Genomic DNA, 263241 nt, shown 5'->3' on the forward strand with positions numbered 1-263241 from the left:
TTAAAGACCGTTTTTGTCAGATGCCCGAGGAGCATTTTGGATACTACATCGATTGTCCCATTCCAAACCAAAACCACAGCTGGACAGACTGTTGGTGCTAGCAGCTAGTTCCACTCAGAAATCGTTGCAGTTTTCTGTCTCGTTCCTGCTGTTTGGACTCTCTGCTCAAAGACATGAAAATTGTTGGAACAGTAATGACACTAAAATTATGTTAACTGGGAAGTCCATGTACAGTTATTTCTTCTCCTAACATAGCAAATTTCCGAACAATCCGGGTAGACGTCGGCTTTGTGAGTCCTGGTGAATAAAGCATCGGGGTTCCCCACACGACAACGTGAGGTCCGTCACAATCAAAGAATATAAACTGCCATGTTTGACGAAGCCAAAGCGGCTCCGTAACTGAGAGACATGGACAAACGTGAAGACCGGAGCTAACTTGGCTAGCACCACAAACTTTCGGTTAGACGCCGGAAGGATGACATGCAGCGTGAGATTTTCAAGAGAGCTTATTCAAATATATAGGTGGGGATACACATATCCCCACCATATTTATAAACAGTCATTCATTCATCTTCCAAACCGCTTTGTCCGCCGTAGCGGGTCACAGGTAGGTCGAGCCTATCCCAGCTGTCTTAGGGTGTGAAGCGGGGAAAACTCGGGGCATGACACCAGTGACACCAGTGCTATGAACAATGAATTTCAATTCATTTTCATCATTCATTCATTCATTTCATTAGGTCCCATTCCATTAAACTACAAATCATTATCACTATTTCATCCATTTTCATGATTTAATTTATTTTCAAAATTATTGCATTCATTTTCATTACAAATTCTCTTCAACATTTTGTTCATTTGACATTTTCTCTTATTTTGGCAACTAAACATTCAAAATTTATGATTAAGAAATGAAAAGAAAAATCCATGAATGTTGACCAGACTCAATTAACCCAAAGATATGACACTATTATATTAGAAGTCATAAAACCATACCAAACCATTACCCATAACAGTTTATATTAGCAACTGCATATGTGCAAATATCCTTCTCATCATGAAAAGGAAGCAGATTATGGGCTGTACGTGGAACACAAGAAAAGTCAATTTAAGATATTTCAAGATTGCTTCAGGTTGCTTTAGAATCATAGTGTTAAACTCCATGTGAAAACACAGTAGGAACTCATATTCAGTTTACTACATAAGATCCTAAAACCTGCAGAGAAAGTTAACCTTAGTGAAGATAAAGTTTCAAGTATGGTTCCCATGATGATCTCAGAGAAACCTCTGCTCACTGGATTATGCAGAACTGGTTTTCTCCTGGTTTTTCATCCATTTTATCAAATTCCATTTCTCTCTTGGCTTCTCTTTTTCTTCTTAGTTATTCATTTATTTCAGGCAAGGCAAGGAAAAACAAAACAAACAACAACAACATCCCCATCCATCAAAAAACATCTCCTTCTCTGGATAAAATGGCTTGTCCAGGATAGCTTGGTTGTTCTGTGACGTCAGCAGACCTTCATGTAGGGAGTCGTGAATCTTCTGCCATGAATCCATCTCTGAGCTCCAAAGTTCAGCCTTGGCTCGAATGAACTGGGAGGCTTCAGGCTTCTTGTCTTGATGCAGACTGATGCTGTCTTTACAGATAAAGAAGACATCTACGCCTATGAACAGGGCATTAACCGCAATGAGACCTGCCCTGGCTGACTTGGAGAGAGCCAGAGGCCCTTTGACTGCTGCCTGCTTAATAGTGTAAGCAGCATCAATAAATTTTTCTTTATTTTCTTTTACCAGACCAGCGCTTTTACAGAGTATCTTACCCACTTCCTTAACAACATCTACATTGCTCATTCCCCTGTTGATGACATCCTCCTTACAATCCTGGAAAATCTTCACATCCTCCATGAAGCTCTGGAACGCTTCTCTTGCTTTCTTTGTCTGTGTACTGTTTACTCCCATCTCAGTGGCAGTGGTGATGATACTGTTAGCTCCACTGGCTAATCTCAATCCCAACCCAGTGGCTGTCAGACCTACAGACACTCCTGCCGTTACAGGAATTAGTGACAAACCGACAATGGAAAGCACACCTCCAACGACCCCCACTGAGCTTCCGGCTACACTGGAGATCTTTGCCCCCTTCTTCATCCTGTCTAGCTGAACAGCACTCTCCTCCAGGGATGTTAGAAACTCCCGCATCCTGATCCGACGGTCGCTGAACTCCTTCATGAAGCTCTCACAGGACATGTCCTGGAACAAGAACACCATCTTGAAGTTCTGGTTTGACCTGATGAAGACCAAATAATTGACAGGCAAAGAATAATTAAGATGGAAGAAATAGCAATGAGTATTTTGCAATTTAAGGAAACATCCAAAATGATTTGTTCAACATTTGATATGTTGATCCCAAGAAAGTGATGGAGAAAAGAAGAAAAGAAAAGACGAAAAGTTTTTTTGTCCGTACAAACAAATCAAGAGATAGAAAATCATGAAAAAGGGATGCGTTTGGTTGATCTCACCAAAGAATATGGCCGTAATGCATCTACAATCACCACGTTATTAAAACAAAAGGAAGTTTAAGGAGTTTAAGGCGTCGCGTGGGTGGTTGGAGAAGTTCAGAAGGAGGACTGGAATTCACTCTGTTGTTCATGGTGGGGCAAGAGGGCATGAACCAGAGAGGGCAAAAGACAATGAGGAAAGCAGTTAAAAGGTAGATGACCGTCATTTTTATTCTTTACTTTATTCTTTGTTTTTAGGCTATGCACAACTCTCATTTATTGTGTAATAATCTAATTGTAACATGTATTTGTTACATGTTTTGATGCATTTTTATGCTTTGTAAAACATTTATAAAGCATAAATGCTTAGAATGGATTAAGGCATTTGCATGGAAAACGCATCTCTACTTACAAAATTTTTCCACTTAAGCAATTTCTTCCAGAACAAATTAATTTTGTAAGTAGAGGTACCACTGTACTGATGTCTGAAATAGAGATTTCAGCATGTAAAAAAGTGTTTAAAGCCGCTTTTGAGAATATCCCACGGCTCCATAAAGCATACTGCTCACCTAATATCTTCAAGCTGATTAATGTGATGAAGCATTGTTTGAACGTCATCATCAGAAATATCTTCATCAAAGTCCACCACAGTTGTCTTTTCCACCATCAGGTCACTGACAAAGCTGCAACACATGGTTACATTTCTTTAATAAAACTGGTCTTTGCAGCCTCTTTTACAAAATGTGCATAAAATGATAGGAACATCCAACGTTTGAACATTTGTAGATACAAACAACCAAGCACTGCCATATCCGACCGCTGTAGTTCCGCTTTCTGCCTCAATCCCCGTGGAGCAGCAATGCTGCGTTCGCTTATTTTCAACACTCATCCCTTTTTGTTCTTATACATGTCTATGAGAGCTTCTCAGATTGTCAGGCTTCGTACCCCCTTGGACACTTCACTGTTTATAGATGATAAAGCAAAAGCTACTGCTAGTTGTATTGGCAAAAAGCACCAGCCAAGGGATGACGGTGGTAGAGAAACATGACAATCTCTCCAATGCCAACTCTGCCTCTCACTGACATTAACCACTCCCTCCTCCTCGTCCTTCGCTCTAAAGCAGTGTTCCCCAACCTGTTTTGTTACCTGTTGTGTTAGCGGCCTCTTTAAGAAGGTAATCATGTGACCGAGGCAAGCATTTTGTCAAGCATCAAAACTGACTCTTAGACAGACGTGGAGGAGAGAATCCAGTAATTTTCCAAACAAAAACATTGTTCAGAGTCAGATAATAAGTCAGTGAGATGAGATGTAAGTTTCATTTGATCAACTGAGAGAGCGAGAGGCAACCAGCGTTTGTAGTCACGTGAGACCGTACACGCATGCTGTTGGCTGACAGCATCTATGTGTGCACTGCTTGCTGAGACTCAAAGTTTACTTTTACCTTGTTAAGTGGAATTTTTTCTTTGTGAAGCCATTGTAATGGTTTCACAAAGGTGGATGTATATAAGTATGGAGAGGGTTCATAAACGTTTAAATTATATGTAAATAATAAAATAAATATCGGCTTCGTATTACTGTAGTAATGACATTCAAATGAACTCAAATGGCAAAGATAGATTGAAATTTGATAAATTATGACTTAACGAACAGTTAAACTTATGAACAACCTCTTGCAACCAATTGTGTTCGTAGGTTAAGGACTAGCTGTATTCTAAGTGTCAGTTTACCTCGTTATCAAACACGCACAGATTTTCCAGACGGTCTGTATGTAGCTGTCCAGCTGATAGGCCAACACCCCTACGTTCTGGAGTCTGGGCAGGAAGAAGACCTTTGCATCTCTCTTGAACTCCAGGAGCAGAGGGCAGGTCTTCCGGGCAGCAGCGATGATGACCTGAACACGCTCCAGGCTGAACCCTTTGGGTAGATGTAGCTCCCGGTTGTCCTCCATGAACACATGGAGCGAAGTGACCGCCAGCTTCTCCACCGCATCCAGGAAGTAGTCGAGCTTCTCCAGGCCTGCCAGAGTGCCCTTCAGCACTGCAGCCAGTTTGTTCTCCAGCTCTGCCCGCGTTTTCTTAGCAGTCACCTCGGTGAGCTTGCTCTTCACAGACTCCCAAGCGGATTTATCTTTGTAGATGGCGTCAGCCCTGTTCTCGATGTCCATCAACACGGACAACTCTGACTCCCTCTGAATCTTCCAGTTGGAGATGTCCAAACAGAATTCTTTCACTGTGTCGATGAAGGAGAACGTATCAGCGGTGTATCGGCCAAAAGTCTCCTGCAGTTTTTGTCTGTGATACAAATCATCAGAAACCATATTTTTTGAGATGTGAAAATGTATTTACCTGAACTGCTGATGTGTTGTTACTCTCACATCGCAGAAGCTACGAGGTGCGAGTTTAATCCGTTTCCTGACTGAGCTCGCAAGTCAAACGAATTTTCCAAATTTTAAATACAGTAATCCCTTGCTTTTTCGCATTTCAACATTTACGGCTTCACTACATCGCGGATTTTTAGTAGGTAGTCATGTGGTGCCGTATGCGCATGTTATTGGCTGACAGCATTCGTTTGTGCGCTGTGTTCGCGTTCGGAACACACGGAAGTGGATCAGATTGCTTAAAACACTTTAATACAAAAGTGTTTTCAACAATCTGTAAGAGTGGGGGAAAATGTAATACAGATATAATGTGAGGAAGTTTAATAAACATTTAAATTACTGTAAATAATAAAATAAATTGTCGCTATATCATATAATTTTGCTTTTTACAGGTGGTCCTGGAACACATTCACCACAAGTAACAAGGGATTACTGGAACTAAAATAACTTTAATCCATCCCAGAATTATTAAAAAGTCCCAAACCCATTAAGTTATGAAATCAAACAATTTTTAGCAACCAATAGACATGAAGACTTTACCTGTGTATAATTAATAATATATAAATCATGTAAAAAATGATAAAGAATGAAAAGAAACGCAAGGTCACAAGAGCACACGATCTACGTCTTTATTCCACCAACGAGAACGAGATCGGGTCTCAGCTGCTATTGTATCCATTTTACAACTAGCGGTGGTGTCCTGAAGCACAACTCATGACCTGTTTTTTCGTTTGTATGTTGAGCAAAAATATGGATAGAGCAATGCATTGTATCTCAAAAACTCATGTGTCAAGTAACTCATATGTCAAGGTACTACTGTATCTTCACCAAGGAGAGTAAAGTTTGTTCAGTAACAGTAACTCCAAGTTTATGTCCAGCTAACAGAGTTCTGCTCCACCTGTAACATCTCATGAAGAGAGAAGCAAAACAATTAGAAAGTCTAAGTCAGTGAAAAACACACAAAGAAACCAAAACATACAATGCAGGAAATGAATTTTTTGGACAGGCTGACGTTATGGTGTGACTGATTAATTAATCATGTTATAATAATGTGTGTATCGGGTCCAGGTGTTGTCTCGTTCAAATATGGTCCGAATACAATAATGAAGTCCGCCTTTATAGCCTTTCAGCTTTATAATAAAGCTGAAAGGCTGTAGGACAGTTAACCAAATGAAGACAGGATTCTGTCATAAAGAACTACTTTAACTTGGATCAAACCCCACCTGACTGTCGGTGGCGTGTTCCTCTTCATGATGTGTAGATCTTCACTCAGGACTCTTCTGACTACCTGTGAGTTCTGAACCTGGAGCTGTTAAATAATGTTTGAGAAAAGATTTCGGTTTCGTTTCATTGTGACTGTTTCCATGTCAGCTGAGAGCTGTGATCATAAAGGTATGATAAGGTACAGAATGACCTCGTTCAGGTGCTGCATCCAAAGTCAAAGTCAGCTTTATTGTCAAGTGTATCGTTGATGCACGACATACAGCACAGATGAAATTGCAGTCCTCTCTGACCCACGGTAAACAGACAGTACAACAGGCAGTACAACAGGCAGTACAACACAGACAGTACAACACAGACAGTACAGTAGGCAGTACAACACAGACAGTACAACACAGGCAGTACAGCACAGGCAGTACAACACAGGCAGTACAACAGGCAGTACAACACATGCAGTACATCAGACAGTACAACACAGGCAGTACATCAGACAGTACAACACAGACAGTACAACAGGCAGTACAACACAGGCAGTACAACAGACAGTACAACACGAACTATTAAGCGAAACACAAGGGATGGGTAACATCTCTATACACTCTAATCCCATAGAGGAAGTGACGTGTGTGCAGTCCCTGAGTTGACGGGGGGAGAGAGAGATAAATAGTCAGGTGCTGGGGGGGGCAGGGCAGTGTGAGGGTAGAGTTCAGGGCTATGGCAGGGGGCAGAGCAGGGAGGGAGTTGAGCCTCCTGACCGCCTGGTGAAAGAAACTGTCCTTGAACCTGCTGGTTCTGGCCCCAGACTCTGCAGTCTCCTACCTGATGGCAGCAGGCTGAAAAGGCTGTAAGGGGGGGGGGGGGTCACCTGCAATGCTGATGGCTTTGCTGGTGAGGCGGGTGTTATAAATTCAGGACTGTCAGATGATAAAAAATTAATTTGTTGCTTTTAAGGTCCCGTAATACGCTTTTTTTAATTAATGCCATTCTGCCTGATGTCCAACCACACTGTATTTGAAATGTCTTGCCTCTAACTGATCCGTGGTCCTCAATATCTTTGATTGAATCTTCCGGTCCAGATGCTTCTATTAAAGGGGCTGGCCATTATATGTTACTGAGCTCCCTCTGCTCACACCTGCCACCCCCCCACGCCACGTGATCACGTGTGCTACCGTCTGCTCGCACACACCGTAGTCTGGAACTTTGTAAAATCTCCATAACTTTGTTACTATGTGTTCCACTCTCATTTTTCTTATGGTAATCACTCTTGCTCTTCATGATTCATTCATTTTCTACTGTTTCATCCGCCGTGGTTCTATTGTGTGAACACGATGGCTGATCGAACTGAGACCGCCCGGTAAGCATTGTGGGAGTAAAACACAGTGTTGGCAAATGGGATAGAAATAAGTGGAGACGGCGACAGATGATTACAGAGAGGAGGTGATTAAAGCTGTGTGGGACAACCATGAGGTCCACTTGGGTCAAACTTGGTTTGATCCAAGTTTGACCCAGAAACTCAAACCCCACCTGAATGTCGGTGGCGTGTTCGTCTTCGTGACGTGTGGATCTGACTACCTTTATGATCAGAACCTGTTCCAAAGAGATAAGAAGCTGTCTGGTAAGTTAATGAGACGTTCAGTCTGCAGGACGTTCAGTTGTTATCACTGACCATCGGGGGTTTTTTTTACAGTCGGTTCAAACTGAATAACTGGTTTTCAGAGGAGGCACCAAACTGGTCAGGACAAGTGAATTTTTAACTCGTCACAAAATAGAATAGAACTTTATATTTCATAAAATTCAAATACATTTTGGTAAATAATAGATTTTTTTGTCTATTAATTATAGGAAAGATCAGCAGCTGATCAGTCTGTGAAATAATTTCCTCAACAAATTTCCCAGATCCTTTCTATTGTTGAATTCTAACAAAAAAAATCATCTGGTCTTAAATAATCTTTGACGGTCAAAGTCACGGTGGTCCTAACCATTGTCCCTCCATCCAAAGCTTAGGGGGTAAATGTATGCACGTGCCTGTAAGAATTGCTATGACCACTAGGTGAAGGTGTTGGGCTAGCATTGCAACTGCTGCAATCATTTAATAAAAACATCGGAAAAGTTTGTTTTGTTTGGTATTATTTCATTTACAACCAATAAAAAATGGTCAAGACTAAATCCTTGCAATATATATACAGTGTATATATATACAGTGTATATATATACATATATATACATATATATATATATACATTATACATATATATATATATATATGTAATATAAAAAACAAATAATATTTGTAGATTTGTTTTATTTCTCTGAGTTCCCGCCTCCTCATCCGTTTACACCAAACACTTTCGCCATCATGTCTTGGTGCTTCTGCGGTTTGTATCTTTAGTTTTTGGAAAGGTTGCGTTGCCATCTGCTGGCCTGGCATCATACAACAGCGTTTTCAGTCATTTTTGTATGAAGATTATCTTTGTTTTGTGAAAGCAGTTCAAAATCCTAAAACACTTATATTTTATTCTGTAGAAATGAGTCAAATCCACTTACATCCATCTACTGAATGTCTTTGTTTTACCTGTTTGGATGGAGGAAGTGTTTCTAACCCTGAGAACCAGAAGCCCCTTGTGTTCACCATCACCCAGAGACTTGTTCTAATCACGTTCAATTACTGGAGATGGAGAAGTTCAATGCGACCACCTTAAAGAGAGCTAAAGTTTGGGTTGTTGTTGTTTTTTTAATCCAGAGGGCAATTTATTGGCATCATGCACGTCACGTTGACAGAAAGACTCTACGTCTTTGTGTTGGGTGCACATCTGGGACCTGATTTGTACACCCTCCATGCTTGTCAGAAATAATTGTTTAATGGATGCCAAACGTGTCCCAAATTCTGCCGAGGAAAAGGAAAATCAGGAAGCTCTTTTATCAGAAGCCACGGTCAGATCTAACATGAGCTCAGTGACACGTTTGACATCATGGATGATGTCTCCGGTCAACAACAAGACAAAGTATATACCACCAAAAAAAGGGATAGACAAGACCAATAGAAGGAGGGAGCAAACCTTTACCAAGTCTCTTTATTTTCAGTTGAAGTGTGAATCCAAATGAAAGTTATAACAGATTTAGAAGCTGTAACGGAAACGTTCTGTCATCAAGGTGGTCCGATAACGGAGACGTTCAGGGATCAATAGGGGTTCCATCAGGATAAAAAAGTAAATACAGAAACCAAATTTTGTTTTATGGAAAACCAAATTTTATTTTTTTGTTTCATTTTCTCCTTTCTGCTTTTCCCTTCAGGGGTCTCCACAGCGAATCAGTGTCCTCCATCTAACCCTGTCTTCTGCATCCTCTTCTCTCACACCAACTACCTTCATGTCCTCCTTCACTACATCCATAAACCTCCTCTTTGGTCTTCCTCTAGGCCTCCTGCCTGGCAGTTCAAAACTCAGCATCCTTCTACCAATATATTCACTGTCTCTCCTCTGGACATGTCCAAACCATCTCAGTCTGGCCTCTCTGACTTTATCTCCAGAACCTCTAACATGTGCTGTCCCTCTGATGTACTCATTCCTGATCCTATCCATCCTGGTCACTCCCAGAGAGAACCTCAGCATCTTCATCTCTGCTACCTCCAGCTCTGTCTCCTGTCTTTTCCTCAGGGACACTGTCTCTAGACCAAACAACATCGCTGGTCTCACCACAGTTTTGTACACCTTTCCCTTCATTTTAGCTGAAACTCTTCTATCACACATCACACCTGACACTTTCCTCCACCCGTTCCATCCTGCCTGGACACGCTTCTTCACCTCTTTTCCAGACTCTCCATTGCTCTGGACTGTTGAGCCTAAGTACTTCAAATCCTCCACCTTCTTGATCTCTTCTCCCTGTAACCTCACTCTTCCACTTGGGTCCCCCTCATTCACACACATGTACTCTGTCTTACTGCGGCTAACCTTCATTCCTCTCCTTTCCAGGACAAACCTCCACTTCTCTAGCTTCTCCTCCACCTGTTCCCTGCTCTCACTGCAGATCACAATGTCATCTGCAGACGTCACACCAACAAAATGTCCTTTATTCTCCTATTCTGAGTTGACTTTATGGCGGAGTGAAGAGAGGAAGGTTCAAGGTTGATTCCAACACTACCATCTAGTGGCTGGAGGTTTAACACAACATAGGATAAACCACTGTGTGTGCGTGTTTTAGTTTTTGCTTTACTCCGGACGTCTTGCGTCGACTCAGCGGCTCAGAGGAGAAAGCCGCTGAACCAGGATCAGCAAATAACCAGCCTGTCTTAACGTGTCTCTCCTCCTAGAACCGGACATGAGGCCCTGAGGCGTGAGAGAAACATGATGACCTGTTCCACATGAGGACGTCCAGCCTGTTCAGGGCCTCTCTTACGCCATCACCACTGTTGGGTCTCAAGCCTCGAAACGAAACCCACTCACGATGCGCTGACACCAGCGAAAACGCGATCGTGACCTCAAAGCTCGTCTTTGTTCACCAGGGACAAACGTGTTTGAGTGTTCCACCAAGATTCTTGAAAATATGTCAAGACGTTTTTTGGCGATCACACACCAACAACCTTCCGTTAGACGACATTAGCTGTTTACTAGAACCCCCTCCCTATGGGAAGTGGGACGGGGGCTCTGGAACCGATTTACTTCCTGGTCCACTAGAAACCTGCAGCGGGTCAGAAGGATTCCATCAAGGAATCCTAGAAGAAAACATCTCCATCTGTGAGGAGATGGAGACCTCAGAGTCCACCGAGACCAGAAGACCTCCTGGGTCATTCTAGAGGCGTCACTGGTTCCTAAGATTCTACAGGAACCAGAAGATGGAGTCTGGATCTGGATCAGGTTAGCGGCTACCGGGGGTCCAGGGACGGTGTTTGTAGTGGACGTGTGGCCAGCAGAGGGCGACAAACTCCACGGTGGGGGGTGTCAAGAGCTGCAGGAGCTGTCCCTTCAGCACCGCCTCGAACACAACTAACACACAAACGCAACATCTCTGTTCTCACACTGATCACACGAGTTCATGTGTTCTCCAGGAGCCCAACGTGTGTTCCAACCCTCAACATGACAGACAGCTGAGTCCACCCCCCCCCCAAACACCCCCACTCCTCCTCCTCTTCCTCCTCCTCTTCCTCCTCTCTGATGTCATTCCCAGAGATTCACTTGATCTGAAGCCGCGAGTTGAATCAGATCAATCAGACTTCAGGGAAGTCGGACATTTCTTCAGATGACTTCCGGGAAGTAGTTCACTGCATTCCCCCCCCCCCCCCCCCGACAGAAACTGATTCAAAAAAAAAAATCCTTAATGTCTTTTCCAGCAACGAACGTTCATTGCAACACACACACACACACACACACACACACACACACACACACACACACACACGGGCGCGCACCGTGGGCCTCTTCACCAGAAAGTGTTCCTCACGCTGCCGTCACTCATCACCGGGAAGAGTGTGTGTGCGTGTGTGTGTGTGTGTGTGTGTGTGTGTGTGTGTGTGTGTGTGTGTGTGTGTGTGTGTGTGTGTGTGTGTGTGTGTGTGTGTGTGTGTGTGTGTGTGTGTGTGTGTGTGTTGAACGTATAGCGCCGCTGACATCGTGACAGCAGCAGCTCCGTCCACGGGTCTGTGCGCGTCGCTCTCCTGGTTGTGTAATACTTGTCCCGCAATCCCGCATCCGAGCGCGCAAAGAAGAAGAAGAAGAAGAGGAGGAGGAGGAGGAGGAGGAGGAGGAAGAGGAGGAGGGGATTGCAACATTCATCAGAATTTATTTTTCTTCCTGTTCCATGGCGCAAGTGCTTTACAACCGGGACCGTCCTGGGTGTGAAACGGCTTCGGTGAATTCGGATACCCGAGCAGCAGCGCACGGAAGACGCGCCCACACCGACTCCTCGTCCTCCTCCTGCCGGCTTTCTGTCGAGTGATGGTCGGTTTGCCTTGCTGGATGCTCCCCTCTCTCTCCGGATCATCGACGACCGAACCTCCTCTGACCGCAGACCCCCATTTTCGGCGGAAAGCTTCCCAGAGCTATAGGGCTACATATGGAAACTGGGGATCAGAATTTTAGGAAAAAGCTAAATCTGCGCTGTTAATTTCATCCCTGCCCCCCCCCCCTTTTTTTCCAGGTTTTATTCGCTTTCATGTGTGTGTGTGGGGTTTTTTTTTAAAGAGTCGTAAATCCGTTTATTTCCTGGGTTCCTCATCCCGGTTGATTTGTGAGAACCCAGCGTGATATTTTCTCCCATCCTCGCAGCCGGTCGTTAGAGAACACCCAGAGGATCGCTTCCATTCCCCCCTCGACAGGACTTCAGTTCGACCATTTGTTTTGCTCTCCTCTCCTCCATTAATATGATAGATTTCCCTGCTGTCCTTGGTTCCCTCCCCCGTTTGTTGCCCCCCCTGCTTTCCCCCGTTTTGACTCAGAAACATTAGAATAACAGCTTTAACAGAGTCTGGACAGGATGCTGTAACCTCTGACTAAAGTAACTGTAACTCACTGTAACAGACATATTGAACTGCTGTGCTGTACGCCTGATCTTCCTGAGCCCCCCTAGCCCCCCTTATGTCTGCGTTCTACATGTTAATTCCTCTGTTTTAGCTGCGACCTTCACAAGTAACACAACCGGAATCGTTTCCTTTCTAAAAAACCTGACTTCCTCCTTTCGTGCTCCAGCCGCCGTCGGCCCGTTGAAGGGCTCTCGCCCTCCGCTGACCTTTTTAGAAATCTTTCGGGGTACGAAAGTGACCGGAGAGGAGAGACGTCGCCGCCTCTTCCTCTCTCTCCCCCCCCCTGGCTTTTTTCTCCTTGTGTTGGTCCTCACCCAAACGCAACCATAAGGTTCCCACCACCTCCTCCGCCTCCTTCTTCCCTCTCCTTCCGCTCCACGATATCCTGTTTTTTCGATTTGGTTTGGTCCCGCAAATTTTCAAATATTTACTTCCTATACATCAAGAGGAAAGGGGGTCCCCCTTTCATGGAATGCGGAAACATGGGTCTGTTCGACCGCGGAGTCCAGATGCTGCTGACCACGGTGGGAGCCTTCGCGGCCTTCAGCCTCATGACCATCGCGGTCGGCACGGACTACTGGCTGTACTCCCGCGGTGTCTGCAAGAGCAAATCCATGAACGAGAACGAGACCAGCAAGAAGAACGAGGAGGTGATGACCCACTCGGGCCTGTGGAGGACCTGCTGCTTAGAGGGTAAGACACGCTTTCAGGGTTTCATTTGTGGGTTCTGGGCTCGGCGTCTTACTTCAGGACCACAACCAGAGGGGTTCTGTGCTTTTTTTTGTGCCTGGCTCTGTTTTTCGAAGGGTTTGACTCTGATTGGTGTTAGAACAGGGGATCCACCTGTGCAGGTGTTGGGACGTCCCTCAAGGTAAGACTGAGGGTCACAAGGTCGTTGAAACCAGAGGAACGATCTGGTTTTAATCAGATGAAAATACATGACAGAGTTTCATGTTGTGAAATCAGCCGTTTTCTCTGGATTTGCAGATTCAGTTCCAAAATTCTGGTTGGGGGTTCAGGTGTTTGAGGGTCTTGCCCTAAGAAACTCATATATATTTTAGTAAACGATGCATTGGTGCATCATTTTGGATGAGTATTGCTTCTATCTAAAAGGTAGGATAAGACGAACCACACCGAAAACAGTCCAGCGTTGACCCAACATCCCTCTGGGTCCGTTTGAGTCCCAGTTCACCTCATCTGATAAAGACATCAAATCAAACTTGCAGCTTGTGACACAAATGCTGCTTCCAAATAACTTTGATCATCGTGGCCAGAGTTCTCCCAGAACAGAACCGCCCTTTTTCTGCTTCGCTTTTATTCTCCCAGGTAGTTTTCTAACTTTACGGTTTCTGTCATGAACTTCCTGGTGGAAGGATACGCACCAGTAGACGCTCAAACTGAAACTCCTTCCTGCTTCGGTTTTTTAGTTACCTTTAGCTCCACCCTCTCGAACACTTCTGGAACACAGATGTCTCAGATTAGACAATGAAAACACACACTGCTCAGGTGTGACCTTTGACTCGTCGTTCTGCGCAAACTGAGCACAGGTGTCGACCCCTGCCCACCCTGTCAGATGGAGGCGGAGCGTCCTGCTGTGTTCCCGCCTTGACTTTGACACTGTCACCTTCCGAGGGCGCCAAGCTTTACAAATCTGTTTGTCTCCTGTCTAAAATGCTCTGAGGCGGCGTCGGATGATTTCACGCTCCTCTGGCTCCCGCGATAAACAACTCGACTTGTTCAGAGCTGAACTGGTTTAAGTAATGTCTGGCTTGAGCTGCCTGGAATCAATAGAATCACAGGAGCAATGCATGAGAGTATCGCCTGGATCGGCAGCTCCTCCCACCTCCAATGTCCATCCATACATTCACCCTTTTGGTTCATGAGCTCCACCCATGAGGTGTTTCTGCCCCCCATGAGTAACCTTTTAACAGATTGTAGAACTTGTTCATAAGAAGATCCTTTCCTTTCAATGGCTGGGAAGGAATGTTCATCGCGAACATTTTAGCTTTAAAGGAGTCGTTGTCTTAGCAGAAGAAAAAACAACGTCTATGTGTCGGTACAAATGGAAATCTAGTTAATTAGTTAAACTCTTAAGCCAGTGCAGAACCTCAATTTTTAAAGATTTTGTTTGCAGATAAAAGCAATAAGAGCCGGAGTGGCGGCCAGTAGCACGACTCTAATTTAGTAGGTCATCTTCCAAGTTTCTGTTTAACTAAAGAGGAAAACTGTTCTCACGATGTCCGGATTGATTCAGATCCGAGTTGGCTCTGATGCTTGTTAGGATTATTGGTCTTGTTCATAGAGCAGTTGGTCAGCTGTTTGGCTCTTTGAGTTTTGACGTTGGAGAGTGCTCCAGTTGTGATGGCGGTCCAGTTGGGTTGGTGGTTCAGTTGTGTTGGTGTTTCAGTTGGGTTAATGGTCCAGTTTGGTGGTTCAGTTGGGTTAGTGGTCCAGTTTGGTGGTTCAGTTGGGTTGGTGGTCCAGTTTGGTGGTTCAGTTGGGTTGGTGGTCCAGTTTGGTTGGTGGTCCAGTTGGGTTGGTGTTTCAGTTGGTTTGGTGGTCCAGTTTGGTGGTCCAGTTGGGATGGTGGTCCAACTGGGTTGGCGATCCAGTTGGGATGAAGGTCTAGTCCCGTCCTCCATACAGACCTGATCATTTATGTTTTACTAAAGGAAAGACCGGCTGCTCCAGAGAAGATATACCAGTGGCCCTCCAGCATTTACGTCACCGTGAAGATGACGTGAAGGTGCCTTGGAGTTCTGTCGGCGTGCGCTGCTGTTTTGAGTTTAACTCACAATCAAAAGAGCAGCAAATAAAAGCAGATGTGGCGTTTGAGATTCACCAACGATCCCGACGCACGGCGAGGCGAGGGGCTGGCGCGTTTACTCACCGAGGTCAGATTCATTTAGATTCTCATTCTAACGACTTCCTGCCCTGGAAATTGGGTCTTAAAAGACGAGTGTATTTAATTATAGGTGGTTTGCATATTTTAAATCAAAAATGAGGGGGGAAATTGAAAAATAACAAAGTGCATGGCAGTCGCAGCTGGAGAGGGAGGAAGAGATGCGCGGGCTGCAAGGCCAGCCTTTCAACGCCACGGATAATCAGGACGAGTGATATCCAGTTTGACATTTCAGATGTTAATTAGGCTTCAGTTTGCAGCTCAGCACTATTAATTCAGAACACGGAGATGAGGAGCGCTCACCCCCCCCCCAGCTCCTCTCCATCCGAGCCTCGCCGGCGATCAGCGGATGAAGCTCCGTCCTTATCGCAGCAGAGAACACAGGCAGCGCGGGCCCACACATCCTGCTAGCAGAGAGGATACAGGTGGGCGGCGCTCACTGTTTGTGTAACCAGGAGAACCTGTGAAGCATGATGGGAATACCCACGCCGGGGGGGTGGGCGCCGCAGAACAAGCACCTCCTGCAGGAGGACGGGACGGGGCATCTGTCATGGAGGGAGTGTTCATGTGTGTGTGTGTGTGTTTATGTACGCACGGGCCATCATGGGAGCATCCAGGTGGGTTTGATTAGATCACATGACCTTAAGTCCTTGGTAGCTGCAGGAATTGTCTGCTGCAATCCAAGAGGTTAAAGGTCAGGTGCTGCAGGTCACGTCTGGAACGCGCTAAACTTTAGTTTCCATGATCCTGTGAGAGCATCAACCAATCAGACGAGAGCAGATCAACCTGGACAGGTGACGTGGATTGATTGGTTCTAACAATCAATCCTTCCCATTTCTGTCGTTTCATCCGTTCCAAAAGAGCTGAGAAGATACAAGCATCTGATTGGTCAGTCAGCAGGAAGTGAGTCGGTCCAGCTGCTTATGGTAGAAATTTAGGTTCTGATTGGGTTCAGGTGAGGAGGGTGGGGCTCCAGCCGTCGGTTGTGTGAAACACGGATGCGTCTGCAGGAAGGATTCTGGTGGCGAGGCGGTAAACACGCGTGTTGATGATGAATTGGCCCCCGGAGGCCGCCGCTCCTCCGTCCTTTCTGGGTCGTCTTTAAGAGCAGCTGCTGAGACACTCCCCCCACCACCACCACCAACACCACCTTCACCGCCGTCCCCCGGGCGACCATCCAGGTGAGACACTCCGCATTTACATCTAATCTGAGGCATCCGTCTTCATTACAGCGCCGCCCTTCGGTTCCACCAAGAGACAGAGTGGGGGGGGGACCCGTGATGACGCGGGGCGACGACGGCGTCTGATGTTCTGACGCATCCGTCCAGGACGCTGTGATCAGTGGCATTACGTCCACGGTATTTCATTCATAGATTTTTATCCATATTTAACAACAAAAACAACAATTCCCATGATGCAATGCTGCCTGTGTCTCTTTCTGGTTACAACTACATTTAAAGATAATCCATGTAAACATGCTAGCATTTGCTAATCACTTGTTGCATTTGAGGCTGAAAGTCCGAGATTAACTAAACTCGACTTCACTGACATTAAGGATTACAGTTAGTCGTGTTTGTTGCCATGACGACATCACGTGACCCGACTAAAGTTCACATATTCTCTTTCGGCGTCTCTCTCCTTAACTTTTAGCGTTTTCATGAGATGGTCTTCACCCACCAGAGATGAGCGTCTCCTCTTAGCTAAAATAGCTACGCCATCATTAGCCGCCCACAGCTCCTGTCAATCAGCGCTAACCGGAGTTCACACATTACAAACTCATGATTTATGCATGAGCAGGTGGGCGGAGCGTGCGCGCGCATTTCAAACCAACGTGGGAGAACGTCCTATATGTGTGTGTGTGTGTGTGTGTGTGTGTGTGTGTGTGTGTGTGTGTGTATGCGATAAGAGCATATCGGAAGCGAAGAGTGGGATTCCTCTCTCGTCCAATCAGATAAGGTTTACCCATGTGAGTTGCCCATCCAGGCCAACGCCCCGCCCTCCAGTAGCATTAGGAGGCGCGATGACGCCAATCAGCTCGAACGCGGGCCGTTAGCGTGTCTGAATTGCCCCCCCCTTCTTCATCAGCAGGACGTCCCTCCTCTTCCTCTTCCTCGGCCATCAGTTGACGGACAGAGGCAGTGAGAGTTTGATGGCCCCGCCCACACAGCTACATTTGGTCATGAATGATTGTTTTTTTTAATTTCTCCAGATCAATCATTATAAACTCCTCCTCCTCCAGTCCATTTAGCACCTCCCAGGGAGGGGCGGGGCCAGACCGGGAGCTGGCATGCTGGTCCGTGGAGCGAGTGGGGAGGACGGAGTTAAAGAATAATCCCATTCCCTAAAACAGGTGAACTATGAATTATGGGCGATCGGGATGGTTGCCAGGGGTTGGAAGCCTAATTGATGGTCGCTCCCGGGCGGGGCCGGACCGCCCCCGTCTTCCGGAGTCGCATTAGAGCCGCGGGTTCATTAATATTCTGGGGACCAGAGTGGAAGCTTTCGTGTCCGACTGGAGGTCCATCAGCCGCCGCCGTCCTCAGAGGAACGCGTCTGCATGCAAACTGCAGCAAAGGAGGTCGTATCTGTCTCTGTATGGTCGTTTTGATTTGAGATTGAGGACTAATGTGGGTCCAGAGTGCCCCCCCCAACCCCCACCTCACCCCCCCCCCCCTCCATGAGGACTGAATGTTATTTATTATTGATGCATCATTTTAAAGAAATCGATGGGAATCAGGTTTAAGTTCTGATTGTTGTGTTCTTTAAATTACAGACGGATGCCTCACTTTAAATAGAAGCATTTGTATTAAAGATTAAAGTACCCCCCCCCAACCCTGAACCCCCCAAACCCTACCCCCCACCAACAAAAAAATCCAGATAATTCTATAACTATTGTTAGCATTAGCACCACTGCACACTGCTAGAGCTCATCCTGAATCTAACTACAGAGATGAGTTTTGAAGAAGGACCCCCACCCCCTCCCCACCCAACACACACACACACACACACACACACACACACATACGCACCTTACCAGCCTGCGTCCGTCCACACCGGGTCTCTGAGCTGAGATTGACAGTAGACGGGCGTGAAGGTGCGCTAATTGGTTTCATGTATGATTAATGGCTCCAATCGCTTTGGTCGATGGGAGCGGGGCTGTTCACTTCAGTGACACCGTCCACACACACACACACACACACACACACACACACACACACACACACACACACACACACACACACGTCCTCAGATATAGATTAGAAAACATTAAAATGAGAGAATGAGCGTTTAATTCGGGCCACGAGTCGAAGGAGGAGCAGCGTCTCATAATCGTTATCCTCTTTGACCTCGGCGGCGGCGGTGGCGATTGAGGCTCTGGCCTTGATTGGTTATTTTTAGCTCCGGTTGGCGCTGCTGGGTGGGGTCTGTCTTTATCCTACATGACCAGAGAACAAATCAATGCAAACACGCCCCGGGCCAGTCTTTGTGTTGGCAAACTGTGTGGCACCAGACCGTGGTAACGATCGCTGACCGCGTCCCGCCGCTTCCGTATAGCGTAGCGCGTTTCCTGTTCAGACAAGGTGGATTTCAAAAACAAGCAGACGCCAAAATATATGAGTTTAGTTTCAAACGCTCAACACCGATTGGATAGAAACTCCTGCCCTGACCACAGAGAAAAGTCTTGACCCCAACGACCAATACCAGCAGGGATATGACCACTTCCTGTGAACACCTGATTAGCATATCTGATTTATTAGCATACCTGTGCTATATCCACTGAATGATTGACAAGTAAAGCAAATCTCAACCTCTGGAACCAGCTAGACTCTAGTTAGCATAGCACACACACTGCAACAACGTGCTAATGTAGCATAGTAACTACTGGCTAGCTAAAGTATATTGCCTTACTACAGTCGCTAGCATAAAATACCAACTAACTAGCAGAGTATGTCACCTGATCTGCTCACTAGAGTCTAGTAACCAACTAGCTAGCAAATATACTAACTAGCAGGCTATCTTGGCTAACATGAGTTCTTAGTCGCTGGAATTGTTAGTGATGAAACTGATTCCCAGATGGAGTCATGTCAACTATTTTGTCTAAACTCGTTGGTATCTACTGTATTGGTAGATAAATAAGTTATAATTAGTAGATGTCATCCATGTTTGGTCTAGAGACAGTGTCACTGAGGAAAAGACAGGAGACAGAGCTGGAGGTAGCAGAGATGAAGATGCTGAGGTTCTCTCTAGGAGTGACCAGGAAGGATAGGATCAGGAATGAGTACATCAGAGGGACAGCACATGTTAGAGGTTCTGGAGATAAAGTCAGAGAGGCCAGACTGAGATTGTTTGGACATGTCCAGAGGAGAGATAGTGAATATATTGGTAGAAGGATGCTGAGTTTTGAACTGCCAGGCAGGAGGCCTAGAGGAAGACCAAAGAGGAGGTTTATGGATGTAATGAGAGAGGACATGAAGGTAGTTGGTGTGAGAGAAGAGGATGAGAAGACAGGGCTAGATGGAGGACACTGATTCGCTGTGGCGACCCCTGAAGGTAAAAAGCCCAAAGAAAAAGAAGAATTAGTAGATGTCATCCAATGGTTGTTTCCCAGTAAAAGCTCCGCCTCCTTCTCCAAACAGACGCCGTTACCTTTCATGTGGGTTTTAGATGTCTAACAGTTTTTTTACTAAACCATTTATAAAGTCAGATTGTAATGTCAATATTGGCTAAAGATTTGGTATAATTTTAGAAAATTTTAGTTAACGTACCAGTTAATCGATAGAATACTGATTACCAGCTATATTGATAATCAATCATTTTAATAAATTGTGATGTAAAAAAAAATCTAAATTTTGACTGAGGTAAAAATCAGTCAAAATTTAACTGATTTTAGCTCCTTAGTAATAAAGATTTGTTAAATTTTTGAGTCATCTTTTTAAACTGAATATTTTCTCACAGTAAGCAAAGATTTAAAGTCTTTGCCTTCAGTTGGAGGATAAATATTTCCATTTTCACTACTCTGATATTTTATGCGCCAAAATGTTTCATTGATAAACTGAGAATATAACTTGCGGATCAATCGATAGTAAATAAAGTAGATTCAAGCTGCGCGAGCGGCTGCTCACTTTCATTTCTTCAGAACGTAAAGTTTCCACCTGAAACTGGTTTCAATGGGCGCTCAATTCTCGCTGCGATAGCTCTGATTACACTCAATTGATCCTCTTACAATGAACGTGTAATTACCAGCAGGCCGATCTCCGATTCTATCGCCGCGGCGACGCTCGTCTCCGTTCCGCCTCGCTGGCCCAATCCTTAAGCTGCGGAAACATCCCAAAGAGACCCCGTGGTAACGATAATTAACTGCAGATACAATCCATTCATTTTAAGGAGGTGTGATTCACTCTTTTTTTTTTATTTCCTGCAAAGGCACCAAGAAAATAAAAGCTGCCTTTTGATTAATTGGCGTTGTCCATGGCGCAGTTCATTTGCAATCTATTACGGCGTGTTTGCTTTGTGTCAGAATGGCGCCCAAACACACTCCATCATCAGCGGGTTTGGTGAAGCGGCGGTAGACGATGCTAATGCTAACAACGATAATAACACTGCTGATTGTTCGCTGGATGGAAACGGAAAGATTCAGACTTTAACTCTTTTTCGTCCTCTCAAACTCACCCGAGTTCCTTTTTAAAGGGCCATTTCACCCAAAAGGCAGGATGCCCCGCCCCTTTTTACCCAGTGTCACCTGGGACAGGTCGTCGCCGCAAAGTCCAAGAGATGGATGAATCCGATCAATCGATCAGTTCCAAATATTGTTCTGATGTGGAACTCAGCATCACATCATTTACAGATAAATTAAAAACTCCGCCTCCCTCTCGTTCGCTGGCTCCTCCCATCAGAAACTGTTTTCTGTGAAGCGCCGTTCAGATTTTGAAGCCCACTGTGATGTCATCGTATGACCGCCTCCTCCAGGGCGGAGACACGACAGGTGCTCAAAGTTTGCCCCGCCCGTAATCACATTAACAAGCCACGCCCATGTTTGTAACTGGGCGTGGCTTGACTCATTTGCATTTAAAGCCACAGACACGCAGCAAACCTGACGTGACGGTGGTCCACATTCCTCAGACGGCGAGGACGACATGAGGAAGTCACATGACTTATGAAACAAGGAACCACATTGATCTGTGTCAATCAGAAAATAATCAATAACTTTAGTTGCCGGATGATGTCATCCTGATGGACGTTGTTTTGCATCCATCTTCACAACGATCAAACAATAATTATCACAAATCAATCAGTAATCAAACTGATCATGAGCAGGGATGAGTGTTTACAGTATGATTATTGATCCAGGCTTCAGATGTCTTTGACATCCAGTCTTATTGATTTGTTTCCCGTCGTGACCCCAGACAGCTGATCAGACGCTTCGATTGTTTTGTTTTGATTATTGATTCGACCTTTGGCTGGAGATCAGTCCATCAGGTAATCGATAATAAAAGTTATCGAACAGTCAGCTGATTAACGGTTTGATCAGACATGCAATCATTTTCAATCCGTTATCGGATCAGATGTCGCTTTGATGTCAGTGAATCAAAGATGACAATAAAGTTTATCTTTGGCGGCCATGTTGGCGTGACGCCCTAGAGGGCGTCAGTGGCTTCCGGGACCGCTCCCCTGCCGGCGCCGGGCCTGGGTGACCCCCGTTTTGACGTCGGGTTGAGGCGCAGACGATCAATAAAATTTAGCAAACGCTGAACTTTAATTGATTCAGACTCCGTCGGTTCCATCGCTCACGCGTCTCGCCGGAGCGGCGTGATGGAGCGAGTCGAGCGCCCCAGCTGAAGGATGATGATTTAATAGCCGCCCAACAGGAAATGATGTAAACCTGTTGTCTGTGAGCGGCTGACACTCGATTGTTCACGCCCGTGACGGGACGCACCGTGACTGTAACGCCGAGACGACGCCTCGCCAAACTGCTGACCGTGGAAAGTCGAACTGACGGTCAAAGCCAATCAAATTCGTCAAAATGAAGTCGCCGCCGTTGTCATGGCGGCGTCCGATGGCGGCGAGGACAAAACGTGTAGAGGTTTGTCGTGTGTGTGTGTGTGTGTGTGTGTGTGTGTGTGTGTGTGTGTGTGTGTGTGTGTGTGTGTGTGTGTGTGTGTGTGTGTTCACCTTCATGTCTCTGTTTGTGAGAGCAGTAAGGAACAGGATGAATTTTTAATGAGAAGCAACGTGGCCCCCCTTTGCTGCCTCAGATCTCATTCCAGGACAGGGAGTCTCTCATGATCATAGCAACACACACACACACACACACACACACGCACACACACACACACACACACACACACACACACACACACACACAGAAAACAATACACTGTTTTTTTGTTACATTTTAAAGGAAGTTGGAAAAATCTCTTTTTCCAGTTTTTTCTCTTGAATCTGTTTTTCCAGATCGGAATCAAACCAGTTTGTTGGTGGGGGGGGGGGGGTTTAAAAATGTAAAAAAATTAAATTAAAGAAATCAAATTTAAAAAATTTTGAATGAAAAAACTAAAATAAAATATATATTTACTAATATATTTAAATATTTAATTTAATTTTTTCCTTTCTTTCATTCTTTTCTTCTTCATAATTTCCTTAAACTTGAATGGCGGCTATACCGCCCCCAGCCGCTTCTTGGTGGTATTGCACCGCCTCATCTGTATCCGTGGAAACGCAGCTACACTTGGGTTGAGGTTCGAATCCTCTCACGCTGGAACCGTTTAGCTGGAATGGATCAATCTGTGATGCTACGGGGGCCGTACGCTGGGAGACAAGCAGCATCCATCACCGATACGGAGGAAGACGGACGGCCGGCGCGTTCGTTCGCTCGCTTTCATCACGCTCGGCGGCGCTGATTGAACGCCGCCGCTGCCAGAAAGATCCGTTTTATGGATTCTCCGCCCGACACTCTTTACGTCGTTCAGGCTTCGTCAAAACGAAGCTAAAGTAAAGGCGCCTCATCTCTTTGGCGACGCCCCTTTTTTGTCCCCCCCCCCCCCCCCAAAAAACGCCGCCACACGTTTGCCCTTGAAAGGTCACCGGACACGTTTCTTTTCCTCCCCATCAACGACGGGAAGTCGGATCGGCTCCAAATGTAGGTCAAACGGTTCATCTCAGAGAGACGCGCTGGTCGTCGACCACGCAAGGCCTCATTACAAGCATCAGCCAATAGAATTAAGCGCAGATCACACGGCGCTAACCCGAGCCGTTAGCGGTTAGCCATCACGTTAAATCTCTCAGCAGCTCCATCGGGGACGGAACTGACGAGAGACGTGGGTGAGGATGGGGATCAAAAGAGGAGGAAACTGTCTTTGAGACGTTTGTCTTACATCTGTGCTGGGGGGGGGGCAGTAGCGGGGTAAATGGGGGGGGGGGGGGGTGCTAGCGTATTCATACCCAGCAGCACTTACACAGATGTAATGAAACAGGGAAATGATGGATCCACGCCTCCATCCATCTCGCCATTTTGCTCGCCCTCCTCCAATCCGTCTCCCTCCATCCCTCCTCCCAGCATGCCACGCTGCACGCCGCTGCAGCAGGGCAAGGAGTGACATGTGGACACTCAGTGAATTGCCAATCGCCACCGAGAGGGAGGGAGGGAGGGGGGAGGGAGACGGAGGGGAGGAGGTTTGACGCATCCAGACTGCAACCATTGGCTTTTTTTTTTTTCCTACATTAAAGATTAGAAAAAAAAGAACTGCAGAGAAGCACTACACTGAATACTGGATGTGTCCCCCCCACACACACACACCCGAACCCCTGCCACACACACACCTCTCTCCCTCCTCAACCCTTTGCTTCTCTGACCCCCCCCCCCTCACCATTCTCTCTCACACACACACTTTCAAGCTCGGGGAAAGAAATCAATAGCCACAAATTAATCATTCTGCCTCGGGCAGTCCAAAGGAGGAGGTGGGTGGGGGGTGGTGTGATGGTGGTGGTGGTGGGGGGCGCTGAAGAGCTGGGCGTTTAGCTACACAACGCCATTAGCAACCATTCCTCCAGACAATAGTAATTTATGGAATGTAGGACCTCGTGCACAAAAACGTACCTCATGAGGAGAATCCGTTTGGAAAACCAGGAGGTTTCAGCTGGAAAATTTTCTTTTAGGGCAACAATCTAATGATATGCAAGCAAACCTTGGTTTTCAAACGCTTCAGACATCGAACAAATCAGAATTCAACCGAAAAATTTGGAATGTTTTTTCTCTTAGAAGGCGAACAAAATTCGGAACTCGCCTTTTTCTCTTTCCACCAAGCGCGATAAATGCGAGAAAAGTCGAGAGAAAACGTGACGGTAATGTGCTTTTTATTTTAGTTTACTGTATTCAATAATTTTTCACTTAATTTGCGTTCCATTGCCTCTGGTACGAGTTAAGTTACCGTAAACTGTCCAAAAAGACGACGGTAACTCGTACCTTAGGCTAACCTGGTTACGTCCATGTTTTTTTTTCTTTCTTTTGCTTCTTTCTTTTACATTTCTTTGATATGTTTCATTACTATACAATTTGATGTATAAATGACATTATGAGATAACATATCATGTTGAAAAAAGGTCGTTTTCTAGCATCTTTGGAACAGATTAACACCGTTTACATTATTTGTAATGGGAAAAAATGTATTTGGAATTGGAACAAATTGCTATTGGAACAGCCTTCAGGAACGAATTGTGGTCGGAAACCGAGGTTTGCCTGTATAACTATCACCTAACGCAGGCTATGACGCAAAACACTGCAATATAAACAAGGTGATGCAAAGCCTGGAGTTAGCTTTAGCCGTTTATGCTAAACTGTTTGTGCTGGGTAAGTGCATGTTACAGAAGATATAGAAGATAACATACAGAGAATGAAAGGCGATGTCGCCACGAAACCACAGCAGCACCAGGTTTACTCACGAATTGCCTGTTATCGTCTGCATAGAATTCACGTTGCCTCACGTTCAGTCTGGGAGGTTAAACCTCATCCAGACATCAAAGTATTTTAGAAATAACATGGGTATGGTGAAGCGCTCGTCTCTGAAAAAGGCGCAGGTGAGGACGTCTCAAACTCCAAGACCAAATTTTACGTTTCATGCTAGTCAGAAACGATACACCTTTTAGCGTGCTTAGCATGTGGCTCTGATAAGATGTTTTCATACCACAGAGGTCACTTTTGAAATGATCTACGAGTAAAGTGAAGCGAGGTGCGCCTCAATCCGACGACGCCGTTTGTTATTGCGAAACAGTGAAAGTGAACGACTCTGCTTTTTAGTGTTCAGATATATTATCCTGCCTCGGATGATCCTTTTTTTTTTTTTAATCCCGAGAATAAAGCATCCGTCTGGCGGCGCTGGAATGTGTGTGTCTCCTGCTCACGTGTGATGCTGAGTTAGAGGATCGCACCTCGGAGAACGAGCTGTAATTGGCAAAAGATGGGAAAGGTGACTTTGACGGCGTGAGCTTGCATTTTCGGATTCTTCGCCGTTATCTCAGGTTTTAAGACCGAGCTCGGGCTTCGGTGGAGGAAGCTCACGTATCCATCGGGTGAAGTCAGGATCCAGATGATAGGGTGACATCAGGCTCGGGGGAGGGGTTCAGGATCACATGTATTGATCGGACTGTGTGAATTTGTAAATTGAGTAACGTTTCCACTTGAAAGATGACCAATCTTGTCCGAAGCAGCGCGTGAGCCATCGTTTTTACTGTAAACCAACATCGGTCACTCTGATAGTCTTACCCCCCCCCAACCCCCACCCCCACCAGCTGTGCCAGCTGCTCTTGTCATATCCATCAGTTCCTGAACGTTCCAGCATTTACCTCGCTTCACCTTCATTGGAAATTGCTGTTCTGGTTTAGCTTTTCCTGCCTCTTGGTACGTTTGTCTTTGCTCAGACTTTGTTATCTCTCCCCCAATAACCTTATCTTCTATAACGGCTAAAAGTGTTGCTGAGGTCGGCAGTTTTCAGGAACAAGAGGACGACACTGAAGGAGTGAAATCTCTGTTTCGTATTTGAGTGTTCAACGGATTCGTAAAGATTAGCATCTTTTGTCGGGTCGACGGTGGAGAATGACCTCAAACTTTTAGACACGTCTTTCGGAAAAACTTCAACGTCAGCAGCCGTGAAAACAAAAAATAACGGCAGCACAAATAGTTATTAAAGAAAGTTGTCAAAAAATTGTGAAAGTAGTTAGCTAAAATAGTTATATGAGATAGCTAGATGTATTAAAGGCTGATGGATAAGCAGCTAATATTAGCCTGTTGCTACAAGACTGTTGAGTTCAAAAGCTCGTGCTCAGGTTTGAGAAGCCTTCCATCGGCCGCCGCCTCCATCTTTCTCCCTCTAAATTGTGGACCCCTCCCTCTATATTGTGGTGTAACAGAGCCATCGGTCCATGTGTTATTAGCAGAAGATGGAAATACAAAACATCTTGTTTTCCCTGCAAAGAAAGACTGGCATATGAACATAGGAGTGAATCATAATCGCTGTAGATGAAGCCAACTGTAAAAAGTATCTCACTCCCCCTCTCGGAGCATATGATTATGTCTGTAATACTCGGGCCGGGATCGACGGGTGGATTCTCATCCAAGCATCCATCCGTCCAGAACGTTTTCCTCGTCTCTTCTGAACACACATAGGAGAAGTGTTCCGCTCTTTTAAACAGCTGTTTGAAGCGTGATGCAGGGGGAAACGACCACAAACCATCGTGGAAGCTGATGATGGGGATCCACCAGTGGGAACAACTTGGCTCTGGATGCTCTGGAGGGTCACCTGTTGACACTGGATGGGCTTTATTATGTGTGGTGGGAACGTTCCACGGAATGGAACCACTCCACTCCATCCTGGATGGATGAGGTCGATGGAGCTGCAGCTGTCTATCAATAATCTATCTGATGTTTTAGCACCTTTAAATCATTTCCAACAGTCCTGGAGATCAGAAACGAAGATGTACCCCCACTAGAACCTATTTCTGAGACAACTACAATGCATTACAGGACCACACTTGAAAAATAAATTCTGCGATATAGCGACAAACTATTTATTTTATTATTTATGGTAATCTAAGTGTTTATGAACCCTCCCCATACCGATATTAAAGCCAATAGCATGCATGTTCGATATTCGCCATATATTGAAGCCGTGCATCTTGAAACACAAATATGCGAGGGATTACCGTATGCTGATGATAATCTATTCTATGTACTGTATATAGATCTGTTAGATTACAGTTAAAACATACGGAATATTTCTTCAGAAATTAATGAATTTATTTAAAATGTTTCGCAAGTGCGCTAGCGAAACGTTCCCGACTCCGTGTCGCTCCACATTTAGTGGAAAGAACTTTAGTTAAGTAGAAGTATCTCGTTTGTGTGTATAAATGTGTGTAGTTCAAGTTTTCAAAGAAGCGTTTGGACACGGAGACGCGAGGAGGGAGGTGTTCTTTATAAATAGTTTACAGTAAAGAGGAGCTGGAGTGCATATGGTGGGTTTCATGCCAGTGTGATCCGTCCCTGTGTGAGATGCTGAGGAGTAGGCGGCTGAATACAAAGCATATTTGGGTAGTGTGTGTGCGTGTGTGTGCGTGTGTGTGTGTGTGTGAAGTATTTTTCACAAGTGGGGGGGACGATCAGGACCCCCCTACACCCTGCAAACAGTGGAATGAGTCAGTCTGCCTCCATTATTCAAGCACAGATTAAACACAATTATTCATACCGGCTAACATGCTAACGGGCTAACGGGTTGATACCGTTAAGATTGGATGCTTCCTTTCATCTAAATCAGGGTCAGGTGTCTGGTCTGGTTTGAGCCGGTTTGATGCCACGCAAACTGGACTCAGTGCTAGCGTATCGTAGCATCCAGCTAGGTAGCATGAGTAGCGCCTGCTACTGCTGCGTCTCCCGTTCACACATCTGTCCAATAGAACGCAGCTTTCATCGTTCTTCGCTGGTATTTAGCGTAGGAGTGATCCCATCACACACATTAGCCGGGGTATTTCACGTTGAGCTAATTAGCACCTACTTAGCATGCTGGGTAAGCAGGTTCAGTCGTCCTATCAGCTGTCTTCTCCTCTGTCAGGTTGTGACTCCTGTAATTCATCCTCTCCTCATCTCATCAGGAACGTTGTAAAAGTACATGCAGGTATTTTACTTATTTTCCTCCCTCCTGATTGGCCGATCTATTCCTAAGTCTGCTGGTTGTCATGGTGATGGTTCGTCTTTACAAGTTCGTTAAATGCATAGTAAAGTATTACTCACTCGTTGCCCCGGCAGCTGACATTAGCATTTCTAATTTGCTATCATCAGTGCTCTCTGAGACCGGTCTGACCTTTGACCTTGACGCTGGGAGGAACTGCTGAGTCATGATCCGCCTCCTGTCATTCATTACACCGATCCGGTTTGTTGTGGTTTTGATTCTGGAGCTGGAATAAAAGCTCAAAGTTCAAACTACGACTCCAACGATCCCTTTGACCTCATTACCCAGCATGCTCTGCTGTCTTTGACTGGCTCGTTCTATTTGACTCGGGGTCTTCGGTTACGTTCACATTATAGTTTAATTGGTGCGTTAGTAAAAGTTATTGAGACCATGTGACCCGATGGGGGGGGGGGTCTTCGTTGCCCAAGGACACTTTGACATTCGGCTCCTTTAAAAACCAGGAAACGGAAAGTTTCCATGTGTATTTCCCCGCCCCCTTTTGGGGGCGTGGTTTGTTCGACAGTGCTCCTCTAATCACGTCTTGTCTCCTCCCTGGTGGAGGGTCAAAACCTCCGATGACATCATAGATAACAAGAATGTCTGTGGGAGATTTAACGTGAAGAACAACAATCAGATCTAGTCTATTCACAGCAGCGTCAGCCCCTCCCCCACCACCACTAGCCCCGCCCCCGTCCTCTTCCCGCTGTTATTAATGGCGGACGGGAGTCCCGTTGGTTCAAACAGGAGTGTGTTTGTTCATGAGATCAATGTGCAGCTGTTTTGAGAGGGATTTACGACGCCCCGCCGCCGCCCCGCCGCCGCCCCGCCGCCGCCCCGCTGTGCTCACGGTGCACATTTTGTGCTGATGTCGTGAACTTGCTTCCAGGCCGCGGGGCGTAAATCATAGGAGGTCGGATGTGGGGTCGGATCATTCAGGGTTCCATCACTGATCCGGATGCCACCGGTGCTTCCCGATGTGGGATCGTTTGGTGTAACCACGGCGATGAAACGAACAATAATTACGATAGAGAAAGACTACTTTAATGGTCATTCCAGTCTTTTCTCAGTGCTTCCCAGGCTGTTAGCATGTTAGCGGAAGCTTCCCAGTTCCTGCAGGTTTATTAATTCAGGTGTGAGGATTAGGTGGCGGTTGGACGGAGGCGGGAAGCGGCGCTGTCCTGCCGGGAAGACCGTTTATGTCCAACAATGAACACCTCTAGGTTAGCTTAGCTTCTGCCCTCAGCCCAGTCCAACGCAGATGGCGTTTAGTTGCTCCGCCTTTGGCGTCTTGAATCCATCAAAAGAAACTCATGTGACCGGCGGTGGTTGCTGTTATTAGCATGAGGTGTTGACTTCCTGCGTTCTGGGAAAGCCTCTTTCTGACAGATGCCTCTGGGAACCGGACAACTCTCGCTCCGTCTCACCAGACAGCCGTGACGCACGTCGCCGCGACAAACCGTGAATCACCGCTTCCCCGTTCCCGGATCTGTGAAATCTCATCCTCCCCTCCTTTCGCGGGTTCCTGACCTGCTCGGCGACCCCACCACCACCACCCCCCCGACGGTGGGACGTCAGGGAGGATCCCTCCCCATTTCCCTTCTTCACACCGCTGTAAACAAACTGGTGTTTCTTCCTCCTGGGAGGAGCTGGAGCGTCGATTCGCCTCCTGAGCTGTGATGAAACAAAAGCAAAAGCTGCGACGGCGCCGGAACATAAAGTTCCCCGAGTGGAAAAGTTGTGAAGACAGGAGGTTATAAATAAAGAGTGATTTGAAGAGCGGAGTTCGGGAGGCGGCGGGGTGGAGCAGATGTGACGGCGAGGGCCCGGACCTCCCGTCGGGGTCGCCGCTCCCCCGGTCGATCACGGACGAGCCCTGTCTCCAACGCCGGCGCCGGCTAACGCTGCAGGTTTGAGGTTTCGTAACAGACGATCTGTTTGAAATTAGAGATGAACCATTTTTAGAGTCGCACATCATCAACTGAACTAGACTTGTGGGCCGTGAACCCATCTGCATTCAGACATCATGAGGTCAGAGGTCAAGGGACCCTTTGGAACCACACCGTTTATGGCGCGTTATTTAGCGCCGTTACAGACAAGGTCGCCTCAACAGCCGTAAAAAATGAACAGTTCAATCCTAACACTAGCTCACTACTAGCTAATAACTAGCTCACAACTAGCTAATAACTAGCTCACAACTAGCTCACTACTAGCTCACAACTAGCTCACATTTAGTGAGTGTGTGTGTGTGTGTGTGTGTGTGTGTGTGTGTGTGTGTGTGTGTGTGTGTGTGTGTGTGTGTGTGTGTGTGTGTGTGTGTGTGTGACAGGATATGGGCCTCCCTGCCTTCACAGGGTCGTTACCAAGATGAATATGGTGATTATAAGGATGAATAAGGTGTGATTATGAAGATGAATAAGGCGATTAGGGTTCTGGTTGCCGCCGCGGGCGGCTGTTCATTAGAACGGCGAAGGTGCCGGCGTGTAACACGCGTGAACCCATTACCTCCACGTCCACGGAGGATTTGTGGGCGCATGCCTCCACACGCGTGTGAACGCAGCAGCACCCCCACCTGACGGGGCGAGGCCGTTTGAGCGGTTAAACGACCCGTGTGTGTCATAGATCTCTCCTATTGGCTGCTCGTGTGTTTCACCCGAAAGGACACGCCGTACATTAGCGAGTGGGTGAAGCTAATGCTAGGTGACTAGCCTGCTGCTAATGGGAAGGGGTGGGGGGCTGTGGACTCCTCCAGCTCCACCCGGTTGGTTGTATAACAGTTGAATTTTACTTTCTGGGCTGAACAGTTCCTTCTCAGACGTCTGATATGGTCCTTGAGGTGGGGGGGTGGATGCAGATTGGGGGTCTTGGATGCTAACACTCCCCATGGCTGCCTGGAAAGTTTTTGAGAGAGCTGCCCACTGAGAAAAGAGAAGTGGGCTCCATCTCTCTCCATCTCTCTCCATCTCTCTCTCTCTCTGTCTCTCTTTGAAACCTCCCACTCAGTCAAGAGTTCTCCTGACCCCCCCCCCTTGCACCCTCCCACACCCCCCATCCCATCATGCACCTCCTCCGTGTTTGTGTCTCATCAAACCTTTGTCTCCGTCTGCAGCGCTGTGGCAGCTGTGATCGCGTCTGATCGCTGTTTGAGGGTTGGGTGTGTGGGCAGGCCGACCAGGATGTCCCCCCCCCTCCATCCCTCCCTCCCCAGGCAGGAAGATTTGTCTCCTCCTCCTCTTTTCATACCTGCATGAACACACAGAGTTGTGTTGTACAGAACTTTTTAGATTCTATGGACACTGTTGAGACATGATGGACCTCTGATGGACCTCTGATGGACGCCCAATGCAAGACCTCATGAGGTGTCTTCCACCCTTCCACGCCATTTTCTCGCCACGGCCCCATTCTGGCGCTCGTGCAGGGTGGTCCCCCAAATGAAAACACTGTTATAAAACATTTACCAGCCTGCTGAGTTTACATGTCGGACAAGAAAAGGACCGTTCTGAGCCGCTAAGTGTCACATCAATCTTTCAGCACGATAATTGTAGTTGTTCTCCCAGAAGGCCACTTCCACCGCCGCGGCTACAAACCCCAAAACCTGCAGCTGGGACACAAACTCAAACATACACCCAAGATGTGGTCTCATCAACGTCTTCATCGTATCATCGAGAGAAGAACCCACTGATCTCCACCAATAGAAAGACTTCATACCAACGCTGGTTGGGGGTAAAGACCAGGAATGCAGCAGCAGGCCGCCATAATGGCCGCCTTACGAGCGCCTCTCTAGCTACGCCACCTTGAATGACCTTATCGATGCCAAGCCTCTGCTGAGAGGCGGCCAATCGGGCGGGGCGGGCAGCACGCTGCTTCCTGGATGGCTGGAGCGGCCGGTCGGTGAGGTGTGAGCCAAACCAGCCAGCGTTTAGAGATGAGCTCCCCGTGAACGGCGGCTGGACCGGCTCCAGGTCGCACCCGCCACACTCGTCTGGTTTACAAGACGACACCCACTGATGCCGGGGGCGGGGATCAGGGGGTGGGGGCCTGAATGTGAAGACGCTCTGGCCCGTCTGAGCGCCGGGGCCACAGAGCTCTGATGGAAGTCATCTGATGCCATCTGTAGCACAGAACCGAACCCATGGGTCTTGAGAGGCGGTCCGAGCTTCACGTGTCCTGAACACATTTAAGGACCGCCTACTCAGCTCCGGTTTCTGTTGGGTTCTCGTGGTGTTTGGATTCTCTGACCTTCATCAGATGTTCGCTGACTCATCTCTGCTCGGCAGCTACAGGACATTCTAAATCATGTTCTGTCTTATAAATGTCATAATAGCTGCAACACAGGAAGTTGACTCTTTCCAGTAACTTGACGAACAACATCGGTGTGTTATTGACGAAAATGTTGGATAGTTCTTTGAGAAAATTTCCCAGATCCCTTTAAGAAAAATCCGAGTTCAAACTCAAATCTTATAAATGGTTCTGATCAACAGGCTGAACTTATAACTTCCTTCTCTTTCCAACAGGAAACTATAAAGGGATGTGCAAACAGATCGACCACTTCCCTGAGGAGACGGATTACGAAGCCGACCCGTCCGAGTACTTCTTGCGTGAGTATCTGGTCTTACTGTGTTGACGCTACTCGCTTGTTTGTTTGTTTGCCTTAAACCATCAGGACGAGTCACATCAGACCTTTTTGAAACTTGTCCCACTTCCCTTTCCGTCCCAGACTGGCGCGCGGTGCCAGTGTCGGCCCGGCCGTACTGATTACTGCCAAGCGACCGGTCGGTGTTGCTGCTTGGCCGCGTGCGACGGCGTGCCGTGTTACAGTCGCTGGTGTACCCTGTAAACACAAGCCATTGATTTCTGCTCTCTCTTCCTTTGTGCGAGCCACACTTAGGCGCTCGTCGAACTCGTTCGCCTGCTAATCCTTAAAATCACAACAATGACTCCGAGCACATGATGTACTGTTACTGTCGTCGGCTCGATACGCTCCTCTGATTGGCCAATAAACGGGCAGTAAATGTGTCTGAGATGTTATTTGTGGCGTAAAGATTCCGCAGTAATGAAGCAACAGTTCAAATCGGGGCAGTTTGGGGGCAGATCCAAAAAGAAACCGGGCAGGTTAGGAGGATATTTCTGATTGAGTTTGGGGTTTTTCCGATCCAAAGAGGAGGTTCTAAAGTTTTAACAGTTTACACCTGATTAATATTCATAGAGAGAATCATGTAATGGATTACAGGGTGAATTTCAGTTGTTATGGTTACCGTTAGCTTGTTTGCTATATCACTATTAGCTTGGTTTGCTACGGAATGTTTTAAGAAACGACATAAACTCCAGAGTTGATGACTTTAAGTGCTGCTACCTTGCTTGCTAACGTTAGCCATGATGCTTTACGTGCTAACGCTAGCTTGTTTGCTAACGTTAGCCACCAGCTAAACGGACCTGCTTCTGTTCTGAGATGGTCAGACGGATCCGGACTTTTGCTGTTCTGCGGTTTGCTTCAGGCTTGGGGAGGGGGGCGGGGGGGGGTCGTGGGGTCTGCGATGGAACATGTGTGTGAACCTCTTCCCCGGGCTGTGATTGGACGGGAGGGCCACGCTGCTCCCAGCGGCCAAGCCAATTAGGACGCTCGTATCCATAAATATTTCAGCCTCCTTCTTATTTAGGTCAGGCCTTTCTCCGTCGTCTCTCACTCCGTCACCTCAGGACTTCTAAAGCACCTGTCGGAGTGTGTGTGTGTGTGTGTGTGTGTGTGTGTGTGTGTGTGTGTGTGCGTGTGTGTGTGTGTAATTCCGTATTAATCCCCCATGATTCCCGTTGTCGTGGACACACCTGGCGTCTCCATAATGAGGAGTTCCGCGGCGCCTGTGGGCGGCTGAAGACTCGGAAACGCTTCCTCCGCTCCCACGAGCCGGAGACGCAGAGGAGGGCGATGGTTATGCAACAGCGATGATGTCACTTCAGGTGAAGGCCCGGCGGAAGTGACATCATCGGGGGGTTCGCCTTCCCAAAAATCATGGGGGGGGGGGGATACACCGGCGATGTCATCAAGCAGCGTAGAGAGGAGGAGGAGGAGGAGGGAGATTTTTGATGCTGCGGTTGCCGAGCAGAAATTCTGACTATATTCTTCTGAACATGCACCCCCGCACACACACACACACACACACGTACGTATCAGTATCTGCTCTGTGTGTGAGTCCTCGGCTCCCAATCGGAGCACGGCGCTACATCCACGCGGGTTATATAAGCCAGCTGAGCCACGCTGAAGCGCCGGTGGGTTTGTAGATCACGCCGTGTTGGCGCTCCCATCATCCATTGCTCCACTGGGCGCTAAGCAGCTGAGAGAAGAAGAAAACGCCCAGTTATGCAAGATAGTGATAGTGAAGCGAATCCACTGTAAAACAGAGAGGATGTGTGTCAGGGAGTGAACTCTGGACCCGTGATGACATCATCTCTGATCTCGCTCTGAAATGTAGATACTGCGCTTTGCGTTTGTAGGGCAGTGCGGTCGTCACCGTGTGAACCGATCCGGCGTCTTCCGGGATTCTGGGAAACGCCGATGATGTCCGCCTGACGTTATCCGCTGACATTGATGGCAGAAGGGCAGCCGAGTCGCCCCCCCACCCCCCACCCCACCCCCCCACGCCCCCGAGGCCGGTGGCGGGTGGGACGCTGGCCTGATCTGGCTTCTGCGTCGCCCAATAAAATCAATGGGTCTGGGGCTGGTGGGGCAGAACAGGGCGTGGCCTCAGCTCTGCCTCGCCTCTGGTCACATGTCTGAACCTCCAGCAGGTGACACCGAGCATCCCGTTCTTCTCCAGTATCCTAGGCAACCAATAAGGAAGCCATCGACGGATACATAAAACACACACACACACACAGACCATAAATCGTAAGCCAATCATTTTTGTCCTGGTTGACCGGGCGGTGCCGGCGCTCTAACTTTATATCTTATTACCGGGGATGGGGAGTCGGCAGCTTGTAAAACACGGAGGTGAGACGCCCGTCCTCGCTTTAAAGCCTCGCCGCCATTAACCGGATGATGTCGGAGCGGCGCCGGCGCATCATCAGATCGTTTTCACGCGTTTGTTCACATTCCCACCGCCGTGAGAGAAAACAGTGAATTACATATTCTTTTTATCTGCGAATATAAAGCAGCGACGGAGTCAGGTTTGACAGCTTTTTGTGCGATAATGAGACGTTTGAGTGCTGCGAGCCGGGGGTTGATCCACACGCCGTCAGCCGCCGCAGCCCGGCGTGTCAGGAGACGTCTGTGTGAGATTCCACACGCTTTGTGCTCTGATTTCACACTAAAACAAGGCGACGGAATATTCCGGGGTAAAGTCAGGAGAGCTCCGGCGCTGATTTCCTCTCTGATGTGTCGTTGTTGTTTTGTTAACCCGTCGTTCCTCAACGCTAATCCGCGTTTAAGGGACCCTGATGCGTCTTTTTAGCATGAGATCCGTTAGAAAGCTAATGTAGCTCAAAACCTGTAGCAGGCAGAACGTAACTCATGGAGAATAACTTATATTTGTTAAATAATGGAAGTAAGACCAGCACCAATCTGCTCAAACTCTCAGGTGGAGTTCTCACTTTTAGCTTTTTAGCGACGTCTGGAAAAGAAGTTGTGAGCTAATAGCAGTTAGCAGCTAATCCAGGACATGTTTTTTGAATTAAAGAGAAAACCTGAGGTTTGGTTTCAGACTTTTATAATGTATAAAGAGCCATTTTCACAGGTTCAAAAGAACGTAATCTTGTTTTTAAATGAGTAGAAAAGAGAAGAATTATATAGAAGGTAAAACAATATTTATGACAAATGAGGTGTTTCTGTATTGTGATCGTATTTTCAATCACCTTCCATTTAAATCAATCAGTAATTTAAATCTTCATTCCTCTGTTTTACTAATAATTAGCATCGTTAGCTTCAAACGCTGATCAGTTGAGGTCCGGTGATGAAAGCTGACAGGCGCGGCGTTCGCTACGATCCGTGGGGACGTCAGTGGAGCGTGTGTGTGTGTGTGTGTGTGTGTGTGTGTGTGTTCTATTAAGCTGTCGTGTGAACTGATTCCACTGCGTTCCACTGACCTCTCGGCGTGATGCTAACACGCTCCTCCAGCAGGATGTTCTGGGTGTGAATTCTCAACCCTTGGATGTTAAAAATTCCTCTTCCCATAGTTGTGAATCGATTATTGTCCTAATTATGAAGCAAATTAAACATTTTAGTCTAATACTTTAAACAGGTTCTACTGCTCTTCTTCCTCTCCGTCCTTACAGGTGATTTCTACCTCCGTTTCAAACCAACCACTGGAAATGGTTTGAAAACCGTTCTGAGAAAGGGGATAAAAAAAAATATATATATACAAAGACAGAAACTGCCAATAAATGAGCGTAAATACAAAGAAAACCTCTCCTGAATGAATTCCCAGACGTCTCTTAAACATCTGACCGTCTCAGCTCTCTTGTTCCGTTTAAAATGTCAGCGACTGAGACTTGCATTTATTTTCTAATCAATTCAAGTCGAATTGCATTCTGCCTGCGAGGCGCGACGTGGAGACGCACGGGGCTGAAAGCTGCATAAGCGTTCCTCAACCTCCTCAATTTAGCCCCCAAATCTCATTTCCGTTGTTTATGCACATTGTTTCTCGCTGTACGATTTGAATCTGCAGAACCTCGCAGACGTTTTGTGGATGTTTGGAGTCCGGCTTCTCGAAGTCGTGGGGGGGGGGGGAGTCTGGCCTCCCGGTCAGGAGGAGGACGGTGCAAGGGCTCGGTATGGAGGAGGAGGAGGTGTGCAGCGGATTAATAAGCGTTTGTTGTATTAAATCAATGCCTGGGGGCTGAGGCACCTGATTAGCATGACCCCGTCCTGCACATCAGCACATTCTGGACTGGGGGAGGCTGATTAAGAGCCGCTGCTAATTTCCTCTCAACCTGTCAATGAAAAACAAGAAGAGGAAGAAAAGAAGGAGGGATGCAAAGAGACTCCTTGGCTTGCACTTCTTTTCACACTCGTGCGATCGTTGGTGTGGTTGATGTCGGACGGGCCAGAGACGGTGGAGGTGAAGTTCACCAGAACGACGTGACCTTTAACGCCCCGGGGGGGGGCGTCGAAGGACCGCAAAGTTTTCGAAACGTACGCTTAGACGGAGATTCACCTCACGTATCCCCTCATTTAGTTTTTACAGGACGACCGACTGTTTCCATAGAAACGCTGATGGTTCCACGCCAATAATTCAGGTCGGAAGTGATCGATACGCGACTTCCCTCGCGTGTGAGGTGAATTATATGACTCGTATTAAACACGGCAAACTGATTGATTTAGAGAGAGCAAGGGTTGAGCATGAATCTGTGACAAAGGTGACGGGCGTGGCACTGGCGTGGCACGGGCGTGGCATGTTAGCTCATCGTTAGCCCATTGGCTAACAAGCTTGATGTTTATTTGTCGTTTAATGGGTTCAAAAGCCAACATATTAATATGATGTCGTGTTAAACGGTAAAAACATTGAACTTTTCCTTTACTATAAGACTTGTTGGTTCTCTCTTTCCACGGCGACGTCCCTCGTTCGTTTACTCTCCCCGTCTCCCACCCCGTCCGACCGGGGAACACATCCTGCCGGCGTCTACGAAGGATCAGAGAAACCAAATATTAAAAATATCCCCGTGTTCTCGCTCGATGAAATCAAAGTAGATGAGATTCCCTCCGTCTGCGGAAAGTAAACGGATTCTCATTTCAGCGGCTGACAGGAGAACAAACAGCGATGCTGGTGGTAAATAGAAACGTGTCAATCATCACAAGACAAACAGTAAAACAACGCAAAAGAAATCATTTTCAGGGAAAAAACTGTAATTCTGTTTTTTTTTTCTTCGCCTTCAAAAGATACTGTCTCTGGAATGGGCGAGACATCGGTGCAACTTCCTGTCGTTCGAAGCGTTAATGTAGCTCGGCGTCAAACGAGGAGGAGATCTATAGGTGTAGATATGTAAATATAAATAAATCTATACTGTAATCAGATTACATGTATATTTAATGTGTAGACATTTCATCAGAACTAACAGCAACCTTTGAAGGAATAACTTTAATTAGACGAATGCTAACTGTTGTACTGCCTGTTTTACTGCCTGTTTACCTGACAATAAAGCTGACTCTTATGACTTTTGGGGTTGAAGACTTTTTGCTAGCTGATGCTAACATTTTCAAGAATCTCAACTTAAAAATGTACTTTGTTGAAAACTCGATGCGACGTTAAAAGGCTAAAGCTAAGTGTCTCAGACGAAGAAATCTACGTCCCTTCCTGCTGATGCTAGCTTTGCCTATGCTAGCGTTTGTGCACACGTAGCATCTTAGTTCTGATGATCTCAGCATCCAGTGCTGGAAAGGTGTTTTCAACATGAAACGCCAAAAAATAACGCTAGTTATCCATTAGCATCCCCTAGTGTTAGGCTACTACTACTACTACTGTAGCATAGTTAGCCAGACATGCTAGCATTTGCCTGCAAGTTAAAGATGAGTAGCCTTATAGAGACGGGTGTAAACGTTGTGTCATGTGTGACTAGCATTCGCTGCTAAAGACTATCAGAGCGCTCAGCGCCTGAATTGGCCCTGTGGAGGGTGTCACATGGTCGCGGGTGTCACGGGGGAAGCAGCGCCGCTCTGTGAACGTGACCTCAACCTAAATGAAAGCTGCGACCTCGGCGCTAATCGCCGGGCTCCCTGGAGCATCCGCTCAGATGGGCTAATGCGAGGGCTTCAGGAACACGAGACGCCGCAGAGGTCACCGCTGTCGTTAGCCATTAGCACCGAGGTCAGAGTTTTCATTTAGACGCTGGCCGGAGACTGACAGCGCGTTACCACACGGGAGCGTCGCCGCGGGTTAGTGGCCACGCCCACAGCCCTCAGACCCCAGAGCAGCACGCCGTAATGACTGATGCCACTGATTCTTGTGAACTTTAACTTTATTGTAGCAGTATTTTAAACCAAGTAACTATTTATTTCTCTTCCTTATGTTTATTTTAATGCTAATACGAGTGAATCTCAGCGTCGCCTCGTCTCAGACTTCCCGTCTCGTTGACTTTTTGCACGTGTGGGATCGATACGACATGTTGGACGTGTCGGAGGTGGCTGACATTATCAGCTGCTAGCTAACGTTTAGCGGAAGGTCAGCGGCGGCTCAGGATCCCAACGGATCGATGCGCCGGCCTCCGGCGGCGGCGAACCCGGCAGGGTGGGCCTGGTGCATGATGGACCTTCTGTTTCGGCGCTAACCGCACCGCGGCGGACCGGTCCCTGTCTACCTGTCAGCCCGTCAGTCTCCCGCCTCCCTTAGAGGGGCGCAGCTGAACATCAGCACCCCCCACCCCCTCCCCACCCTTCAGTTTTTTTTACCCAGTAGGGCCCAAACCCAGAGTGCATGCTGGGAGGTCATCAACCGGGTTCTGGTTCCTGGTTTGGTGAAGGTGAAGCGTGTCCAGAGACATGAGCTGAGTTTGGCGTAATTGTCGCTTGTTGTTTGCCGTAGTTGGCGACACAGACAGGAAGTCGAGTTGTTCCTGTTTGACGCTGCGTCCTAAGGTTATAACCTCAGGTTATAACCTCATGAGGTTATAAGCTGACGTCTGTCTCCCAGGTGATCGCCAAACATCTACATCAGTGTGGAGGGAGAGTCGGATTTTGGAAGAGCGATGCTTTTAGACCGGAGGTCAGGAACGGGGTCAACTCTCAGGACGATTTAATATTTAATCAACCCCCCCCCTCCTCATCTGCAACCCTAAACCCCCACAATCCCCTCTGGTCGTGCTCCGAGACGAGGGGGGGAGTGGGGGAGAGATGACACTTTGGTGCGAGTGTGGATGGAGAGAGGGAGAGTCTTCCTCGGTCTTCGTCTTCTGGGTGAGGTGAGAGGAAGCGATGAGAACATCCCGACGCTGAGTGATGGCTGATGGACCCGGGCGGGACAGGGAGCAGAGGCATTATGGGTAAGGGTCAGACACACTCGTAAAGGTGAAGCTGAACGTTCCAACGCCGTCGATATAAAACACGTCGGAAGACGGAGGAGGTGTCCGCGCCGGAACAGGACGGCGTTCGTTCCGTCGCCGTCTTTAAGCGGCGAGGATATGAAGGACGACGCCCCCGGGCGACGATCATTAAGCTGTTAAAGTTAATTGGCATCTAATCGACTCTGATTAACCAGAAGATCAGTCAGAGGGCGTCGACCTCAGCCGACGCCGCCGCGCTCTTCCTGTCTGGGTGGAAATCATTCACTCACATTAGAAAAGATGAAAAGAGGAAGAGGAGGAACTGACTGAACCCCAAAACAGGAAAAACTACTAAATAAAACAGGAAGTGATGAAGATTAAACCAAAACTACGAGAAAAGAGGTAAACAATAAATAAATAAATAAATAAATAAATAAATAACTTTTAAATAAATATATTGATGAAGGTGTTTATGAGGAAACTTTTAAATTTGTTCCGTTTAATTTATATCGAAGAACTCAAAATCAATGTGTAATTTATTTAATGTAAAGAGAAATTAATATTTTACATTTATTTATCCTGAAGAAAGTCACGACGGTTTGAAACCGCTTGAAATTGCACCCATTAAACTTATATATATAATTTATTTTATTGTTTTAATAATAATAATAATAATTACTATTTTTATTATTACTATTATTATTATTATTAATAATTTATTGTTTTATTTTTTATCGTAACACCGTCTGCTGTGAAGCAGCTTCTCTGGTTTTTAGTTACTGTTGAGAACTTATGAGCCGTCGTCGCCACCCTGCAGACTGTTGCCCACCTGGAGGCTCAAGGTGACTTCCTCTTGCCGTCGGAGGGGGTGGGGTGGGGGGTTTAGTCCCTGGTGGAGCAAAGGCTGTTTGGGGTTCTGAGTGCAAATGGGGGGGGGGGCCCCCAGGGGCCGGGGCCAAGGTCCCCGTGGAGGCGCAGGCGGCCGGGTTCGAGTCAGAGCCACCCAACCCTCCGTCAGCACTTTGGGGGGAAGAAGCTGGAAAAGTGCTGAGGCGGCTTCAGGGGGGGGTGAAAATGTAAGCAGCCTGATGAAAGTTTAGGTGTGCATGTTAAACAGGAGCGACGGAGAGCGATCACCTGACTCCAGAGTCGGTTGGCTTCCTGATCAGCTGCAAGGACGCCGTTACCTTTGAAGGACGCCCGGCCCCCGCACTGCGGCCCCCCGGGGCCGGCGCTACGTACTGTAGCTAGCAGCGAGCTAGCTGTGCGTTCTACAGGGAGGCGGCGTGACTCCATCCTCGCCGTGGGGACACGCCTCACCAGACGGTGTTGATGGAGTCTTTCACAGGCGCGGCGGCGTGTTGATGAGGACGCTCTCTCTGTTCCATTCCATTTCACCCCCCCCCCTCCCCCCTTCTCTTCCTTCGCCGATCGTTTTTCCAGGTGCGGTTCGAGCTTCCAGCATCTTCCCCATCCTCAGCGTCATCCTGCTCTTCATGGGGGGGCTGTGCATCGCCGCCAGCGAGTTCTACAAGTCGCGCCACAACATCATCCTCAGCGCCGGCATCTTCTTCGTGTCCGCAGGTGAGTTGGAGCGACGGAGTCCGAGTCAGTCGGCTTTATTGTCAGGTGTACAACAGCAGTGATGAGACCTCCCAGATTAGATCCAAAGAAATGGCGCTAGCATCGCTCCGCTAGTCTACAAGTCACTTCGTCTGTCCTCTGTTCTCCTGTTGCCGAGTTACGAGCCACCAATCGGGACTCGCCTCTAAAAATACGGCGTCCCTGACAGTTTTCTCTTCTGTTGGCCGAAGAGTCTCAACGAATACGAGACGAGACGGACTTTACGTTAAGCTGACGCTCATCCTTCCTCCTCCCCCCCCCAGGTCTGAGCAACATCATCGGGATCATCGTGTACATATCAGCCAACGCGGGGGACCCTTCCAAAAGCGACTCCAAGAAGAACAGCTACTCGTACGGCTGGTCCTTCTACTTCGGCGCGCTCTCCTTCATCATGGCGGAGATGGTGGGCGTGTTAGCAGTGCACATGTTCATCGACCGCCACCGCCAGCTCCGGATAGGGGAGCGCGCGGCCGACTACCTCCAGGGCGCCGCCATCACGCGAATCCCCAGCTACCGCTACCGCTACCGGCGCCGCTCGCGCTCCTCCTCCCGCTCCACGGACCCCTCCCACTCCCGCGACGCCTCGCCGGTGGGCCTCAAGGGCTTCGGCGCACTGCCATCCACGGAGATCTCCATGTACACGCTGCCGCGGGACACCCTCAAGTCCTCCGGAACCCCCACCGCCACCTACAACTCCGAGAGGGACCACAACTTCCTGCAAGTCCACAACTGCATCCAGAAGGACCTGAAAGACTCGAGCCACAGCAACACAGCCAACCGGCGCACCACGCCGGTATGAGGGGGTGGGGGGGTAGGGGGGGGGGCGCGCTACACCCCGATGGAGCGCCAAGGAAGAAGACGGATTTCCATGTTTATAAACATTCGTTCTTTTTTTCAGATGCATGACTTTTTTCTCCATTTCCCACTTGTGTCCACAAGTGGGGGACGTGTTTGTTTAAGAGCTTTTTGGGAGGGGGGGGGGGGGTGGGCATCGATTTCATGACTTCACATGAGCCCCTCCGTTGGGAGCAGGTGAAGCCCCGCCCACTCAGATACTCCTTTAATTTCCTGATTTCATCTTTTACATTAAAACTGTGAATTATTACAGTTTGGGGTTCAGTGAGAAATAACCCAACCTGTAATCTCTAACAAAGGTACTATATCTATATCTATATATATATATATATATATGTATATATGTGTTTGCATATATATATCTGTATAAATATGTATACGCAAACACATATATAACTTTTATAAATAAATTATTACGTTAATAATCAAGATTTTACCGAAGCAAAAAAGAAAAAAGGCGTTACTAAACTAAACTAAAGAGCTGTTTGAGGCGAGGAGAGGCTTCTGGTTTCCTTTGGCTGGGGGGTTGAGAGGCGGCGACTCAGTAGAATAATATCTATTCTTTTAATAGAACCTTCTCGTCTTTTTCTCCATCCCTGTTCACTTACTTCTTTTTTATTTTTTTTGAGGGAGGGTCGTAAAAAAAAAAAAAAATTTAAAAAAAAACAAAAACAAACGAGGGCGTCGTCGAACACCCCCCTCCCCGCGAACACGACCTCTGCAAAAATAAAAAGGAAGGAGCAGAGGGGGAAGGAAAAGAAGAGGACGCCAAAGTCAGAATAAAAACTAGTTCCATAGTTACCAGACCAACGGAGCGACTCGCGGCGTCAGAAATTAAATGCATGTTATTAAATTTACAGCAATCTGCTCTCGAGAAACTTAAGTTTTAAAGGTTATGAATTATAAAGGGGGGGGGGAAGCAAAGATGCTAAAGTTTAAAATGTTAATGTTCTCATGTGTAAATTTATTCTATTTCTTTTCTATTCATTTTCTTGCTTTCGTGAGACGAACCAAACATAAAACGGCTCTTTTTTCTTTCTTTCTTTTTATTTTTTTTTTATTTTTAAATAAACGGTTTGGTTTCTTTACGGTTAAAAAGTAATTCTTGTATGTATTTTATTTTGAAAAAACTCACACGGCCTTAGTCATTTCTGTTTCTGTTTGATTTTTAACTTGTTGTTCAAATTGAAAATGAAATCTTTAAAAGGTGCCAAAACCGAATGATCCTAAACTTGGATGCATCAAAGTCCTGATGAATAAAAAACCGAACCCCAGGGGGAACAAATCAGCCCGTTTCTCTCAAACCTTTGTTTGTTTGTTTGTTTGTTTGTTTACAACCTCAACGCGGTGACGTCATCACAGCTCAAACTGTCATTGGGTAGCATCTTTTCATCCTGTCCAATCAGGAACTACTTCCTGTGACGCGCCGTTCAGATTTAGGGACAACTGTGATGTCAAAGTCAGCTAGCTCCTCCTTCAGGGAGGATCCCAAGCCACACCCACTCCAAAAAAGGGCGTGGTTATCTTAGATTCATTTGGATATGAAGCCACACATGATCTGAAGCTGTTTTATTCACAAAGTGAAGTCGAGTGGATTCGAAAGTTTAAATTTCAGAATTGATGTAAACGTGTTTCTACCTTTGATAATATTTGACAATACTGATCAATAAAAAGCCAATAATCACATGATGCTGATCACAAACAGCAGATGGAACATCTGAGCTGACAAAGTGATCGATTATCAGACGCACGTCTGAATCCTGCAAAAGAAACGACCCGAGTTTGAGGAGGGATCAGTTTGGTATCGATCAGATTATTGATCCGATCAGAGGTTTCAGTCGGTTTCAGATCGCCCTCCTCTGGGGGGGTAAGAGGCCTCGGAGACGACATCACGCCGGAGCCCCCCCCCCAAAGAGAACATCCCACACCTTTCTACACAGGAGCCGTGTGAGGAGCCTCCTCCTCCTCTTCCTCCTCCTCCTCCTCCTCCTTGAAGCCAGGTGTGTCCTTGAAGACTCAAATCCATTTTTTGGCGAGCTAATGGAGGCGGAGTCAGCGGCGTGGGGGCGGGTCTGTGGGTGGGAGGGGGGGCGGGTCGACACCCCAGCACTAATACTAATAATGTCAGAGATCGCTCCGCCCCAATCCCGGCTCCGCCCCCAGAGGCCCCTGAGAGGCGGAGCCGGGGCCCACACGAGAATAAATAACATCACATGTGTCGCCGTGATGGTTTTTGCTAGCATGATAATATTACACACCTGTTACCATGGTTACCGCTCCGCGCAGTAAACAAGCTGAAAACCCTCCTCCGTGTTTCTTTATTTTTGTCCCACCTTGATGGAGCCGTATCTACAGACCCTGATGTTGGGGTGGGGTCACTAGCTGGGGGGTTCATGTTGGAGGGGGCAGGGAGAGTGTGTGTGTGTGTGGGGGGGGGGGGGGGCACAGGAAGTTTGATTCTCATCCGTTGTGACTTCCTGCTGGAACCAAACGCAACCTGAAATGTGATGAAGAGGAATTTTTGTCTTCTTCCTGTGCGTGCAAACACTGACTCTGCATGTGTGTGTGTGTGTGTGTGTGTGTGTGTGTGTGTGTGTGTGTGTGTGTGTGTGTGTTTGTGTGTGTGTGTGTGTGTGTGTGTGTGTGTGTTTGTGTGTGTGTGTGTGTGTGTGTGTGTGTGTGTGTGTGTGTGTGTGTGTGTGTGTGTGTGTGTGTGTGTGTGTGTGTGTGTGTGTGTGTGTTTGTGTGTGTGTGTGTGTTTGTGCTGACCACAGAACAGTTGCTGACTGCGCTCATCCCGGGTTATTTTTGGGTCAAGCAACAAATAAAAAAAAGTTTTAAAAAAAAGTAAAACACGACACCTTCATCATCATCATCATCATCATCATCATCATCATCATCATCATCATCATCATCATCACAGCTGAACAGACCCGTTCACACAGCGGTGAGCTGCTCCCAGCAGGAGCTCCGCCCCCTGGCGGTCAGACGGGACATGACGGGAAGCGTCCCCCCCCACCCCCCTCCCCCCTACTCTACCCCCCCTCCCACCCCGACGGAGGAGGGAACGCCGCGTCCACGAACGGGCGTGGAATACTGATGCCACGGTGCAGGGGTGCGGGAGCTGCAGTCCGCCAGGCCCTCAGATGAACCGAGGAGGACCAGTGAGGAAGATGAAGGGGGGGGGGGGTTTACACCACAGAAGAAGAACTGCAGACCTGCTGATCTGAGATGATGACGTGGAAGAAAAGTGTGACGTGGAAAAAAACACGCGCGTTCAGGTAAAACGTGGAAATGTGTGAGAGAAGCAGCGCGTGGTGCGTTCAGGGTCATCCTGTGAAAATGAGACTTTAGCGGTAAATCTGGAAGAGGAAAGATCTGCCCCTCTGCGGTCTGACACACACACACACACACACACACACACACACACACACACACACACACACACACACACACACACACACACATTAATCAAGTGTTTGGCCCTCCTCTCCGCGTCCCAGCATGCACCCTGGTTACCTGGCTCTTACCCCACTAGCAACAGCTGTCAGGACGGGATTGGAGGTTCCCCTGCTGGACACACACACACACACAAACACACACACACACACACACACACACACACACACACACAAACACACACACACACACACACACACACACACACACACACACACACACACACACACACACACACCTGTTAATTAGAGATGACAGACGACTGGACCAATCAGAGGAGGGGCCCTGAAGCCCGCCCCCTGCTTCTTCTTCTGACTGGACAGAAGTGATTTGAGGTGATGCGGGGGGGGGGGGGGGCAGATCTGATTGGTTGGGGCGGGGCACCAAAAGTAGAGCTGCTGTGAAAACAGATGGAGGGGTTGTAAAGGGACCCCCCACACACACACACACACACAGTTTACCTGAATGGGTCAGTGGGGCATTAATGCCAGACTGGACTGCTGGCCGGCTCATTTAGTGGGGGGGTCAGGTAAAGCAGATCAGCCTCTTCTGCAGCAGGTCGGGGAGGTCAAAGGTCAGCGCCTGCAGAGATTGTGATGTAACGACGACCTTTTTCTGGGGCTCAGGTCATCGTAGATCCAGAGAAACTGCTTTTTTTGAGAAAACGTCCAGTTCCTGAGGGGGGGGGGTGTCCTTCAGCCCCCCCCCCCCTTCAGCCGCAGGAGGAGGGACCTTGAAAATCCTCACTGAAAATCCATATTTCTATAAAAACTGCTGAATATTATGCATCTAACTCTCCAGGAAGCGTTTAGCAGGATGTCTAAAGGGCCTGGGGGGGGCCTTTGGGGGCCTCTGGGGCCCCCCAGTAACTGCTGAGGTGGAGGTTTTAGTTCTGGTGCTGATGAGTGAGAGGATGAGTTTAATCACGCCAGCTAACAGCAGCTCAAGGACACCTGAAGAAACACGCTGGGCTAGCTGAACAGTCTGTAGCTAACATGATTTTTTTTAGATCGGCCGTCTGATCGGTGGACAAAAATTGTTTGGACCAACCAATTTTAGACCATCTGAAAATTTTTTTAGAACTACCACCTGACCGGAAAAAACAATTTTTTTGGACCGACTGACAAAAAAGAAAATTTTTTTAGACCAACCAACGGAGCGAAAAACATATTTTTAGACCACCCGACTGGAGAAAAAAAATTTTAGACAGAACAACCCAAAAAAAATTTTTAGACCGACCGACTGGTGGAAAAAAAATTTTTTTACCAACCAAACGAAAAAAAACTTTTTCAACCAACCGACCGACTGAAGAAAAAATTTCAGACCGATCGATTGACCAAAAATATTTTTTCAACCAACTGACAAAAAACATTTTTTAGGCCAACCGACCAAAAAACTTTTTTTGACCAACCAAAGAAAACCATTTTTTTCGACCAACCAAACAGAAAAAAACTTTTTCGACCAACCGACCAAAAAAAATTTTTCAAACCATCGATTGACCAAAAAACATTTTTCAACCAACTGAAAATTTTTTTGACCGACCAAACGAAAAACATTTTTTTCGACCAACCAAATGGAAAAAAACTTTTTCGACCAACCAACCGAAAACATTTTTTCAAACCAATCGATTGACCAAAAAATTTTTTTCAACCAACTGACCAGAAACATTTTTTTCAACCAACCGACAAACATTTTTTTAGCCCAACCGACCAAATAAAATTTTCTTTGACCGACCATACAAAAAAATTTTTTTGACCAACCAAATGGAAAAAACTTTTTCGAACAACCGACTGACCGTAAAAAAAATTTCAGACCGATCAACTGACCAAAAAATTTTTTTCAACCGACCAACAAACAAACCTTTTTTATAGACCAACCGACCAAAAAAATTTTTCTTTGATCGACCGAACAAAAAATTTGTTTTTGACCGACCAAAGAAAAAATTTTTAACCAAAAGAAACAGCCTGTTTTTTTCGACCAACCAAATGAAAAATGTTTTTTCAGCCAACTGAAAAAACAAAACGAAAACTTTTTTTCAACTGACCGACCCGAAAAAATGTTTTTTGACTGACTTCACAAATTTTTTCTTTTCAACCGACCAACCAAAAACAAATTTTTAGACAAACCAAAACAAAAGAAAATTTCGAAATTTTTTGGTTGGTCAGTAGAAATTTTCTTTTACAGTCAGTCAGCCTAAAAAAACTTTTTTCAGCCAGTCTGTCGGTCTAAAGATTTTTATTCATTCAGTTGGTCTGAAAAAAAAACTTTTTTATAGTTAGTCGTTTGGTTGGTCAAAAAAATTTGCTTTGGATTGGTTAGTCGAAAAAAAAATTTTTGACCAAAAGACAAAAAAATAGTTTTAGACTGACCGAAAAAAAACATTTTTTTGACCAACTGACAAAATTTTTTTTTTCGACAGACCAAATAAACATATACCGACCGACTGATTGACCATCTGACGAAAAAAAATAATTTTTAGACCAACTTGCTGAGCAGTTGAATGACTGTCCGACAAAAAAAGAAAATATTTTAAACTGACTGACTGAAAAAGAAAACATTTTTTGGACTGAACAATTGAAAAAAAAAGATTTTTTTAATTGACTGACTGCATAAACATTTTTAGACCGACCGACTGGCTGAAAGAAATTTTTTTAGGCTGCCTAGCCGTAAAAGTTTTTTGGACTAACCAACCAAAACAATTTTTTTAAGGCTTTCCGACCAAAAAACTTTTTTTTTGACCAACCGCCCAAAAACAAAAATTTTTTGACCGACCAAACGAAAAACATTTTTTTCGACCAACCAAATGTAAAAAAACTTTTTTCGACCAACCAACCGAAAAAAATTTTTCAAACCAATCGATTGACCAAAAATTTTTTTTCAACCAACTGACCAGAAAAAAATGTTTCAACCAACCGACAAACATTTTTTTAGACCAACCGACCAAAACAAATTTTCTTTGATCGACCGAACAAAACTTTTTTTGACCAACCAAAGAAACATTTTTTAACCAAAAGAAACAAAGAATTTTTTTTCGAACAACCAAATGAAAAAATGTTTTTTCAACCAACCGGACAAAAAAATTTTTGTAAGTAATTTGGATGGTCAAAAAAATTTGATTTGGATTGGTTTGTCAAAAAAAATTTTTTAGACCAACAGACAAAAAAATTGTTTTAGAGTGACCGAAAAAAAATTTTTTTGACCAGCTGACCAAAAAGTTTTTTTTGACAGACCAAAAAAAAACAACAACCAATTGACTGACCATCTGATGAAAAAAAAAACTTTTAGACCGACCAAAGAAACATTTTTTAACCAAAAGAAACGAAGAATTTTTTTTTCGAACAACCAAATGAAAAAATGTTTTTTCAACCAACCGAAAAAATTTTTTTAGACCCACTGACTGACCAACCAAAAAAAATTCTTTTAAGGCTTACCGGACAAAAGCTATTTTTCAACTGTCCGACCGGAAAAAAATTTTTTTGACTAACTGAACAAAATTTTTTTTTTAACTGACCAACCAAAAACTAATTTTTAGACCAACCAAACAAAAAAAACATTTTTCAAAATTTTCTGGTTGGTCAGTAGAAATTTTTTTTTGCAGTCAGTGAGCCTAAAAAAACTTTTTTCAGCCAGTCTGTCGGTCTAAAGATTTTTATTCATTCAGTTGGTCTGAAAAAAAACATTTTTTATAGTTTGTCGTTTGGTTGGTCAAAAAAATGTGTCTTGGATTGGTTAGTCGAAAAAATTTTTTTAGACCAACAGACAAAAAAATTGTTTTAGAGTGACCAAAAAAAGTTTTTTTGGCAGACCAAAAAAACCCCAAAACAACCAATTGACTGACCATCTGACGAAAAAAAAATTCTTTAGACCGACTGGCTGAGCAGTTTAATGACTGTCCAACAAAAGATAATATTGACTGAAAAAGAAAAATTTTTTTGGACTGAACAATTGACAAAAAAATTTTTTTTAGATCGACCAACCGCCCAAAACCACATTTTTTTGGACTGACCAAATGAATTAAAAAAATTTTGACTGACTGAACAAATTTTTTTTCTTCAACTAACCAACCAATCAAGCAAAGAAAAATTGTGATGACCAACTGAACGAAAAAAATATTTTCAACCAACCGATTGAAAAAAAAAATTTTGTTCGGTTGGTTGAGAAAAATTTTCTCCGTTCGGTAAGTCAAAAAAATTTTCTTTGGTTGGTTGAAAAAAAATTTGTTCAGTCAGTCAAAACACATTTTTTCGGGTCGGTCAGTTGAAAAAAAGTTTTCGTTCAATTAGTCTTAAAATAATTTTTTCGGTCGGTCAGCCTAAAAAATATTTTTCGGTCGGTCTGTCAGTCTAAAAAAAAATTTCTTTTGTTTGTCAAAAAAAATTTTTTTCCAGTTTTTTCAGCCAGTCGGTTGGTCTAACAAATTTTTTTTCAATTCGTTGGTCTAAATAAACTTTTTTTCTCAGTCGGTCAGTTGAAAAAAAAAATTTTTCATCAGGTTGGTTGAAAAAAGAAATTCTGTTCGGACGGTCAAGGAAAATTTTTTTGGTCGGTTGGTCAAAAAAAAAAATGTTTTCGCGTGGTTGGTTGAAAAAAAAATTTTTGTTCGGTTGGTCCAAAAAAATTTTTGTCAGTTGATTGAAAAAACATTTTTTTGTTCGTTCAGTTGAAAAAAAATTTCTTTGTTCGGTCGGTTGGTCTAAAAATTTGTTTCAGTCAAGTCGGTCGAAAAAAAATGTATTCAGTTGGTTTACAAAAAAAAATTCTGTTTGGTCGGACTAAGAAAATTTTTTTGGTTGGTTGGTCTAAAATTTTTCTTTTGTTAGTTGGTTGAAAAAAGTTTTTCGTTCGGTTGGTATGAAAAAATTTTTTTGGTCGGTTGGTCTAAAAAATTGTTGTTCGGTTGGTTAAAAATATTTTTTTGACGGTCGGTCGAAAAAAAATTTTCTGTTCTGTTGGTCAAAGAAAATTTTATTTGGTCAGTCAGTCAGTTTAAAAAAATTTTTTTGGTCGGTCGGTCAAAGGTTGAACAAAAGATTTTTCGTTTGGTTTGATTGAAAAATATTTTTTCCGTTCGGTCGTTAACAAAAAATTTTTTGGTAAGTCGGTCGAAAAAATAATCTTTTGTTCGGTAAGCCTTAAAAAAATTTCTTCAGTTGGTCAGTCGAAAATCTTTTTTTACGATCAGTCAGCCTAAAAATGTTTTTTTTTCCGACCAGTTGGTTTGTCTAAAAAAATTTTTTCAGTTGGTCGGTCTAAACAAATTATTTTTTGGTCGGTTGGTCTAAAACTATTTTTTTGTCGGTGGGTCAGTAGGTCGAAAAAAAATTTCATTCGGTCTAAAAATTTTTTTTTAGACTGGTTGGTTGACCTGTCTAAAATAATTTTTTCAATTTTTCCATTGTGAGTCTAAAAATTTTTTTTTTTCGGTGGGTTTTTTGGTCAACTGGTCGGTCAGTCAACTTAATTTTTTTTATGTGAAGATCTTCGAAAGGGTTATTTGATTACTATTTATTTCATAATTACTGTTCCTTATGCTTCTTTTATTGTTATCAGAATGTCTGCAAACATTTTTTTTTTTAAAGTTTCAAACCTGTAGTTCCGATAAACTTTACGGTTTCATTTCCGGTTTAATAAAATGTCTTTTCCTGTCGTCACGTTCGTGGATTTGATGTCCAGCATTTCCTCTTTGACGCTCAAGTTGTCCGTGACGTCAGTAGTTTTCTCCACAGCCACAGTCCGTGAGTCGGTTCTGTTCCCAGAATGCTTTGCGCCATTGCTCACAACTCGTTTAGACAGAAACAGACGCTCTCCTTGAATGTTCGCAGGTTGCCTCTCCTCCGGCGGCTGGTACCGCAGTATGGGGTGTCATTTGTGGGATCAGCGCTTCATACCGCGGTACGGACCGGAACTATATGTATTTAAATATAATTGTTTTTATTCTTACTGTACAGTAACGGGATGTGATCTAACGTTTATTATTGATTTTTAGAGTCCAGTGTTTCTAATGGAGACATTAAATCTGGTGAAATGACGTAAAACCGATCGTTTTTTCCGTGTTTTTTTTTTAAACGACACACGAAATGAAATACACCCGTTTTTTATTTCACTATTTTTACCTGTTTGAATGCCAGGTCGTCTCCGTAGGAGGGAAACGATGTGGAACAAATGTTTTCAGGTTCGGTTTCTACCCGGAAGCCTTAACGGATGCTAACGCTGAACTTCCGAGTTGACCGAGAATCTTAATGAAATAAAACAAAGTAATCAAAACAAAGAGGCGTGTCTGACTGTTGACCCGGAAGTGACATCATCACATCACTGACGTCAGTGTGGTGGAACACCTCCGTGGATTAGAGCCGTTTAGCCTCCATCACCCCAGGAGAAACTTCATTCAGAAGTTGGGATGTGAAAATTATTTAAAATAAAATATTTTATTATGTCGTTTTACTGTGAATTGAACTTCAGTATTTATAGTAATGACATTAAATGTAATTAAAATGTAATAAAATGTAATAACATGTAATAACATCTCAGAACCAGTCGTGGTTCTGAGTTCAGATCGTCTGTTGGTTCGGTTACCGCTCAAACCCTCCATGAATCCGTTCTAAACTCACATTTGAATTAACTCAAAACATTTCTACAAATAAAGTTTCATCCTAAACATTCCGACTCCTGACTCTTGAATTGGCTCCGCCTCATTAATGCTGAACAGGAAGTGGTTCTGATCTGAAGGTAAAAACAAACAAACATTTGTTGTTTTTGGTTTTTTTTATTAAACTCTGATCGTCGACAGACTGAAGCCTCGGCGTCGGTTCTGATCCGACTCCTCAGGCCGTCTCCTCCTTGGTGACCCGGTCCTTCTTGAGGGGTCCCTGTGGAGCAGACAGACAGATTAGCCACACGCTAACTGGCAAAGCCGGTCGTTAGCCTCACGCTAACGCTACTCGTGTTCCCAGAGAGTGAACAGGGGGCGAGCGCAAAGGGTCGCCGCCCCCCTGCCTCACTGGGGCTCACTGTGGCACTGGAATGGAACCCGGGTTCACACAGGGGGAGCAAACCGGATTACGAACAGTGCGTGGGGTTCACGCGGCGTGGAGGGAGCCTCACCATGAACGCCTTCTTCTCCTCCACCGTCTGGAAGCGGCCGTGGCCGAACTTGGATGTGGTGTCGATGAACTTCAGGTCGATCTTCTCCAGGGCGCGCCGGCTGGTCTGGACCAGCAGGGACTGGGGGAGGAACCGGAGCAGAGAGACCGTTAAAGACGTGAGGTTATCGGCGGTGGGCGGAGCTAGATGTACGACCGGGCGTTACTCACTTTGCGCAGCGTCAGCACCCTCTTCTTGGTTCCCACCACGCAGCCCTTCACCATGACGAAGTCGTTGGTCACCTCGCCGTAGTGGACGAACCCGCCCTGAGGAGCGAGGAGGGGGCGAGTTCAGCTCCAGAACGGCTAGTGGCTAACACCTAGCGGCTAACGTTAGTGGTCAGATGCTCACCAGGGGGTTGATGCTCTTGTTGGACAAGTCGTAGTCGGTGGAGGCGTTGTTCTTCACCAGCTTGCCCCCCTTGGTGTGGTAGCCCTGTCCGATCTTGTAGATCTTCTTGTTGATCTCAGTGCGGTGGTGGTAGCCCTTCTGGCCGGCGCGGGCCACAGAGAACGCCACGCGGGCCGGGTGCCAGGCGCCGATGCACGCCACCTTACGCAGACCGCGATGGGTCTTACGTGGAAGCTTCTTGGTGTGCCAACGGCTGGTGACACCTGTGGGGGGGGAGAAGCGTGGTTAGGAGGTGCGCCAGCAGATCGGACCTCCTCCAGGCGGCGCCGGTTGGGTCCTCACCTTTGTAGCCGTGACCCTTGGTGACCCCGATGACGTCGATCATCTCGTCCTGCGTGAACACGGCGTCGATGGCCACCGCCTGCTCCAGCTTCTCGCGGGCCCAATCCACCTTATCGGAGATGCTGCCGCCGTTCAGCTGCACCTCCATCAGGTGAGACTTCTTCTGCTTCAGCGGCAGGAGGCGCATCTGCAGGAAACGGGAAGAGACGGCGCTGATTAGCCAACGTGCCGCCCCGCTAGCGACGACCCGACGGGGAAACGCCGTCGTCTCAGAAGGAAGGCAGCGTGGACGGTGTCCTCATGCCGGATCGGACGCCACGTCTGACGCGAGATCCGTGTTCTCATCACAGACGGGGCAGCTCGGCGCCACTGCCCGGTCGTCGCGCTTACCTGCGTGTGGGCGATGATGCGGATGACCTGGCAGTACTTCTTCATGGCGGCGAAGTCCTTCTCCAGCTGCTTCTTGCCCTCCTCGTCCTGCCACTTCTTGCAGTACTTGGTGAAGGCCTTCTTCTTGGACTTGTACCTGAGTGGGCGACGGGACAGGAGACGTGGGTCGGCGCCGGTTCCTCATGGCCACACCAGGTGGGGGGGCGGGCCAGCGGAGGAACACGACGCTTAGCCGCTCGCCCTCCCTTCGGGGGCTGCGTCGGCTAATCGGGGATTTCGGCTCGTGGTTCGGTTTCTAAGCAGAACTTTCCACCGACCAGAGGAGCCCGGAGCTCATCAGGGCACGCGGCGCCTGAGCGGAGCTGCCAGAGAGGCCACCGTACCGTTAGACCCCGCCCGTCGATGACGGGCCCAGGCTAACGTCTGCGTCACCAGTGCTGATGGATCTGCGCGGCGGCGGCTCACCAGTTCTTGTAGAAGCGGCGTTTGCACTCGTCACTGACGTGCTCAGCGAAAATGGTCTTGAAGGATCGCAGCCCGCGGGGGGTGCTGACGTAGCCCACCACCCCCACCACGATCATGGGAGGGGTCTCCACGATGGTGACGGCCTCCACCACCTCCTTCTTGTTCACCTCTGCAGGTAAAAAAAACAAGATTAGAACCCAAAAACATCAAGTTATCGTTAGCGGGTTAGCTTCAGGCTGCGCTCAGTACTCGACATTCAGCAAGGGGCCGAAGCCCCTTTATGTCCGCCCGTCGAGGGGATCATCACAGGCAGACCCCCCCACCCCACCCCGACCCCCCAGGGGGACCACCTCACTCACTTGAACCGGGTCGGTCCACCTCCCGGACGATGTGCGTCATGCCGGCTTTGTAGCCCAGGAAGGCGGTGAGGTGCACCGGCTTGCTGGGGTCGTCCTTCGGGAAGCTCTTCGCCTTTCCGCGGTGCCGGCGGCTCCTCTTGCGGGGCAGGAAGCCCAGAGATCCGTGGCGCGGGGCCGAAAACTTTCGGTGGGACTGCGGAGGTCAAGAGAAGTTATTCGTCTGTGCTAAGCTAAGCTAATCATGACGTGTTAGCTTACTTTCACCCTGTTAGCTTAGTTATAGCTAGCTACCCCGGCCGGGGCAGCAAGAAAGACGCCGGTTTAACTTTAAATAATAATTAGTTAAACCAGTTTACTTCTTTCTTAAACTCCTTCCATCTACATTATTTCCGTAAACTGACCACCGGTTTTCCTCCCCTGCCATGTTGGACCGCAGCTAGCGGTGTGGCTCTACGGCTAACATACCATTTAAAGTCGAATCCAATCAAAATGATGCGAAAGACGGTTTTACTCTTTGATAAAACCTTCTTTTAACGTTAATAAAACGTCTAAAATCTATAAAAACGAACGGATGCCGCAGATTAAACACGGATTCTCAGCCCCGAGTCCCAGAGACACAGAGGAGACGCTCACCATGTTGAGTCCGGTCCGATTGAGAGAGACCGGTGGGCGGGCAGAACGCGATTATATAGTCGGTCAAATCTCGCGAGATTTGGTGGTCAGGGTGTTACGTGTCCCGGCCACTAGATGTCGCTGTTTGACGTAAATTAAACATGTATAATAAAAAACACATGACGACCTTTCAGTCACTTTTTTGAACACTGTACTACAGTATACTGTAAATTATATATATGTGTGTAGATATATTATATATTTTATAAACACACTCCCCTCCTCAGCGATAATAAACGTTTTTTTAATGATTTATTTATATTGATAAACTGAATAAGGCATCAACATTTCATTGAGCAAAATAAAACCCTCAGAACTTTAAACCCACTTTATTATAATGCCTTAACATTTTGTTTTATGACACAGTGATAAACAAAGATCATTTCTATTGAAGGCAGACATTTATATCTGTTTGGCATCGTCACGACAACTTTACTTGAAGTCCTTGCCTGCAGTGGTTTTCATATAAACATTCCTCCCAGTGTTGATAAATTCTAATAAATCAGTAGCACAAAATGGTAAGTTTCATGCAGCAGTGGAATAAAGTCTTTCTGAAGTGCTTTAAATCTCTTAACCACGTGTTTCACATGTTGTCATTCCGACAAGGACAAATAAAAAGGCGTGCAATCGGCAAACAAAATGTCCTCTGTGATTTGTGTCACAGCTTTTGTCTTGCAGGTTTCACAGGGAGGATCAGCTCCTCTGGGTTCAGGTCCAACTACAGCAACCCCCCCCCACCCCCCCACCCGCCCACACGTAGCAGCCGGTTACAGGAAATATACAGGAATGAGAACATTTTGGTTTCTGAATAAACTACTGTTGTAGTTCAAGTCCCACAGATCAATCCCAACGTTCCCGAAGGTTCTATCCAGGTCAGCGTGATTTGGAGCGAGCGTTAAAAACATCCTCGTGGCTCCCTCCGGGCCGCGATCCAGACTCCTCCTCCCACTTCCATCGCGTCAGGAATGAAGTTGTGAAAGAAGTCTTATCACGATTTATGTCATAAGTGGAGAAATGAACCAATAATCTTTTGTTCCTCCAAACCAAACCCAGGTTACGGTTGTGCGAGTCTGGACTGACGATGCACGTGCGGGCGACGCCCTTAACCTCCTGGGAAACGCCCCGAGACACCCGATCGGGTTCAGTCCAGGTTCCTCTCCCTGAAGAAGGCCTTTCCGAACTCGTAGGTGCTGATCATGATGGCGCAGGCCGGAGCCACCTTGATCACTCTCGGCATGAAACCTGGAGGAAACACCAGAGGGCGGGGCTTAGGTGAGCTAAGGTGGGCGTGTCCTAAAAGCTCCAAAACCCAACTGAACAATTACCAGCGAAAAGGCCGCGGTAGCCGAGCTCCGCCCAGATGTTCCTCATGATCTGCCAGGTGGACGAGGTCGTCTTCATGGAGGCTGGGAGGAGAGACGATGCTGATGAAGATGATGCTACACATGTTACACTACCTGTCTGTGTCGCCACGGTAACGGCACCAACCTCCCAGCGCGTCCATCTCTCCCAGCTGGATCTGTCTCCTCGTCTTCACCACGTCGAACGGCAGCGTGAGGATGGCGGCCGTCTGGCGGAAGCAGAAGACGAGCGACGACGTCAAAACAAGTTTTAACGTCGGGTAACAAATACATTTAAGGACCTTTCAAAGACTTTCCAGGTCAAGTTCCCTTAAATTCAATAACCCAAAACGGCACAACTTCAAACTTGGACGAGTCGGTCGAAATCGTTCAGATTCGACGCGACTCGCACTTCTTAAAGCTGCGTGAGAAGCTAATCAACAACAACACAAACAACCAATCAGAGCGCTTTAAATTCTGATGCGGTTCGGAATCAGGAAGAGGAAACGCGTCGACTCACGGCTCCGGAGACGGCCCCCGCCGTGAAGCTGATGGTGAAGTTGGCCTGAGACAGTCGGTATTTCTCACACAGGCGGGACTTTATTGTCTCATAGCTGAACCAATAGAACGCTGGAACACAAACCGACAGCAACGGGTTGGTTAGTACAACTTATCCGCCGCCGTCGCCACCTGCTGCTGTTTGTTTGTCAACAAGGATTAAAACACAAACTAGAATATTGGCTTTTTCAGAACAATCTGCCGCATTAACCAGATCTTCATCACTTGTTTCAGATGAAGGATGTGATGATGGGATCGGGGGCGTGGCCTAATTGTAACCCCACCCTTACTGATCCTGATTTATTAGTTATTTTTCTCTGAGGGGGTTGAAACTAAAATCCTGTCAGGGATGTTTTTAAACGTTCACCTCACGGGCTGGTTTGACAAACGTAAGAAGAGCTCTCATTGGTTCTCACCAGAGAAGGGGACGTCTCTCAGGATGGTGGGGCCCCACCCCCGCCACAGGGACAGCAGACCGTCCTGGTTGACGGCGGAACGGATGCACCCCCACAGCTCGCTGTAAGGCAGCCGGCGCGACTGCATCTTGGTCCTGATGAGCTCCAGGGGGCTGATGACCGTCACGGCGCCCACTGCAACACACACACACACACACACGGCATCAGTAACACCACGACCTCCGGTACACGTCCCCCTGGGGCTCTGACAGACTCACATCGGGCCACAGCTCCGGCTACCAGGGGGCTGAAGCTGCTCTGGGGCCCCAATCGGCCCCTCAGGAAGGCCTGGAGCTGGTCGTAGGTGGTGAAGTAGATGACGGTGGAGGGGACTGCCATGACCCTGAACGCAACACACACACAGCGACACATCAAACCCCTCCTCATTGGACCCACGGCTGATCCTCCGGACTAGACATCAAACATCAGAATCTCGTCCCGTAACGCGGTCGGATACTCACAGCGTCGGCGGCAGGCCGCTCCACAGGGACCTGATCCCTTCGTATCGGATAATCTTCACAAACGCGTCCTAAAAAAACAGAAGAGTCACAACTATTGGACGAGGTGGCGCCGCTGTGGGGTCGTGACCCGCGCTGACCCGGTGCTCCGACTCACCAGCGTTCCGCTGAACTGCGTCCGCGTTTTGTACCAACTGGTGCAACTGTTCCCGTTCTGACACACGTAGACGTGATCCATCAGCCCGTTACAGTACAGGAAACACTTCCCTGTGGGGGGAGGGGGGCATGATGATGATGATGATGAACACACACTAGGACACACACACACTTAAATACACACAGGCACAGCCGACAGGAAGTTGGTGAATCTAATTCTGCTTCGGTTTTCTTTGAACGCGCTGAACCGCGGCTGTGAACCGTCTATCATGTTTTTGTAACGTGACTCGGCGTGAACAAACACACCGAGTCAGAGTCGAGGTCAGAGTCACAGCTGACCCTGTGGTTAGGGTTTACTGGAGGTCATGTGACAAAGTTCTTCAAATGGAGAAACGATCAGAGAAGCGAAGAGGACAGGGGGAGGAAACACGAGGTGTTGGAGCAGGAAACGTGCACGGAGGTCAGAGAGAAACACTCAAGGTTAAACAAACCAGCGGTGGCGCTAAACGCTAACGCTAGCATGCGTTCGCTCAAACGGAGCTCCCGTCGTACGGACGCGTTCTATCGCTATTCGACGGCAGAACCATTCATCCCATGCAGCAACAGCGGGTCGGGTCGCATACTCACACTTTGAACGGCGGATGACGCCCCCCCACGGCGTGGACTCATAGCCTAATGCTAAGGAAGGAAGCAAATAGCGGGAAAGATTGAGAAAGGGGGAAGAAAACAGGACAGCGTTAAAAAGACTCCGAAGACGGGTTTTAGTGAGGTTAGAGGAGCAGCGGGAGACAAAGGACGTACGATCCAGAACCACAGAAGAAGAGATGCTGGTCCTACCGTGGTGGAAGGGGGCCTGTTGGGACTGCAGCCGGATCTTCACCACATCCAGCGGAGTGACTGCAGGAGAAACAGACTCAACGTGACTCGTTCTGCTGGTTTCTGAGTTAACTACCTGTTAGCTCACAGTTCTCACCAAACAGAGACGTAACCAGCGCTCCGGTGCTGGAGGCCATCATCTGCTGCACCGGAGAGATCGAGGATCTGGAGCGCTTCCCCATCCTGCCCTCCTGGCAGAACCACAGACAAACGACAAGTAAAACATTGGTTTACCGTTAATTTAACGGCTCAGATCGAAACCCCGTCCTGACTTCCATGTTTTCGTCCTCACCCGACACGCCTGCAACTAACTTAGTTATTCTAGTCTTCTGGCTGAAGCGTGTTGTAACAGGGTGAGAGCAGAGGGGAGGGCTGACACTTATCTCTGGTGTCCATAACCCCCCCCCCCCCCCCATCCCCTCCAGCCCTAGAGGCCCAACCCGAGATGAGATACACGTCCTGAAACCCCAACTGAAGCTAAAAAAAAAAGTTGCTTTTTCACAAATCAACACATTTAGAGGCAAAATCTTTAACCGGAAGTCTCCCCCAGGAGGATGAAGGCGGTGGTGATGGGTATTGGGGGTTTTTTTTTAGCCTTTTTTTTCCCAGGCTGCTGGTGGGCCGTGAAGCTAACACGTCCCGTCGTGATGTTTGGTGTCACCTTCACGTTCATCACACGACATGAAGTGGTCGTGAACGCACCTTCACGTGTTTACATTAGCTAAACGTGTCCCCGAACTCCAGCTAGCCTGACAGCACGTTGTGAGCTGGCGCACCGTGTACCAGCAGCTCAAGTCAGCTGATTAAAAAGCACAAAACAAACAAACATATAATACGTATTTAACTAAAAGATGAAAGGTTGAAACGTCTGTAATTCATTAAACAGCGGGGCTCCGTCCCGGCGCTGGAATAAAGTTCATCTGGCGGCTGCCTAGCTAGTTACAGTAGCTAGCTAGCTAGCTAGCGCCTCGGGGCTCTCCGTCCGTGAAGCGAGCGGCTCCTCACCTCTTCCCGGAGCCGACAGGGTCTTCAAGCGGCTTCATTCATTCCAGGTGAGCTCCGGTGATGTGTGTCGGTGCTCGGTGTGTGATCGCGGCCCTGCGCCGCGGGGCTGAGGGTTATCGCGTCCGGGCGCTAATCTGTCCGCCACACTGACTCTGCGGAGGAGGAGGAGGCGGAGAGAGCGACAGGGAAATGACGTCACTGCGCGGTCCCGCCTCACCTGCGCTGCTTGCGCTATGCCGCCCCCTGGTGGTAGCTCCGCTGTAGCGCTGTTCAGAACTAGGTTGTTTTGTTGCTCTGCAGATAATTTATAACCCATATTATGTCAAATTCCTTGTTTTACAATGAGGAACCGCCGCCCCAGCAGCTACACCTGATCTAAAGAAACACGTTCTTCAAGTTGAACATATTCTTCAGAAAACACATGAAAACCGTGAAACTGTGAAAACGCCTTATGTCATGTCTCTCTGCACGCAAATCATCATTGGGAAATGGGAAAAACTCTGGAAATTGTGAAAAAGCTTTTATACCACATTCTGGGGCATCATTACAACGCTAACATCAGGCTTTTTCAGTGTATTCGAATTTTTATGTGGGTTTATCTTCATCTGAAGAAGAAATACGCTTGTAAGCATAAAAACGAGCACTTCAAAAATAAAAGAGCTGTATTGTAAGAAAATAACTTTATATTAAAATTACTATTAAATATGGAAAAGTCACGTGTAAAAGCAGAATCTACTTATTTAATCCATTAAAGTAGTTTTATTTGTGTATATTTTTTAAATACTGCTTTTATTCTGAAGTCAAACTTCCGGTACTTCCTGTGATCTTTACGGTCATCCGGAAATTTTAGTTGCCTTAAAAAAAAAAAAAAATGTGAATTTCCTCCCGGTGATAAAACGTCACATAATGAACAGAAAATAAATTGAAGCCCCAATGACGCCTTATATCAATAACGACTCGATATAAATCGATCAGACGTGGTGAATTTGGTACCATCTACGTCTATTAAAAAAAACTATTTTCAAGGAGTCGGAGCTTCACTTCATAAATGTCCGATGTTCATGAACGCCTCACGTGACGTCATCTCTTTGACGTATGACTCATTCTTCAACATGGCGGTGCACCTGCCTCCTGGGTGGTGAGGCTCTGTTTACTGCGCAACATTCAATTAAAAAAACCATTAACGGCGAGTTTTTGAGCCGGAGGGAAATAAAAACCGCTTGGAGGAGAATCCACGATGTCCACGGAGGAGCTGTCAGCCTCGGACAGCGAGGCTGTGTTCGCCGGGGCCGGGGAGCGATGGGCACCTGTGGGCGCTGTCGCCAGTCCCGAGGATGAGACCGGGAGCGGGACGGCCGTCCAGCCGAAGCAGAGGCGCTCGTCCTCGGCCACGGAGGAGGAGATGGCCGCTCGGCTGGAGAAGCTGGAGGAGGAGCAGGCGCTGCTGAACTCCTCTCTGCTCGCCCTCACCTCCCACTTCGCTCAGGTCCAGTTCCGACTCAAGCAGATCGTCCACGCCCAGAGCGACGAGAAGGAGCGGATGCTGGCGGAGCTGGAGGAGTTCGCCTTCGGGGGCTGCCCGCATGTGGTGGGCTGCCGGCCGCTGGACGCCCAGCAGCTGGAGAACTCGGTGAGGCTCGACCCACCGAGACGGTTAAATAGTTCTAACCTAATAATAAATGTTATTTAAGTTTTTAAAAATAATCTGTTAATCAGCAAAAAAATAAAAAAATCCTCGATTGTTCTGATTAATCGATTAATCGGCCTTATTTTCGACTAAATGACATCCTGTCTATCATATTTTTCTTGGGGGTGGGGCTTTATTAAAATGTCACGTGGGGTTTTAGAGCTCAAATTCTTTAAATTCATGAATTAATTGAATTGTTCTGATTAATTGATGAATCAGACTTATTTTCCAGACTAAATGACATTTTCTGTTATATCATACATATTTTTTCTATTTTTTAATTAGTTTTTTTTTTGTTTTTTTTAAAACCATTAAATTGTATCATATTTTTATTTTTCTTAAAAAGATTTTTTTAAATTAAAAAATATTTTTTTCTTTATTCTAAGTCATTAAAAAATATTTAATAAAAACATTTTAATTAAATTGTATCACATCTTTCTTTTTAATTAATTTTATTTTTTTTTTAATCTAAAAAGATTAAATATATCATTTTTCTTAAAAGATTTTTTTTCCTTTTAAATAATTTTTTTTCTTCTAATTCATTAAAAAAAATTATTTAAAAAATTATATAATATTTTTATGGAGGGGGAGGGGGTGGCAATATTAAAATGTCACATGGGGTTTTAGAATTTAAATTCATCAATAATTTATAGGTCTCTGAACAAGTAGGTTGTGAGTTCCCATCTGACCCTGGGGCCTTTACTGGAGGGAGTTTGTCCCCAGGTGGACATCAGGTCTAACCCCCCCAGGTCGGACGGGTTTGATCAGTGTTTGCTGACGTGTGACTCGGGCCTGACGGCGTCCCTGAAGCAGGTTGTGGTTTGTTTGACGAAGGCGTGTGTGTACACGTGTGTGCACACGGAGCCTCCTGCTCTGTTCCCGCCTGCACCTGAACCCAAACATGTTCTAAAGCTCCTTTGTGTCGTTTCTCTCCCGCCTCACGCTTTACTTGCAGGGGGATCTGGTGAGTATGATTCCTGGAGTTTATGTCGGTGTCCGTGGTGAAACATCGCCCCACTTCCTGTGGTATGGTGGTCATTTCCTGTCTGTGTTTCCGCCGTCAGACGGAGCGGGAGAAGCGGGAGCGCCTGGAGGCTCAGCGGGAGAAACAGAAGGACCTCATCCTCCAGCTCAAGACGCAGCTGGACGACCTGGAGCGCTTCGCCTACCAGGAGGGCAGCTACGACTCGCTGCCGCAGTCCGTCGTCATGGAGAGGCAGAAGGTGGGCGACCGCCGGAGCGGGGCGTCCGCGCGCGCGTGTGTGTGTGTGCGCGTGTCGACATGAAACATGGGTGTCTCGTACTGTTTCAGGTCATCATCGACGAGCTGATCAAGAAGCTGGACGTGAACCTGAACGAGGACATCGGGAAGCTGACGCCGGAGGAGCTGAGGCAGCGCGTGGACGCCGCCATCGCTCAGATCGTCAACCCCGCCCGCGTCAAGGAGCAGCTGGTGGAGCAGCTCAAGACCCAGATCCGAGACCTGGAGATGTTCATCAACTTCATCCAGGGTACGCCGAACGCCTGCAGCGCCCCCTTCAGGTCGGAGGAACGCTTCTGTTTCAGTAACTTTTTGCGTCTCCTCCTTCCAGACGAGGTGGGGAACCCCCTCCTGTCGGACGCGGCGCACAGCCAGCAGCCGCCGGCGTCTCGGACCGGAACCAGACCTCCATCAGGGAAGAAGAGAGGTCAGACTCAGACAGGAAGCTCCACCTCCAGCCCAGACGTCTGTGTTTGTCTTGTGGGAACTTTGGTTGACCTCAGAGCTCATGACAATTAGCGACGACACGCTAACAGTCTGGTGTCGGTTTCCACGGCAATTTCTTGTTCGTTCAGTCAGTCTTTCTGGTTTTCGTGGTCAGGGTGTTCGGTAATCCCTCGCTTGTTGGCGCTTCAAGACGCATTAACCGCGAGTAACGAGGAATAACTGTATTATATTTTATAAAGGGGGTGTAAAGGAGGCGTAGTCCAGTTGGTCTAACTATGCCCCCCCCCTCTCTGCAGTGGACCCTGAACAGGCCCAGCAGATGCGCGACACGGGGCTCCAGCTGATCCAGAAGGCCCTCGCCGTGCTGCAGATCTTCGCCGTCAGCCAGTTTGGCTGCGCCCCGGGACGCGTCCCACCCAGCATGTGGCCCCAGGACTCTGCGGGGCCGGACTACGGGCCCCTGCTGCAGCGCCTGGAGGCGGCGGTGGACAGGGTAAGGGTCCTTGGCTCCTGCCGGCAGCCGTCCTTGGAGCACGTGGTGAACTACACCAGCAACGCGGCGCTGGGGCCCCGAGACGAGCTGACCGCCGCCGTGAGGAAGGAGCTGGCGCCCGCGCTCAAGGACCTGTTGGCTCACGGCCTCTTCGCCCCCTCCCAGACCATGAGCCTGGTGCTGGCCCCCATCTCCTGCCTGCTGCCGTACCGCCCCGCCCCTCAGACCATGCACCCCTGGGAACTCTTCGTCCAGTTCTACCACTCCAAGAACGGGAAGGCGTTCGTGGAGTCGCCGGCGCGGCAGCTCTCGCAGTCCTTCAGCCTCCCAGTAGGGGGCGGGCCGGTGACCGTCACCCCCAAACAGTCGCTGCTGTGGGCCGTCCACACCGTCCTGAAGGAGCACGGGCGCTACAAGCGGGGGCCAGACACCGAGCTGAAGGCGCTGGTGAGCATGGCTCTGAACGAGCAGCGCCTGGTGTCCTGGCTCAACCTGCTGTGTAAGTCCAGCTCGCTGATACACCCCCACTACCACAGCTGGAGCTACATGGCCCAGACCGGCTTCGAGGGCGCCATGCGCATCCTGGGACGCATCAGCCACCTCAAGTTCAACCTGCCGGTGGACCTGGCCGTACGGCAGCTGAAGAACATCAAGGACGCTTTCTGATCCGATCGGATTTAAGCCTCACTTCGGATCCAAACTTGCATGACTTTGTGCTCGAAGGTTATTTGAGCCGCCGCCTGAAGCTCAGTGTCCATGTTGTTGTCAGACTGGGATTACCTCACCGTTAGCGAAGCCTTCCTGACTTTTCCAACCTGTGTTCAGTCTCCAGCAGCAGCTGCCCTCCATACACTGCAGCGCGCTAATCTATGCAGCCAACAGAATGCTAACGGTAATGGACGTCGTGTGTGATTCATGTGTATCTAAACAAACACGTGTAGAAACACACGGCGGCCCGGAGCCCGGCGGCGTCGCTGCGTTCTTCTGTTTTAAAACCTCTGAGGCTGTTTTCTCACGTCTTCGTTCCAGTCAGACCTTTTTAGAAACCGCTGCTCCTGTTCCAGCTCCAGCTAGCGTTAAATGATCGTATCGTGTGATCAGGCTTGAGTTAACCCTAACCTGACTACAGATTGAAAAGTGTTTCATTTTTATTCGTCTTTATCTTCCTTTGAAACTGAATGTACAAACCGTAGATGCTCTTAAAACGGGTTCCTGCATCCATTTCTGTGTCAAACTGATGAAGAAGTCTCTTCATTCATTCCCTGCAGTAGAAACCTGACGACTCACTGTGTGATCTGTTATATTTTTGTATTTAGAAGACATGTTGTATTCCTATTCCCCCCATATTTATGGTGTTTTGTTCTGCTGTTTTGTTCTTATTTATGTAAGACTACATTTATTTATTGGATTGCATGTTTTAGCTCGACTCATACGGTGGAACATATCAGAAAACTAAAGTAGCTGCCGTACTTTTTAAATGATATTAGTTACTGTATTTTATCTCTATTTCATTGCATTAATCAATAATGATGTATTGTGAAATGTGAATTGTAATTATTTGTTTTTAATTATACAGAATGAATCAACTGCTGTGCTGATTATGAGATTTAAAAGAAATATTGTGTGAGCAGACACAAAAAAAAGTGTTTATTTTTACTAATGTCGCATTTGTTGAATAAAATATAAATGGAAAAAAAATGTATGGATCATTTAAGTGTCTGAAAGCCAATTAATGCAAAATAAGTAATAAAATATATAATAAAATAAATATATATCCGGAATAAACACAAAATATAACGTCTGACATGAAAAGTTACATACATAATAATACATTTTATTTTTTATAATCTTACAATAGTTTAGCACGAACCGATCTGCGTTCCACTTTTCTATTTACAAAAAACGGGGATAACACTTCCGGATAATTCTATCCGGAAGTGACGTCAAAGTGGGGGGTCAAAGTTGAGAAAAACCTTCTCGGCTTCCTTTCCTGTTAGCGGCGGCCGTAGAGAAGCATCAGTGAGTCCGATTTCCCTTCACCGAATCTCCAACCATCTCCCTGAATCCGACCGACAGAATGATTTCTATCGGCTCACACTGATAAATATAACTCTTTTATCTAAGATGTTTGTGTTATCATGACGAATTTTAATAAGATGGAGGAAGAAAAGCCGCCGTTAATGCGGAGCTTCTCCTCCGTGGGGCTCATTTTCAATATGGCGGCTTCCTTGATGTAAACGCAGAGGCTGCTGCTCGCCTGTCAGCGACCCGTCAGAGCTTATTCTAACATATACAGTTAATCCTCTAAAATGTAAAGGAACCAACAGCAGCCATTAAAGCGAATGTTGTTGAAGCTGAATTACTTTATAACTCTTAAGACGGAGAAAAACGTAACTCACTGGAGGCTAATGCTAACAGAGATGCTAGTCGTGCTTTAGAAAGCTGAAAACCGTGAATAACTTGCATTCATGTCAATTTCAGATTAATTTTAGCCTCGCCACTAGTTGTTTAATTGAATTTATTTGGATGACAGGACGTAAAAATATATTTAAACGTATGTTTGTTTATTTGTTTTGTCAGAAATGGGCAAGTTCATGAAGCCTGGGAAGGTGGTGATGGTCCTGGCTGGACGCTACGCCGGACGTAAAGCTGTGATCGTGAAGGTGAGCGGGAGCGTCTGTCAGGAACTCGTTCCACTCATCGGGTTCTACCTGAGCGTCAATATGACGTTATTTATTCGCAGAACATCGACGATGGAACAGCCGACCGTCCCTACAGCCACGCTCTGGTCGCAGGCATCGACCGCTACCCCCGCAAGGTGACCACCACCATGGGCAAGAAGAAGATCGCCAAGCGGTCCAAGATCAAGGCTTTCGTCAAGGTGTTCAACTACAACCACCTGATGCCCACCAGGTAGGAATCAGTCCGTCTGACGTCAATTTGGAGCTGTGTTTGATGCTTTGAGTAGAAACAGAGAGGTGCTGCTGGTTTGTGGAAGGAAATTTTCTAAAAGTTCCTGCATGTGAAGCTGAGCTGAAGCTGACGACCAGTGGAAGCATCGGTTTGGGATTTTCTGACCTCTACTTTGAGCCTTTCTTGTCACATTATTGGTTTAAAAATGAAGCGTTTCGAAGCTTCTTCCTCCACATTCAGGATCTGCAGGATTTATTATTTTAGCGATGGTTTAAATTTAACAATCAAAACGTACTTAACAAGTTACAACTTTCAGAAATAACATGTCAAGAGTGATCGCTGTGGTACTTCTTACTGCTGGTGGTTAACATATACCTGTTATTTTAGTGTGGTTTGAGTGGATTGTAACACCCTCCTGGAGGATGACATCACAGTACGTTCGAGATACTGAGTCCAATATTTAAGTTAATTGCGTTAAATCTGTTTAGTCGGCTGCACAGAAAAGTAAAAACTGCTGAGACGCGATGTGAGGTTCATGACGGTGGGATAAAGTAACGGTCGTCTGTCGGTCGGCTGCTGAGTCAAACCCTCTGTCGTCTCCTGCAGATACTCTGTGGATATTCCTCTGGACAAAACCGTCGTCAACAAGGACGTCTTCAGGGATCCAGCTCTCAAACGCAAAGCCAGGCGGGAGGCCAAGGTCAAGTTTGAGGAGAGGTGAGTCCCTCCATGTTCCGTTTACGGTCAGGCTTCCCGGTTTGGACCTCCAGGGGATGTCAGGTGGGTTTTGACTCGGTTTTCATGCTGTTGACAATGTTTTTGTCTCTTTTCAGGTACAAGACGGGCAAAAACAAGTGGTTCTTCCAGAAGCTCAGATTCTAACTTCACTCAGTTTCACTAATAAATGTCTAAAAACAGATTTTGACTGTCGGCTTTTTATTTTCTATTTTGGAGGAAAAGTTGTGAATTAAACTTTTCACCCGTTTGGGTTTAAGCCTGGATCTCTGACTTGAAACACACCTGACCAGGATCTGAACAGGTGCGCCTGAAGTCGGATCGCAAGGAGCAACGAATGTTTTTCATCTTTGACGTAGGAAGGAGAAGCTTCTGGTTCCGTCTGTCAGGATGATGTTCATTAAAACGATGGAAATAAAATGAAAACTTAACCTCAAGTGACCTGATCCTGACTGGAAACAGGTTTAAACAGCTGGTCGAGTGTTGTCTGTTGTTTACGTTTTTTATTCTCCACTGAATCGTTTTGAACCCCACGCTGGTAAAAACACGCAAAAACTTCTATTAATACACATTGATGTATTTTCCCTTTTTTTTTTTTAACTCAAAGAACCTCTCAGAAGAAGAAACAAACTAAAAATGCTTTTTTTTTCCACACCTGACATAGTTATTCATCATATTGATACTCAGATACCGATTCTTAGCTTTTCATTTCCGGGACCGTCCTACCTCCAGCGCCCCCTGGCGGAGAGAAAAGGACGTTCAGGGCTGCTGGGGGGGGAAAGAAAGTGAAACAATCGCTCATTTCCGCACAGATCACCGAAGGAAAGTCAGTTTAACGCTTTTTAAAAGTTTAAAACAACTTACAGACGTAACTTGAAGGTTTTCTGGATATTTAACGCGTTTTATTTCACGTTACATGTTTTAAACGTTACCCGCGACCCTTGAATAGTGAATGGAAGTTACAAGTTTTTGAGCGTCGATCCGTTTAAGAGTCAACTTCTAATATTAAGATTTAAACCTGCGGGGTTTTGGTGACATCACTCTTAGAATTTAATATTTTGGTGAAACATTCTGGATTAATTCACGATGTCTTCAGAAGAGGTAAGATCTTATTTTGATTACCTCACGTATCTGATCCCTCTGACGTCACACTTTTTTTTTTTAAACCGAATTACAATAAAGTGACTAAAACCAATCAGATGAGAGGATTTAATTATCCTCCACTGCGTTTGATTAAGGATCGATTTTATTTACTGGTTTCATTCATTGTAATCACTTCTCTCGTCGGGAGGTTTTATTGGAAGCATGGATCTGAATGTTTAATGACGTCACAGACGTTAGGATCATGTCTCAGCAGAAACACCTCCAGGATCTGACCTCCGGGACGAACCGAATCCGGGTCCAGATCCAGGAGTTCAGACAAAGAATCGAGAAACTGAACCGGAGTCTGACAGAGGAGCAGCTGGGAAACAAAACGGTTCTTTATTTAACTCCTAAAAACACATCAAATAAAAACTGAACACAGGTAGTCCTCAACCTACGAACATAATTGGTTCTGAGAGGTTTTTTAGTGAATCGTTATTTGTTAAATTTCAATCTTTTATCTCCATAGAAATCAAGTTGATGTCATTTCATCCAATTTAATATCAATCCACCACAAATTTTAGACTCTAAAATGACTAATAAACCATTAAAAGTGCATAATATCATGTTACTGTACAATAAATAAGAATAAAAACATGTTATCGTTAAAATATGTGCGTATAGTTCCAAAATTTACCATCAAACGTCACTCATGATTGACATGATTGACATATTTATAAAGCCTGAATCACAGCAGTTGAACAGTGAAGTTGGGTTGTGACTGACAGCAGGGCTAAATATCCAGGGGAGTTATTTTTATCAGTGTTTTCTGTGATACAGATAGGTGGATCCCCACTGATGACCTCTTTACAGACACTCTAGGATACTTTAGCAGGTAGCATTTAGCATGTAGCTTACCTTTAGAGTGAAGGAGGAGGGAGGAGTTCTTGTGGGTCAGAGCTGTCATCAGAGAGACCACCGCTGTCTTCACTACCTTTGCTCTATCACCATGATGAGCAGTAAAGGATCCAAACCTGACGCTCTGGAGATGCTAACAGAGTCAACGACTAACAACAAGAGGGGTAAAAGAGTGTTGGAGCTCAGTGAACACAGAGGTGCTGCCCCCTACGGAGGTTACGACAGAAAGGGGAACTGCAGGATAATAGTTGGATATGGTGGCGAGAGTATGTTTGTATGTCGAGGACTACCTGTACGTATTTATTCCACAGACTCATAAAATTTAATTGTTGTACTTTTACCGACTGGAACCCCTCCGTTCCGTCTGGCAGGCGAGGCTGGACTTCGTCCTGCAGCAGGAAGTCGACCTGATGGCGGACATCCAGATGAAGGAGGCGGAGCTGAAGGAGGGCGGTGCCTCATGGGAGCAGGTCCAACAGCAGGTTGATGTAGGTTTACATCCATCAGCATCCATCATTCCATCTGGATTGTTCTGGTTTCAGGCGTTCGCCCGCTCACCGGAAAGGAGGGTTCCCTTCAATACGGGGACGACGGACGGCGTCCGAGTGGTCGGCGTGGAAACTCGATTTGTTTACCCGATGGAAGGGGGGACGGCGCTGGTCACGTTTGAGGAAACAGAAGGTGAGGGGGAAGTAGGACCTGAGCGTTTGAATGGATCCGGTTCTGCTGGAGAACTTGTTCCTTCTGTCGTCAGTGGCCATGAGGATCCTAACCATGCAGAAGCACCGGGTGTCCCTGGGAGACGGGCGCAGCATCACAGTGGGGGTCCGACCGGTTGTCCTGATAGCGCCCAGCTCCCTGGAGGTACCCAAGAGACCCTAGATCTGAACAGATCGTCCCCCCCTTTAAGTCTGACCGGCTTTGGTTTGGACGTCCATCCTGCAGATGGAGACTGAGGCGTCTCCTCGGAGCGTCTCGATCTCCAACCTGCCCAGGATGGACCCACAAACCCTGGTGGACTCGCTGGAGATCCACTTCTCCAGGAGGAGACACGGGGGCGGGGAGGTGGAGGTCTGCCAGATGGTGCCGGACTCCTGGACGGCCGTCCTGACATTCGTGGAGAAAGACGGTGAGCTAAAGTAGACGTTTTGGTAGCGTGGGGCGTTCAAGGCCAGTCGGGTCATTCTTGTGTATTTTTAAACAGTTGTCAAAGGTTTGACGGATCAAGAGTTCCACAAAGTGAAGTTCCAGCAGAAGAAGGAGAGAGTGAGAGTGACTCCATTCGTCCATGGGAGACTAACAGACCTCCAGGTTCGTCAGGAGCACCTTCTGCTGTCGCCACCTAGAGGACAAACGTTGGAACTGCAGGCTGGGTAAAGACATGTTTGTCCGTGTCCTTGCAGACACAGATGACGCCGTGTCTCCGGACGCTGCTGTTGACGGGAATCCCTGACGTGATGGAGCAGGAGACCCTCCAGGACCTGCTGGAGATCCACTTCCAGAAAACCATCAACGGCGGCGGGGAGGTCGAGGCGCTCCTCTACAACCCCCTGGGGCAGAACGTCTCGGCCGTCCTCGACAAAATCTCCTGAAGACAGAAATGAGCTAAAAGACAGACGCGGGTCCAGGAGGAGATTCTCCTTCATTTATTGTTTCAACTTGAACACAACCGGAAACATTTCTGATCATATAAAACCTGAGACTTTGTTGACGTTAATATTAAATATTTAAATAAAATTTAAATGTTACTTTCCTAAATTTAATACACATTTAATTTTCTACATCCTATCAATTACATCATAAATACCATTTTTTTCCATTTTCTTAAGTGTTTACAGTTAGCTTAGCGTAGCATAGAACGACTCAACAAAACCGTTATGATGCCTTCAAATGCTCCCCAGACAGTTGGATGCTGGTTGCGTTCATCAACTTTTATGTCGTGATGCTCAGGGTTTAAATGTTTGTCCCACACTTGTTGCCGTAGCCTTTCTTTGGTGTCGAAAATAATCTGAAAATACGATCACGTGAACGCCTCTTCAAGTCAAAACTCAATTATCATCAATATCACCAATCAAAACTTTGATAACTGCATAGAAAAGTTATGAACTCAGGTATTAAATGTTTTTCTTTCTCATATTTACTTTTAATTTATAGTTTTACCAAATGAGTACGAAAAGGTGAATTAGCATCAAGCAATTCGACAACAAGTCTGGGATAAAAATATAAACGTCAATTCTGTGCTGAAATTTATAAGCGTCTGTATGTTCCTGATTTTAGTTGTGGTCATGTGAAATTTTCCAGATTTGTAGTTTTCCAATGATTACGCCATCACTTGAACGCACCACTGATCACCAATTGTTTTTTTATTCTCACTTCTTCAAAACTGAATTTTAAAAAAATAATTCTGGATTTTTTTGATGTTGCATAAATAAATAAATATTTAATTAACAAAATGTAACAGGTTTCCTATGTTAAACGAGAAATACTGGGGGTTTTAATGAGGTAAGAAAAATTTTTTTAATTCGATTTAAAGAACTGAAAAAAACTCAGGACTCAGATCAGGTTTATTGTAACTACAAAACAAGAAAAACAGTAACAGAACCAAACCTGACGTCACCCGAAAAATAAAACGATCCAGCTTAAAGGTCCACAGAAGACAGGAAGAGACGGAGGTTAGGCACTTGGACAGGACAGGACTGGTGCGTTTGGGGGCCGTAGGAATAAAATACATTCAAAGGAAAACACAAGTCACACACTTTGGAAGACGGCTGGCCTAATCTCAATTGTGAAAACCCAAAAGAAAAAAAGAAAAACGTTTTAAATTGCTCTTAAAACAGCAGAAGGATTTGTTCCTAGCCGTTGTTCTGGTGACGATCACTCGTGCAGGAATCCAACGGTTTGTGCAGACGAAGGTCCGACGTCACCCCCGCGTTTGTTCCGAACGAACCGAACCAACAAACATCTGAAAGCCGATCGCGCTCAAGTTCATCCCCACTTAGTGCAAACAGTTGCCCCTGCCCCCCCTCCCCACCCACCCACCCACCCGCCCACCCTTCACGTCATCACGTGCTACGACAGTAACGAAACATGGAGCGATGCGTTCAAAGACGCTACGTAACAGCAAAAGTTTTCTAGAAACCGCTACAGCTTATTGACGAGAGTTCAGCTCAGGTCCAGGTCCGGTTTAAACCGCCTCACATCGTTTAGTCCTACATGTTCAAGCAGACAAGAACTACTTGCAGAGCTCCGGTTTGTTCCGGTTGTCTTTGAATGCGACACGGATAAAGATGAATATTGGTCTTTCCCTCCTCTCGTCGGAACTTTTTGGGACAATTTGGTTTTTCGTGTTTTTTAATATTGCTTCACAGGCGGGACGAGAACGTCCGTAACAGCTGGTCGACGGAGAGAAGAGTCCGCCTCTCTCCGTCGGTCAAAGCAGCAGGAGTGTGTTAATAGGTGTTGGGGGGGGTGTTGCGTGGGGGAGGGGGGTTGTGCTGGTCATCCAATTTGTGATAACGGAACCGGTGCGTCTGTTTAAGCCACCAGCGGCGCCCAGTCGCTGGCCGTGCGTCCGTACTGGAGAAAGACAGGAAAGGAAACGCCGTCACGTTGTTGAAAGTTTCAAAATAAAAGCATCACGAGTCGCCAGCTGACCTTTGACCTCACCTGAATATCAGTCAGCTCCTTGTAGAACTTCTTGGCCAGGTCGGGACCGTTCTTCATCGTCGGGATCTCGTATTTCTGTGGGGGTGGCGGGAGGGAGGGAAGACGACAGCGTTGTTTACGTTATTTACCTCCCCAGGACGATTTACAGGTTTATTGTTTACAGATACAGGAAGCAGGAAGTGGATCGTTGTGGGCGGCGCCACCTTCAGGAGCAGGTTTGTCCACATTCTACATGACGCTTATCATCTGCCAGCAGTCTCACATTAAAACAGCTGACTCTACTGCCCTCTAGTGGACGTATGATGGAACAGCGTGGGGGCTCCTACCTTCCCCCCGTACAGGAGGCTGCCCACGGGACACACCACGCAGGCCGTCCCGGCTCCGAACACCTCCAGGACCCTCCCAGCATCCAGCAGCTGCAGCAGCTCCTTCATGCCCATCGTCCGCTCCGTCACCCTGAACTCCCCCTGGTGGACACACAGCGCACCGTCGTGAAGGAAGTTCCCTGAAGACGTTTGCCCCCCCCCCACCCAAGAGGCTTCTCTGGTTCTAGTGACAAGACAAGACCAGCCGCCGCCAGAAAGTAGAAGTTTTGGTAGCGTGGGGCGTCCAGTGGATTCATTTAAACAGCCACGACATCCCATAATGCCGCAGTGGTCCAGGTCTCACCCAGTTTCTGGCCAGGTCCAGCAGAGACTGTCTGGTGACACCTGGGAGGATCATCCCGTCCAGAGGGGGGGTGATCAACTCTTTCTCTGCAGACACACACACAGAATAGATGCTAGCAGTTTTAGCTTAGCGGCTAAGCGAACGTCGTTCCGGGTGTGTTTGATTTTATTTATGGACTGAGCGTGTCGGCGCCGGCGGTGACCTCTGACCTCCCTTCTGGTTAATCAGGTAGATGAAGAGGTTCATGGTTCCGACCTCGGTGATCTGCTCGTCGGGGCCGTAGAGCCAGAGGACCTGCTGGCAGCCGCGCTTCACCGCCTCGTTCTGCACCGCGATGGTCGGCCCGTAGTTCCTGGAGGGGGGGGCGGGGGTTAGAGGAAGGGGGTTACTATAGGACAACAGCCTGAGATTAGAGGACAAACAGCAGATTATGCTGATAGCGTTGCCGTGGAGACATGGACTTGCCAAGAAAAGTAGAAAATCCAGATCTGGATCCAAAAAACACGGTTGTGACCTGAAGCGACTCGGCGCCTCCAGCCAGCGGCAAATACTTAAAGATCAGCTTTTTTATTTGGCTTCGTTCTCAATTTATTTATGTATTTATTTTTTCCTCTCAGGTTATAATCTCAGATTAACGAAGGTTAGTTTGCTTCGACGCTAAAAAGATTTAAAAAAATAACCCTGGAAGCCAAAGTCGTAACGTTATTCATCAGCAAACCTGGAAAAGTTCAGACGCAAAAACTACCAGTTTAAAAATAATTATATATATATATATATATATATATAATTTATATATATATATTATATACATATATTATTATTATTCTATAATAATAATATATATTATTATTATAGAATAATTAGAATGTTATAATCTATACACACACACACACACACACACTAAACTGAATCCGAGTGTAACTCCCTTCACTCCCCCAGCTCTGACACGCCCTCCCCTGTTTACCCCAGATTAAATCATGTTGGGTGTATTTAGCGATTCCCTTCAGGCTGATTTTTCTTTTCCGTCTGGAGCAGCTGAGCAAACAATCGCCGTGGCAACACGCCTCACCACAACCATCCAGAGCCGGCTTTGTCACCTGCGTTCCTTTAAAAGGAGCGTCGACCTGATAAAGAAAACTCTTGAATGTGAGAAGCGATTAGAAGCGAACCTCACCCTCCCACCTTGTAGGCGCCGACCCCCCCCTGCCACGCCCTGACGAACGCCGGATCCGCCAGCAGGGAGACGGGATTGAAGGATCCCGTGGCGAAGTAGGGTCCGACGGGGCCGACGATGACGAAGAGCAGCGCCTTTCCCGCCCGGGACACGCCGAGGGACGGCTGAAGGAGGGAGGGGGGGGGGGGGCAGACAGATCGTCACTCCATCATTCAAGGGACGCGACGCCCCCACCTGATCGGACGGCTCACCTCTGTCCCGATGAAGGTGGGTCGGATGTAGAGGCTGGCCTCCAGCGAGTGGGGGACCCACTCCTGATCCACCTCCACCAGCTTCCTGATGCACTCCTGCAGCTCGGCTTTATCGAACAGCTGGGGGGGTGGGGGGGGGTTAAAATAATAATAATAGTAATTCAGGAAGGGGCGGGGCATAGACTGACCGGTAGGCAGCTCCTGTCGGCGCTGCGGTGCATCCTCTCCATGTTCAGGGCGGGTCTGAACAGACGGATTCGGTCGTCGACGCCGCGGAACGCCTTCATCCCCTCAAACAGCTGATGGAGACCAAGGGGGGGGGGGGGGGCGGGGTTAGAGCATCAAAAACGGCTTCCTGTTTGCTCACGATTCCCGGTCCCGCCTCACCTCGATGGAGTAGTGCAGGGCGGAGCTGGCGGGGTGCAGCGACAGGTTCTGGAAGGGGCGAATGCGCGGCGCCTCCCAGCCGCCCTTCTCCGTCCACTCGACGGTCAGCATGTGGTCGGAGAACTGCTTTCCGAACACCAGCGACGACGGGTCCGGCTTGGGCTTCGGCGTCTGGGTGCGTTCGATGTCGAGGTCGCACGCCTGAGATGGAAGGGAGGGGGAGGGGGGAGGAAACAGAAGCAGGCGGGGGGCGGGTGGGAGAGCAGGCGACGGATACAGCAATCGTTTGTCAATCGTCATCGATGTCATGCTTCAAAACACGGACGATTAGCCGGTCAGAGGAATCTGTACGGTAAGATTAATGAGGCGTAATTAAACAGAATTAAATGATAACAAGCAGGCAGCACAGTGTGGGGGGGGGGGCAGAGGGAGGAGGGTGGGAGACAGTTTAAAATCTGACACACGTGGAGCCGCATCCTTCTTTCCCGTCACCACGGTGACCAGCCTCGCCCGACGGGCGTCCACACGCCCCGGTTACCTTGAAGCTGCTGGAGAACCGCAGGGGCCCGACGGCGAGGGGGGGGCCCCGGACCAGCCGCCCACGGAGGATCTGCAAGACAGCAGCTAGCATCAGGCGCTAACAGCAGGCTAGACAGTCCCATTCATTCAGGTTAGGGGGAGGAGGAGGGGGGGGGTGGAGTGTTGGGTAGGGGGGGGGGGGCACAACCCCCCCTACACACCAATCATTCTGCAGGTGTCCGGTAACACACACACACACACACACACACACGCTGAGGAATGCAGGGGGGGATAAAGCCGCTACGGGAGCCGAGAGGAGGACGGACGCGAACACCTGGAGGTCAGACCGGATCACCGGATGAACCGTCAACCGGTCCGGTGCGATGACGTTACTAACGACACACACACACACACACACACACACACACACACACACACACACACACACACACACACACGAATAATAAACACACGTGTGTCAACAAGTGCTAGAACGGCTAAGCTAACGCGGCTAAAGCTTCATTCCTGGTGTTTTTGTATTTTTTCTCTGTGACGTCACTGGGCGATTTCTGTATTTAATTTTTTTAATTTATTTTTTAATTTTTTTTTAATTTTTTTTGGGTGATGAGTCAGCGGTGAGTCGTGTTGTTGTGACGGTGTTTCTGGTGAATGGATGACGCAAGCTTTGCTTTTTATTGCAGCCCAATTAGTGAAAAGCCGAGTGTGTAATTACGACAAAACACACACACACACACACACACACACACACACACACACACACACACACACACACACACACTTTAACAGTAGCTGACAGTTCCACGCAGGAACTTAATCCTCAACCACACAAAAAACAAAAACAGCGTGCAGGAAATGCTCGTTAGCATTCCTCACAGGCGTTAGCATCGGCACCGGAACGGGCCCGAGTCGCCACAAACACACCAGGGTCGTCGCTAATTTGGTATTTTATAGATTCTGATCGGTTCGTATGTGCAGGAACATGACAAGATTGCGGGGCTGACGTCACACCAAACTCCATTAAAAAAAAAATCATACAATTTAAGGAAAACTCCAACAAACAAAATTATATAATCCAATTTTTTTAAAAAAATAAAATAATAATATATGTAAAACGAGCCTGCTTATCTATAACCTTACAGTTGCTGATTGCGTTCCCCCCTAATAAGAAATAACTCGATGCGGGTTGAGGCTTGTTAACTAATTTTTAACATATTTATTTACAATATTAAGTCAAACTTGTTGACTGAATGTCAGCCGATTATTTTATCAAACCATGATAACTTAAATCAAACCAAGTTTCGTCTTTTATTTCATGTTATTTTCGCTGAAAAGCTAAAAACACTTTCAGTTGTCAGATTTCAGAATGGAGTTTGGTTGGCCGGCCGCTGCACGCTGTGTTGTTTTGCCCCCTCCCTGGCGGCGGGACCCAGACGCGAACCCAGTCCGAGATAAGGTTATCTCTGTCGGTCGTAGCCCGTCGGGTTATCGCTCGTTTGATAGAACTTATCTACTAATTAAGTGAATCATTAACGCAGACAGACATCGTCAACAGTCAGTCATTATTTACTGGACTCACCGCTCGGAAAGCTGCCATCTCCTCTGCGCAACAACGATGAACGGGATTATTTGTCCGTGTGGAAACAAAAGCTGCCGGTTTGAGTTCCGGTCACCTCCGTACCGAAGCCTGAATGGAGGGAAGAAACAAGAGCTCGTCAGGTTTTCATTAAATATTTAACTAAACTGCTGGAGAAACGATTAATGCTTTAATTCTTTTTTTTTTTTACTTTTATGCTCTCACAGTAACATACACAAAAATTCGTGGTCTGCGGACAAATGACGGTCTCAGAATCAGTTCAATATTAAATATGTTTCACTGATAATTCTCAAACCGGAAGTGGCCAGAGGACTCTACTGTGATTGGCTGACACCGGCAAAAGAATGTAAAGGAGGGTTAACGAGGGCATTCAAGTCGATGCTGATTGGTCGAAAGGAGAGGCGTGTAGTGGGCCGGGCTACTTCCGGTGAGTTCAAGAGCAGATGACCGAAACTTTTCCTGAAGTTTTATATTTAAAAAAAAAGGAAGAAAAAAAAACACGTGTAAAAAAGTGTTTATTCAACAGGTTCTGTCATTATTATTAATTATTTACAAACACAATAGAACTTTGAGTTCATAACGTTACTGTACTGTTTAAAGAACATGCACATTATTTAAAACTCAGCAAAACTATTGTACATGAATTAAAACAAACACCTGTGCTCTTATTCGGGAGAAGACGAGCGTTTTATTCTAACGGGGAAATATGTGAAGTCTTAATTTCCAAAACCACAGACAGTCATGATTAAACCAATTATTATAACACAAAGTTTCACATCCATAAATGCAGTTTTAAATGTTTAGAAGATTTTGTATTGCTTTTCAACTAATGTATTCACACTCCTCAAACCATAAAATAATATAGCTGCTTGTATATTTATTTAGTGATGTATTTATTTATTTTCACCTTAGCACCAAACTTTTTTTCACACCGTTTTTTAATTCTCTTTTGTACTTAATTTCTTCCAGTGTTCTTGTTCAATAGAAACGTTGTAATGTAAAGGGGAAAAATCAGACAATTTAATTTCATTTAATTAAAAAAAACAACACTTTTATTTTACTGAATGAACTCTAGTAAATATATTACATGTGATTTGTGTTGATCGGGTTCTCGGACGGGATCTGACTCTTGACGCCATAGTTGAGTTCAGCTCCTCCGGCCACCAGAAGGTCGACGCCGGTGATGAAGGTGCCATCGGCGGCGAGGAACAGGGCAACCAATCCGCATTCAGCCGGAGTCGCCATGCGACCAATCAGCTGTTCAGGAGACAGCAAAACTTCAATGTGGTTACTTCACAAATCTCCTGAGTAATCGTCTATTTATTTTATCCTCCAGCAAATTGGAATTTTATTTTGACTTTTGCTTTTTTCACCGTTTGAGATGATCCTGGTCTCACCACCTGTTTGTTTGTCCTCCAGTTGTTGTACGATAAATATTGACTGTGATGAAACCCTTCAGGGTTTCTGTCTGACTCGTCTCCAGAGGTCAGGAGACAGGTGAACTTTCCATCCCGACAAAGCGAGCAGCATTTCATCCAGCAATCATTGAAAATACTCATTCAGACGATTCTCAATGATTTTCGATTTATTTTCACACAACCGTACGGAACCGCCGGTCCCCCTGAGAACCCACCTGGTACTTCTCTGTTGTTTCCTTGACGTTGGCGGCGTCTTCATGTTGCTCCAGACATTCTTCCATCAGAGGCGTCATCACGTTACTCGGAGAGATGCTGCAACAAAGAGAATCTCTTCCGACATGATGCCTTCCTTCATTTTCACATTTTCCCTCAAATTTTCACCGAGGGGCACATCAGCATAAAGGCTGTCCTCAAAGGATCAGATGTAACTAATAAATGTAACTAAATGTAACTCAATGTAAAATAAATGTATATACTCCTAAATGTTAAATTAGTACTTATTCTAGTTACAAACATTACAGTTAGACAGAAAAAACATGTTTGCTTGTTGCTCTGTTATATTTGTCAGGTAATTAAACCCTCAGAACTCCACCAATCAAGGATCAAACTATCAATGAATAAATAAAAATAACGTCAAACACAAGTTAAGACGTTAACTTTGGTCAAAATGTTCTTCTTCAAGTTAGGATTCATTTTATTTTCATACAATCTTCTCGTCTTTTCCGCCTTCTGGTTTAAATTCCCGCTAGAGCCTGTCCCAGCTGGCTGCAGGCGAGAAGCAGGGTACACCCTGGATGAGACGCCAGCTCATCGGGCACCATATTAAAGATAAACAACCACGCCTACATGCAATTTAGACCTGATCAGCCCACCTCAGCGGCATGTTTTTGGTACGAATCCTGTCTGTTATTGCTCCAATAATCACCGTTCACCTTCCAATATGTTGGATCGATAATCTGAACCAGCAGGAAGCTGAAGAACCAGACTAGAACTCAAACCAGTTTGACTCACCAGTTCACGCGCACCCGATATCGACTCTCGTCCACAGCCATCGCCTTCGTCATGGAAACGATCGCCCCCTTGTGGACACAGGTTGGTATTACAGATCTCTACCTAGTCAGGTGAAGGACTGAGGATGAGGATGGCCTCACCTTGGTGGCGACGTAGGTCACAGAGTCCTTCTGGCCGATGGAGGCCACGAGACTGGCGACGTTGATGATGTTCCCCTGACGCCGCCGGAGGTGCGGCAGCGCGTACTGGAGACAGAGTGAGACATCCTGCTGTAATCAGAGATCCTCTATACCAATAATTATATGTGTGAGGAAGACAGTGGAGTGTTATTAAATTTAGTATTATAATCACCTGATAAACACACTAATGACTATTTCCTGACATTTTAATTCGAATAATTTAAATATTTGAATATTTAAATTACCAGATCCAATTCAAGTTTTTCCATTTGTGACAATTGTTTTTGGAATTTCTCCAATTTCATCAGCTGATCTGATTCATGTCTGTGTATTTTCTCCAATATGAGTCAAAAGCGTATGTGTCTTCACATTTTGGAGGCGGTAACAAGGAATTAATCGTATTTTATCTGACACATGAGACTGAAACTTTACTTTTGAGGCCAAGAAGCAGCTGATCAGGTTCAGGTTCAGCAGCGATTGAAATTCCTCTGCAGTCGTTTCGTCGATCGATTTCAGAGGAGGGTCTGAAGGAGCAGAGATGAAGATAAAGTTAGCGTGTAGCGTCAAACGGTAAAGGAAACAAAAAAAAACTCACGCCAGCCTGCGTTGTTGATGAGGCAGTCGATGTGTCCAAACTGTTTGACCGTCACGGCAACTAAAGTCTGTGAAGAAAGAAAGAAAGAAAGAAAGAGAGATGTTTATTAACAGATTCATCACTCAAAGAAGCAAATAAAAGAAGAAATTCACACATTTTCCCTGCATTTAAACCCAATAATAAAGACTTGGTTGTTAGAACTGTCACCCAACGAGAGAAAGATTCTGTGTGAGGGTTCACACCCAGTTCCAGCCCAGGTGAACCCTTAGCGTGTCAGCCCGATCTTTAAGTTGATCTGTGTTTACAGTCGTTACCCTCAGCCTGTACATTCCTCTGATTGGGTCGGACTCAGGAGACAACGCTTCTACAGGGAAGAGTTTGTGTCCTCTGGATGCCCTAAGAGTTCATCAGCGTGTCCTTCGAGGGCACACGTGTCAAACTCAAGGCCCGGGGGCCAAGTGTGGCCCACCCCATTATTTTTTGTGGCCTGCGAGAGCATAAAAGGTCAGATAATAAATAAATAAATAAATAAATAATAAATTCAGAGTTATTTAACATTAAGGTGTAGTGACATTTTATTTTACATTACATTTAGTTACATTTATTAGTTACATCTGGCCTTTCGATTACAGCCGTTATGCTGATGTGACCTTGGGTGAAAGTGAGTTTGACCCCCTGTTCTATGGGGAGAGTTCGCCCTCTGCTGGGCAGATGTGAAACCCTGTCTTGTTTTCCACAATAGATATAAATAAAGTTTTGCATGATTTGTTCTCAGAAATCCAGATTAGTCTGATTTTTAATCCCAACCGTCTCTACGTCTCCAGGCTCTGAATCGTGCTCTAACAAACCCTTCTGCACACCACAGCGCCCCCCTGGTGGCCACACCCAGCAGCTCGGCTGAAACACGCCGTCTGCCCTTGAGGACTGACATGTGTCCTCGTCCTCCTGTGGGCTCCACTACAGTATGCGGTTCTCCCACATGTCTGTCCAGATAGATCTGATCCAGATCTGATCAAATCACCCTAGACGTTGTGAGCGTACCGTAGACACAGATTTTTAATCTGGATCTCCTCTACATCCCACCATTGCTGCAGAGAGATTAAAAAAAAAATCATTTTCTTGTTGTTGTTTTTTTAAAAAAAACTATTCCATGAAACAATAAAAGCAACTTTGAAGCAGTTTTGTCAGATAAAAAGTGTTAAAATTCCAGAAAGCACTTCCTGCTTTAATGTCATTAATAAAAACGCACTGGACCGGAGCGTTATCTGTAAACCTGGCTGGCAAAATGGAACCGCATTTAAAAACACAGAAATGGTGGGTAAAAACAATAAAATCTGTTGAGTCATGACATGGATAGCGTGTTTTTTCTACTACATGGAGTTTCTGGGTGGTTCCCATCTGAAACTGTACAGATAAAATCTATTCTTACAGACAAGTACTCGGCTCTGACGCATTTATAAAATTCATCATTTCAGATATTTAAAACAGCCACTTTATCTGTACCTACAGTTGGAACACACACTGATAAGAACAACCACCTTTCCTTCAACCTCTGCTCTTATTTAATAATGTGGCCTGATGTGATTTCCTCATAAGACAAGCATGAGATAATAAAATGTTCAGAATTCCTTTCACCATTCCATTCTCACTACCAGTCAACGTTTCCTGGACAAAAAAAACCAAAAAATTTTACATTTATCAGATTGAAAACACAGAGGCGCTTTTGTTTTCCTGTTTCTCGCTCCATTAACTTTCAATGTTCCCAGTTTGAGGGTGAACACGATTTTTGGGGACCATCAGAACTTTTCTCCTGAAGGACACGACCTGATTCAGGTGGGGGCTCTCGAACCCAGAGATAAAGATAAACTGAATTTTATTAATCCCCAATGGGAGAAAAAATTAATTTCCTCTCCAAAAACTACTGGGATGTGAATAAACATGAAAAACAAGCAAATATTTAAAAAACAAAACAAAAAACCTGAATGAAAATATCACAGATGCAACACTCCTCTGACTTCCTCACACCATCTCCCAGCATGCACTGCAGGAAAAGGAAAGAAATAAAGAAAGGAGGAAAGCGAGATAGAAGGAGCTCAGGGTCGGTTTCAGACGCGTCTGAGTAAACAGACGGTAATAGTGGAAAATCCAAAGGTTGTGCCTGAAAACTGCCTTAGAAAAAAAAATTGTCAAGTTGAAATTTAACAGTAGCAATAAAGGTTATTTGAATCATGCAGGTCGTGGAAGAGGTCATCAGGAGCAGAGGTTTGTTGGACACATTTCTTACATAACATTTTTGTTACATCAGACGTTTTTCTCAAGAAGTTATGAAGCCAAACGTTTGGTTGTCGCTAAACATTTAGTTGGTCGGTGTTCCTGAGTAGTTAATGAGTGTTTATGAGTGGTTAATGATGTAGATCCTTCACTGACTACCTGTTTAAAAACAAGTTAACCAGTCACAGGAAACTAAACACCTTTGGAAACAGTATCTACAGGTGTCGTCAAGCCGGAGGTGGAAAAATATTCATAATCTTTTAATGAGTTTAATCATGAAATAAACCCAACTAACCTGTTTTCAGCAGAAGCTGTTTTGCAATTTTTGTTCAGACATAACTTCTTCTTTTTAAACTGCCCCCACACCGCAGAATGAGTCATTTCCTCTTCATGTAGAGACATAGAATAAGTTCACCTCATCAGACGGACGAGTAGAAACAAGTTCTTGAAGTAATAATGGGAATAACATGACATTTATGAGATATGAGTAAGTAAAAAAAACAAGGAGTGTGGGGAGTGAACCCAGGATCTCGATCGAAACTGAAGGTTTTTTCTTTATAATGAAGGTTTCTTTAGATTCTTTCATCAAATGTTTGCAGACGGACTGACAAAGACACAACCCTCCTGCCGAGGGAGCGTTTGTTTATTCCTCCAGAACAACCCGTCCGACCACAACCGGAGGTTACCTTCAGGTCTTCGTCTTTGGTGACGTCAAGAACTAGAAATTTACAGAATCCTGGTCCGGTTTGGTTCAGACTGGCCTCCAGCTCCTCGCCCCCCGAATCTGTGATCCGTACCAGAAAAATTCACATTTTGCAGGAGGGATTTTATTTGTAGCAGCTGATTCAACACATGCATATATTTAAATAAAACGAATGCATGCATGAACTTACAATACACACAAATCATCAAATATGGGGAAAAAACACATTTTACTGACTCGGTTTTGCACAGAAAACCACTTTGGCACCATTCTCCACTGGAAAAAAAAAAAAAGAAAAGAAAAGAAATGATGATAAATGGCTTATAAATGATAAATATTAAATTGTAATTCTGTATTATAATAAAATAAACATACCAAACACTTCCACGATCCCTCTGCCAATCCCCGTGGATCCTCCGGTGACGATCACAACTTTGTCCCGGTAACGCATCGACATGACGGCCGCTGATCTGCGCTGCTTCCTGATGCTGAACTGACGGAGACTCGAACTTATCACCTCCCGTCACCGAGCTGTCGAGTCTCCTCCCGTTCAGCTGCGCAGTAAACTGTCAAAGTACCACATTTCATTTAGTCAGGTGCAAGGTCCAATAACCCGGCGTGGGGACAATAAGGAATATTTGTTGCGTTCAGGTGCTTCTGGAACTACTGGAAAAGATGGCGCCACCGTTATTTATAGCGGAAATTGGAATAGAGAAATCAATGAGGCAATCTGTGAATAAATATTAAAAATCAGTTTATTATAATTTAGTATATCACGGGGAAAATAGTAGTGAAGCTAGCTGTGGCGAGAGGCTACATTTAATCGGAGTTGTCGAGTGAAGCTGAAATTTCCGAGCTGTTCCTGAACGCTCCTGACGTAGTTGAGAATGAATGAGCGCGGAGCTCGAGCCACTGCTAAACGTTACACGAGCTTTATTTTTGTTTTAGATATATTTAAATGATATATTCACTCTATTTATGATTATATATAAAATTATATTTTTTTTATAAAAAAAATTACGAATTTTTTTTATTTAAAAAAAAAAGTTAAATTGAAAAAAAAAAAGGCTTTTAACTACTAATCTGTGAAATGCCATTCTGTAGTTTTGTCGTGACGTCACATGACCTGCCACTTGACCACGCCCACAGCAGCTGGAGTCTCCCTGCTATTAGCTAGGCTGTCCACTAATCTCATGCTAATTAGCATGTCAGGGAACAATGGCCTGTCATAAACACAGTGAATGTTTTATAACCGATTAACAATCAATAGCATAACGTTAGCGCTTTGTCAGATCCCATAATAGAAGGAAATGGATGCTAGCTTATATTTTATTTCACGTCTGGCGTATTACTGACGCTATATTTGCACAAAATAAAATAAAAATAATGACTTTTTGTCTTGAAGGGGAAAATGATTGTACAGATTTAGTCCATTTATCTTAATGGACGTGCCTCGTCTGACTAAACTGTTAGCATGCTATGTTTTCTGATTAGCCTAGCTGTAGCTGATGAGGTGCGTGTTATCTGGCGTGATTTAAAAATGTGAATACACTTAACTGAGTTCAGTGTGAGTGTGTATCTCCTGTGAAGCAAGGTCGCGCTACCGCTACGCTAGGCAGCTGGAGTTTTCGTGACCTTGTTATTTTGCAACAAACTTCATTCCGCCGCTACGTGCTAACCACAGCAAAATATATATTCATTTACCAGTCAAAATCTTCGAGTTAGCGTTCAGACTTATATTTAATGCTAAAGCAGGTCAGGTTTGTCATGTTTTTATGCAGCCTTGTTTTGCAGTCAAGTATGCAAATTTAATTTATGTAAAAAACATTTTTTTAAAAAGTCCAAACGTTTACTGTCATTCATAAAAATGGATCCCCTCCCTTTTCTTAACCATCTGAGCGCCGCCGTGCGTGAAAACACTTACAGCATGTTTAAGGAATGGGAGGGGGGGGGTTAAAAGGCCGACAGGAAGAGTGGCTGGGATTTGGTGCTCTTTGATCCGGGGGTCAAAGATCAAATTTCTGCTCGACAGCATTCCCTGGGGGTTACCCAGTGTGAGAGAGGGCACAAGTGAAGACCCACAAACAAGCCTCACTCGCTTAACTTCAGCAGATCAACACCCCAGAAGCCCCCCCCCCCCAAAGGAGCCAAACCGGCCCCTCCCTCCGATCCATGGATGATAAGGGGGGTGAGGAAGAGGAGGAGGAAGAGGAGGGGTCGCCTGGATATCGTGATTGGGGAACCGATATACAAACCGTCTCAGACTGAGGTCGTCCCATAAGGCGACCTGAGGTGGAGGTGCAGCCGGAGAGTCATGGTCGCTCTGTGGAGGTGCGGTTAGTTGGACGGGGGGGACAAGAGGGGAGTCAGAGTCTCTACTGGGAGTCACGGTCAGAAGCGGGTGAGAGTCCGACTGCATGCGTGGAGCTTCTAGCATGAAGTCTGCATGACGTGGTTCATGGTAAAGAGTAACGGGACGGGGTGGAGGGTCAAGGGCTTGTTAGCGTGGTTCCTCACGTAACACGAGTCCTTCCAACGGGTAACACAACACAACTCCAGCTGGGGAAATAACCGTTAAAAAAAAAAAGAGGTCAGATGTGGATTTCTATCCAAAGCTGTTTAAATCAATCCACCGGACTTTTAAAAAAGTTTCTTGAAGTCGTTTCTCCTCTCACCCAAGAGGCTTCTTCAGTTGTTGCGGTGACTGGTCTTCTCCCAGCTTATTGGACCTGGATAATGGAGAACCTACAGAAACATGTGGATTTCTACATATTTTGGGATGTTTAATGTCATCAGAACATCAGTTAGACCTATTTAGAACTGCTTAGAGGTATTCTGCTCCATGCATCAAAAATATGAGACTTTAAATATGAAAGTGAAGCTGTCATAGACATAAAGTAGGAAGGTTTTGATTCTTTGGGGTTGCCGTCGCTGGTCATTGAGGGAATGCCGTTAACTCAACATGTCTTAGCTCATGGCTAGTCTGTATTGAAACTACACGTCTGCAGACATCAGCAAGTTTTATTTTAAAGGTGACATAAGTCAACATAAGGAAGTTGAAGACGCAGAATGACAATATAGCCGTTATCTGCTCATTGTCTTTTCCTTTTTTTGGAGCTTCACAGATAAACGGAATTCATGCTGTTTAAAATGTGCAGAAGAAAAAGACTATAAACAAACATGAAACAAGAAATTAGACGGTAAAGCTAAAGAATTAGCACACGCCATCTGAACTATCTTCATGTGCTTAGCTCTCATGAAGCGTTTTCTTGACCCAATGTCTGATTGGCTATGTTAAAGACTGAATTTTTGTTTCTTGGTGAACTTTTCCTTTAAGGATGTTAGCATCCGGGTTTTTAAATTTTGATTGATGTTAACGGTAATTCACATTAAGTTATCTAATCTTAGCATCCAGTAAATAAACTTGTTGCTTCTTTTTAAAAGAATTGAGGAACCACAAAAAGCAAATCAAGACAAATCAAATGAAAGGTAATTGATTCGCCACGACCATAAAAGTATCTTCAGCAATTCATACCAGTCTACATTCAATCACTTCAGGACGGCTGTATTTATTAAGTCGGGGCTCGTGTTTCTTCTTTGTAAAAGTAAAATTATGTTTCCTCCAGAGGGAAAGGACGATCGAACGCTAGGAGATGTATAATCAAGACGAGGGAGGAGGAATGGGAGGAGAGGAAGGAGGGCAGACAAAAGAGAAGCAGAAATCTGAGGATGTCAGCGATGAACACAAACGGACCAAAGACGAACACAATAAGCTGGAGAAGGAGAGTAGCGAGAAGGAGCCCAGCAGGGGGGCCAAGAGGGACAACCGTCGCTGCCCGTGGAGGAGTGGTTGGGCTCTGGCCGAACGCCTTGCCATCAACGTGTCGGGGATGAGGTACGAAACCCAGCTGAGAACCCTGGGCCAGTTCCCGGACTCCCTGCTGGGCGACCCCCGGCGTCGCCTTCGCTACTTCGACCCGTTGAGGAACGAACTCTTCCTGGACAGAAGCCGAGTCTGCTTCGACGCCATCCTCTACTTCTACCAGTCAGGAGGGAGGCTACGGAGGCCCGCCAACGTCCCCTTGGACATGTTCCTGGAGGAGCTTCACTTCTACGAGCTCGGGGACGAGGTCATCGACCGGTACAAGGAGGACGAAGGCTTCGCCAAGGAAGAGGAGCGACCTTTGCCCACCAACGACCTGCAGCGTCGCCTCTGGATGCTGTTCGAGTACCCAGAGTCCTCCAGCGGCGCTCGGATCATTGCCATCATCAGCGTCCTGGTCATCGTGATCTCCATTCTCATCTTCTGTCTGGAGACTCTGCCGGAGTTCAGGAATGAGAAGGAAAGGAGGGAGGTGAGGATGGGTTGCATGGTGCTGACATGCATGTTAGTCTTTCACGAGTGATAGGAACTTCCTGGAGGGCAACTGGGCAATTGGGTGCAAAGACAACAGAGGTTAAGACGGTGCTGTTGGGTGTCACCCATCACCTCGAGATTGAAAAGGTCTTGTTCTCCCGCGTTAACACTGAGTAGAAGGAGAAGAAAGAGGGAACAATCCATCAAAAAAACACCTCCAAAGGAGGGGAAGCAACGGCTAACATAGAGAGGAGGGGGAGGAGGAGGTTTTCCCGGGATTATTTTGGACTTGTCATTAAATCTGATCCGCACATTTTGAAGGGAAGGTATGAAGCGGTGCAGTTAAACTGCTGGTGGAAAAAAAAATCGGCGGTGAAGGCACAGGGTGGATGAGCTGGTGGGATGGAGGTTTACACTTTGTTGGGCACTTAGAGGCGACTGCCTGAGCCAACTAGTGCATTAAGATGGACCGATTCTTCCAAAAGTAATGAGGAGAGAGAGAGAGAGAGAGAGAGAGAGAGAGGGGAAGAAGTCAAAGGTAAGGAGTCCAGGATGAAGGGAAGGGAAGGAGGTGAACTTGTCTCAGGTTGCTCCCTCGAGGTTGAAGGGTTATATATAGAGAGAGGACGAACCTTAGAGCGTATCAACCTAGAAACAGATGTTCATACCGATAAACACTATGACTCACCGGTCAGACGCTGAAAACAGGATGAAAAAGAGACGCAGATCAGATCAACTTTTCTGATGACACCTGGAAAATGAATTTAGCCTGGCGTTATAGCTCTGGCGGCTCGGGTGGAGGCTGGTCTTGGATAGATAGAATTTGCCTGTGCAGGAATCACTCGCTCAGTGGGAATGAGACGAATTAAAATGTGTGTAGTTGAATTCTGATTAAAAAAATTCTTGATAACGTTTCTTTAAAAAAATGGTTTGGTCTCTCAACTGATGGACAAAACAGGAAGGTCGGGATCGGCAAGAAAGTGTGGGCTCGCTTCCGATCCAAAACCACAATGATCTGCTCGAGACGCAAACCAGTGATCGGATTTTAAAGCAGCTGATTTGTAATTTCAAAAACTAAAACTGTAGCTAAAAGCTACCAATAAATCGTCAGGTTAGATCTATTGACAAAGACGCTACAGCAATGAACCCCAACTCATCACAAGTCGCCCCACTTTTTACCTTCTTGGTGCAAATCCTCATTTAGGTTCATCCTCTGGGACCATAAATGATCTCATGGTAATACTTTGACTTCATAACCCACAAACTGAGGCTACAGTGAAGCTTTCAGGTCAAAGAGGTTTAAGTGACATCTTAAATTCAAATATCTGACTGATTTCTTCTCAAAAACGTCCCTTCTTCTTCAGGTGTTTGGGGTAACGCTCCAGAAATGGATGGAGGAACTTCACCTGAGTGGAGGTTGATGGAATGTCCTTTTGGAACTCTAGGTTTTTTTGCTAACAGGCCATTAAAATGTGCGGCGTTAAAGAACTGCTGCTACAAATAGACTCAAGCATAGAAACACATGAAGCGTTGGGGACAATATTCGCCGGAGGTCATAGGACGCTTCTGAGAAACCCGATCCGACTTGCTGGTGCCCAGTCAGTTCAGACATTCACTCGCTACCCGGAAAAAAAAACAAGCAACCGGGTTGGATGACTTGTCAAATACCGCCACCGTGCCGGTGTAACGCAACCCAGAGTCACATGAACTTTGTGTTTTTGTGTGCGTTTAAATATAGAATAACTAATTTATATAAAAAGAAATGAAGCTGTCGGAGTGGAACTGGCGAGCGGACTGAAGTTAGCAGGGTATCACGATTTCTCAGGCTCCATCAGACGATGACGGATTTCATACTTCAAATGTGCTGAGAACAAATTTTCCTAATAATCACTGCTTCTCACTTATCCTCTCCGGTTTACTCCTTTCTCCTTGTTTACCGCTGTAAACATCGTCTCCACGGAGCTACCCGTTTCCCCCTTACCTTTCCCCTTTATTCTCTTATTTCTTTTTCCATCTTTGAGGCAGTAGCTCCTTGAACTCTACCCTCTTTCTCTTCTTCCCTTGCAGCAATCCATCATCATACCTCACCCCACCAATCCGGATCAAAACATCACCATCCCGTCCGGCTTCACCCCTTTCCAGGACCCCTTCTTCATCGTGGAGACCATCTGCATCTGCTGGTTCTCCTTCGAACTCATCGTGCGCTTCACCTGCGCTCCAAGCAAGATGCACTTCTTCAAAGACGTCATGAACACCATCGACTTCTTCGCCATCATTCCTTACTTTGTCACCCTCGGCACGGAGCTGGCGAAGGACAAAGGCTCCCAGCCGTCTGTGTCCCTGGCGCTCATCCGAGTCATCAGGCTGGTGAGGGTCTTCAGGATCTTCAAGCTTTCTCGTCACTCCAAGGGGCTCCAGATCCTGGGCCAGACGCTGAAGGCCAGTCTCAGAGAGCTCGCCCTGCTGATCTTCTTCCTCTTCATTGGGGTCATTCTCTTCTCGAGTGCTGCCTACTTTGCAGAGGTGGACAGCCCCGACACGGCATTCACCAGCATCCCCGAGGCCTTCTGGTGGGCCGTGGTGTCCATGACGACAGTCGGCTACGGGGACATGTACCCGGAGACTGTCGGGGGAAAGCTGGTGGGCTCCATGTGCGCCATCGCCGGCGTGCTCACCATCTCTCTGCCAGTTCCCGTCATCGTGTCCAATTTCAGCTACTTCTACCACCGCGAGATGGAGTGTGAGGACACCACCCAGTACCAACACATCTCCACGTCCGTCTGGGAGAAGGACGGAGAGGGTGACACCGATGAGGAGGACGAGGAAGGAGGGGATGGCGTGCCTGAATTCATGGGGGATCACGCTCCCTTGTATGGGCAGTACACCAGGAACATCTGCCCCCCGCTCAATGGGACGCTCCTGGCAGGGTTGTGCGCCGGGCAGGAAGCTGGCGATCGGAAACGGATGAACTTCTACCTCAGAGAACCTCTGGTCACGCAGGTGTGAGGACGGATCAATCGCTTCCAGACTCCCAGGATGGACAGATGTGTGCAAAGATCTGCTCCACCGTTCTTTTTACATTTGAGGTTTTTGCATGATTATAATTTCAGATAAAAACTTAATTTCGTGGGTCCAAAATAATTTCTTTGGTCTTGTATTTGTTGCGTGATTGATTCCAAAGATAAGGAACATCAATCAATCAATCAACACGATTTCCTCCGCAATTAATAATCTATCTATCTATCGTGAGAAAATGTTTGCGTTAAGTTCATTGTGCCATTTGGGGTTTGACATGATTTTTCGATGGCTTAAGAAAAAAGGCTTGTAAATACAGAGTAAGGGGCGTGTCACTGACCCGACAAAAGGTCAATCACAGGAGGCGACGACCCTTCCTGGATTGTAGGAGCGGCCAAGAAGCGAGGACATCCGGGGAAACCAGAAGGTGAACTCTCCGTGTGCTGTAAAATGTAAATCTGTCGTGGGGATGGGATTGAAACAGGTAGAAAAAATCAAATAGTGTAACTGCTGTCAGAGCATCACTCTGCTCTCCATACCGGTACGTATGAAAGAGGAATGACTGATCATACCGTGTCCGTTAAGTTGTCATTCTCCAGAGAATCAGCAACTGACACTATCTATGCATCTGTCTATATGTCTGGAGTCCTGTCAAGGAAACCTTCCAGGAAATTATCAAGGAATATTTAGACATGAATGAGTTCGTCACGTCATCACATTGGGAATAATTCAACTCATACATGTAAAAAAAAAAAACCTCGAATATAAAAAGAAAGATGTGACGAGACTGACGCCAAAGGACGGCTCCAGACTGTTTAAGGTTCATTAAATTATGTAGGAAGTTTAAAAAAAACCAAAAACCCTCACTTCCTGTTTCTAAAGAGTCTGAGGTTTCCCTCATTTCACACTGATCACATCTCAATCAGCTGATTGACCACTCCTGGCTCATTCATAGGCTGTCTGGATGTCAGCTGACTGTTAACAGCCAATCAGATTCAAGCAGAAAACATTTCAAATATAAGAAACAGGAAGCTCTTTTTTGACTGTTTGATTATTTGCTGTAAATGTCTCAGTTCCCTTTAGGAAACCATTAGAAATGTGGTGACACGGCTTAAATGATCAGCTGTTTATGATGCAATTGTGTTTTTTGTTTGTTTTAAATATGTTAAATGTTTCTTTCATAGAGTGAAATTGTTTTGTTTTTGTGTTCTATTTAACATGTAACTATCAGATCTGCCTTAATCTGTTCAAAATTCTTACAATAAATGTAATTAAAATGGTTTTTTTTTCATGAGTAGAGATGGCAAGGACCGACCTGGACCTCCATGATGTGATGCCACATCCTGCCTCTAGATGTCGCTGCAGTCGAGACATCCTCTTCCTCTTCTTCGTCCTGTGGACACACTGATTTACAGCAACACAAAACAACAACTTCACTGTAAACAAAGGCAACAGCTTTGCTTTACTTCATTCTGGCGGTTTGAACTCCTTCTCTCATGCAAACAAAGACGCCTCTGTGTTTCCTCTCTGGACAGGAAAAGGAAACACCCTGTGATTTATTTCAGCGCGTCGCCACAACAATGAGCCCAGTTGTCATTAAACCAAGCTGGTAGCACTTGAAGCTGTCAAACTGTTGCATCAACACGACATATTTCAGGAAATAATTCATAGATTTCTGCGATCACAAACAAGTCATCAGATTTTTTTTTGATTTTTTTTTGCCATGTGTGAAACATCATGTATTAAAATGAGGTTTGTTCAGCGATCAATTCATTGATTAATCACGATGAGGGATTGCGTCTGTATTTTTTGGGTGAACTTCTTTAAGATTTACTTGGGAGACTTTTATTTTGAAAGTATCTTTCAGAAATATTTGCAAAAATACAGCAGCTGCTACAAAAATTCCTACATATGTATAAAAAAAATTTAAGGCACGAGTTTCTTTACACAGTAAAAAAAAAAAGAAAGTTGCACGTCAGATTTAGAGCAGAGCGCCATCACCTGACTCGACCCCCCTATCCTCAACCCCACCCCCCCAGTCTGACGTGATCTTATGCTGTCTGGGAAGAACGAGGTGGGATTGACGTCTTTGCGGCCATCTGCCTCTCCCATCCCTCACCCCTTCCCTCCCATCCCTCACCCCTCTTTGAGAGGATTAAGCGTGTTGGTTTCTCTTCGTCTGTCGCGACTTTTCCATCAAGTAATATCTTCGTCTTCTAGCGGCCGAACGCTGACGCGTGTCCCGCTTTGGCGGCAAATCCCCTCGTACGACCGACTCGAGCAGCAAAGACATGAATCAAAGGCCGTTATTTTAAATAAATCTCTGGGAATTTATTGCAGTATCCACACCAGCCTGTGAATCTGAGTCAGGACGTAAAGGATGGAGGGAGGCGGCGATGACATCGTGTTGAAAATTCAAGTTATTTTACACAGATTCAAAAGAGATGACTAATATTAAAACACACAACAAATCGGTTCAGACACCAGACCATCACTAGAAAATACAAACCATAGCTGATAAAGACGACGTGAACATCAGCGGAGAGAAACGACGTCTTGACGGTTGGATTAGCTTAGCATAAAGGCTTGAAACAGCTAACACAGATCCGTCACAAGAGCCGCAAGAAAGTGGGAGAAGTTCAGATACAGCAATGGAGGAAGAAACAGGAAGTCAACAGGAAGTAAACTAGGGAGAAGGTTTTCTGTTGAAGTCTTTATCGAGAACAGTGTCCAGCCTTGAGACAGCGTTCCAATCTGTCGTGAACCTCCAACGTGGCGGGAAAACGACGGGGTGAACCCAGTCAGGGCAGGTCGGACGGTGGGATGGCATGCCTCCGATCGTAGGCGGTGTCATCGCTCTCCTCGCCGTCGCTCACCTCCCCCAGAACCCTTTCGTCGTCCTCCTCCGTCTCGCTCCCTCGCCTCAGCCGCTCCCGCTCCCGCTCTCGGTAGGAGCGAGGCATTGTGGGAATCTGAGAGGGGAGAGAAACGATGAGAAGGTGGAGGACGTGTGGATCAGGACGAACGTGGGAACGCTGGGGGAAAAACGCCACGGTGATGAGAGACCAGCGGTTTGACCGGAAAGACAACGGAAGGAAGGTTCAGGAAAGATCGGAATCTTTGCAAGATTTAGAGTAGTAATCCTGTGGCAAGACTGTCTAAAGTCTAGATAGTCTACTGCCCTGCAAGACTATCTAGACTACTTAAAGTCTAGATAATCTATTGCCCTGCAAGACTATCTAGACTACTTAAAGTCTAGATAATCTATTGCCCTGCAAGACTATCTAGACTATCTAAAGTCTAGATAGTCTTGTCACAGAAGTCTTGTCCAGATAGTCTAGATTCTAGACTATCTGGACAAGACTATCCCTCCAGTCTAGATTCTAGACTATCTGGACCAAACTTCACCAGGTCCTCACCTGATGCTCGAGAACACGTGTCACAACTCGTGGCCCAGGGGCCAAATGTGGCCCGCCACATCACTTAATGTGGCCCTCGAGAGTATAAGAGGTCAGAATGTGTTTTGACCAAAAGTTAAAATTTCCCACAATGCAGTAACGAAGACAACTCGTGTTTGATGTTATTTTTCTTTATTCATTGATAGTCTGTTTTCCAGTCAGACCAGTCTCCAAACACCGGACGCGTTTCCTGGAAGCTAACCTGGACCGTTAGCTTCACGCTAGCAACGTACCTGGTTGTCGTGGGCGGGCAGGGGGCAGTAGCCCGGCTCCGTCCTGCGGAGGAGGCGAGGGGAGTGGCTGCGGAACGGCCGGGGTGAGTGGGAGCAAATGGAACGCGGGGAGGGGGAGCGGATGGAGTGCGGCGATGGAGATCGGACGGAACGGGACGGCGAGTGTGTGAGGGAGTGGGTCTGGGAGGGGGCGTGGCCGTGGTGGTTCTGTTTGGGCGGGCGGGGGGAGCGAGGCGGGAGCTCGGGCGGTTTGAATGGGTCGATCAGGTCCATGTCGGTGAGGATCGGGGGCGGGGGGATGAAATCCAGCTCCCCCCCCTCCAGCGGGAGCATTTGCATTTCGGCGGCGTCGATTTCAGTGAGCTCCGCCCTCGACAGGTGGTCCACGATGCCGGCGCCGAACGAGTCCCCCACCACGTTAATGGAGGTACGCATCCTGTCACTGGGCGGACACACAGCGTGAGTGAGTGACCCCTCCCTCTCAGGTAAACCCCGCCCCCTCCATCAGACTCACAGCAGCCAATCGACGGCGATCAGTAGGCTGATGTCCTGCGTCGGGAGGCCGACCGCCGTCAGGATCAGCAACATGGTGACCAGTCCGGCACTGGGAATACTGGCCGCCCCCACGCTGGCCAGGGTGGCCGTCATACTGGGGGAGGAAGAGACAGCTTCAAAAATCCCCCGCCTGACTAACAACTCTGTTTCACACGCCGTACTTGAACGCAACACGTGATGGATTTAGTTTGGTTTCAATCCAGAAAGAAACCAGTGAAACTTCTTTATATAAAGACTGGAAGCTTCAAGGGTTACCCAGAATCCCTCAGGAGACCCATCTAAGGGGTGGTTGAGTTAGTGGGTGGGATCTGGGTGGCTAAATTACACGTCGCTCTGAAGTAGACTTTTTTTTTTTATTCATGTGGTCGTAGAAAAAAACAAAAATCTTAAAACTCAGCCCAGATTTAAAAAAATATAAAAAATTTGGATCCCGAAAACCAACTCATTTGGACCCCCCCCCTCCAAAAAAATAGAATTAAATAAATAAGAAAGGAAGAATTAAAAATAATAAAACAAATAAAAAATAAAAATAAATAAAAACAAAATAAAAAAATAAAAATAAAATAAAACATAAATTTAAAAATAAAATAAAATTAAAAACCAAAAAATGAAGATGATTTCAAATAAATCCTAAATAAATATTGATATCACTGTCTACAAGCAATTAGAAATGAAGTTATTCCAAACGACGCCACTGCATTATCATCCATTATAATAGGATTAGATATTTAAGTTACTAAAATATAATGTAATGTAACATAACGTTTACCGCAGCAACCCCCGTGACCCACGAAAACGGAAAAAAACAGGAAGGAAAACGACTGAATCATGACTTTAACTTTCATTCTGATGTCTGCAGCGGCCTGACATTCACACGTGTTGATTCCAACACGCCACACGCAACCGTCGCCCACAACGCATCACGTCCTCCATCGGGGGTCGGGTCGGCTGCGCTTCTGACTGGTGATGTTTACCGAGTCCCGCTGCTCGTCGGATCTCTCCATTACTTCTTCTTTAATGGTCTTCAGCAAAAAAACACGGCGCCGATTAAACCCCCCCACCCAGAGATCAAGCAGCGCCGAGGAGATTTAAACGCCTCATATGGGTCTGGTTTCAGAACAATAGTCCTGCAGACATTTTGAACATTAAATTCAGGCAAAACCAGCCGCTAATGAAAGACATATAAAAGGCGGCTTCAAAGTGCAGAACAACGTTTGTAACCGACGGCAACAACAAGCAGAATCGGATCCTGTTTCCAATTAGACACGAAGGTTTGAGCTGGAAACTCAGAAAATAAATCAAAAGAATTAATTATCGGTAGATTTTAGGGTCGTTACAGGAAGATGTGGGTTTGCAGGAGGTAGCAGAACGTTCACGAAGCAGGAAGCTGCAGAAGAGCCACTTCCTGTACTTTACTTCCTGTTGAATTTTTTACAACATAAGGACAAAGACCCTCCTCCTCCACCGCCGTGGGACGGGCGTGGCGGCGCCCCCCCATGTGGCATTACCTGACGGTGATGATCTGCCCACCGTCCAGCGTGATGTCGTTCATCTGGGCGATGAAGATGGCGGCCACCGCCTCGTACAGCGCCGTGCCGTCCATGTTGATGGTGGCGCCGATGGGCAGCACGAAGCGGGTCACGCGCTTGTCGATCTTCAGGTTCTCCTCCAGGCAGCGGAAGGTGACGGGGAGCGTCCCGGCGCTGGAGGGGGGGTCAGGAATGAAGACGTTCAGCAGGGACGGACAGGAAATGGACAGACAGGTGGCGGGAGGCGGGAGGAAATAGGACTCCTCCTCCTCTTCCTCCCCGCCCCCCCCCCATTCTGGACAGCTGCTGCCATCCTGCCTGTGAATTACAGGAATTTGATTCCAGACCCCGCTAAGCCCCCGCTAATATAATTAGAGGAAACACTGATGGGATTACCCAGAATCCCCCCCCACCCGCCTCGGTAACGCGTGGCGACAACGGCGGCGCAGAATCCCAGGCGGGACGCCAGTTTGGTCGCTAATCCCACGGTTTTTACACGGGATCTACCCGACACGGATCTATCGCACACGTCGGGGATAAGCCGTCCCGATTGGTCGGCTCGGACCCGAACACCTGGCAGGCCACGCCCATCCAATCGCAGGGACGCAAAGCAGCTGCGCCGAGAGGAGACGCCAAGAAACATGTGACGCGCATGTGTTCACACACGCCCCACCGGAGAATGCACACACGCACACACACACGCACACACACGCACACACACACACACACACACACACACACACACACACACACACACACACACACACTACCTGCTGGCGGTCCCCAGAGCCGTGATCCACGCCTGGAAGATGCCGGAGTAGAAGGTGAACGGGCTTTTCCTGGTGATGGCGAAGAAGATGGCGGGCAGGATGAAGCCGCCGTGGATCACCAGGCCCACCACCACCGTCACCATGTACAGCCCCAGTTGCCTGGCAACCACCTCCAGGTCTCCGATGGCGGCGATCTTCCCCGCGATGAGAGAGGCGATGCCCACGGGGGAGTACCTGAGCAGATGGGGGGGTGGGGGGGAGGGCTGACCTTTGACCTCTGCTTAGAATAGATTCATCTGATTAATGATTGATTATCTGTGGAAAAACTTTATTAACAAGAGAAGTATCGTTGACCCCCTCAGTGACCCCCCACCCGGGTCGGCGGGTTTTCACGGCACATTCTTGGATCTCTGGTTTCCAGTTGCAGTTGTTCATCCGATTCGTAGCCCCGCCCCCCCCATGTGGCGGCAGCGGTGGCGGCGACGGCCTGCAGTCCTGCCGTCTGGGCGCGGACAGCTGTGTGGTGGTGGTGGTGGTGGGGGGGGGCGTCTCGTGTCGGTCGTGATGGATGAGCTCGTCGTACGATGCGTGTTTTTTTTTGTCGTAAACACGGCGCTCGCCCGTCGGAGCGCTGACTCATCTGTTTACACTCGGCGAGCGATGCGAGCGGGGACGCGAGGCGTCCAGCTGTTCGTCTTCCAACGCCCCCCCCCCCCCTTTACAACTGACCCGGGTCGCGTTAAGGCGTGTCCTCCTCCCTGAAGACGTCCCCTCACATCCCGCCGCCCCGCCCACCTGCATCTGCGTTTTCCGCCGCCGTCAGCGGATCCATTACATTTTGGAGATCCTCCATCCCGATTCCTCTTGTTGGGGGGGGGGCACAACATTGTTCCGGGGCCCCCCGACTCCCCGGCATACCACAGACTCCAGAAAGCACCAGGGAAGCCCTTTTTCTTTCCCATCTGTCCGTGTCCGTCAAGTCCCTCCTCCTCAGGCTCCTCCTCCTGATCCACCATCGCCAAGGCAACAAACGAACGAACACACACACACACACACACACACACACACGGCGGGGGAAACTGACCACATGATGAGGGACACCATGGTCATGATGATCTCGTTGAGGATGTTGAAGAAGTCACACATGACCTTCCCCCGCTCGCCCATCCGGCCCATGCAGATGCCGAAGGTGATGAAGAATCCGATCAGGCCTGCAGGACACGGGACAGAACCACACGCCAGGGAGGCCTCATCAGTTTGGAACGCCCCCCCCACACACACACACACCCCCCCAGGAATATTCCCACCGCTTTTGTTTGTTTCCTAAAGAATCCCCTTTTAAATATCTTGTGATTCCATCGTTTGAATTTAAAATATTTTTGTGTCACTGCTGTATTGATTTTCTACACACACACACACACACACACACACACACACACACACACACACACACACACACACACACACACACACACACACACACACACACACACACACACACACACACACACACACGACACTGAAAACTCCTACGGTCCCCTGAAGGCAGCACAGGGACTCACCCAGGACGTTCATGCCCCATTTGTACTCCAGCTTCTTCCTGGACACCAGCAGCTCCGTTTGGTTCACCATCACCGGGACCTTCTTCAGCACCGTCTGGACCTGGAGGGGTGTGGGGGGGTGGGCAGAACGGACTGATTGATTGTCGAGAAGAAAGGCAGAGGGAACACCACAGGAAGGAGGAGAGGGCGGCTCTAAGCCGGGGCTGCTGGGTAAAACAACGATGTTACAGATGTTAGCAGATTAGCAGCAGCAGAGGAGTTGACCCCTCGCCCCGTCCGACGCAGACGACGGCTTCTAATCACTCAGACACGCATGACGGACAGAAGACGGAGGAGAATGGGACGGACGGGATTGAGAGTCGGGATTATGGGTTAAAAATGATCGTCTCAGATCAACGGCGGTCTTTGTTTCCTCTCGGTCTCCATCCGGTCGTATTTGTTGTGTGGAACAGAACCAGGGTTATCTTCTTCTCCTTCCTCCTTGTCCTTCTGGAACACATGGAGGAAACATGTGGCGTTGGGAGAACACGCGTCTTCTCCAGAGGATCATTAGCAACTCTTTCATCTTCGTCCATCCTGTCAGACTCACTGAAACCTTGTCCAGACTCGGCCTCGGAACTCCCGACCTTTTGGTGTAATCCGTACGAAAGCTGCTGAACAGACTTAATTTAGCATCGGGCTGAAAACCAAAGCGACGTCTACCTGTTGGAAGCAGGCCTGCACCAGGTTCTCAGGAAACAGGTTCCGGATCAGGTCCAGAAACGCGTCCAGACTGCTGACTTCCTGGTTCTTGGTTGGCGGCGTGTTTGTGCTAGATTGTCCCCTCAGCTTGGGGTTCCCCGGATGGATCCCCAACACCAGGATGACCCCCAGGATGGCGGCGATGACGGTGGTGGACATGTAGTAGACCATCGCCCTGCTGCCCATCCTGCCGCTGGAGCGGGCGTCCAGCCCGGCCAGCCCTGCGCACACAGTAGCGTGTTTGTATTTAACATGCTAGCTAGCACGACTCGTTGTCATTGGGTCACGTGTGGCGGCTCACCCGTGATGAGGCTGGAGATGATCAGAGGCAGGATGAGCATCTTCAGCATCCTCATGAGGATCTCTCCCGGGAAGGAGATCATGGTCAGGACGGCGTAGTCCTTCACCTTCATGTAGCGCAGCAGCATCCCGAACACCGCTCCCATGACAACGCCTGGGGGGCGGGACACAACAATCACTTTCTACCAACGTAGAACGTTGTTTTATATCTGGTTTACCTCCAGGTGACAACACTTCTTGACTTTGTGAGGACTTTTCTTTGACAACTAGCATAACGTCAACTGTCGACACTAAAGAAACAACGAGCCTCGATGACACGTGTCAAACTCAAGGCCAGGGGGCCAAATGTGGCCCTCCATATCTTATCACGTGGCCCTCTGTGACATTGAGTTTGACACCCCTGTTCTATAACCATAAGGGGGTTCGTGTCGTCCATGCGTACCCATGACGGTGAGTCCCAGCAGCAGGTTGTGGGTGTTGCGGCTGCAGTGGCCGGCGTCTTTATACGCCACGTCCGTGTTGTCATCTCGTTGGTTCTCGTCTTTCTCCTTGGCTTTGGATTGGTTCGCTGTCGACTGGTTTGTCATCCTGCCTGCGGAGACGGATGAAGAGACGGGTTTGCTTCTAAATACAAGCTTAAGCACCGACCAGCACGTGCCGGCCTGCACAGCGTTCCGCGTCGGTTAATGATGCACCTTTAGCGCCCCAGCTGATTCGTCAAACCTGAAGGCACGGGTTTGTTTAGGATTATCTCAACAAAGCGTTCTTTTCTCCAAGGGTTGGCCAGGACCCGTCTTGTCGCCATTCTGGGTGGTTCACTTCATTATTTACAAGAAGCGAGGGACGACAAGGACTGATGACAGAAAGGTCATTACAGTATTTGGTTTTGGTTCTTAAGGAAGGTAAAGAAGCACGACTGCAGGAAACCCCAACGCATAACGGCTAAACAGGAAGTGAAGAAAGACCTGACGATAGCCGATCTGTAATCATCCTCCAAATTGAAATCTAAATACAACTTAAGATGTAGTCGCTGATAAAGGAAGAGATGGAGCTGATGAGTGAGGGGAAGAACGAGGCTTCATGACGGACAAGTTTGGGTTTGGGATCGCTAAAACCATTTTACAATCCTTCTAATCGTAGTTGTTGTATTTTAACTAAAAGACAAAACAATTCTTTAGATTAATTCTTCACCTTGAAGAAGCCATAGATGTTAGTTAGCATGAAGTGTCATGGCCATCCATGCAACACACATTCGTCTAGACCACATGTGTGAAACTCAAGACCTGGGGGCCAAATGTGGCCCCACCACTTCATATTATGTGGACCTTATCGGATGACGGAAAATGCTCTAAAAATGCTTATAAAGATGTATCGCACAAATGTTGAGACAATATTCTGCTTAATGGGGGGAAATGTTACTTAAAATCTCTTTTGGCGGGAAATATTCACTGTTCTTCCACCCGCATCTATCGCTCGCTCTTAAAAACATCATTTTTTACACCTCTTCAAATAAACACCTGTCGGCTGCTAATAACCACCATTCAAAGTCTATTTTAGCTCCCGTGCATCATCGCAGGAATGTTATGGAGGCAATCAGATTTTCCTCCATCATCTTCAACACAAAGAAAGCATCAGCGGGTAGGAATGTGTCCGCCGTCCAATAACGCCACACATCCCAACCCCTACAGAGAGGATCTCCGAGACCCCCACCCGCCGCCATCTCTAAACATGAATCTTATGTAAACACATCTGGAGAGCAGCGCCGCCGTGCCAAATAATCGTCAGAGGTATGAATGTCACATTTACAAACAGTCTGACTCAGCGAGGTCGTCGCCAAACCAGACGTGATTATAATCCATCAGCTGAGTGGATGGCATCGCCTCAAATTCACCACAGCACAAGCAGACGAGCAGCGGGACGGCGTTACCTACCGGTCGGTCGGTTGTCACGCGTTGGCCGCCTCCCATTCACCTCCTGCCGGTCATATCTCTACCCTCGATCTGGTCTCTGCAAACCGTCCCGAGTCCACCAGAAGCCGGATTGGTGATTGTATGTTTACACAGGAAGGAGAATGTCCCGCTAACGTTTCATTCGCAAAGATATAATCCTCAGCGATCGGAGTACGGAGGAGATCAGGGGGGAGGGAGTTCCACCGTTTCAGTCTTTGCAAATCCTCTTTCCAATCCTTATGTCATTCTTTGTATCACCATTATTTGGTGGCATCAGTCGGGTGTGTCCTGAAGCATGTCTGACTATGTCTAAGGTGGGAATCATGAAACCAGGTAGAAGCCGTCGAGGTCAGGCTGAAGTCTGGTTTTGCTTCAGAACGCAAAGAGAAACTGATGTTTGTGTAATTTAAAAGTGGTGACACGTGCTGGTGCGCAACTATAGACGGACGCAGCAAAATCTTGGAAAATTAAGCCTCGGTTCCCTGAGCAGGTCAAACCGAGGCCCCAGAATAATGAGGTGACAACGTGCCTCCCCCTGAGAGGAGGAAGAGGAGGAAGAGGAGGAAGAGGAGGGCGGCGCTGACGACTCTAAGCTGCAGGGACGAGACTCAAGAACCTGAAGCTGCTGCGCAAATCTGTCGTCCGTCCTTCACAGATTATTCTCCTGCTCCAGGAAATGCCAGAGACACGGCCAGCCTCGAGGAACTGGGGTCAGCATCTACAGCAACCCAACGTAGAACTTTAGGTGCACAAGAAACAGCTGGAGCGGCTGGCCTGAGAGATGCCTGTTACGTCACACTGCAGCTTAGCGTACCTGATACAACACAACAATTAAAGTCAGCGGGTTCAGACTGTTTGCCCCGGCGGCTTATTGCAAATCCTGGATTTTGTAGAGATGACACAGGTATTACAACTCTGCCAGGTAGGCTTTGGACCGGGAGGCATCCCCCCTTTGAAGGGAATCCTCGACTTTAGCTGCATGTGTTGCTAAGAACAAAGATGAAGGCATCAGCCCCAAAGGGGCGTTGAGTTCAGAGCACAGGAAGCCCCTTCTGGTTTAGCCATCGCGGGCGAAACGCGACCGCGAGATAGGAAGAGGCCAACGGTGACGTAAACACCAGAGTCGTCTGCGTCAAGACTTCGTCTGGCGTGCGACAGCCATCGCAATCAGTCTCAGAATGTACTTACGACACATCTTCTTAATCGTCATGGTTTCCGGGACATTGGGCTGCGATGACCACGACGGGATGAGTTAATCCTCCAGAGGAGAACGCTTCGATTGCTGAACGTACCGCCAGGGCACCGACGCCACGGACGACCTCGACACTCGCGCCGGTCTGGCCGACGCCGGCTCGACGCACGCTTATAGTCTTGACATTAACGAGGCAAGCCAATCCAGATGTTGGTCCAGGAGATCAAGCAGATGTACGGCGGCTATACATACAGTTATAAATCCCTTCTGCCCGGCCAATCCGTACGCCTGCTTCAGATCTCAGTCAGCTGCGCTACAAATGAGCAGAAGATGAACTACCCAGCCATGAGAACGGGATCCATGTGTTGGTAGAATGTTCTCCGCTGGATCGGGTTGGATTGTTTTAAATATAGACGTTCAGTCTTCATCAAAGACGACTTCACTAAATACCTTTGGGGCTTTTGTTTTGGAGTAAAACAAGACATTCCAGACGTCGCTCTGGGCGCTGGCGGGTGGTGATGGGAATTGTAAGTGTTTCACAACAATTAGCGGGAACTAAAATTAGCCCAAGAGTCCAATTCATCCCAATCAACACTGATGGAAAATCCAATTCGGATTAGCTGCTGTGAAAGCATGTAAATATGGTGGATACAGATTGTAATTTATCACGCACACACACACACACGCACTCACACACACACACGCACACACACACACGCACACACACACACGCACACACACAAAACCCACCCCCCGATTTAGAACCGTTCTGGAACAGAACTCATTTTCCCGCCAAAACATGGAAATCTGTTCTCCAGGTTTCTTTGGTCACACATTGAGATCGACAAAACAATATAAGTGATTTCACGTGGAGGGAATTGTTCAGACAAGTGTGTGTGCGTGTGTGTGTGTGTGTGTGTGTGTGTGTGTGTGTGTGTCTCAGAGGATTATTTCAGCGGTTGATTGTTTGGTGTGAGCTTTGCAAAGATATAATCCCCAACTCTTCATCCTCCCGTCGGTCAGTGGAGGCAGATGAGGATGAGGATGGTCGGTGTGGCGTGGAACACACACACACACACACACACACAGACACGGCTTTGTAGGGATCCACGCCACCGTTTGACAAGTTATTTCCAGTTCATGTGGATTGCAATTGATTGATAGAAGATAAACGATCAATAGATATTAGATTAGAGAATTGAACGTATGGATTAGATTTACTTTTAGGGACGTCGCAGCTACATTTAAAAATTTAAACGTAATTGATCTGGTGGTATTTGGAGAGACATAAGAAAACCCAACAACTATTCCTGGATCTGAATTCAAACCAAGTTCGAATGAATTCTTGGAGTTTGGTTGAAATGCGTCCATTTGTTTTTTGTGTTACCATGACAACAGACCAACAAACAAAAACGGCGACATTCGTGAAACTCTAAAAAAAAAACTTTATTGAATTCAACTAATTATTCGCCGGACACGAAATAGATGCAGCCAGAAAGTTATAAAGTGTGTGTGTGTGTGTGTGTGTGTTTGTGTGTGTGTGTGTGTGTGTGTGTGTGTGTGTGTGTGTGAGACCATTGGTCATGGAGTGAGAGTGACAGGAAACTCTAGCTGGTGTGTGATTAATCTGCATCTCTGTTAGTGCGTGTCCACGACCCCCACCCCCCACCCCCAACGATAATCTGGGGGTATTAATCTGCCGTTTGAACTCCTTAAGCACAGACTGTCGATCACATCTGCTCTCCTCGTCCTCCTAAAGCTCTGCTATTTATAAACTTTCTTTCTCCTCTCTTTTCTTTTTCCTCCGTCGCTCCAACGAGCGTTAAACGGTAAACCCCTCTCCTCAGGAGCACCAGGAACTCCTCCATCAAGGCCGCCGTGACCTCTGACCCCGGCAGCACCCAGAAAGCTAACGCTGAGCTAACATTTCAGCTTGTTCCAACATCTCCAGCAGCATCAGTACCCCACGCATCCAGGCGTGCAAATCAAAGACACCCCATCCCACATGAATCACAAGCCCACAGGAGGTTCAGACCCCCCCACCGGTGAGGATAAAACAATGATGAGACCCCCCCCCCCTGGTTTACCTGCTGTGTGTCGCTGGCTCCCCTCCGACAACAGCGAGGCATCGGGAGACGAGACTGGAGGCAAAGTCGGAGTCCTTGAGTCATCTGAGGAAATTTGCAGATTAATACAACAGCTTGGAGCTCTGACCCCTCATGCCCTCCCGCTCTCCCTTCCCCCTTTGCCCCCCCAACCCCCCCCACCCTCACAGGTCTCCTTTTGCCTTATTTAAACTGCAAAGAGGAGGATTTCACAAAAAAAACGGGAGGAAGCGTCCTCTGCTGTTACCCTCCCTTCCACAGGAGGGCGCTATGACTCTGCACAGAGGAGGAATCCCATCCTGGAGGATCCTTTGACAGATATCGGTGTCGGTCAGGGCGTGGGGGGTAGGGGGATGTTGGAGGGGGGGGGGGTCTGACATTTTCCACGAAGCTCAAGACTTTATTAGAGCTAAACTGATAAATAAGTTTAAAGGTTGTCGTGCCAGAGACTCCGGGCTGCAGCAGGAGGAACGTCAGCCTGTGATTGATCTTTATGGTGGGGGCCGGGCGGGGCAGGGGTGGGGGGGGGCATGATGGATTTATGGCCGTAGCTTCACAGGATAGCATCAACATGCAGATATCAGACAGACTGGCTCTGCGGAGGCCTTAAAACCCAACCCTTAAACGCCACTTTTCACCTTTTGTTTACTCGATTATTCCTTCACTATTTGTGGATTTTGTTTTATTTATGATTACGTTTTTTGATCAATCATGAATCCATGAGCTGAACTTTTCCACCTGAGTTCGATCCGGCGCAGGAACGGACTATAAAACACTCATAAAATCTCCAGCCTTTCCCAGTTTCCTCCCTCTCCCCAATCCCAGTTTGGACTTTACCTCTTGTGTATTTGTGTAATCTCTCCTCCTCCAGGTCGTCATGGTAACCGCGGCGATCACCTGGGCGACAGGTGGAAGATGCTCGACGTTCCCTGGATGCTCGTCTTTACGGACTGAGTGAGACGTGTGATTTACAACACATAACACTCGATAATGAAGCGCGCTCTGAGGCGAGCGAGGAAGAGGCGGGGCCAGGATGAGACGGAGACAGATGATTGGTTGAGAAGTAAACTATCTTTAACTAATCACCTGAATAATTAACACATACGTTACTCATGAAAACCTTCCCGAAGATGAGAAGACTCAAATTCTGCGCCTCTAAACCCGCCTGTGACCTGATTGGTCGGTCAAACTTCTAGTCTCATGTGATTGGTTGTTGAGTTTGGGGTGAAGGCGATCTAAATATTTCGATCAATTCATGCAAATCCAATCATTACGCAACGTAAACCAATAAGAATCTTGACCCGTTGGTGTGAGAATGTTTGCGTTAGATTTTAATGTTCGAGTCTCTGTTACACGTGCTTAAATTCTGCAAGATCGCATAAAGCAAATTGAAACACACACACACACACACACACACACACACACACACACACACACACACACACACACACAGTGACAGATGGAGAGGGGCAGGATGGGAACAGGGGTTTGTACGCCGGGGCCGGTGCCTCCATTGTGCGGGAGGTGCGCTGTAAGTCTATCCTCTACTAATTGCCCGAGCCGTTCAAACACAGAGTCTGCCTCTGCAACCCAATCCTGGGGGGGTGACGGCGACTGAAGTTTACAATGTGCAACATTTTCCCTTTGGCGAGAAAAAGGGCCAAAAAACACGACTCATGGATGGGTAGGGGCCCCCTCAAAGCAGGAAGGACAGTCAGGTTTATTAGTCCAAAATACCCCCCCCCCAAAAAACAAAAAACAAAAACGTGAACCCCATACTTGGTGGGAGGTGTTCGTTTATGTCGGCCAGAAGAAGACGTAACTGTAAATAGATCATTCACTATTTAGGCTGCATGCCTAATCTGGGGGGGGGGGGGGGGGCACCCAGAATGCAATCCATCTGCGGCGGCTGAATGAAAGTGTAGAGGTGGGCTGTAAGGAGACACGGAGGAGAACGGGTGAGGAGGCGAGGGGGAGTGATTGAGAAGTGATCTGGGGGGGTTGGAGAGAGCGGGGTGCCGTAAGAGGAGAGGGATCGACGGCGATGTGATGTCAACCAGACGGCCGGGAGCGTCTGCGAGCGGCGGCGGTCGTACGCCGGCTACAATCAGGACCGCTGGGTAACGGCCTTCTGCTGCAGCGCCCCCCCCCCACACACACACACACACACACCCCAGGTCCAACGTGTTTCTCATTAAGCGTGAAACGGCGTCACCCAAACGAGTCGTCCGCTCCCCTAACGAGAGCTCTGCAGCTCCGATGCGCTCACATTCCCACTCCCTCCCCAGTCCCCCCTTCTCCCGAAGGTGAACATTCCAAGCGCTCATTTCGGTTCCTCGCAGGAAAGACTTGTAGGCGCATGTGTTGTTTGTTTGTCAGGGCGTTTGCATGTGTGTGTGTGTGTGTGTGTGTGTGTGTGTGTGTGTGTGTTACGTGTGGTCCGTCAGTCATCCGGTTTGACCTTCAGAATGTCGTGGAACTTAATTTGAAGCTTGAATTCCGTTTTGCGCTCAATCCCACACCTGTGCCTCCGATGCAAGGAAGCTGGACCGCGGCTGATGGAACGTCCAAACCTGACTGATGTAACGCCATGATCACACTTACCCCGCCCCACCCCCTCCTTTTTTTCCCTTTTCTGAATGACCTCAACTTTGACCTTTTACCTCTGTACCATCGTTGCCGGTCGACTGGTACGTTTCCAGAAGGCTTCGCCTAATTGGTCGAGATTGCGGAGAGAGGAGCATTACGCCTGAAATTGAAAACACATGCCGCCAGAAGTGAGAGCGTATGTGGCGGTGGCGATATCGGCACCGCTCTCGCTGGAGAGAGGTTTGAATTTAAAGGCAACAAAGGACGGCACAGTCGAGATGGTGAGGTCAACCACGGCAGGAAAAGGAAGGAAAACGTCAATCGGCCAAAGGAAGACAGACGACGGCGCGGACGAGTTGATGGAGGATCCCATGGGATAAGGTCAGGGTTCGGTAATTGAGGTCTGACTCGGTGAGTTGGTTCGCCTCGACTCCCCAACAGCTCAGCTCAGCTATTTGAAAAAATTGGCTATAATAACGACTAGTCCAATTATATCAAGATATGAGTCTGAAACGAAGAATGACGTCCGTCAAGTGGAGGACGGAATGATCCCATCAGAGGACGGCAAGGTAGTAAAAAAGTGACATCTGGAAACATCAAAATGTCTTGTTTGTTGTTTTAAATAGATTTCAAGAATCTGAGAAAAATGAGCAGAAAATGACGGTAGAGGAATGATGTCACCGTGGATGATGCAAGGCCGCTGCACGCCTCTGGTTTTTTATGGGACTTTATTAAAAGTCGGAAAGTCTGTTTGGGTTTGAGAAAAACGTTTGTCGGAAAAACACAACGTACCAAAGGAAAATCGGGAAAAATGCGTTCTTTTTTAACTGTGGGGACATTGTGACCTCGTCTTAAGGGCATTTGGTGACTCGGGTATTCAGGAAACCGAAATAAGTAACGCCTTAAACAAACCTAAACGTACATGATACGTTTCTGAACGTAAGCATGCGTAGGCGTTGGTGGTAGAAGCCTGAGAAAACGCCATCTTTTTTTTTGGGTTTTTTTGTTTTTGCTTCTCTGCCCTTTCAGTCGTCATCTTTGTTTGCCTGTCCGCACTTAGCTAACAACTTTCCCTCGTTCTCCCGTTCCAACTCTCGCTGCACCCCCAGGCGGAAATATCTAAGTGCAATGCAGGGCAAGTCCGGACAAAGACAGAGATAGAGAGAATGGTGGGAGGGTTGAGAGGATTTCGAGTGACTGACACTAAATGCCAGGAGGGAGGAACGCCGCCGGGGAGACATCAGGTAGTGTGTATGTACGAGTTGGGCCAGTTCATGACAAAGACTATCTGGTGGTTCTTCGAACTTCTCCAGGGCGATACGGGGTAGAGGAACACCACCGGCAATGGGCAGGAGTGTGTAGTTGTGTGTGACAAAGTGTTTTTGCACTACAAGTCAGCGGGTGCAAGTACATCAGCGCCCCCCATCCATTGGAGGGTATTGACAGTGTTAAATGTCTCCGTCCTTGAGTGAAGACTGCACTTTAGTCCGCCTCTCTATACAGAAGTGACCCGTTTTAGCCGCTTTGAGTTTGTAAAACCTCTTTTCATGATCCCCCCCGTCTCCTCTCCGGTCCCTATCTCTCCCATCCCACAAGTCTTTCATGGGGAGTCTCTCAGGGGCAGGGTGGTAACACAAGCCTCCCCTCCTTTGTCTCCATTCTTCTCCTTATCCTTTCATCTTTTTAAACATTCACGGGGAAAAGGGTTTGGTGAGATGGAAACCACGACTTGGTAAAGGAAAGAAAGAGATAGCATGTGAGAGAAGAGGGGAAGGCGGGGAAGGCCGGGTCCCCCCCACCACCACCTCCACCCCTGCTCATCTGCCAGTTTATGGCTCTCCTTTTCAACGAGGCCATTGAATTTAGGGAGGCTGAGTAGAGGCGCTGTTCTTGCGGGTCAATAGCGGTGAAACCCCCCCCTGTCTGGTCAGCATGGGGACGACTTATCTCCTCCGAGGACCCGTTGAACTGTCTGCCGGCCCGTCGGCGTTGTCCCCCCCCATTGTGTCTCCGCCAAAGGTCTTCGCCTACTTTCGCCTCAAAGAAAGTCAGAAGCTCCGGTTTCCGTTGGTTCAACTTCCCGTGAGTCGGAAAACGGCTCGGGAAAATAACAAGGTGCATGCAGGGAAGTTTGGGTGAACAGATCCTAAAACCTGACAATCCACAATTACCCAGGACACATTTAAACATTTGGTGGACAATAAGTTGAGGCCAGACTAATCGATCCCTGATTAAAATGACTTGTTTTTCTTCGTACCTTTGGCTCCAGATCAATTCCGTATGACTTGATTATCGTCTGTCGTCTTTCAGACATAATCAAACGAGATGGAACGGCTCGGACCGCCAAAAAACACATTACAACACCCCAAGAGAAAAGTCTCCCTCCAGGAATAATGACCCAGTTAATCAGAATTTGTCATGAAGGAATTTTTCTTTTTTCTTTACATATCACCGCGCAGACAAGAGACGAGCTAAATAGGCTAGCAGATGCTAAAGGATGGCCGGTCTCTGGTGAGTCTAGATGTGTTTCCTCTCCTAAGCAATGATACAGCGCAGTTCAGCAGAAAGAACAGTCTTATCACAAAACTGTTCCCAACAAAAGTATGTGGATTATCTCGAGTCACTGGGTCACAATTTCTGGGAAGAGAAAACTTTTTTGGGGGGTGATTCGAGAGCCAGAAATGAAGTTGGTTAGAGTTTGAAAAAGGCAGATGCCTCTAAATCAGATAGAAGAAAATCATCTGGAGGCACAAACGGCGATACGGGAAAGGAGCAAATATGAGAAACATTCCTTCAAAAATAAATGTTGCAACATTGAGAAAATCTTGAACGTATCTCTGATATGGAGCGACTCCAAAAACAACCCAAACTTGCTTCTTTGCCCTTTGGTGTAAATAAAGATTCTGCAGCCTCCAGGTTTCTTTATTGCAAAAACTAAAAAAAACTGCTGACGTCTAACGTGAGAGACCCCCCCCCCACACACACACACACACACATACAAACACCCCCCCCCCATAAACCTCCAGGACTGGTGTTTCTGCCTTCTGGCGTTCAGTTTCCCACATAATAAACGAAGAATAGCTCCTCATGAAAAGTCGTTCATGGGTGTCTTTATAAATTACAAGCGCTCGCCGTTAGAATGTACAGAAATGAAATGAACTGCGTTACCTCTGCATCACCAGCGACGCCGGAGGAAACGTGATCCTGGGGTTTCCTGTGCCAAGAGGTTGTGTTTTCACCTGTGGGCGTTTAATACCTGCATGTCAGAGGGATTAAAAAGAAAAACCAGGGAACGTGTTGTCATCGGGATGAGCATCGCCGGAATAGATTCAGGGGGAATCCGGATCCGGTTTAAAAATACATCTTATTTTAACGTTTCTTCTTCTTTTCAAGCCATCATACTTCCTGATGGAGATTAAAATTTCATCTGCTTGACTTTATTACCTTAAACCTTCAATTACAGTATGAATGGTGACTTTTATTGATTTAAAGAGAACTTCTGGCCTTCGGTGAAGGTTGACACTAAACGTCATTGTGCTTTTTTTTTTTTTTTTAAATTTTGTCCACAATACAAAAAAATTTGCATCTCCACACAGATATGGATTCTGGATCACATTTTCCATTTTCACCCAATCTCAATGAACGAGTAATCAAAATTTAAATCCTCATGACGTTCAAGTGGATCTGGATTATAATCCATCTTTGGAAATTAATAAATATACATGAGTATCAAATATATATATAAATATTAAGTATATAAATAAAAATAAATATATACACATTTTATATACATTTATTAAATAAATATTAAGTATATAAACATATAATAAATTAAAAATAAATATATAAATATTCTATAAACAGTTAATTTTTATAAAACCCTGAAACCAAATCATTAGAAAAAGAAAAAAAAAAAAGAATCCGTCATGTCTGAATCACCCCGTCAAACTGCCCTGAGTTGCACCCCCAGCAGCCAAACAGCCCCACACCACCCCCTCAAAAAATGGCACTCAGGTATAAATCTAAAATAAAGATGACGTCACGTGACTGGACCGCGCCGGCGGCGTCGCGCCAACGCCGCTTCACTGCCGCTTGTTTGTAATAATACGCAGTGTTACCAACCTATAATGAACCCACATGACGTGGAGACGAGCCAGGACCACATTGCTGGTAATTCATCAAATTGTTTTTCGTGAAGTGTGGGGCGGGGATGAAAAACACAACGGGGGTGTGGAGGAGGGGGGGGGGGTGTGTGGAGGTAAAAATATCCCAGTCACGCACATGTAGTCAAAACGAATCGACACGCCGCGATGTATTTGAACGCATCATCTCTCGCCACCAACGAAATGGGAAATTTGGGTGTAATTTGTCTCTTTGAACCTCTTTTATGCGGTTTTATATTACATAATTCTGTTTAGGAAACACGTTAGAACTACATCTGCTCTAACAGATGTTACTCGTTTCAGTTGTAAGTCTTTTTTTTTTTTTTTTCTCTCTTCCCAATTTACTAACCTCCTCAGGGGAAACTTGTCGTTGCGCTTCCCAGGAGAATCCGGACTTGTTCGCTGCGTTAAGCTAGCAGAGGGAAACCAGGAAGCGTAGCGGAAGTTCTCATGTCGGCTTTCAAAATAAAAGCACCGGCGCTAAAGGAGCGTTCACTCGCAGTAGACGTGTGTGGAAGGAGCTTTTATTGTGAAATCCAGTTAAAGAATCGCTGATCCAGATTGACGCCGGCTTCACTGTTTGTCAGACTTAATGCGTTTCAGGCGGAGTTCAGATCTTAAAACATTTGGCCAACTTGTTCACCTCTCCATTTCTTCGTTCTCATTTTTGAACTAACACACCTTTAACCCGTTCCGGCTTGGAGGACCTACGGCTCATGGAATACATGAAGTTTTTACACTTTTGAGACTTTCCTGGGTTTATTCCAGGGTGGGCGCGCTCCCCCAGGGCAGGAGGTTCTTTCTGGTTTCTAACTATATTTATCGTCGGATTTTGGGGACACATGCGATGTCACGGACTATTAAAAGAAGAAAAAAATCTTTATCTTTAGTTTTCTGGGTGTCAAACGAAGGTGTTTTTTGAGTTAATTTTTTTTCTACCAGTTGAGCGACTGGGACAGGACTCTATAATCAATGTGGAGTCAGCTGGAAGGACGCGGGGTCCGGATCTCACCTAAACGGTATGTCTTTAAATCCTCCACTGTTGATTTAAAAAAAAAAAAAAAAAAAACGTTTAAAAAGCTTCAATGCGGTGTTTACGGGTTGATATATGCACGTATTTATTGATTTATTGATGCATTTAATCAGTTTAATGGGCTACTAGTTGTATAAGTGTCAAACAACCCTTAATTAGGTCACTTTCTTAACCTGTGTGTTTATTTGGCTCCTTCATGTATTTCACTCCTTTGTGTTTATTTGTGAATTCACTTTAACATTTATTTATATTTATGGGATGCACAAAAGTAAACCTAAGGATTAGTTTTATGAATGAATAATTTAATTTATATTTGTGGGGTTTTTTTTTCAAGCCCATTTGCTTTAAATCGTTCCTGCACAGGGTCAGACATTTGAAACAGGTTTATTCCCCTCATTTTTATTTCCCTTGGCAGCCGTGCAGTTTGGCCGCTTTCAGCGTTTTATTTTGGTTGGCAAACAGTCAGATGAGGTGAGATCCAAACCAGCAGGTAGATCCGACTGGTTGTGGTCGGATTATATCTAAATCTGATAATATCCAAAGATCAGGGACACACTTCTTGGGAGGTAAAACAAAAACAAACACACACAAAATCCAGCTTTTACTTCTTTAATGTTGCCACGGTTTGCTTGCAAAACTTAATGGTGCTGTATTATATGATGTGAGGCAAAACCTTTAAAGATGTCATGCTCTTTTATTGCATCAGCCAGGAGGCACCAATGTTTAGGTCCCCCCCTAAAAAAAAAACCCCAAATAGCCGCTGTTATTGGCCTATTTCCAGTGATCTATGAATGCCATTAATCCTCCTATAAAGGCGCTACGCGGACACCCCAACACCACCCTAAAACAGCTGAGAACAAGGGCTTCTTTGAGTGGACCCCCCAGAATCCAGGATCCAGGACCCCCCCACCCCCCGCCGCAACTCATCAGTGTGTTATCATCCAGTTGAAGGAACATGTTGCCCATGTTGGCCAATGGGGGCACGAAACGTTCACAGACCTGGAACTAATGGGCTGTTTGCACAGCGGGGACGGCCAGTGGGCACTTTAAAACACAGCAGGCACTCGGGGGGGGGGGGGGCAAACATTTACCTGCATGTGTTGATCACGTCGGAGCCACGCCTGTTGCCACCGTGTTTACCGTCCCAACACACGGATGCATTTCAGACGTCTGAGTCACCTCGAACGCGTCATAAAACCTGCAACTCAGCTGGCCTCCAGACCTCTTCTTTGGGAGGGTGGGGGTTACGACAGGACGGGCCCCGGGGCCCAACACTAACACAGAATGCTTTATCTGTCTTGGATGGACATGCCTGACATTAACCACACGTGTTGGGGGGGGGGGGGGATTACTCTGTTAACACGCTAACGGCACAGTAGCCACTGCCAGGTGTGGAACTACTTTCTGACATCTGTTTCCTGGGGAGGGTCTTACAGACGGGGGGGGCATCTGAAGTGTAATTCCCCACCGACTCCCCTTTCACTCACGCTGTCAGCCGGATTAAACCCCTGCTGTTCCCGCTGGCACCAATTTGCCCGAGTGTCAGAATTAATAAAGAAACACGTCGCTGCGCTTTTCTTAGTGTGTGTTTTTATCGGTTTTTTGTTTGTTTGTTTTGGCTGTGATTTAGAGCAAAAAAGTAAAAATATTGCTTCTGAAAAATGGGTTTGTGGTGAAATGAAAACAAGGAGAACAATTAATCCAAGTCAGGAATAGAAGAGCTAACGGCTAACTAGCGCTTCAAAAAGGGAGGGAAACGGGAACGTAAAGGAGATCCGTTTCAAACCGTCACTTAAAAATGTTCTCTGAGCTCATCCTGATATCCTTCGGGGATGTTACGGAATCGCACCGTTAAAAAGCTCTTTCTAAACATCCTGCTGATGGATCTGAACCCACACCGGAACGCCGTTTCTGAGCCGTTTTGGGTAGACTCCAGAATTAACGCTGCGTATGTAGGCCTTGAAGAAGTTCAAGTTTCACTTGGATGCGTTTTTTGGACCCCGTTCTGAGGATTGTGGGTAATTCCTGTGTGACCATTCCAACAATTTCCCGGTCATGGAGATCAGGATTAACACAAGCGTGTCATGTCGTCTGGGCTCTTTATTTACCAAGTGAGGTTTCAGGACTTTCAGGAAAGTGTGCGCCACTGATGCACGTGATTGGCGCAAATGAACCGCGGTGGTGAAGAAAGAAACCACTTAGAAGGCCAAAACAACAGCGAGACGAAAGATTCTCGGATGTTCCCGGAGCTCCAGAACGACGCCGCATCCTCCTGGACGACGGGAGGAGATGGAACGCTGATGTGATTTCACAACGGAGGACGGGATGTTGCTGCAATGTTGTGCGATCGTGTTTCGCGGCGGATGTTCGCACCTTCCGCCTTCGAGCAAAAAAGGCAAAATTTGATCCCGTAAAAATGCATATATAAGGTCGTTTCTAAGCGCGTTTGGGATCACGGGGAGTCCTGCAAACTCGGAGTCACTTGATGTTTGTTTTTGATTGTTTTTTCTCTCGTATTAAGACAAGTTCTGACTTGTTTGGCGGAGCTGCAGCAACGCCATGAAATTCCATCAATGTGTTGCGGATTAAGAAGCGTCGCCCTACACAATGAATGGAAGCGTTTTGGGTGAACTTTTCCTTTAAAACATTTCCAGTTCCAACAACAGAAGCTTAAAACCCCTTAGATTGTTTCTCCCGGGCCAATCAGAGCTCGTCTGATCTCACACACACTGTTTTCAGCTTTTGATTTTTTTTTTTTTTGGCACGTCTCCTCCGTGTTTGACTTGATCCGGGTGCATCGGTTTATTTTGGCATCCGTCGTTCGGGAGCAGAAAACAGGAATGCTCTTCATGTGTTTTATCGTTTGGCACGGCGCTCGGCGCCCCGGGGGCGACGGGATGAGTGATACGCCGATGATGCCTCCTTGGCGGTTGTATTGTGTCCAGGGCGTGGCCTGTCGAGTCCCGTTGATGCCGGTTGACAGGACTCGGCAGGACACCCGTGACATCCTCCACACTTACTGTGTTTTCTGTTGGTCCCGCCTCCTCCTCCTCCTCGCCGCCCGAGGAAGGAGCCTCGCCAGTAAAGCTGCATCCCTGACATTCTCCTCATTCCACCTCCTTTTAACTCCTTCCAATGACCTCCTCCCCGCCTTCAGACGAGCGACGATCACCTCTGAACGCGCTCGTCCTGGTCGAATGCCATCCGACTGAGCACGCCGCATGAACGGGTGACTGGAATGTTTCTCCAGTTGAGTCACCAGAGTGAACGACGCTCCGAAATGACTCACCCGATGGAGTCACGCTTCCTATTTAATATGAGTGACATCAGGCGTGAAAAGCCAGTGTTTGCGTCGGGCTCGCATGAGGGAGTGTGGAAGCTGAGTATGGTGAAGTTCTCTGTTCGTAGTTGTGATCATTACAATAAATTAATGGAAAATGAGGTAAAAAATCTGAGGTTACTTTTTCAAGTTGAGTTCAGATTTGATGAATTTTGTTGAAACGGTTTTAAAGGACTTCACCTGTGACTTATCTTCATCCTTTTTCAGGCGTGGCCCATCAGGCGTCTCCACAGCGTGTCCTACTTTTCCTTGTTAACCTATCTTCTTCATCCTCCTCTCTAACACCAACTGCCCTCATGTCTTCCTCTCTACATCCATCCACCTTCTCTTTGGTCTTCCTCTCGTCCTCTTTCGCGGTAGCTCCATCCTCGTCACCCTCTGTTCCTCTGAGGAACTCATTTCTAATCCGATCCAACCTTTTTACTCCTAGTGAACCTGAACATCTTCATTTCCTCCACCTCCAGCTTGACATCCTGTCTTCTTTTCAGCAGGACTGTCTCTAATCCGTCCATCATGGCTGACCTCTCTGATCATTACGGATTAATATACTGGTTATTAGCATTAATGATTGATTAATGTATTATTTTGTCTAAACCGGAGTGAGAAAGCCGTCCATGGCCCAGGGGCCGTAGCTTGCCCATGCCTGGTCTGTACACATGAGAAAACAAAGAAGGTGACGTCTATTTGTTGCGGATCAAACCCTAAAAGACATTCATTGCACCAGACAACACAACCCGAGGCTGAACACTCATTTGGGTCATGCCCTACCTCACCATCGAAAAACTTTTCATCACTCTTTGTGTAGTCCCAATAAAAGACAGACAAACAAATGTCTTCAAAAACATTACGCTTTTGGTGGAGGTAAATATGATGAGAAAAGAAAACATAAATCCTTCCGCTGAAAAGGCTTCAGGAAGTAAAACCTCAGAATTAATCCTTTAAAAAACGATTTTTCTTTGTTGTTACACAAGGATGCAAAACACACGCCAAAGAGAGGTTTAATTCAAATGTAATTCTAAGAATCTTCAACATTTTTTTTTTTTGTTGCACAATAAATCAATCGTTTTGTACAGTGCACGGTTTAAGTAACGCAGGTTATGGCAGGCAGCATTTACAATAGCTACCATCACTCTGGAAGAAAACCCTTCCAATCCGAGGAGGCAGATGTAGTGCATCGTGTTCAGACATTGTCTCGTCTCATTCACCCAAAGACCAGGTGTGATCAGGTAGAATACCTGCGGATTACCTCAGCGATACCAGCGTGCTTTCCTGTGATTTATGTGCTTTTAAGTAGACCTGAGGTACGTCGCATTTGTTACGACAGATTTCAGGAGATTCCCAGAGGCAGCAGAACAAAAAAAGGGGGAAAAATTTGTCCTTAAAAGCTGAGAGGGAGAAGAAGTCATTTTCTCAGAATTGCGGATATCTTTTTAATCCATTTCCTTTGGCTGTAAAGTTTCTGACTTGTGTACATACCAGGTTGTCAGCATCTCCGTTTGAAGGTCACGCGGCAGAATCTACAGCATCATAGCTGAACTTCCCGCAAGAAGCAACCTTGCTGTACTTGGTCGTATTTTTCCACGAGTTCTGCCAAGGTTTTTAAAGCCATAGATCAACGGTTGAAGCGCCGTGGTCGTAAAGCCGTGGGCCACCAGTAAAAACTCTCGTTTTACATTTTCATTGAGGTACTTAGGTTAACCGTGGAAGCCACATGTGCATAATATAAAATAACGTGGCCTCTCTCTTCGTCTGTTCTATCCCCCCAGCTGATACGTGTTGGGAGTGATGCACTGGCTTCCCCTGGTTGCCATGGTGATTGCCTCGGCCCTGCCCTTCCCTCACAACCCCGTGTCCAGTATTGCCGCCGCGACGACAGAGCCTGGCTTTGACAACCGCAGAGAGCGCCGTCATGACCAGGTTGCTGGCCTTGCCGCTCCTCCTGTGGACTACAACTTCCTTGGAAATGCCTCACAAATGGACTACAACATGGCTGCTGCTCTTAGCCAACGCACCAACAGACAAAACCTCCAGAAACGTAAGGATTATGTGCAAACCTCCGTAGATGAAGAGACTTCCACGTTCAAAGTGGAGAATCCAATGACCTACCAATCAAAAAGCTCGTCAAGCAGCGACGTTCCTGCGACAGGAACGCTCAGGAACGAGGATATTTCTAAGGATAATTCTCTACCAAAGGACTACAAAGATGGAAGCAGCAGCAGACAAGGTTACTCCAGTCTTGTGGGCTTTCCCATGTCGGACAAGATTCAAGACTCTACAGAAAGACCGTTACAGATTTCACGAGTAGACACCCATGATGCTGTCAGTCCTGCTTCTAATCCACAAGGTCAACGAGGACCAGAACCAACCGTTCCCTCAGAAAGTCTGAGAGACGCACCTGGAACCAGGACAGGAATCCAGTGGACACCAGGGACCGGAAGACGTCTGGCAGGGAAGAGTTCAGACTCTGAGCCAGGGTCCGTCCTGGACGGGTTAGGAGACGAGATGTTTCTGGACGCCCATCCTCGAGTCCTGTTCTCGCCCTCCCCGTCGCCTCCAGAACACCCGCCTCTCCTGCTCATGTTGGAGACGGGCCTGCTGGAGGAGGACAAAGAGGAGCAGGACTACATGGATGGGCACATCGAGGGTCACGGGGACCGCGCCATCGACAGGAGCACGACTTTGGGTTGGGCAGACTCGTCCTCGGGTTCCGAGTCCGCCCGGGTCGTTAAAAGGAATAAACGCTCGCATTTGATTGACAGGCGGCGAGGGGAGAAGTCGGTTTGCGAGTCGGAAAGTGTTTGGGTCACCGACAAGACCACCGCCATCGACTCTCACGGTCAGAAAGTCACCATCTTGCAGGACATCCAGACCCAGACGGGACCGCTCAAACAGTACTTCTACGAGACTCGCTGCCGCCAGGCGGAGCAGTGGAGCAACGCCAGCAGGTCGCGGGGGGGCGTGGCGGTCCTACGCCCGGTGGGGACCGGCGTAGCGGGCGCCGGCTGCTTGGGCGTGGATAAAAAACAGTGGGTGAGCGAATGCAAAGCCAAGCAGTCGTTCGTCCGAGCGCTCACGAAAGACGGAAACAACCGAACCGGTTGGAGGTGGATCCGAATCGACTCGTCCTGCGTCTGCGTGCTGCTGTCAAGAGCCAATCAGGTGGTGGGAAGGGAGGTCTTGACAAGGGGGGGGAGAGGCTGAGAGATGAGAGAGAGGGGAAGGGGGGGGGAGTGACATGAAAGTGACAAAGAACAGAACAGCTGACATCCTCCTGTTTGCACTTTCTCTCGCCGGATTCCTTAAATATTTTGATTATTTCTGCCTAAATCCAGTTTCTCTTTTCCATCCCGTCGCTTCAACTGACTTTAAAGACACAAAAACAACAAGACCTCAATACTAGATCTTAGGGAAAAATGTCATATATAGAGATTTTACTTTAAAAAGTACTGTTTTTGTATGAATTATCCTCCATAATAAGTTATTTTTGATTAGTACGTAAGCATGTGTATGTCTTTGATATTAATATATTCCTTTATATGTGTGTACAATATGACACCAGTATACCTTTACATATGAAGCTATGTATATCAGTGTGTATTTATAGAAGACGTCTTCATGGAGTCGTAGGTCTCTCCAGTGTCTGATGATAATTCCAGCCTCTGGTCTGAGAGGAAGAGGAAAGAGCGCCACCTACTGAGGCTCTGTTTTACTGCTCCCATATGGATTACCATAAATACTGTAACAGTGCTTTTCGCGAATCGATTCGGTCTGATGGGGGGGGGGGGCAAACGTTATAGGACTTTGGGGCCCAGGTGATTTTGCTCCGGAGGGTTTGGCGGCGTTTACGCGTCGTCGCCGTCACCGTTGGACTTCGTTGTTGTTGTTGGATGTAAGAACGGCGTGGTTTGTAAATGATGCAGGTTTGACCATCAGACTGTTTCGTTTGCCTGACAAATGTGGTAATAAAGGATCTTTGTACTCAGCTTCACGGATGTAAATGTGCACAACTTAATTTTCAAGTTTCTCTGGGATAGAAAAGTATAATTTTAGTGTAAAAGTACCAACATGTGACTACTTTGAGTACTTTAGGGTACTTTTCAGCAGTTCCCTCATGTCCAGGCTAAAATATTATTGTTTAAATGTTAGAAGTCCTGCAGAATTTGCACAAAAATCTCGAGTTGCTCTCAAATTCATGCAAAAAGGAAACTAAAACGTTAATATTCAGCACAAATCGTCATAAAAATGTGAATTTCCCGCAGAAAGAAAAGAAGAAAGCCTGCGATGATCAGCAGATCCACCCGGATCGCTTTATTTTTTTAAATTTCTTTTACATCACCATTATCATCATCATCGTCATCATCACCATCGTTATTGTTTGTTTTCCAGATGATATTTTTATATTACTATCACTTTAAATCATGGAAATCTGTTGAATCATTGCACAATTTTGTTCTCAAAATGTACACATACAGGAGCGTATTTGAATGCGCATTTTTCAATATTCCATATTTTACTTTTTAAAACTAGTTCAAATGAAGTCGAGAAGGAACTCAACGCGTACGTACATTTATCCAATACATACCTAAAGAAAATAAATAGATATAGTAAAAAATAAAAAAAGGCAACTGAAAAAAATACACACATTTTACAAATTGATCCCCAGGCTTCCCCCCCCCACTCCACCCCCACCCCCAATCACCCAACCCTTGTAGGTTTATCATACAGATATATATTTTCAAAGACACCTCATCACCAAAAAAACGTCGTTAGGATGTCGTTTGTTGGACATGCATCGTAAACACGGAGGCTAAAGGTTTTGTTTCCTGGGCTTCCTCAGGCTCGCCCTCTCTTCTTGTCCCCCCCCACCCCCTCCAAACCCCTCCCCGGAGAGCTCATGGTTGCTGTTATGGCTTGTGTGTGCAGTAAAATGACCGGCCTTTGTCCGACCCCCGACCACGTGGGAGTTGCTGTTTCGTCTCTCAGTCGTCGACCTGAGACCCTGAGCTGATGATTAGAAGTCGTAAACCGTCACGTCGCCGATTGGACGTTTTGTTAGATTGTTTCCACGGTGACGCGTTTGTTTGCTGTTTGATTGTTTTGTTGGGTCATTCTTTTGTGCATATTTTGGAATGAATCGACATCACGCCCACGGATCCTTCACGCCTCAAATCACGACGCTCCGATCTCTATCACCTGCTACCGATGGACCTGTTTACCTGCGGATCAGCCAAACAGGTGTTTTTGAAGCATTCCGCACCTTTTTTTTTTTTTTGCCTCCGTCCCAACTTGTTTAAAATGTGCTCCTGGTATCATCGTCAGAACAAGAACACCTTTACTAAAACCTGTCGATCTGATGCGGCTAAAAGTTAACAGACTTCCTTTTTTACTGATTAAATGGGCCGATTAGCAAGTTGTCATATTCTGCTTTAATTAAATCAGTTTTAAAGTTTTGAGGTTAATTTTACCTGATTGGGTAGAAAATAAAGACTTCCTGCAATTGTTTCTTTTTACCAAGGCTGATATCTTGACTTAAAATGCTGCATCCTACATTTCCCATGATGCATTAGACCTTTAGATGGCCCTCATATTGAGGATTTCCAGTCATGATAAAATCGTGGTTAATCTCCAAGCTAACTCCTGGTGAAGGACGTCCTTTCGCAGACGCTAAGGGTTAAGATTTCTCACCACGCCAATGCCCTGCCGCACCGTGACCCGAGACGTCAAACCCTCAAACTGGAGTCCCTCGAAAAAGAGATGACTCGTCTTTCCAGGTGCAGGTAGAGGAGCGAATCGTAGGGCGGCGTAAACGGCAGCGAGTGGTTTCTGGGATAGGAATGAAAACGAACCCTGATTTTTAACCCAACGAATCCGACGGAAACCTGCGTGTTCTGCAAAAAAACAACAACCCAAAAAACCATCAGCCGTCGTCGCCCTCGATGGCCACGTTAAGCGAAAGAGCAAAGACGGAATGATGGGAAGAGATGAAGCGGGATCCGTTCCACCTTGGCAGTCCGGTCGTACATTCTTCGTGTCCTCCTCCCCTTTTCATTCCTTCTGTTATTGCAGGAAGGTCGGACCGGTGGATTGATTTTTGTTTTTTAAAGTTAAATGGTTGTTTTCATTGCTTCTTTCTCCGAGGATGAGCGAGAGGGTCCTCTAGTCCCGATCCGGTCAGCGCCCTGCGGAATGAAACAGGAACACCACCACGTCATCGCTTCCCTGGCCTTAATTCAACCCTAAATCCCCCAAACAAACACACAGAAAACAACCCAAACACGCCACATAAAGAGCTCTGAACCCCAGGGTCAAACCAATCCACTACAGCAAACAAACACATTAAAAACAAACACACGGCCAGTCTCAGGCCAATGTGCTCGCCACATGTGCAGAAAAAACCCCCATCCAGAGGAGAGGTTGTTTGGTCCAATCCCGGAACGTTCCTGCGGTTCTCACCTCAGCCCTTCAACAGGAGTACGTCCTCACTGAGGCGGATTCACCCCGGGCACCAGAGCTGGCTGTTGGGGAGACACACGGGGGTCATTATCGCCATGTCTTCAACAGCACTACCCTTCCACAGGCATTCCTATTAACAAGTGGAATGAGGGATAATGGTCTTCCTCTGTACTTTCAGGCGTCTGTTCCTTGTTATTTCCAGTTCCTCTAAAACTAATGGCAGAGTAGCGTGAAAACAACCAACTGTTCCCAGCACAGGATTTTTTTTTTGCGTTTTTAACGGCGCGTACGACAAGACGTAAACATACCCCTGGGGGAAACCAAAAGACTTCAACGGAATAGCTAGACCTGGTCGGACCCAGGAAGTCGACAAGTTTGCGTCCCCAAGAAGGGCGTGAGCGCGAACCCGATCGCAAGGGGAGGTCGGGGGGTCAGACTCACCGTCGCTCTGAACCTTCCTCAGGGTAACGGAGGGCGTGGAGATCGCTGAGGCACGGAAGTTAGCAGGCAGGGTCTCGGCGGAGTCGGAGGTCACGCCACGGAGGTCCTTCTCCCGGAACATCTTCCTCCAGGAGGGCGAGCGGGTGAACGTCTTCGTCCCGTCCTGTACAGAAAACACGGATGCTCAGACGCTAACATCGCTAACTCAAGCATGTATACGTTCTTTATGTTGTTCATGCTGACCTCGTCGGGTCGTCTCTCGGTTCCCATGCAGATGAGGGAGTTGTACTCTTGCTCCAGGAGCTGTCTGGCCTGCGGGGAAAGAGTTGCCAAGACACATTTTTGGGTCGTTTCACCTTCGACTATCATCTGTTCGTTATATCAGCGACACTCTAACATCGATGTGAACCCGTTTGAGTCTTCCTGAAGTACTTCCTGTCTCAGACACAGTCTCCAGTCGGCCCTCGTCCTCAAATGCCTCCGCGTCAGAATGCGTTGCGTGCTTCTCCCTCACCTCATTCATCAAATAGGAAAGACATCAAAGCCCTGACGAGTCTGCAGCGTTGGCTAATCGCGCTGGCGGGGGAGGGGACGCAAACGCAACTGGACAGAGATCAGAAAGCAAACCATCTGTCAGGCAGCGCCGTGTCTCCGCCATGAAGGCTTCGCAGTTTGACCCCCGTCATGTGACTCCTGGCCCCTAAAAACCTAGACCCATAATTCAGTTTGTTCACAAAAAAAAAAAGCTTCACTAGAGGTAATGCTAGCTTCTCTGAAACGGGTAACAACTGTGTTAGCTTGTCTACAAAGATAAAACAGTGTTAGCTTCTGCTAATGGGTAACCAATGTTCAATGTTCTGAGATCGGCGGTTCGATTCCCGCTCCTGCCAGTGGGAGGAGCGGGAATCGACAGTGGGAGGTGTCAGCTCACCTCCAGAGCACTGCCGAGGCCCCCTTGAGCAAGGCGCCGTCCCCCCCTCACAAGCTGCTCATTTGGGGCGCACCACGAAGGGGCTGTCTGCCACTCCACCTCCCATTGCTCACAGGCCCCCTAGTGTGGGGTTGTGTGTATTGCAGCGGTCTGTACACACTAATACGCATGTGTGTGATTGACCAACAAAAACTAGAGTGTACGTTCTTAATTTCCCTTCGGGGATTATAACAGTGTATAAAATGTAAAAAATAAAAAAAAGGTAACAAATGAGTAGCTTTTGTAAAAAAACAACAACCTTGTTAGACTCTCTCATATGCTAACAGTGTTAGCTTCTCTGACAGGTTAAGAACAATGTTAGCTTTCCCAAAATGGGTAACAACACTGTTAGCTTCTGCTGCATTTGGTAACTGCGGTTTCTTTTCAATCATTTCAGTTTTTGTTATTCCTTACTGACGAACACGCGACGCTAACGCGCTGCCATTTTTGGTAATTTTGAATTTAAGGACAGACGTGTAATTTTCAAATTATTAAATTAAGAAATTCTTTGCTGATGACAAGCCTACGTTCGCTAAATTCCTACCCATAGATAGAATTCTTTCCTAAAAGCGGTTTTAAGACATGTCGTAGTGCCAAAATTTCTAAATGTCATCTTAAACTGATTCAAGACGTTTAATACTGGGGAGGTTTCTGTAATGAGATCCCAAATGAGGCTCGTTACTTTCAAACATGTGTTCAGGTATCCTCAAACCTCGCTATCAAACAGCAGGGAGATGACAGGCGATGATGGAGAGCCAGTTTGAAGCCGGTTCTACTTTAATAATATCTGAGACGCACATCAGACTCGGTCTCTGGTGATCAAAAGACATTTGACTCATGCGTTGGTTTCAGATATTAAACACATCATTAAAGCCCTTTTTGCCTGACAAAAGGCAGTGTTTCTGGCTGAAGTAGAGAAAATAAGCTGCAATTATTGTGCATGGGATAAACATGACATGCTAATAAAGCTACATCTGGATGCTACACTGAGCAGAACGATTCATGCATGTAGTGTGACGCGGGATGAAGACAAACACAAAAACAGGAACATTTCTCTGACTTTCCTTGAATGTGTGCGTGGTTTTATGAAACAGCACAGCATGATTACGAAAACTTAATTTCAGTAATTCAAATTTATAGTAGAAAAAATAGATGCATGTCAAAGAAGATGCGTTTTTCCGTGATTTCGATGCATGAATTTATATTTTTGAGGTATAAAATCCAAATCCGACACATCGTCAGTATACGGGTTCAGTTTTCGATGAGGCAGGAATAGAATATTTACCTCGAGGATATGAAGAATGTGAAAAATAATTTTCCAAAGAAAACTCCGGAAGCACAATTTTTGCAAAAATAAAAAAATACGAAAAGTTTGGCGACGCTAGAGTGATCATTTTGTGAGACGAGTGTTTCACCACCCAAAAATCCCCCCAAAAAATACAGGCTTGCCCTTTGACCCTTGACCCCGTACCTGTGTGTTCTGATTGGGGATCTGCAGCAGCAGGGCCAGGTCGGTGTAGTCGAAGGTGTCGTCCAGCGCCAGCAGAGCGCCATGCACGCCGCTCTCGCGGAGGTTGTCGGCGTACTCTTTCAGGCCCAGCATCTGCACCCAGCACATCACGCGCTCGTTGGACCACACCATCACATCTGGGGGTGGGGATCAAAGATCAATCCCAACACAAGAACTCACGAGTCAATCTGGGAATATTCTGCGGCGAGATCAGCCAAGGTGAACCGCCTCCCAAACACACAACATGTGTCGGCGAGGCGCGGCGGTGGGAGAGCGAGAGACTCAGGCTGGTTTAACAAGTGAGTTGACATTTAGGCGATCATTATCCTGCCAAATTGCTCTAGAAAGCTGTGGCTTATAATCTCCTCTCAGGATGGGGGGGTGGTGGTGGTGGTGGTGGTGGTGGTGCAGTAATAACAAAAGGGTGGTCCAAATATTTCCCAGCGATGTGGGAGACAGCGGAAATCAGAGCTGTCTGTGTTGTGTTACCATCATGGAGTTTGTGGTGTGTTTTATGTTTCTAAGCGAGGGCTTTCCTTTATTAGCCAGAGCCGATGGAAGAAAGTTCATTAGTTTTACGGTTTTCTCAGTTAAGGAGGTCATTTCCTTTCTCTTCTTAAGACCTCATACCTTTAAGAGGTCTTGTTAAAAGTTAAAATGTATGTGGTAAAGGAAATGGCGGCGATGACAACACAGATTTAGGTATGCAAGTTAAAAATTACGGGATTAATCGTATATGAATGTCTTCTTCTTTTCCTTTGGGCTTTTCCCTTCAGGGGTCTTAAAGCCTGATGAATTATGGGATACGAAGCTGCGGAAAAGAACCAGTTCTGATGCGGATTTTGATCTTTTTCTCGAGGACAAATGGCGGCCGATGATTCGATGGTTAGTTGTTGGTGAAGATTTGCTTTTATGCTTTTGAAACATTTTATTTTGGGTTTTGAATCCGTATTTCAACGGCTGATAATAAAAAATTTAAAAAAAAGCAACTTCACACTCACAAAAGGTGAATAATTATCTGTTCGATTGATGAATTACAAGCCAACAAAGGCTGATAATAGATCAATAAGAGTAATCACCAGGTAACTCACCTGGACACACTTAAAAGGATTTAAACAGGTAATTACAGCTTTGAAGAACAGAACAGCTCAGCATCAAAAGAGGAACAGAGTCGGGGCGTGGGAGGTCAAACAAACCCACACCCCCAGGTGTTGGGGTGGGGTGGGGGGGTGATGACATCACAGATCGGAGGCTCACCTTTGTTCTGGTGGGCGCTGTCCTCTCGCCGCCTCTCCAGCTCCTTCCGGTCGTAGTTCAGACGCTTCAGGCACATGATGCCGTAATGCAGGCTGACCCTGTGTGAGGGGGGGTGTGTGTGTGGGGGGGGGGGCAAACAACCAGAGGGTGAGGGAGGGGCCCGAAAGGACAGGTTTCCACTTTTACTTGCACTCAGAAGCCAATAAAGCGACACCTCTGACCTTTCAGGTGTCTTAAAGGAGGACTTATTGGAGGGGGTGGGGGGGTCCTACCTGTGGAAGCTGTCCACCATCTTCAGCTGCCCCCTCAGCTCCTTCTTGGTCAGGTGGTCCAGCATGCGGGCGTCCACCAGCGACTCCATGAAGTAGCTGCGGTACTGGGGCAGCCCCAGGCTGGGCAGCCAATCGTTGCCCACCCACTCGTGGTTCATGTCCCCATAGGCCAGGATCTGGAGGGGGGGGGTGTCTCATTAGATATATGAGTGTGTGTTCTCATGGTAAGGGAGGGGTCAGAGTTTCTTACCTGATCCCAGCTGAACTCCTTCAGCTCCTGGAGCGCCGAGAGACGAGGAGGAGAAACGGATGAAGAGATGAGGAGGAAGGAGAGGTGATGGAGGAGGAGGAGGAGGAGGAGGAGGAGGAGAGGAAGAGAGGACGGCAGGAGGAAGAGGACAAAAAAGGGAGGAAGAGTGTGTTAGTGAGCGGGTCATTAGTCGGAAGCAGTTCACACTGAAACGGCGACCAGAGGGAGAGAAGATGTTCAACGCCAGAGAGAGGAAGAGGAGGAGGAGGAAGAGGAGAGACAATTTGATTCAGAACAGATCCAAAAATAAATAAAAATAAAAACAAATAAATCATCAAAACGTGGGAAAAAAAATCAAACAACCGGGAGCGAGACTCACCGGAGGCTTGGTGGCTGCGTTCAGGGACTCCATCTCAGCGTGGGTCATCCAGACGTTACTGGTCGACTGCGAGGAGAGAGAAGTGGTAAAGACGGAGGCGGGGGTGTGTGGGGTGGGGGGGTCGTTGTTGTTGTTGGTGATTCGTGACTTTATCACCGCATTAAAAACAGGTGTGACAGACTTTCCACATCTGGTTCACCTTTACCGTCGACGTTTAACCCATCGAGTTTTTGTGACGTTTAGTTTCTTCTTCTCTTTCCAATATTCCACCAAACAAAATCAGCTTTCTATTTGACATCACATATGCTTTTTGTTATTTTATTTTTTAAAATTTATTGCTCATTAAAGGAACAGTTCAGCCCCCCCCCAAAAAAGAAAATTAATTTCTAATCTACTCGCCTCCATAGAGTTGAAATATCCTCAACAGAAACATCTGGTTCATATAAATATATATTTATATATCTATAAATATATATATATATCTATAAATATATATTTTTTTTTTATATTTATATTTATATATCTATATATATAAATATATAATTTATATATATAAATTAAACCCTGCCCCCCCTTGCTAGAAATATAAATTCGCATATGAAGGTATTTATGGGCTCCAATTAAAGGTGTTTTATGGCGTTCCTGCTCTTTTCTCAAAGCGTGGCGTGGATGCGTGGATGTGGGCGGGGCCTCACGGAGCGGGTGCTGGCGGGGGCCGAGGGGCTGGTGAGCGACACCATCTCCTGGATGGCCAGACGCAGCTTGAGGCGGTGCAGCGGGTTGCTGATGCCGATCTCCCTCTGGATCTCCGTGTCCGACAGGTTGGCCATGATGGAGCCGCTCTTCACGTTGGCGCGACAGGCGGCCACGTACCAGGCGGGCATCCCCACCCACAGCTGGGGGCGGAGCCAGAGGACAGGTTAAGTAAACGGGAAGGTGGGGGAGGATAAATAAAACGTGGGGGGGGGTGTTCCAATACCTCCAACCAGGAGACGACAGTCGGTCCGTCCCAGGATGCAAAGGGAAGTCCTTGGCGACACGCTTCCTCCAGGAGCTCGTGTCTGGAAGGAAGGGGAGGAGTTAACACCGACGGTATTTTCTGGAACAGAAGGCGCACCTAGAAGACCTTAACTTTCTCAAAAATCAACAGTGCGTCTTGTACATGCAAACCTTGGTTTTCAAACGCTTTGGACATCGAACAAATCGGAATTTGACCAAAATTTTTTATAATTTTTTTGTCTTGGAAGTCGAACAAAAGAAATGTGCTTTTTATTTTAGTTTACTGGATTCAATAATTTTTCACTTAATCTGCGTTCCATTGCCTACGTTACGAGTTAAGTTACCGTAAACTTCCAAAAGACGACGGTAACTCGTACCTTAGGCTAACCTGATTACGTCCATTTTTTTTGTTTCTTTCTTTTGCGTCTTTCTTTTACATTGTGATGTTTCATTACTATACAATTTGATATAGATATGAAAAAATTTGAAATATTTCGTTCATTACAATCAGGTGCGCCTTATAGTGTGGAAAATACTGTACATCTGAGATGTAGGCAGAAACAAAAACAGGGGGCAGACTAACTTCTTCTTGCTGCGGCGGTCTTTGTCCGCCGGACCCAGCGTCCCCGTCTTGTTGATGGCGATTGGGTCTCCGGAGGAAAGGTCCTCCGACGGCGTGGACGCTGGAGGAGACACGGGAACGAAGGGGTTAAAATGCTCCCGGCGTGGATGAGTCGGCATTATCCTGCCCCCCGCTTTGCTTCGCTTACCCAGAGAAGCTGCGCCGTCCCGCCCGGGTTGCCCCAACCTGCCCTTCTCCTTCTTCCCAAACAGCCGCCCGATGGAAGACTTGATGCTCTTCTTCTTGCTGGACTTGTGGAGGGAGTCCTGGCTGCTGTTGGAGCTGCTGCCGTCCGCCGACAGGCTGCAAGGCATGATGGGAATCAGGAAACAGGAAGGAGGATCAAACCGTGTGTGTGTGTGGATGCCCTTACCTGCGGAACTCCCGGGGGTCGTCCAGCATCGCCCCCGGATGGGTCAGGGTCATCCTGTCCAATCGCAGCGCGCGAGGCGTGGAAGGGGGCGTGGAGTCGAGGAGCGCCAGGGCGCGGTCGTCGTCCCTGTTGTTCTGAAACACGGCAAACGAGACGTGAAGGATCGCACGCCGTTTTTACCTACAGTCCCTGAACGCCGCGCCGCCAGGCGTACCTGTCTGTCGTTCTCGCGGGCGGGGGAGTGAGGCAGGCGAGGGGTGGAGTGCCCCGAGCTGGGCGGAGATGGGGAGGCCAGGGTGGAGGAGGTGATGGACGACGGGATGAAGCCCCGCCCCCCCGCGCCGTCTCTACCCAATGAGGAGGGGGGGATGGGCGGACTGTCCAACGCCACGCTGACCCGGCTCTCGATCTCCTCGGCGCGCAGCTCCGTGTTCTCCTTCTCCTCCTGGATCAGTCTGGGGGGGAGGAAACGCCGCTTTAGTGTGTTAGCCTTCCTGTTAGCATCGAAGCGCTAACACTTCCTGCTTTCCCTCACTTGATCTCCTTGTTGATGGCCTCCAGCTGTTCCTGCAGCATGATGGCCAGCGTCTGCACGTCCGTCTGTCCGCTGGGGGACAGCAGCTCGGAGCCGAAGCGGTGGTCGGCGTCGTCCTCGTCGTCAGAGCAGCCCACATCCAGACCCGGCTCGAACCCGGTCGCCAACAGCGCCCCGCTCTCCCAGTCTGGGTACTGCAAGGACAAGACTTCCTGTTTCACCTGAAACCCGAACGCAAACAAAATTAAAATTATTTTTAAAAAATCTCAATGTAAATTTTCTATCAACCACAGCTCAGTAAAAAAATTATGCAACTGTGTGTGTTTTTAAATTTAATTTTTAACCTTTTTAAAAAATTTCTAATAATATTTAGAATTTTAATAATTTGTAATAATTTTTTTAAATGATTAATTTAAAAAAAAAATTATTTTAATAATTTTTAATAATTCGTTTAACAAAAGAATTTTTAAAAATCTTTTTTATTTGCTGCTCAACACGACGGGCCCCCACCTTGGTGGAGTCCTCCCTGGCGGAGCTCCAGCGGGCGCGGTGGCTCCTCCTGACCACGGGGGCGCTGCTGAAGGGATCCAGGTGGGAGGTGGACCCCGTCGGGAGGGAGCCGCCCCCGTGGGAATACCTCAGCTCCAGAGCGCTGCCGGGTAGGGAGCGACTGGAGACGGGAGCGATGAGATGGACGGGTTAGCAAACAAACACAAACAGTAGGGGGGGGGGGGGGGCGGGGGGGGGGGGGCATGAAAGGAGAAATCCACCCAGGTGGAAACGAGGACTTTGGATCGTTTGTGTGTCAACACGACTTAAACGCCTCTGGTGTGGACAGATTTATCTCCACCGCTTGACAGGAGGAACCCCCCCGCCCCCCCACCCACGTTGAATCACAATAATAATTATAATACATTTAATTTAACCCCTCGTGCGACGGGCGACGCCCACCTGGAGTAGGAGCCCCCGGGCCGCGCCCTCAGCTGATCCAGCTCCAGCTGCAGACGCTCCAGCTCGGCGATCAGCTGGTCCTGAGGGGGGGGGGGGACAGAACTGGTGAGAACCAGGAACACATGGGGGGGTGGGGGGTGTGGGGAGGGGGGCAGGCACCTTGTTAGCCAGCAGGTCGTCCTGGAGTTTCTTCATGTTGGACAGCTCCTCAGAGAGAGCGTTCTGGAGGGGGGAGGAGAGAAGCTTCAGAAGGAGACCACACGTGTTCCTAACGGGGGTCAGAGGGCGCTGGGCGGGGCGACAGGAAGCCACACCCAGGATGTCAGGAAGCCCCACCGGGAGTTAAACCTAACCAACCCCTAACCGACCTCTAACCGACCCCTAACCGACCTCTATCCGACCCCTGACCTCTAGCTGACCTCTAATCGACCTCTAACCGTTAATGGTGGATTCTCAGCTGATTTTGGATTTCACCCGATCCCATCAGGAGCTCGGAGGACAACTTCGACACCAGGAGTTCATCGGTGAAGAGGTGGACACGTTTGTTTTTTTAAATCCGTGAGGAGGGGTCACCGGGTCACCGGGTCAGGGGGCGGGGTCACCTTCTCCTCCAGGGCGGCCATCCTCTCCTTCAGGTGGAGCTGCAGCCTCTCGTTGGACTCGGACAGCAGCTTGTCCACGGTGTCGGAGAGACGCTTGTTGTGTTCGTCGTTCATCCTCTCCCTCTGTCTGGCCTGGGGGGTGCAGAGGGGACATGGGGGGGGGGGACATGTGAAAAACAAAGATTTCTATCTGAAGGTTTTACAAAATTAGCGCTCCTTTGTGCCGCCGCCGTCCCGACAAAAGCAACTGCACGACAACTGGGGGGGGGGTGAAAAACAAGAAAGAAAGCGAAGGTGGGGGGGCGGTGTGACTCACCCGCTGCAGCTCCTGGTTCTTCTCCTCCAGTTGCGCCTCCATCTGTCGCAGACGCTCCTCGAAGTTGCCGTGACGCTCCTCCGCCTGAGCGGCGCGACAGAGGACAGAAGCCACGTTAGCGGCACGTTGCCGCGCTAAACCCCCCCCCCCCCCCACATTAACGCAAAAGCTAGCAGCGCGCTAGCCGAGTGCGCTAACTGGCGGCATGTCTGTGCAGAGATCGCAACCTAAACGTTAGCGTCGCCGCATCGTCAACCCGTCGTAGCCATCGTGTCCCGGCACGCCGAGAATTACGTGGAACCGTTTGAGACTTCCAGGAGAGGTGTGTGTGTGTGTGTGTGTGTGTGTGTGTGTGTGTGTGTGTGTGTGTGTGTGTGTGTGACAGTGTGTTTTATTAGCATCAGTGAAAACCATGTTTTACGAGATAGCGTTAGATGCTAACAAATAAGCAATTAAATCAATAAATCAATACTTTTCGCGTGGCGTTCGCTTCTCGACGTGTCGGCGCCTACGCCGACGATGTTCTGCTTTATGTTACTTCTTCTTGTGTGTGTGTGTGTGTGTGTGAATACCTCACACACACACACACACACACACACACACACACCTTGTTGAGTGCTGCCACCCTCTGGGCGAGCTGCGCCTCGATCTCGGGCAGCGTCTCGGCGCGCTGAAGCGTCTGCTGGAGCTTCTGCTTGGCGTCGTCCAGACGCTCCTGAAGCTGCCGGTTCTTCTCTTCGCCCTAAACAGGAAACAGGAAACAGGAAGTGAAAACCAGGGACGCCCCACCCCCACCCCCACCCCGCCCCCCCCCTTTCAGTGGAGTCCACCTGTCTGTGGAGGGAGTCTTTGCTGGCCAGCTCGTTCTCCAGTTTGTCCTTGATGTCGTGGAGAGACGTCGCCTCCCGCTGGGCGCTCAGGTACCTGCGAACCAGACGTCGCCGCGGCAACGGTGAGCGGTTGGATGTCGGATGAGGGCAACCAGAGTTCAGGAACGCCGGGATTAAAAACACACACACACACACACACACACCTGCGTTCCAAAGTGGTGATCCTCTCCTCCATGTCTTCCCTTTGACAGAGCGCCTGAGAGAATCGGGGAGAAGAGGGGTGAGGAATCGGGGGGGTGTGGGGGGGGGAGAAGTCTCACACACGGAAAGGAAAGACGGCCAGACGGAAAGAAGGACGTGGCAAAAGAAATATTTACTGCGCGGATCAAAGGGAAGCCACTGGGGTAGGAGGGCAATTAGCTGAAGAATGATAATGACGGGTTAATAGTAGCTGCTGACAGATCTGTGGAGCACCCACTTACTGCTGCACAAGTCAAATGGGGGGGGGGCAGGTAGGGGTGTGTGTGTGTGTGTGTGTGTGTGTGTGTGTGTGTGTGTGTATGGGGGGGGTTGTGAGAGTGGCAGGTGAGGGGAGGTGCCAAGTGGAAAAGACGTAAACTGGCTCGACCGCATCTTAAACGGCGACCGACTGGCGAAACCGGGAGGATGGAGCCCCGTTGCCGTGGCGACCGGCTAGAGGATGCTGGTGTGTACGGCGACGGCCGTCGCTGCCAAAAAGTTGCCGTAGCAAAAACCGTTACACGTGTCTAGGAGAGTGAGCGAGGACGCGTTGTTGCCGGCCGTCGCCATGGTGACGGCTGGAGTCTCACCTCCTTCACGTCCCGCTGGAGCTTCTGATTGGCCTCCTCCGATCGGGCCAGCTCCCGCCTGGCGGACGTCAGCTGCTCCTCGATCTCGCCGACCTGCCGGGGAGGAGAGGGCGTGAGAACACACCGGCAGCGGTTTCCTGTTTGCTAGCGGTGGTTGTTAGCATTAGCATTAGCACTAGCGGTACCTGTCTGCACATGAGCGCCAGCCGCTCCTTCAGCTGACCCAGCTCGGACCGCTGGCGCTCGATCTCGCCCTCCCGCTGGCGGTCCACGTCGCTGTCGTCCAGGAGGGAGGACGGTCCGTTGGGGAGTCGCTGAACCGAGACGAGTTAGCGTCAGACAGGACTAGCCAGGTTAGCATGTTGGCTTTAGCGCTAGGCTCAAAGCATCTGCTAGCATGGATGTAGCTTCTCCTGTTGCTCCTTCATACCCAACATTACCTGGTATTAGCCTATGTTAGCTAACATTAGCTGACTTTAGATAACATTTAGCTTTAGCTTATATACTTCAACATCAGTTTATATTACCTTATAATTAATTAATTGATATATCAATATTATATTATAATTATAATATTATATATTATAATATAAGCTATAATTAGCTATATATTACATAGCCTATATATTTCAACATTAGCGTATATTACCTAGTATTTTATTAATTAATATAATATTAATATTGTATTAATATAATATTATATTAATATTATTATATTAAATAATTAACATTATATTAATTAATATAATATGATCTATTAATGTGTAATATATTGATATATTAATATATATTACATCATATATTAATTATACTTCCTTATATTTTATTAACTGACATTAGATAACATATTTTGATACTAGCTAACATTGGAGCTAACTTCAGCTTATATATTTTGACATTAGCTGATATCAGCTGACAGAACTACATCCTCATCAGACTCCTCAGTCGGAGACGTTCCCATGGAGTGTTTTGAGAAAACATTGAACAGTTTGAGTTAAAATCCTTCCTCTGAGACCAACAATGAGCCCAAATTTAACTTGTAACCATGGAAACCAAGAAAAATGTATGTAAACAATAAAGGACACCAATTGAGGGGATGAGAATTCACTACAAACAAACAAAAATAACACTTGACCCACCTCCACCTCAGCTGAATGCTAACATGCTACTGCTAGCAGTCTGAGCCGTTTACCCCCCCCCCCCCCCCCTACCAGAGGGCTTTAACCACCACCACGCTTCCAGCACAACTTCACACAATCAACTCATCAGCTGTTGGCAGTCGCCGTTGCTAGGCAACAGGAGTAGCACCTCCCCGGCTGGGATGGCGTTGCTAACAGTCACCTCCTTGCCGTTGTCCAGTCCTTGTTGCCTCCTCTTGATCTGCTCCCTTAAGGACACCACCTGGAGACGGGGGGGCGGGGCCAGAACAGGTCAGGACAGGCGCCGCCGTTGATTGGCCGGTGGAGAAACCCGGACTCACCTCTTGGGACGAGGACTGAAGCTCCTCCTCCAGGGACGCCACGCGCTCCAGCGCCACCCGGAGGCGCTCCCGCACCTTCTCGTCCAGCGCCTTGTGGTGCTCGAACAGCGACTTGAGGGCCTTGAGGACCTCCACCTCGCTGGACACCCCCGCGGGCGACTGGGCCTGCCTCTTCACCACCGTCATCCTCAGGCTGCGCTCGTGACGCGACACCAGGCACTCCAGGTGTTCCAGCAGCAGCTGGAAACACACGCACACGGGTCACGTGTCGGTAAAAACGGGGCGTCGCGTAAAAGAAAAAAACGGGGCGATGACGTCAGGCGGGGGTGGGGGGTGGGGGGGTACTGACCCGGGTGTTGTTCCGCTCCGCCTTCAGCTCGGCGATCTCCTCCTCTCGCTCCAGCAGCTGCTCCCGGCAGAGGTTCAGCTCTTTGGTCAGCACCGCAAACTCCTGCGGGGCCACAAGAGGGCGCCGTTAGCCGCTTCGCCGCGGCTGCGCGATTTCCCACAATTCTCTCTGGGTTAGTCTTCAAAAAAATTTGTTTTTCTTTTAAAGGTTATGCTATTAAAATGAACAAATATTAGCATCAACTAACTTAAAGAACGTCCCGTGATTATTTTTATACGGATGTGCTGCAGGATAACATCAGGTATCCATGGCGACGGGCTGGATAATATATATAATATAATTTCTGGAATTCCCTGGCCCCTCCCACGCCTTCCTCTCGCTGGGCAGCCGGCCAATCAGATTGAAGCACTCAGGATCACTGAAGATATAATTAAGAAATCGCTGAATCAAACATCGAAATAAAAAAATAAAAAAATAAATAAATAAATAGATAGATAAATAAATAAATAAATAAATAAGAAGGATCCTGAATTGAACTGGTAACCGTGGAAATGGATAGAAGCAAAACGCTCCCAAACAGCCAATCGGATGAAGATAAAGCAGCACCTTGGGTGGCCAATCCGATTCCGGGCCTTCCCCTCTCCAGGGTGGGGACGGGTCGACCCGATGAGGTCACCCCACCCCCAGCCCCCTAGCCCCGCCCCCTCCTGGAGCTCATAACCGCTGCCGATCCCCTCCGGCCCACTCGGCTCCATCGCGAGCGATCCGGCATCCCAAGAACTCGCAGAGACACGTAGCCCCCCCCCTCCCTCACAGGGGGCCACGACCCTCGAGGAACCAGCGAAAACGGCGTCCGCGCCTACCGCAGCAGCGGCGGCTGACGACAGTCCTACAGCAGCCGTCGATATAAAAGATAACAACCGGGTTCCTGACAGGCGCTGCGTCTGAAATTACTTTAATTGCACGATAAGCGGGAGAATCTGCCGCGTTAAAAGGGAACACCCCGGAGGCGACGCCGCCGCCGTGAATGCAACTGGAAGCGGTCCAGCTGACGGCGGTCCAGTTGCGATTTCTTTTTAGCGTGATTCCACTGCAATTATGGATGACGTGAGTTCAGCGGCGCGATAGTTAGCTTTAAAAGGAATCCACCGCCTCCGGTCAGACCGACGGTAACCACGGCAACCCGTCAACAGAGAGGGGATGAGCGCGAGCAAAACATCATGGTCACCACACACACACACACACACACACACACACACACACACACACACACACACACACACACGTGACCAAAAATAAAAAACAAAAACAAACAAAAAAAAAGGCTGATGCAACTTAACCACTAGAGGGCGCCGATGCGATTTCGAGGTGCTGCTGTTACTGATGCTCTGTGCTAACGGCGTTAGCGGCAGCTAACGGACGCCACATCCTACTTTTGGCTGCGAGGAGGAGGAAGGTGAAGAAGAGGAGGGTGAAGAAGAGGAGGGTGAAGAAGAGGAGGGTGAAGAAGAGGAGGGTGAAGAAGAGGAGGGTGAAGAAGAGGAGGATGAAGAAGAGGAGGACCAAGGAGGAGAACACTGTGTACCGATGGTGCGTTCAGGGCCCGTAGGATGTCGCATATCTGGGACTAATTCGAGCATGATAACTGTTCAGCACCGCCATCTTTCTCCATCCATCCTTCCGTCGCCGTAGCAACACACAAACAGCTGCTCCGTCTCCTCTCTGTGTCTAACCAGCAGCTCTCTCCTCCTCTCCTGGCGACGAACGCAGACGAACTCCATGAACCCGACTCAGAATCAGAATCGCTGAGTAAAGAAACGTTTTTCAACGACGGATTTTTTTAATCCGTAAAACATGAATTAAGTTCAAAACCCAATGAACAGACGGGGGCGGGACCAGGATGAACCAATCACAACCGTCAAAACAAGGGACGTGTGACTCTCATCGATGGATAAACAGCTGTGATTGGCCGAAACCAGAAAGAAGGGAAAGAGGGAGGAGCTACTGGGGGAAAGAAACAACCAGGAGGCGGAGTTTGTTTTCCAGAAACAGGAAACAGCTGTTTTCTACTTCCTGGATGGGTTTTAAGTTCATTTTCACCCCGCCCCCCGCCGGCCCCGCCCCCTCCCCTCCTACCTGTGGCAGGGCGATGGACAGCTGGCGCTGCAGCGACTCCTTCTCGTGCCCCAGCTCCCTCAGGCGCAGGTGGGCGGTGCCTAAGCTGTCCTGCGTCTCCCTGAGGGACTCCAGCAGCCGCTCGCGCTCCGTCAGCATGTTGACCATCAGCGACTCCAGGTTCCCCGTGCTGCCGCCCTCGTCGCCGCCGCCAACGCCGCCGCCGACGCCGCGGGGATCCCTGTAGCCGCCGCCCATTCCTCCCATCCCTCCGCCCATCGCTCCTCCGGCCCCCGCCGGGGACGACGAGCCGCCTCCTCCGCCGCCGCCGCGCCCGTCCTCGGAGATGGTGGGCATCACCTCGCACATCATGGTGAGGCCTGGGTGCGAGAGGCGTGGTCTGAGAAGCGGGTTAGGACAGCCGATTCGTCATCAAACGGGGGGGCGTGTCCTCTGGAGCTGATTGGGTGAGGGATAGGTGGGTGGGGTGAGGAGGCGGGGCAGTGAGGAGGAGGTTAGTTCCAGTGAGTTGTGGGCGGGGCAGTGAGGGGTGGGGGTGTAGGGGTGGGAGGGGGTGAGTGCAGGTTCGGCGGGTGACCTCTGACCCCTCCGGCCCCCCCTTGGTGCTTCAAGGAGACTGGACCTGCAGGGAGGAGGAAACAACATTTAAAAAACAACAACAACCACGTGACTCCTCCAGGAAGACCACAGATGAAGGCGCGCGCGGCCTCCAGGCAGGTCGGGAGCTCGCGGCGCCGCCGCCGCCGCCGCACTCACGCGCGCGCGGAGAGGGGCACGAGACACAGACGGGTCCGTCTCGTGCCCCTCCGTCCACATCCGCCGCGCGTGCGGATGACGGAGGGACGGACGCGCGTGATGTCAGGAGTCGTGAATGGGAGCCGCGGGAGGATGCGGCGAGGAAGAAAGGGAGTCATCAGCCCCCCCACCCCCCACCCCCCGCCCATCTGCTCCGGTATTCCCGAGGTTTACCCCCCCCCCCCAGGGGGCAAAACCGGGCATCATTCCCCTCTGAGGGAAACAAACAGGCTAAAAAGGTTTTTTTTAAAACATATGCAGGCCTAGCCCCACGCGCTCCCCCATCATGGTGGGAGGTGCCACTCATAAATGATGAAGGCCTAATTATGGGATGTAATCTTCATATATTTCCTCCTATTTTCTGGTTATCAACCAAAATATCGCGTCGCTTTGGGTTTATTCCGACCGCAAGGCGTCTATTTCCTATCAACACCCCCCCCCACACACACACACACACACACCCAGCCCAGCTCCAACCCCCCCCCCCCCCCCCCAACACCTATAAAAACAGCTGGACGGTCTAACGCGCCCGTGGATTCCCAGCGTCTTACCCGCTCCATGGTGGACGAAGGTCGGACAGGAAGGCGCGTCTCGGGCCGGTTCCGGTTCAGAACATCCGAGAGGCTGCAGCTTCAGCGCGGTCCAGCCCGGTTAGCAGCCTCCCCATCCCCTCCCTCCTTCTGCTGTGGGAGCGACGGCTCAGCATCAGCGCTGCGTCAAGACACCCGCAGGAAGGAGGGCCAACTTCCGGCTCAGACCTTCAGAATAAGAGTCAGCGACAAAGGAAATTAGTGTGTTTTTTTACTTTAGTGGAAGTTAAAGCTGTTGAAATATGAGGCTACTGACGCAAAGGTGTGATATTAATAGTGATAATAATATCAGTTGTATCAATACTATAATATCAAATTGATAATATCAATATAAGTTGTACCTAGATAAAAAAAAAATGTGATCCATTCCTGTGGAAAAATTATTTATTTGTCTGGTGCTTTCTCTTAATTTATTATCTTAAAGAGAATTATTAGACTTTATATTTTCCAAATTCCAGCTCTGTATCGATTCTGTGAAAATCTGTATTTCAACGAACTAAAATCGATAAAATCGATAAAATGAATACTTTGGTTCAAAAAGCCGCGATAGGCGTATTTTATTTTGAAGAGAAATAATACTGTTTCCGCTTCTCTTCCGGGTATTTCAGCGTAACTTGACGTCCGTTATTTATCTTCCCTCATCTCTCCTCGATAAAATCTAAATAACTTTTACTGTCACTATATAAATTCCTTTCACTCGTACTTTCCTTTTTTCATTTTTATTTTCACTTTTCTTCCTTTGAATTCCGCTACGAAAGAAAACATTTATTTATATTTCTGTGTTGAAACGTGAAAGTTGCTGATATTTTCAAGCAAGGGTGACCTCTAGTGGACAAAGACGGAAATGCAACTTTAAACTCGAGGTTTTAGGTCAAACGTCTGGATTTTAGGCAAAGTTTCATGTTTTATTTGTGAAAATTAAGCTAATTAGAACTTTTGAAGGGTCACGGTAAAAATACGTTTTTAAAAAATAATTTATATTGAACTGAGATCTGCGACTTTTCTTTTTTTTTTTTAAAATTTCAATTACAAAATATTTTTTTTAAATGTAAATAATTTTTATTTGATGATTTCACGATTAAACTGCGAACTATTGGTGAAATTTACCTCTCTCCATTGCTAATCCTGTCAGCCAATCAGATCTCAAAGGGGGCGGTTCTTAAACTCCAAGGTAGGGAAATGGGGGGAGGGGGGATGTTATAGGTGACGTAATGTCCTCCTCCTAGAGGATGATGTCCAACAGAACCACCAAATTTCACAAAAAATAAATGTGTGACGTAACAAATCAACACGTCATGATTATTTCTACGCCTTTCAAAATAAAAGCACCAATTCTAATCGTTTTCATAATCAACATTGACTTCAGGCTCCTGGCGTCCTCCTGCTGATGTCTCAATCTGGGGGTCATGTGACAGCGGTGACTGACAGGAAGCAGCTGGGCGACACCAGGAGGGGCGGCGCCGTCCGGAGGTCACGGGAGGTCAGCGGGTCAGAGGAATGCTGATTGGAATGTGGACGTCGGGGGGGCACCTTGTCAGCAGGTCCCCGGGGGGGCCGTGACATGAGAAAGAGGAGCAAGAAGAGCACAGACCATAATAATCTGAAGAGTATCTGAGTAAGTCTCCAAATACAAGACAGCAAGTGTTTTAATCAAAAGCTAATATCTGTTATCTTTGATGGATTATTGATTGATTGGATTATCAGAAGGATGAATGAAATTTGAAAGTAATTGATAATCGATAAAATAAAATCTTTAATAAGAATATTCCAAAATGTAGCTACATTTGTCACATTTTTACTCGAGTAAATGAACTTAGTCACACGGCGCTAACCATGACTCAGCAGACTGAGAAACAGTGACGAGGCGTTCGGGTGTGGGTTTAAATTAAAAGCTTTATTGAGATGCTGATGGCCGGACGCTGCTTAAATAACCACTTCACTGAAACGGAAGGTTTGTGACGACCCGCCCCCTTTGGCCCCGCCCCCACCGCCGCGTTGACGTCATGAATCTAATGTAGACCACAGAAATGAACACGCAGTAGAACATGTGATGATTGGTGGACCACGCCCGTCTGGAGGGGGGTGGGGGTGGGGTTAGGTGTGCTGGGGCAGATTCTGCGGCGGCTCGGCGGGGAGGTTGTTCTGGACTTCCTGTTCAGCCGGGCCTTTTTCCTCTGAGAGGGAGAGAGAGAGAGGACACGCCCACAGTGAAACCATGGCGACGGACATGTGACGGCATCACGTCTGGAGGTTACCTCCTGCTTTCTGCGCCGCCGGCTGGAACTTGAGTTCTCCGTGGGGGCCGGCGGGGGGGCGGCCGTCCGCCGCTGGCTGCTCCCGCTGCCGCTGGGACATCTCCAGCACCGCCTGCAACACAGGAAGTCACTGTAACACCGGGAAGGGGGGGCCCCCGACACCCTCAGCAGAGGAGCCCCTCAGGGACCTACGGCCTGACCCCCCCCACCCCCCTCTTACCTGCTGGTACTCCCTCTTCTGGGCCTCCAGGGCTTTGCCTCGCTCCTTCAGCAGCTCCTGCTCCTGACGCAGAGTCTCCACCTTCCTCTTTAGCTCCTCCTCTTTGTCGCGAAGCTCCGCCTCAAATCTCTGGAGCTCCTCCTCCGTGTAGACCGGTTTGGTGTCCAGAGTCTGGCGTGGAGATATCACGTAAAAACACAAAACAAGCGCACCCTCTGCACACATTTCCGGGCGATTTTAGCGACGCCGCCCGTCCCAAACGCCCCCACCCCCACCCTTGCCCCTGCCCCCCTCACCTCCCACTCCTTGGGGTTGTTGAACTCCTTCTTCTCGGTGGACTTGAGGAACTCGTCCAGGCTGACCAGACGGTCTTTATTGGTGTCCACCTGAGGAGACGGACGCACGTCGATGCGCATCAGAACGAAAGCAACGCTCAGAGGAGGCGTCTGGACTCACGTTCTTCATCACGTGTTCCCTCATCCTCAGACGCTCCTCCTCCATCTCCATCATGTCGTCCTCCTCGTTCTTGGGGTCGTAGACTTTCTCCAGCTGAAGGAAACGACAAACAGATGAATCTCCAGCAGTTTCACAGCCTGAAACCTCGGAAACCGAAGCGGCGTTTCTCCTCACCTCCTTGGTGAACAGCGCCTCCAGCTCCTGCTCGTCCAGAACGTCGTCCTCGTTGGCGTCTGCGGGAAGAAAGAACCCCGTCAGTCGTGGGAAAAGGAGAGTCGTGGCGTGAAGGAGAAGCGGCGTCACCCACCGTGGAGTTTAAAGAAGGTCTTGGGGTTGAACTCCTGGGGGTCCAGCCCGTCCGTCTCCTCCCAGACTTCCCTCAGCTGAGCGACGCTCCCCTGGAGGTCGTGGGAGACGCATCAGAGAACGACTCCCTGCCAAAAAAAACTCCCCGACGCCAGCGGAGCCACGCCTACCGGAGCGTTGACTTTAGGGTGCTGTCGGTGTTTCTCCTTCAGCTTCTGCAGCCGGTCCTCCTCCTTCTCCCTCTTCTCCTGGTCCAGGCCCTTCAGGTACTCCCTCCTCTCGTGCTCCTTCAGCATCTCGTAGCGTTTGAACTCCTCGTGTCGCTCGGCGTCGTAGTTCTCCAGGTCTTTGGTGGCCTGGATGGAGAAAAAAAAAAAAAGGGATGCGATCGTTGCGATCGATCGCGTTCCGTTCGAGTCGTGGCGTTGGAGGCGGGGCTTACGGTGGAGATCAGCAGCTCCAGATCTTTGGCTTCGAACGTGTTCTGGTTGTGTGGATCCAGGTGCTCGAACTGCTTCAGCAGGGAGGCGTGGTCCATCTGCAGGGCTTCAGGACAGAAGCGTCACGTCAGCGACACGCAAACACGACCTCCTGAGGCCAGAACCGGATCCGGTTCCACTCACTCTGGACGTTGGTGCTGTCCAGCTTGGCCTTCAGCAGCATCCGCAGGCGGGACACCTCCTGACGCTTCAGCTCGTCCAGCCGCGTCCTGACGTGGTGACTCACCAGGTCCAACTCCTTATTGAGACGCCCGTTCTGAGACAGAAACACCGTTTCATTAGCGTCGGTAGAAGATAATGATCCAAACGGATCTTTAGGATCCAAATAAATCCATAAATATTTTTAAAGATCGGTTTAAAATGTCGGTTTGTTTGTTGGTGGCTTTGATTCACATGAAAAACAATCCAGGAGAGAATCTGTAGGGTTTTATTTCAGATCCACATGAGTGTAAACCGTCTAAATTCCACCAGGCGCTGACCTTGATGTCCTCTGTGTTCGCCGTCTGGAGCTTCTCCCTGAAGTGGGGGTCCGTTTCCAGAACCTCGATCACCTCCCGGAGGTACCTGTCGTAGTACAGACCGGTGTCCTGCGTGGACGACACCTGATTCAGACAACCTGAACCCTCAGAACATCTGATCTGACGATAAAACCTGAGACCTGTACCCCGTTCTCCTCCTCCTGCGCCTCCTCTTTAACCTCCTGTTTGCCCGCATCGCGATCGATCGGCACCGACAGGACCCCAGCGGAGACGGACAGCAGCAGCAGCCAGATGGGGGTCGACTTCATCCTGCTTCAAAACAAAAGCATGTTAGACGACTGCAGGCAAACCTTGAGCTAACAGGCTAAGGTGTTAGCACCAGTCGGTTCCCCAAACCTCCTCACCCCACACACACACACCTACGGCAGGTAGGGGGAAGAAGAGCTTCAACAATCAGGTGTCGTCTTAAATGATTTGTTTATTTACACGTTTATTTTCACTACCTTTTTTTGTAAATATGAATTTTTATTTATTTTTTCCTTTATTTTTGTAAATATTTATGTATAACTATATGTTAGAGATGACTGATTGTTACTTATGTAGTTGAGAAGGATTAGGTTTACGTAAGTTTATGCTTCACTATACTCATCTTTGGATGTGTGGGAATCATTCCTTAGACTTGTTATTGTCGTTTTGTCCTGTTTGTTTTGCTGTTAGTCTATTTTGTTTCTTTATTAGCACATGTTAGAAATAAAAAAAAGCATTTATCCATTCATTATTTAGCCAGAGGAACCTGATGGATCCAGAACCAGAAGTCTGTGTGAATTCAGAATTCTGTGGATCCGTCTGACCTGGATTGGAAGCACCTGAAGGGATTCCTGTCGATCAGCTGCTGGCCGGTGAGTTAAATGTGTGCCGAATTCATCAAGAGACTTTAAATATTCTAAAACTGTCCAAAATATGCGATTTTAATATTTTTCTGTCCTCTAAAATGAGAAAAAACCCAAAAATGTAGAGTTTCTCAGGTGGAGTTCAGAGTGACGGTCATTTTTGATGGAACATAAATGTCTGAATTGAGACGATAACTTTAAGATTAAGACTTTCAGACATGAGAGGAAATAGAAACTAAAACATTTATAGAATATTTAATATTTACGTCATCTCATATTGTTAGCATTTGCGGCTAGCCGGCTAGCGAGCACAAACTAGCACAACACGGACGATGCGTAAGGACGTAAAAAAACAAGCATTTCGGTAAGTGTGATAACTTGTGAGATAAAACCTGACCATTGGGGAATGTGTAAACTCAATGTTTGTTTTTGAAATCATTTCAAACTATTCTTTTTGGTTTTTACCATTTTGAATCACAGCTAGCCAAAGCACTTCCGTAGCCCCAAGCTAATCTAACAGCTAGCAGCTCTTCCTGCGTTTGTGATCACAAATTTAAATTCACTCTTAATTCAGAGACAAGCGACATTAAAACGGTTATAAAACACACCAGAAAAAGATTAAAATGTCGTTTCTCTTACCACATTTATGGATTTGATAACGGTTCCGATAATTAAATCACGATTTGTTGGTACAGTAAGATGACAGTGACGTCATCGAGGCGAAGCGGCTGCAAATATTAGAATTCTACTACGGTGAAGGTTTGACCCGCCCTACTCTGATTCTGATTGGTTGCGTTTGTGCAGACGTACGCAATGACAAGCAGGATAGCCAATCAGAAGGCATAAAATCAGTGCTATGACGTCGTCATAGTAGCACAATTCCTTCAATTTAATTGTCAGATTTGGTACCTTTAGAAGTCAACGGAGGCGATATTATTGTTTTAAACGTTTAATCGATTTAAAAAATATATATTTTATTCGGTACAAAAAAGCAAAGTCATGGCAAATTGAAATAAATTAACATCAAAAGCGTCAACAATTGCACGTCAGAATAAATTAATGGTATAAATAACATGTGTCAAAAATAACTTCTAAGTCTACTATAAAATTATTAGAAATACGCAATCAACAAACACGCGAAACTTTTTAAAAATAAATAAATTGAATAATAAATTAATTATTACTGGATAAAATCATTTTTTAAAATATAAAAACATGTCAGAGTGCTTTGAGGTCACGATCAGTTCCTGTCAGTTTGGCTCATGAATCGATTCAGAAATCGATCTCTCTCATGTCGGTGGGGGTCCCGGGCCTCTCGTTCTCCACCTCCTCCTCCTCCTCCTTCTCCGTGGGCCCCTGGGGGCCTCCGCTCCTCAGCCGCTGCCGGAGGACGAACTCGATCATGTCGCTGTAGCTCTGCAGCACCGCCTGCGAGGCATCACCCGTTATCACCGGTGTCACCATGGAAACAACATCCCTCCATCGGCTGTACTCACCTGGTCTGTCTGGCAGAGCTCCGCCAGCGTCTCCCCCAGAACAGCCAGCTGGGGGGCCCCTCTGTCCCCCAGACCCCGCAGGGCGCAGTTCAGGGCCGCCGCGGCCACGAGCGACGGGGGCGCGCCCAGGAAGCGGGAGTCGCAGACGCACATGGCGGCCAGCGTGTCGCTGTGTCGCCGCAGTGTGGACAGGGGCCCCCCTGCGGGGTCGATGCCGTCCCCTCGCTCCCCGATGGAGGCGAGAAAGTGCGGGAGGAAGTCCTGCGGGGTCACCGCTGCGGTGTCCCACCGGAGGGTGGCCAGGATGACGCGCTCCATCTCCTGTGGGGAGGGGGAACCAGGAATATTTAGAGGACAGGAGGAAGATTTTAGTTAGATTTAATTTTTTAATTTTTGAAAGAAAAATTTTATTAAAATTTTTTAAAAAAAGGTGACAGGAAGATTTTAATTAGATTTAATTTTTATGTATTTTTTTAATGTAAAGAAATTTAGGTGACAAGAGGAAGGTTTTAATTATCTTTAATTTTTACATTTGTTGAAAAAAATATTAAAAATTTTAAAATAAAAATAGGTGACAAGAAGATTTTAATTAGATTTAATTTTCATTATTTTAATTTATTTTAAAAAAAATTAGATTTCTGGTTCAAAACTTGATTTCATTCAAAATCCGATGAAAACATGTTGAGATAAAACTTCCAGCATCTTTTCAAGTCGGAATCAGAGACTTTTAATAGACTTTGAATTGAAATAAGTTGATTTAAATGAAAGTTTTTGCAAATTTTTTGGTCAAATTCAATTAAAATTAAAGTTTTAAATTTACTTAGAAGTTTCGAGGAGACGAAACGTGTCAGAATTCACCATAAAGTTGCTTTTTAAAAAAAAAATTTCACCCAGTGATGAAGCTATAGTCTTCATTCACCCCCCCCCCCCCTTGTCTCCTGGCCTCACCCTCAGGCTGGGGGGGCTGCAGCTGTACTCGGCGGCGGCGCAGAGCACGTCGGCCGTGATGTTCTCACACTCGGCGAGTTTGGAGGCGATGAGGATGCAGCCGGCGGCGAGGCAGGAGGGCGAGACGGGGGGGGACAGGGTGGCCGACAGGAAGCGGTCCATCAGGGACACGGCCAGGGGGAAGACCGCCTCGTCACACCCGCAGTCACAGCACACCTGGAGAGGGGGGGGGGGTGTCAGTGTCCCTTATGATGATGATGATGATGATGAGGGTGGGGGTCACATGTGGAGGCCTTTCCTACCTCCAGGGCCCACTTGGCGAGCTCCTCCCGCCGCTCCGGGTCCCTCTGGATCAGGGTGACGTAGAGCATGGGGGGCAGGTAGCGCCCCTCCACCTGGAGCAGCCTCTGGATCACACGCTGCCCCGACACCGTGGGGTCCCAGGGGGCCCGCAGCTGAGGCGTGATGTGACCCAGGGCCCCGGTCTGGATCCGGTCCAGGTCCTGGTCCTGGTCCTGGTCCTGGTCCTGGTCCTGGTCCTGGTCCTGGTCCTGGTCCTGGTCCAGGTCCTGGTCCTGGTCCTGGTCCTCCTCCACCTCCTCACACCACAGAGACACACACAGGCTTGTGTCCATCTGAGCTTTAGATGATGTCACCGGCGTCCCGCTGTCACTGGAGGATTCTGGGTAATCCCCCGTCGCCCCTGTCCTGACCTCCTGTGGTGCTCGGCCCGAAAAAATCACTCCTCCAGTCGTTCCTCGGTTTTATACCCATCAGGGAGGGGGGGGGGGGGTGTGAGGGGCGGGGCCTGCCGGGACGGACAATCGGTTCAACAGGTGGGGAGAGACAAGGGAGGGAGGGGCCGCAGGGACAAGAGCAACAGCTTGTGTTCGACAAGAAACAGAGGGGGGGGGGGGAGGTCACATCCAGACTCTGACAATGGGAATGGATGACAAAAGGATGACGGTGTTTGTTTACGGAGTCGGATCAGAACCAAACCTCAATAATCCTGACTTTAAATTTAACTAATCCTGCTTGAAATTCCGACTTCAAGATTAGATTTTTTTTTTTTTTTTTAAATTGCGAAATTCTGAAACTTTAATCACTGATATTTTGTTGTTGTTTGATTTCAACGTCTCAAGTTAGACTCAGTTTAAGTAACTCTAACCCTGCCGATCAGTCCGTTTCCATGGAAACTAGTTGTTTCTTTTTTTTTAATGTAAAACTTGAGAACCACTGACGTCAAAAGTCTTTCATGAAGTTTGACCCTTCAATCGCGTACGTCATAATAAGTATAATAAACTTTATTCACACAGCTCACTGGAGACAAGAGAAAATTAAACCTCAACATTAAAATAAATCAGATTTTAAAACACAAAAATAAGATAAAATTAATTTTTTTAAGTTGGTTTTTTGTTTTTTTTAACTTTTTTTTAAAGTTCCTGTGTTGCCTTCACTGACCCCTCTGAGGTTTCTCATTGTCAAAGCAACCCCGCCCCTCCCTGTGGCAATCTGTTGATCATGGGGTGTGGTGGGGGGGGCGAGGCGGTGTGGGGGTGGGGGGGTGAGGTGTGTGCGACAGACAGTGGAGCCGGCAGGTCAATGAGCCGTATTGTCTCCCCTTACAAATCAGTGTCAGACGACAGGCCCGGCCTTCTGCCTGCTGCCACACACACACACACACACACACACACACACGCCCCCGGGGACTCCTCTGACGGTCACAATGGGGTCGCCCCCCCCCCAGTGCTGCATACAGATTGTATTTGACAGTCATTACAGGTGGCTGTTCACACATTAGGGCTCCAGTTTCTAATAGGAGTTAAATGGAGGAGCATCAATAATTCATGGCGTTCAAGGAGGAGGAGACGACCTGCACCCCCCCCACCCCCACCCCAAAATAACCCCACCCCCCCGTGCTCCTCCAGATCCGACCCAGAAAGGAGGCGTGGAGTCAGTTTGGTCCAAGTTTGTTTTTATTTTTCAGGACATTTTGATCAGAAACTGAACTAAAACGTGGATTAAATGACCAGAGTGGTGATTTAAAGCTGATCAGAGATCAATAAAGAACAACGGGGGGGGAGGGGGGGGGTTTCAGTTGGAAATAAAAGAAAATCAAACAAGAAAACCACAAAAAAACAGGAAAGGAGAAAGTTTCTCCTGAACATCAGGAGCAGACAGGAAGCTGATCAGAAGACAAAGTGGAACCGGATCATGACTCAGCATAAGAAACCTTCAGATCATGACTCGGCGTCATGATGACATGAGGAGGTCAAACCTTCAGATCATGACTCGGCGTCATGATGACATGAGGAGGTCAAACCTTCAGATCATGACTCAGCATCATGATGACATGAGGAGGTCAAACCTTCAGATCATGACTCAGCATCATGACGACGTGAGGAGGTCAAACCTTCAGATCATGACTCGGCGTCATGACGACGTGAGGAGGCCTTAATCCGACACAAACACCGGATTAAAGCCGTCGACAAGCTTGTCGCCATCAAACCTCCTTCCTGAGAGCAGAGTGAGTCCAGATGAAGGCCTCTGGGGGTCCGGACCCGCCGCTCATGGGGGGGTCAGGAGGAGGGGCAAGAGCGACAGATCGCCTGTTTAAACACCCTGTTAAATTCATACTCCGCAGCTGTATTCAAACAACACGGGCCTGGAGGGGGAGGGACGGGGGAGGGAGGAGGTGGGGTGGGGGGGGGCAGCAGCCAAAAGAGGAGTGCAGCAGGTCCTGAGAAGGGGGCGTGGCTGCCCCGCCCCTCATTTTCCAGCTCATTTCCCGGGAAAGAGGACAGAGATCTCCTCACACAGACACCTGTCAGCTGGGGGGGGGTGTTTGTGTGTGGGAGGGGGCAAAGTTTAACCAGTTCACAAGTTAAGAGACGACATAAACTAGTTCCTGCTGCGTTAGTCTGATCACTAGTTATTTTATTCATCAATCACATTACATGATTATTGATCTGTGATTTGTACAATTTTTAATGTTCATCTTAAAGTGACTGAAATCAATAATTGTGATCAGGACTCCGCCCGATGATCGGGTCGTTAAACGTCTATCAAGACATGACCTGTCGAACGCGGATCAGGGCGATTGGCTCAGCCTGCAGACACGATCGACAATCAATACGATCAATACGATAGACGCTTCTGAACGGATCGTTTACTCTTCACCTTCAGTTCCAAGGTCATCCTCACCTCCGCCTGTTCCCTCGCTGTCACGTCCGTTAGCTTAGCATGGCTAATCCGACAGATTAAAATCTGATGATTTAATTTAATGTTGATTGTAACTAAAATGAATGAACAACAAAAGGAAGAAGAGAAAGTTTTTATTCAGGTTCAACCGTTTATTTGGTGACGAGTCGACGGCGTCACTCAGATTATCACACAGATTAAATTATCAACACGCCACTGAAAACGCCACACGCACACAATGTCCTCCACTGGTCCCGCTGGTGAACTCATCCTTCATCACGTCTACGTTATAGGAGCTGTGGTGTGTGTGTGTGTGTTTGTGTGTGTGTGTGTGTGTGTGTGTGTTGGGAGTGGGATGACGTTAACAAAAAGAAAAAAATTGTGCAAACTGCGGAGGAGAAGAGTCGGAGACGGAAGCGTCGCCGTGGTTTCGGCAGCATCAGGATGAGGAGCAGGAGGCGTGGCTTTAGGAGGCGTGGCTTTAGGAGGCGTGGCTTTAGTCTTCATCAGTGACGGACGACGCGTAAACAAACCCAGGGTGTCATGGGAAAAAGGCGGATGACGTAAAGAAAGAAGTAGTGGAGTTCGACTGGAGCTGTAACATTCATGGCACATAGAAGCAGCGTGTGCAGCGCCCCCCGGTGGCCGACAGGCGGTACTACATCCCTCTGAGTCCGGAGCAGCGTTTCCTTTATTCTACATGCAGATTTCTGTCTCTACGATGCGGGGGGGCTGCGCCCGGGACTGGAAGTAGCAGCAGCAGCCGTTCCTGCCTGTGATTGGCCGAGGAGGCTGGTCTCGCGGGTTGGGGTGTCCGGGCTGTCCTCGTCGGAGCTGGGGGGGACGTAGAGCCCCAAAACCTGCTGCACCTTGAGAGGAAGCTCCTGCGGAGGAAGAGGAGGCCAGAGTTAACATCGACAGGTAAACCCTGGGGGGTTTTGGCCCCGCCCAGGCGACGCCCCGCCCCCTCCCACCTGACACTGGACCAGCTGCAGGTAGATGGACTCGGCTTCGCGCAGGACGCTCCTCACGTCCAGCTTCATGGTCAGCTCGTTGATGTGCTGCGGACCATCCAGGGAGGAGGTTAAACGCAGACGGAATGCGGCCCCCCCCCCCCCCTCCAGAAGGAAGCACCTACTTTGAGGATGGTGTTGAAGTCGTGGTCGGAGCCGATCAGCTCCCCCCGCTGGGACTCCAGGATGGCGCAGGCGATCAGCAGGTGGAAGTTCTCGCACGGAAGACGTGACCAGAGGACCTGAGGAGCGCCAGACAGGAAGTGAGAGGAGGGGGGTGGCGGTGGAAGGTGGGGGGCGGGACAGAGGGGGGCGGAGCTTCCCTCACCTCCCACAGCAGGAGGATGTCCTCAAACGGGAACTCCCTCTTGAACCAGATGAGGAGCCACCGGAAGCAGAAGCAGAGCGAGCCGCTGTCCTGAGAGTCTGAAACGAAACGCCGACGTCAGGCCTCGAACGTGACGCCTGTAACCATGGCAACCGCCTCCTCGGGAGCCAATCGGCTGACTCACCCAGGAAGTCGCACAGCTCCGGGTCGAGCGCCTTCAGCAGGATGCTGAGCTGCAGGAGCTGCTGCTTCATGGCCTCCTGGGACTCCTCGAAGTTCTGGTGCTGCAAGGGGGGGGGGGGGCAAACAGGAAGTGACACGTCAGGCCTCGCTGAAACGGAAGCTGAAGCCCGACCGAAGCTGAACGGAGAGGTTTCTACTCACCACCAGCTCCATGAAGCCCGTCAGACACCAGAAGGACTCCACCTCGTTCTGCGTGACGAACAGCACCGGAGACAGGAGGTCGCTCATCCCCTGGACGTAACCTGGGCGACCGCATCGAGAGGGGCGACGGTTAGCATTACCGGCTAGCCCCTGAGAAGCTAACGGCCAATCAGAAGCACCCACCCAGATCGAAGTTGTACATGCAGTAGGTCATCAGGACGTCGTGCAGCAGCGTCAGGCCCGGGTTGTCGTCGCCGGAGAAGAAGGTGTTGTGTCTGTCGGTCCGGTCCACGTCTCGCTCTGTTGGGGGGGGGGGCACGCGTTTTAGTCAGGCGAGAGACGGACGCCCTGCTCGTGTGGGCGGCGGCCCGGGCTGACCTATCAGGTTCCGGTATCCTCGGAGGAGGGAGTTCCTCATCTCCTGCTCTTCGCTCACCGACTTCCACTGCACCTTCATCCGGAAGTACTCGTCCCTGCAGACGCAGACAGGAAGCTGATTGGACGGCGAGGGAAGGAGGAAGCTGATTGGACGGCGCTAAAAGAGAAGCCAGCTCACGTTTTGACCCTCAGGATGTCGTCTCTCTCCCTGGACGTGCTGCTCCACGGGTAGAAACCCAGGAGGAACTTCCACACCTCCTTCCTCAGCGACGGCGTGACGCCCTGGAGGAGAGAGGAACGGTGTGTAACCATGACGACGGACGCGCTTCACCCGGTCGTGCCTTCAGACTCACCCCTCTGAACACCAGCTCCTTCACCCGCTCTGGGTTCGTCACTCGGCCTTCTGGGTCCAGGAAGTCGTCCCATCTGTCCAGAGGGCGCCCCCTGCTGACCTCCGGTCTGGGTCCCAGCTCCGCCCCCTTCAGGGACACACACACATCCTCACGACTCTGATCACAACAGGAAGTCTCTCTGAGTCTCCTCCTCTTACGCAGGTGATGAGTTCGAAGCCCGGCTCGTCGTCCGGCTGCGACGGCGCGTTGGGATCCTGAGAGACACGAGAGTAGGCCGGGGAGTCCGGGGGCCGCAGCGCCGCCCGGAAGAAATTGGTGACTTTGGAGAATCCGCCGAACGTGGTGGCGTAAGGATCCTGAATGAACCTCTGTGGGGGGGGGGCAAATAAAGGTGTAGAAACATGTCAGGTGGGTGTCACCTGAGAGCAGACGGCAGCAGCTGGATCGTACGTACGTATCCACGATGTTTCCGCAAGACTTTGATCCTTTCACAATAAAAGTCTTGTGTCTATTCAGTAAGACACTAGAATGCTTTTAATGTGAAAAGACTTTTAATGTGAAAAGACTTTTAATGTGAAAGCCAACTGGCTCACAAATACCGGTTCAGTCGGTTTGCGTGAAATTAACTGAGTATAACCTCAGCAGAAACGTATTTAAAGTATTACAAATGTCAGCATGAAGATTTTTTTTTTTTTTAAAACGTACTGAGACGAGATCGGAGCCGTCGTCAAACAGCTGCAGCCGATCAAACGACTGGGACAGAGCGCTGGAGTCCAGGGGGTAGGCGAGGAAGAGCCGCCCGTCCACCGGCGACCTGGTGGCGACAACAAGAAGCTGATTGGCTGAGGAGGTTCGATGCGATCCGGTTCTGGTCCAGGAGGAGGAGGATTCTCACTGGTCCAGGATGATGTAGCGCTGCAGCGCCCTCAGCAGCTCCCGCGTTCCTCCTCTGTGGAAGTGAAGAGGAGGCAGCGAGTGTCCGCCTCGGCTCTTCAGCACCAGGAAGTTCCGGCCCAAGGAGAAGCGAGCCCGTCGGAGGGAGTACAGCTCCGACAGGGGCAGGGAGAACGACCACTGGCCTGGAGGAGGAGGAGGAGGAGGAGGAGGAAGAGGAGACATTTAGCTCCGTTTTGAACACAAATGTTCCCCCAAAGCGAAAGGGAACCGCACCTGAATCTCTGACGGGGACGTGGTCTCTGTCCGTCTTCACGGTGCTGATCACCGCCCAATCCGGTTCATAGCCGGGGTCAAAGTTCGTGTCTTCCTCTCCTCCTTCTCCATCCTGTTTATTTAACAGGAAACACATTTTAAACCAAAACCACAAACCTTTCTCCCGTTAAATGCCCCACAAACACACAACCACCCACCTTCTTGCTGTAGAGCACGGCGGGGGTGCTGCGACCCTCCTCGGCCAGCGGGCTCCACTCCAACGCCGGGACCCCACCCTGAAAACAAACGCCCCCCCCCCCACACCCTCTGTTAGCGCTCATCCAGGGGTTCCGCTTTGGGGGGTCCCCCCCCCACCCTGTCTGTCACTCACCCGCTCCACGATCCGGATGAACCCCGGGATGGACGTGTTCTGGTTGGTCCTCTTGGCGTTGGTGTGGAGGTACACCCCCTCCTTCTCGAATATCAACTGTAGAAGAAGAAAAAAAACAAACAAACCCAAACGGTTGAACGACTAACTTCAATTAATCCGGATTACAATCTGGATTTACAGCATAATCCTGATCTGGATTAATTGGGTTTCATCAATATTCATCAATATCTGTTGACAACTTTCTGACACATGTTGTTTACAACATAAACAAACACGTGACCGGTAGGTGATTTTTAAAAAAAAATATTTCTTTATAAAGGGATCAGCATTCCTGAGAGGTGACGCCAGAGTCACATGATCACGTGATGAGTCAACCTGTGTTTACTTAAGCTAAAACTCTGCTACACTTCAGTTTGCTAACAAATTAAAAAGAACCCGGATGTTGATGAGAACGGCTCACAGCCAGCTGGACTCCGCAGACGAACGTTTAATAATCCGGATGGTGAATTACTTGTAATCTGACGTGGGAATCCGTCACGTTATCGTTACTGTGGCGACAGCTAGCTTCAAGTGTCGCCAGCTAACCGACACTAACGGGCTCGGGCCTCTCCGGTCGATCCCGTCGCACGGGAGTGACGTCAGCAGCGTCCCGCAAAGTGAAACATGACGGTGAAAAATAAAAAAGTGGTTTTTAAATACCTTGGGATCCTCGGTTTGCTCCATTCTTCCGTCACCTCTGCTTCGACTTGGTCTCTCCACAATAAACGTTACGTCACACGTCCTGGAAGCGGAAGCCACGCCCCATAACAGACGTCACGGAAGTAACAGTAGCCAATCAATGAAGTGGAAGAAAACGGACCGTGAAACAGATACTTCATGTAGAAACCGGTTTGTGTAATGTTATTCATAAAAAACGATCATAAATAATTCATTGATTAATTATTTAGCTTAATTTCGTAATAGTTTCCGTTACATTCATTTGGAAAATACGAACCAGAACAGGTAAATCTGATGCAGTTTTACATCCTGCCACTGGGTGGCAGCAAACAGACATCTCCCCACCCTCCACCCCCAGTGAGCGACGAACGACTCGTTTAAAGTAGAAAAACAATTATAGCACAGAAACAACAACAACAACAACAACAACAACAACAACAACAACAACAATAATAATAATAATAATAATAATAATAATATAATAATAAATGTCGGGGGGGGGGGGGGATTTACCACAGTCCACAGCCCACAGTGTTCTGTCACGTGTGCAACGTGCGTTAGACTGGAAGTCAGTAAACAGCTGACGTCAGAGCAGCGTAAAATTAAGCGGAAGCACCAGGAAGGAAACCGGATGGGGATGACATCCCTGACCTTCAGATTAAAAGAACAGAAAAGACGAACTTCTCTGCGACATTTCTTTCGTTGTTAACTCAAATCACGTGTATTTGTCGATCGTCAACTGTGCGAATGAATTGACATTTCGTTACCATTGCCATATTGGAAGAAAATGCTGAAAAGCTGCATTTTAAAATTGAATCACATTTTGATTTTTACGTTATTTTATTGATATTAAAATAGTTACCAAAATTATTGACACGTTATCAAAAATAATTTTATATCACATTTGATCAAATTACACTTCCTTTTTTTCTTTTTTTTTTCTTTTCTTTTTTTACTTCAAACAACATTTCATCAACTAATAGCTTCGATTCCACGCAACGCCAATCTGTTCATTTAAGCGACCTTTTATTGTGAAAGTCCTGACCGGAAACGCCTTTGATAATCCTGCTGGTGTCGAGCCTCGCTGGGGGAGAGACGCTGGAGAAGAAGGAGGACTGCAGCCGAGGAAAGAAGTCGGGTTCGGGGCCGCCTGACGTCCGGGACCGAACGGGAACCGAACCGAACAGGTGGGGGAACAGCTGCTGACGTCATTGGTGTTTCTGCTCGCGCGCCACGGCTAATGCTAACGCCTGAAAAATGGAGGTGAAATGTGGTCCCAACATGGGGAGGGGAGGGGGCAGGGGGGGGGAGTAAACAACAAGATCAACAACAACAACAACAACAACAACAGGAGAAGCGTGGAGTTTAAAATAAAACGGAAATAATTTTAAAAATGTCACTAAAAAAGAAGGGTGGGGGGAGGGAGGGGGGTTAGCATGTTAGCTGCTGTAGCCAGTAGCTATAGTGTCAATCAGCTCATGTGGGGAGGGGTGGGGGTACGGGAGGGGGGCAGATTAGCTCGAACAGGTCGTTAGTATAATTTAAATAATCTTTAATCTCATTTAGTGTCTGAAGAAGTTTTACAGATTATTATTATTATTAAAATAATAATATAAATAAGGTATTATTATTATTATTATTATTATTATTATTATTATAACAAGATATAATTATTATTAGTATTATAATGATAATAATAATAATAACCTTTTTTCCCCCAGTTACCACCAGCAACTTGTCGACATCTCTCCCCTGGCTCTCCAACCCCCCCTGGAATCACCATATCTTCAAGTCACCCAGTGCCTGTCACCTGATTGACCCCCCCCTCCCAATCAATCAATACCAACACCAGCAGGACAGGAGGAACCTTTGGATGGACCCCCGCTAACCAGAGCTTCCCGTCAATACCACGTTTGGCGTCCTCGTCTTATCAGACCCCCCCGAACCTCAAAACTCTTCATCATCAGCATTTCTCATCTATCTCAGTGAGCCCCCCCCCCCCCACACACACACAGGGACGTCTTGATCTCCATCATGGCCTCCATCACCCACTCCTCTGACCCTGATATCCCAGACAACCACAAGGACAGCTGGCTGGCGCTACTTTCCGCGGCGGAGGCGTACTGCCAGAAGTCCGGCTGCGATCTGGCGTTGCTCACAGCTCGAAAGAAGTTCCATCTGTCGGCCGGCGACGGCGACGGGAGGAGGAAGCGGGAGAACGGCGGCGGCGGCGGGGGCGGCGTCTTCCCGAAGGAGGTGGACTTCTCCTACAGCGTGTGGGGGCCGGGCGTTCTGGCCGAGTCGGCGCGGCGCTACGTGGACGACATCGGCGTGCTCCACGCCACCACCATGCTGACGGCCCAGAAGCACACGCGGCAGCCGGGAGGAGAGGGCGGAGCCAAGCTGACGGTGGATCTGATCCAGGAACCCGGGTCCAGGGGGGTGAGTGTGTGCCACGCCCGCTTGGAGACGCACCAATCAGAACGCTCGCATTCAATAGCGTGTTGTTTTTTTGTTTCTTTGTTTTTTTGTTTCAGGGTTTGACAGGTGAGGGCGGAGTGGGCGGAGTCAGCCCCAACGGGCGGCTCTATTCCCAGAGCTACCCGTCCATCTACAGCTCGGGGGCTTCCACCGGGGCGGGGGACAACGGGGAGAGGGAACGGGAGAAGGTGGAACAAGGGAGGCAGAGATCCGGGATTCTGGACGTGGAGGAAGAGGAGGAGGAGGAGGAGGAGGAGGAGGAAGACATGGACGAGAGGAGAGCGTACGGGAACGAGAGCGCCGGTGAGGGAACGATCGAAGGGTTAATGTTCTCTGACGCGTGGCGTTCTGATGGCGTCCCCCCCCCCCCCCCCCGTGTGTCTGCAGGTGTTTTCTCCATGGACGAGGATTCGCTGTCGCGTGACTGCGAGCCGTTCTTCGAGTCCGACGGCGAGGAGGAGAGCACCGACGGTGAGGAGCGCCGGAACGCCGACCGACCGACCGCACCCACCTCACACTCACGCGTTCTTCTTTTACCCCCCCCGTTCTAGGTTCGTTGAGCGAGGAGGCACCCCCGCCGTCCCGGGGCGTGGCCATGGGTCAGGCGGCGTCCCGGCACGCCAACGCCATGGCGCTGGCGCGCTCGCTGCCCGTGTCGGTGCCGGTGTGGGGCTGCCGGGGGGGCAGGTCGGCGCAGGGAGACGGCGGCAGCGGAGAACGGGTGAGGGGGAAAAAAAAGGGATGATGAGTCAGCACGCGGGTTTAACCCTTTAAAGACAAAACTGTGAAATAATTACCAGAAAAATCTAAATGTAGGAAAATAAAGTCTGACAAATGTCAAAAAACAAAGAAAAAACATACAAGAATTTGAGTATATATGAGTTTTAATTTGTATAATTATAATTAAATCTAAAAATTGTGTCTCTGATGGTATACATAAAGATATTTGTGGAAAAAACCCCCTCAGATTTCTAATAGAAGTACAAAATCCTGAGGAGCCAAGTGGATCAAATCTGATATGTTTGCCTTTAAAGGGTTAAAAATAAACACGACGGTTCAGCTTCGACGGTGGAACCAGGATCCCAAAACTTTATTGACATCCTGAAAAACCTGGAGAAAAAAAAAAGTATCACTGTTAAAGTTCTAAATGCTTCTGGAGGCAAACATTCCAATGGAAGCTATAGAGACTTTCCAGGAATGGCGCCGTTGCCATGGTAACGGTCGTTGCCCCTACGGGATCTCGATGGGGACAATCTTCCTGCGTCTGCGGGGCGTTGACCCCAGCGACCTTTCCTTTCTTTGCTGGGGGGGGGCGTTGCACAACGTCCTGATAACCGGGGTCCGTTCCAAACGGCAGCTGTCACAACATGTGCGGTTAGCGCGCTAAGCTAACGCAGCCATTTAGGTGCATTGTGGGATTTTTAGAGTTGTTTTCTCACCTGAGGAAAGAGTGAGTCCAAGGGTTTGGAGCCAAACAGGTTTTACACGTGAGCTAGCTCCGATGCTAACTGTAGCTTCAATAACAAGACTGAAGTTGGTCTGTGGTTGGCAGTGTGCATCCCATAATCGGTTCCTCAGCCCGAGATGAAGATTATAGCTTCTCCACGTCGGCACAGACGGAGTTTTTCCGGGTAGTGGTGGCGTCCACGTCCTTGAGGGTTTTTATATATATTTTTTGTGTTGCCATAGCAACAGGTCAGCGAGGGACTGACGCCTCAGAACAGGTTAGCGTTAGCGTTAGCTTCCAGAACAGATCAGAACCGCTGTGGAAGCTTAATATTCGTCCACGATTCGTTTTACATGTGTGTGTTGGACCGAATGTGTTTTGTGTTTTTTGGTAGTTAATTATAGATGTTTTTTTTATCCTTGTCGCCACGGTAACAAGAAGACCTGCATTCTGAGGTTGTTGTTCTTTTGATATTACGTGATTTTATTTTATTTTTCTGCTTTCCTCTGTTTTGACTCTTGTTTTTTTAATTATTTCAAACATAATGAACCGTCTCCAGCCGTTATTTGTGGCGTCTGCCAGCGAGAAGAAAAAAATCAGATCAAGGCCGGGAGAAACTACAGACGTCTGTTTAACCCCCCCCTCGCTGTTATATAACGCCCTATTTGCTCTTTGTTTACATTGGAAACATGAAGAAATGTCAGGTTTCCATGGATACACTTGTTCCCAGCAGCGCAATAATGATAATAATAATACTAATGATAATAATAATGATAATAATAATAATGATAATAATAGTAATAACTGTTTTGTTGGCGTTGGTCGATCCCGAGGCGTCTAAAGACAAACACCTGTTCAGCTAGCATTGCCGCTCCGATGGTAAAGACCGCGACTTCTCTATGGCGACTGGGCAGCGCCACATCAGACTTCCTCCTCGTTCATTGGCTCGCTGTGTTTGTGTCCGTCCCCAAGGTGGGCTGCGCCGACCTGGAGCACATCGCTGCCAGCATGAAGGCCCTGCTGGCCCCCGGAGCCAACGACGGGACGGAGATGTTCGGGGCGCTGCCGCGGCCCCGCCTCAACACGGGGGACTTCTCCCTCAAGCACTGAGCGTGGCGTGAGGGAGAGAGTGGGAGGAGTTAAGTTGATGAAAGGGGGAGGAGCCTGAACTGTATGTGAAGCGTTGTGAAACTCGTACCTCCATTGATTTTCCTCACTAACCAAAATTTAGCAGCGCCGCTCGCAGGAGTGACTGACAAAAAAAATTCTGAACACTAATAACCTTTTCCAGTCTAAGCCCCGCCCACCTTGTTGCTACACACCTTACGACACTAAAAGGGGACCTCAAGCTGTGCTAGCAAACCGCAGCGCCGCACCCGGAAGCTAAAACGGCTACAGATTGTCGCTAGCAGGTCGCCGTTCTGCTTTGATAGACAACACAGGAGCTTTACAAACGCTGTTAGCACGGCACGCTAACGCGCTAGCAGGCTAAATGTCAGCACGGGAAAGTTTCCAGTCCCTCCTGAGAGTCCAGTTAGAAAAATCATCTCATGTGCCTGAAGTTTGGGCGTCGACCTGGAGATGTTAGCTTAGCATCTAAGCAGAGGGAAACGGCTAGCCTAACCGCTAACTGATCAAGAATACCAGCACCTCTGAAGCTCGCTAACACTTTTTAACATGTTCAGGGGTTCATGGTAAATCCAGTTTTTTTGACTGACCTTGAAGGAACCACAATCTTTACTTTATTTTTTATTTTTTAGGGCTATTTTATGTTTTGTCTTAACTTTTGTTTCCTTACCTCAACACCACCGACCAACTAAGACGCCTACTCTGATTGGACGAATGACATCATGTGGCTCCGCCTCAGGAGATGATTGTAAATAAAGCTTTTGTGATTTACAGCTACGCCAAATAAGGACTAAATCTAAAGAGATAATGTTTTTTGGGAGGCTGCAATCCGAACAGTCTCTGATTTTGAGTTACGTTTTTTTTTTTTGTATAAATCCTAAAATCATATTTCTAACATTGTAGCCAAACATCTGGTGATTTGCGACATAATCAGAAATCTTTTGTTAATTTTTTTATTGGTTGTAATGATTTAACAGGTATCTGATGTGCCTGGGTGTTGGCTGTTCGCTAAGCCTGGCTTAGCCCAGCTTAGCTGGGTGTTAGCTGTTAGCTAACCCTAAAGAAGTTGCTGCTTATCGGATTTTGTTGAAGGCGGATAAATTCACACCTCGAAACCTCTTTAAATCACGTGTTTGCATCTCGATCCGACCGTCAGAGCGTTTATCGTGTTTTTGGACTTCAGAGACTCGGACCGGCGGTTTTCCTCTTCTTCGTGTCTAAGCTAAGCTAAGCTAACCACCTCTAGCGCAATTAAAGCTAACCGTTTTAGCGTGTCGACGTCCCTTCTTGTTGTAGTTGACCAGCAGGCCAGTTGTTGTTGCCCCCCCACCCCCCATTGTGTCCTGTTGGGGTAAAAACCAGAGAAATGGTTGATTAACATGAAGCTTGTGGCTTTTCAAAAATGTGAGCGGAGGACGCCAGCGATCCTCCTGACATGCTTATTTGTAGTTTTAGTTTTGCCAATGAATGACTGTCTGATGGGACGATTGTAAACCGATTCTGAACGCGGGATGTGGTTGTGTTTTTGTTTGTTTGTTTGTTTGTTTTTTGCTCCAGACATGTTGTTTGACTGAATGAATGAATGATTGAATGAGAGGGAGAGAAAAAGAGAGAAATGGCTTAATTTGAAAGAAATGAACCTCTCGACATTTCAGAAACAAATTAATGTTCCGTTAAAAACGTTTTTTGTTTGAAATAAAGGAGCAACACCCAATCAGTTGGCTCAGTGTGATGACGTGACAGGATGCAGTACGGTCAAGTGGCCTCCAGGGGGCAGCAGCGCTCCACTAGCACCATAAAAAACCAGCTTTATTACACAACAGATGAATTTATTGACTATATTCAGCACATAAAAAACATAGATTGTTAAGTGAACTCTATATGCTGCATAAACATAGAAAAACCACATCTAAACTAAATAAAATACATAAATACAGGGAAGTAAATAAAATAATGAGTCATCTTTGGATCTAATAAACCAAAAACTTCCTTCATGCATCAGAGAAATCGTTCCACAAAGATGTCTCCATTCTGCTTCACGCCTCCAACACTTGTTCCCCAAACTTCACTTTCCTCCCCCTTCCTGATGCCTTCTTAAATTTACACCACTTGACCCCGCCCCCCTCCCCTCTCACCCCTCCCCGCCCCCACCTCCTGAAACCGTCCGTCGGGTCACTGATCCGGTTTCCGAAGATGGCAGTACGAATTTGTGCCGACCCAGAAGCCAGCGTAGATCTTGTCCTGGCTTTGAAACTTGAACTTGTGGATCTGGCGCACCTCCCTCTCGGGCCCCGCCCCCTCCACCACCAGGAATTTGATGATGCCGGCCGGTTGGTCGATGTAGATGCCCAGGGTGGAGACGAAGGGCAGCTCCACGTCCACGTTCTCGCCGTTGTGCCACACTTGGTAGCAGGAGCCGGACCAGCCGGTGCCCCAGGAGCCGTCGTTCTCCCCCATCCCGGCGGGGCCGTCGGTCCCCTTACGGGGGGTGTTCTCGCAGACCAGTCCCATCACCACCCAGCCCTCGTAGTCCACCTCCCAGTACCCCCGGTGGCCCAGCAGGCTCTCTTTACACAGCACCTGGAGAAGAGTAGGGGTGAAAATGAACCCAATGTGTAAAATATTGACCAACGATAGCAGTAGGTGTGGCTCCGCCCCAGTCGGAGGCACCTCCCACCACCTGAGCGCACCTGTGGGGAGTGGTCGTATCTCTCAGGTCGGTTGGGGTAGGGGCAAACTGCGTCGGCAGTGCGGGCCACCTTGGTCCCGTTTTCTGAGATCCACAAGAGTTTCTGAGCCGTTTTGTCATCTAGAGTGAGAGGAACCCAGTCTGGGGAGGGGGATCGGATTGGGGGGGGGCATGAAGATCCGTCAGTTAACATTTAAAGCAACAGATTTTGTATAATTAGCTCTATTTTTTGCATTGGTTTCCTCTCTAAAACCAGTCAATCTCACATTTCATGAAGTCGGCCCTGGTGGTGGGTTCAGGGACATTTGGTTCGTACGGCGGCAGCTTTTCTGGGGCGACAGACAGAAGTGCGTTGAACCTAAATCACATCCATGACAACATTTATTTCACAGAAGGAATGTTTCCCATCATCCTTTGCTGATTTACCTTCTGGAACGCTGCTGTCTTTCCTTCCTGAAAAGGAAAAAGATCATCGGTCATTTTCCTGGGTTTCTTTTGAAGTTTGAGTAACACTAATGCTAAAGCTAAGACATTTTTACCAATAAATAGCCATTTATTAGCATGAATATTAGCAGTGTATCATCACCATAGAGCAGTCAGTTGACCATTAATCAGTGGTGCCTCAAATTGGCGCCAAACGCCAGCGGACGCTACTTTAATCCTGCTAACTGGGTAGAAAATACAACCTGCATTTTGGAGGAAATGAAACTTGAATATTTAAATGTAAACATGATAAATATAACAAATAAAACTTCATCTGACATCAGCTTGATGGAGTAATAATGTAGAATAACCAATAGCCTCTTTGAGCAACAACATGCTAACGGCGGCTGATCAAGATTTCCTTCAGAGGAAGTTTTTCCTCTGGTAAAATAAATGACCATGACCATTCATGGAGACACTTTGAACTCCAGCTATTTTCATCTACAGCACCCCCCCCCCCTCCAAAAAAGAAAATCCCCACCACAAACACCCCCCCCCCCACCTTGGTTTTCCAGTTGGTCGGCTGCGGACCTAAATCATTTGCTGCTCTCACCATACTGTAGATCATAGAGGAGCATGCTAGCTATGCCGCTGCAGCATTGATTCATGAAATACCCCCCTTGACCCCCCACCCCACCGCCCGTCTGGGCCAGCAGAGGTTTAGGTTGCATCCTCAGGAATCCATCCGTCCGTCCGTCGGCTGCTCATCACGACCTCCGACATCGGCGTTCTAAGAATTCTCTTTCTGCAGGGCGCTGTTACTTCACACCGCCGGCGGCAGCCTTTACGTTCCGGGGGCTGGTGTGTAATCTCCCTCCGTTTGTTCCTCATCCAGTGTGGGAGTCAGTGTGTGTTCTGACATTCACAGAAAACTGCCATCCGACCCCCCCCCCCGTACCCTCAGAGCTTGTAATTCTCCCGCTCAGATTTCACACAGACGACTTCACCACCCATCATCAAACTCTTACATCATCACTTTAGCTTCATTTTTGTGGCCTAAATTGGACAGAACAGCATCAGTACTCCACATTCCTTATAAGGCTGCTTGGAACTGTGATTTCCTATGGCTCAGGGCGGTGTAAACGCATCACATTCGCTTATACCGACTGGTTTTAACGTTATAAATAGCGTGTTTGATACCAATCCAGCAATTCGGTGTTCAACTCATGTTCACGCCTTCGTCAGCTGGTAGATAAACGGGTTTCAGCGGGTTTACAGTTGCGGTTCTCAACAATGGCGGCGCGACCGTGATGCGATACCTGCGACATCTTCCCTTCGCTTCCAACTCGTGTCGACACGCCGTAAAACCCGACAGGAGATTAGGTTTAACGTTACGACTTTTAAAAAGACGTGTGACCCGCAACAACCCCAACACACCGCCCCACAACCGCCGTTGGACTTCATAGTGAATTTACAGTCCTGTAGTAGTAGAAGTATCCCAAGAAAGACTTTCAATCAATCAAGTTTTATTTATATAGCGCTTAATCATGGCAACAGACATTTCGAAGTGCTTTAACAGACAGAAAAACCCAACTGAACCCTCTAGGGCAAACCAAGCGACAGTGGTGGGGAAAAACTCTCTTGTTGAGGAAGAAACTCCGGGCAGGACCCAGACTCTTTTGGGTGGCCATCCGCCTCGACCGGTTGGGTCGAAAAGAAATAAAAGGAAGACAAGGACAGGGTAAGAGAACGAGAGACAGAGGGAGAGAGTGGCAGATAGGCCAGATAGAGTCCGTGTCTTTATTAACAAGAACATAAATGCACTGAAGAACCAGACAGTCCTTTTCTTAAACTGCTGATCTGTGACCAGCTCTTTTAGCACCACCTGGTCAAGCCAGAAACACGACCTCTCCGGCTCGGTTGGCCCTTAGCGGCGCGGTGGCCAGGAGGAAACATCTGCAAACATTGGGTGGCATCACTTTTCTTTGAATCACGCCGGCGGCCCGCATGGCGATCGCATTAAGATTCCAGCAGGGGAGCTAATAGCTTTTCAGGCAGGCAGCCCTGGCTCCTCCTCGGACATCTAAATTACCGTGTGGCGTAGCTAGAAAGCTAAATATATGTGTAGGGGAAGCAGGAGAACGTCGTGTTGAGCACAATCACCTGACTGAAACCATTACGACCAGTACGTATGATAATCGACTGGGCACGCCGGCGTATCAATAACACCGCCCAGAATTGAGGTCCAATTACCCCAGATCGGCATCTGGAGGCGTGCCACGCGTCACGACTCCTCCTCATTCGTCCATCGGTTGTCCGTTGCATCTGTAGAACCAATGGACAAAGGCCGCGATGACGTAGACTTCACTGGAGCGTAGACTCCAGTGAAGGTCAAATGGTTGTCATCGGCGACAGATTGCTTCATTCATCTTTCTTCCCTTCCCTGATCTCATCCGTAAAGGAGCACCCCAGGGGCGAGTGAAAGGATACCCTCGCAGGGTAGTCGGGGGCATTTAGGGGAATTAGTGCGGGCAGATTAGTGGGCAGACATGTTTGGTCAGAGCTCTTTGGCCACTGTCTTGGTGGAATGCGGCCATACCGGGCCAGTGGCGAGCAAAGTGGGTGCCTGGAGTCGGGCCAGCTCTCCAGCTGCTCTGTGGAGGCTAGCCCCCCCTGTGTGGATATCAGTCCACGCTCAACAGGATCAACGGGAAGCCCCCCAGGAGATAAACAGGTACTTAAAGTGATTGATGACCTGACATCTCGGAGAGGTGTGAGGCACGAAGGTATTTAAAGGCGGGCGGAGTGCCGGGGTGATGCTGAGCAGAGTCTGCCGACCAAATGCATTCTGGGGCGAAATATTGGGAGTACCCCCAATAAAAAAAAAATCACCCCCCCACCATTACCCCCCCATCACATGTTTGAAGACACCAACCCATGAGGATTCCGCGGAAAGGTTGGCATTGACCGCCCTGGTGCTTAGTAAGGGCAACTTGTTTTGGAAGGTCGCTAGGCGGCCCCCACTACACCCCCACCCCGGTTGCCCCTCTCAGTGGGTCGGAGCCACTTTATCCGTTTGGATCATGTTGAAAACATCCTACTGAGGCAGCAGGATCAGAAGATACTGAGATGAGGATGATGGGTAGAGATGAGCGGACATGGCGCCGGACCAGTCGCCCCCTCCCATCCCGGTTCCCCTCAGGACTCCCTGGCCTTAAGCCCCACGAATGATCAGAATGAAGGGGTGAAAGACAGGGGGAGGGAAAAATTCTGGAAATGTAATGCGACAATCATCAGCCAATCAGATTAGTTTGTCGGACTCTGATGTTTAGTTATGGTAAACTTTTGAAGTGGCTTCCCTTGGGGAGGAGATAATGTGGGGTGTCGTTTTTGACACAATGGCAGAATTAAGCAGCTATTTATAAAACCAAGACGGGCTTTTACGTGTTGGGACTGGAATCGCTGCGCGACGTTTCACACTTCATTACTGGAATTAGTGAAATTTGGGCTGGGGATGGGAAGGGGAGCAGAATGGGAACCATTACAGATTAGTTCATCCAAAACAGGAAGTGGCTGATGAGGGATCAGCCACTTCCTGTAACCACGACTCAAAACCAGTGAAGCGTCGGGAGCAGGTGCTTCACAAATAAGGCAGAGCGAAATATAATCTCTGACATGTCAGATGATGGCGACTCCTGGGAAGAGGCGCTTCGTCGACATGATTAATAGACTGTAGAGAAAAGGTAACCTGTCAGGAACCGGGGGGGGAATGGTGTTTTGCACCGAGCTGACTGACAAGGATGATCAGCATGAGGTAACTTAACACCGAGAAATAAACGAGATATAAAACACGTCGTTAATCCAACAAGGTACGATGAAGCGGTCACGCAGTCGTCTTTATTTAGTGCAACGAAATGAGACATTTACAAACAAAGGTGTGAAAGAGATGGAAAGTAAAACTGTCTAAACTTTAATATCAGATATTAAAGCTGCCATTCAGCTGAAATCATTCAGGCTTTATTGTTTGCTGATGTTTTTTGTAATTTTTTTTATCGGAATAAAAGGAAATAATTAAATACGACTAGAACTTTAAGACAGAATAGTTTCTTAGTCGCCAAATTTGTACCAAAGAATTTAAAAAAAAAAGCTTTAATACTATTTTCCCCAATCCTGCGCCTGTGTCTCATTTGACGCATTCGTGAGTTGCGATATAGTTGAAAGCACGGCGCCGCTCATGGCGCTTCAGGTGAGGCGTCTTACCTGCTTTCTTTGGCACAGGCATGGTTCCCTTCGCGCTCACGCTGCTCCCAGGCGACTCTGGAGGAGGTCTTGAGATCGCGTCCCTGGAGGGTCACTCTTATTGACTTCCATTTGAGTGGGGGAGGGGGGGAACCCAAGGGGTTGGTAGGTGGTGGGGGGGTGGAGAAATTTGGGTTGCATCTAAGGGCTACCCAAAGGGTTGGCCCTGTCACATGAGACTCCTACCCAGTATGTCCCATGTGTGCGACTCATTTGCATACACATGGACTGACCATGTGCCCCGGGGGGGAGGGGGGGGCACACCGGACCCCAGACGAGTTTTCATGATGGAAGAAGGAGTTTTGACGTTTCCAGTGTATTTCTAGAGGTTTGAACGGCTGAATTCAGCGATAGGGAATGTTTATTTTGCCCTCTCAGCACCCAGATGACCTCTGACCCCCAAATAAACGATTTTTCCGCATAGAATTGCAGGAGAAGACAGCATTTAGGACGACCGCCAGCTACACTCCGCAGAGCTGTCGTCAATCCAGCGTCCCATCAATCAGGAGCGTATGGCGAACACGGAGCGAAGCGTGGTGAAGCACTGACGGAAAATAACAGCCTGGTGGTGGTTCTCAGGATCAATACCCCCACATCTAAACAGCTACACTAGAGATATGTCTTATTGGAGCATAATCAATAGACACTTTATTAGATATATGAACAGATTTTGGATTCAAATTTGAGTTGAACTACATTTTACTGGTAACGGTGACTCAAATATTTTCCATTGTTGCCATGGTGATCCACATTTTGACATTAGAAAAAAAATATTCTAGCATCTCAGCAAATATAACTGTTAGTTAACCAGCCGAATTATCGATCCTGCAGTAGTTTATTACAGCAGGAGGGATAAGAGTGTTAATATGTTCTTTATATTATATAATAAATTAAATTTTAATGCAGTCAGTACAAATTCCCATTATTAATATAATTAATTCATTCGTTCATTTTCTAATGCTCCACCCGATTAATATTATTAGTGTATAAAATAAGCCAGAAAACACTTTCTGTGAACACACCAAGCACTTTCATTTCAATTTTTTGACAATTTCTTTAAATAAAACATTTCAAATGTCTAAAAATTTCAATCAATTAACTTTTATTTATAAAACGCTTAATCACAGAAGTAACAAAAAAAAAATCTGCCGGGAACTTAATAAAATATCACGTTAATAATTCAATAATTACTTTTGCAGAAGTTTAAATTCTAAATTTACTATATATATATATATTGTCTTAAAAATGATCACGCTGTCTGGTGGGGGGCCCCGATGTTCAAATGTACGAACTTTAAATTTGTTAAATCAGCGTGAACGTTCCGCCGGCGTTCCGACTCTCTAACCGGCTCATGAAAGACGCGTCGCCGTTTGGTTTTATCAAAATTGAACCGCACAAATAACATGCCTTCAGCTTTTAATAAAAGGACATCCAACACCGCTGGCATCCGACAGTCGACAGCTCACTCCAGAAATAATCCAGATGGATAAAGAGCGCCGCACTTAAGAGGGAAAAAGATGTATTTTTGATTTGTCTCCAACAATGTTGGAGATATTTGCGCTCGCATCCCAGGAAGAATCCGGATTCCCCGGAGGATCAGGACCTTTTGACACCCCCTATGTTTGACCGCCGTAATCTCCTGTCTCATTTAGACACTGAGTCACGTCCAGGAAGTCCTCAACCTCTGGAAAAAAAACTTTATTGGAAATTTCTGTGAGAGCAAAGCGTCGTTCTATTATTAGAACTATTTGATGTAATCCATCTAAAACACGGATGATCAACGCTGTCACTCAGCGGGATTAAAGGGGGCATTTATATTCTGACCTTTGAGGTGCGTTTAGGGCCACCCCATGCTCCACATCTTGCAGCCACTGATCACTATGTGGTTTTCCCAGGGTGCATCAGGGCCATTAGCCGTCCTATCGCGTTACGTTATTACACACTGACACGATGCTGCTATGGTGAACCCTACAGCCCGATCAGACACGGGGGATACAATAAGTGTAAAGCTATAATCTGTCAAAGCCTGCTGGGATGCTTTTCAGGGACTATCAAGGCCCCCTTCTTACCCCCCCTCCCTGAGTGACAGAGCAGCTGCCTCCCCCCCCTCCCACCCCCATCCCCGGCTCACTTCCCTTCCTCTGTTTGTGTCCATGGATGTGGGAATGAACACTATGGAGCGTGTTTATTCCAGGTCTCCCAAACAAACTGCTGTTTATTAGCTTTCAATCTTTACAAGTGGTGGAGGAAGAATTCAAGGCCTTCAAGGCCTGGAAGTAGAAATTCAAAAAACGTAAAAACACTCCGTAACAAGTATTTAAAATACTGCGTATGTCGTGTTATAAATGTTTGATCTGAAACGCTGCGAGAAAATGTAGATTTTCATACAGAAATATTCTGGTTATTACTTTATTTATCGATCCAATACGTTCTAAGACGTTTTAAACACCTCCTTAAATATGGCCGTGCTTTCCAAATAATTTTCTCTCACTGCTGTTTATTTCCGCAGACAGTTTCAAACGTACAGTGGTTTACAACCTGAGGGTCCGGCCCCCTCCCAAGGGTCACCAGAGAAATCTGATGACCTGACTTTGACAAGTGACCCTAATAAACACTGTTCCTCTAATGGGGCACTAACAAGAAGGACAGGAACCAATAGTTTAACCTTCAACCATGTTTATTGTCTCTATTATTTAACCTGATCATACATGTGTGAAATATTTTGAAAGACAATTTACATCTTGTTGGTTCCACAAGACGCAACTTTAAGTCAAAGAACGATGTAATTAAATTAATTTGTCTCCACTTAAAATAGCCAGTTCTGTACCGAACTTTATTTATGAATGCATTTTAATAATATTTAGTTAATATAAATCTATTTTAAGCTTACAAACTAATACATTCTATTTTTTAATATCAGACAAAAAAAAATAATCTGAATTTGTGACTTCAATTTGGTGACGTTTACCATGCATACATACATTTATTTACTACTGAGCGATAAAATAAAAGTATTTTATTATTTATTTGTTTGTTTAATTTTTTTTTTTTTTTCCGTGTATAATCGAGAACGAGGTAACTCAACGTGACGTCTGGCTGTATTTCCCCCCGTTGTTAATTATTCCTCTCTAAACGAAGCCCCCTCAGTCGTCTGCAGACGACGCCTGTGCCTCATTAATAAGCCATGCGTGGTTGACCTGTCCAGATTTACAGCGTGAAAACGACAGGCCAAACGCATCGGGCCCCTCCAGGCTTTAGTGCCACATAAACCTTGTAACCGCTCCTAAATCACAAAATGTAATGACAGGGATGGGGGGGCGTTGTCCTGCCGGGGCTCATCGGTGGTCGCCGAGCGACGGCGATAGATTTACGAGCGTCTGCTGGTGCATGTTCCACGTATGTAATCCCGGCTCTTTCTCCACCGCCATGTTGTCTGCACGACGTCGTTCTCTCCGTCTCGCCAAACCGGGCGAGCACTAGGAAGTCTTTGTTGATTAATTCCTACAAGTTTGCATATTTACGCGACAAATTACCCATAATTCTATTTAAATGAGTTACAAAATGTTCGAGGAGGTTTACAGCTTCTCCCGGTGTCTTGTGTTTGCATTCGTCGATCGATTGGTTTGGACTTTTCCTTTGTGACACATCAGGACTGGCCCTCCGGAAGGTTGTTGGTGTTGGTGTTGGATGATGCGGCGACACATCTGGGGTGTACCCCACCTCTCGCCTACAGGTAGTTGGGATAGGCTCCAGCAGCACCAGTGACCCACAAGGTGGTCGTCGTTGAGACAATGGTTGGAAAAATGGACAAAAAGTAAGATCGATAGTTGCCTGAACTCACGGAGGGACAAATAAAGGGTTCCACAGGGTAAATCTTTTGGAAAAATGCCCCAGTTTTTGTGGCATTTCTTCTAAAAATGACCTCATCAGCCCAGTTTGTACGCGTTTTTACGGATCCGGCGTTATTTGCATGAATCAGCGCATGAATGTAGCCACAAGAGGACACAAGCCAGTGTCTTATTGTGCCGGTCCTAAGCCTGGATAAATACAGAGGGTTGCGTCAGTGAGGGCATCCGGTGTAAAACTTTTGCCAAATCAAACATGCGAATGAAACCTATGACTTCCATACCGGATCGGTCGAGGCCCGGGTTAACAACGACCGCCATCGGCGCTGTTGACCTACAGGGCGCCGGTGGAAATTGGACTACTGTTGGTCAAGAAGGAGAGGAGGAAAGTGCGTTCGCTCGAAGAAAGAGAAGAGGAACGCCAAGAGTATAGGACTGAGAGTAGGGACGTTGAATGTTGGAACTATGACAGGAAAAGGTAGAGAGTTGGTTGACATGATGCAGAGGAGGAAGGTAGACATACTGTGTGTCCAGGAGACCAGGTGGAAAGGTAGCAAGGCTAGAAGTTTAGGAGCAGGGTTCAAGTTGTTCTATCATGGTGTAGATGGGAAGAGAAATGGAGTAGGAGATATCTTGAAGGAGGAGTTTGTTAGGAATGTCCTGGAGGTAAAAAGAGTGTCGGATAGAGTGATGAGTCTGAAGCTACAAATAGAAGGTGTGATGTTCAATGTTGTGAGCGGGTATGCTCCACAGGTAGGATGTGAGCTGGAGGAGAAGGAGAAATTCTGGTCGGACCTTGATGAAGTGATGCAGAGCATGCCCAGAAGTGAGAGAGTTGTCATTGGAGCAGACTTCAATGGACATGTTGGTGCAGGAAACAGAGGATGAGGGGAGCGCCTCGAGACTGACGTTGCTCCAATTGCAGTTCGGCCATCAGAAGAGGAGTCTCATCGTCGCCTTCGCACATCCAAAGGATTTCATCGGGCGGCCAAACGTAAAACTCCGATCGCTGTGACGATTCATGAGATTCTCATTTTAAGAGCTGATGGATGGTTTTCATTCTGGACTTAGTTGATGTTGAAGCCCGAGGAGAAGCGTCGGGTCGACGTGTCGGGTTTCTAAATACAGTTCTTACCGCGTTGGTTTTTGCTGCGTCCGCTAATATTCATTAGCATGTGAAATCACACTCTACGCTCTACATGCGCAATATTTTAAACTGTATGTGTAATATGAATATGAAATTATGTAAATCATGTTATGTAAGCACAGCTTCTCAGAAAACATCTAGTCTTCTCATTCCCGTCACTCCGTAGCTTGTTTGCTCGTTTTTGGCGGGAGCTAATTTTGGCGACGTTCCTTTCCTCTCTACACGTGTGTGGCCCCACCCTGAATGCAAACACACACAATTCCATTCCCACAGATCACAACAATCATGCGTGTCAGTGTCGGTCCCCCCCCCCCCCGGTTCCTGGTAGATGAACATACATCACAGTCAATGCTGAAAGCGCCCCCCCACCACCCATAGGCCGCCGTCGCCGCCGCGGTGATGAATAAGCGCTCGAGTTCCGCACGCACCGCCGGGATTGTTTGAAAGTCGAATCAGGAGCCGAACACGTTTCAGAAACACGTGAAGCGGATCTCCTGATGGAAGCGACACGGACCGATCAGCGGCTTCTCTCTTGGTGTAACCTTTGACCCCCCCCCCGCCCCCCCCGTCTGCACTCTGCTTACAAACGGATGGGTGGAAAGCTCGCTTCGTTTCCGACGACTCCCGTTTCCCTCAGCTGTTGTTATCACCTCACGTACGGTAAAAGATAGCAGGGGGACGCCCGACGGGGAGCGGTCCCGGAGGAGGCCTGACCCCCGGCCGGGCCTGCGTGGTGATTGGACGAGGGGCGGCGGAGGCCTCAACGCTGAGCCTCCTAAAATAAGAGGATATTTTTCTGGCTGCTGGACGCTAAAAACAGCCGACTGGGTGACAGAAGGAGGATCGGCGATGTTGACGGAGGGATTTTGGGACGTTCTGTTTCTAAAGCCGTGTTGTTTTAGACGTGTGATCGCCCCCCCCCCCCCCCGACCCGTGATATAAATACACACGGATAGGTGGCAGGACCATGAGGCGAACACACAGATGTTAGCATGAGATTCCCAAAAATGGCTTTGGTCAGGATTTTGGCCAGACTGCTAGTCGCCGTTAAACCGACCGGCGACTCCAGAATCCTCGCTAGCTAACTCTTGGCTAGTTATGTTAGCGTCCTGGGAATCGCTAGACCAGCCGTTTCCTCTTCAGCTGCAAACGGTTCCAGCTTAGTTTTTTTTTTTTATTATCCCCTTTTCTCCCTCTAACTCCGACATACTGGACCTCGAATCGGTCGGCAGCTGCTCCCGTCTGAACGGCGCGACCCCCCCCTCTCCCCGCCTGCATTAACCAGGATTAAACTTTCCAGTTCTAACCTGGCAAACGGACACAGACGCTGATCTGGAGACCAGTTAGACGGGATTCTACCGGAATTTACTGGAATGTTTATCATTATTGGAAATTAAATGTCCCAGTAGACCAGGGAGGAACTCTTTTGACCCCCCCCCCCCCCTTACTGGTTTGTAAAGATAATCCAAAAAAGAAACCATCAAAAAAACCCAGATCATTTAGCTTTTTTTGAAATCAGGCTTTTAAGCTTTAAAATGTGTTTGGAAGTAAACAACTGTAAATAAATACTTTGATTAAAACTGAATCTGAATGTTAAAGAAACAGAAACACACACAAAAAAAAACAGGTTTAAGTAATAAATACTTTATTTTCACAGTTTTTCCATCATCATATCAAAATCAATCACCAGTGGGACATTGATATTTCTCTCCTGTTCAGGTTTAAGTTAAACGTGACGTTAGTCTGCACTACACGGCTTTATGTACAGCGGTTAGAAACGGTTTCAGAGCTCTGATGTTCAGTTAACGTTTAGGGGGTGGGGTGTCATCGCCCTCCCCCACCACCAGCTCCGCCTCCAGCACCGCCCCCTGATTGGTCCTGAGCTCCTGACATCATCAGGAACAGAACGAGAGGCACGATGTACATCCACTGCAGGCGAGGAGAGAGAGAGAAAATAAAAGACGTAAATCAAACAGATTCATCTGCCAAACAGCAAATTGTACGATTTGTTAGATCACAAAAAAGTTCCAGATTGTTCATCCCAGAAAAAAAAAAGTTAGGTTCATTTTCCAAGAGTTGAAGTGTGTGAGTGACAACGAGTCAGAGCAGAGACGCCAGGATCGAGACGCCAAACACACGATCGACTTCTTCAGACAGGAGAGATTTGGTGATGGTTTCACACGTTCGTTCGGATTTAAGGAAATTAACGATTAAATAAAAGTCTGAAATGTGTTTGGCGGCGATCCTGGAAGAAAAGAGGATGTAAAAGAAGGGAAGAGAGTAAAAGAGGGAGGTTTGGCCCCCCCGGTTAGTCAAACTTCTTCTACGTTAGATAGAGGAGGGAGGGGGACAGAAGAGGAAACTGTACTTCAGTGGGAATCAGCTCTGCTCTCTCGCGCCCCCTGCTGGGGGCTGCGCTGAATTGGTGGCCATGAGGAAAATGGCCCCTCCCAGAATCAAATACCACTGGAACACAGCACAGCAACACACTGTCAGCAAACGCAGCACGGCACAGTCAAACACAGGTCAGTGAACGCAGCACAACGCAAACACAACACGACAGAGCTCAGACGAGTCAGGAGGAAGAGGAGGAGGAGGAAGAGGAAGACTGGACCTCACTCCTCCTTCCGTAGGGACACCCAGATGGGGTCTGTACTCGTTCTGGTCAGAGTAATGGATTACTTTGTGACACCACAGGTCAAATTAGAATGTGTCTTTTAATAATGGGACATATAAAATGCTCCATTTCACAGGTGTCAATAAAATAAAACACATGTTGATGTCTGTATTCAACACTTTACAATCAGCAGCGACTGCAGGAAGCCAGGATGCGTTCAGGCGCCGCCTGTTAGCTCGGTTTTCTGAACACTCACGTATTTAGCGAAGAAGGATTTCTGCTCCTGTGGATTCTTCCCTTTCTTCTCCGATTCCTGTTCCATGCGTTCGAGGAACAGAGCCGTCTCAGGTCTGGAAGAAAAGACGACAATTAGCATTCAAACAAACCCCCCCCGATCGGGATCAAATGAACGCATGACGATAAAGACGGAGCGTCAGGAAACGCTGATAAACACACACACACACACACACACACACACACACACAAACCGACCCCGGCGCGGTGACGGGAGCCATGATGCTCAGTGTGGTGTTGAAAACCTCCAGATCCACTTCATCCTCCACCTCGGCGCCGCTGCAGGCTCCAGGTATCGTCACTATGGAGACGCCGATGAGGTTACCGGAGACGTCCGAGTGGAGAGTGATGACATCACTCAGGTGGGACTCGACCATGGCGCACTGAGGGGGCGGAGCAGGACTTCAGCCAGTCGTATTGACGGATCTAATTTCTACTAGTCTGAGGTGTTTTGGCGCGTTCAGCTCCTACCGCTCTGACGAACGCCGTCAGGTGTCCGTCCAGCTGTCGGTCCGTCTGTCTCTCCGCTTGCAGGAAAACCCGGGGCACTCTGATTCTGTACAGGCCGTCCACGGCCGCCACCTCCTGGGGAGGGACCCAGAATAAATAGACAGGAGGTGCAGCTGATCAGAGATCGGCTCCACTTCCTGTCCGCCTCAGCGCTCACCCTCAGTTTGGTGCGGTCCTCCTCTGACAGCTGGTTCTGGATCAGGGACGCGCTGGGCTCCCGTCCCGCCTTCACCACCAGAGATCCACGCACCTGGAACCTCGCTGCATCGTCTGAGAGATGGAGGACAACAAAACAGTAAGGAGACAACGGATGAATCACTTCCGGTGCACGATTAATGTCAAATGGGAAACAGCGGATGAGGTCGATTAGTGTAAATAAAGATGTAGGATGTTTCAACAAACCTACCGGAAGTTATGTTTCGATTACTACTGCTGCTGATTGGTTGATTAATTAATTGATTAAATTAAAAATAATCAACTGATGGCTCCTTGAACGAAGCCCTGCATCCGGTTAGGATGCTAGCAGCGTTAGCACACGGCTGCTCAGTTAGCTTCACAGTAATGGCGATAATTCGACCAGACAGAAATTAAATAGTGTTAAAACATTCTCACCGACTTCATACGAGTGTTCTAGAGGCACCGAGAAGCCGCTGAATTCCGTCTCCATGGAGTCACCGACCTTTAAACAACATGAACCCGCCGTTAGCCTCTGGCTAACCGAGGGACCGCTAACAAAAGCAACTTCCGTTCAGCCTGAAAGAGTCAAACGGAAGCTTTAATTCAATTTAATATAATTTAATTTAACACTTACCCGTCGGCCATTATTACAAAATACAAAATCAGTGCAGGCGATAAGTAAAATGGATGAAACAACGGCGAAATTTAACCGTAATAAACGAGCCATGTCTGAAAGAAATGGACCCGCAAGACAAGAGCGGCGCAGCGAAAGCAGCACTTCCGGAGGGCTTTTCAAAATAAAAGTCTCGATTTGAAGTACAGTATAATGTACGTTAGAATTAATTAAAGGCATGATTCACTTTTTATCTTTTTCTACTTTCGCCATTAGCAGAAAGTTTTTAATGCCACTTAAAATATTTTGATCTAGGTTGTAGGTAGTATGTTTTTTTTTTGTTTCATAAAATTGTGAAATATTTGATTACATTTTTTTTGGATATTTTGAAAGTGATCTGGAGCATCATATTTATTTATTTATTTATTTACTTACTTCAATGTTCATTTAAAGGCTTTCTTGCCAAAATTACAAAATTTGTGATTCAGAAAGTTTAACTTTACAGGATTTGCTAAAAATTCTGATTCTGGCTGGTTCTGGTTCTGTTAGGTGTGAAACTGACTGTATCTTAAAAATCAACCAGTTTAGATCTTTATATCAAACTATTAAACTATTAATGATAAGATTGTGATTCCAAATTCTGGTTTTGACGTTGAGGTTCAACTGAAGTGAGACATCTGGGAAAACTGAAATAAAACCGAAACTGATCCATATTTTTAACGCATCCAAACGACACCTTGAACTCATCAATAACTTCCATGGATTATTTATTTTTAACATTTCTTTCTGGTTTGGCTCCAGACTACCTGACCCTTATGTGGTCGAGCCTTTATTAATACTAAACCTTTATTGCCAATATCATGAAAATATTAATAGGCAGCTTATGATATTCCTCCACTCAAATGCGGATCATTGTTCTAATCTGGGAGATTAAAGTATATACCTGGAGGGGTCAATAAAGTCTGGTAGCGACGGGAGAGGGGGCGTGGGGGGGGGTGGAGATGCTGTCATTAAAATGGATTTCATGCTCTGTTGTGAACCGAGTTGAATATTCACGGGTCCAGACTTTGTGCATCGACTCCTCCAGAACCAGCAGAGGCTGCTAACACACCAGGAAAGGCCTCTAACCTCTGAAACCAGCTGAGTCATAAATATTCATGGCCTGTGATGACGAGGGATGCTTGTATTTTTAAATTCGTTAGTCAGCGTTTCTGTTTACCTGAATTTTCTTGAAAAGGATCTCAAAGAGTGTAAAAAATAAAAAACAACTGCCTTCCTCTGACCCAAAGACTCACTTCAGTTTCTGCTCTGATTTAATCTGGAGAAACCATGACGACGATGAAGAGGACCGACCATCACCTCTGACTCCACACTTCTGTTGCACCACAGTGTCTTGGGGTAGCAGTAATCCCTAGAATTTTGCTTGATTGTTATTATTAAATAATTATTTCGAAAATCTCCACAAATGTTCTATCTTAAATCTGTTTTCGCGTTGAGGACTTTTGTTCGGGACTCAAACCTTCCCTCCTTGTTACCCGCGGCAACTCGCCCTGGCTTTGTGTGCAGCATTCCTTCAGCTCAACTGGCTAAATTAGCATGATCTCCACTATGTGGCACCTCCAGACCAGCATTTGGGGATCTCTAAGCCTCTCCCGGCCCGTTAACGGGGGACCCCAGGTCCGGTTACGAAGTGGACCCGGCTGCAGGTCGTCTGACCGCTGGTTTGGGTCGCGACCAGAAGATTCCCAGACCTTCAGAGCCTCAGACAAGAGAGAAGAGAAGCGGCTTCCTGCCAAACTGATGGATGTGACTTGTTTCTCATGCTTATTTCTGGCTGAGGGATTCTGCTGACGTGCAACAAAACCTGTGTGGACAGGAATCCATCATTTTTAAACTCCGACATGTAAGCATCAAAGCGCCTAAAAGTTCTGACTTTCCTCTTAAATGTTTGGTTCCTTTCTTTCATTCTTGGAGGATTTCGTCGTTTGATTTCTGACATCTGTGGCGATTTGGCTCAAATTAGATCAGAAATATCTGACGCATAGAGAGGGACACCTGGGAAAGAACAAATACATCATCAGAGGCCACGCCTCCAGAATGACTATATAAGGAGTTGTGATGATGAAAACAAAAAAAAACAACGTATAACTGGATAGTTCTTTATTGAAAACCAGATAAAAGCAATAAATTCACTTTTTTTACCTGAAAGTCGTATTTCTGCTGTTATTTCTAAGGTTATTTCTACCGTTATTTCTCAGATCGCTGGATTTTGTTTAATCATTTCCAAACATGTTAAAATTAGAACGAAAGAAAATTCCTGGATTTGCTCTAATTTTCATTCTCTCCTGCTCAGTGTGTCTTTTAATCCCAGAAATCCATTTTACTCATAATGATGCTCCAGGTTTCATCTGATTGTCCTCATTAGGTAACTGTTACCTTTGGTACTTTGACCTTTTACACATAATTGTTATCATATGGAGTCATTATTCTGTGTGTGTGTGTGTGTGTGTGTCTGCAGCTTTGCAGCCCCCCCACCAAGCCCATTACTCTCTGTCGCTGCCATGAACAGGTTCACCTTACTATTCTTAGTCAATTATGACAGCATGTGTATTTATGTGAAACAGGGGGCGGGGCCGGCGCGTCTCGTCGTGTTCTGGTAAAAATGGAGCATGATGAAAAATGAGACGGGAAGTTCTGTTTCCAAAGTTTCCTTCTTTTCTATTCGACAGCGTGGCGTCATCGGCAACGAGTTAACGGCTGACAAGCCTGTACGCAGCAGAGAAAGGGTTAATGTGTGCGAACGTGTTGTCATGTTAAATGATAATCTTCGACAGATTAAAGGGGCCACAGAGTACCACTAGATTAACCGCTAACTCGCTAACCAAATCCTCTTCCTTGACATTTTGCGAACTTGTTTCATTTCGTAATCGAACGTAACCTTAGAAAACTCCATGTTATATAATCAGTATATAAAATAAAATAAACCCGCCACAGCGCTGCCCTCTAGAGGTGCAAAGCGGTATGACAGCGTTAGCTGCTCGCGTGCTAACTGAAAATCCGCGCTTTAACAGTTCATTTCTGACTGTTTAAATCTAAACGCGCGACACACCGCGGTCACGACACCTTCACAAGGTGATTATTATGGTCTGTCCTCTACCACCTGAGCCTGGTTTTCAACTTTTAATCCCATCCCTTTTCTCCGTCCTCGCTCCTCTTGTTGTGTTTTATTCTACAGCTTTGACCTCTAACCGCGGGGCATCAATCACGTTCGCGTCACTTCCTCGCCGAAGCTCGACTAATGCGGCCGTTAAATAACTGATGTCACCCTCGGCGGCGGATCCCCGGATCACGTCGGATACCTATAGCTAAGCTCCTATATCCACTCCACAATGTGGGGGAATCATTTCAGCGTATTAATAGAATTTAGTGGCGGTATAAATCGCAACTGATGAGCTGTGCATCATAAAGATTGATTAAAGATAATTCAGCTTAAAGCTGCGGCAACATAAACGCGTGATCTACTGGAGACGGACGGATCCTTCATGTTCCGATTCAGCCCCAAATCCTCCTCCAGGGGATTCTAGTTTCTCCTTGAACATCTGAATCTCCCTTTTCAAATAGCCGTCCCTCAATCTGTCTCTCAATTCTGACTTAAATTATCTCCCTTAAATTAAAGTCTCAAAGAATGTTTATTGTCATCGCCAAGGTTACGGCCGCCTGGGTAATTCGAGCGGCGCGGAAAAAAAACGAGCGCAGAATTCAAACGAGGCGACAGACGGATGAACGGGAAGCAGAAATCTGTTTGAATGCATAATTTAACCCTGGGGGAGAGGATTCGTGGGGGGGGGGGGTGGTGCTATCGTGTTTTAGTAATTGATATGTCGTATATTTATTCCACGTCTCATGTGAAATGTACGCTCGTTTGTTAGCGTGAGTGGGCCTCTCGACAAATAGATGCTCTCATTTTTCTGTTTAACTAAGGGCTGTACCAGATTAATGGGGGCGTGGGGGTCGGGATGGTGGGGGTTATTGTCTATGTTATGGTTTCTCGTCATCGCTCAGTAGGACAGATTAGCTTCTTCTGAGCATCCAGTGTGTTAAAACGCCACATTGGTGCGTTTGTGCGACAGATTAAAGATGGCGGCGGTGGCGACGGAGCGATCCGTTAAGACGGCGTTTATAATGCATTATAAAGCATTTGTAACTTGACTAATGCCCCAACGCTAGTTGTGTTAAAATGCAAATTTTTTAATATTTTTGGACATTTTAGCTCGTAATTGGCTGCTAGCGTAGCATTAACATTTTATTCGGAGTACATATATTGAGAAACGCCACTTAAAGCAGTATTATAAAAGTTGGAAAACCATGCTGGTATCGTCCCAAAAATTTAAAACTCGTGTTTGATTTTTTTTTTTTTTTTTGCTCCGACGCCGATCAAGTCCCAAAGTTAAAACATCAGACGCAGTGAAACCATCTGTGGTGGAAATAAAATGATTTATTTCACTCCATCCGCAACACTGAACCTGTAAAGTGAATGAAAATGCATGCACACTTAATTTATCGCCCCCCCACCCCCAATAAATAAATAAATAAATAAATAAAACAGTGAAGTTTTATGACGATGAATGCAAATATTTTTGATGATGCATCAGGAAAGTTTTTTAAAGGTGAAACAGGATTCCAAACCCAACAGGAAACAGGAAATGTCCAACTTCCTTGTTCTACTTGTTGAAGCCACTGTCAGTGTGTGAGGGAGGTGTGTGCGTTTGGGGGTGGGGGGGTGTTGAAGTGATAAAAAGGGGATGGGGGAAGAAGAGCCACAGACGAGGAGGGAGGAAGACGCTTCCAGAGGAGCCTCAGTAAACAGTCATGCCTGAGCCTCAGACGCCAGGTAAGAAACGGTGGGCGGAATCCCAAGCCCATATTTTTCCACCATTCTTTAAAAAAAAAAAAAAAAAAAATCCTTGAATTTTCACGGCGCTTCAGGCGAACGAAGATTCTTTCATTTGTTTCTTCGACATTACGTCTATCTCAATATCTCATTTTGGTGGCGTGTGTTCCAGCTTTTACGACTTGGTTAAAAGCCCACGTCTTCATAAACTCCCCTTCACGCTCCCTGAAGGTCTCTGTTGCCTTTACTGGCGACGTTACGGAGCTACAGGAGGATTATACGCTTTGCTTTTATGGGGACAAGCCGTCTTCTTTGCAAAAAAAAAAAAACAGAAACAAGGTGAGGGATGCTGAAGCGAGAGACGAGGTGTTGGCGTGACGACAGTCGCCCCCCCGCCCCCCCAATCTGATTGGAATGCCGGTTATGATGGAAAATGTAGAGTTTGTTTGGTCTGGTTAAATTCTGCTCATCAAAGTAAAATTCAACACGAATCATGAGATTAACAGATTATTTTTAATTTTGGTTTGATATCAATCCAGTGAAAACTCGAGCACTTTTATTTTGATGAGACATTTCCTGTAATAATTCCGATTTGTGACATAATTGAAGATATTTGTGGCGGAAGCACAAACTGCACTCACCCCCCCTCCAAGGTTAAAATCAAACCCACGGTGCAGTCTGGACGTTCGGTGACGCGTAACCTCCAAGTTGACCCTTATCCGACGTTGATGTGACGCTTTGATACGCGACCGGTATCGGTCACGCCATCTGAAAGGTGGCTGTCTCCCTTTGTCAACCGCGACCTCAGCGCTCCGCAAATCAGCCGCCTGCTTGAAACCTGAGAAATGGAAGCGTTCAAGAGTAGAGGAGGGAAAGGAAAGAACGACAAAAAAGAAAAAAGCCTGGAGACGGTTTGTCAGAGGGTCGTCCGCCGACTCAGGTGTGACTACCTCGCGTCGTATCTCCGCGCCTCAGACACCTAATCTATCTGACCCTGATTTCCTTCTGTCGTTTGGAAACGCCGTTTCCCTCCGCCGGCATCCATCTCCTTTCGCTGATCTGCGGTGGTTTCAACACATCTGTTATCCTATTAAAAAAAAAATCACTGAACTCTTGCTTATCGAGTTACTTCAAGGTCAAAATTCAAACTCAAAGCAAACGGCGTCTTTCGTGGGTCAGTAAAAGTTTGTACCCTTTCCCTTTTTATTGTCCATCATGCGGTAATTCCATCCCTACACGTCTTTATACCTCACCAATGTGTCGCCCATCCAACGTCCTGACATCACCCGTATCGGGTTCTCGACACCACATTAGTGGCTCCTCTCAGGCTCTTCTTGTTCTTGTGTTTCCACCCATCAAGTCGTTGCCCCTCTCTTGCACTTGGTTCTGCTTCCTTGGCCTTGGAGACCCTCTGCCCCCGTCGATAAGCTGGTCTCATCTCGTGTGACTCCACTTGTGGCGTCTTGCTCGCGACGGACTGGAGGATGGATATGGATGAAGCACGTATCTCAATAAACAGCCACAAAAATAGGCCTTGAGTGTTGAAGCGACGGCTGATGCGCCCACGGAGAAGGAACGTCAGCTTTGGGAATGAAAGGAACTGGGTTAGCTCTTAGCTCCTCGATGGCTAGAGTGGGGTTGTTGGTGATTTGTGTTTGATCCCATGGACGCTTCCTCGTAGTTAGACCTTGTTGATAGTCACAGGGTGTTGTGTGGGACGGGGTTACCTGACTAGTAATACTAGACGTGTTCCTGGTGGTCCTGGCAAGTGGTCCTGGGTTAGGATCCACCTGACAACCTGGAACTTTCCCGCTTTGGTTCCCTCGGGGTTCTCCAGCTTCCTGCTACCACCAATGAGTGACTTGGACCATGATTGGTTGTTTGTCTTTCCATACATGACAAGCTGGTGACTTGTCCACGATGAACCCAACTGGGAGAGGTCCCACCTTCCTCCTCAGGAAGTGGACGGTTGAGCGGACAGTAGGACGTATGAGCTGTTTGGAGATCACTTGCAGTCCTTGTCTTGGGTCAACTGGTGCTGATGGTCATCTAGTTGGTCTTTCATTTTGGTTTAGTGTGTCTGGAGTTTGAAATATGACATTTTCGTGACAATGATCAAGGATACTTGGTGAATGACTTTAAAACCACGTTTTAAAACTGAGGCGACGGTTGAAGGGAAAGAAGTCTGGGTCAAGCCAAGTCTTCTTAGTGCGGCACAGAAGTCACACCTCATTTTGGATGGTAGCAGTTGTTTAGCGGTAGCTTCAACTTCCTGTCACCTTTCTGACTGCAGGCTGGAAGGGGACTAACATCCTATCACCCTTCGCCCCCCCATTCCCCCACGGGCTGGTGTAGTGTTACCTCATACCAGGGTCGTCATCAGGTCCCTGCAGGTATGCACCTGCTTCCTGACGAAGGCGTGAAACAGTAATCTATCATCAACGGGAACTCCCAAACTCTCATCCAACGGGTGGGACGCACCCATCTGGAATCCGTCGCTCATCCCGCTTCCTGTGCGACTCCAGCCTCGGCCCGTTTGGGGAGCTACACAGACGCGAGCCGGAGACGAAAGGAAATGAACGGCGAGCTGAGTGGATGACGGCTTAATGCCGTATTTAATGGCGCCTTTGTTCGGCGAACGCGGCAGATTCCTCATCCCTAAATTAGAGTTGCATTTAGCGATTGTTTTCCTCTGTTGCGATGGCTTTACTCGCATAATAACAATGCATTCAAATCATCGGGAAAGTTTACAACGGTGCCATAAAATCCCTTTCCTCTTCCAACCCCATTACTGATCCCTCCCTCTTTCTTCTACAAATCTTCATCCTCACATGTGGCGGTGATGGGAGGAGGAAGCGGGGGATCCAAACAAGTCGTAACTCTTATCTTCGCCTCTATAACCCTTCATTGCAAGAAGTCGAGCCATCCTTCGTGTTCCTCCACCATGGTGTGTCTAATCCCCCCCCCCCACACACACACTAGGCCTCGACAGGTGTAACGCATGACCGTTCCGTCACGCGTGGCGAACGAATAGCAGGCGTGTTCGTACCTTCACAGGTTTAACAAGTCGTCCAGGCGGGAGGGGCTTTATTAGTGACCTTTATCTTGGCAGGAAGTCCTCAGCAGAACTCAGAACACCTTGCTGGGATGAAGCACAATGGATTAAAACAGTTTGTGGATTGCGCCCTTCCAGCAGTAGTGAAATAATCTGAAATTTACCTCTGAATAAATGAGTTTATTGAAACAGACGGGAAAACAGGACGATAGCGGACGGTTTACAGTGTAAATCTGCATCAATGATTCATCTGCAGCGTGTTTTCTGTTCAACCGTTTGGTCTGAAGTTACATCAGACAATAAATAAAACTGAATTCACAAACAGGAAATGGTTTCATTTGCTGTAAAAATCATTAATGTATTCTTTACTTTTGTTTTATGAGAAATTCTGCCATTTATGAACAAGCGTGAAATAAACTCAAAAGATTGGAGGATGAGGTCGGATTAAAGAGAATAAATGTCTTTTGATTGGCCCATAATTCATCACCCAAATTGGATGGAATGAAAAATGTTATATCATCTAAGAATTAAAAGAATAATTATGATATGAGCTTGTTTTTTCTGATGTCGACCAAATGTTCAACTTTAGAAAGAAGTAAAAACCGATAATACTTGAAATAATAGTCTAAACCGTCGTTTTCCGCCGCTAAAACATCTTTAACAATTCCAGAACCCCGACTTTCACCAGAAAAGGAAATCCTGTAAAATATTTAAGGTATTAAAAATACTCCTTTCCTCCCTCTTACTGAGAGACGCTGTGAAGCCAAAAACAAAAAGTAGGTCATCCAAATATGCTAATACCTCTCCTGCTCTGTTCCTGGTCGCCGGATTTCAGATGGTGCTCTTAAGAGTATCTGTTGCACGGAAAGAGCGTTTCTCTGACGCGTTTGCGTGCAGATGTTAAAAAAACCCCCAAATTGAAACCCGCTTTAAATCATGATTTTTTTTTGTCAGTCTGACATGAATAGGAAACAGAAGGAAGTCTGGTTTCCTGTGGAGGAAGAAGAACCTGGAAGACGATTATTGGTAAAACCAAACCTCACCTTGGAGACTATCAATGAACGTTGACGCCGACAGTTGCAGGAATACGAATAAACCAATATAAATAGAAGGCTTAACGAATCGGGTTACCCTTTTTATGGCTGCTCCTCCATCGTGCCCTCACCCTCTCCTCCCACCAGGGGTGACGAACCTCTCGTCGCCCCGGTTGCAGCTGCAAGACGGATGGTCAACGCCGTCGAATTAACCCGGCAAATGAATGATGGAGAGCATGGGGGGGCTTAAGTGTACCCTGACTGTGCCGACAGCATCGCCCTCCATCCCATCGTAAAACGCTGAAACTCCATCAGTCACGCTCTAGCCCCCGGCGTGGACGCCGGCCAAGGGCCAATAATACCATCGATACTCATCCACACATTCAGGGTTATAAATAGAGCGCCCCCGTATTAATCTGCTGCTCCGTGTGCGCCAAAGTGCGGCATTTTAATGTGAAGCTAACATAAGAGGAACACTCCTCCGTCATGTGGTTGTACGGCGGCGGTGGCGCGGCCACATGGGCCGCGCTAATGGAATAATAGAGTTGCTTTTAAAGTGGGATTAAGTTGCTTTGGAGGCATTGAGGGATTTCCAGTTGAATAGCAAGAGGAAATATGCATGTAAATCGGGTCGGATTGGAGTTTTAGTTGCTAAAAACATCACTCAGAGGCGGCTAATAAAGGAGGAGGAGTAATCTGATTGGTCGAGCTCAATCTCAGTTGGAGGAGGCGGTGAGGGGGTTCCACTGTGAAATGTGAAATTCGGTTAATTAAAATAAACATCATTTCATGGTGAAAGTCTTTGTAGGGAAACGACTTTAAAGGGTCATTCCAGCAGTTTTTAGTCACACGGCGTTGAAGACGTTTTTTAATCACAGCCGCTCCAGGGAGAAAGAGGACGTTTATTAAAACCAATCGTCTCGCGCATCCTTTAGTTTCATTTACTCTGATACAAAATAGAAAATCTTGTAACATGGATATAAACTTTTATAGAATACATTCCCAGTGCTGTGATTGGCTCGGCGAGTCCAGGCCCACCCACTTGTAGACCACGCCCCTTCTAAACGAACGTAATTAACATTTACCGCTAATCATCAACACCAAAGTTAATAAAAAGACATCCGGACCAACCAGGACTTTTCTACTTGGGCTAAATCAATTCATTCGCATGGATTCACGGGCGTCGGTTTATAATTAGCCTGTCATAAAAGAGGAGTCGCTACAACGGCGTCGGTTTCTCAATAACGTGAGAATCTGCATTTAAAATGCACATGAAGTCGTTTCATTTCAGAGCTGTCACTGCTTGAGACCAGAAGAACGTAGAAAACAATGTAAACGGGCTCGATCGGCTCTGTAATTCAGACCACCAACCGATGCACCAACCGGCCAGGATGGGGGGGCAATCTAGAGTCTTAATTGGACTAGAGACCGCTGGGCCTCAGCATGGGTTCTACAGCCTGGCATTCTGGTTTCACCTGCAATGACACCCTGGTGGAGAGTCGAGAGGTTCATCCGCCGCCAAAAGAGTTGGGTTGCGATAACAAAGTACAAGCAGAGGGAATATGTTCCAGACCAATCGCTCAGACAGGAAAGAGGCCGCCAGGGCCCCCGCCTCTGGTTAACATGTCTGCTGTCGCCGTAGTTCACGGTCGTAGACCAGCTTCAGTGACTTAATGTATTCAGCAATCCTCCAACATCAAGATCCAGCAAGAACAGAACTTAAGAGATGCGTTCCTCGGTAGCATCAGACAGATCGGCTCATAAAGAGGCAGCTGCTTGGGGTCGAGCATCAAAACACAGGTTCAGACTGAAAAAAGGATCCATGCCCCTTTTTAGCTTTGTTCAGCGATGAGAGGAAAAAGATTTCAAAGATTCAAATGTTTGGGTTGGCCTGACTCTTCTCGCTTAACCGACTGAACAAGCGGGAGACGTACGCGGCAAAGGAAGACTGGGAAAATGTCAAGAGAGATTAACGAAGCACACTCCGCAGAGGTTACCCTTCAAAAAGCAAAACGGGAACAGAGAGCGAGCCGAGAACGAAAGAGACTCCGCTCAGCGACGCTATTATAAAATGTTGATATTTGTTTTCCAGCGTGTGCTATAGTATTCCATCATACAGGTTGTTTATGAACGAATATCCATCCTGGTGCTGATATAAGCCGCTCGTTCCGGCCTTTGAATGCGGAACGTCAACGGCTTGTCGAGCTTTTCGCCGCTTAAACCAATCTGACTTTCAAAAGATTGAAAAGATCACTACTAATTTATATTCTCATGCTTTTTTCTCTTTTTGCCAGCTATAACTCTGTTGTCATGGCAACTAAAAAGCCATCCCATAATGTTCCTGCGCATCGGAGAGGTTCTCCAATATTACAGAAAATACAAGAAACGTTTCTCCCCCACTCTGATCAGTAATATTCTAAGAAAGCCAACGCTACGCTAGCAGGATTGAAAGTAATTAACACTGCGCGTTGATTATGCATTAATTTAATAATTGAACACACATGTCCATTGCTGCTCCTTCATGGGTGTCCATTATCGGGGGTTAATGGACAACTTGCAGCTAATCAATATCAAGTATTCACCCCAGGTCATGGTGCAAATTAATTATAACGGATATGACTAATGGAAACTGACTTTACTGTGGGTCTATGAATGGTCTGTTAGCATTAGCTCCAACCGGAGCGACATCGCGCCGCAGACATATCCAATCAGGTTTGATCAGAGTTTATTGACCTCCATTGTTTCGATTTTCGCAAAAACGGCTTCGAATTTGTATTAATAACAAATTAGTTTTCCATTTTTTTAATGCGTTTAAAGCTCGTCTTCTATATTCGGTTCTAACTTGTAGACTCTGACTAGGATCTGGACGGGCGTTGAGAAGATCCTGTGACACCCACACTTAGATTTATTATCCCTGGACCGCGATTGTGCCATTTGATCTCGCGGAGACTCTCATTCGAGCCGAGGCAGGCTAATATTTATGTCTGACGTAACTTAAAACTGCAGTTAACACTTTAAAAAGGTCTGTCCTGAGACATTTACTAGCTTAGACTCTGGGAAAGACGAGGGAAGATGGTAAAATCCCCCCCCCAAACGACTGCTTCTCTGATCTATCTATTTCATCAAATCTTTATTTTAGGCTATTCTATCTGATCTCCCTTTGATAGCTAATGTAATATTTTTTCACTTCCATTCACTGAACTGCCTCTGGAACGTTTTCGGAGCCCTCCTGGGGTGGGATGCCTCCCACTCAGAGAACCTCGGATAGAGAATATTCCTTGCTAATTAGTGGGTAATTCCATCGTAAGTACTTTCTAGAATGTGTACAACTTTTATCCCCAGGAATTGTCAACCGTCAAAACCATTATGAACTTATACGACACACAAAACTCCATCCTATTACAGGTTCATGTCCAGAGCCGTACTGTATAGCATTACAACCCGAAAGTTTAAAATGGTACTAGCGGTAAGCTTTTAGGCAATAAAACATCCTATAATTATGGAGCTCAGAGATTAAATCGGCACGTCTTTAAACGATTTGCGAGGTCAACAGAAACCGAGTAAATAAATTCTCCTTTCAAGGAGCATCTCACGTTATATTTTGTTAAATATAAACCCTATATCATCTCATGAAGAACCCAATCCGGTGGATTTTAATGGGAGGCTTCACACCATCCTTGACCCCCCCACCCCCCGCCGGCCTGGCTCATTCTTCTTCTCTCCCCGTTTTAGATCCCACCTCTTGGCTCTCTGTCTTGCCTCGCTTGTTTTTTTTTCTTCTTTCCCCCACCCCTTTGGAACAAAGTGGAATTAAAGTAGGACAAAGAAACAGTGGGACGAAAAACTGCTGAGAGTGGAGATTTGCATTAAGTGAAAGGGAAGAAAGGATGGAGACGACGAGAGACATTATCCGTTTAAACGATATGTGGAAGACTGGGGTGGGGGGGGGGTGATCCGGGCTGTCGATGAAGTGTCGATGGTAATGACGGCGGAGATGGATCCTGGCAGATGAGTGTCCATCAGCTGGGCATTACCTCCAGCGGGAGTACCGTAGGTTCAGAGGTCACCGTTACCCCCGGTCAGGACGTCCCAGGAAGAGGAAGAGCTGGAGACGGCGACTCGTAAAGGAGGCTGAAGGAGAAACGGGTCGCCCAATGACGATTAGCGAAAAGCTGCACTCGACAATTTTTTTTTTTTTTTGGTAAAAACACTGTTATCAACTTAAATCACAAAGTGGAGCCACAGCAGAGGAACCTTCCCTGATTGCGATGCTGTAGATTGGCCCTTTAATTAAATGTGAGTGTCTTTGAACCGCATCGCAGCTTCTTATTACTCCTTAACTCACTGGCTAATAGAGTAAAGCTAATGGCGCTCCGCCAATCTGTTGGTCCAGACGCAAATACCTCCACGTCCTTTGACATTTTGTACAGACAATCAGACTCCCCAGAGGATGAATCACACCGACGTTGGCGATCCCTTGACTTTTCCAATAACTCGTTGACATTTTTCGGTTTTCAGTTGAATATCTTTAGAGCTACAGATTGGATTGGGGTAAAAAAGGTCCCTGGCTAAGGTTGCCATGTTAGCGTGGTCTGAGCTAGCATGAAGAATGCTAGAATGAATAGCGGGTGGTGCCACAGCGGCATCAACCATTCTTTTGCTGCCATCTTGGTGTTTTTTGACAGAAGGGACTCCGACGCAAAGTTGCGTTGATGAGGTCGTGATGAAAACTCAACGACTGAAGCAGGAAGAGAGGAAGAGCAAAAGAAGCCTTCATCATCCCAGTTCGACATGTAGTCGTCATAATTTTTAAAGACGACGTCGAGAAAAAGTCACAACTTTCAACCATCTCTCGGAAACGAGCGAGTGTTTAATTCCTTTATTCCGTAGGAACATTTGTTTTGCCGGTTTATTGTTTGGCAGCGTTGAGTCTGTTCGACACAGTTGGGTTTAGGATCCGTCACGGCGACGGTTTTTACCTGAATGATTAAAACCCTTTACAACGTTGGAGACAGTCTTTCTGGGCATCAATAACTTTCTTTCAAAGGAGCCCAAACTCTCGTTTGACATCTTCTATTGATCTGCAGTCGCTCCAGTAACAAACGACTCTCTGTTGGGACGTTTCTGGCAAAACGAGGTTTGTAAAAATCATTTTATTACAATCATTCCACACCCTGTTGTCTCTCTGGATGGCGGTTGTTTTCAATGTGTCCCAATAAAGAATCATTTCACCTCTGGATTGTCCTATAACTTGGACGATACAAATAATCCAGGAACGACAGAAGAAACAGCCATGGACAGTTTGCGCGAAAATGTTTTCGGATACGTTTTAAGTCGGAATTAGGTGATTCAGGATTGTCTAGTCATATCTGATTAGTTCCTGGGCTGCTGGAACCTAAAGAAAAATTTTACTGCCTGAATCTCAGATCCTGTCTCGTATTTGAAGAGCTGATGGAGATGTTAACGGATTGCTGCCTGGGAAACAAACCTCATCCAAAATAGAAGCCTGCCCTGCCCCCTCCCTGCCCCCACCACCGGTATGCCAAACACAGTGCGCCAGACAAGAGCACGAGCAACTGCCAAGGCCAAACCTTGATATCTTAGACCAGCCGTTAAGTAGACTCCTGGGACACTTGCTCTGCATTTGTGGTTTGTTGCTGGTGGTTTAAAGAGATGATAGCCGTCGGGTCTTCGCTCATGTCTGGATGAGTTAAAACAAACTCATCCAGCGAAACCGCACCTCGCCGCCAAAGGAGGACACCAGGACCCTTTTTTAACATTTAAACCGAAGTCCTAACGAGGGCGCAGACCTGCCCAGATATATACACTTAAGACGCGAGCGCTTCCGAAGTTGAATTATTAGTGTGCAGCTGTGTGCTTTAACTCGTCTGGCAGACAGAAACTCATGCCTAATCTGCCATCTCATTAGACGCCCCCAGCTTCTAAAGTAACCCAGATCTGGGATCCTGGAACTTTGATGTACTTATCCTATCAAGAGCGTTTTTGTCTTCAGGCTGCCCCTTTCCCAGTTTTTCTTAAGCCCAATTATTTCTCATGATCTCTGAAAAACGTACTTATATTTATCTCTGTCTCTCTGTTTGTGTAAACTGTGCCTCGTTTGAATCGTTGCACTTTCCTCTCCGTTCAAATCTAATAGTCTCCTCTCAGCCACAGGCGACACCTATAGGCCACAGGAAGTACTGCGATGCTGCTGTTTACGTTCTTTGCCCCAACCCATACCCTATCAATTTAAGTGTGGATATTTTGTGCAGTTTTTCATCGACTAGCCAATCGCCTACCTGAACCAATCACATTAACCAATCACATGACTGTATATTTAATTACTAGCTATCACCTCCTGAGGATTTGACCACTTAGCAGCGACTATCCAAACACTTTTCTACTACAATATCACATAATGAGGATGTACGAATTTATTTGCATTTGTTTTCTCGTAGAAGCCAAGGGCCAAGTGTCTGCAGCGCCCCCTGCTGGTAAGAAGCCGCATGACATCTAATCTGATTTATTATATCACTTATCTCATATTTCAACTGCAATAAAAGCTTTTAATCTTCCTCCCGCTGGTCTTTTTCAGGCACAACAGGTGAGAAAAAACACTTCATACACGTAGCTGTCCATCGATCATCTTCATCAGCTTCATTATGATCATCTTCATCAGCTTTCTCACACGCAAAAACACTGTTTTTCCCTTCATTCAGAGGAGCCCGAGCAGGAGGAGGAGGAGGGTAAGGCCGAGATGAAACACAGAAGCAGTGAACTTCTGTGGTGACGGGGTTGAGAGTGGAAAAGCATGACGCTCACATATATGAATATATATTCAGTGATTAGCTGCTAGGATGTGCTACCGGTTTATTTTAAGCAGCAGAGATGATAATTAAATTAGGTGCAAAATAGAAGGTGTTTAATTTAAGGGTTACACAGTATGTATGTATGTATGCATCAGTGTGTGTGTACGTGTGTGTGTGTGTGTGTTTAACGTTCCCCTTTTAGCTTGGGTATTCTTAAATCGGTAAATGCAAATGAGTTTTTCACATTCGTCCTTCAGCCGCTGCTATAAAAGTGTCTCCCTGGTGGCATTAGCATAATGCTAACCTCACAGATGCTAACTACAGCTAAAGGAACTGATCAATGCTATTGCTTCCAATAAAGTCCAATTAAACAATGTCTTTAGAGGGGGGGGGGGGGCTCTCCTTACTGTTTGTTGATGTTTTTTGTTTTTTTTAATCCACTATTTAATCTGAAAATGTAAATTTAAGACGGATGCGATTCAGCCTCAGGAATCATTATTAGAGCAGAGAGTGATGCTTTTGTTGGTGGAGGAGAAACGCATTTAGATCAACAGAAAGCCGTGCTCAACTGTGTCCTATTTAACTCGAGCAGAGAGGAAATCAGTGTAAAATGAAATCCGCTTGGAAATTATTTTCCGGGATAATAATTCTAAATCTAAGTCTCTTTATCTAGAATCAACCCACCTTATAACCACATACAGCGTCGATAGCATGTTCATGTTCAGTCGCTACGCCTGCAGATGAGTAATTAAAATTAATTGCTGGAGTGACCTTGAGAGTTGTGCATCAGTAAACATCAGGTCGATCAGAAATCTCTCTACAGACTTCCATAAAGTTTCTGAGGTTCTGAATAATCCAGGCCGATTGGCTGTAGAGGATATTTCTGTAAAATATTTTATTAAATTATTATTAAAAATACTTCTAGTTTAGCTGTCACACATTCGTAACTCCATGATTAATCGCGATATCAATCACTACGATCGAACTAGCCTTTTTTGTTTTCTTTCTGCTGCCCCCTGGTGGCCTAAAAACTATTAAATTTATCGCATGTCTAATCTCTTCAAAAACCAACACCTCTCACTCCTTCATTTAAAGAGGTTCATGTCTTTCTTTCCACAAAATTACTTCCAGGAAATTCTGGTAAAAACCAAAAAAAATACAAAATGAAAACTTGGCTTTCGTTTTTTTTGCGCGTGATTTCGACGAGCAGCCGATCCAATCAGAACGAAGCAGGGAGACCTTCTAGAACTAAGATGCAAATGTTGTTGTTGTTGTCACGTTTCCGGTTGCTAAGTTGGAGTTCAGACAGAGTTGCATGTTCTTTCTGTTTCCTGCATGCCCGACTTTTCAACTCCCATCCGACGCCGAGGGCGACGCATCCCGCTTAAAGGCTTGATGTGATGGAGCGTGGGTGTCGTCGCCCGCGGCGGAGGAGCGAAAACGTGCAGGATGTACGATCTGCATGTCCGTACATATGGATTCTGCTCCTGCACTGCATGTTTTCTCGGGTCTGCGGCTACGCTTTATATGTTTATGGAGATTTCCTTCGCAACCAGCGAGTAACGAGTCCCCCAAGAGTAAAGTCGTGTTTTACACAAGCGTCCAGAGTCTATCTGTGCAGCTCACCTTTTTGGATTAAATGCCATTACGGAGTAACTTTAATAGAGGTTATGAACCAGAAGGTAGTAGTGTGTGTGTGTGTGTGTGTGTGTGTGTGTGTGCGTGTGTGTGTGTGTGTGTGTGTGATGAATCATTGTGTAACCCTTGCTGTCTTGCAGAGGATGATTAAAGGTGTGTGCGTCTGCAGGTGCGACTCATTTCTGCTGCAGTCAGACCTCAAACCAGTTGGTTCTGGTGAGGATAACGTCGTCCTATCAGAACGCAGCAGCTCAACCCAAACCCGACATCGATTGCCCCGCCCTTTATTTTAACCCGCCCGCTCGTGTCACGTTCCAGTGAAGCGCCTTGATTGGTCCAGAAGTCTGACTTATCATAAAAAGTGTTGCAAGTCCACCTCTTTGATCCAGACTTTGGGAAACCCAAACCCGAAACTTGTTTGGTCACATCCTAATCCTAAACCTAATCCAGGTCACACCCCTAAACGTCTAGACGTAAAAGTCTGATTGTTCGGATTATTGCGACATTTGTTTGTTGTGTCTGTCCTGAAATAAAACCGATCAATTATCTCTAAAACCTCAGATCCTGAACTAATTTGTAAAAAAAATACTTTTAATTAGCGAAATTGACGTTGTAACCTCTACGCTAGCAGTGTTAGCATTCACCGCTCACTGACATAAAAATCGTTGCCCTGCGAACCTCAGCGATGGTTGTCTGATCCAATTTATGTTATTCTACTTTCTTCAGTTGGCGGATTTAGTATCGAGGACGACAATGAGGCTATCGACCATAAGGAAGACACTCTTGGTGTTTGTTTGCTTCACATCTGACTGAATCCCGCCTCTTTGAAGCCCGGGATCGCTCCGGCGATGTCCGTCGACGTCGTTCAGATTACTCATGAATGCATTTGCTTTTGTTGTTTTTCTGGACGTCGTGTACGAAAACCACAAAAACGACGTTCTTTGTGAAGGCGACGACGCGTCTGACGGCGAATAGATAAAGGGAAGTAGACGAGGAGGAATTAAAAAGACCGGACTGATCTGATAAGATGTCAGATAAAACGAGCCGACCCCGAAGTCACTAAATAAAACACGTTTATGACGGCTTGTTATTTTAAAAACAGGCTTTAAAGTGATTAAAGGTGTTGGTTCCACCAAAGCGTTGGAGAACAGTGAGTGTTATGAGCAGCGATATATCCTTTCTGTCGACTGGGAGTATAACCTACATGTGTGATGTGGATATACTACGATACGCTAGCAGCTAATTTAGTTATAAGCTCTGTATTGGAGACGCGGAGCTTTTATCTGGTGCTGCTGCGATGTTAAATTTATGAAATCCTGAATAAGTAATAACTGAGAGATTACTACTATACATTCTATATATAGTCATGTATTTTATGGCTGGATAGATGTGTTACTATTTTAATGTAGTAATCTGGGGTAGAATATTTGATCAGCTTTAATTCTAGGAGTCCATAAATCCCTAATGATTCTGCAAACGCTTCCTAGAAGGACGGACGTCGCTCGGCTCTGATTGGAAGTCAAATATAGACGTTGTTGAGATCATCAACAAATAATCAGGTTAAATGGAAAACTAAGCTGGAGATACAATTGTTTTTTCAAGGGTTTAAATAAGATTTTTTTTCTTTGTAAATTAACCTAAAAAAATTATTTAAACTAAACAAGACTTTCAGTTTAATTACATGAAAGACCTTTTTGATCTGACATCGTCAGGCTCCGCCCACCATTGTTCAAATTAAGAGCTAGTCGAGGCGTTTGAGTGGCGTTTATTCTAACCAGTCACTCTAACGCTGAGCGGGCAGATTGAAGCATTAGAAGGGCTAGCTAAAGATTGCCGAACAGACCATCCAATAATACCCCAGCTGCTAGCTTTAGCATCAGGAGGCTCCTTAATCATCATCAGCAGTTAGCAGCTCAGCTACACGGAGTTTAGCTGCGAGTTCAGGCAGAATAATAAAAGACATTAAGGGTAGATTGTGGTTTGACCGGGTTCTTCTGATAAGGTTTGAGGACCTTCACTGATTTGGTTGCGATAACCTCTTGGATAAAATTAATATCCGTTAGAAAAGAATATTACCTTCTCCAGATATTTGCAATAATTTGGAGTCCACTCTTCAACTTAGGCCCTGTTCAGACTAGTCGCCTATATCTGATTTTTAGCCCATCGAGGTTGGTGTTGCATGTCTCGTTTGTAGTCTGAACAGCCTCAAACCACATGAAATCTGATTTTTGCAGGACTGATTGAAACCCCATTCAGGAGGTAGTTTCGTATCGGATATGGACAGATGCGTCTGCAGTCTGAATAGCTCCAAACACTTCGATCGGATATGGCGCACCATGACATCGTATCTGCGACGCAAAGGCATATCGGCTGATAATGTGGGCCAGTCTGAACAGAACCAGAACGCATTTGGGCACTTGCTAAAAACAGTGTGAACAGTCATCCCTAAAAATCAGATATGGAAGGAAATCTGCTATGCGTGCAGTCTGAACGGGGCCTTAAAGTCTAGCCTTCCTGAACATCCACCATGAATTCTTACACACTGTCCAGCGGTCTGCTCCATTAGCCTGCAGGCTCCTCTACAACATCTGAAACTGTTCGCGGCGCCGAAGCCGGCGTGTAGAGCTAATCCTGCCATGCAACCTTATCCTGAACACGCCGAGCATTCCCGTCTAACAACACAACGGTGTAAACATTCCAAAAGCGTCCCCTGGGTGCCGTTCCTGGACCGGCTTCACCCACTTAGCATTCTAACCGGAACCTTTTAAGTCATCCTGAACATCTGAACTCGGATCCGTCCTCAGGGGCGCTTTTGATTAAAAGATCAAATTAAGCGAGCCCATAAAAGAAGCGAGGAAGAGGAAGAGGGGGAAGCTTCAACAGTGTTGCTGTCTACATCCATGACCACACATGATCTTATTTCACACATGACCTTGGATCCATTCTCTTGGCAATCACTCTCGTCCAATGAGGAGTCCACCCCGAAGCCCAATCGCGGTCCAACCAAACACTTACAGAAAGTAAGTGTTTCTGTAAGTGTTTGGTTCATTAACAGTTGTGTGTTTTGCCAACTGGGACCACATCTGAATTTGCTAACGCGAGTCTATCAGAGAACAAGGTGTTCTTGGCGGCGTGAGATCACGCCGACTTAGCAGGTGAGCGTTCCTCACCTGACTCAGGATTATCATTTGGCCAATTAACGCTTGCGTTTAACAGCACAACGCCGATTCTGTTGCGACTGATATGTTCCCCTCATCTCTCTTTCCTTTGCCCCCTTCATCCGATCCAGAATTGCCTCCTGATGGTAAGAGAAATGAATGTTAGCGTATCTCCTGACAAGCAAACACCTTATGCAGAGGAAACAAGCAAACAGATAAAAGAGCAGCTGCTTTTTATCGCCTACATGAGAGGGAGCAGCTTCCTCTTGTTCCGTCGGAGAGGCGACCCCGTTGGGACGTCTTCAGAGGGGATCTGAGGAGTTACTTTATCCCCTGGGGCCAGGCTGTTCCAGGGGACTCCTCCGTTCCCCCGTCATCCATCACAGGGACCCAAATGGTTTATGAAATGTGATGGGAAAGGCATTATGCAAATTTGATGAATTGGTTTACCTTTCAAGAAAGACCGTTGTGGAAATTTAATGCTAAATAACCACAAAAAACGATGCCGGGATTCTTTCCCAGCTGATCAGGAAGTACATATTTCACTGTAAAAAGACTTGGAGGTGAAATGTTGGTTTGCTGTTGCTGTCTGTCCTTTACATTTCTTTGAAGATTTGTTGTGTGACTTGACTTGGTAAAGGTTAGTTCTACCTTTGTCTGGTTGGGAAGTTGAAGATGTTTGTTTTAGTCACCACACTCAAAAACTCTCACAGTGTCCTTGGAATCAGTGACTATTGGCCACTAAAGACTATCCAGGAAGTGGTTTAGTGGTTGGTTGAGGTGGTTGTCAGCGATAGTCTCTTGCTTGACCTCAATTGTGCCGAGGAGACACACCAACACCAACTTCCTGATGAGAAATCAACGTTTTGCAGTAACATACAGTTTTGACCTTGATTTCTTTTGGACCAGGCTGTTAGTCCTTCCTCTTTGATTGATCTATTTAAATTCCCTCACAGATCTTGCGCCAGGTGAGGAAAGTCAGACGTCCGAGCTGAGCGGCCTGTTTGTTCTGAAGCCGTCGAGCACCACAGCGACGAAAGGTCCAGCAAAAAAATGATCCCAACTAAATAAAAGAAGTCGTTCCCTGAATGAATACAGACAGTTAATCTATTTCAATTAAACGTCTTTCGTTGCAGGCAAGGACGTCACGTTCGTGGCTAAAGTCGATTCGTCAACCCTGCCGAGGAAGCCAGTTCTGAAGTGGCTGAAGGGGAAATGGCTGGATCTGGGAAGCAAAGCTGGGAAGCACCTACAGTTCAAGGAGACCTATGACAGGAACACCAAGGTTTGCATCACCATAACCTTCAAAGAGATTAGCAGCTATGCTAACAGACAGCAGACAGAGGCATTCTCCGAAGGGGTGGCTGGGACGTCTTCATCCGCCGGCCGAATCCATCAAACTGTGTCGTCTGTATTCTCCTAGAGTGTTTGTGCGCTGATGTTCATTTAATCCATCGTTCTAACGCATCATCGCCCCGCTCCTCCTGTCAGATCTACACTTACGAGATGAGCATCATCAAAGTGGTGGATGGGGACGCAGGTGGCTACCGCTGCGAGGTCACCTCCAAAGACAAGTGCGATAGCTGCACGTTCGAAGTCACCGTGGAGGGTAGGTCCACAGAAACACAATCACATTATTGTCATCTTCCATCCAGCGTGTCCTCCGTTACTATATAAACGGCTTTGTCAGCCAATAACTCAGCGAGTGCTCCACACATTAGGTCCTATCATTTACTGGCGTGGTGAGGTCATCAGTTCGTTACCCGTCAGCGGCTCAGGCCCGCCGCGTAATGGATTAACCTCAACGGTCGTTCTGCTTCTGTCTTGGTTCCAGCGGTGCAGGAGGAGCAGCAGGACAACATCTTGGAGGCGTTCAAGCGCTCGTGAGTTTCCATGTCGCCCGTCACACATCTCCTCTGCAGATCGCCGCCTCTGGGCGTCGCCTGTGTTCGTCTATCCCACAGTTGTAGCCGACGTTGTGCGAGTCAGACTGTCTGGCATTTCTGTCTTCCTGTCGTGTCTCCACTCCTCCTCCCCCCACCCCCACCGCCTCCACCTGGGGTCCCTCTTGGTTTAACTTCTAATATATTTCATCACGTACCCCGGTGACGGTCTCCAAAGAGACTTCTTCCCGTCTTCTCTCGCCTTTCCCCTCACTTCCTGTCACCGTCTTCTGCAGCATGAAACATATCTCTGTATGCATCCCATGACTGTGCAGCTTCTGTAATGACTTTCCAGCTTTCTCCCCCCCCCCTCCCCGCCTACAGAGTTCTGCACGTTTTTCCGTGTGATCATAAACCAGACGACGCCTTCGCGCTGAGTCACCGTATTAATAATCTGCGTTTAAAAATATAATTTCCTGCCCTCGTTTGAGCACGAAGAAACAGGTACAACGAGATGCTCAACAGGTGAAAAGACAGCATCGTGTTGCGGTTGAGACCGGATGTCAGTGTGCTTATTTACAGAATGCTGATATGGGAGTGCGACCTGGGGAGGGGGGGGGGGATGTGATAAATGAAAAGCAAAAAAAGTTGCTTAAAAGTCAAACATGTTTCTGGGGAGATAATAAATGGTGACACCGGTTCTGTGGTGGTCCTGAGAATCAAGCGTAGACGATCTTGTTTCCTGTTGGATACCCAGGTGTATAAAACAAACGCACACGTACGACCCTCGCTCTGGTTCGGTTAATATTTCTCTTGAATGCGTGTTTCATGTCTAAAATAGCCCAAGCCGTCATCTGCCCCCTCGGGCTTATCAGGATATTCCTTCCCCTTCATGTTGTCTCTTTGCCGACTGGTCGGCCGCCGCCGCCGCCGCCGCCGCTGTGGCTTCAAAGGGAAACAGAAGATATGGTGTCAAACACAAACGGAACGCCGGCGTCTGAGGCTGTTCACCTCGTCGGAGGAACCGCCCACTGAGAGCTTCTCTCTTTCACACATCATAAGGTTCAGTTTATCACGTGCTGTAGCAGCTCAGCTAACATATGCTACGGTAAAGCTACATAAAGGTGAGCGCCAAAGTCAAGGAGCTGCGATCTGGCAGGTGATTTTTATGGGGCGTGATTGGCTGGCGTGATTGGCTGGTGTCACGGCAACACAAGAAGATTATCAGATTACAGTAAATCCTCGCTTGTTTGCGCTTCAAGATTCCCGGCTTCACTACATTGCGGATTTTTAGAAGGTAGTCATGTGATACTGTTCGCACAATGCTATTGGTTGACAGCATCCGGAAATGTGCTGCATTCCGAGACTCACAGAGTGCAAAGCACTTCCGTGTTATTTGCGGGTGGTCCTGGAACGCGTCAACCGCGAGTTACGAGAGATCGCTGTATATCCATGAGTTTACGGTGAAACATCGTGTTTGAAGATCATTGAAGATCGCGTTGTTGAGCTGAAAGGGAAGTGACAAAATAAAAGTCAAGTCAAGAAATCGGGTTTCATTTATCCTTCAAAACCGACGTTATTTCCCGTTGTGTGTGCAGAGAAGCACTCTAGGTACTCCTTTGCCATTGGCCGTTGTCTTTCTGGTGCTTTCAAGGGCAACTTTTGGCTGCCCTCAGTTCATTACTGTTGCTTTGGCTCGCGACGCGTCAAAATCAGCGTGAGGCTCACAGTTGAGGCATTTCCGAGGAGATTTTCTCAGCTTGTTAGCGGCACGTTAGGGTTAGCGTCAAGATGACGGAATTCTGAGTCGTGGTGCATTTGTTTACCGCTTCTACATCCGCATCAGTTTGTGTCACTGTCACGACCCAACGTTGGCCGTTGAGCTCTCGCTTCACGGCGTGCGACTAGACGGAGCTTTCATGCAGCTTGGGCTTTGAAATGTTCAATTCACATGAAATGTTTCTGATATCAGGCTAATGTGAGGGATGAGCCCTTCGCTCTCAATGCACATGCTCGCGCCATGAAAGAGTGCTCATTATAGTAATCCCCTGATCCCCATTTTCATGTGTACTCCACTTCAATTGCTGCACCACAACAGTATTAGCGAGACGGTGTCTATTCCCGATGAACTTTAGCGTAGATTTACTGGAGAAAAGAAAAAAAAAGTAAGAACAACATCCTTCAGCGCTCTTCTTCCATCGTTTGTTTTCTGATGCTGGTGAAGCCATCAAGACTCTCTCACCGGAGTGAGTCGGAATCTACCAATCGTGGCAGAAGTGGACGCCAAGCATTGTTTTCATGCTCACCCAACCATTCGCTCATCCCGTAAATGAGAGCGTTTTCAGCCCGGGAGAATTTACTCCCATCTGGATGACAAGGACAGCATGGACGGATGTTATCCTTGGATGAACCGCTCATCCATAGGACGGACATGATGGCCCCGGAATGGCTTTGGATTTATTAGTATTTATCTAGGTGGCTGAGGGGTTCAATGAGCCTCGGCCGCGGCGGGGGAAAACACACACTCCTCATTGTAATGGAGCCGCCACAAGCGTTCACAACAAGCATTCTGGTCTGCGGGCATTTATTGGCTCGTGCCATGCTCAAGAGGGTGACCGATGACTCAAGACCATGTGAATCTTTTCTCATTACCCGCAAACGTAGATGTTAGAGGTAATAAATGATTAATGCGGTGCATCATGTCCACATTTTCTCACTCCATCAGGTTGTCAACATACAATCGCTGAGTCTCCAACGTATTTCCGTTAACTATATATCGCCGATTTATTTATTTTTTGTGTGTGTGTGTGTGCTCATCATCTAGAGCTCTGCAGTATGTTTTTTGCTCATCCTATTGTTACATCTATCTGAACACTGCATGAAATGAAAGGCATGCTTCCACTGCAGGCACTAATTCATTAGAAGTCTAATGTGTGCTCATGCATTTGCTCATATTGTCGTCGCTGGATTTATAATCGTCACATAATTTCTGTGTGTATTTATAGTCCTGTGTAATGGGGCATAAAAGGGAATGCATTACTGAACATATTCCCCTATTTCTCCACTATTCCCTCCTTCATAAAACGTGGTTGTAATCAAAGATAATCCCCTGGAATGTCTTTTATTTTAATACCAGTGGAGATGCGGGTGAAGATGCTGGTGACCTGGATTTTAGCGCCCTGCTCAAGAAAAGGTAAAGTCATCTATATCCTGGGTTGTAAATTCGGTCGCCTTGAGTTTGATCCTGTTCTCAAATCGTGTTCAGGGAGAAGAAACAAGAGGAGGTCAAAGAGGAGGTGGATGTGTGGGAGATCTTGAAGGCGGCCAAGCCATGCGACTACGAGAAGATTGCCTTCGAGTACGGCATCACGGACCTGAGGGGGATGCTGAAGAGGCTGAAGGCGATGAAGAAGGTTGAGCCCAAGAAGAGTGATGGTGAGGGGTGAGGGAATAGACAGAGGGGGAGGCTCAGAAGAGTAGCGGGCTGTAAATACCGGCAGCGTCTAGAGTCCTAAGGGAACGATTTATATACTGGGACAACGGGTGGAGCGTCTGTTAGCGTCTACTTCCTCCTGGGTGACACGTAATGGTTTATGTTCCTGGGGAACGGTTCTAACGGGACTCTTTCCCAACAGCGTTCCTGAGGAAGTTGGACCCGGCCTACTCGGTGGACAAGGGCAAGAAGATCCAGCTCACAGTGGAGGTGGCCAACCCTGACGTCCAGGTCAAGTGGTTCAAGAATGGACAGGAAATCAAGCCGTCAGCCAAGTGAGCAAAGTAACATCGTTCAGGGCGTAGCCATCGCGGCCAAGTGGGTAAGGTTTGACTCGGATAGAAGTCTTCGTTTGGATGAAAAGAAGCAACCTTCATAAATCCGTTGCTGCCTTCATGACACCTTTTTCTTTTGTCATCAACTTTGTCCAAAGTCACTGCCCTGTGTTCATCAGACTGGTCTTACATCTAAAATAACCTCCTACTCCATTTCTGCATCTATTTCCTCCTCATGTCTGGAGATTCCAAACATCAATAGTCTCGTGACACAAATTACTCATCGGAATATTTTCTTGCCTCACAAAAGCCGGCTGTTAGCAGCAATGTTCGTCTCGCACGTGGGTGATCTACAGTTTCAAGATAGTCTCTTTCTAAATCGATCACGGCCTCCTCGTCGGACTTCACCCAAACGTGGGCCGATGCTGGAAACCCAGCGGGATCATCCGAAACATTCGCCCTGCATGGAGACGATTGAGATACCCTGACGCAGGAGCCGTGACGTGGGTCTGTGACTAACAGCTGATATAAATGACGGTTTTCAGGCTCTTCAACCCGCTGAGATCTCTTCAGCGTCTGAGCTGCTCTCCTCTCGACTCCCTTTCTCCTCCTCCTTCAAAGGCTCCTCGTGGCGTTTCATTGAAGAGGCTACAGCTGTTGCAAGTGGTATTTTTTCAATGGCTCCACCATCTGCCCCGTTGAGGAGCTTCATGCTGTTGATTGAAAGTTAGGCAATCCTCTTCCTGTTTTGATTAAGACAGTTACTACCGGAGTGGGGGGCTTTTTTTTTTTTTTTTTTGCCCTGAATGAAGCCTCCCAGGAGGTTCTTCCAGGCTGAGCCCTGTGACCATTGAGCGCTAATGAATCACATGTTTTACGGTACAAAATTGGAGCCATTGGGGAGGAAAAAAGGGACAGCCTGACGCAACCGGGGTCTTTTATATCAACCGCGACTAAGATACGGAGCTAAAAGCAAACTAAAGCTGCGCTCATGCAGGATAAGATACGGACAAGGAACAACGTCGTACGTGATTTATCTAAAACGGGTTTAGCGACTTCAAAGCGATAGAACAGATTAGTTAGTCCAAGAACTTCAGCCTGAGGACGGGAGAAGATGCAACGCAAAGTTACTTCCTTAAAAAGTTGTGGTACTCCGGAAAACATGGAATACAGTTTTGCTCTAGAATTAGACGTTGGGTTACTGGCAGCTAGTTCTGTGTTCTGCTGTGAACATTTGTAACCATGGCGATATTTTTCCTTGACGTTTAGCGTTAGTGTTGAGGTCACCGCGTTTGTGCGACCGTGTGAACGCACACACGCAAAGCGGCGAATAGTAGCGATCCGACATGGAAGCCTTCATTCATTATTGTTCCCCTTTATTCACCTCCCTGCCCCCGTTTGTCCCCCCACCCCACAATGTCCAGGTATTTGTTTGAGAGCGTGGGCAACAAGCGGAAACTCACCATCAACAAGTGCAACCTGTCTGATGACGCGGCGTACGAGTGCGTGGTCGGCGAGGAGAAGTGCTTCACGGAGCTTTTTGTCAAAGGTGTGTGAGTCACTGTCTTTGGAGGAAGCCTTGTCTCAGGGTTTTTCTTTTCTTTTTTTTTGCTCTCTTTAGTAAACGCTGTCATCTGAGATCTGAGAGCCCTGTCAGCTCCATTCCCATCATGCATCTGTGTTTATCATCTGTTTATTTCAGCGCTTTCTTACCGCAGAACAGCAAAACGCTCCGTCGTCTGCTCGATTTAACCGTTTAAAGCGTCGTGATGTCACATCCGCCGAGCTTGTTTTTTGTTTCGCTGGTGATTCACGCGTCCGTTCCCTTTCAGGTTAAAGTTTTGTTGTGATATGCGATGCTACCTGTGACATCATCGGCACTCATATCTCAAATGTCTGCTGGTTTTGTGAGAGCTTGAGGGGTTTTAATGGATCCAAAGCTTTACTCGGTGGAGTCGCTGCCGCCCATGCATGTTTTACAATTTCGCATTTCCCATGCAGGGGGGTAAGCTCTACAGTGTGTGTTTGTGTGTGTGTGTGTGTGTGTGTGTGTGTGTGTGTGTGTATAATAAAATCATTCATGTTGCTGTTTGCTAACATTCTCAGGAGGTTTGTCTTCATGACTCAAATCCCAAACTGGCCGTTCACACCAGAAAAACCCAGACAGGATAAACATTTATAAAAAATGCCCTTAACTGTTTCTGTCGATACAAACGCATCAGAATCAGAATTCTTTATCGATCCCTCACCCCGAAGAAAAAAGTTCTGCTAAAGAATGAAGCTCATGGTTTCTGCCGTGACGTCGGCTCAGAGACTCTCTGGTCTCTCCGGTTGAGGCTGAGGGAACTGAGACGTCCGGAGGGCGAATGGATGGTGAAGGTGACAAATAGCAGAGGCTAGCAGAGCATTGAGCATCTCGCCATGTGGTTACGCAACGTGACGCCCATCGCCTCGGGAGACTGGCAGGAGCTCCGCCTCCGTCAGACGGGGTGTGTTGGGTGGAATTCATTAGGACTTCAAGAGTCAATCCTCGTCTTCTCGAGCAAAGAGAAAGAAAAGGGTTCGAACACACATTTTGAGAACTCGCCCATCGACAGCAGCGTACAAAGATACCCGATGATGTTACGGTCATGTTAGCGACTCTGTTTTTCATCTCCAGAACCTCCGATCACCATCACCAAGCTGCTGGACGACGTCCACACCGTGGTGGGCGAGAAGGTGGAGTTCGAGGTGGAGGTATCCGAGGAGGGGGCCAACGTCAAATGGTGAGTGGGAGAGCCCGTTGGTGGAGCCAAGTCATTCCTGTCAGGATTACACATGGGACCAAATTCCCAAAAGGTGGTTGTAGGGGTGGGTATATGGGAGGCGGAGCCTATCGGTATCACGAACGCGTCGATCCAGCTGAAACGATCTCGATCTCGTGGGATTTTTCAGCCTTGGCGAGTGCCAGTCTGGTTTGGAGCAAAGTTACTGCGTAGGAACAAAAAAACATCCCAGAAAACAAGTCTAACGCAACTTGTCGACAAAACCGAGGCAGTAGATTACTCATCATTAATATTTTCAGTAGCGCCATGCCAAACATTTGATTGTGCGACTATATTGCCATGACTTGGCCAGATGTTTCCTCTCAGACTTTCTTTAGAGACTTTATTCCTCACAATAACAAAGTTGGGCAGTTGTCCAAGGAGTCAGGATCTGCGGTAGTTTACTGGGTAAAATTTAACGTATGTAGAAGCTTAATTAAGAAGTTTTATTAAATAAAGTTTTGTTCGAAAAAACTTTTATTTTTTTTATAGCAATATTCCTTCAGAACTAGAAGATTCTGCCATCACTGCAAAACGCCGCCTCCGAAGGCCAAAAGCACATCCTAGGAAACGCTCACCTCGCCGTAGAAACGAGCGGCGGCCTTGAGATCCGTGAATGCTCCATCCACGTAGAACATTACAGGCGTGTCACCCGGTTCTTCCTCGATGAAGCATGTCTATGTGTTTTCCTCCTCAGGATGAAGGACGGCGTTGAGCTGAACAGAGAGACGGCGGGCTCAAAGTACCGCTTCAAGAAGGACGGGAAGAGACACGTTCTGATCATAAACGAAGCCACGAAGGAGGACGTCGGGATGTATCACGTTTTCACCAACGGCGGAGAGTCGAAAGCCGAACTGGAGGTTGAAGGTTTGACGTGAAAACACAAACTTAAATTCTATATAACAGGAAAAATTCCCATGTCTATGAGGAAACACCTGCTCTCCGTTCAAACTAACGGCGGCTACATCATAGAAAACAAGCTAGTGGATGAAGTTAGCGCCGACATCGCTGTTCAATCAGGAACTTAAATAAAATTTCACATCAGCACACGTTGATGTTTTGCGTCCTGACAGGCATGAAAGCCAATAAATCAGTCACGTCAGAATTAATATTACTTCACGACTTGGTTCATCACTGGTCATCACGCTTGTTTTCCTCCACACCTCGAAATCGGCGGCGGTGGCGGCGATCAAAAAAATTCAGTCTACGCAATCGGCGGCTGTTTTAAACAGAGCAACACCACATCAACCAATCAATCAACTTTAATTTATATAGCGCTTAATCACATCATACATTTCAAAGCACTTTAACAGACAGAGAAACCCAACAGAACCCTCCAGAACAAGCATGAGAGACAGCGACGGGGAAAAACTCCCTCATTGAGGAAGAAACTCTGGGCAGGACCCAAACTCTGGAGGGTGGAGCCAGACTCTGGAAGGTGGGGTCAGACTCTGGAAGATGGGGTCAGACTCTGGAGGGCGGGGCCAGACTCTGGAGGGCGGGGCCAGACTCTGGAGGGCGGGACCGGACTCTGGAGGGCGGGGCCAGACTCTGGAGGGGATGTACCATTAGCCTGCTAGCTAGGCAGTTATCATTATAAATGTTATTTTAAAGAGTAAAGGACTAAATCACATCTAAAGGATTATGATTAAAGGTTTGTTGCTAATATTTAATGAATGGATAGTTACCACCTTCCTGTCTGCAAGGCTACAGTCAACAGGAAGTTGGCTTACTAGCGGGGATTAAGCTAACTAGACTCATGATTGTTAAAAAAAAAAGCATTCTAATGTCTAACTTGTGCAGATTGAACACAAAACTTTATTAGTCTTGTCAGGAGGAGTCGGTTCCCTTTAGCTAACTGTTGGTATCCTTTCTTCTAAGCTAAGCTAACCGTTTTCTCCCAAGGGATTTATCTTGAAACTATTATTTCCTGCATTGTACTGACCCTTCTGGTGTCTGCTTCAGATAAAGAGCTGCAGGTTCTCCAGAGCATAGCCGACCTCACGGTGAAATCTGCTGAGCAGGCCGTGTTCAAGTGTGAAGTGTCTGACGAGAAGGTGACGGGGAAGTGGTTCAAGGACGGCGTCGAAGTCCAACCCAGCGACCGCATCAAAATAACGCACATCGGAAGGTATTATGGGATTACTGTTGGTCCACTAGCGCTTCACACCCTAGAGATGTGCATCTCATAATGGGTGTCTTCATTTTTGCCTTATTTAATATTCTCCTGTGTCGGAGGTTATGGTCTCTACACGCTTGCACACATTCAGTCTTTCCCAAAGCGAGGGCATCTGTGTCCTTGGACGCAAATTTTCTAGTTGATGGGCTGCAATCTGCAAAGCTCTACCCTCTAAACACAGACTGAGAGACAGACTTGCACACAACACACCCCCCTGAAGGAGGGTCTGGGGTCCCTCTCAATAACCGCTCCATCGGAGCCGCCTATGGCTGGACACGCCGAGGCAGCAGCGGTCGTGCAAGGTGAAAACCATTTAGTGTTTCTCCCTGTTGCTAGGACAACTATTTTAGTTTTTTTGGGTCTTTTTTTTTGCATATTTGCAAGTCCTCAGTGAATGTTGTCTCCTTAGTAACGCCTGGTAACGTGTCCTCAGGACCCACAAGCTGACGATTGATGAGGTGAAGCCCTCGGACGCCGGGGATTATACCTTTGTCCCTGACGGCTACGCACTTTCTCTCTCTGCCAAACTCAACTTCCTGGGTGAAATTTCAAACATTTTCTTTGTTGTGTTTGCTGGCTTTTGTACGTATGAGATGTTCCAGAAAGAATCTGAACACTAATCCATCTGTTCTGCCTCTCAGAAATCAAGATAGAGTATGTTCCTAGACAAGGTAGGTGTTGTTTTTTGGGGGAAAATCACCTTGCATGACGCTCCATGTAAGAATCCTGAAGGTTGAGGTTGTTGGATCTGAAGATTGACCACCTAAAGATGACTTGAATGACTCCTCTCTCCACATCTTCACCAAAGATCCCCCTAAAATCCACCTGGACACCAGCAGCACCGGCAACAAGAACACCATCACCGTGGTGGCGGGGAACAAACTTCGCTTTGACGTGGAGATCACGGGGGAACCAGCCCCGACTGTGTCCTGGAAGAGAGGGGACGAGGTGAGAACGGGACTCGAACAAACGCCGTTCAGACACTAAGAGGGTTGAATCACTTGTAGTAATATTCTAACGATCTCCTTCGCTGTGCGTTGCAGGCGGTGGTCGAATCCGAGGGAAGGGTCCGCGTGGAGACGAGGAAGACCCTGAGCAGCTTCGTCATCGAGGGGGCTGAGAAGGCGGACGAGGGGTTCTACTCCATCACCGTGTCCAACCCCGCTGGAGACGACCACGCTGACATCTTCGTCAAAGTCGTGGGTCAGCGACTTTTCTTTTTTCATCTACAATGAGCTCGTCTTTACTGCAGGGCGATGACGCCCTTTTGCTCCTTATGGTCAATAAATGTCGATGCAAAATGATCCGAAGAGGTCACGGTTCTAAAGAAGCTCCAATATGAAAGCACATCGGTGCTTTTGCATGGAATAACCGGTTTATTTCCTGTATGTGTGTCAAATATTTGAGCATTTCGGGACTTTAAAGCCCTTTTTTTTTCTTCATTTGTTTTCATCTTGATTAATAACCAGACTGTCAGAGCTTCCAGACTTGAGTTAAACTACAAGCAAACCTTGGTTTTCGAACGCTTTAGACATCGAACGAATCGGAATTGACCAAAAAATTCTGAATTTTTTTGTCTTAGAAGTCGAACAAAATTGGGAAGTCGAACGCGAAACAAACGCCTTTTTCTCGACGCCAAGCGCGATAAAACCAAGAAAAGTTGAGAGAAAACGTGACGGTAATGTGCTTTTTATTTTAGTTTACTGTATAAAATAATTTTTCACTTAATTTGCGTTCCATTGCCTCTTGTACGAGTTACGGTACCATAAACTTCTGTCCAAAAAGACCACGGTAACTCGTACCTTAGGCTAACCTGGTTACGTCCATGGTTTTTTTCTTTCTTTTACATTTCTTTGATATGTTCCATTACTATACAATTTGATGTATAAATGACATTATGAGATGACATATGTTGAAAAAAAGGTAGTTTTCTAGCGTCTTGGAACGGATTAAAACCATTTACATTATTTGTAATGGGGATGAATTGTGGTCTGAAACCGAGGTTTGCCTGTAACCCAACCCTAGCCTGTCCACGTTTTTAAGCAGTTTTAGCATAACGTTAAAAAAAAAGCCTCCTGACCTACATTCAATTCAAATTTTAATGTAAACTGATCAGATAGTTTGTGTGTAGAAGACAGAATCGATCACATGACCTAAAACAGACTCGCACGAAACTCCTAGAATGTACATCTTGCTCTGCACCGCTGTAATTACTTACCTTTAATCGTCATTTAATTGAGGTCAAAACAAAAGTAAGAACTCGATGTTTGAAGTCTTCGCCGCCGCCTCGCCCCCGTCCTCACGCCCGTTCCTGCTCTCATTTCATCTCCATGTTTCCCCGTTTCAAATCCGTAACCTGCCGCTCCAGATGTTCCCAACCCCCCCGAGAACGTCAAATGCACATCAGTTGGCGAGGACTCTGCCACGATCACATGGGACCCTCCCGCCTTTGACGGCGGCGTTCCCGTTAAAGGTACCCCCACAACCCCCTCTCCCTCAACTCACACAGCGTCTCATGTTCACATCTGATGTCTCCCCCCACCCCACCCCCCCAGGAGAGAACAGCAGTTCAGAATCCAGTCTGTTTATCACGTCGGTGTTTTTGAACATTTTTTTTCTCCACTACTCTGAGCATTTCTTACGACTGGGCCGTATGTTGGCGGCGTCCCTCAGGTTACCTGATGGAGAGGAAGAAGGTTGGCTCCTCCAGATGGACCAAGCTCAACTTTGATGTCTACGAGTCCACCGCCTACGAGGCCAAGAAGATGATTGAAGGCGTGCTTTACGAGATGAGAGTGTTCGCAGTCAACGGCATCGGCGTCTCTCAGCCCAGCGCCAACTCCAAGCCCTTCATGCCCATTGGTGCGTCGCCGCGTGTCATTAGCAGAATGGTTAATTAACAGAAGCGGTTCACACAATGCTCATTTTGAGGGAGCTTAACCTACCTCCCCTCCCATTTACAATGAGTATTAATGTATTAATTAGCTCCTGTCGCCCCCCCTCCAGCCCCCACCGGCGAGCCCACCCGTCTTGGGGTGGAAGATGTGACAGACACTACCTGCGCTCTCAAGTGGCGTCCTCCAGAGAAAATCGGAGCCGGCGGCATCGACGGTTACATCATCGAGTACTGCAAGGAAGGAAGTAAATATGTGCACAACGTTTTATTCAGAGCGTTTTAACTGCAGGTACTCGCATATTTTGTGGCCTGAATTAGTTTATTACAGTTCTGATCACGCGCAAAACTCGTGGTTTTTTTTCTTATTTGCAAATTGTTCCTTACTTGGAAAGATCAAAGTCTTATTTCTGGAAACATGAGGTTAATTAGTTCGTTTTTGCGCAGTGAAATTTGTCTGCATGAACAAATAGATTCTAATATTAGGCTGTTTTCTCCCTAAAAAAATTCAGTGCTGTTTTTTTGTATTTTATCTCCTCTTTATTGCAGTTTGCATGGACTTCAAGTGCTATTAATGCTTTGCATTTGTAATCCTATGGATTACAAAATATATTTGTTAGCCACAATTATTATGAAAGGACAAAAAGTATATGATTAACTAAATCGAAAGTTTTTTAGGGTTGGAGCAAGTTTTTAAAATGATAAAAACGTACTTTGCAACTTTAAAGCCATGTTTGGACAGTTAGGTTGAGGGTCAGGGTTTGGATCATTTCTGGTTCCCTGATTGGTTCCCTGATTGTAAATCCCTCTCTGTTCTTTAGGTGATGAGTGGGTTCAAGCTAATGAGGCGCTGGTGGAGAAGAACCAGTACCGGGTGAAGGGGCTCCCGGTGGGGGAGAAGATGCTGTTCCGGGTGATGGCCGTGAACATCGCCGGGCGGAGCCCGCCGGCCACCCTCGCCCAGGCCGTGACCGTGAGGGAGATCGTGGGTCAGAAGTTTTCATATTTGAACCCATTCATGGGTCTCGGCACCGAACGCCACATTTTTGGTTTAATAGTCTGTTTCTGCTCTTAGAGAATGAGTCTAGGGGTCATATCTCAGCCATTTCTATCCTGCCTAACATGGAATAAAACCCATTTGCATTTCCATATCTTGGTCATTTACATCTCTGGTACATACACGTGAACTTTTAGCGTAAACGTTGAACATGCAGCACATTTCGTACATCTGAACTCCCTCGACCTCCCACTCACGTTTTGTTTCGACCTCTTCTGTCTCTCGTCTGTCCACCACACAGAACGTCCGAAGATCCGCCTTCCTCGCCATCTGAGAACCAAACTGATATCCCTCGTGGGCGAGAAGGTGAACTTGGTCATCCCCTTCCAGGTCAGTCCAATTTTGGTCAAGCCCTGGCTTTTTAAAAAAATAATATATGAGTAGTTACTCCAGATTTGCTTCAGGAGGGAACAATACTTCGTTTATCCATGACTAAGTTATTTCTAACTCTGAATTGTGAAATCTAAAGTTGGGGAGAACCGAGAAACTGCTGTAGATTGTGGATAGACACCAAACGGAAAACCAGAAATACAGTCTAGTCTCAACTGATGAACAATGGTTCTTTTTGATCGAATCACATTTTCAAATTGAGTCTTCTTGTGTCGTTTGGTTTTTTTGGGATTCACAAGATAAAAGCCAAAGATTTTCCCATGTCTGTCTGTTTCTACGTCTTAAACAGCAAAGAGAGATAAAGTGGTATGTTCAACATTACAGCATTGGCATCCATTTGAAAATTAGGACGCTGGTAGAAAGATGCTGAAAGCTAAAAAGAAGTTTCTCATTGTTTTTGAGAAGAGGTCGCGGTTACATGATGTTCTCTTGGGACAAAAGCGAATGTCTTTTGTATCAACGTCCAACGCTCAGACATGTTTAACCGGAGTAAAATAGATCTGTTGCTAAATGACTAATGAAGGTCCAATCGTTCAGGAACGTGTTCTCTGGAATCTACCTGCATTTATGTCTGACTTCTAACCAGTAAAAGACCAAACGGAGTGTTAAAAGTGCCCTTTTTAATACTCTTCAGGGTAAGCCTCGCCCTGTTGTGACTTGGTTCAAAGATGGCGTTCCCCTGGAAGATAAGACTGTGGGAACTCGTACCAGCGACGTGGACACCATCCTCTTCATTCGCTCTGCGGAGAGGACCCACTCTGGAAAGTACACCCTGTCCGTCCAGATCGAGAACATGTCGGACTCCGCCGACATCCACATCCAGATCGTAGGTTGGTCAACCCGCCAGCGTAATAATCTTGAGATTAGGAACTTGCACTCTTCTAACTTCGTAAGGTACGCCGGTAACAACCTGTTTGGAAAGGGATGATGGCTTGAGCCCAAATCTGTGACAAGTCAAGACTTTTTTTTTGTATTTGATGATAATTCCTAATTTTATACTCCCAGGGATCTGTGACTCAAAGCAGCAAATCGTCCTCTCGCTGTCTCTCTCTCTCCGATAATCCCGGTTCCCGGGCTGCCACCGCGGACGCCAGCTCATCCCTCAGCTTACAGCTCGTCTCCCCCGGGGTCGGGGTGGTGGGCGGATTATTCGGCAGGGCTCTGCTGCGATGATTCGCCCGTAGACTGGGATTAGGGTTGGGATACTGAGGGGCCACTCTGTCACTTCCCTCGCTCTGATTGCTAAGCTAATGAGCGGCTCCTCTGATCAGCCCTCACCTCCGCTGCTGTCGCCACACTGTTTTCAGCGGGAGAGGATTAAAATAGTCGCTCTGCTTCTCTGTGATACTGTACTTCGCGGCGGGGAGTGTGCTAAGCGAGATAAATGACAAACATATTAAGATGTTGTACAGTATTTCTGTGTTGCACTTTGTGTAGCGCAGGCCACACAAAAAGACTGATGATAAACAGACTGCATTCTTCTGCTCTGTAATCCAGGCAAAGCAGACTATTTCTCAGTTTGTCAGTTCTATGCCAGCACAAGTTTTTCTAGCAATTTATCCAGCTTTCACCGCCCTTCCTAGAATCTTTGTCTTTTCCTCTGCCAATCTGTCAATCTTTGCCAAATCTCTACCACTGCAGGCGTTGACATCTTTCTCTCGGTGGGACTTTCCTGCTCCAGATCTGTTTATCAATCAGCCTCTGCTCTTTCTCAACCTCTAGAAGCTCACAATCCCATCAAGGGAAATGGAGAATATCCATTTTGGCACCCATAGAGGTCTTGGGGGGGAGGGGCGGTACAGCCAGTATTCTCTTGCGTGACAATTAAGTGTAGGAATCAGTTGGAAGTTGGCGTTCTTGATTGTTCTGCATCCGTTAACGTCGGCCAGTCAGATGTAAAATAGTGACCTCCAAAACCTCGCACCGGATTTAGTAGTATGTACTGTATCTTCAACTCTCATCAGAGATAAGGAAATAAGATATCTAATCGTTAGCTACTGCTGGAAGTTATTACTTTTATCGAGGTTCAACTTCGTATACAGGCGTAGGAAACTGTCCATTCCTTAAAACTGGTTTTCCCACCTTTAAAAGCCTTTCCAAGTGTTAATTGTGTAAAAACTCTGTTACTTACCATCTTTTCCCGACTCTCTAACTGTTACCAAAACCCCTCGTTGGTAACAGCTTCAAACAAAATCACCTCAAATCCTCCACCTTCTGGTTTTTTCACTTCACAAACCCAACAGAAAAACCCGGTCCTCCCATCAAAGTCCACGTTGCAGAAGTCTGGGGATTCAACGTCGCGCTGGAGTGGAATCCACCAAAGGATGACGGCAACTGTGAGATCATCGGCTACACTATAGAGAAGGCGGACATGAAGACAAAGGTATGGACAGGGGGAGGGAGCAGAGAGGTAGCCATATTGGAGCACAATAGTTGGGGACAGCAAACCAATTTTAGTACTTTTGAAGTTCGGGACCAGTTTAGACTTTTATAATAAGGGATCTGGAATTGCTTGCACTAAAACTTCTAGTAGTATTAATAAAATGGTTTAAAACAGTGGCGTCTTTGCCCAAAGCGAAGCCAATATGACCACAAGGCATGAATTGGTTATTGAAACTATCCAAGACTAAAAAAGGAACCTCTAATCAACCACACACTTTCCCTGCAGTATTCCAAAAACAGCTTCCGCTGGTCTGGGATTTAATCAAACAGTTTTTCCATCTTGGTTGTCAAATCCCAAGAGCTTCCCTTCAGATGAATGGCGTCCTCCTTATCTTCTCAATATGACTTGAAGGTTAGACAGATTAGCATGAAGCACTCAGAAGCCAGTTTGTTGAAGTCGTCTGACTTCACAGTTCCACTGTATTGTGTAACGTAGATCGTGTCCTGGTGTCCTGGTTGTAGCTACATCGCTTGTTGACAGGAAAGACCTTCGTCGTTGCCGTCGCCAACATCCACACTCGTCCAGCGGACCTTCATAATAGATTGGCAAAGGAGATTTGTCACGCAACGCCAAAGCCTCACTACACTGTCATGGTTGTTAGATTGCCTGAATCGACAGGAAGTTGCATGACACGGACGCCGAGGATAGGAGATTCTTGGGTTTATATAGATCTCGACCTGTAAGCCTCTTTGAACCCCGGCGGCTCTTGATTCTCCGTCTATCTCCCCTCCCCTCACATCAGGAGTGGTTCACGGTCTACGAGCACAACCGCCGGCCCAGCTGCACTGTGTCCGACCTGATCATGGGGAACGAATATTCCTTCCGAGTGTTCAGCGAGAACATCTGCGGCCTCAGCGACGAGTCCGGCGTCAGCAAGAACACCGCCGTCATTACCAAAACAGGTAGCCAAATCCCTCCGGACCACGGAGGGCACGTCTAATGCACAGCAAGCTGCAGGCTGATCTCTGTTACAACACGGCATGAGCACATCATGGTATGTAATTGGCATGATATAGAAAGTAGAAGGGTATTTAGAAGAGTCCTTCCCACACGCAAAAATATTCTTTTAATAGGATCTTTAACGAGAAAGCGCAGCAACGATATTAGGAGGAGGACTCGTGATTAATTGTCGGCTGTGATTAATTACTTGAATTTAATTTAAAGGAAAATTAATTCATGCTGATTATGCTCAACAGAAATATTCTTTGACGGAGTGTTAAATAGCATTTCATACTGGCCTCGCGTTATGAAAGCAACTAGGCTGGGAAATTAACACCTGCCACCAGCCGAACGGCGCTACAGATGTTGTGTTGTTGCTTTTACTTACTCTACCAGAAAACCTGGCAGCCCACCAATAAATCTATTTTTTGTGTGTGTTGGCGGCACCGGTCTGGCCTACAAAACTGGGAGAGTTGTTGATCACAGTATCCCAGTGAAATAATGGTGAAACAAAAGTCGGTTTCTGGTCTCGGTAATCTGCATATTGAAACGTTTTCAGAGTGTGAAAGGATTTGGTACGGATGTCAAAGGCAAAACAATCCCAAAGTAGTTCAGAGAGAACTGTTGTAAGCGATTCTGCAAGTTTTAAACACGTAACACAAACTAGATGAGTTAAAGAAAGTCAACAAATTAAGGTTACCTCAGACTGTATATTGGCATTTGAGCAGTAGTTATAATTTTTACACATTCTTTTTTTATTTTTCATGTTTCCATGGTTACAATTTTGATTTATTCCCATTCAGGGAGCGATTTGAGTTTCTAGAAATAAAAAACTAGCCAACATTTCCAACAAGACAACACTACACATCCTAATGAAGTACCGAAGTGGTGTTTGCTCCAATTTGAGCATTAGTTTCTGTCTGTTTCCATGGTAACGAGTTGAATTTAGGTTCTTTCAGGGAACGGAATTTGTCTCAGATGAAGGTTTCCAAGGAATAACTTTTTTAATTGTTCAATATTTTGTCACCATCGGTGCATTTCCTTGATATTTTGGAACTTTTAAGGATTGCCATTGGTTTTTTTTAAATTTAGAAATTTAATCTTTTTTCTGAGATACGCCACCAACAATAATTGGACACAAAGGGTGACAACTTGAAGTCAGTTTTCCTACAATATTAAAAACATGCCTCAGATGAGGATGGGAGTATTTCATGCCTCTACTTTTTGATGTTAATATCTGACACAGAGTTGTTAAATACTAGTGAACAATTACTTTCAACAGTCATTATCAGTTAGCTGTAGGCTTTTGTAGGTCTTTAATTAATAACAAATGAACAAAAATCACCCACATCTGGAGAATATTACTCTTAAATCATAACTGATTAACCCCCCCCACCCCTTCCAGGTTTGTGCTACAACCCTCCACCCTTCAAAGAGATGGACATCAACAGTTCTCCCAAGTTCACAGCGCCCCTAGTGGACAGATCCGTGATTGCAGGTTACTCAGCCGCCATCAGCTGTGCTGTCAGAGGTTACCCCAAGGTATTTACAAGGAGATGATGTTTTCACCACCGTTCCGGTTGGTCAGAATTGAGTAAAAACTATTTTGGTGGAAGCTTTGTGGCGTCAGAACGCGGCGCCGGGAGGCAATACCCTCACAAAGCAGCACCTATCCAACATTCAATTTAGTCCCAATGGCCCCCGGTAGCTTTGCAGCAAAGGAACGCCACAGACTCCTCCTTTGTGTTTTTTCGAGTGAGAGAACACGTTTCGAGTGTCAAACAGGGAGTGCTGAACAGTCGGCGAGGATTTTGATGCCTCTGCTGCAGAAGTATATTTTTACGTCTGAAGCTAGAACAAGAGGTGGAGCACAAAAAAATCTTTGAAGGCAAATTTTTTTCATCCCTCCGAATTGACAGAAATTTGCGAAAGACGAAATGTTGACCTAATTTTACCTCTCCCCTCCCCTTCCTGCTCACCCCCCTACCCTCCTGACAACCCTACATCCTGCCAAATTTCCCTCCTCCGACGCTCTGTTCTCCAGCCAAAGATCATCTGGATGAAGAATAATATGATCATCGGCGAAGACCCCAAGTATCTGATGCAAAACAAGCAGGGAGTGTTGACGCTGAACATCAGGAAGCCGAGCCGCTTTGATGGGGGCAAGTACTCCTGCAGGGCCGTCAACGACCTTGGGCAAGACGAAGTGGAATGCAAGCTGGAAGTCCGAGGTACACCCCCAGAACTTTACCTCCAATGATACCCTCATTTCCAAATAATCTCCTCCTCCAACCGTTCCACCGATCTCCCCGCCGTGCAACCTGAGCTAACATTAAACCATTCCGGCGTATTTGCCGGAGCCACAAGTGACGCGTAGCGCTGCGGTGATGTAACGGCCTCTCGCGCTGATGTACGTTTCTGTCTTTCTCTGCAGCTGTACAAGAGAAAGGAGAGGAGGCGAAGAAGTGAGCGACAGCGCGACACGGCGGAGCACACGGCTGAACAGGAATAGTAATGGATTATGCATAACAGGATAGTCATGAATAAATATGATTAGAGTAGATCACTGGTGAGGCTTTAAAGCCGATCCTCCTATACGCTTGGCTTTCAGCGCCGCTACGATCGCTAATATACCATAAATTCTGCCCCCGCCAAAGAGTCGGTGTCGTCGTAGCGACGCCCCTGCTGTGACCAGATGGATCCTTCTTATCTGTGAAGAGGACGTGTCACTGAACACACTTATAAAACAGCCTTTCATCCATTACGGCGCCTTGTGTTTGTCTGTTTTGGGTTCCGGGACGTTTTTATAGGTTGGGGGTGTTTGGATTTACGACGGATGAAACCTCTGGCTTCCTCGCCACGGCGTGCAAGTCGGCGGCCCGTGAAGGTTGAACGGCAGGCTCACGGTTCAGCCGGGCGTGGCCGACATCTCGGAGCCGCCGGGCTTATAAGGGGGGCGCTCCGGTGCGCCGGCTGCGTTAGCTTCATCCCTTCCCGCATGCTAACTTGGCGGCGTGACCTATAGTGTTAGGCCTGCACGGATACACGACTTACAGTCAAGCGAACGCAAACACACACACACACACTCCGAACCAGGGTCTCATTAGGTTCACACACTAGAGACTAATTAATGCACCCATCAACACTGCCCTAATTAGCTCTCCCACGTCATTACTGAGCAAACGAATTACTGCTAATTTACACACCCGCAAAACAAACACAGCGCCGTCTCTGCTGGGAGAGTCCGCTGCAGCTCGCCTCGCACGCCGCATTAAAGTCTCAACCGAAGCGCGGCAACCAGACGACCCCCGCCACCAGAAAAAGTCAAAAATGAAAGCTGGAGTTCTGACTTTCTGGTGTTGCTTGGGGAGATTTGGAAGTCCTTTCCACCCCTGGGGGGGCTGGGCCCTGGTCCTCCTGTCTGTCCAGCAGAGGGGGTAAGAGCACAGTGACAAAGACAACAACTGACCATCATTAGCGTCTGGTATAATTGTGAGCGACAGGTTATTAAGCGCTATTACATAACCGAAGCGTCGCCGGCTGACGCTCTAAATCTGCCAGACTGTTGGCACCCACCTTGAAACATTCAACAAATCTGACAACAGATTGCGTTTCCAACCTTTACGTTGCAGCGTTTTATTAAAGATGAGCTGGAATAAGGTGAGGGCCTGAAGATAAAGCGGGGAAAAAAAAAAATCCTCCGGATACCTGAAAGTAGGCCACGATTGGCTGCACAGCAGACCCGCAGTGCAGCAGGAAGCTTAAATTTTGAACCCTGTCAAGCAGTAAATTACTGCGCGAGTGTGTGTGTGTGTGTGTGTGTGTGTGTGTGGCGGTGTGTGGATTATGTGTGGTGTTGATATAATCTTATTGTCAGTTAACCTGAGACACAGGGAGGTATGTTACATGGTTGACTGACACATGAAAGCGGCGCTGGAGATGCGCCGCCGCCGCTTCTGCAATGGAAGTTTTGGGTAAAAAACAGTCTTCAGACAAGAAGCGCCACATAGCCTGGATGCTAACGCTGCGCTTCACCTTCTGTTCTTTCCCTCAAAAGTAAAGTTCAGTTGCTGAGGAATCAAACTAATTGTATCTGCTGGCGTTCGTGAGCCTCAAGAAACTTGAGGAACATGAGAAGTTGCAGGTTTACACTCGTACCGTTAGCCGATCTCAGGTTCAGACAGCTTTAAGTGGAAAACCAAAAAAGAAAACTGGAGCGTTTTGTTTCTCCCTTATTCCCTGTGACACACCTTGAGGCTCTTTAAGTTTGATGTCTGAATGAATTATTAATGAGGAAGGCAAGGCAGCCCAGGAGTGAACCGTCACCTCCTTCACGCACACTGTGTCTGCGCCGCTGTCTCACCGATACTACAGCGGCCCTGTTTCCGACGAGACGAGAGTGACGGGATGAGGCACACCACCAGGCGAAAGAGGAGGAACCGTCAGGATCGCTGTTATGTCTGCGTCTACGGATGTGAAAGCATTCGGAGACACAGACAGAAAAAGACCTCCCGAAACAGTAGGAAGTAGGGAACTATAATTATGTATGTAATTATACATGAAATCACAGACTTGGATTGAGAGTGGAGGAGGTGTGGAGAGAGAGAGAGAGAGAGAGAGAGGAAGTGCTCTAGAAGAGAGCCTCATCCATGTAATTACAGTATAACTAAAGGAAACAGACGGCGAACATATATACCGTTCAGTCTCGTACCACGCACAGACGCTCGTCTTCATCTGTTGCTCCGCCGTTCTTTTTGACGGAAATCTATTCAATACCTGTTTGACTTGAACCCGTGTCATCAAGGTCATTGATTAACTCATAACGAGCAGACTGTATCGGGGGAGGAGGTTTGATGGATGTATCGTGACTAATTTATGGGTACGGTTTGTGTGACTCGTAAACGCTATCACCTGCGCCTGTGTGCTTCTGGGTGTCCTTTGCTTTGACGTTGATGCAACAAAGGCAAGGCAGGGAAGTTTCACAAGTTTCTGCAACCACGGAGGTTGGAGGTTGTGTTCCGATGGAGTTTGCGGGGGTCTATGACGCCATTGAGACAAGTTCTTGTTCTCTCACGACTATCTTTATCTCCTTATCTCGTATATGTCGTTTGTTGTGCCTTATAAGGATTGGTGGCCCCTCAACTCTTTCTGGTGTTATTGGTCTATTTTGTTGGGTTCTATATCTGCTAAAAGAGCATTCGGTAGATCGCATTCTTATCAATCTTGGACAGTCCTATTTTACAGTGTTCAACCAAAGGAGAAGTTCACTCAACAATCTTCTGTGATCGTCGTCACTACAAACCTACAAGCTCGCCAACAAAGAGCCATCACTCATCACTTTGTTTGAGCTAACTAGATGGAAAGGGTCTCTCAAAGTTACAAAAAGTTAAAAAACAAATTCCTTGATCTACCCTTTTATCCAGATCCACTGCAAAACTCAGGTTCTTCCCAACCGTATACCCAAGTGTCCCACCAGGTTTTGCGAAAATTCGTCAAGCAGTTTTTGTTTAATCCCACTAAAGGACAAACCAACAAACCAACAAAGGAACAGACGCCGGTGAAAACATAATGTCCTTGCCAGAGGTAAAAATGACAACTTCATGACCGCAAGGATCCAAACGAAACAGACGGCTTTGTCGACGGTGAGGATTACTGTTGTTGAGCTTGTCTTCTATATGAAGCCACATCCTGTGAGGACATTTTGGATTGATCTTTTCTTATGGTGTTGTTTAACATTATAACTAAATCAGTTTTGTAAATGAAGTTGTAATCAACGTGAAAATTATTTTCAAGCCAGGTATCATTTCCAGGGCATCAAATATTGTTAATATTGGGGTCATGTATTTGTAACACATAATATAGATAAAATGCATGAGACATATCCATTACAGTCCATTTAGTTCCTAAAACATCATCCAGGCTCATCAAAAGCCATAAACATGACAACCCTTTTCTCCCATCATGACCTAAATGTAGCATCACCATAGAAACAAAAATGTGACATCTGGGGCCAATCAGATTTGAGCTGAGGCCAATGCCTCTGGCCCTCCCCTGGATTTACCCATGGTTTGAGTGATGCATGAAACCAAGAGGAACTAGTCTCGGCCAAAACCTAATCACATTACTTTTGTGTCTGAGCTTGGCCACTCGTGAGGCAGGAGGACAGCGGGTGTTGGTAACTGACGCTAAAGGGTACCTTATGGAAAACTAATGTGTAAATGTAATCAGAGTTGACATAGGATTGGAACATCTTCTTGTTTCAGCCGTTTTGAACTTTGACCCTACTTTTCATCATTTCTTTTTTGGTGTATCATCCACTTTTCCACCACTTATCACAGTCCGGGCCACGAGGGAGAAAGGCTTTACAGTTTAGTTAAGTTGTCCTTCGCTCCAGGCATGGCTTCACACTCCTGGTGTTCCCAGTGTATCCCAAGACATTATCATTCCGGGAGGGAGGGGGGCACATAATCCCTTCTGTGTATCCCCGGGTATTCTCTGGAGGCTCTATCCAGTTGGCCATGTCCAGAAAACCTCCACAGCGAGGCATCCAAAATCACATTTGGCTCCTTTCAAGGAGCAGAGGTTCTCATCCAAGGAAATCCACTGCATTGCTTTCTGACTCTGTTCCCAGTCCGTGACGCCATCCCCAAAGATCCTTCATCAACGTCCCGTCATTTTACCTGCCCATCTTACCAACACTCACCTATTTGGAATCCCTGAGACAGTGAGATCTTCCAAATGTATGTCCCTCTATGAATGTATGGGTGGCGTGAATGTGAGATGACTCTGTTAGCATTGTTAGCCATCACTGGATTTCAGATCAAAGTTTAACGTGTGCTTTTTGGGTTGTTTTTTAGAGGTGAACTTTTTAGGGAGCAAATATACCCAACAGAAGGTTGTCGTGAGTAAAGCGTGTAGGTGTGCACACGCATGCGTATGTGTGTAGGTGTTTAATGTGTTGGCACACGCAAATGAGCCACATATTGTGTATGTAAATCCATCTGTGTGGTGTGAAAGGGATAACCGTCTGGAAAATCACAAAAACATATGCAGATATTAACGAAATGCAGCAAACGATCAAAACAGACATGACACAAAACCACAACCTAAAAATTAACGCTTCATTAATTCCTAACTGACAGCGACGCCTCAGAAATATGACAGACCGATCTTCACAGATCTACGGAGCAGACAAGAAAGAATGCTGGTTGGCTGTCAAGTCTCTTCCTCTTAAATTCGGAGAAACTAAAGACAGCCTTCAGCTCTTTATCAGTTGTCAACTCTGAGACGAGACGGTGGATCTGTAACGGTCGCAAAGGTCAGTCCCGTACAGGCTTTACATCTGCAGATTGATCTGCATGCTCACTCAAGAGACAAGGACTACGGAACCATTTCAAATGGCAAAGGCAGCCTGGGGTCCAAACAGAGCTCCGTCACGCTACAGCATCCGTCCATACGGCGACGCAACGGCACAGGAGGAGACTTTGTTTACGTAACGTGACCCGATTCCAGATCATATTTCACAATCCGGTCTTGGGTTTTGCCACGAGGATAGTAGCTACATCCAGACTACGATTCCAGCCGAGCTCCGTACCGGTAGAGCTCTGGAGGTAAGGGGAGATTTTGATGTAGCTGAATTGATAGTGAGTTACTTGTCTGTGCAAAATAATTAACAATTAACAGAAAGAGTTATCAAGGTAATGACTAAAGGTTAAAATACACTAGCTAGCATGCTAACATTTTAAAACAAAGTGTAAACTTTTAGTTGGAACAGTTAACCTGACGAGTGAGTTGTTAAAGTTGTTAGCTTGAACTAGCCAAATGCATTAAAGGGATAAACTATTTGAGAAATGTAGAGAAATCTTGTCCTATTAGTGTGTTTCCAACAAAAATCACAAAATAAACTATGCTAGTTTAAGCTATGACGTACAGTGGACAGCGCTGTCGTCTCACCTCAAGTAGGTTCTGGGTTTGACTCCTTTCTGTTTGGGGTTTCTATGTTTTCTGCGTGGGTTCTCTCCGAGTTCTCTGGTTTCCCCCCACCTCTAAATTCAAGAACTTCAGTTGGATCACTTGGTTCCAAAATGTTCGTAGGTGTTCAGTGTGTGTGTGTGAATGGTTATTCGTCTTTCCTGTGGCTTTGCGATACCCTGGCAACGTGTCCAGAGTATCTCCACGCCTAATCCCCGTAAGTCAATTGGGATAGACTCCAGCAACCCCTGTGACCCACAAAAGTGGAAGAAGCGGTTTGGAAAATGAATGAATGAAAGGAAAAACTATGCTAAAGCTACAGGCTTTAGCACCTAAAACCCCATCCTGTCGCAACGGTCTCATTTGTATCCAGAAGTTCATCTGTGGAGGCAAAAAAAAATGGGAACTTCCTGGGACTCCTGCAAATTCCTTTACATGCTTCTTATTCTAAAATGAACACTTCATTTGAAGCCTGACCGGCGGTGTCCATCGAGAGGTGATAGATCTCGTAACACGGCTGTGGAGTTGCTTCCGACTTCTACTCTAAAAACGGCAAGAACCCGTTGATGGTGCTTTGTCTCACTGAAGGCCTGAATCCCTGCTGGAGGCCTTTAAGGACGTGTTTGTAAATGTTTCGTATCTGTTCTTTCCTAGAAAAATGAATGGCAGTCCCGGACGCACATCGTGAATGCGACATCGTCCAAATGAGCAGATCTAACCGTCTTTTGACTTTCATCGCGAAGAGCCTGCTTCCCTCGTCTCCGGTTAAAGATTTCCACCGCACACGATCCAAGTAAACAGCATGGACGGCTTCACATGGAGGACTGGCGCTGTTCCGAAGACGGGAAAGGTGGTTTTCCTACTCGCGGAGCTGCTTGATATTCACATATTGTCAGGGTCCTTTTGTTATTTTGTCAACCCCCTGAATGTGTTCATTTTGTTCTCTCTGCACGCGTTTGATCATAATGTCCTCACCTCTGCTGGCTGCTCATCATTAACTCCCAGGAATCCTGCAACCGTTGAAGTTCACGTCATCAGATTCCCATCGGCCCGATAAGTGTATGGTACGACGACAAACACACAACACACACAACACACACACACACACACACACATGCATATGCAACGACAAGCGTGTACACTCCTTGGAGAAGACGGAACTGGGCAGGTATACCTACTAATCTCGACATTTTGGAACGCTGTTTTTCCTACGCAATGGAAAAGTCTCACTGCTGAATTGGATTTGCTTACTCGCCTTCACCATCTTCAAAGGACTCAGATAACTGACTATACCTTTTATTCATTTCACGCCACTTTAATTGTTTTTTCACCCCACTGAGCAAATCCTGCGCGAGTCTCTGGGGAATATACTTGTGTATACGGCTGTGCTTTCATCTGCATTATGTTTAGTAATGGTGTTATTATTGTAGGGTAATTTCTTTGTACTATTTGTGCGACTTTTTGGCTGTTTCTGTGCTTATTTCCCAATTTCAGGGTCAACCTTTTGCCGTTGGGTTAGAAGTAAAAAAAAAAAAAAAAAGAGAAGAAACAAAACGCCTTGAGGTCGTCTCATTAAAACAATTACGGTAATTTCACATTACCTGCAAAGAAAGGAAGGAATAAAAGAAAAAAGAAAGGCTTTACTTTTCAAGCCTCCAAAGTTGGGGAAAAATTGCAAGCAATGTCGAAAAAGAAAAGGAGACGTAGACGACGTTGGCGATGGAAGCATCTGGTGATGAATGCTTCAGAGATGCGGCTTTGATGTCGACAATAAGAGCAGTTCAGCGTTAAAGAGACGCAGCGATTTCTCTGCACTCTCTGCTTTATCATTAAGGATAGAAATTATTTTATCTTCCCAGTTTCATGTCGAGAGTGATGTTATTAGTTTTTCAGTGCTTGTATGACCGCGGCCTCACAATTAGATCCTTCAGATAAAATCAAAAGCCTGCTGTCACATCACAACCACGGTGAAATGTCAATTATTGCAGACGGATCAAAAATAGGACAGATTAAATTTCACAGTGGTGACACCCCACCCACCCATTTATTCCCTTTTTGGCTCACAAGAAAAAGCAAAAACGGAGTTGGCCGCAATTTTTTTTTTCTTTAAACATTTTGCGAGTATCTTTTGTCTCCGCTCTGTCACATCCAACGCTCGACTGTTAAAGAAATAAAAATAAACAACTTTTAATAGCTTTTTGACAACGAGTCAGAGCCGTTCTTTAGTCATGAAGTCAAGCTGTGACTTCCGTCGGACTCATTTTTTTACTTGCTCGGGGCGTTATTACTCACATCGCAGGCAGATCTATGTTGGACTCGGGTAACGAGGCGGTATATGCACGCCGTTCTACCCATAATGCACGCACTTCACTCCTTATATACTGTACATGCTGTAGTTTCGTCACTCTAAATCGCTGCTCCTTTAGCCTTTAAGACGCATTTGGCAACATCGGCACATTCGCCGTTCCAAAATGGAAATGAGAGTTAAGTTACGATCATTCCAACTACACAAAAAAAAAAAAATCATTCAACACGATGCCTCTAAGTGCACTTGGCGCCGTCGCGTTAATCTACTTTCTCCACTTTCCCTCAGTAAAATGTGCACATGACATCAAAAAACAGCTGTGACACCCCCATCGACTCTTTGTCAATCCCAAGGTGCCCTTTGGTGTTTGTGGACGCTGAGCAAAGCCTTCCTGGCTTTTCCCGGGTATCTAGACTAGAAGCTCCGCCCCTCAACCTGCACCTGAACCTCATCCCTGGGCAATGCAAGGCGCTTTCTGACCGTTTAGCTGCTGCAGCTTTCGGATTAAATTTTAAAATTTGAATTTCTGGCTTGTTTTTTCCAGCCCATCCATCCATCCATCCATCCATCCATCCATCCAGCCCCGCATCCTTATCCAGCTGCATCCTGGGGGGAGGAGTCGGAAGTTTGACGGACAGGCGTTCTGCTGGAACACTCAAGAGGACAAGCTCAAGGTAAGTAGCGGGAAAGGAGGGGAGGCTTAAGGGACTGGGGGGATGGGGGGGGGGGTGGCATCCCATAATCACGTTTGGCTCCTGCAGGAGGCGCGGCATCATGCACACACGTATATACGAGCATGCGGGATGCGGGATTTGCAACTTTTGCACGCGTGTACAGGTGGATAACGGCAGCCGAGGAGGAACAGGCGAGTAAAGATAGCGTGAGCGAGATGTAGAGCAAAGAGGGACGAGTGCAGCAGTTGAAAGCGTTTGGCTCTGTTGAAATAGTTGCCATGGTTTCAAGATGTTTCCATGGAAATGCTAGCTGCCAATAAAATGAATTTGAGGAGGATCTTTTTTTTTGCAGCAGCAGCAGCAGGTTGGCAGGAAGGTGAGAGCGATGCGGGAGAAATGATGGGGTGGGGGGGACGACCGGGGGGTAGTTGGGGTGGGGTTGGGGTGGGGGCAGGCAAACCTGGCTTCGTTCTGCTAATGCACCACTCGCTCGCACGGGTGGACGGCGTGATTTAGGGTAAACAAGGTGAGGTAAACACGGAAAAGCTAAAGACACGAGTCAACAAACGGGGAGGCCGGCTGGCCACTGATTAACACGCAAACTCCAAAGCGGCGCCGGCAGTGGGGGGTGGTGGTGGTGGTGGGGGTGGGGGTGGGGGGGCGCATTAGCAGGGCAGCGACTCTGACACACGATTGTTCACGTGAGTACACGAGTGTTTAGGATCACACACCTCCAGACTGTCGCGGCTAAACGAGGCTGCTCACGTGAGCGATGGACGCTCCTCTTCCTCCTCTTCCTCCCTCGCTTCCTTCCTTCCTTTTCGTCCTTTGCCCCCCCCCCCCCCTCCACCCACCTACCCCTCCCTCTATGTTTGTCTCTCTCTCTCTCTGAAGGACAGAGGTATTCCCACATTTCTTGGTCGCCATGGCAACGCTGCAGCAAAAGACAGAAAGAGAGGCCGCAAGAGTAAACGGGGTTGGTGGGGAGGTAAGGGTGTAGGGCTGGGGGGAGGTTGGGGGGGCAAGCTAGGGATGTGTGAACAATGCTAATGCTACTTCACTCATCATTGATTGTGTGTTTTTCTTCTCTTCACCCCCCCCCCATCCCAAACCACTGACACCCCCGCCATCGCCCCCCCACCCCCACCACCCCACTCCTTCATGCATTTATTTCTCCTTTACATTGGTTTCGCTCTCCTTCCATCCTCATTACTCCGGCGCTCCGGCCCGCATCCGTCTCCCTGCGGTTTTAAAACTCAATCTCCACACAGTGCTGTCATTGTTATCATTATTATTATTGGGTCATTTAGCAGGCAATGTTGGTATCCACGGCAACCTGGAGAAGTGGCACCGGTTCCTTGGTGAATACCAATATAGACAGCGTCCATCAATATCCTAGTGACTCATTATCAGTCTAATGGTGAGGCGGCTGCTGTCACGCCAGACTATAAATAATGTCGTCTCATTAGCCGCCGCCGCTGCTGATGCCGGTGCACGTGCGCACAAGTCCGGTTTGCGCATGATGGCGGCGTGACCCCCGCATGGTTATGGTTCGCATTGGGGGCGACGAAGGTAGAAATGGGACGTCCGGCGATTTTTGCAAATGACGGTAGAACGCAGGCGGCGGAAGACTCGATCGACCAGGTAAGTGGAGTAAGTAAGTCGCCGTGCACGACTGCAGGCACTGCCCCCCCCCCGTGTCTGTCGTCTGCATCCCTATCTGTTGCTCACACTCGTGTGGGCCGTCGCACAAACGCAACCCCCCCTCACCCCCTGCTCAAACGCGCTTCTGCAGGACTGCAGTGTCTGCCGCCCGTCAGGACTCCGCTGGAGCTAATCGATGGTTTGAAGACGCTGATGAGACCGAAAGAGAGAGAGAGAGATTCACCTCGACCAATCCTTCCTTCGCCTCGAGTCGTTACGGCAACCGCTTGAACCGTTGCGGCAGTGAGATGGAAGGGAGTGGCGGCGCGAGCGGTGACCACGTGTACGAGCGAAGGTGACACACGCCGAGCCCGCAACACCGATTTCTAAGATGTACTACAAGTGCACAATCAGTCCTCGGGGAAACGTATATAGCACCTTTATGTAACCAGGAGACAGAGCAAAGAGCTGGGGCAATTTGGCGCTGGGGGGGGGTGTGGGGGTGGTGGAGTGGGAGGGGCCAGGCCAGGTTGACTCAATACGAGCAGGCGTCTGTATGTCAATCATCTCCAGTGTGTAAGGAACCAGAGAGGACTCTTAATTTTGCAGGTTTGCGCGACAATTGCGCGATGATTGCCTGTCTGCCGGATGATATTGCATTCATAATCGCATTGTGTTTGTTTGTACAGATTGTCTCCCGGTTGTTCCGCTCCATCCCGGAATGTTGAATATCAGAGATAATTATGCGAGATAGCGAGCTCGGCCCAAAACGCTCCTTCGACAGGATTCCGCTATGGGGAATGGAGGAGCTCTGAGGTAACGCTTTGCGATGATGGGAGGGGTGGCGGTGTTGGGGTTCGGGGGGTAGCGTGGCATCACAAGTCGACATGTTGCAAACGTTGTGCGTGACAGAGGAGGCTCCGGCACATCCTTATAGGGCTTGTTTTGATGGCACACAGACTCACACGCGTTGGCTGGTGCGCCGGTGTTACATTGATGCCTCCACCGGTGTCTGATGGAACATATGTTTGCTCCCAGAGAAAAAAAAAAAAAAAAAAGACATCGCTTCATGGATAGTTGTGCATGAAATAGTGTCCCTGGGTAAATCCTCATTATAAAACATCTTGTGTTTTTTCCTGAATTCTTTTTTTTTTTTTTTTTGTACCTTCCCCAGGGACGACGAATAGTTTCCTCTGTCTGACGGTGAGACTAGACGGTTGTACCTGAGTTAGCTTGTACACGTCTGACGGGTTGCGGTCAGGTGACAGGCGTGTCTCCTGTATGTTCAGTAATTGGGAACATGTGACAGGAGGACACAGCAGAGGTCCAGATTGTGACCACGTCTCCCTCCTGTCTCCCTCCCATCTGTCCCCCCTATTTAGCTTCCAAACCTCCCTCCGAGAGTCTTGGACCCGCTCAAGGTTTGTGCCTGTTATAAGCCGCTTACGTATGTCGGGTATCGGTAGGATAAAGCACCAGTGTAAATCTGCTGTTTAAGGAAACTATGGTGTGATTTGGTGAAACACAAGAAACTGAATTGCATCATGGGAGCTCATTTAGCATTTAGCTAAGAGTCAAACGAATGTGCAAATAACGGAAGAAACCCAAATCCAAACTGACACCAACAGGAAATGGGAACCAAAAGCACCACTTGGGATCTAAAATTGTATCCATCCAGAGATCATCCAATAGGTAGGCAGTAGGCGGGGATAATGAGGCACAGGTGACGTCAATCAGGGCGATGAGGCAATCGCGCGAGCACCAGAATGAGAAAGTAAAGGAACCCAAAAGAAAGTGTGACTTCTTCAAACATGATATTCAGATTCTCAGTTTTTTCAACGACTTTCGAGCAAAACCCTATTCGGAATTGGCTCCTCCTCCAAAGGATTGAACCGATCAATTTTTTTTGGAGAACAAACAAATTAGCTGCTAAAAGCGTAGCCTGGTCGGACAAATGAAAGTCAAGTCAAGTTTGCCAACATTTTCCAGTTGGCCGAAACCTTAAAGAAGAAGAAAACATTCATCGACTCGCCTAACAAGGGTTAATTGTGAGGTCTCGGCCAATCCGAGATCGCTGAGCGATCCGATAACCTTCAAAGTCATTTTGGTCCCTTCCCATTAACGACACCCTCCAAGCAGAGCCAATCAAACCCAAGGATTCACCGTCGCAGTGAAATTAGTCGAATCGGTTCTCCAGAGCCCGACAGGTTGTTCCTCCGCCGTCGGTGCTTTCGCTTCATCAATTGGCGCGGTTTTTGATCACGTATGCGTGACACGTGTTGCACGCGGGTTTTCCCAGCATGCATGGGTAATGTCTTCATACCGCATGCAGGGGGTGTCATCCTGTCTTTACTGTCTCTCTCTCTCTCTCCGAGAAGCATTACCTCTCCCCTGCAACCTGCTTTCCAATCAATAACTCATCTCTCCATGTCGATTCCCCTCGACCCCCACAGGAAAACAAACGTCCTTCCACAAGGCAAACAAAGACGGGGCAGAATTAAGGGGGCAGGGGGAGGAAGGGGGTAGGCAAGAGGATAATTGAGAAAATACTGTAAAGCCAGTGAAATACCTTAAATATGCTACTATGGCGAAGAGGAGAAGGGGGGGACATGGAGGTGGTGAGAGAGAGATTGAAAGGGCAGCTATGGGATGGATGATTAGCCTCTGTCGCCAAGGTTACGCTTTACAACTGTATCACTGCGGAGAGCGGCGAGAGGAGGACCGGGCCGTGGAAGAGGAGGGATGACATGTACCGTTCATCACGCGAGACCGAAGGAAAGGAGACGGAGGCACCTTCCTCAGGCTCTGACCTTCAATTCAAGAACACCCTTGACCCCCCCACCCCTCCCTAACAATACCCCCCCCCCAAGAAGAAGATCACCTCCAAGACTATTCAGGACGTGGAAGGAGCACCGGAGCGGAAAACCAGAGACAAATGGCAGCGAGGAGGAGAGTGACATGCGACAGGACCCAGAAGGGAAGAAGTGGGGGGGTTTGTTAGGGTTGGGGTGGGGGGGGGCATCACTTAGATTCCAGCCATCTGAAAGAATTGGCCTTTTCAGGAGAACGGTGACGAGAAACTTGTTTGCGACTCATCGTTTTCACCTCCTCCAAAAATCCCCATCCCGCTTTTATTTCCCCCCCCCATCTCAAACTCCCCCCACCACTACCACCATTTCAATCACACCTATTTTAACCTAATTGAACTTCCTGTTTTACACGCACGCCGCTTCGCCCTCCAGTCCAACGACGCTCGCGTTGCTTGAGGCCAGAATCAGAACTGGTCGGTTTTGCATAATCTATTCACCCCAGTTAGCCTGCACGTCAATGGGGTGGGGGTGGGGTGGGGGGGGGGTCACATCAGCATATTTCCAAATTCCAACACACGACAAAGAAAAACGCAGCTTGTATTTTTACAAGCTCCACACCACCTTCGTCCTCATGCAGGAAACACGTGACGGGATCCTCATGCAATTCAAACATGTGGCTTTTAACACGGATGCAGACATCACGCAAAAAAAGGCTACGGCGCTTCATTTGCATCATTTTCTTTTCTTTCTTTTTTTTTTTTTTTTTACTCTGGTTTTTCCTGCTTTTTTTTTCATGCACACCCCCACAAAGGCTGGAGGAGTAATACACAATGTGTAACTGGATTACAATAATCTGATTACAGAATTTACTGATTTATTTTTTTCCAGAGAGAGGGGAGTTAAATTGCTAGATTACCAGCTTTGGGAAACGAATAAATAAATAAGGGAAGGCTTCCTGGTTTACTGTTAAAGCTGATAAGTAAATTATTTTTTTTGAATTTTTTATTTATTAATTTATTTTTAGATTAGACTGAATTGATTTCTCATTCCAAAAATCAAATAGGCTCATATTTTCCAATAAAATGAGAACACCTGCAGTGACAGCGTCACCACGGAAACAAACAAGAAAACAAAAACAAAGATTAAAAAAAATTACATCTGATAAAAATTTTTTTAAAAAGCTCGATTTTTTTTTTAAAGCTCTTCCGTGTTTTTTTTTTGTGGACAGTTGGAAAACCTTTAAATATCATTTGAGATCCGCTCCAGAAAATGAAAGCTAAAACGTTAAAATGTCAAGCGAAGCGAGAATCGATCGCCCCGCCCCCTCCCACCTAGGAATCGGAGTTTGATTAAGCGTGTCTGGATCATCGAGATCCCGATCGGACGCCGAAAAGACTAAAACATCACAAAAATATTACAAACTTAATTCCTCCATCCCAGACTTCAGCGATTTTACATTCTTACATAATCCCACGGCACTGGGGGGCCGACTCCGGCCTGGCGTCTGCGCCCCCCCCCGCCCCCGGGCTCCCAGTTATTGATCGCGCTTCGCTGCAGATTGCATTATTGAGCAGTTTGAACTTGGACGTTTTTAATTTTGCAAATTGTTTTAAATTAGGATGTTAACACACACACACACACACACACACACACACACACACACACACACACACACACACACACACTCACACACACACACACACACACACACACCTGTGGTTATAACAGGTTAAAACAGTCTGAAACAATCACAGAACAGCCACCAGTCAGGATGAGCAGACTGGGGGGTGGGGGGGCATGGGGGGTCATGTTTAATTGAACAGAGGGAAGGAAATATCAGAAGCCTTTGTTTGTTTTCCATTTTCCTGTGGGGGGGGGGGCGCTCTAAGGGGTTAAATACAGAATCACAATTTGACATCTAGCCGTGGGGGGGGGGGTGAAAAATGGCTGATAGAGGAGGTGGGAGGGGGGGTGAGTGTGAGGTAGATAGAGGAGGATGGGAGATGGGGGGGTGAGGAGTGTGTGTGACTCAGAGGGGGGGGCGGCTTTAGCTACGTTTCTTATGTTTCTTCCCCCTCCCTGAGAGGAGTCATCCCCCCTCAGGCGATGGGTGACATATAGGCGCCGCCGCGGCCCCTCCTCCTCCCCCTCCGTGTTTTTATCTCGGCTACACGACGACTCAGCACGCAACCGGCTCGGACGTGTGCGGCCTTCACACGCGTCACGTGTCGCCCTCGTGCTCCACGCGTGTGCGGATCGAATCCACACGGATCCGCGTCTCTCGGTGTCGTCCTGTCGTTCCCGCTGTCGCCCCCGTTTCTCGTCAATCTTTCGGGTTTTTTTTTTTTCGAGAATCTATTTCTGTCTTCCGGCCTCCGGAGGGGCAGTTGTGGGGGGTGGTGGTGGTGAAGGGTGAGGCCCGGGGCAAACGCTGGTGTTGCCCCCCCCCCCCCGGTGAACGTTGTTTCTCGGGCTTCGGGAGTAGAAATATAATTCCGGAAAGCGGGAGCAGAAATGAGAGCAGACGTGAAATGAGGGTATTAAGGTCCAGACGGGATAAATAAATCAGCACCAATGAGACGCGCCGCGCCGCGCCAGCTGACACGAGTGGGCGGAGACTTAAAGAAGGGTAAAGAAAAATCGATACGTCCGCTAGCTTTATTTTATATTAATGAGCGTCGACTGCTACGTTTTTAACGTTTTCAATCCCGGGAGGACCTTCAGGTCTGGGTTAAGGCGGATCATCTGGGTCAGGGCCGGGGGTACCGACAACACCTGACCCGCCGCCGTCGACGCCTGGTCCGGGTGTGACATCATCCTGGTCCTCTGGCGCCTGATTGGACAGACGACGGCGAACCGGAGCTTACATCCATACGGGCGCCACTATCCCATCACCGCCCTCCATGTGGAGGTCCGACCCGACCCGAATTTGCACTTCAAAGCCAGATGTACTCCATCACCCCCCCCCACCACCACCACACACACACACACATAAATGCCCCCCCCAGCTCCAAACAAACACCAGACGCAGCAGAGTGCGATTATGATGCCGAGCCAAGGCGCCCATAAACAGTAAATCCAGGAGCCTGGTTGCTTGGGTGGGGGGGGGGAATTGAGCGTTTGGATCTTAACTGTGAGCCCCCCCACCCCCCGAGAGGAGCGCAGCTGCTGGGTCAGCACTTCCTTTAATAGTTACGGATGTTCAGGACATTCCAGCGCAGTCCCAGAGTAAATGGAAGGGGGGGGTTTCCACAACGCTCTGGGGAGGTGGAGACGCTTGCCCCGCCCCCTTAGAGGTGGAGGGAAATATCACCACGACGACGCGTTTTATCCTATTTAGTACTGACCCTCAACAACGGATTTCTTATGCTTAATCAAATCCACCTCAAGGATTGGATCTCGGTTCAATTGCCCTGGTCACTCCCCTTAACACCCCCGGTGGTCTGTGGTGCCCCAACGACCCTCTGGGGCTACGAGATAGGCTAGGCTAGTTACACAGTTACAAAGTGGTGGGTGTGTCATCTCCAGGCACCAGCAGGTCTAGATTCTTTACTCTATTCAGACCCAATGATTCCTCCACCAGCCAAGACTATGATGGACAAGAACCGCCTTCAACAGGAAGAAACCTTGAGCAGATCCCGACCCCAGCGCATTGGTTTTGAGCGCACTGGTAGATTTCTGGATTGGTTAAAAAATTCCCACCAAGTCCGAAAAAACTCCCCCCCAACTATTTCCTGTCTCTTCCATCTGCTAGTTTTTGCAGAATAACAACCTCCACTGCGGACGCGCCTCCTCCAACCCCACGCCCCTCATCGCAGGACCGGCAAAACGGACATCTTGTGACCGGTGATGCGGTTACCAAGGCAACAGGGAAATAAGCCACGTGCCAGCTCTCGGGGGCCAATTCGCAAATTAAGGATACCTTGGCGGGATGTAACAGGAAGTGGCGGCAGTTGAGAGGTTTGTGTTAACCTCGGCTGCAAATTGTTTAAGAAAACCCACCCCAATCAATAAATCACTGACAGTCAGCGTCTGTGTGTGTGTGTGTGTGTGTGTGTGTGTGTGTGTGTGTGTGTGTGTGTGTGTGTGTGTGTGTGTGTGTGGCTTGATGAGTGGCCTCAGGGCAGGGTTTTCACAGCGATGACACAGAGTCGTCTGCGTACATCACGTCTCACGCAGCAGAGCGAGAGAACCTCTTCATCCCCTCTCAGCGACCCGTCGTCTAAAAACCGGTGCCGTCACATCGGCCTTGGGCCGGCGCGGCGGCGATGAGGCCCGCCCTTGACTACCAAGGTGGTGGGGGGGGGCGCTGATGCTCGGTGACACAGTGGCACACAATAATATATAATGAAATAACAGCAATAACCACGCGTATAAATGACGACGGTTTGATGCCCCTGGCCTCCACGACGGCAACGGGGGAGAAAATTAGCCGCGGCGCCGGAGCGCATGCATCAGTGACACGGCGCCTATCAATAATGCATCGACCTCCGCCGTCGCCTCGCCGCTATATTTAATTTAAGGGGGGAGAAATTAAGCAGGATGGACGCGAGGCGCTCACACTGCAATTGTAGGATCGAGGGGTGACACGTGTGTTACACGCGTGGAACACCCACCCTCAGGAACCAGAACACATGCGACCACCAGGATGAACCTGGATTAGCCTAACCTGGGATAATTCTTGAATTTGAAATTACAATTCTGTGCAGCTAATGTGAAAAACGCGTTTATCAAGACCGCAAAAAATGATTTTATAAAGGAGGATTGTTAGCAGGATATTTGCTCTTTTTTCTCGATTTCGATAATCCCTCGTTACTTGTGATAATACGTTCTAGAACCACACACAAAAGACAAAATACCGCAAAATATGAACTATTTATATATTTGTATATTATCCCACGATTCGTTGACAGGAAATTTGGGATTTGAACCCGTGACCAGAGGACACTTGTGACCACCAGGGCCATTTACACCCCTAAATGAATTGCGATTCCATTTTTTGCAGCGGAATAAAGTATTTTTGTAACGATCCTGATCTTAAAGAAAGCCTACACCTTCACCGCCGACGCCAGCTCCAGCCCCTCCCCTTCAGTGTGGCGAGGCACCGCGTCTCCTTCATCAACATATCCGCTGCTGAAAACACGTTGCGTCAGAGTGTAATTTGGTCGGCGACGGGGTTCAGCGGAGAGCGAGTCGTTTTGGTGAGCGTCGTTACGATTACGACTACAAGTCACATCAGCATCAGGATGATTAACCATAAAAACACAGCCACCGAAAACGCACATTAAAAATCACTTAAGCCTCGGCTACAGGTGCCCCTGCGCCGCCGAGTCAGGGGCGGAACGACGGAAAGAAGCGCCGCCATCGAACATCGATTATCCGGATGAATTGACGGCCACCGGACTCGACCTTTGACCCTCAACTTAAGAAGCTAAAAGAGGGATTCTGTTGAGGGGAGAGGCCCGACCGAACTGCTCCGTCGCAGGTTAAGCAGGACGGAGCTACTTAAGCAAAAAGGTTAAAAAATCCCGATATTTCTTAAAGCGTGGGAGAAAATCCCAAAGCAGAAGGAGACGGGGATTTAAAATGGAGGTCTGACCGCTCCTCCTCCTCCTCCCTCTTCACTTCCTTGCATGTAAGCCCACCTGAACACACACACCTCTGCATGAACACACACTGTACGGTGTCACCATAACAATGGCGCAACATTTTTTTTTTTTCCCCGAAATGGCAAACGGCTTAAAAAAAAAAATCCTGATCCTTTGCCTTACGTAACGACAGAAAAGACGATTTTATGACAGAAATCCACCAGCAGACACACACACACACACACACCTACACACACACACACACATTCCGGTATCTTTCAGAATAACGCGGCCTCCAGTTTGGTGCCACCTCACAGGGGCCCCCCGCATGAAGCGAAACGCTCCTGCAGGCGACGGGCAGGGCGGCACGCGGCGTCTGAGGAATTATGAGCAAATAGCTTCTGTAACAGTCGTCGCTGATGTACACAAAAACTGACGCACACACTCACCCACGAGCGTGCCCACATGATAATTTTCCATATTTGCACACAGAGGCAGATGCATATGTAAATAACGCGTGAGGGGAATATGAATCTCCTGCGCTGGGGAGGGAATATGTTAATGGGTGATGCGGGGTGTGAGCCTTAATCACCGATGTAGGGTGCATAAATGCGTTTACCCCAAGTGTGTGTGTGTGTGTGTGTGTGTGTGTGTGTGTGTGTGGTCTATGCAAATGCCATGTAAACGGCATGATTCACCGACAAAGAGTCAGCGGCGTACGAAAACTAGTCGCAGGTGTCGACGAATCAGACGCGTTGATGAGGAACGGGAGGGGAATTTTCTGAAAAAGACGGATTCACGCGACGGACCGGATTAATTCCATACCGTCTGTTCCCATCTGCTTAGCATTCAAACCCAAATCAAGACGCTGCGATAAGGGCTGTCGCAGCGGCGGCATCAGTTGCCACGGTAACCTGATGGCTGGATGCTGAGGGCTTGAGGGTGGGTGGGGATTTGTAAGAACACGGGAGCGACGTTCAGGTTGATTTGCCGACATCAAAGGGGAAAAAACGGGTCGAGATACGGCGCCGATAAAGAAAACGACGAAGGGGGCAACAGGGGGCGCGTAGCCGTCGATGGTGCGTGCGTAGCCATGGCAACGTGGTGTTGACATAGCGCAATCGCTCTCGGAACGCTGATGCAGATGACATTCAGGGAGGTTCGGGGCCTTTCCTGTCCCCCTGTGCAGAACAAAAAGAAATAAAGGCCCGGCGCCGACAATTTCACATTCGCCGTGTCTCGTCTCAAGCCGAACCGGGGGGGGACGGGGGCACAAACAGTGATACCACAATTCAATCTGATTAAAACAGAAAGGAACCAAAAAATAAAAAATTACCACCAAATTTCACAGACTTTCAAACTGCCATGTTTATGTGCCAGTTTTTTTTAATTTTCGAAGTGACCTCTGCTAACAGAACATCTCTCATAATTATAACCAGTGTAATCAGCTAATTATAATAACAATAACAATATTACAATAAAGATAATACTGGATTTAAAAAACAGAAAAATAATCAAACTAGATAAAAACCCAAAATGAAAAACACTTAGCATAATAATTTTGTTGTTTTTTTTTTAAAAGAGATCTATAAGTTCTATATTTTTTTCATTTCAATGTCCATTTTCTTTAGAAAAAAAAAAAAAAAATCACCCATCACTAAATGCTGTTCTGTATTTTACCCTTCCTCTGCTGAATGAGCTTCGCTTACCTTTAAAAACGCCCGTCGTCCGTTTAGCTCCCTGCTGCCATGAAATCCACTCACACACGATAACACTGAGATACACTTGTGAAATAATCCCCCCTGCAGAGTCTTCCTCAAGGTTCATGTCCTGCGTGCGATGAAACAAGTTGGGGGGGGGGGGGTGTTGGGGGGGGTGCGGTAGGTCCAGACTCCCCAGGTCATCAGCCAAACTGTCCAATGAGGAAGCCGTTTTGAACTCCGGGCTATTTCCTGCTGAGTCCGTCCCGCCGCCGTTCACCAGTCCAACAGGATAAGCCATTAAAACAACGTCATATACAAATGAAAAAGATGTACTTCTCAACTATTTGTAGGCACAGGTAGTAAAAATAATAATTCGAATGATAATAATGATAACAATCACATCTGTCGTATTTGCATTCCGCACCAAAACCCAATTTATTTTCCCAGCATGCTAAACTAGCTGCGTTCGCCACCCCCCCCTTTTTTTTTTTACGCTCCGTAAAACGCCATTTAACCATTCGTTCACGCGACTAGCCGTTATCATTACTACCATTCCAATCATTATTATTGATACTGCAGCTATGCTGGATACCAAACGATGACCAGGTTTTCCTTCGCCGGCCAACCCTGTTGATGTGAATGCGACAGGAGACGGGGAAACACTTTGTGTGGCTACAAAAAAAGTCAAGACCAAAATAAATTCACTCAAACAATTCTCCGGGGTTTTTTTGTTGTTGTTTCAGTTCTATTCAGGGACAGTCGAAGTGGCCATCATGTTCCGGGTTGGAAAAGTCGTAAGGGAGGGCCACTACAACAGCTGTGTGTATTTTTTTCATATATATATTCTTCAGACGTCGTAGTTTTTAGTCAGAAGCTCGATAAAGATTCTTTATAATTTATTTCTTTGAATGAAAATATATTTACGGTATATATAATATGTACTTCCGATCCTCTTTTTTTATATATCGCTCATTGTCTTCGATATCGTGATGTTTATCCACTCAGTTTTGCTCCTCCTCCTCCTCCTCTGAAGAAGAAGATGGCAGCCAGTAAAGGTGTAAAAGTGAGAAAGTGAAAACTCTGAAAAAAACATTTATTGTCGCTCTCTCTCCCTGCAGAACGGTTCTGATCCGTGTCGCCCTGGACGTAATCGGCGCTCCGCTCTAATTTAATTTCTCTGTTTTGTGTAAGTGCTTCCTGGAAACCTGGGACCACACCGCCCACCCAAACCTTTGTTTGTTATCTAGTGTCTCTGCCAAACACTAATCTGATGGCCAATATTATGTCTCCCTCTAAATATATACACCGAATGTGTCTGGAAATATACGAAGCAATCTGTAGAAAACCTGGTGGCTGGTTGCGCCCGGAATCATCCGTAGTTTCCCCACTGTGATTGTGGACGCAAATGACAAGAGGAGGCTTGATCTTTGACTTTGGCAAAGACTACAACAGATTGCATGTGATGCTGACTGATTCTCGCTCATGTCTGATTTCATTTAAAAATGTGAGCAAACGCCATCGTTGGGCAAGAGACGATCAGGTATTGTACTCCTTTCAGTCTTCCTACCTGCTTCTCCCTGTCGACAGACTGACAACACAAAGCAGCGACTATGTGAAATATAATCTTTTCTGGAATGTGTCCATGAGGACAGTAGGCTACAATAAGTCTCGTACAGTCTGTCTCGCCGTCTCTATCCAGCACCTCGTCTTTCTTACCTCCTATTTTCACTCTCGCTTTTACTCAAATTTGAGTCTCCTGCACGTTTTCCTTGGAGCTGCTCTTAAAAAGCAAGGGCTCGTTCTGGCTTTTGCCCATCAGGCTTTTCAGAGAACTGTGGAGACCCAACTGGGGAAGGGGCAGAGGCACCGGAGAGGGCAGGGTGCCTACCGTGGGTGTTCCCCCACTGGCGGAGGTTGGAACCTGGGAACAGGATATTGATGTGTTCTGCGATAGAGAACAGGGCGAGGGGTTGTTGTTGTTGTTGAGGCCCACACCGGGACCTGAACCCATGCCCAGGGTCATCATGTTGTTGTTGAAGTGGTGGGTTTTGTAGTAGTGGTTGAGGTGCTCCGTCCGGGCCAGGTTGGGTAGGTTGACGATCTCCGGGTGGTGCAGCCGAAGGCTCTGTCCACCTCCTATTCCACTGCTTCCGCCCTGCGTCATGGTGGAGCCTCCTGATATTCCGCTGCCCCGCCCACTGGCTCCGGCTCCCAGCTCGTCCTCCACATTGATGATCTCGATGGCGCGGGCAGGACCGTGATGCTTGTGCAGCTGGTGCTGCTTTCTCAACTTGTAGAACACCACCAACATCACCGCTGCCATGAAGGTAATGGCTACGAAGCAGCCGATGATGATCTTAGTGGTCTTCATCACGTCGTCTAGGCCCGAGAAGCCCGGTTCAGTGATGGGCACAGTGAAGGTGGGTCGGGTAGCCCGCGGAGAGGACGAGGACCAACCGGCTGACAGGGAGGAGGCAGTGGTTGGAAAACCTTCCGGTCGCAAGTGGCCCGATGGAGTTGGACCGGGGTGAACGCGGATGAAGGTCTGATTGATGGCTACTAACGCAGACTCTTCCTCTCCCTGGGTCTCCACCGTTTCCACAGTGACTGTGGTGAAGTAGGTGTAGTTGACGCTGGCATCGGCAGCAGTGACATTGAGGACAGCCGTTGCCGTGGTGTTGCCAGCAGCGTTGGTGACCATGCAGGTGTACTGGCCCGTGTCTCGCAGGGTGACATTTGTGAAGTTGAGTGTGCCGTCATGCAGGACGGATATCCTCACTTTGTAAGAACCATGGGTCATTAAAGTGCCATTAGGGGTGATCCAGTTGACAGATGTTGTGGAGGTGCTTGTGCGACACTTGAGCTCAGCAGCCATACCCTCGGTCACATTGAGGTCTGTAGGTGGCTCCACGATTACAGGCGCATAGCAAGTGAAGTGACTCTGGTCCAGCTCCCCAATGTACTTTCCCTTTAAGAATGGGGGGGCATGGCAGCGGGCACAGCAGGTGGTGTTGCTTGGCACCGTCTCCTTCAACCACCAGCTGAGCCAAAGCACATCACAGTTGCAGACCCAGGGGTTGTGGTTAAGGTGCACTCTTTCCAGCTGGTGGAGGGGCGTGAAGAGGTCGTGGGGCAATGAGTGCAGGGAGTTATGGGACAGGTTGAGTTCTTCCAGGTTTTTCAGGTCATCGAAGGCGTTGCGTTCAATGACGGACACCTGTGAATGCATCAGCCACAGCTTTCGGAGCGACACTAGGCCCTGGAAGGAACCGGGTCGAATGATCTCCAGTCGGTTTCCTGACAGCTCCAGCTCCTCCAGACGCAAGAGGGCTGTCAGTTTAGGAATGTCCTTAAGCCCACACATGCCTAGATTCAGGTACCGTAGATTAATGAGTCCGACAAAGGCTGCGTCAGAGATGAAATCCAATTTCTTGAGCTCCCCCAGGTCCAGGCGACGTAGCGAGGGCACGCGGTGGAAGGCATAGCCTGGCAGAGTCTCAATGGGGTTGTTGCGCAGCCAAAGCTCTCGCAGCTTGCTGAGGTACTCAAAGGCATGTGATGGCACCAGTGTGAGGCGGTTGTCAAACAGCTCCAGTGTGTTGAGGTTGGGGAGGCCATTGAAAGCTCCGACTTCAATTTGCCGGATCTGATTCTTGGAGAGCTGGAGGATCTCGAGGTGCCTCAAGTGCTTGAACGTGTCTGACTTGATGACCTGGAGGAACAGATAACGGCAGTTATCGTACAACGCGTAGAGTTGATTAACGCGAGTCGCAAACTGATGATTTATGCCTTCATTTGGCAGCAAAAACAAAAAGTTTTATGCAAAGTGCGAAAAAAACCAACCCATTTGTGACAAACTTGGGTTGACCCAAATTTCACTATATGGAATCAGGAAGGGGACGTTTGCCCTTGCTTGGGTTTTAATCAATCTTAACTTGTCTTCAAATGTAGTTGCTTATAATTACCACACACACTTTTTTCTATAAGTCATGACACCTTTAACTGACGGTGTACAAAATTCTCGTATTTCTGCATATTTACTCTGCTTTGTCGTGACCGATCTTCATCACTGTCTGCTGGATTTTACGATGCTTGATATTTATTCCGCCAAGGTCAGCGATGGCTGACAAGAAGTAAAGTGAACCCACTTAAAGAGTTTAAGTTTTTTTGTCAGAAGCTTCACACGAAGCTTCCTATAAACCTAGTTGGTATTTTTGTGTTATTGTGTCAATAATCGGATAAAGACGTCGAGGTAATGATGAATTTTTCCCTTCAGAAATGGTGAAAGCCGACCCTTCAACCCTTCATTTATCTGCCAGGGCCTCCATGTTGGCTTCCCATATCATCCATAGAGTTATATCAACTGCGAAAAGAGACTGTACATCTCTCGGATCTATGCTAATGCTACTGTCCCATGCTAACCCTGACCTTATTGCGGCGCGTGCTGCAGATGATACAGAGCGTTTCACGCTGCTTCAGCGACACTCCGAAGACTTCCTAGCGTTACGTCATAATCTCTAGACAGTTGGCCGATTGTCAGAACTGGACCGTCTCGAGAAAGTGTGACTTCGGATGAAACTTCTAGCCTGGATTCGAGCTTTTTGACGAATATTCTGAGTGACACCTTTTTTTAAAAAAATCTCTGCCTGAAAATGAACAATTACAGGAGCTGTTTTCAACAGCCATGAGTCTAGGTCCTGGGGGTTCGGGGTGGGAGGGTGGCCGTTCCAATTGGAGACTCTTTGTCGAGAAGTCGTACAGTTAGCCATCGCAAACAAAAGCCCCTTAAATCGCTGATTGTTTGAGTTGCATGTGGCCAAAACCACCCCCTGTGAAACACACTGGAGGCAGGCCATCGCCTCTTCTGTATTTAGAGCAGGAGTGGAGGGGGAGGCAAACAGGGGGGAGACAGGAGGGGAGCGGGTGGGGTGGGGATGCTAAGAGGAGGTGGGAGCTGTCAAGGCTTTACTCTCAGGGTACTCAGTGGAGGGAAAAATAAGCCAGAGAATCTAGGATGCCTTCAGGTGTTAAAACATTTTTAGATTTGTAATCATTTCAAGCGCGGCTGCAGGATACAGCAAACCGAATCAGAAATTTGCCGACTGAAAAACTGAATTAATATTGTTTTTGTTTTAAAAAAAAAAAAAAAATTCTTCCGCGTGACCCACATCTCGCAAAAAAAAATATAAAAAAAAATAAAAAATCCTCAATCGTTTGGCACCGCGTCCCATTTCTGCTCAGTCTCACGCCACATAATGGGATGTTTCCTCGGAGGAATAAGGAGCTATCGCTGCACCGTCCCGCCGAGCAGTTTGACAATTTTAGCAATGCTTAGGATAGTTTTTTGCTTTTTCATTAGAGAAGATAAAATATAATGGGAATGGATTTAAAATCACAAAAGACCAAAAGCACTGTCAGCAACATCAGGAGGGATCCAATTACATCCGATGCTGCTTTGCAAAGAGCAAAATCTAGCCGAGTCTGTTCATAAATGTAGAGATTCATGTGCTTTGTATCGACGGTCTGTGGTTAAATGATCCTCCCTCGCAGCTGTAAAGCCACAAAACGTCGTCTAGGGACGCCAGATAAATTGGTAATGCTTACAAAAGACAACACGGTGTCATGGAAATATGCCTCCATTTCATTTCGTAAAAAAAAATTCCCCGCAGGTCAGCGGAGGCAAAAGTTTTTTTTTGTTTTTTTTTTGTGCCATTATTGCTGCTAACGTTTTTATCTTTGTCAGAAGTTTCAGGGAGAAAAACATTCGCAAATAAGTTAATCCCTCCATCTGCGGCTTAAATGCACGTTAAAGTCGAGAGAAACGGACAGAAAACGTTTCCAAACGCTAGCATCCTCAACTGGATGAAGTAGCTGATTGGGTGCTACCTGCAGGGGGCGGGGCTCACCTGTATAGAGTTCTCCTGCAGGTTGAGGTATCGCGTGTTGACTGATATGCTCTCGGGCACCTCCTCCAGGTTCTGCCTGGTGCAGATGACTCGGCTGGCCTGATTGGAGCAGGTGCACAGGGAGGGGCAGGCGGAGGCGGCCCCCACCGACTCCGGCCCGGGGAAGAGGAGGAGGAGCCGCAGTAGCAGCTGGGCCAATAGAAAGAGGAGGGGGGAGGGGCCGGGGAGGCAGGTCAGCGTGGCGATGCGCATGGCAACTGGGACATGACCCTGTTGGTTAATCCGGGGGTACAGGTGAGTTGATGCCACACCCGTGGATCGTCTTCCCCCTTTTTTTTCTGTCCTCCAGGGGCAATTTGTTCTGCCTAATTCCACATCCTCCGAGATGCTTCTCGTCCTCCGTCGATCTCCGTTTCTTCCTCTTGTTCTTTTTTTTTTTTGAAGATATAAATATGCAGATAAACAGATGTTACTCCCTTTCCCCTCCCCCCCCCGCCGCCGCCGTCTGGGGGATTTGAGCGAAGCGAGAGGAACCCAGGAGTTACTGTTGAAGAACAAAAAGAAAAAAAAAAAGAGAGAGAAGAGATATTAAAGACAGAACAGCGCTTTGTCTTTCCACCAACAGAGTAAGTAGAACAAATAACAGGTAGACGTCTACAGCGAGGCTTATCATGGGAGGGACCGTCAAAAAAAAAAAAAAAAAAAAAAATCTTTGAGAAGCTTTAGAATTTCTGTGTCACTGCTCATATCAAATCCCACATAATCCCTGAGCAGACATTTTGTCAGAAATCAAATCCTTCCGCCGAGGGCAGGTGGAAGCCGATTTCTGTAATTAACAGTTCAAGGAGGTGGCGAGGAGACGCCATCAGAAGTAGGACAACAAGGTATTTCTGTCTTACTGACTTATTTATCCCGTAAACACGAAATTAAAAAATGAATCAGATGCTCATTTTTTTTGTGTGTGTGTGTTTGGGGGGGGGAAACGTCCAGCGATGATGTTACTTTTAATTATAACGCTTTTTTAAAAATTTTTTATAAACACCTGGTTTACAGCTGACAGAGCTGCACTTACATCCACCATCAAAAGATTTTTTTTTTTTTTTAAACCAATCTATTAATCATATCATCAACTGGAGCTGCTCTCAGCAGAGCTCCTGCCAAGGCTGAACAATCCTTCACGTCTCGTCTTCCTCCACCCAATCAGTCCGGCGCATTTTTAGTTTAATGAGGGGAAAATCTTTTTTTTTTCTTCTAAATAATTATAATATTAAAGGAAGTGCAATGAAATCGCCAACGTGCAAAAAATTCTATGAATTTCTGTGGAGACACAGGTGATATTCTTTGGCTGAGGTAATGATTTGACCCCACACCTGTGTAACAATCATACAGGTAGACAGGTGAAATGTATTAGCTGCTACTTTAGCATCATTTAAAATGGTTCCATTCTTCTGATCTTTCAATTTTTATTTCAGGTTTTCGAAGATCGATGCAACCGATCAGCTGATCGTCATTTACCATCAAAGTGCAAAAGGTGAGGAGGGACTTTATCGCAGCCAATCACAGCCTCCGATGAAATCAGACAGACTTTGGTTTCCAAATGATGAATCAGCAGAACCAAAATACTTTTTCTGGCTCCCGGCAGCCGGGAGGAGGGCGGGGGGGTCAGACTGAGCAATGTGGCCGCGAACGCTACAGGCGTGACTAACCGGACTAGCTGCACCGGCGGCGTCGATAAGCAACATTCATACAGTCCGTCAAGAAAAATCACATCAGCTGGTCTCAGCGTTCAAAGCCATCTGTTCACCAGGAAACCGTGAATCACAAAACATCCAGACAGAGCCGACCAATGACATCACAGGGAAAACCTCCCTGGAGACGTAGCCGTGGAAATACGTTTCACCCAACTTATAGAAACGCGGTTGTGAAGTAAAACTAGCTGTGTGTGCTAGAGGATAAGTCAAAGTTAGCTTTACTGTCAAGTGTACCATTTATGCACGACATACAGCACAGATGAAATTACAGTCCTCTCTGACCCACGGTAAACAGGTAGTACAACAGGCAGTACAACAGGCAGTACAACAGGCAGTACAACAGGCAGTACAACAGGCAGTACAACAGAGGCAGTACAACAGGCAATACAACAGGTAGTACAACAGGCAGTACAACACAGGCAGTACAACAGGCAGTACAACACAGGCAGTACAACAGGCAGTACAACAGGCAGTACAACAGGCAGGACAACAGACAGTACAGCACAAAGTACGAGACGAAACACAAAGGGATAAACACAGAGGGTGGACGTCGCAATGTTAGCGGTTGAGACTGAACTTCATGTTCAGGAAAAAGAAATTTTTTTTTTCTAAATATATAAACAGCTAAATAATATAAAAATTTTTTTAGTAATTATTGTGTTAATTACATCAAGTCACAAGATGACTGTGGGTGTTCCCCAAGGATCCGTACCGGGCCCGGTCCCTTTTGTAATGTTAACGCTCCCGTTCAACCACGTAATACGTCATATTATACTGTAAATTTCTATTTCACGCAATACATTATAATACAGTGTAAGTTTCTTTTTAATGTCGCTGCCTGTGGCTAAATGCTCACGAGTCAGAGGTAATGATCGAAAAGATTGTACACAAATATCAAACCGTTACGTATCCCCGATATCCACAATCACAATACACAAAAAGAAATCTGGAATTCATTTGGAATCATCTGTCTGACTACAATTTTGAAGTTCTTTGTTTTATTGTATTTTTAAATGAAGGAATATTACAGTATATAACCTTTATTATTATTGTTATTATTATTAACAGTACTGACATATAATTGGCCAATGATGCTCCAGATACAGAACTAATTAGACTTTGTTGATCCTTTCTTTTTCTTCATTTAATTACAAACTAAATCAAATTCATTTGCTCCAACTTTGACAAGTAATTTCTAAATTTCTTTTCCTGAAATTATTTAAAAGATTTTTGAAATAGTCGGAGATTCATTTAAAAACCGAAGGAAAGAAAGAGGTGGGCAGTCACAGATTGAAGTTTGTTGACCAAAAACAATCGTCGATCAACCGCAATTAATTTAAAAATAACAACAAGACAGTCACAGCTAACAGGCCAACAGTAAGCAACAGGTGGTGCTAACCCTCGTTAGCATCGATCGCGCCGCGGCTCCCTCTCGCCTCATTTGCTAACGACGACAACAATGCCGTATCGATCTGTGACCAAACTACGGATTAATTCAACTCTTAACAATGAGAAGCTGCAGAGACGGATGTAGGGGGTGGGGGGTGGGGGGTGGGGCTTTTCTGCAGCGGCGGTGGGGCGAAAATGCTAATTCCATTCCTGAGCATCGCATGCTCCGAGTGGGGGCCTAGAATGGTGCAGTCCACATTAGCGCTAATAGATGGCCGGTGGAGAGCCTCTCTTCCGTCCTGCAGGTTCTTCAGACCTGAATAACCTCAATAAGGACATCCAGCGATCTGGATACGGTTATTAATGATGATGGTTGTAATGATGGGACTCTGACACACAAACTCATTTGACACGCCGCCGCATCTTCCCCTGGCACAGTAAGAAAGGAGACGGTAGAAGAAGAAGAAGAAGAAGACGAAGGAGAAGGGGGAGAAGGATTATTAATCTGATAGATGAGTGTATAGCTTCAGGCAGAGGAGGGAATTATCAACACTACAGTAATGGATGAATACTGAACAGCTGCAGAGCGACGAGGAGAAGAAGGGAAGAGATGGAGATGGAGACAGATGGAGGGAGAAGCAATGATGAGGGATAAAGATCCAGAGAGAGGTAGAAATAGGAGATCAGTAGGAAAAGAAAGGGGGGGGGGAGAAAGAAAGAAGAGACACCATTAATATTAATAGTCTCTCGCCCGGTGAGAGAGGAGAAGAAGAAGAAGAAGAAGAGGAGAGAGGAAGAGGAGGAGAGAGGAAAAGGAGGAGGAGAGAGGAAGGAGGGGAGTCTTGATGGAGAGATGAATATAAAGCAGATAGAGATGGAGAGGGTGGGTGGGGGGGCGACACGGAGATGCATATAAAACAGATAGAAGAAGAGACAATACAGGGGGATGACTATGACACAGGTGGGGGGGGGGCGGAGGATGGGCGGGGCCTCATCCGATCAATAAAGTGCAGGCAGGAGTTCAATGACATTAAAACACACGCAAGGACACTATGATAAGGCTGCGGCGTGTCTGCTGCTGTGGCCCCGCCCCCTCCCCTCCCTGTGGCTCCACCCCCCCTCCCTCCCCAAGGTATTTTTGGAACCATTTTTTCTGTATTTTAAATTCCTTTTCTTGTCTGGTTGTTTTTCTTCAGGTGGAGCTGATGGAGGTGGGAGCTAGCGCAGACATGGGTGGGGGGAGCCGTGGCGAGGGCGGGTGGGGGTGGGGGGGGGGGTGAGACTAGTTGGAGGTGACAGCTGGTTAGAGGGAGGTTGATTGTTTCTGCTGTCATTATCCACATGGTCTCCTCTTCCTCCATCTTCCTCCTCCTCCTCTCTGAGAACAAACTCACCCCCCCATACCTCCCCCACCTCCCGGGCGGGGGTAAATGCCGCACCGTCCGACAGATTAACCCACCACTCCGATGCATATTAACCCCTCACCCCCTTCGCCTTCCGCCGCCGCGTCTTCCTTACCCCCCCCCTGTTTTTTTTTTTTTGCTCTTTCTGTGCATTCAAGTCTTCGCCAACAGGGTTACCATGGTTACCTATTCACCACAGTCTCCCACTCTGTCCAGCTGTATGCCACCAATTCTACACCCACTCCCCCCCCCCCAACACACACACACACACACCCTCATTAGCACCCCACACACACTCGTACACCAACGGCACGAACCGGACACACTCGTGACATCGCTGCTCTAGAAACAACCCCTACTTTCTTTTATTAAAGAATTTTATTTATTTATTTATTTCCTACAGACGACGATTCTACGATTCAGAGAAAATTTTCTTTTTCTCCTGGTCGCCGGAAACGACAAATCGTCGGTGCAAAGGTCGGGGTCGTGCTTCCTGTCGTGAGTCACGATTTATCGAGCAAAGGAAAGACGGGAGTAATCCGATGAAAGGACGACGCCGTGGCGACCTCCCGTTGTCATGACAACACTGAGAACTGGATCGATGGTGGTCTCGGGTCCGTGATCTAAGGTGTTGTCCCACGAAGTTGGGTAGAACCGGGTAGATAAACTACACCCCAACGGTCCCAGACAGGAAGTTTAATTCAGGCTCATTTAAGACAACATCTTAAATATTCGGCGTTTTTTTGGAGAAAACACGACAAATCAATACCAATTTGTCAAAGATCCATCCGATGACAGGTTCAAGACGTTCCCTATATTGTTTTACACATTCCATACTTCCCTGTAAGTCGGCCTGACTTATCGGATATCTTTACGGTGGCAGTTCTGAGCTGGAACGACGTGCCCTTTAAATTCTATGTGATAAAGATTAATGTCATCTGCAAAGGTTGGATAGCTTTACCTTCTGCTACGTCGTCACCTGACCGTCAGCGCTGTAACGAGGGAATGGAGGGGCGGCGGAGGAAAAAGAAGGAGCTCTTTCCCCTGTAGAGGTGAGCGTTCACCTGTAACCGTACGCGTAGAATGCTAAGATGTTAGCTTAGCTTAGCTTAACTGGCCAGAAAGGTGGCCAGAAAAGTCTCCCTGTCTCTACGTTTGAATCTGAGGTCATCCATGGTCATCCATGTCCGATTTGATGGATACAAGACGGTTGACATCTTGTATCCCTCTGAAAACAGGATTTTGGCGCTCCGTCGACATGATGAAAATAAAAATTGGCTTCTTCGATCCAAACGGCATCAATACGAGTCATAACAAGTCGCAACGAGTCGTAACAGGCTTCGTAACAGTCGCCAATAAAACGATTCAGAGACCGTCTTTGTAGCGCATGAGATGTCTGTAAACGGGACGGCGCTCCTCGTTTGAACGGCTCCTGGCCGCCAGCGAGCTCGTATAACGGGGTGAGGGGGAGGGCTGGAGGGGGGAGCCCAGATACCACCGCTAACCCCCCCCCACCAACCCTTCTGTCCCCCACTACAGTATGAACGCCAGTGGCGACGAGGGGATATCTGCTCTCAAACGAACGCTGGCTCAGCACCTCCAGGCAAGGGGCGGAGACATCATAAGGGGGGGGCGGAGTCTCGGGGAAAATGTGTCAAAAGGAGTCCTCACATTTTGGGTAATCAGATATAAAAATATTGACAAATTTTAAACAAATGTAAGAATTTTTACAAGATGACTAAACAATTTATGTTTAGAAATGAAAATACTTGAATTAGCTCGGGGGGAAAAAAGGTAGCTTTCGGATGCCACAAAAGTGCGTTTCGCAGAGTAGGGAAAGAATTTAGTTTTAAATTTAAAGTTAAAAAAAATCTAATTTTTCTGGCTAAAATACCGATGAATAAAAACAATAAATCAACAAGCTGTGTCACAGATAATAAACATCCTGTTTCAGTCGCGAGGCTTTGATGTTGCAGCATCCAGACAATGGTCACATGACGGATCCGTTCAATCACGGTTTTCCAGACGTGGTTCAGATTTCCAGCGAGGCCGTCGCCTCCGGTGGACTGGATCTGAACACACGAAGCGCCAAACCAAATCAGTCTCATTCCAACGCTTCTTATTAGAGGTGACGACGACGGCCCACAATACAATCAAGCCACGGGCCACAGCGAGACTGAGACTCGCACAGACGTTAATTTCTCCGGGCCGAGGCGGCGTCGCTCTATCGCAAGTGTGATCTACGTCCTGCTCAGAGGACAGAATGTGGGATGCAAGCCAACACAATGCCGCCTTTGACACGACGACCTCACACTCTCACACTGGTTTGTGCTTTCTCTTTCTGTAGCTCCTTTTTTATTTTCAAGTTCTGACGAAGGACTCAGTTTGACGGACTGCCAGCAAACGCACCGGCACCCATAGGAACAACTCTCAAAGAGTGAAGGAAACTCGTATCTACAGATGCCTGTAAACACAACACGGCGGTGGGTTCCAAGTTTCTACTCAAGAACCTCTACTCCGGTACATTCTAGTACCTCTACTCCAGTACATTCTAGTACCTCTACTCCAGTACATTCTAGTACCTCTACTCCGGTACATTCTAGTACCTCTAGTCCAGTATATTCTGGTGCCTCTACTCTGGTACATTCTGGTACCGTTACTCCAGTACATTCTACTGCCTGTAGTCCAGTATATTCTGGTACTTCTACTCCGTAGTCCCTCTACACCGGTACATGCTGGTACCTCTACTCCAGTAAATTCTGGTACACCTACTCCAGTACATTCTAGTACCTAGTAGAGGTACTCTACTAGGTACTGACCCCGTCATCAGAAGGGGTACTCTAGTACATTCTAGTACCTCTATTCCAGTAGAGGTACCTCTACTCCAGTACATTCTGGTACTTCTATTCTAGTAAATTCTGGTACCTCTACTCCAGTACATTCTGGTACTTCTACTCCAGTACATTCTGGTACCTCTACTCCAGTACATTCTGGTACTTCTACTCCAGTACGTTCTGGTACCTCTACTCCAGTACATTCTGGTACTTCTACTCCAGTACATTCTGGTACCTCTACTCCAGTACATTCTGGTACTTCTACTCCAGTACATTCTGGTACCTCTACTCCAGTACATTCTGGTACTTCTACTCTAGTACATTCTGGTACCTCTACTCCAGTACATTCTGGTACTTCTACTCTGGTACTTCTACTCCAGTACATTCTGGTACTTCTACTCCAGTACATCCTGGTACCTCTACTCCAGTACATCCTGGTACCTCTACTCCAGTACATCCTGGTACTTCTACTCTAGTACATCCTGGTACCTCTACTCCAGTACATCCTGGTACCTCTACTCCAGTACATCCTGGTACCTCTACTCCAGTACATCCTGGTACTTCTACTCTAGTACATCCTGGTACTTCTACTCTAGTACATTCCCCTCCTCTGCCACTGTTTCGACTCACTATTGTCAATCAGAAGGAAAGAATCTCTCACTGAGCTGAAGTCAAAGTTGGCAGCTCCTCCTCGGCGTCTGCTGGTTAACATAAAACAACCTCTGAATTCTCTCTTGGCAGCCGTCCTCTTTCAGCCTACAATATTTTGTTTGTCCCAACCACGGAGGAAAAGCAGCTCATGCAGAATAAAACGGAACACGCAGAGGCCCGACTAAATATAACGACGCCACCTCGGCTAAGGAGACATTCCAAAATTAAAGCGCATTTCTTTTGTTTCAGGTCCCCTCTGCAGCGATGCCACACCGCCGTCCCGTCACGGAGCTGGCACAGGAGTGACTCCATCATCGGCCCATTAGAATTCCATGCAGACCTGAACCGGCGCTCCGAGCCCCATCAGCTCCCGGGTCCTCCTTTTTCCTCCCGGTCGTGGTCCTGGTAGTCCAAGTCTCCACAGGTCCTTATAAACATTTCAAGCATGTGACTAACCGGCGGGCAAACTTGACTTTGGGATGACAAGCTGGGAGGCTGTTAAAATATGAAAAGTGGGTGTGGGGGGGTTACGGGTTGGGGGTGGGGGGTTCGGATACGGAAGCCCGGATTTAATGGAAAACAAGCCTTTTTTTTTCCTTCTGCGGGAGCAGCCGAGTCACGCTGAGGGTTTCTCTTTTTAATGATCGTCGGGGGGTTGGGAACGCAGGGAAGGTGCTTGTGAGTGGTTTTTAAATTGGGAGTGTTTGGGGGAGGGAGGGGGGGGGAGGAAGCACCGCACTCCCCCACACTTCCTTCCTCTTTTCTCCTCCTCCGCTGTGTCTGCCCTTCCACCCCCCCGGCGCTGAAAGAAAGCCGGACAAACACCGGCCTCGATGCTGAATGAAGTCCTGACGTCACCGGCCCACACACACACACACACACACACACACACACACACACACACACACACACACACACACACACACACACACACACACACACACACACACACACACACACACACACACACACACACACACACACACTGTGTGACTAATGCTGTACTAATGTCCTTTGTGTTGATTCAGTTACACTTGATTCATGTCTGGCTCCTGGGGGGGGGGCGGGGCCCCGCCAGGTGATGGTACCAGTCAAAAACGTTTGATGTGGCGCAGGTGAATCGATGATGCCAGTCAATGACCCCCCACCCCCACACACACACACACACCTCCTCCCCCAGCAGGGATTAAAAGACAGGAGTGTATAACACCAGCACAACACCAGAGCACAACTATTGCCCCCTACCCCTGACCCCCCCCTCCCCCCCACAGGTGCAGCTTCATGTCGGAACGATCTGATTGGCTCATTGGTTTGGGTGCTGCTACTGGCTCAGATCACATGTCACCTAAAAGCTGTTTCACTTTCAGTTTTGTGTAAAAATGTTGATCGAAATTTTAAAGGAAAAGTTTGTTTCTGTTACACAAAAAAACAAAAAAAAATTCAAGCGGAAAAATCTAATCCTGCTATTCCGGTTCATCCTGAGGCGGCGGCGGCGATTTGGGGAACAATTAATCGGTGTTGGAGGTCGTTGAGCGTGTTGGAGGTCCATTCCCGCTCGCCGTAGCTAGCAGCTAATCAAAACGCCCCTCAGCCGTTTAGGAGAAGCAAAGCGCGCCGGAACGCTTTCCAGGCCGAGCGTTTGAGGCTCCCAGCTGTTTTGGTAGGGCCAGACTCGCTTCAGCGTTCCTGCCCCCCCCCCCCCAATCCCCTCCTCCTGCAGGAGTCAAACTGCAGCGTCACCTCTGGCGGCGGGCGATGTGGGCTCGGTGACATTTCCGTGATGAGGTCAGTTTGAGCGCGGTTCCCGGAGCGCCGACGGAGACGAGTTCACGCTGCGGGAATTTGGGTTGGAAGTTTTTTAAAGAGGTGTCGACAGGAAACAAACAAAAAACAAACAAACAAAGGAAACAAACGGAAAAATGAGTCCGTGAACCATGAACCACGTGTGTGATGTCATCACTGTAGCATTGGAGCTAAAAGCTAAGCGCTCTGTTGGAGCTAACATTGTGTTTCGGAGTTTAAAGATGGCGGATTGATGTGTTTGCATGTTTGTCAAGAGAATAATCCTGAAATGTTACCATATAGCATTAGCATAAATCCTACACTATGTGTCAAGGATGTTATTTCCTATGAATCCTACTATGGTGACACCAGTGGTCGGAGCATGGCATCACCATAGTAGAAGAGGTGATTTATATTATTATTATTACTGTTATTATTATTATCATTATCATTATCATTATTACTATTATTATTATTATTATTGTTATTGTTATTATTATTATAACAGAAGAATCTTCTTCTCGGGGCGCTGGTTTACTTTTAATCGTTTAAATCTAACCTGTAAACTTTTAAATTCCAGACGGAATTTAAACGTTACATTTTGTGACTTCATTAAAAGTTTTAATTGAACACAATTAAAACTTTAATGAAGAAAAGGAAACTGAAACTTATCTTTGTAATGTCCTTTACTGTAATCCAATTATCACGCGTGAGTTTATTATGTATGTGAGGAACACAAACAACACGAGTTTTGAGGTCGACAGGAAACATTTCTTATTTTACGTGTATTTAATATTTGCTCCCCTCTGAGTCGCTTTATTCTCTACAAGCTTCATTTGCTTATGATGCATTTTTGCATCAGCGCTGCGGGGGTGGGGTGTGGGGTGGGGGGGGTTGTTTGCAACCATCCTTTTATGGAAATCGCTTCACCGACATTTAGTAAACCTGCAGGTCCAGACGCCGCCTGAACGCCTCTGCAGACGCCGATAGCTAACGGCGATAGGCGGCGAGGCTACGGGTCAAGGTCGAGGGTGAAGGTCATCGGCGTACGAAGTGGCGAGACGCTTCGCCCGACGCGCCGAACTTTAGAAAGAGTCGTCCAGCAGGAAAGAGTTAAAATCATGAAGAGACGTGTTTGGAGCGGGATGTAAGTGAACGCATCACAGAGGTGATGAGGTCATCACCGTCTCCAGCAGCCAATCACGTGTCTGGATTTTTTACGCTGAAACTATCGACCTTTGGCCTTTAGCTGACACTTCAGCCTTACCGTCACCGTGGAAACAAGCAAACACAACCAGATTTGCTGAACTTCTTCTTCGGTGGTGTTGAATCAATTACCGGCGCGGCGAGCGTGACGCGACGTTAGCCGTCGCGCTAGCAGATCCGTGTGGGCGGGGATCGTTTGGAAAAGAGCGTAAACGCGGAAGCGCAATACCGAATCTTTAGTGAGAGTCACGATCTGTCACCATGGTAACCAAGAAGATGGAGAGAAGGCCCATCGGCTCCCAACAGAACACTAGCGCTAATAGCATTAGCATCTGACCGTAGCTCACTGCTAGCTGCTAGCTCACTGCTACACTTAAATGTAGCGCCGTGTTAGCGACCTAGCCCCTGAACGGCTGCACAACAACCGCTGAGTCATGATTGTGTACGTTAAACATGATTCAAATGACGCGGCGCTGAAGTGGGCGGAGCTACTCGTCTGTCTGTCCGTGCATCTCCTCCACGCCGACACAAACAAACAAACAAACAAACAAACAAACAAACGACACACGTGTGGGTGCGCGCCTGATAAGAAACAGTCTGGGCCTCCATCCATCCACCCCCCCCCCCCACACACACACACACACAAACACCCCCCCCATGAGTGACACGCTGACTAACACACACACCGATAAACACTCACACTGACAAACACGATAAGGCTCTGCCCACTGACGCCGACTGACTGATGGACGTCTCCATGGAGACGGTCACCGAGACTGACACGCCGTCTCTCGCAGCGGCGACGGCGGCGGCGGCTACATCAGAGAGGTGGGGGGGGGGGCACACTGTGTGCAGCGCCGGGATGATTACAGCAGTGCGGACCTGCTCTGATGGGACATGTGACCCCCCCCCCACCGCCGCTGTCCTTCAATCAGCCCCCCCCCCACCCCTCACATCACCCCCATCGCATCACCTGCTCTACGTCCCCTCGTTGCCCCCCCTTTCCCTCCCTCATATCTCACCTTTCTCCTCTCTACAGGTCCTTCCCCCCCACCTCACCCCCCCACTCCATCAACACCACCATCACCCCCCCCCCATCGTTCTCCCACGCTGTGCGAAATGGAAGCTCTCACCGAGACCTGAGGTTGCCATAGAAACCTGCCATAGTAACCACTCACCGTCTCGCATGTCTCAGTCATGTTGGCAGCGATGGCGGCGGCGGGGGGGGGCGGGCGGGGTGATGATGGGAGTGTCCCCTGATCGAACCCGCCCCCACCACGGCAAAACTTCACAATGTTTCTGAAGACAACAATAACAACAACAGCTTTCCCATGATGCTTTGCAGCTTAAACCTGCCTGTAAATAAGGACGTTCTCTTGGCGTGTTTTCCATTTTCCACGCAGGGAAACGTGAGCCTGAAGGCCTCGCCGCGCCGCCGTCCAATCAGAATCCAGCACAGGAGAAAAGTGCAAGAGGGGCAAAGAGTATAAATAAACCGGTTCGACTGAGTCGACACTCCAGACCTTCCCTTCTGGCTCCGCCTCCTCCGAGACGGCGTGAACCGAAGCCAGCGATTGGTCGTTTGGGACGAGGCGCCGTGCGAGGAATCACCTCAGTGGTGTCTACCCCCCCCCCCGACCCCCCCACCACCTTGGGTCATGATGAGAAAATCTTCCTCGGGGGAAATCTGCCCGTTTCTAATTACGCCGATTCGATGGATTATGGTCTTCATTTTTGTGTCGTTAGCGCCGCCGTTCCCCCAACTATTATTCAATAATTAATACCCAGACGGTCGTCAGGGCGACCCAAAGGGCCGACGCCCGGCCCCCCCGACGGCACACTCCATCCAACCAATCACGGCTAATTATATCAGCCCCGCCATCACGGGCCGCTTAGCATCGCTTCTGTGAATGGGTCAGCGCTCTTGCCCCCCCCCCAACCAGACTGCTGTGCTCTGTTGAACACAGGAAGCAGGAAGCAGCTCTATGAGGGGGGGCGCAACTGTTTCGACCAATGGGGCGACTCTCATCAGTCGGTGACGCCCTCGCCCCGCCCTGATTGGGTTTTCGTAATATTTTCCGGGAGTTTGTCCATCCATCATCCATCCATCATCCATCCATCATCCATCCATCATCCATCCATCATCCATCCATCGAACATCCATCCATCATCCATCCATCATCCATCCATCATGTATCCATCCATCCATCAGCCATCCATCATGTATCCATCCATCATCCATCCATCCATCAGCCATCCATCCATCCATCATCCATCATTCATCCATCCATCAGCCATCCATCCATCATCCATCCATCATCAATCCATCAAGTATCCATCCATCATCCATCCATCCATCATCCATCCATCATGCATCCATCATCCATCATTCATCCATCCATCATGCATCCATCCATCATCCATCCATCATTCATCCATCCATCCATCCTCCATCCATTATCCATCCATCCATCATCCATTCACCCATCATCCACCCATCATCCACCATCCATCATCATCCATCATCCATCCATCCATCATCCATCCATCATCCATCCATCATCCATACATCATCCATCAATCATCCATCCATCATCCATCCATCCATCATCCATCCATCATCCATCTATCATCCAACATCCAACATCCATCATCCAACATCCATCTATCCATCCATCATCCATCATTCATCCATCCATCCATCCATCATCCAACATCCATCATCCATCCATCCATCATCGATCCATCATCCGTCCATCATCCATCCATCATCCATCCGTCCATCCATCATCCATCCATCCATCATCCATCATCCATCCATCATCCAACATCCATCATCCATCCATCCATCATCGATCCATCATCCGTCCATCATCCATCCATCATCCATTCGTCCATCCATCATCCATCCATCCATCATCCATCCATCCATCATCCATCCTGATTTTCTTCTGGATATTTTAGTCTGAACTCCAGGACTTCACCTCTAACCCTGATCTGATCTGACAAGCCCCCGCCCTGACCCCCCCCCCCCCCACCACCACACACACTACTGAAGGCAGACCCCCCCCCCATTCCTGAACTCTTCAGATTCCTTCCTCGGATGTAAATCTACAAAAAACTCTTTCACCCCCCACAACTCCCAACTCACCCCCCCCCCTCACCCCCCCTCCATTCCTCCTTATTAGAGCGCACACACAGCTCAAGCCCCCCCCCCCCCAACCCTCTCCAGTCTAATCCTGCCCAGTGCCCCACTTCACCTTCCAACACCCCATTAATAACTTATAAACTCGGGAGATCATCCAGCTGGTACCCCCCACCCCACCCTCACCCCCACATATACTTCCTCACCCCCCCACCCACTTCTCTCCGAACATTTGCGTTTAACCCCCCCTCCCCCCTCCCCAGAACCGAATCGTCGCGCTGCAGATCTTCATTCATCAGTCCTAATCTATCTGCTCCTTGTTCTCAGCCTGGGGGGTTGGAGGATGGGGGGGAGCAGCGGGGCCCCCCCGCGCTGACTCACAGCTTAACCCACCGCGCAGCAGCCGCAAGGTGTTTGCGCATTTCTTCCTTCTAAATCTGGGGTCATCATCTGGGGGGGGGGGGGACGCGCAAATTAACACCATCAACCCGATCGGATTTTATGGATGGGAGGGGGGGCAGGATGAGGATGGGGGGTTAACGGATCAGATATGAAGCCGTGTCAACAGCTCGCGCGCGTCAAGGTTACGTGGATTTATTTACATAAACAAAAACAAACAAATAAAAAAACAACAAACAACAAACAACCCACGAAGAAGAAGCGGAGAAAAGTTTACATTACGATCACACCACACTCACACGCGCGCGCGTGTGTGCGCGCACACACACATACACGCGCACGCGCCTCGTCATACATGTCATTCCGCGCCGCAGGAAGGAAGTGGAGCGCGTCTCAGACGCGGCGGCGCGGCAGGAGTTCGCGGCGCGCGGAGCGGAAAAAAAAAAAACACGCAACACGCATCAGAGAAACAGACCGGATGGAGGACCCGCATCGGGACCGCGTGCCATCCGGTGCGGTGCGGTGCGTGACTGGAGGAGGCTCACCTTCATCTGTCGGATGCTTCTGCGTGGATCGCTTCCTGCTGGAAACGCGTCCCGCGGATCCACCGCGCGTGGATCGGTGTCCCGGTAGTCCGGAAAAAAAAAGCGCGGCTGGAATCAGTGCGTTATTCCACTGCAGAGCCGCCGACGCTGAGCTGCTCTTCATCCCTCCTCCTCCTCCTCTCTCTCTCTCTCTCTCTCTCTCTGTCTCTCTCTCTCTCTCTCTCTCTCTCTCTCTCTCTCTCTCTCTCTCTCCCTCTCTCTCTCTCTCTCTCTCTCTCTCTCTCTCTCTCTCTCTCTCTCTCTCTCTCTCTCTCTCTCTCTCTCTCCCTCTCTCTCTCTCTCTCTCTCTCTCTCTCTCTCTCTCTCTCTCTCTCTCTCTCATCTCTCTCTCTCTCTAATGAGGATCGTCTCTGAGATCTTCAGGTGGATTGACCCACGCGGGTGACTGGAACACGCAACTTTTTAATTTTCTTATTTCCAAATATATCCGCCTTTTTTTTTTGTTGTTGTTGGTTTTGCGCAAAAAAAACAAAAAAAAATCTTCACGATTTTGCCGAAACCGCGCAGTTTACGCACAGGTTTGAATATTAATATTAATCCACCCGCCCCCTCCCGCCTAAAAAAATAAAAAAATAAATCAGAGATGAAATAAGGAAACAAGCGGACACACCGTTATGACACTGACACTCATAACGCGACGCGTTATAACGCGTCTCATCCGCGGTGCGCACTTTGCCGTCTCGTCGCCTCGTGTGCGCGCGTGCGCGTGCGCGAGCCACGCGGTCATAACGTCTCGGTGTGATGCTGCTGGTGTTTACAGCTGGTCACGGTTCCCTTGGCAACGCTCAAGCCCCCCCCCAGCACCCCCCCTCCCCCCTTCCACTGAGCGGAACCGCCTCGGATGGATCGGGCCGACATTGCGGCTCCCGCGTTCAGTGTTCAAGTGGGGGGGGGGCTCCCAGTGGGGTGGGGGGTGGGGGTTAAGGTCAGGTTAAGGTTGGGGTGTCAATCACCGTAGAAGGATATTGACGTGACGGGGGGGGCGGGAGGGGGGGGGGCGGATGGGAGGGCCGTCAGATAGCAGCGTGGATGAGGGAGGAGGGGGGGGGTGAGTCTGTGAGGGGGGGTCGGACGGGTGATTAGCACTGGATTGATAGGTTCTATATCCAGACTCTTCATCCTCTCACCTCCATCACGGACACGTGACCCGCGACACGCGTGCACGCGCCGCGCGCTCGTGGATCAGGTGGGGATGGAGAGTGGGTGCAGCAACAGGGTGGCCAACCTGTTCCTCCCTTATTAAACATGTCTCCCCCCCCCTTCCCCTCTCTCCCCCACTTTATCCACTATGCCCCCCCATCTCACCCCCCCACCCCCCCCCAGTCTGTCCCCTCCTCTGTAATTCCAACAACAACAGCTTTCGCTCAGCGCTTCAGCATCACGCCGCTCCTTCCTCCCCCCTCCCTCCCCTGCTGCCTTCCTGCCTTCACCCCCCCCCGTCCCTGCCCCCCCTCCCTCTCGCTTGCTATTAAATTTCCAGTCACACAACAGTGCAGTGGATATCCCTCCCTCTCTCTAACTCGCACACACCCTCCGTCGCACGTCCCTCCCCTCTCCTGTCCTCCCCCCTCCCTCCCTCCCCCCTCCCTCACATACCTCGGGAGTCCGTGGAGGTGTTGTCATCCTCCTGAATCTCTCGCTTCTCTCCCCCCTTCACTTTGAACCTCTCAATCTCGTTCACCTCCTGACACAAAGCTGCTCTCTCTTCACCCCCGTCACCCCCCTCCCTCCCCCAAACCCCCCTCCTCCCCTCATCCCGCCTCATTATTTAAAAGAGTCCCCTCTCAATTCCTCCCCAACCCACTCTTGTTTGTATCTCTGTGCTGCAGTGTCTGTTGAGGCTCCATAGAGGACCCCCCCACCTCACCCTCTCCTCCCCCACTGTGCAGGTGAGCATCAGGCCAGCCTTTAACGGACTGACTGAGTGGACTCCGTGGAAGACAGGAAGCTCGTCACCTCCTCTTCCTCCCTCCCTCCCCCACCCTCAACAAACACTAGTGGGAAAAAATTTTTTTTAGACCAGCCGACCAACCGACCAACCGACCGACGGATGGAAAAAAATATTTTTTAGAACGATGGACCGACCAGTCGACCAGTCAAAACAACATTTTTTTAGACCAACTGACTAACTGACAGCTGGGAAAAATTTTAAAGACTGGTCAAAAAATTTTTTGTTAGACCAACCGACCGACCGACTAAGTCGACCAGTCAGTCGGTCTAAAATTTTTTTTTCTTGGTCTAAAAAAATGTTATTACTATAAACACAATTGTTTTTTCGGTTTTCAGTTTTTTCGATCTCAAAAATGTTTCTTCGACCGATCAGATGATCTACAAAAATTTTTTCCTTTTGGTCATCCAGTTGGTAAAAAAATCTCTTTGGGAACTGTTGTCTATG

General features: G+C 47.4%; 21 protein-coding genes and 2 non-coding genes across 42 annotated transcripts; 8 read left to right on the top strand and 15 right to left on the bottom strand.

Moving 5' to 3' along the window:
• Positions 1 to 1206: 1206 nt before the first annotated feature.
• Positions 1207 to 4809, bottom strand: LOC137609318 (uncharacterized). Its single transcript, XM_068336286.1, has 4 exons — positions 4220 to 4809; positions 3062 to 3175; positions 1451 to 2281; positions 1207 to 1213 (listed from the first exon to the last, which is right to left on the bottom strand). Exons 1-4 carry the CDS (start codon positions 4807 to 4809, stop codon positions 1207 to 1209), a joined length of 1542 nt encoding a protein of 513 aa, XP_068192387.1.
• Positions 4810 to 11850: 7041 nt separating this feature from the next.
• On the top strand, positions 11851 to 43097 carry cacng2a (calcium channel, voltage-dependent, gamma subunit 2a). 2 transcript variants are annotated; one of them, XM_068337136.1, is made up of 4 exons: positions 11851 to 13294; positions 33226 to 33309; positions 42119 to 42259; positions 42562 to 43097. In XM_068337136.1, the coding sequence occupies exons 1-4, from the start codon at positions 13069 to 13071 to the stop codon at positions 43095 to 43097; spliced, it is 987 nt and encodes a 328-aa protein (XP_068193237.1). In that variant the 5' UTR covers positions 11851 to 13068. The 2 variants fall into 2 exon arrangements, with proteins under 2 accessions (XP_068193237.1, XP_068193238.1); XM_068337137.1 differs by lacking the exon at positions 11851 to 13294 and adding an exon at positions 33046 to 33084.
• A 10258-nt stretch (positions 43098 to 53355) lies between these two features.
• Positions 53356 to 56320, bottom strand: rpl3 (ribosomal protein L3). The gene is made up of 9 exons (XM_068337540.1): positions 56293 to 56320; positions 55660 to 55852; positions 55301 to 55469; positions 54836 to 54971; positions 54446 to 54632; positions 54104 to 54366; positions 53923 to 54018; positions 53714 to 53833; positions 53356 to 53478 (listed from the first exon to the last, which is right to left on the bottom strand). Exons 1-9 carry the CDS (start codon positions 56293 to 56295, stop codon positions 53434 to 53436), a joined length of 1212 nt encoding a protein of 403 aa, XP_068193641.1. The 5' UTR covers positions 56296 to 56320; the 3' UTR covers positions 53356 to 53433.
• Positions 53551 to 53683, bottom strand: LOC137610391 (small nucleolar RNA SNORA54). The gene has a single exon (XR_011038481.1). It is a non-coding gene; the product is annotated as a small nucleolar RNA SNORA54 (small nucleolar RNA).
• Positions 54708 to 54801, bottom strand: LOC137610392 (small nucleolar RNA U83B). The gene has a single exon (XR_011038483.1). It is a non-coding gene; the product is annotated as a small nucleolar RNA U83B (small nucleolar RNA).
• Positions 56321 to 56597: 277 nt separating the features above from the next.
• Positions 56598 to 61335, bottom strand: slc25a39 (solute carrier family 25 member 39). 2 transcript variants are annotated; one of them, XM_068336638.1, is made up of 12 exons: positions 61180 to 61335; positions 60272 to 60365; positions 60136 to 60195; positions 59926 to 59976; positions 59300 to 59409; positions 59146 to 59213; positions 58903 to 59027; positions 58646 to 58819; positions 58192 to 58301; positions 57820 to 57901; positions 57657 to 57737; positions 56598 to 57573 (listed from the first exon to the last, which is right to left on the bottom strand). In XM_068336638.1, exons 2-12 carry the CDS (start codon positions 60354 to 60356, stop codon positions 57473 to 57475), a joined length of 1047 nt encoding a protein of 348 aa, XP_068192739.1. In that variant the 5' UTR covers positions 60357 to 60365; positions 61180 to 61335; the 3' UTR covers positions 56598 to 57472. The 2 variants fall into 2 exon arrangements, with proteins under 2 accessions (XP_068192739.1, XP_068192740.1); XM_068336639.1 differs by lacking the exon at positions 59926 to 59976.
• Positions 61336 to 61824: 489 nt separating this feature from the next.
• On the top strand, positions 61825 to 66752 carry rundc1 (RUN domain containing 1). 2 transcript variants are annotated; one of them, XM_068336636.1, is made up of 6 exons: positions 61825 to 62809; positions 63822 to 63830; positions 63931 to 64089; positions 64179 to 64377; positions 64459 to 64554; positions 64871 to 66752. In XM_068336636.1, the coding sequence occupies exons 1-6, from the start codon at positions 62417 to 62419 to the stop codon at positions 65731 to 65733; spliced, it is 1719 nt and encodes a 572-aa protein (XP_068192737.1). In that variant the 5' UTR covers positions 61825 to 62416; the 3' UTR covers positions 65734 to 66752. The 2 variants fall into 2 exon arrangements, with proteins under 2 accessions (XP_068192737.1, XP_068192738.1); XM_068336637.1 differs by lacking the exon at positions 63822 to 63830.
• A 266-nt stretch (positions 66753 to 67018) lies between these two features.
• On the top strand, positions 67019 to 68899 carry rpl27 (ribosomal protein L27). Its single transcript, XM_068336899.1, has 5 exons — positions 67019 to 67086; positions 67648 to 67730; positions 67811 to 67980; positions 68587 to 68697; positions 68814 to 68899. The coding sequence occupies exons 2-5, from the start codon at positions 67650 to 67652 to the stop codon at positions 68860 to 68862; spliced, it is 411 nt and encodes a 136-aa protein (XP_068193000.1). The 5' UTR covers positions 67019 to 67086; positions 67648 to 67649; the 3' UTR covers positions 68863 to 68899.
• A 600-nt stretch (positions 68900 to 69499) lies between these two features.
• Positions 69500 to 73734, top strand: ifi35 (interferon-induced protein 35). 10 transcript variants are annotated; one of them, XM_068337793.1, is made up of 7 exons: positions 69500 to 69816; positions 70050 to 70192; positions 71088 to 71397; positions 71471 to 71580; positions 71662 to 71845; positions 71921 to 72027; positions 72120 to 73734. In XM_068337793.1, the coding sequence occupies exons 2-7, from the start codon at positions 70061 to 70063 to the stop codon at positions 72306 to 72308; spliced, it is 1032 nt and encodes a 343-aa protein (XP_068193894.1). In that variant the 5' UTR covers positions 69500 to 69816; positions 70050 to 70060; the 3' UTR covers positions 72309 to 73734. The 10 variants fall into 10 exon arrangements, with proteins under 10 accessions (XP_068193894.1, XP_068193895.1, XP_068193891.1 ...); XM_068337794.1 differs by having other exon boundaries at positions 70057 to 70192; XM_068337790.1 differs by having other exon boundaries at positions 70070 to 70192.
• Positions 73735 to 74204: 470 nt separating this feature from the next.
• On the bottom strand, positions 74205 to 79254 carry bcat2 (branched chain amino-acid transaminase 2, mitochondrial). Its single transcript, XM_068337801.1, has 12 exons — positions 79212 to 79254; positions 78980 to 79087; positions 77402 to 77473; positions 76864 to 77064; positions 76665 to 76775; positions 76477 to 76596; positions 76226 to 76389; positions 75261 to 75403; positions 75052 to 75137; positions 74709 to 74849; positions 74383 to 74457; positions 74205 to 74292 (listed from the first exon to the last, which is right to left on the bottom strand). Exons 2-12 carry the CDS (start codon positions 78995 to 78997, stop codon positions 74251 to 74253), a joined length of 1173 nt encoding a protein of 390 aa, XP_068193902.1. The 5' UTR covers positions 78998 to 79087; positions 79212 to 79254; the 3' UTR covers positions 74205 to 74250.
• Positions 79255 to 79501: 247 nt separating this feature from the next.
• Positions 79502 to 87527, bottom strand: hsd17b14 (hydroxysteroid (17-beta) dehydrogenase 14). Its single transcript, XM_068337802.1, has 10 exons — positions 87430 to 87527; positions 85550 to 85740; positions 85365 to 85450; positions 85158 to 85255; positions 82201 to 82267; positions 82038 to 82129; positions 81567 to 81671; positions 81427 to 81494; positions 80631 to 80727; positions 79502 to 80254 (listed from the first exon to the last, which is right to left on the bottom strand). Exons 1-10 carry the CDS (start codon positions 87451 to 87453, stop codon positions 80081 to 80083), a joined length of 1002 nt encoding a protein of 333 aa, XP_068193903.1. The 5' UTR covers positions 87454 to 87527; the 3' UTR covers positions 79502 to 80080.
• kcna7 (potassium voltage-gated channel, shaker-related subfamily, member 7) lies at positions 87439 to 94323 on the top strand. Of its 3 annotated transcripts, XR_011038442.1 has the most exons (4): positions 87439 to 87575; positions 88801 to 89529; positions 91599 to 93984; positions 94082 to 94323. XR_011038442.1 is itself a non-coding variant. In XM_068337799.1 (3 exons), exons 2-3 carry the CDS (start codon positions 88828 to 88830, stop codon positions 92535 to 92537), a joined length of 1641 nt encoding a protein of 546 aa, XP_068193900.1. In that variant the 5' UTR covers positions 87439 to 87575; positions 88801 to 88827; the 3' UTR covers positions 92538 to 94323. The 3 variants fall into 3 exon arrangements, 2 of the variants coding, with proteins under 2 accessions (XP_068193900.1, XP_068193901.1); XM_068337799.1 differs by having other exon boundaries at positions 91599 to 94323; XM_068337800.1 differs by lacking the exon at positions 87439 to 87575 and adding an exon at positions 88432 to 88663 and having other exon boundaries at positions 91599 to 94323.
• A 551-nt stretch (positions 94324 to 94874) lies between these two features.
• Positions 94875 to 114066, bottom strand: slc1a9 (solute carrier family 1 member 9). Of its 2 annotated transcripts, XM_068336372.1 has the most exons (13): positions 114042 to 114066; positions 112698 to 112785; positions 106923 to 107006; positions 102137 to 102286; positions 101696 to 101848; positions 101356 to 101615; positions 100654 to 100753; positions 100176 to 100302; positions 99092 to 99325; positions 98301 to 98495; positions 96752 to 96886; positions 96238 to 96679; positions 94875 to 95518 (listed from the first exon to the last, which is right to left on the bottom strand). In XM_068336372.1, the coding sequence occupies exons 4-13, from the start codon at positions 102279 to 102281 to the stop codon at positions 95348 to 95350; spliced, it is 1962 nt and encodes a 653-aa protein (XP_068192473.1). In that variant the 5' UTR covers positions 102282 to 102286; positions 106923 to 107006; positions 112698 to 112785; positions 114042 to 114066; the 3' UTR covers positions 94875 to 95347. The 2 variants fall into 2 exon arrangements, with proteins under 2 accessions (XP_068192473.1, XP_068192474.1); XM_068336373.1 differs by lacking the exons at positions 106923 to 107006; positions 112698 to 112785; positions 114042 to 114066 and adding an exon at positions 103626 to 103748.
• Positions 109855 to 121266, top strand: LOC137609332 (uncharacterized). The gene is made up of 2 exons (XM_068336311.1): positions 109855 to 109910; positions 119832 to 121266. The coding sequence occupies exon 2, from the start codon at positions 119851 to 119853 to the stop codon at positions 121264 to 121266; it is 1416 nt and encodes a 471-aa protein (XP_068192412.1). The 5' UTR covers positions 109855 to 109910; positions 119832 to 119850.
• Positions 121267 to 122948: 1682 nt separating this feature from the next.
• Positions 122949 to 141090, bottom strand: ppfia3 (PTPRF interacting protein alpha 3). Of its 2 annotated transcripts, XM_068336370.1 has the most exons (31): positions 140967 to 141090; positions 139621 to 140242; positions 137485 to 137586; positions 137136 to 137375; positions 136997 to 137056; positions 135841 to 135969; positions 135656 to 135748; positions 135029 to 135081; positions 134826 to 134919; positions 134603 to 134737; positions 133996 to 134079; positions 133680 to 133811; positions 133237 to 133299; positions 133078 to 133157; positions 132637 to 132796; positions 132127 to 132347; positions 131806 to 132046; positions 131592 to 131725; positions 131367 to 131521; positions 131180 to 131279; positions 130577 to 130658; positions 130293 to 130493; positions 129598 to 129663; positions 129219 to 129245; positions 128969 to 129144; positions 128697 to 128794; positions 127401 to 127576; positions 125203 to 125271; positions 124960 to 125122; positions 124519 to 124580; positions 122949 to 124244 (listed from the first exon to the last, which is right to left on the bottom strand). In XM_068336370.1, exons 2-30 carry the CDS (start codon positions 139969 to 139971, stop codon positions 124528 to 124530), a joined length of 3738 nt encoding a protein of 1245 aa, XP_068192471.1. In that variant the 5' UTR covers positions 139972 to 140242; positions 140967 to 141090; the 3' UTR covers positions 122949 to 124244; positions 124519 to 124527. The 2 variants fall into 2 exon arrangements, with proteins under 2 accessions (XP_068192471.1, XP_068192472.1); XM_068336371.1 differs by lacking the exons at positions 122949 to 124244; positions 124519 to 124580; positions 124960 to 125122; ... (1 more) ...; positions 127401 to 127576; positions 128697 to 128794 and having other exon boundaries at positions 129023 to 129144; positions 129219 to 129424.
• Positions 141091 to 142878: 1788 nt separating this feature from the next.
• nucb1 (nucleobindin 1) lies at positions 142879 to 146852 on the bottom strand. Of its 2 annotated transcripts, none has more exons than XM_068336375.1 (13): positions 146751 to 146852; positions 145407 to 145533; positions 145222 to 145329; positions 144866 to 144998; positions 144685 to 144788; positions 144413 to 144598; positions 144244 to 144334; positions 144111 to 144169; positions 143937 to 144029; positions 143777 to 143866; positions 143481 to 143651; positions 143261 to 143372; positions 142879 to 143179 (listed from the first exon to the last, which is right to left on the bottom strand). In XM_068336375.1, exons 1-13 carry the CDS (start codon positions 146753 to 146755, stop codon positions 143100 to 143102), a joined length of 1359 nt encoding a protein of 452 aa, XP_068192476.1. In that variant the 5' UTR covers positions 146756 to 146852; the 3' UTR covers positions 142879 to 143099. The 2 variants fall into 2 exon arrangements, with proteins under 2 accessions (XP_068192476.1, XP_068192477.1); XM_068336376.1 differs by having other exon boundaries at positions 145407 to 145530; positions 146751 to 146843.
• Positions 146853 to 147284: 432 nt separating this feature from the next.
• Positions 147285 to 149269, bottom strand: ccndx (cyclin Dx). Its single transcript, XM_068337787.1, has 4 exons — positions 148858 to 149269; positions 148556 to 148771; positions 147608 to 147928; positions 147285 to 147539 (listed from the first exon to the last, which is right to left on the bottom strand). Exons 1-4 carry the CDS (start codon positions 149188 to 149190, stop codon positions 147384 to 147386), a joined length of 1026 nt encoding a protein of 341 aa, XP_068193888.1. The 5' UTR covers positions 149191 to 149269; the 3' UTR covers positions 147285 to 147383.
• A 2604-nt stretch (positions 149270 to 151873) lies between these two features.
• On the bottom strand, positions 151874 to 156533 carry tbc1d17 (TBC1 domain family, member 17). The gene is made up of 17 exons (XM_068337520.1): positions 156452 to 156533; positions 155753 to 155848; positions 155580 to 155657; positions 155383 to 155494; positions 155108 to 155291; positions 154918 to 155026; positions 154410 to 154580; positions 154213 to 154338; positions 154038 to 154141; positions 153860 to 153954; positions 153665 to 153781; positions 153482 to 153582; positions 153282 to 153381; positions 153098 to 153195; positions 152895 to 153011; positions 152731 to 152817; positions 151874 to 152640 (listed from the first exon to the last, which is right to left on the bottom strand). The coding sequence occupies exons 1-17, from the start codon at positions 156473 to 156475 to the stop codon at positions 152473 to 152475; spliced, it is 1887 nt and encodes a 628-aa protein (XP_068193621.1). The 5' UTR covers positions 156476 to 156533; the 3' UTR covers positions 151874 to 152472.
• A 963-nt stretch (positions 156534 to 157496) lies between these two features.
• Positions 157497 to 163242, top strand: akt1s1 (AKT1 substrate 1 (proline-rich)). The gene is made up of 6 exons (XM_068336377.1): positions 157497 to 157656; positions 158191 to 158911; positions 159007 to 159253; positions 159338 to 159421; positions 159502 to 159671; positions 161370 to 163242. The coding sequence occupies exons 2-6, from the start codon at positions 158504 to 158506 to the stop codon at positions 161505 to 161507; spliced, it is 1047 nt and encodes a 348-aa protein (XP_068192478.1). The 5' UTR covers positions 157497 to 157656; positions 158191 to 158503; the 3' UTR covers positions 161508 to 163242.
• Positions 163243 to 163659: 417 nt separating this feature from the next.
• Positions 163660 to 169017, bottom strand: zgc:195001 (uncharacterized protein LOC567531 homolog). 2 transcript variants are annotated; one of them, XM_068336378.1, is made up of 5 exons: positions 168898 to 169017; positions 164641 to 164667; positions 164481 to 164543; positions 164216 to 164355; positions 163660 to 164105 (listed from the first exon to the last, which is right to left on the bottom strand). In XM_068336378.1, exons 1-5 carry the CDS (start codon positions 168917 to 168919, stop codon positions 163698 to 163700), a joined length of 660 nt encoding a protein of 219 aa, XP_068192479.1. In that variant the 5' UTR covers positions 168920 to 169017; the 3' UTR covers positions 163660 to 163697. The 2 variants fall into 2 exon arrangements, with proteins under 2 accessions (XP_068192479.1, XP_068192480.1); XM_068336379.1 differs by lacking the exon at positions 168898 to 169017 and adding an exon at positions 164801 to 165142.
• A 6540-nt stretch (positions 169018 to 175557) lies between these two features.
• emc10 (ER membrane protein complex subunit 10) lies at positions 175558 to 178292 on the bottom strand. 2 transcript variants are annotated; one of them, XM_068336554.1, is made up of 8 exons: positions 178161 to 178292; positions 177962 to 178028; positions 177507 to 177619; positions 177311 to 177424; positions 177038 to 177222; positions 176802 to 176895; positions 176297 to 176394; positions 175558 to 175857 (listed from the first exon to the last, which is right to left on the bottom strand). In XM_068336554.1, exons 1-7 carry the CDS (start codon positions 178251 to 178253, stop codon positions 176308 to 176310), a joined length of 753 nt encoding a protein of 250 aa, XP_068192655.1. In that variant the 5' UTR covers positions 178254 to 178292; the 3' UTR covers positions 175558 to 175857; positions 176297 to 176307. The 2 variants fall into 2 exon arrangements, with proteins under 2 accessions (XP_068192655.1, XP_068192654.1); XM_068336553.1 differs by lacking the exon at positions 176297 to 176394.
• Positions 178293 to 183008: 4716 nt separating this feature from the next.
• On the top strand, positions 183009 to 219844 carry mybpc2a (myosin binding protein Ca). Its single transcript, XM_068336312.1, has 28 exons — positions 183009 to 183030; positions 193839 to 193865; positions 199681 to 199764; positions 199861 to 200009; positions 200216 to 200333; positions 200559 to 200607; positions 203744 to 203800; positions 203873 to 204042; positions 204243 to 204375; positions 205800 to 205924; positions 207035 to 207140; positions 207877 to 208046; positions 209145 to 209310; positions 209792 to 209898; positions 210000 to 210029; positions 210167 to 210306; positions 210402 to 210561; positions 211727 to 211831; positions 212032 to 212220; positions 212365 to 212499; positions 213073 to 213240; positions 213550 to 213638; positions 214333 to 214528; positions 215942 to 216081; positions 216884 to 217043; positions 218486 to 218622; positions 219125 to 219311; positions 219515 to 219844. The coding sequence occupies exons 1-28, from the start codon at positions 183009 to 183011 to the stop codon at positions 219547 to 219549; spliced, it is 3354 nt and encodes a 1117-aa protein (XP_068192413.1). The 3' UTR covers positions 219550 to 219844.
• A 20799-nt stretch (positions 219845 to 240643) lies between these two features.
• Positions 240644 to 246539, bottom strand: lrrc4ba (leucine rich repeat containing 4Ba). The gene is made up of 2 exons (XM_068337075.1): positions 245682 to 246539; positions 240644 to 243487 (listed from the first exon to the last, which is right to left on the bottom strand). The coding sequence occupies exons 1-2, from the start codon at positions 245931 to 245933 to the stop codon at positions 241517 to 241519; spliced, it is 2223 nt and encodes a 740-aa protein (XP_068193176.1). The 5' UTR covers positions 245934 to 246539; the 3' UTR covers positions 240644 to 241516.
• Between the last annotated feature and the right edge of the window lie 16702 nt (positions 246540 to 263241).

This window comes from Antennarius striatus, chromosome 16 (assembly GCF_040054535.1).
Source record: "Antennarius striatus isolate MH-2024 chromosome 16, ASM4005453v1, whole genome shotgun sequence".
NCBI lineage: Eukaryota > Metazoa > Chordata > Actinopteri > Lophiiformes > Antennariidae > Antennarius > Antennarius striatus.

What these genes read in the sequence shown, in the direction of transcription:
- LOC137609318 (XM_068336286.1), bottom strand. Translation starts at nt 4,809, where the DNA reads ATGGTTTCTGATGATTTGTATCACAGACAAAAACTGCAGGAGACTTTT. An exon ending in TGTGCGTGTTTGATAACGAG is followed by an intron (nt 3,176 to 4,219) that starts GTAAACTGACAC and finishes CATGTGTTGCAG; the next exon opens with CTTTGTCAGTGACCTGATGG. An exon ending in AATCAGCTTGAAGATATTAG is followed by an intron (nt 2,282 to 3,061) that starts GTGAGCAGTATG and finishes GGTCTTCATCAG; the next exon opens with GTCAAACCAGAACTTCAAGA.
- zgc:195001 (XM_068336378.1), bottom strand. Translation starts at nt 168,919, where the DNA reads ATGCCTGTGCCAAAGAAAGCAG. An exon ending in GCCTGTGCCAAAGAAAGCAG is followed by an intron (nt 164,668 to 168,897) that starts GTAAGACGCCTC and finishes TTTCCTTTTCAG; the next exon opens with GAAGGAAAGACAGCAGCGTT. An exon ending in CAGGGCCGACTTCATGAAAT is followed by an intron (nt 164,356 to 164,480) that starts GTGAGATTGACT and finishes CCCCCTCCCCAG; the next exon opens with ACTGGGTTCCTCTCACTCTA.
- emc10 (XM_068336553.1), bottom strand. Translation starts at nt 178,253, where the DNA reads ATGGCTCGTTTATTACGGTTAAATTTCGCCGTTGTTTCATCCATTTTA. An exon ending in TTTGTAATAATGGCCGACGG is followed by an intron (nt 178,029 to 178,160) that starts GTAAGTGTTAAA and finishes TGTTGTTTAAAG; the next exon opens with GTCGGTGACTCCATGGAGAC. An exon ending in GCTCCCGTCACCGCGCCGGG is followed by an intron (nt 176,896 to 177,037) that starts GTCGGTTTGTGT and finishes CTTTTCTTCCAG; the next exon opens with ACCTGAGACGGCTCTGTTCC.
- lrrc4ba (XM_068337075.1), bottom strand. Translation starts at nt 245,933, where the DNA reads ATGCGCATCGCCACGCTGACCTGCCTCCCCGGCCCCTCCCCCCTCCTC. An exon ending in TGCAGGAGAACTCTATACAG is followed by an intron (nt 243,488 to 245,681) that starts GTGAGCCCCGCC and finishes CTGTTCCTCCAG; the next exon opens with GTCATCAAGTCAGACACGTT.
- ifi35 (XM_068337788.1), top strand. Translation starts at nt 70,808, where the DNA reads ATGATGAGCAGTAAAGGATCCAAACCTGACGCTCTGGAGATGCTAACA. An exon ending in CACGTTTGAGGAAACAGAAG is followed by an intron (nt 71,398 to 71,470) that starts GTGAGGGGGAAG and finishes TTCTGTCGTCAG; the next exon opens with TGGCCATGAGGATCCTAACC. An exon ending in GGAGACTAACAGACCTCCAG is followed by an intron (nt 72,028 to 72,119) that starts GTTCGTCAGGAG and finishes GTGTCCTTGCAG; the next exon opens with ACACAGATGACGCCGTGTCT.
- slc25a39 (XM_068336638.1), bottom strand. Translation starts at nt 60,356, where the DNA reads ATGGGGAAGCGCTCCAGATCCTCGATCTCTCCGGTGCAGCAGATGATG. An exon ending in GCTGGTTACGTCTCTGTTTG is followed by an intron (nt 60,196 to 60,271) that starts GTGAGAACTGTG and finishes TTTCTCCTGCAG; the next exon opens with TCACTCCGCTGGATGTGGTG. An exon ending in AGAGATGGACGCGCTGGGAG is followed by an intron (nt 57,738 to 57,819) that starts GTTGGTGCCGTT and finishes CTCTCCTCCCAG; the next exon opens with CCTCCATGAAGACGACCTCG.
- slc1a9 (XM_068336372.1), bottom strand. Translation starts at nt 102,281, where the DNA reads ATGACAAACCAGTCGACAGCGAACCAATCCAAAGCCAAGGAGAAAGAC. An exon ending in CATCTCCAGCCTCATCACGG is followed by an intron (nt 101,616 to 101,695) that starts GTGAGCCGCCAC and finishes CTGTGTGCGCAG; the next exon opens with GGCTGGCCGGGCTGGACGCC. An exon ending in TGCCCGCCCACGACAACCAG is followed by an intron (nt 95,519 to 96,237) that starts GTACGTTGCTAG and finishes CTCCCCTCTCAG; the next exon opens with ATTCCCACAATGCCTCGCTC.
- kcna7 (XM_068337799.1), top strand. Translation starts at nt 88,828, where the DNA reads ATGTATAATCAAGACGAGGGAGGAGGAATGGGAGGAGAGGAAGGAGGG. An exon ending in ATGAGAAGGAAAGGAGGGAG is followed by an intron (nt 89,530 to 91,598) that starts GTGAGGATGGGT and finishes CTTCCCTTGCAG; the next exon opens with CAATCCATCATCATACCTCA.
- cacng2a (XM_068337136.1), top strand. Translation starts at nt 13,069, where the DNA reads ATGGAATGCGGAAACATGGGTCTGTTCGACCGCGGAGTCCAGATGCTG. An exon ending in CCCGTCCGAGTACTTCTTGC is followed by an intron (nt 33,310 to 42,118) that starts GTGAGTATCTGG and finishes TCGTTTTTCCAG; the next exon opens with GTGCGGTTCGAGCTTCCAGC. An exon ending in CATCTTCTTCGTGTCCGCAG is followed by an intron (nt 42,260 to 42,561) that starts GTGAGTTGGAGC and finishes TCCCCCCCCCAG; the next exon opens with GTCTGAGCAACATCATCGGG.
- rundc1 (XM_068336636.1), top strand. Translation starts at nt 62,417, where the DNA reads ATGTCCACGGAGGAGCTGTCAGCCTCGGACAGCGAGGCTGTGTTCGCC. An exon ending in TCGTCATGGAGAGGCAGAAG is followed by an intron (nt 64,090 to 64,178) that starts GTGGGCGACCGC and finishes GTACTGTTTCAG; the next exon opens with GTCATCATCGACGAGCTGAT. An exon ending in TCCATCAGGGAAGAAGAGAG is followed by an intron (nt 64,555 to 64,870) that starts GTCAGACTCAGA and finishes CCCTCTCTGCAG; the next exon opens with TGGACCCTGAACAGGCCCAG.
- bcat2 (XM_068337801.1), bottom strand. An exon ending in CCTGATTAACCAGAAGGGAG is followed by an intron (nt 75,138 to 75,260) that starts GTCAGAGGTCAC and finishes GTGTGTCTGCAG; the next exon opens with AGAAAGAGTTGATCACCCCC. An exon ending in AGGAGCTGACTGATATTCAG is followed by an intron (nt 74,293 to 74,382) that starts GTGAGGTCAAAG and finishes GTCTTTCTCCAG; the next exon opens with TACGGACGCACGGCCAGCGA.
- hsd17b14 (XM_068337802.1), bottom strand. Translation starts at nt 87,453, where the DNA reads ATGGGACGACCTCAGTCTGAGACG. An exon ending in GACGACCTCAGTCTGAGACG is followed by an intron (nt 85,741 to 87,429) that starts GTTTGTATATCG and finishes GTACTTTGACAG; the next exon opens with TTTACTGCGCAGCTGAACGG. An exon ending in GCTGCTTCTTGGCCTCAAAA is followed by an intron (nt 81,672 to 82,037) that starts GTAAAGTTTCAG and finishes CTCTGTCTCCAG; the next exon opens with TACGCGCTGCCGCACCTCCG.
- mybpc2a (XM_068336312.1), top strand. Translation starts at nt 183,009, where the DNA reads ATGCCTGAGCCTCAGACGCCAG. An exon ending in AGCGCCCTGCTCAAGAAAAG is followed by an intron (nt 203,801 to 203,872) that starts GTAAAGTCATCT and finishes AATCGTGTTCAG; the next exon opens with GGAGAAGAAACAAGAGGAGG. An exon ending in CATCCACATCCAGATCGTAG is followed by an intron (nt 214,529 to 215,941) that starts GTTGGTCAACCC and finishes CAAACCCAACAG; the next exon opens with AAAAACCCGGTCCTCCCATC.
- ccndx (XM_068337787.1), bottom strand. Translation starts at nt 149,190, where the DNA reads ATGGACACAAGCCTGTGTGTGTCTCTGTGGTGTGAGGAGGTGGAGGAG. An exon ending in GCAGCCCCCCCAGCCTGAGG is followed by an intron (nt 147,929 to 148,555) that starts GTGAGGCCAGGA and finishes CCCTCCCCACAG; the next exon opens with GAGATGGAGCGCGTCATCCT. An exon ending in AGCTCTGCCAGACAGACCAG is followed by an intron (nt 147,540 to 147,607) that starts GTGAGTACAGCC and finishes GATGCCTCGCAG; the next exon opens with GCGGTGCTGCAGAGCTACAG.
- akt1s1 (XM_068336377.1), top strand. Translation starts at nt 158,504, where the DNA reads ATGGCCTCCATCACCCACTCCTCTGACCCTGATATCCCAGACAACCAC. An exon ending in GTACGGGAACGAGAGCGCCG is followed by an intron (nt 159,254 to 159,337) that starts GTGAGGGAACGA and finishes GTGTGTCTGCAG; the next exon opens with GTGTTTTCTCCATGGACGAG. An exon ending in ACGGCGGCAGCGGAGAACGG is followed by an intron (nt 159,672 to 161,369) that starts GTGAGGGGGAAA and finishes TCCGTCCCCAAG; the next exon opens with GTGGGCTGCGCCGACCTGGA.
- LOC137609332 (XM_068336311.1), top strand. Translation starts at nt 119,851, where the DNA reads ATGCACTGGCTTCCCCTGGTTGCCATGGTGATTGCCTCGGCCCTGCCC.
- ppfia3 (XM_068336370.1), bottom strand. Translation starts at nt 139,971, where the DNA reads ATGATGTGCGAGGTGATGCCCACCATCTCCGAGGACGGGCGCGGCGGC. An exon ending in CCCGGGGGCTCCTACTCCAG is followed by an intron (nt 132,797 to 133,077) that starts GTGGGCGTCGCC and finishes TCCCGTCTCCAG; the next exon opens with TCGCTCCCTACCCGGCAGCG. An exon ending in GAGGAAGGTTCAGAGCGACG is followed by an intron (nt 124,581 to 124,959) that starts GTGAGTCTGACC and finishes TCTCCCCAACAG; the next exon opens with CCAGCTCTGGTGCCCGGGGT.
- nucb1 (XM_068336375.1), bottom strand. An exon ending in GACCTTCTTTAAACTCCACG is followed by an intron (nt 144,170 to 144,243) that starts GTGGGTGACGCC and finishes TTCTTCCCGCAG; the next exon opens with ACGCCAACGAGGACGACGTT. An exon ending in AGAAGAGGGAGTACCAGCAG is followed by an intron (nt 143,373 to 143,480) that starts GTAAGAGGGGGG and finishes CCTGTGTTGCAG; the next exon opens with GCGGTGCTGGAGATGTCCCA.
- rpl3 (XM_068337540.1), bottom strand. An exon ending in CAAGGGTCACGGCTACAAAG is followed by an intron (nt 54,367 to 54,445) that starts GTGAGGACCCAA and finishes CCCCCCCCACAG; the next exon opens with GTGTCACCAGCCGTTGGCAC. An exon ending in AGGAGAAGAAGGCGTTCATG is followed by an intron (nt 53,479 to 53,713) that starts GTGAGGCTCCCT and finishes TCTGCTCCACAG; the next exon opens with GGACCCCTCAAGAAGGACCG.
- rpl27 (XM_068336899.1), top strand. Translation starts at nt 67,650, where the DNA reads ATGGGCAAGTTCATGAAGCCTGGGAAGGTGGTGATGGTCCTGGCTGGA. An exon ending in GTAAAGCTGTGATCGTGAAG is followed by an intron (nt 67,731 to 67,810) that starts GTGAGCGGGAGC and finishes ATTTATTCGCAG; the next exon opens with AACATCGACGATGGAACAGC. An exon ending in AAGGTCAAGTTTGAGGAGAG is followed by an intron (nt 68,698 to 68,813) that starts GTGAGTCCCTCC and finishes GTCTCTTTTCAG; the next exon opens with GTACAAGACGGGCAAAAACA.
- tbc1d17 (XM_068337520.1), bottom strand. Translation starts at nt 156,475, where the DNA reads ATGGAGCAAACCGAGGATCCCAAG. An exon ending in CATGTACAACTTCGATCTGG is followed by an intron (nt 153,583 to 153,664) that starts GTGGGTGCTTCT and finishes GCGGTCGCCCAG; the next exon opens with GTTACGTCCAGGGGATGAGC. An exon ending in ACTTCAACACCATCCTCAAA is followed by an intron (nt 152,818 to 152,894) that starts GTAGGTGCTTCC and finishes GATGGTCCGCAG; the next exon opens with CACATCAACGAGCTGACCAT.